Source organism: Somniosus microcephalus, chromosome 9, assembly GCF_052327205.1.
Source record: "Somniosus microcephalus isolate GS21.2 chromosome 9, FLI_Smic_1.0, whole genome shotgun sequence".
In the NCBI taxonomy this organism is placed as follows: Eukaryota; Metazoa; Chordata; class Chondrichthyes; order Squaliformes; family Somniosidae; genus Somniosus; species Somniosus microcephalus.
The window spans coordinates 243,343,182-243,574,123 of NC_140995.1; the positions used below are offsets into that span (position 1 = coordinate 243,343,182).

At 48.7% G+C, this 230,942-nt stretch overlaps 2 protein-coding genes and 1 long non-coding RNA gene across 8 annotated transcripts; 1 reads left to right on the top strand and 2 right to left on the bottom strand.

The window, feature by feature from the left end:
• Nucleotides 1–16,217: 16,217 nt before the first annotated feature.
• On the bottom strand, nt 16,218–20,846 carry LOC147113179 (uncharacterized). The gene is made up of 2 exons (XR_015079633.1): nt 20,226–20,846; nt 16,218–16,636 (listed from the first exon to the last, which is right to left on the bottom strand). It is a non-coding gene; the product is annotated as an uncharacterized LOC147113179 (long non-coding RNA).
• Nucleotides 20,847–21,067: 221 nt separating this feature from the next.
• Nucleotides 21,068–108,823, top strand: lbr (lamin B receptor). 2 transcript variants are annotated; one of them, XM_085998087.1, is made up of 14 exons: nt 21,068–21,404; nt 69,091–69,258; nt 74,458–74,652; nt 75,316–75,414; nt 80,409–80,574; nt 81,147–81,343; nt 86,638–86,692; nt 89,451–89,645; nt 93,644–93,747; nt 95,037–95,162; nt 96,055–96,223; nt 96,360–96,440; nt 101,890–102,012; nt 103,943–108,823. In XM_085998087.1, exons 2-14 carry the CDS (start codon nt 69,094–69,096, stop codon nt 104,101–104,103), a joined length of 1,836 nt encoding a protein of 611 aa, XP_085854213.1. In that variant the 5' UTR covers nt 21,068–21,404; nt 69,091–69,093; the 3' UTR covers nt 104,104–108,823. The 2 variants fall into 2 exon arrangements, with proteins under 2 accessions (XP_085854213.1, XP_085854214.1); XM_085998088.1 differs by having other exon boundaries at nt 21,068–21,197.
• Nucleotides 108,824–111,453: 2,630 nt separating this feature from the next.
• aars2 (alanyl-tRNA synthetase 2, mitochondrial (putative)) lies at nt 111,454–202,704 on the bottom strand. Of its 5 annotated transcripts, XM_085998089.1 has the most exons (22): nt 202,327–202,701; nt 201,524–201,712; nt 190,345–190,490; nt 185,581–185,772; nt 176,380–176,524; nt 175,208–175,353; nt 174,775–174,883; nt 169,000–169,038; nt 168,681–168,792; nt 166,879–167,006; nt 163,522–163,666; nt 162,538–162,707; nt 160,906–161,019; nt 158,185–158,325; nt 149,309–149,446; nt 146,927–147,030; nt 130,475–130,583; nt 128,531–128,653; nt 127,786–127,896; nt 127,620–127,703; nt 127,147–127,257; nt 111,454–113,020 (listed from the first exon to the last, which is right to left on the bottom strand). In XM_085998089.1, exons 1-22 carry the CDS (start codon nt 202,561–202,563, stop codon nt 112,856–112,858), a joined length of 2,958 nt encoding a protein of 985 aa, XP_085854215.1. In that variant the 5' UTR covers nt 202,564–202,701; the 3' UTR covers nt 111,454–112,855. The 5 variants fall into 5 exon arrangements, 4 of the variants coding, with proteins under 4 accessions (XP_085854215.1, XP_085854217.1, XP_085854216.1 ...); XM_085998091.1 differs by lacking the exon at nt 149,309–149,446 and having other exon boundaries at nt 202,327–202,703; XM_085998090.1 differs by lacking the exon at nt 127,620–127,703 and having other exon boundaries at nt 202,327–202,702.
• Between the last annotated feature and the right edge of the window lie 28,238 nt (nt 202,705–230,942).

Below are 230,942 nucleotides of genomic sequence, written 5' to 3' on the forward strand. Positions count from 1 at the left end.
TTATAGTTTTTCACCCCATTGGAATTTACCATATCTCTTTCATTTCCTGCCTCCCTGGTACAAGGCCTTTATACCAAGGACCCATGTCAGCGCTGTTTCACTAGTCTTGAGGTATCCAGACTATCTCACTTTAATCTACCAGATAAATACCTTACCTCCATGATCTCTCTCATTTTATGTCCTTATACTAATTATTTTTAAAATATCTTTGCAATTAGCTTTGTTAAGTGAATTCTAATTTCTACATAGCATCATAATGTTATTTAGCAATTTAACCTTCACTCGCAGTCTGTGGCTGTTTGTTATCAGCTTTTGACTGTCTTTGCAGCCGCATTTTGAACAAGTCTTAGCTTTTTAGTTACCCAGGAGTAATTCTGGGTAATATTATTTGGCCAATGGCTACACTTGAATTTATATGTATATGATTCTTGTCCACTAAATATCTCTAAATATCAGCCTTTCATACAGGGAGATGAGGAGAATTTGTTTATGCAGCGAGTTGTGATCTGGAATGCGCTGCCTGAAGAGGTGGTGGAAACATATTCAATAGTAACTTTCAAAAGGGAATTGGCCCAATATTTGTAAAGGAGAGGTTGACAGGGCTATGGGGAAACAGCAGAGGAGTGGGACTAATTGGATAGCTCTTTCAAAGAGATGGCACATGCATGATGGGCCAAAAGGCCTTCTACTGTGCTGTTTGATTCGATGATTCCAATACTGATCAGGAATGGCTTTTTCCCCCCTCCATAGCCCATGGTCACTGAGGCCCATTAGAGCACCCCGCATGCCTTGCAGGCCAGGAATGAAATCTGGAACTTGCCTGGTCTGTGTGGCTCAGTACCATACAGAGCAGTGCATTTACCCATTGCTCGTGCTGTTTGCCTGCCTGAGAATGCAACATTCCATTTTGCTCCACATCACTACAAAATCTGCAGCATATAAAAAGCCTACAACAGTGATTACACTTCAAAAGTACTTAATTGGCTGTAAAGCACTTTGAGACGTCCTGAAGCCGTGAAAGATGCTATATAAATGCAAGTCTGTCTGTCTCTTCTCCAATAAACTAGTGCACAGTGGGCTAGACCATTACATTCCCGAGGTAGGGCACAAGGTTCCTGAGGATTTGAGGCAGGAAGAAAGCTACATTCCGATCCTCTGAGATACACTACAATATCAACACTCAGTGAGAATATTCCATGAGCTCCGCAGTGCAGCTTTTCCCTTCAGTCGAGTGGGCATTCTAAACATATGCTTATAGAATCATAAAATGGTTACAGCACAGAAGGAGACCATTCGGCCCGCTGAGCCCAGACCGAATTATGCAATATCTATCAAAGGTAGCATTATTAGGACTGAGAATTACCAAAAGAATTCCTTGTTTCCATAAATTTGTATGTAAAGTATTGCATTCTGCGCTCATTACTTTTTAAAGCAATGCAGATAAAATTGTCTTTAAAATCAGATGTGTTTATTTTTGACAAATTACAATTTTTGTATAACATTTAGGAATAACCAATAAAGTAACATACACATCAGTCTGTCGGTGGGGCACTGGGTTGCAAGTTGAGCATAATTTAGCTTGGCATCTCGCTCTGCCCAATGTTGAATTTCTGAACTCGGCTTAAAACCACAAATGTTGTCAGCAGGTTAAACAAATTGACTCTCCTCTGTGAAAGTCATGTAAAATCACAGCAAATAATTTAGCATTAATTCAGTCAGTTGCCAAGTAACTGCAGCAAAAGAAACTGATTTATAACCTATTTAATTGATCCTTCGCCTACTCTGCTGAAGGTGCTGACTTGTATTGGGGTACAGTTTCACAGGCACCTCTCCAGATGTCCATTCTATGTCTGAGGCGAGATGGTGAGAGTCAGTAGGGCAAGTCCATAGGTTTTCAAACTCAAGCTCTTGATCCAAATGGGGTGGTGGGGGAGGGTTCATGAGGGAATCGCAGAGGTCCCCAAGGTCATTTCAAACAACTTTTCGCCATAGTTCTGATTTAGTTCTGTATTTACTAGCAGATTATTTTTGTTGCAATACTAGAACTGTTTTCCTCTGACTGCTTGACACTGTCTTTTGCTTTTGGCAGTTAGGGCAGAGGGTCCTTGGAAATGCGTCAATATTTGCAGCTGGTCTCTAGGAGGGTGTCGATTTTAGTAGAACGTCCCTCACAGAAAAGCTTGAGAATCACTTCCCTAATCAGCTGCAGAGGCATCAAATTGAACCAGTTTCTATCTTGGCTATTGTCAATTATTTCTCACCCTGATGGTTGACAAAGGTAAAGGATATGCAGCAAGGCAATGCACAAAACATACCAGACTGGAGGTAAGTACCTGATGCTGGAAGGGTGTTGAAGGTTTGTGTCCTTGTACATGAATCACAAAGTTAACATGCAGGTACAGCAAGCAATTAGGAAAGCAAATGATATATTAGCTTTTGTTACAAAGGGATTCGAGTATAAGAGTAAAGATGTCTTACTACAATTATACAGGGCATTGGTGAGACCACACCTGGAGTACTGTGTTCAGTTCTGGTCTCCTTACCTAAAGAAAGACATACTTGCCTTTGAGGGAGTGCAACAAAGGTTCACTAGACTGGTTCCTGGGATGGGGGGATTGCCCTATGCGGAGAGAAATGGCCTACTCCAGCTCCTATTTCTTATGGTTTGGTAGCACTGGGATATAGTCCTGAGATTTGACAGAACTGGGGTGGGATCTTGGAGTTTGGCAGAACTGCAAGGAATGTGAGGCTTTGTTCATTGGTCAACGCTTGGAGTCCCTCAGCACTGGCAAGGCCAAGGGCACAACCCGGACAACAGGGGCAAGATTCCATGCCTGCCCTGTACGTTTCTAAGGGATCTCCATAGAAACATGGAATTCATCGATTAGTTCTTACAAAATAAATATTGTTATCTTTAGAAATGCATAGCCACATAAATAAATATAAAGTTTCCACTCTGTGTCTCTGTCTCTGTTCATTTTAATAAAATGTATTTCTATTTTCAACTAACAAAATTCAATCAGCAATATTTGTATCTCTTGCAAACAGCACCCTCAGCGACTAGCCATTTTAGCTTGTCGATCATTCACACTTCCACATTTACACAAAATTAAAGTCCCTAGGTACTTTTTTAGATTAAAAACCCAACAACAAAATGGTTTATGTTTTTATTAAAGTATGCAAAGAAAAATGGAATTACTTCAAACCCTTCCTGGTTTTTCATCAGCAACATCCAAATTCACTTCAGAGGCAAAATCAGTCAAAAATGGAGCCCGAGACGAAGAAGGAAATCAGGAGGCGTGGCCAAAAGCTTGGTTGAAGAGGTGGGTTTTAAGGAGGGCCTTAAAGGAGTAAGGGAGGTGGAGAGGCAGAGAGATTGAGGGAGAGAATTCCAAAGTGTGGAGTCTAAACTGAAGGCACAGCTGCCAATGTTAAAGCAAAAAGAGGGGATAGGGGTGCACGAAAGGCCAGTCAGCGTTTGTAGAGGGGTTGGATGGCTGGAGGAGGTTACAGAGACAGAGAGAGGATTGAGTTCATGAAGGGATTTTTAACACAAGGATGCAAAGTTTAAATGGGAGGCGTTTGAGGACTGGGAAATACTAAGGGGAATTGAGAAATACTAAGGGGAAAAAAACATTAGTGGGAGTGGTATGTAGACCTCCAAACAGTAAGGTGGAGGTTGGGGATGGCATTAAAAGGGTAATTAAAGAAGCGTGCAATAAGGGCACAGCAGTCATCATGGGTGACTTTAATCTACATATAGATTGGGCCAACCAAATTAGTAACAATACTGTGGAGGAGGAATTCCTGGAGTGTTTACGGGATGGTTTCCTGGACCAATATGTCGAGGAACCAACCAGAGATCAGGCCATCTTAGATTGGGTATTAGGTAACGAGAAAGGATTAATTAGCAATCTTGTTGTACGAGGCCCCTTGGGTCGGAGTAACCATAATATGATCGAATTCTTCATTAAGATGGAGAATGAAGTAGTTGACTCAGAGACAAGGGTCCTCAATTTAAATAAAGGAAACTACGATGGTCTGAGGAGCGAGTTGGGTAGGATTGAGTGGGGAATGGCGCTCAAAGGGTTGACGGTGGATCGGCAATGGCAAACATTCAAAGACCGAATGGATGAGCTACAGAATTTGTTCATCCCAGTTTGGCATAAAAATAAAACAAAAAAGGTAACTCAACCGTGGCTAACAAGGGAAATTAGGGATAGCATAAGATCCAAGGAGAGGACATATAAATTGGCTAGAAAAAGCAATAATCCTGAGGATTGGGAGCAGTTTAGGAGTCAACAAAGGAGGACAAAGGGATTAATTAAGAAAGGGAAAATAGAATGAGAGTAAGCTTGCATGGAACATAAAAACTGACTGTAAAAGCTTTTATAGATAGGTGAAGAGAAAAAGATTGGTGAAGTCAAGCGTAGGTCCCTTACAGTCAGAATCGGGGGAATTTATAATGGGAAACAAGGAAATGGCAGACCAACTAAATACATACTTTGGTTCTGTCTTCACAAAGGAGGACACAAATAACCTCCCAGAGATGCCGGGGAACATAGGGTCTGATGAAAGAGAGGAACTGAAAGAAATCAGTATTTGTAGGAAAATGGTGTTAGGAAAATTGATGGGGCTGAAGGCTGATAAATCCCCAGGGCCTGATGGTCTACATCCCAGGGTACTTAAGGAAGTGGCCCGAGAGATAGTAGATGCATTACTGGTCATCTTCCAGAACTCGATAGACTCTGGAACGGTACCCATGGATTGGAGGGGAGCTAATGTTACCCCACTATTCAAAAAAGGTGGTAGAGAAAAAGCGGGGAATTATAGACCGGTAAGCCTGACATCGGTAGTGGGGAAAATGCTAGAGTCTATTATAAAAGATGTAATAGCAGAGCACTTGGAAAGCAGTGACAGGATCGGACAAAGTCAACATGGATTTACAAAAGGTAAATCGTGCTTGACTAATCTACTGGAATTTTTTGAGGATGTAACTGGTAAAATAGATAAGGGAGAACCAGTGGATGTGGTGTATTTGGACTTTCAGAAGGCTTTCGATAAGGTCCCGCATAAGAGATTAGCGTGCAAAATTAAGGCACATGGGATTGGGGGCAAGGTATTGACTTGGATAGAGAACTGGTTGGCGGACAGAAAGCAGAGAGTTGGAATAAACGGGTCGTTTTCCGAGTGGCAGGCAGTGACTAGTGGGGTACCGCAAGGATCGGTCCTAGGACCCCAGCTGTTCACAATATATATTAATGATCTGGACGAGGGAATTGGATGTAATATCTCCAAATTTGCAGACGACACAAAGCTGGGCGGGAGGGTAAGCTGCGAGGAGGATGGCGGGAAACTCCAGTACGATTTGGACAGGTTGGGTGATTGGGCAGAAACATGGCAAATGCACTATAATGTGGATAAATGTGAGGTTATCCACTTTGGTGGCAAAAACAGGAAGGCAGATTATTATTTGAATGGCAATAGATTGGGAGAAGGGGGAAGTGCAAAGAGACCTGGGTTTCCTTGTGCACCAGTCGCTGAAGGTAAGCATGCAGGTGCAGCAGGCGGTTAAGAAGGCAAATGGTATGTTGGCCTTCGTAGCAAGAGGGTTAGAGTACAGGAACAAGGATGTCTTGCTACAGTTGTACAGGGCCTTGGTGAGACCGCACCTTGAGTATTGTGTGCAGTTTTGGTCACCTTACCTGAGGAAGGACGTTCTTGCCATGGAGGGAGTGCAGCGAAGATTCACCAGGCTGATACCTGGGATGGCAGGAATGACGTATGAGGAGAGATTGTGTTGATTGGGCTTATACTCACTGGAGTTTAGAAGATTGAGAGGGGATCTCATCGAAACCTATAAAATTCTGTCAGGCCTGGACAGACTAGATGCAGGAAGGATGTTTATGATGGCCGGGGAGTCCAGAACCAGGGGTCATAGTCTAAGGATAAGGGGTAAGCCATTTAGGACAGAGATGAGGAGGAATTTCTTCACCCAGAGAGTGGTGAACCTGTGGAATTCTCTGCCACAGGGGGCGGTGGAGGCTAGTTCATTAAATATATTCAAGAAAGAGTTAGATATATTTCTTGAGGCTAAAGGGATCAAGGGATATGGGGAGAAGGCAGGGACAGGGTACTGAATTTGGATGATCAGCCATGATCACATTGAATGGCGGAGCAGGCTCGAAGGGCCGAATGGCCTACTCCTGCTCCTATCTTCTATGTTTCTACTAACCAATATAGGTCAGTAAGGACGGGGGTGAGCGGGGACCTCGTACACGATGGGATAAAGGCAGCAAACTTTCAGATGAGTTGAAGTTTACGGAGGGTGAAGTATGGGGGGTGGCAGGCAGGAGAGCATTGGAATAGTCAATGTGGAAAGACAAAGACATGAATGAGGGTTTCGGTAGCAGATGGACTGAGGCACGGGTGTAGCTGGGCATTGTTATGGAGGTGGAAGTAGAATCATAGAAGCTTACAGCACAGAGGGAGGCCATTCGGCCCATCGTGCCTGTGCTGCCTCTTTGTAAGAGCAGTTGTGCTCAGTCCCACAGCCCTGCTTTTTGTCGGTAACCCTGAGAGTTCCTTATCCTCAATACCTGTCTAACACCCGTTTAAAGTTATTTATAGAATCCGCTTCCACCACTTTTTCAAGATTATTCCAGATCCCAACAACTCGGTGAAAACATTTATCCTCATCTCTCCTCTAGATGGCATGTTGGATCCAAAATTGGCTTAGCGGCAGGAGGCAGAGGATGATGGTCGAAGGTTGTTTTGGTGACTGGAAGCCTTGTGTCCAGTGGTGTACCGCAGGGATCGGTGCTGGGTCCTTTGCTTTTTGTAGTGTACATTAATGATTTAGATCTGAATGTAGGAGGTATGATCAGTAAGTTCGCAGATGACACGAAAGTTGGTGGAGTGGTAAATAGCGAGGAGGGAAGCCTCAGGCTACAGGACGATATAGACGGGATGGTCAGATGGGCAGAACAGTGGCAAATGGAATTTAACTCTGAAAAGTGTGAGGTGATGCATTTTGGGAGGACTAACAAGGCAAGGGAATACACAATGAATGGTTGGACCCTAGGAAAGACAGAGGATCAGAGGGACCTTGGTGTGCATGTACATAGATCCCTGAAGGCAGCAGCACAGGTAGATAAAGTGGTTAAAAAGGCATATGGGATACTTGCCTTCATTAGCTGAGGTATAGAATATAAGAGCAGGGAGGTTATGATGGAGCAGTACAAAATGCTAGTTAGGCCACAGCTGGAATGCTGTGTGCAGTTCTGGTCGCCACACTATAGGAAGGATGTGATTGCATTGGAGAGGGTGCAGAGGGGACTCACCAGGATGTTACCTGGGCTGGAGTGCTTCAGCTATGAAGAAAGACTGGACAGGCTGGGGTTGTTTTCCTTAGAGCAGAGAAGGCTGAGGGGGGACCTGATTGAGGTGTACAAAATTATGAGGGGCATAGATAGGGTAGATAGAAAGGAATTTTTCCCCTTAGTAGAGGGGTCAATAACCAGGGGGCATAGTTTCAAGGTAAGGGGCAGGAGGTTAGAGGGGATTGGAGGAAAAACTTTTTCACCCAGAGGGTGGTTGGAATCTGAAACTCACTGCCTGAAAGGGTGGTAGAGGCAGGAACCCTCACAACATTCAAGAAGCATTTAGATGAGCACTTGAAACGCCATAGCATGCAAGGCTACGGACCAAGTGCTGGAAAATGGGGTTAGATTAGACAGGGCCTGATGGCCGGCGCGGACACGATGGGCCGAAGGGCCTCTTTCTGTACTGCATAACTCTATGACTCTATCTCTTGCCAATGATTTTAAATCTATGGCCTCTGGTTCTTGACCCACTCGTCAGAGGGAACAGCCTTTCTCTATTTACTCGGTCAAAACCTCTCATCACAGTGAAAACCTCTATGGCGTCACCTCTTAACCTTCTCTGTTCCAAGAACAGTCCTAACTTTTCCAACCTTTCCTCATAACTGAAGTCCCTCATCCCTGGGAACATCCTGGTAAACCTCATCTATACCCTTTCTAAGGCCTTTACATCTTTCCTGAAATGTGGTGCCCAAAACTGACCACAATTCTCCAGCTGAGGCCGAACCAGTGATTTATAAAGTTCTAGTATGATCTTTGCTTTTATATTCTATTCCTCTATTTATAAACCCACCTTATCAACTTGCCCTGCCACCTTTCTGGATTTGTGTATATGGACACCAAGGTCTCTCTGCTCATCGACACTTTTCAAAAACCTGCCATTTATAGTATATTGTCTTTCCATTAGTCCTTCCAAAGTGCATCACTTCACACTTCTCCGTCCTGAACTCCATCTGCCCTGCTCCTGACCATTTCACCATCCTGAAGTCTATAACTATCCTCATCACTATCTACTACTTTGCCAAGTTTCGTATCATCTGAAAATGTTATAATGCTGCTCCTTACATCCGAGTCTAGGTCGTTTATAAAAATTGAAAAGAATAATAGACCCAAAGCTGATCCTTAGGGGAACACCATTGCAAACCACCTCCCAGCCTGAAAAACATCCACCACCACCCTTTGCTTCCCGTCACCGTGCCAATTCCATAACCATACCACCACTTTCCCCTTAATTCCATGGGCTTCCATCTTCTTCACAAGCCTCCTGTGTGGTACTTTGTCAAATGCCTTCCGAAAGTCCATATGTACATCTACTGCACTACCTTGATCAACCTTCTGTGAGCTATGGGGGCGGTTTGAGGTGTGATGGATGGTATGTGGCCACCAGATGGAGACAAAGTCCCCCTCTTACTCCAATTCAGGTGAAGGCCACACCCACCTCCAACACACCTGAGGCAAATCTACCCATTAGCTCACTAGTTCAAAAGGCAAACTAGTGCATCCCTTCAGGGCCAGTGCCAGGGAAAGGGGTCCTGAGTGAGGAGAGGGCCAGTGCCTGAGGAGAAAGCCAGGGCAGGGCAGGGCCGGGCCGGGCCGGGCCGGGCCGGGCCAGGCCAGGGCCAGGGCCAGTGCCTGAGGAAAAAGCCAGGAGAGGGCCAGTGCCTGAGGAGAAAGCCAAGCCAGGGCAGGGCAGGGCAGGGCCGGGCCGGGCCAGTGCCTGAGGAAAAAGCCAGGACAGGGCCAGTGCCTGAGGAGAAAGCCAGGACGGGGCCAAGGCCAGTGCCTGAGGAAAAAACCAGGACAGGGCCAGTGCCTGAGGAGAAAGAACCAGTGGTAAAGTAACCCTGGCTTATTGTTTTTGGAGAAAGAACCAGTGGTAAAGTAATCCTGGTTTATGTTTTGGATTTTGCCAGACGTGACGCTTTTCCCCGTTTGCTAAAATAAAACACAGCTAATTGCTGTTTTTCATAGACCAATCTTGTGACTGTGCTTGTGTTCTCCTGTTCCTGCATCAACACACCCTTCGGTCTAGGGGGTGGTTGATCACATTTCTCTGTTACCTTGTCAAAGAATTCAAAGTCCGACACTAAATGCCTTTAACAAATCCATGTTGGCTCTCCTTGATTAACCCATGTCTTTCTAAATGAAAGTTTATTTTGTCCCTGATAATGGTTTCCAATAACTTCCCCACCACCGATGTTAGGCTGACTGGCCTGTAGTTTCCTGATTTATCCCTCTCCCCTTTCTTGAAGTGGTATAACATTAGCAACCCTCCACAACTGCTCAAGTACCCAATGAGGATTAAAACATTATGACCAATACCCCTGCTACAGGAAACTTTGGTTCTTTCGGCAACCTAGGATGCGTTCCATCCGGACCAGGTGACTTACCAGCTTGCAGTAATACTAATCTTTTTAGTACATCTCTATTAATTACTATCCTGTCCATCACTTCCCTCTCCTAGTGTAACCTTCACATCATCCACTTCCTTTGGGAAGACAGATGCAAAGTACTCATTTAATAGATTAGCCACGTCCTCTGCCTCTACATGAAGATTTCCCTTTGGGTCCTTAATCGGCCCAACCTTTTTCCTTATCAAACTGCTTACACTTTATATGTTTATAAAATGTTTTAGGGTTCTATTTAGTGTTGCCTGCTAATCTTTCCTCGTAAACTCGCTTCGCCTCCCGTATTAGCTTTTTCAATTTCCTCCTGTACTTTCCACAATCTTCCTGGTTATTAACCTGAATCTTGCTCCTGACATTTGTCATAAGCCTCCCTTTTCTGTTTTATTTTAACTTTTATTTCCTTTGACATCCAGGGTGCATTAGCTTTGGATGCTCTACCTTTTCCACTTCATTCAGATGGAAAGTGAAGAAGTCCAATCCGAAACTAGGGTCCTAAATCTAAATAAAGGAAACTACGAAGGTATGAGGAGTGAGTTGGCTATGATAGATTGGGGAGCTTCATTAAAAGGCATGACATGATGGTGGATCGGCAATGGCTAACATTTAAGGAACAAATGCATGAATTGCAACAGTTATACATTCCTTTCTGGCGCAAAAACACAAAAGGAAAAGCGGCCCAACCATGGCTAACAAAAGAAATTAAGGATAGTATTAGATCCAAAGAGGAGTCATATAAAGTTGCCAGAAAAAGTAGCAAGCCTGAGGATTGGGAGCAGTTTAGAGTCAGCAAAAAAGGACCAAGAGATTAAGAGGGGGAAAATAAAGTATGAGAGTAAACTTGCAAGGAACATAAAAGCGGACTGTAAAAGCTTCTACAAGTATGTAAAAAGAAAAAGATTAGTGAAGACAAATATAGGTCCCTTACAGTCAGAAACAGGAGAATTTGTAATGGCGAACAAGGAAATGGCTGGGCAATTAAAACAAATACTTTGATTCTGTCTTCACGGAAGAGGACACAAATAACTTCCCAGAAATGCTAGGGAACCAAGGGTCTAGTGAGAAGGAGGAATTAAAGGAAATTAGTATTAGTAAAAAAATAGTGCTGGAGAAATTAATGGGACTGAAAGCTGATAAATCCCCAGGGCCTGATAATCTGCATCCCAGAGTACTAAAAGAGGTAGCCATGGAAATAGTGGATGCATTGGTTGTCATCTTCCAAATTTCTATAGATTATGGAACAGTTCCTGCAGATTGGAGGGTGGCAAATGTAACCCCACTATTTAAAAAAGGAGGGAGAGAGAAAATAGGGAAGTACAGACCGGTTAGCATAACATCAGTAGTAGGGAAAATGCTAGAGTCTATTATAAAGGATGTGAAAGCAGGACACTTAGAAAATATCAATGGGATTAGACAAAGTCAACATGGATTTATGAAAGGGAAATCGTGTTTGACAAACCTACTGGAGTTTTTTGAGGATGTAACTGGTAGAATAGATAAGGGAGAACCAGTGGATGTGGTGTATTTGGACTTTCAGAAGGCCTTTGATAAAGTCCCACATAAGAGGTTAGTGTGCAAAATTAAAGCATATGGGATTGGGGGTAATATACTGGCATGGATTGAAAATTGGTTAACAGACAGGAAACAGAGTAGGAATAAATGGGTCTTTTTCAGGGTGGCAGGCAGTGACTAGTGGGGTACCGCAGGGCTCAGTGCTTGGGCCCCAGCTATTCACAATATATATATATCGATGATTTGGATGAGGGAACCTAATGTAATGTTTCCGAGTTTGCTGATGACATGAAACTAGGTGGGATTGTGAGTTGTGAGGAGGATGCAAAGAGGCTTCAAGGCGATTTAGACAAGTTGAGTGAGTGGGCAAATACATGGCAGATGCAGTATAACGTGGATAAATGTGAAGTTATCCACTTCGGTAGGAAAAACAGAAAGGCAGAGTATTATTTAAATGGAGGTAGATTGGGAAATGTTGATGTACAAAGGGACCTGGGTGTCCTTGTACACCAGTCACTGAAAGCAAACATGCAGGTGCAGCAAGCAGTTAGGATGGTAAATGGTATGTTGGCCTTCATTGCAAGAGGATTTGAGTACAGGAGCAAGGATGTCTTACTACAGTTGTACAGGGCCTTGGTGAGACCACACCTGGAGTACTGTGTGCAGTTTTGGTCTCCTTACCTAAGAATTATACAATCACTGACCTGGACCCCTGCGATATCAACGCATTCACTGTCAGGCAGCAATCCCCCCTCTCAGACCATAACCAAATAAATGTGTACCTTAAACTTTCTGCCCAAACTACAGACACAAAAAAGGAACCCAGTAAGCTCCATAAAATAAACCAGACATACAGATGGGCCCCAGACAGTGGAGATAAATTCATCACAGCACTAAATTCACCTGATCTCACAAGTAAAATATCAAAATTTAAAGAAAATCTATATGAGATCACCAGAGATGGTGTAAACATGGCCATAGATGATATAAATATGATCTTCCATGAGGCAGCTGTAAAAGCCGACCTTGTGAAACAGAAGAGGAAACGTTACAAAAGACAAAATAAAAATGAGAAATGGTTTGACCACGAATGCAAAAATGCCAGAAAAGACCTGAGAAAAATATCAAACCAAAAGCATCGCCAACCAAACAATCCAGACCTACGTATTAGATACAATGAGACCCTCAAAAGATATAAACACACCATTAGGAACAAAACACAAAATTATACCCACAAAATACTCGAAGAAATTGAAAACTCCATTAATCCAAATCAATTCTGGGATATGTGGAATAACCTGAGTACAACACAATTGCAAGCATTACCAATCCAAGATGGCGACATCTGGAGAACACATTTTGAAAACCTCTACAAAGACATCCCAATAAACGAAACAAACCCAAGTCAACATCATGTCACAGAAAAACTCCACACATTAGAAGCAACAATTAAAGACAACCAAAACCCTCTAGACTCCCCAATCACATGGAAAGAACTGGCCACAAAAACAAAATCTCTCCACCTAAAGAAAGCCTGTGGTCCAGACAACATCAAAAATGAAATGCTCAAGTTCAGCAATATGGAGATGCAGGGTGCTGTACTCAAGTTATTCAACATCATATTACGTTCAGGCTGTTTTCCCGATATCTGGTGCCAAGGACTCATCTCTCCCATATATAAAAGTGGAAACAAATCAGACCCAAATAACTACCGCGGCATCTGTGTCAACAGTTGTCTAGGGAAGTTATTCTGCAGTATTCTAAATAGTAGATTACTGGATTTTCTTAACAAACATAATATCCTTAGAAAAAATCAAATAGGCTTTCTTCCAAAACACCGCACCACCGACCATATCTATACCCTTCATACTCTCATTGAAAAACATATACACCAAACAAAAAATGGGAAAATATTCACTTGTTTCATTGACTTCAAGAAAGTCTTTGACTCTATCTGGCACGAAGGGCTCTATTATAAACTTCTTCAGTGTGGAATAGGGGGCAAAGTCTATGACCTTATTAAATCGATGTATCTGAAAAATAAATGCGGTGTCAAAATTGGAGACAAACGCACCGGTTTCTTCACCCAGAGAAGAGGCGTCCGGCAGGGCTGCAATTTGAGCCCGACCCTGTTCAACATACACATAAATGAATTAGCAGACATGCTGGAGCAAAGCGAGTCACCGGGTCTCTGTCTCCTGGATGGAGAAGTGAAATCCCTGTTCTATGCGGACGACCTGGTTCTGCTGTCTCCCACAGAACAGGGATTACAGCAACAACTAGACCTACTCGACAAATACTGCCAAAATTGGGCCCTAACAGTAAATCTAAAGAAAACCAACATCATGATTTTTCAAAAAAGGCCCAGGTGTCAGGAAAACAAATACCAGTTTACCCTCAGTGATACCATCATAGGACACACTATGAGCTACACTTACCTTGGTCTAACCATTACAGCATCAGGGAGCTTCAGCATAGCAGTGAATGCACTAAAAGAAAAAGCCAGAAGAGCCCTATATGCAATAAAAAGAAAATTCTACAACATCCAAATCCCAATCAAAATCTGGCTCAAAATATTTGACAGCATAATCCTGCCCATTGCGCTGTACGGTAGTGAAGTATGGGGTCCGCTCAATCACCATAGCTACACTAAATGGGAAAAACACACAATAGAAGCCCTACATGCAGAATTTTGCTGAAGCATTCTTCGCACCCAAAGGAAAACACCAACAAATGCATGCAGAGCCGAACTAGGCAGATACCCACTGATAATAAACATCCACAAACGAGCACTAAACTTCCTAAATCACCTCAAATCTAGCTCCCCAGACACCCTTCATTTTAAAGCCTTCCAGACCCAAGAGCTAAACCCAGAAAAGAGTCCCCTGAGTCAGCTGCTACTGAAACTAAGTACTCCTACTCAGCCGGACCCTGACCAGTCCCAGACCAACACTGCTGTCCAAACACCAATCCGAGTGAACCAAATCATTAAACAATGCAAAGAAACCTACCTGGAACATTGGAACAAAATAACCAAAAGCCAAAGCAGATTAGAATGTTACCGGGCCCTAAAAAGAGAATATAAACTGGCAGACTAACTCTCGACCATCAGAGACACAAAACAGAGACAGACCCTCACCAGGTACAGACTAAGCGACCACCAACTGGCAATTGAAAAAGGAAGATACAAGAAATCCTGGCAGCCTAGAGAGAATAGAATATGTGATCAATGTCTGGCCGGCAAGGTTGAGAGAGAGATGCATTTCCTCCTAAAATGCGAAAAATTCAACACAACAAGAAACATATTATTTGACAAGCTCAGCCAAACAACCCCAGATTTCAAAGAATTGGATGACCTGTCTGTGGTAAACCACTTTTATCGTTCACTATCGTTACACTATAGTTATCACTGTTATATCGTTACTCTATGGTTATCACTGTTCACACTGTTGTATCACTATACGAGGTCACCTCTTGTCACGCTGTTATACCTGGGCTGACCACTGCTGACTCCGCCCATGGCTCCACCTACCTGCCCAGGTATAAAGGTGGTCGACTGGCTGGCATTCCTCCTTGTTGGATCCGATCACCCACGAGGGTGGGCTCTGTTATTTAGCCAATAAAAACCTATAGTTACTTTGTTAACTCGTCGCTTTCATTGGATGAATTGATAGGTATATCACTGTCAAAATTAAGATTAGTCCTGGGAGAAGGAGACAGACCAAAACTTGGTGCCAAATATGTAACAACATGTCATAACCTGAGGACTGTTTAAAATTAATACTGAATGTACCCAACGATGTTCAACGACTGTTTAAAAATTAATATTGTTTAAACTAATATTGTATGTACCCAACGAAGGTCAAAATTGTTTGACACCTACAGAATGTTGGAAAACTGTACTTTTGTTATGTAAGCTTTGGCAATATGGTTCCCTGTAAACTTTCATGCCAATAAAGCATTTGAATTGAATTGAATTGAATTGAAAGGATATACTTGCCATAGAGGGAGTGCAGCGAAGGTTCACCAGACTGATTCCTGGGATGGCAGGACTGTCGTATGTGGAGAGATTGGGTCGACTAGGCCTGTATTCACTAGAGTTTAGAAGAATGAGAGGGGATCTCATTGAAACGTATAAAATTCTGACAGGGCTAGACAGATTGGATGCAGGGAGGATGTTTCCCCTGGCTGGGGGGCGTCTAGAACGAGTTGTCACAGTCTCAGGATACAGGGTTGGACATTTAGGACTGAGATGAGGAGAAATGTCTTCACTCAGAGGGTGGTGAACCAATGAAATTCTCTACCACAAAAGGCTGTGATGGCCAAGTCACTGAATATATTTAAGGAGGAGATAGATAGATTTCTAGACACAAAAGGCATCAAGGGGTATGGGGAGAGAGCGGGAATATGGTATTGAGATAGCGGAGCAGCCATGATCATATTGAATGGCGGAGCAGGCTCGAAGGGCCGAATGGCCTACTCCTGCTCCTATTTTTCTATGTTCTATGTTTTCCCTTCAAAAGGAATATGTCTAGTTTGTACCTGAACTATCTCTTCCCAGACTGCCTTCCATTGCTCCGTTATTGCTTTACTCTGCAATCGCCTTTTCCAATGCTATTTTATAAAGAGCAGAAATGTTATTCCATGTAATGTGGAATACAATATTCTGCGGTTCAGGTGAAGCTGCATCCCTGTCAGGCCATAAAGTTTAATTGCTTTTAAATAAACAGAGTCTAATTGCTCTTTAGACTGGTCACACCACTAGCTTTCTTTTTTTTAAATCTGATTGGTAAGGTCATAGCGATTACAGACATTCTGTACTCCTGTGTCAATGATTGCCTTTCATTCTTTACTCTTTTTATTGAAGCTTAACACAGAAATTTGAGTGAGATAGTAAAGGACAAGTGTGACAATCAAGAATTGTAAGCTGGATAGACCAATTTTATAACAGATAGATATGAATAAAAATATTCACATTCGAGGAGCTGACATTGTCTTGTGGAAGTTGAGATGGGAGTGTATCAATATTTGCAAGAGGTTCCCCAGAGAGAAAAAGTCTGGAAGCCCCTGCTGAAATGGGGAGGTCAGTTCTCGTGCAGTGTAAACCAGCATGAAGGCAGAAAAAATTCTGCTAGATTGTTCAAAGTAATGGCTGGAGATTATTAGCTTCCTCCCGGGTCGCTGTTGGAACCTCTTGTAATTGACTACGAGGCCCATCTCTTGAACTGTATTGAGTAACTGCCACACAGCTGTGCAGATAGTGTCGTGATATTGCATCCTGACACATCATGTGGTCACAGACAGGCACTTTGTGAAACCTTGGGTGCTGATGAAAAGCTGAAAGGAAGTAACCTGTGTTAATAGCTCTGCTCTTTGAAACCACACGGCAATACAAAAATGTCATTTTTAGGTCTATGCCAGTTAACCAGTCCCAGACAATTTGCCTGGGTCATCTGCGGTGGTGTGCATTCTTCAACTTCTCTTGTTTTACAACAACAGCAATCTTTAATATAGAAAAACATTCCAAGACACAGAGGAAAAAATATAAAAGAACAGCCACTGAGTGATGGTCGGAGAGATGACTGAAAACTTGGTTGAAAAGGGTTTTTAGACTTTTAAAGCTGAAGGAAGAGACGAGGGGTGTAGGGACAGAGTTCCTAATCAGGCTGATGTGGATGAAAGCTCTGCCAGCATTGGTGTGGCAGAGGAAAGTAGGATACACACAAAGTCAGAAGGGTGAAGGGTGCAAATGAGACTTAGAGTTGAGAAAGCTGCAGATAAGATAGGGCAAGAAAGGTTTATAGACAAGGATGAGAATTTTAAAATCAATTCGCTGAGTTATGAGGAGCTAATGAAATTGACAAAGGTAGAATTTAGTGGGTGATAGGACGTGTCCAAGACAGTTCTAGATGCAGGATGGAGCTTGGGAGACGAGCAAGGAACGCAAGTGAAGGTGAGCCTGGAGGTGATTAAAGAATGAAAGAATTTCAATGGCAGTTGGAGTAAGGTAGGGGCAAAGGTGTGCGACGTTGTGGAGGTGGAAGGAAGTCGTCTTGGTGATGGAACAGATGTTCAGGTTTAAATTAGACACCAAGGTTGTGCAACATCAGCTTCAGTCTGAGCAAGCAGTCGAGGAAGAGATGGAATCAGGGGCTAACATGCAACACATCTGATGCGTGCTGAAAAGTTCTTTAGGCAGTCTGTTAGAACCGAGGATGACTTGCTTCCACACTAAAAATGAGTTCTCAGGTGACTGATGAGTCCAATGCGGGACCTACAGTCTCTGTCACAGGTAGGGCAGACGGTGGTTGAAGGGGCGGGTGGGTGGGGTGCTTGGGTTGACGTGCACTCCTTCCGCTTGATGCAACACGTCTGATGCGTGCTGAAAAGTATTTCTCCATTAATGCTGATGTTGTGCTGGAGATAACCACCACTCAATGTCAGACAGCACAGCAAAAGTTGTAGAATTCAAGGATGATGGCACGTTAGTAAAACTGGATATTCCCAACATATATATGGAAGCTGATCCCATGGTTGTGGATGATGCTTCCCAGATGCAGCATGTATATGAAGAACGGGGTAGGGAAAAACATGGAACCTCAGAGTCATAACGCCACAGAAGGAGGCCATTCAGCCCATCGAGTCCGTGCCAGCTCTCTGTAGAGCAAGCCAGTCAGTCCCATTCCCCGGCAAGTTTATTTCCCTCAAGTGCCTATCCAGTCTCCCCTTGAAAACATTGAGTGTCTCCGGTTCCACCACTTCCGTCGGCAGCGAGTTCCAGGTCCTCACCACTCGCTGCGTAAAAAGGTTTTTCCTCACGTCCCCCCCCTGTATCTCTTGCCCAAAACCTTAAATCTGTGTCCCCCAGTCCTTGTACCATCAACTAGTGGGAACAGCCTTTCCCCGTCTAGCCCTATCCAAACCCGTCATAATCTTGTACACCTCGATCAAATCACCCCTCAACCTCCTTTGCTCTAATGAAAACAAATCCAGCTTCTCCAACCTGTCCTTGTAGCTAAGATCCCCCAACCCCGGAACCATTCTGGTAAATCTCCTCTGCACCCTCTCAAGGGCCTTCACATCCTTCCTAAAGTGTGGTGACCAGAGCTGGACGCAATACTCCAGTACGATAGCAAAATACTGCAGATGTTGGAAATCCGAAATAACAACAGAAAATGCTGGAAAAACTCAGCAGGTCAGGCAATACTCCAGTTGTGGCCTAACCAGCGCTTTATAAAGGTTCAGCTTAACTTCTCTACTTTTGTACTCAATACCTCTATTTATGAAACCCAAGATCCCATATGCTTTGCTAACCACACTCTCAATATGTCCTGCCACCTTCAGGGACCTATGCACATTAACTCCCAGGTCCCTCTGTCCCTGCACACTCTTTAAAACTGTGCCATTAAGTGTATATTGCCTCTCCCTGTTCCTTCTGCCAAAATGCATCACCTCACACTTCTCTGTATTAAATTCCATCTGCCCATTCTGCTAGCCTTTCTATATCCTATTGCAGTCGATTGTTTGCCACACCCCCAAGTTTGGTGTCGTCGGCAAACCAGAGTCAGATACCAGAGCTAACCGTAGAGGTTATGGAAGGATAAGCCATTGCAAATGCTCTACCTACGTTTGGCTCAGAAGGAAATGAAACCCTGATAGGGTGATGCCATAGAAGTGGACTATGGAGAAGGATGGCAATAGCCTTACAGAATGGCAGCAGATAAAGCACCACTGACATAAGATATTATTGACGACTTTGACCACAACTGTTTGGTATTGTGGTTGGGACAGAAACCAGGCAGATGAGGAAGCAAGCAGACAGGGACTCAACTTTCTGTATGTTTGTACTCTGGTATTGAGGGACAGCGTCAAATATTTAGCCTTTCTGTGCATCAAGCAAATTCAACATAAACACAAATTTGGATCTTGACTATTATATTTTTATGAAACTACCCTGTATTCTTATTTGCACTAAGCAAATTTTTGCCATCAAAAATTAATAACTTTTAAATGACGCTGAAGTGGGAAAACAATCCTTTTGTTTAAAAAAAAACTGACTTTTGAATCTGGTTTACATTTTAGAAATTGGGACTGTGCACTGTGCTCAAACAGGATGGGTGGAATCCTATCTTCCTTCCTCTGTACCTCGGCACAGCTGGCTACAAATTCATGAGCACTGATGTTCCAATGTGCCTAATGCCTTCATTCTTTTACTCCCATAAATATGGAATGACTGGAGTCCATCAAATCTTCAGGCCATGTGTAATTTGGCCTATCATAGATTCTAACAAACCAACTGAAGGAGGCCAGTGACCAGTGCTTGGTAAATAAACCTGTGAAACTTCTGTCAACGATCTGGGGAATCCAGCAAAAGCCAAGAGGGCATGAGCTCAAGCTTAGAAGAGGAAAGGTTCAGATTTAACTAGTTTACACAGAGGATGATGAATGTGCAGAAAGAACCACACAGGGAGGACAGATGTTTGGGGAAAATCTAATGGAGTAAATAAGGAGACCCAGTTTCCACTGGCAGGAGGGTTGGTAAGCAGAGGACACACATTAAAGGTAATTGGCAAAAGAACCAGAGGGGAGAGGAGGAGACATTTTATTGCAGTGAATGGTTGTGATCCGAATGCACTGCCTGAAAGGGCGGTGAAAGCAGATTCAATAATAACTTTCAAAAGGGAATTAGATAAATACATGAAGGGGTACAATTTACAGGGCTGGGGGAAAGAGCAGGGAGTGGGACTATTTGGATAGATGTACCAAAGAGCCAGCACAGGCACGATGGGTTGGCCTCCTGCTGTGCTGTATGATTTCAGTGAGTGGGTGATTATTCTGGGGGCGCTATCTAAATGGATTGTATGACCATATAGGACTGGAAAAGACCAACCAACTGTACAACTCCAACCCTTCTCCATTCACTTACACAACAGCAAAATACTGCGGATTCGCCATTCACTCCTGGCTGGGTTGTTGTGCATCCACCACATCTTCTGTAAATTGCAAAGCCACAAAATATTCAGGCTTTTGTGTATTTTTTTTCCATCTCGGTGAACTTTGATTGCCATCGACAGAAATGAGCCAGAATTGACAGCGGTGTGGTTGACTTGTCACTCACTGAAACGATTGAGTGAGAGCACTCTTTTTGTTTGGTGTGTCTTAAAATGTGACCAGATCCGTGAAACCCCGGTTAAGGATGGACAATCTTCACCAGAAATTGCTCCAGACCCGGTTTTGTGGGCAGGATTTGATGGACACAACCCGAGAGGTGAAACTGGTGTTTGTTCATAGTTTTCTCCTTTTTGTAAATGAACTGTTTTACCTCAACTTTTTTTTCTGATGAATGAGGAATTTGACGACAACCCTTTTTCTCCTTGGGATTGACATGTCTATGGAACGACACCGAAAACAAACGAGTGAGCTCCGAAAGGCATCGGTCAACCTCCCTCCACCTGCTGGCGGAGCTCCAGTTCTTCCGGCATTTTGTGGTGACCGTAATGGAGCGCAGTGCGCGCGCGGCCCGGCTCAGCCAATCACTGACCGCGCGCGGCCCGACTCAGCCAATCACTGACCGCGCGCGGCCCGGCTCAGCCAATCACTGACCGCGCGCGGCCCAGCTCAGCCAATCACTGACCGCGCGCGGCCCGGCTCAGCCAATCACTGACCGCGCGCGGCCCGGCTCAGCCAATCACTGACCGCGCGCGGCCCGGCTCAGCCAATCACTGACCGCGCCGACCTTTCAAACTCTTACCTCCGGACCAATGGAAGGTCTTCGCAGCTCGGTGCTCGCGAGCGGCGCGGGCGGAAAACAAGGCCGGTTATTTAAAAAAATAAACCGCCTTTATTAATGCGCACAATAATATTTTCTTAATTTTTTTTTAAAAAGTTAAAAATTACGGTAAGATACCATTTTATGCTATGTTATGAGGTAAAGTAGATGTTTGGAAGCGATATTTGTTTTTTTCCCCTCATATAAACTTTTTATCTTTCGACGTACTGCGAGGGCGGAGGACGAGCCGAACGCCGCAGTTTTCTCCTGTCAGTTTTTTCAAAAAAGTGGGTGGAAATAAATAAGAAAATCACCTGTACACAAGAAAAAGTTACGGTAAAGATTTATTTTCATGCCTGTTGCGTTTTAACCTCTCCGAAGGCCGCTCTCTTGCGGTAACTTGTCAGGTTTTGGTGGTTTTGATTAAATTTCCTTTTTAGAAGCCGCGGGACTCATAAAGTTTCAAATTCTGACGTTTTCCCTCCATTTTGATGGGCATGATCAAACGCACTCGCGATTCCAACTGTTCTCGCTTTAACTTTAATTTCAAGATTCTGGTCGATTTTATTATCGATTGGTGTGCAATTTTATTTTTATTTAAATGTTGCAAACGAATGATCTGATAAAATATCTGTTTGCTCTCTTCCCCCGGTGGGAAATATTTCTGGATCATTTCTGTGTTTTTTTTTGTGTAAGTGGGGTTTGCCATGTGTTTATTTTCGGTGGTTTTGTGTTTTTGGACATTAATTGGAGATGAAACGAAGGAATCTCCCCTTGGCCGACAGAAAACAAGTGGATGGGAAGGCACTTCCGGTGCTTGTCACTTCGCAAAGTGCAATAAATAAACTCTCGGCACCAGTTCACCACTGTGTTTGGCGAAGTTCTTTCAAAAAACTTGTTTTAACCAATGCATTAATTTAAAAAATTGTAATTGGGAAACAGTCAATGCTTCATAGTGTCCGACCTGTCGCTCTCTTGTTTGTGATTGATCTTGCTCAGAGTTCATCTAAATCTTAAGAAAAAATACTAAACCTTTTTAACTGAAGGGGTGGGTGGGAGATTGAGTTAAATCAGGTAAAACTTAATTGGTACCTTCATTGTAAGTATTGTGCACAGGAATCCGCTTTTCTATTGTAACAAATGTTTGTGGTACAGTATTGAGTTTCAGTATTGGGTGGAGGGGGGGAAACTACAATTTGTACAAAACCTCAGCTGGTGTTGGGTTTCTGTTTTGCCTAAGTTACAATTACATACAATCAGTATAAAAGAGCAGTTGGCGATTGCGTGTAACATAGAAACATAGAAACATAGAGATAGGAACAGGAGTAGGCCATTCGGCCCTTCGAGCCTGCTCCGCCATTCAATGAGATCATGGCTGATCTTCGTCTGAGATCTTAGCTGATCTTACCAGTTCAGTACCCCGTCCCCGCCTTTTCTCCGTAACCCTTAATCCCCTTAGCCTTCAGAAATATATCCAATTCTCTCTTGAAAATATTTATTGAATTAGCCTTCACAGCCCTCTGTGGCAGGGAATTCCACAGGCTCACCACTCTTTGAGTGAAGAAATTCTTCCTCATCTCTGTTTTAAATGATTTGCCCGCTATTTTTAGACTGTGGCCCCTGGTTCTGTGCTCCCCTGCCATTGGAAACATTCTCTCTGAATTCAGCCTGTCCAGGCCTGCCATAATTTTATATGTTTCGATGAGATCCCCTCTCAATCTTCTAAACTCCAGTGAGTACAAGCCCAAACTATTCAATCTCTCCTCGTAGGTCATTCCCGCCATTCCAGGTATCAGCCTGGTGAATCGCCGCTGCACTCTTTCCATGGCAAGAACATCCTTCCGCAGATGGGGCGACCAAAACTGTACACAATACTCCAGATGCGGTCTCACCAGCACCTTGTACAGCTGTAGTAAGGTATCCCTATTCCTATACTCGAACCCCCTTGATATGAAGGCCAACATACCATTTGCCTTCTTAATCGCCTGTTGTACCTGCATGCTCTCCTTCAGTGACTGGTGCACAAGAACACCCAGGTCCCTCTGCACTTCCCCATCTCCCAATCTATTGCCATTTAGATAATAATCTACCCTCCTGTTTTTACCCCCAAAGTGGATAACCTCGCATTTATCCACATTATAGTGCATCTGCCACGTATCCGCCCATTCCCCCAACCTGTCCAAATCGCACTGTAGCCTCCTGACATCCTCATCAGAGCCCACCCCTCCTCCTAGTTTAGTGTCGTCAGCGAATTTGGAAATATTGCATCCAATTCCCTGATCCAGATCATTTATATATATTGTGAACAGCTGGGGTCCCAGGACAGATCCTTGCGGCACCCCGCTGGTCACTGCCTGCCACTCCGAAAACGAGCCGTTTATTCCAACTCTCTGTTTTCTATCCGCCAGCCAGTTCTCTATCCACGTTAATACTTTGCCCCCAATCCCATGAGCCTTAATTTTGCATGATAATCTTTTGTGTGGAACCTTATCGAAGGCTTTCTGGAAGTCAAGGTACACCACATCCACTGGCTCTCCCCCATCTATTTTACCAGTTACTTCCTCAAAAAATTCCAGCAGATTAGTCAAACACGATTTACCCTTTGTAAATCCATGTTGACTCTGTCCGATCCTTACCCCATTTGTCAAGTGCTCCGCTATTTTATCCTTAATAATGGACTCTAGCATTTTGCCCACAACCGATGTAAGGCTTACTGGTCTATAATTCCCTGCTTTCTCTCTACCCCCCTTTTTAAATATTGGGGTAACATTAGCTACCCTCCAATCCACGGGTACTGTTCCCGAGTCAATGGAGTTCCGGAAGATGATCCTTAGAGCATCTGCTATCTCCAGGGCCACCTCCTTAAGTACCCTAGGATGTAGTTTATCAGGCCCCGGGGATTTGTCGGCCTTCAGTCCCCTCAACTTACCCAACACCATATCCCTAGAGATACTAATTTCTGTCAGCTCCTCCCTCTCATTAGTCCCTATGTTTGCCGATATTCCTGGGAGGTTATTTGTGTCCTCCTTTGTGAATACAGAACCAAAGTATGAGTTTAATTGGTCTGCCATTTCCTTATTCTCCATTATATATTCTCCCGAATCGGACTGCAAGGGACCGACTTGGGATTTTACCAGTCTTTTCCTCCTGATATACCGATAAAAGCTTTTGCAGTCTGTCTTTATGTTTGCTGCAAGTTTACTTTCGTATTCTATTTTCCCCTTCCTGATTAATCCCTTTGTCCTCTTTTGCTGTATCCTGTACTGCCCCCAATCTTCCGGTCTGGTGCTTTTTTTTGCCAGTTGATATGCCCTTTTTTTTGATTTTATGCTGTCCCTAATTTCCCTCGTTATCCACGGTTGAGCCACCTTTTTAGGTTTATTTTTATGCCAAACCGGTATAAACATGTTCTGGAATTCTTCCATTCTATCTTTGAATGCTTGCCATTGTCTATCCACTGTCAATCCCCCCAGAAACACCACCCAATCAATCTTACCCAATTCCCGTCTCATACCCTCGTAATTCCCTTTATTTAAGTTCTGGACCTTAGTCTCTGATTCAATTTCCTCACTCTCCATCTCGACTGAGAGCTCGATCATATTATGATCGCTCTGACCCAAGGGGCCTCGTACAAGAAGATTGTTGATAAGTCCCTTCTCATTGCACAATACCCAGTCTAAAATGGCCTGATCTCGAGTCGGCTCCTTGACATATTGGTCCAGATAACCGTCCCGAAAACATTCCAGGAATTCCTCCTGTGTTTAGAAGGGCTCCAGCTAATGTGTAGTGTTTTGCTGCACAATTTTATGCCATTTGTAATGTCTTTGTGCAAAGGTTGTGGTGTTTAATGTACCTCTCCCAAATTTCTTTGGCCTCATTAGCTGTTGTATCCAAATTGAATTTTTTGGTATATAATCTGTCCTTGCTTCTCATCTCTTTCCCAACACCCCAGGATTGTTTGTGCTCAGTCTTGCCCTATTACTTATGTAATGTGATAAACATGTCTGTTTTGTCATGACTGGAATAACCTTTTTTGGAATTTGGGGATTTGGTATTCATTCTATTCTTCATTGTGGCATAGTGAAATGGAGACATTCAATTACACACATTGCACCAAAAACACATCCCACCACATCCAAGCGCTGTGACTATAAACCCTTGACAGGATAATGCTACGTGAAGTGATTAACTAGTTGATCTGCAGTAAAGATTTGTCGGTGTGAGGGCTGTGTTGCATTGTCCACTTAGCTGGACCTGGTTATGCATAGAAACTCAGAAGTAACAACAACTGACCTTTAACATAGTAAAAATGTCCCAAGGCACTTCACAGGAGCGTTATCAGACAAAATTTGACACGAGACACATAAAGACATTGTTAGGACAGGTGACCAAAACGTTATTCAAAGTGGTAGATTTTTAAAGAGTGACTTAAAGGAGAAGAGGCACAGAGGTTTAGGAGGGAATTCCAGAGTTTAGGGCCTAGGTAGCTGAAGACATGGCCGTGGAGTGAACAAAATCGGGGATGTGCAACAGGCTAGAGTTGGATGAGCAAATAGATCTTGAAGGGCTGGAGGAGGATACAGAGATGGGGATGGGGCGAGGCCATGGAGGGATTTGAACACAAGGATGAGAATTTTTAAATCGAGGTGTTACCGGACCAGGGGCCAATAAGGTCAGCGAGCACAGGGTTGATTACATTATTACACAGGATATACGGCACAGAAACAGGCCATTCGGCCCAACCAGTCCATGCCAGCGTTTATGCTCCACACGAGCCTTCTTTAAGAGTGCACGAACAAATCGGGTCCGGGTAAGAAAAAATGGTAAGACAAATAGGGCCATAGTACAAAAAAATGTTAAAAAGACACTGTATCTGAATGCACGATGCATTTGTAATAAGGTAGACGAATTAACAGTGCAAATAGATGAAAACGGATATGATATAATTGCAATTACGGAGACATGGCAGCACAGTGACCAATGCTGGGAGCTAAATATCCAAGGATCTACAATATTTAGGAAGGATAGGCAAAAAGGAAAAGGAGGTGGGGTGGCGTTGTTAGTAAAGGATGAAATCAGAGCAATAGTGAGAAAGGATATTGGCTCAGTAAATCAAGATGTAGAATCAGTCTGGGTGGAGCTAAGAAGCACCAAGGGGCAGAAAACATTGGTGGGAGTTGTCTATAGGCCTCCAAACAGTAGTGGTAATGTAGGGAATGGCATCAAACAGGAAATTAGAGATGCATGTAACAAGGGTACTACAGTAATCATGGGTGACTTTAATCTACATATAGACTGGCCAAACCAAATTAGCAATAATACTGTGAAGGATGAATTCCTGGAGTGTGTATGAGATGGTTTTTTAGACCAATACGTTGAGGAGCCAACTAGGGAACAGGCTATCCTAGATTGGGTATTGTGCAATGCGAAGGGGTTAATTAATAATCTTCTTGTGCGGATGAGCTACAGAACTTGTTCATCCCAGTTTGGCATAAAAATAAAACAAAAAAGGTGACTCAACCGTGGCTAACAAGGGAAATTGGGGATAGCATAAGATCCAAGGAGAGGACATATAAATTGGCTAGAAAAAGCAATAATTTGAGGATTGGGAGCGGTTTAGGAGTCAACAAAGGAGGACAAAGGGATTAATTAAGAAAGGGAAAATAGAATATGAGAGTAAGCTAGCAGGGAACATAAAAACTGACTGTAAAAGCTTTTATAGATATGTGAAGAGAAAAAGATTGGTGAAGTCAAGCGTAGGTCCCTTACAGTCAGAATCAGGGGAATTTATAATGGGAAACAAGGAAATGGCCGACCAACTAAATACATACTTTGGTTCTGTCTTCACAAAGGAGGACACAAATAACCTCCCAGAGATGTCGGGGAACATAGGGTCTGATGAAAGGGAGGAACTGAAAGAAATCAGTATTTGTAGGGAAATGGTGTTAGGAAAATTGATGGGACTGAAGGCTGATAAATCCCCAGGGCCTGATGGTCTACATCCCAGGGTACTTAAGGAAGTGGCCCTAGAGATAGTAGATGCATTGCTGGTCATCTTCCAGAACTCGATAGACTCTGGAACGGTACCCATGGATTGGAGGGTAGCTAATGTTACCCCACTATTCAAAAAAGGTGGTCGAGAAAAAGCGGGAATTATAGACCGGTAAGCCTGACATCGGTAGTGGGGAAAATGCTGGAGTCTATTACAGGAAACTTTGTGCTATCCGGCACCCACGGGACCGAGCTGCTGCCGTTGCCTCAAAACTGCCGTACTCTCCAGAGTTAATGTTGAGAGATATGGAGATTCTTATCTCCGTATTTGACAACAAACACTGTTGCTTAGCAACAGCTTCTAAATACTCCGGTGTGGCCCTAAAGCTCTGTAGCTGAAGCTGTTGCTATAGCTACAGACCTTGCACAGCTTGACAGTTCAAACAAAGCAAAAAAAACAAACAAAAAGAATAAAAAACGGCTGCTGATTTTTGCCAGTGGCTCCAGATTGCCGGATAGCTCACCTCCGGATAGCACAAAGTTTCCTGTATAAAAGATGTAATAGCAGAGCCCTTGGAAAGCAGTGACAGGATCGGACAAAGTCAACATGGATTTACAAAAGGTAAATCATGCTTGACTAATCTACTGGAATTTTTTGAGGATGTAACTGGTAAAATAGATAAGGGAGAACCAGTGGATGTGGTGTATTTGGACTTTCAGAAGGCTTTCGATAAGGTCCCACATAAGAGATTAGCGTGCAAAGTTAAGGCACATGGGATTGGGGGCAAGGTATTGACTTGGATAGAGAACTGGTTGGCGGACAGAAAGCAAAGAGTTGGAATAAACGGGTCGTTTTCTGAGTGGCAGGCAGTGACTAGTGGGGTACCGCAAGGATCGGTCCTAGGACCCCAGCTGTTCACAATATATATTAATGATCTGGACGAGGGAATTGGATGTAATATCTCCAAGTTTGCAGACGACACAAAGCTGGGCGGGAAGGTAAGCTGTGAGGAGGATGTCGTGAAGCTCTAGTACGATTTGGACAGGTTGGGTGATTGGGCAGAAACATGGCAAATGCACTATAATGTGGATAATTGGCAAAAACAGGAAGGCAGATTATTATTTGAATGGCAATAGATTGGGAGAAGGGGAAGTGCAAAGAGACCTGGGTGTTATTGTGCACCAGTCGCTGAAGGTAAGCATGCAGGTGCAGCAGGCGGTTAAGAAGGCAAATGGTATGCTGGCCTTCGTAGCAAGAGGGTTCGAGTACAGGAACAAGGATTTCTTGCTACAGTTGTACAGGGCCTTGGTGAGACCGCACCTTGAATATTGTGTGCAGTTTTGGTCACCTTACCTGAGGAAGGACGTTCTTGCCATGGAGGGAGTGCAGCGAAGATTCACCAGGCTGATACCTGGGATGGCAGGAATGACGTATGAGGAGAGATTGTGTCGATTGGGCTTATACTCACTGGAGTTTAGAAGATTGAGAGGGGATCTCATCGAAACCTATAAAATTCTGTCAGTTCTGGACAGACTTGATGCAGGAAGGATGTTTCTGATGGCCGGGGAGTCCAGAACCAGGGGTCATAGTCTAAGGATAAGGGGTAAGCCATTTAGGACTGAAATGAGGAGGAACTTCTTCACCCAGAGAGTGGTGAACCTGTGGAATTCTCTGCCACAGAGGGCGGTGGAGGCCAGTTCATTAAATATATTCAAGAAAGAGTTGGATATATTTCTTGAGGCTAAAGGGATCCAGGGATATGGGGAGAAGGCAGGGACAGGGTACTGAATTTGGATGATCAGCCATGATCTCATTGAATGGCGGAGCAGGCTTGAAGGGCCGAATGGCCTACTCCTGCTCCTATCTTCTATGTTTCTATGTCCTTTAGGGAAGAGTGACCATAACATGATATAATTCTTCATTTAAGATGGAAAGTGAAGAAGTCCAATCTGAAACTAGGGTCCTAAATCTAAACAAAGGAAACTACGAAGGTATGAGGAGTGAGTTGGCTATAATAGATTGGGGAGCTTCATTAAAGGCATGACTGTGGATAGACAATGGCTAACATTTAAGAAACGAATGCATGAATTGCAACAGTTATGCATTCCTTTCTGGCGCAAAAACACAAAAGGAAAAGCGGCCCGACCATGGCTAACAAAAGAAATTAAGGATAGTATTAGATCCAAAGAGGAGTCATATAAAGTTGCCAGAAAAAGTAGCAAGCCTGAGGATTGGGAGCAGTTTAGAGTCAGCAAAAAAGGACCAAGAGATTAAGAGGGAGAAAATAGAGTATGAGAGTAAACTTGCAAGGAACATAAAAGCGGACTGTAAAAGCTTCTACAAGTATGTAAAAAGAAAAAGATTAGTGAAGACAAATGTAGGTCCCTTACAGTCAGAAACAGGAGAATTTATAATGGGGAACCAGGAAATGGCTGGGCAATTAAACAAATACTTTGATTCTGTCTTCACGGAAGGGGACACAAATAACTTCCCAGAAATGCTAGGGAACCAAGGGTCTATTGAGAAGGAGGAATTAAAGGAAATTAGTATTAGTAAAAAAAATAGTGCTGGAGAAATTAATGGGACTGAAAGCCAATAAATCCCCAGGGCCTGATAATCTGCATCCCAGAGTACTAAAAGAGGTAGCCATGGAAATCGTGGATGCATTGGTTGTCATCTTCCAAAATTCTATAGATTATGGAACAGTTCCTGCAGATTGGAGGGTGGCAAATGTAACCCCACTATTTAAAAAAGGAGGGAGAGAGAAAACAGGGAACTACAGACCGGTTAGCCTAACATCAGTAGTAGGGAAAATGCCGGAGTCTATTATAAAGGATGTGATAACAGGACACTTAGAAAATATCAATGGGATTAGACAAAGTCAACATGGATTTATGAAAGGGAAATAGTGTTTGACAAACCTACTGGAGTTTTTTGAGGATGTAACTGGTAGAATAGATAAGGGAGAACCAGTGGATGTGGTGTATTTGGATTTTCAGAAGGCCTTTGATAAAGTCCCACATAAGAGGTTAGTGTGCAAAATTAAAGCACATGGTATTGGGAGTAATATACTGGCATGGATTGAAAATTGGTTAACAGACAGGAAACAGAGTAGGAATAAATGGGTCTTTTTCAGGGTGGCAGGTGGTGACTGGTGGGATACCGCAGGGATCAGTGCTGGGGCCCCAGCTATTCACAATATATATTAAATGATGATTTGGATGCAGGAACTAAATGTAATATTTCCAAGTTTGCTGACGACACGAAACTAGCTGGGATTGTGAGTTGTGAGGAGGATGCAAAGAGGCTTCAAGGTGATTTAGACAAGTTGAGTGAATGGGCAAATACATGGCAGATGCAGTATAACGTGGATAAATGTGAAGTTATCCACTTCGGTAGAAAAACAGAAAGGCAGAGTATTATTTAAATGGAGATAGATTGGGAAATGTTGATGTACAAAGGGACCTGGGTGTCCTCGTCCACCAGTCACTGAAAGCAAACATGCAGGTGCAGCAAGCAGTTAGGAAGGCAAATGGTATGTTGGCCTTCATTGCAAGAGGATTTGAGTACAGGAGCAAGGATGACTTACTACAGTTATACAGGGCCTTGGCGAGACCACACCTGGAGTACTGTGTGCAGTTTTGGTCTTACCTAAGAAAGGATATACTTGCCACAGAGGGAGTGCAGCGAAGGTTCACCAGACTGATTCCTGGGATGGCAGGACTGTTGTATGTGGAGAGATTGGGTCGACTAGGCCTGTATTGACTAGAGTTTAGAAGAATGAGAGGGGATCTCATTGAAATGTATAAAGCTCTGAGAGGGCTAGACAGACTGGATGCAGGGAGGATGTTTCCCCTGGCTGGGGGCTCTAGAACGAGGGGTCACAGTCTCTCAGGATACGGGCTAGGACATTTAGGACTGAGATGAGGAGAAATTCACTAAATATATTTAAGAAGGAGATCAATAGATTTCTAGATGCCAAAGGCATCAAGGGGTATGGGGAGAGAGTGGGAATATGGTATTGAGATAGAGGATCAGCATAACCCTCTATTCCCTTCTCCCTCATATGCTTGTCCAGCCTCTCCTTAAATGCATTTATACTATTCGCTTCAACCACTCCCTGTGGTAGCAAGTTCCACATTCTCACCACTCTCTGGGTAAAGAAGTTTCTCTGAATTCCCTATTGGATTTCTTGGTGACTATCTTATATTGATGGTCTCTAGTTATGCTCTTCCCCACAAGTGGAAACATTCTCTCTCTATTCACTATCAACATTTTTCATAATTTTAAAGACCTCTATTAGGTCACCCCTCAGCCTTTTTTCAAGAGAAAAGAGACCCAGCCTGTTCATCCTTTCCTGATATGTATACCCTCGCATTTCTGGTATCATCCTTGTAAATCTCCTCTGCACCCTCTCCAGTGCCTCTCTATCCTTTTTATAATATGGTGACCAGAACTGTCCGCAGTACTCCAAGTGTGGTCTAACCAAGGTTCGATTCAGGTTTAGCATAACTTCCCTACTTTTCAATTCTATCCCTCTAGGGTTGATGGATGAATGGAACTTGGTGTGAGTTAGGATGCGGGCAACAGAGCTCAAGTTTACGGAGGGTGGGAGGCTGGCCGGGAAAGCATTGGAATAGTCGAGTCTGGAGCTAACGAGGGCATGGATGAGGGTGGCAGGCGCAGAGACGGGCGATGTTACGGAGGTAGAATTAGGCGGTCCTGGTGATGGAGAGGATATTGAGTCAGAAGCTCAGCCCCGGGCAAATAGGATGCCAAGGTTGCGAACAGTCCAGTTCAATCTCAGACAGTGGCCTGGGAGAGGGATTGAGTTGGTGGCTAGGGAACGGAGTAAAGGCTGATTGCTGTGAAGGGACAGCAGAATAAATCAGATGAAAATTCTGAGCAGATGCAGCATAATGGGCCAAATTGTTCTGATTTTATATATCGGCACTACCTGAAGCAAACTGTTTGGAGTTGAACTTCAGCATACATTGTATCCTTTTTAAAAGTACTGTATTTTGGTCCTCTTACTGAAGAGGCTGAGTTGTATTTACAATTATTATTTGATATGACTGATGTAGATGTAGAGCAACAAGTATAATTTTACATTTAGGTGGTTAATCCAGATAATTGTGTTAGGAGGAATGGAGTGTATCGCTGTGATGCTGCCTTTGTATTTGTGAATGGGACATTGAGTCGTCCTATGTTCCATGGTCTGTTTTGGGTGACCACAGTCTGGAGAGTTTTTAATTTTCCATTTGTGCATCATGTATCCGCATCTGCCATGGTTTGTGTGGCTGCAGTTTAGGGTTGCCCATAAGCTCTGCAGAAGATCGAAGCCAGGGATCTTCTGCGTCAGGTCTTTCACAAGATGTTTGTTTGTAAATTCTTGTGGCCTCCATTCGGCTTTCCAAGCATCATCAGGGTTGAAGTCACATTGTCGAAGGTTAAATGCGTGGGTATAAAAGGGCTTGCGTGACTTCAAGCGGTGGTGAGGGACGTTGTTGAGATCCTGGTGGATGGGGAGATGTTCGTTTTCCACAACTCGCTGGACTTCCCAGAGGGTTGCGGCATCACGGCGAATGGATGGGGGAGCGATGTATGACAGCACGGACAGCCAGGGTGTTGGGGTCAACTTGATGCACCACATTGCAGTGTTCAGGTGGGCATCAGCAAGTCGAGTGTGGCTACTCCTGGTCCATAGTACTTGGCTATGGAGTACACAAGGGCCATCGCTGATGTCCGTAGCACTCATGCTGATGCTCCCCAGCTTGTGTTTGCCAGTTTTTGGACCAGGTTGACCCTTCATCTTGGCGGCTACCTTCTTCAGGTGGCCACGGAAGGTTAGCATGCAGTCCAGCTTCACTCTGAGCAATGTCGGAGTGGAGTGGGGTCGTGTCGCACAGTTGCTGGAGAAGGTCACTTTCAGGGTGCGCTCAGCGTTCCTGTTATCAAAATGGAATGCAGTGACTTGTTTTGTGGGGGGGTTTGGCGTGAGCTGCCATTTCCGGAGATGATACTCCATGAATTTTAGGTCCCCGTTGAAGGTGGACTCGATGTCGCTGAAGGTGGCTGCTTGCGTAGCCAGGGCAAGGCCATCCGCATATACAAATTTGTGCAACTTCATTGGCGGTGTGTCGCTCGTATAGACATTGAAGAGCGTTGGCATGAGTACTGAGCCTTGTGGTGGTCTGTTGTTGAGGAACCTCGTCTGCTAAAACTGCTCCCTATTCCAGGATCATTCTGGAATGCAAAGATAACCCCCCGGCTTCTTTTCTCTACTGCAAACTGTCTTAAACCCCTCTCCCCTGTCTCCCCCACCCTCACCTCCAACAAGTGTGAGGAGCTCATGGACTTCTTTGTCACTAAGATTGAGACCATCCAATCAGCTGCCTCTGCCACTTCCCTTCTTTCCCCCAACCCACCGGGCCAAATTTCCTCTAAGGTTTACCCTGCCCTAGCCCTGAACTCGCATCTTTCTCCAGTTTGGAGTCTAGGGGAATCAAGGGATATGGCCTACTCTTGCTCCTAATTCTTATGTTCTTATGTTTCTCTCCGATCTCCCCATATGCCCTCTCCGAGTTCATCTTGTCCATGAGACCCACTTCCTGTTTCCTCGACCCTATTCCCACTAAACTGCTGACCACCCGACTTCCTTTTCTGGCTCCCATGTTCGCTGATATTGTTAACAATTTTCTCTCCTCGGGTACTTTCCCCCTCTCCTTCAAAGCTGCCGTCATCACCCTTCTCCTCAAAAAAACAACCCCTCTGTCCTTGCAAACTACCGCCCCATCTCCAACCTCCCTTTCCTTTCCAAAGTCCTTGAACATGTTGTCACCTCCCAAATCTACGCCCATCTTTCCCGCAACTCCACGTTTGAATCCCTCCTATCGGGTTTCCGCCATTGCAACACTACCGAACCGGCTATTATTAACGTCACAAATGACATCCTATGTGACTGTGATAAAGGTAAATTACCCTTTCTTGACCTGTCTACAGTCATTGACATGGTTGACCACACCACGTCCTGCAATGCCTCTCCACCTTTGTCCAGCTGGGTGGGACTGCACTCGCCTGGTTCCATTCTTATCCATCTAATCGTAGCCAGAGAATCACCTGCAGTGGCTTCTCTTCCTGCTCTCTCATCGTTACCTCTGGTGTCCCCCAAGCATCTATCCTAGGCCCCTCCTATTTCTCATCTCATGCTGCCCCCTCGGCGGCAACATCTGAAAACACAGCGTCGGGTTCCACATGTACGCTGATGACGCCCAGCTCTACCTCCCCACCACTTCTCCTGACCCCTTCACTGTCTCTAAATTGTCAGACTGCTTGTCCAGTCGATGTGCAGCAATTTTCTCCAACTAAATATTGGGAAGACTGAAGCCATTGTTTTTGGTCCCTGCCACAAACTCCGTTCCCTAGCCACCGATTCCATCCCTCACCCTAGCATCTGTTCGAGGCTGAACCACACTGTTCACAAACTTGATGTCATATTTGACCCTGAAGTGATCTACTGACCACATATCCGTGCCATCACTAAGCCCGCCTATTTCCACCTCCGTAACATCGACCGACTTCACCCTGCCTCAGCTCATCTACTGAAACCTACATTCATGCCCTTGTTACCTCTAGACTTGACTATTTCAACACACTCCTGGCTGGCCTCCCACGTTCTACCCTCCGTAAACTTGAGATCATCAAAAACTGCTGCCCGTGTTCTAACTCGCCCCAAGGTGACCTGCATTATGCGTTTCCTTCTACAGTAATGCTACTGAAAAAGAAAGACTTGCATTTATATAGCGCCTTTCATGACCTCAGGACGACCCAAAGTGCTTTACAGCCAATGACGAACTTTTGAAGTGCAGTCACTGTTGTAATGTAGGAAACGCGGCAGCACAGCAAGCTCCCACAAACAGCAATGTGATAATTACCTGATAATCTGTTTTTGTTATGTTGATTGAGGGATAAATATTGGCCAGGACACCAGGGATAACTCCCTGCTCTTCTTCAAAATAGTACCATGGGATCTTTTACATCTGAAAGACGGCACCTCCGACATTGCAGCACTCCCATAGCACGGCACTGGAGTGTCAGCCGAGAATTTGTGCTCCAGTCTCTGGCGTTGGACTTGAACCCACAACCTTCTGACTCCGAGGCAAGAGTGCTGCCCACTGAGACAGGCTTTCTTTCTTTATGCTCGTCTGACCCACCAAAACATAAATTATTTCCAGGTTTTCACACAGTATTTTCCAGAATCCACTTGTTCCAAAAGATGAACCGGTGAACACCACGTGTTCATACTCCACAGCCATCCGCTTGCATCAGAACTCTGAACATTGGCAAGGCTAGTCTTGTGACGCTACTTGTGCCTGCCCTTTTCCAGACCCGTGGTTCAATCAGTGATGGTGAACTCTGCAAAAGTTCAAATGTATTACTGGAACAAAATTGTCAGCATGGATTTCCCAAAGGAAATCTGTTCATTGACAAAGTATAGCTTCTCTTTGCGTCCACAAATGGCAAAATCATGATATCTACACTCCGTGCTGTTGCATTATCCTAAATGTGGAATTGTAGACCTTCAAAAAAGTGGGTCTAGACTCTGCTACAGGGATAAAGAAACTGGTTTTATTGGTGCAAATGGGGAGAGCTAGCACAAAGAAACCACCCTTCAGCAATCCAACATCAACAAGCGCCAATGTAAAAGTATCTGGTAAAGATAGCTGACTACACCAACAACGTCTTGCATTTATATAGCACAATTAACGTAGAAAAACATCCCAAGGTGCTTCACCGAAGCGTAAACAGCAAGAATGGCTGTCGAGCCAAAGAAGGAAATAATAGGAGGGGTGACTAAAATCTTGGTCAAAGAGATGGGAAGACACAGCTGCCAATGGTGGGGCAAAGGGAAGGGGAGATGCACAAGAGGCTAGAGTCAGAGGGATGCAGAATTCTTGGGCTGGGGTTGTAAGGCTGGTGGAGGTTAGAGATAGGGAGGGGCTATGGGGGCTGGAAGCTAGTGCAGGTCAGCGAGGATAGGGGTGATGGGTGAGCAGGATTTGGCACAGGACAGGATGTGGGCAGCAGAGTTTGTGGATGAGCTGAAGTTTATGGAGGGTGGAGCACGGAAGGCCAGCCAGGAAGGTATTGAAATGATCAAATGGAGGTGACCAAGTCAAGTATGAGGATTTCAGCAACAGATGGGCTGAGGCAAGGGTGAAGACTGGCCATGTTACAGAGGTGGATAGGCTGAGGCAAGGGTGAAGACTGGCCATGTTACAGAGGTGGATGGGCTGAGGCAAGGGTGAAGACTGGCCATGTTACAGAGGTGGATGGGCTGAGGCAAGGGTGAAGACTGGCCATGTTACAGAGGTGGATGGGCTGAGGCAAGGGTGAAGACTGGCCATGTTACAGAGGTGGATGGGCTGAGGCAAGGGTGAAGACTGGCCATGTTACAGAGGTGGATGTAGGTGATCTTTGTGATGGAGAGGATATGGGACCAGAAGCTCAACTTGGAGTCAAATAGGATGCGGATGTTGCAAACAGTCTGGTTCCCTGTATTCTCGTTCTATCAAAATACTCTCCCATTGTGCTCCAATGCATCTCATTAAAGGTAGCTGTGCTACACTTTGCAAGTTTACTTCTGTCAAATTAAACCGTTAACGCTTCTTAATCTTGCACCTTTTTAGAACCTTTCTTATTCTTTCCAACTTTGTGCATTAACGATGGGGAAAGCATGGCTTTATACCTTAAATTCTAACAAGTCCTTCCAGGACTAAATATTCGTGACCGAGTCAAAAAGGATTATTTCTGTTGCATGGATTTTTTCCAAAGTGTCAATCAACTTTACGGGTGTGTGTCAGAAACTGTGACTGTCAAAGTTCAAATATCTTGATGAACACCAAGCCTTTTGGTCAGCTTCCACCACTAGCTTTCTCAGAAATTAAGTTACAGCCAGGAAGCTGTTATTTGAAGTTTAATATCTTCTTAAAGGTTCCTCCATTTGTTCCATGGCTGCCTACACAGATAAATGACCCATCCGTTAACCCCCGAAGTATGTTATTTTGACAAGCTTATCACACTTGTAGCTCCAGGCCAATTCTGCGTCACTTTTTAGTGGGTCTTGTGAACTGCTGCCAACATTTGATGGTGAGTGGAAGTATAAAAGGAAGGGAGGAATTGATGTCAAGAGGCCTGCATTGCACTGCTGTCCAGAATTTGGAACTGCACAATATCTACCATAACATTTTGCAATTGATTACCTTTCTGCTTCCAATCTGATATTTTATCCAATAACTATATTGACTACTCTAGTAAATTCTGTCAGTTTTGACATCGGCTAATCCCAATTCAATTCTTTACAAAAATCAGTAACTGCATAATGGAGCATCTGTTTTCCACCTCTAATGCCTAACATTCTGGAAATTCCTTGTAATTTATTTAGATGATGAGATCTACTCCTGAGATTTAGGGCTCATGTTTTCACCTAATGAGCAATTAAGGTATTGTATAAAAACAGTTTACAGTCTGTCCTATCCTGATGTTCGCAAACCTGTTTTACCCTACGTGTGGCTATTCTTGACCATGTTAAGAAATGTTTGGTGCTAATCTGACTCATGAGGTGAGATTGTCGGGAGTAAAGGAATAATATAGTTGAGTCCACAGCAGCTCTCATGCAAACATTGGGGAAACAATTCTGTTCCTCTATTAAATTTATCTTGACCCAGTCATAATCGTTCTTGGCAAAAGTTTACTTTTATTAGCATGGTTGGAATTTTTGATTTTAAAATCCTAGCTGTACTTATCAATAAAATTAAAAACTCTTACAATTCTTATAACTGCTACAGGTAGACTATCCTTTATCCGAAAACCTTGGGACCAGCTGTGTTTCGGTTTTCGGAATTTTTCGGATTTCAGAAGGTTTTCATCTCCGTATCTGACAACAAACACTGTTGCTTAGCAACAGCTTGTAAACACTCGGGCCCTGCCTTGGAAGCGTCTCTGAAGCTGTTGCTAAGCTACAGAGATGCTTTCCACAGCCTGACTGTTTAAAAAAATGCTAGGGGAAGAAAAAAAAACTAACAAAACGGCTGCTGATTTCTGCCGTTAGATCGAGGTTTCCGGCTCCCCCTGCTCCGTATCTGAATTCCTTGACTTAGTGGGGGTCTGGGGCTCGACTGCCGCCGCCAGTTGTGGGAAAGCCGGATATCGGCTGACTCCTACACTAAGCTGGCCTGCAAATCAGGGTGGGGGTGGGGGTGGGAGGAAGAAAAGACGATTGGACGGGCCGCTGTATTGTTGGGTTCACTCTCCCGGTACCTCCTTCACACTGCCTGGCTTGGCCTGCAATCTCCTACCCAGGAGGGAACTCTGTGACACTCTGCCCTGCTCACAGGGAAAGGCAGAGCTCCCGGACCACTCCTGTCATGTTTGGCGCCACTCGGGTCATGTCGTGCGCACGACTTACGCTCCACGAAAAAACGTTCGGTTTTTAGAGGTTTTTGGAAGTGCGGATAAAGGATGTCTACCTGTATTATACATTTTTGGTCTTTGGTTTTTTTGCTTGCACTCTCCCTTGCTTGCTTGCTCTTTCTATCTGCCACCTTCCTCAAAAATATTGTGTTGAGATTTAATGCATCCTTTAACATTTTGGATATAAAATATTTTGTGATCTGCTTTTAATTTGCCCCATTTCTCTCCTAGCTGTCTCCACTGATATGCTAGAATCACAGAATTTTACAACATAGGAGGCCCATCGCAACTATACGATTTTTCTGAAAGAGCCATCAACTTAGTCCCAATCCCCATTTCCATTTTAATTTATCGGATATTCAAATAGTTCCCTTTTAAAAGCTATTATGGAATCTGTTTTCACTACTGTTTCTGGCAGGGTATTCCATATCCTGAAAACCCTATCCATTAAAAATAAAATCCATCTAACCTCGTTCTTTTGGTGATGATCTTAAATTTATGTTCTCCAGTTACTGAACCACTGACCACTGGAAATAGTTTTTCCTAATTTAACCAATCATATATATATTAAAAACATCTATTAACCACTAATGTTTTCTGCCCATTAATCAACTTCGTATCCATGTCCCTTAATTTTATCAACAAAACTCCTGTGCAGCACCTTATCTGGCGCCTTTGAAGATCCAATTACACAACATCCACTGCATTTCCTTTACCAATACATTCGTTATTTCCTCAAAGAACTTCATTAAGTTTGTCAGACATGACTTGCCTTTTATAGATCGGTGCTGTCAGTCCTTAAGTAACCCTTGTCTTTCGAGGTGAATATTAATTTTATGCTGTATTATAGGCTCTAGAAGAAGCTTGCCCACTACAGATGTTACGCCGACTGTTCTGTTGTTACCTGGTTTATCACTTTCTCCCTTTTTTATATTGTTACAGTGTAATATTGACAACCCTCCAGTCCTTTGGCCTAGCTTCCATATGTTTAAAAGATTGTACTCAGCGCCTCTGCTGTCTATTCTCCGACTTCCGAGGATGCATGCTATCAGAGCCTGTTGTGTCAGCATTTTTCTCTTGTCTACTGTTATCTCTCGATGCAGTTAGTTCTTGCTTGGCATCACTTTAAATGCTCCCAGTTCCTCCTATGGGCAAGTTATGTTTAATTTGCATGTTTAATATGGTGAGAGAGGTGAATAGATAAAGGCCTGAGCTGCAGTGAACGATTGGCTACCAGTTTCACTGCACTACATTGAAGCAAGACGTCCAAAGCAGAGCTTTAAGCAGCAGCTCAGTCGGTAACTGACAGCTGCAGTGCCTCAGTCTCGACAGGGCTGCGGGCAAAAATCTACTGGGATTTTACAGCAAAGGACCTTTCACATCTTCTGTTGACATGGACTGAAGTGCTGCTGCTGTCAGTTACAATATGGCCTACTCCTGCTCCTATTTTTTTCTATGTAATATGAGTATCTAGGGCACTCCTTTACATGTATCACTTCACTGTAGCACAGCTTCTGACCATTAGTTCATCGGCATCGTTAATGCTTTAAGTTTTTTTTGCAATGTCACTTTCGATCTCCAGTTGCTTTCAGGACCCCGTCTAGTAGAAGTTTGTACAAGATCATTTTTGAATTACTTGTTAGGGTATTGAGATATTGACATTTTCTGAATTAATAATCTGCCAATAGCGCAGATAAAATTAGACATTCTGTGAAATCTTAGGATGGGTTGTGGTGTATGTGCCTTTAAGTGCAATTGTGGTGTATGTGCCTTTAAGAGCCCCAGGTGTGCGTAATGCCGGTAATTGCCACTTGGGCTATATAAGCCTGTGTATTGTGTATATCCTTTAGAACCCCCCCCAGACTTGCTTAGTAAATACCTATGAACCAACTCCTGTCTTCAGTGTCTTCATCTACACACGGACACTACAGTGGCGACGAAGTGGAAACGGACTTACCTGCAATTCAGCAGCACCTCAAGGACATCGATTCCTCCAGTGTCCAGAAGACTCAAGGAAGTAATAGAAACTGTGGTTTCACCAGCTGGCCAAGCTGGTGGCAGGTACTGCGCTAATCCTTCCTGGGCGTCAGGTTGGGGCTCCAGCGGCGGGCTCTACAGCTGAGACAGGCAGCGAAATCGGAGGCAAGCAATAACGGACTGGGAGGGTGCACTCGGGAGACGGCCGGCGCGGCAAGCAGGTCAGCGTTTAGACCTCCGTCGGGAACGAGTCTCCAACAGTGAATAAACGGAAACCACAGTAAAACAGCGTTGTTATCGGTAGCAGCGGCGGGAAAGCGCAGGAAGCGCCATATCGTTGCTACAGAGAGAAAAAAAAAGCGCGGGAAGCGCCATATCTTTTTTGAAATGCCTAAGTCTGGCAATATTGATGCTTTTGATAACGAAACAGAGCCTAACTTTGGCAATATTGATGTTTTTGATAACAAGATAGAGGATTGGACCACATATGTAGAAAGAGTGGAGGTGTTTTGCACCGCAAATGGAATAGAAGATGAAAAAAAGCTTCAGTGCTTCTGGATCTAATGGGCGCAGAAACATACAAGCTGTTACGCAACTTAATCACTCCAGCCGAACCGATGGACAAGAATTTTGAGGAGATTGTTGATACCCGACACTGCCAATTCGAGGCAGGACTGGCAGATTCTCTGCAAGACAAATTCATCTGCAATCCCCTAAGTGTAGAAACACAAAAAAAGGTATCTTCTGGAAAAGATTTAACACTGGACAAGGCTTTCAGTGCAATAGGAGCGGCAAAGATACAGCAAAGGCCACAGGACTTCGGCACCCATGAAATGACACGGGGTTTCGAGAGATGTTATCGCTGCGGCAGATCCAACCATGACCAGAGGGATTGTTGGTTCAAAGAAAAAGCATGCAGGCGATGCGGAAAGATGGGACACATTCCACGTGTATGCCGATCTGAAAATAAAAAATCCACTAACGGGAAAAGAATCAATAAGGAAAAGCACAGAAAGGTACAAATGATGACGGACAGTAGCTCCAAAGACCAGAAGAGCGATAGCGACTCCGGAAACAAGAGACTAAGCTCTCTCAAATTACATAATGTAATTGCCAATGAAGATTACCAGACCATTTGGGTTACCCTCATAATAGCAGGGTCCCCAGTTAAAATGGAGCTAGATACAGGATCAGCTCTAACCGTAATAAATCGACGAGATTACGAGAGGCTATTTTCGCATATACCTCTAAAAGACACATCCATTATCTTGAAAACATATACGGGGCAGAAAGTATACCCCAAAGGAAAAATAAAGGTGCCTGTGGTATACAACGGCAAAGAAATACAAAAGTTGTATTTATACATTCTACAAGATGGTGGTCCACCGTTGTTGGGACGTGAATGGATAAGGAAGATACGTTTAGACTGGCACTCCATTCAGGCACTGACGGTGACCAGTAAGGAAAAAAACAATGATGACATCATACCTGAACGATTAAAAGACATCTTGGCCAACGCCAAAGAAGTGTTTCAAGAGAAACTAGGAACCTTGAAAGGCATCACCGCCTCAATAAAAGTGGAAGATGCAGCAATTCCAAAAAAAATTAAGGCAAGACCGGTGCCATACGCAATACGTCCGGCAGTCGAGGCAGAGCTGGAGAATTTGGAAAAGGCAGGCGTATTATCCAAAATAGATTGGAGCGAATGGGCAACACCCATCGTTCCAGTCATGAAAAAAGCATTGAAAAATAACTGAGGAACAGAGAAAAATTCGCATCTGTGGGGACTTTAAGGTGACTGTAAACCCGGTCCTTCACACGGTGCAGTATCCTCTTCCGAGGATAGAAGATATTTTCGCCTCACTATCCGGAGGAAAACGTTTCACAAAAATTGACTTGGCACAGGCATATCTACAGATGGAGGTTGAGGAGACCTCTAAAAAGTATCTCACAATAAACACACACAAAGGCCTGTACCAGTACAATCGACTGGTTTTTGGAGTAGCATCAGCTCCAGCTATCTGGCAAAGAGCTATGGAGCAAGTCCTGCAAGGGATTCCGGGGACTCAGTGTTACCTAGACGACATCCTTATAGTAGGAGAAAACGACAACGAGCACCTTGCCAATTTGGAGCAGGTGCTCACTAGGCTGAAAGAACGGGGCCTACGAGCAAATCGCCCCAAGTGCGAATTTTTCCAAAATCAGATATCATATTGTGGCCACATAATTAATAAGGAAGGGTTGCATAAGTCACCTGAAAAAATTGAAGCAGTTATAAAAGCCCCAGCACCTGAAAATGTTTCACAATTGAGGTCATTCCTGGGATTAATAAATTACTATCATAAATTTTTACCGAACTTATCAACTATTCTACACCCTCTTAATGATCTTCTACACACAGGAGTGATTTGGAAATGGAACGAAGACTGTAAACGTGCCTTCCATAAATGTAAAGACTTAATCACATCCGAGAAAGTTTTGGCTCATTACAACCCATCACTACCAATCAGACTGGCGTGCGATGCATCCCCTTACGGCATAGGAGCGGTATTGTCCCATAGATTCCCTGATGGCTCGGAACGGCCGATAGCTTTTGTGTCACGCTCATTGAACTCAGCTGAGCGTAACTATTCCCAGATAGACAGGGAAGCACTCAGCCTGGTATGGGGAGTGAAGAAATTCAACCATTACCTACACGGACAAAAATTTACCTTGCTGACCGACCATCAACCCCTCATCTCCATATTCAACCCTAAGAAAGGTGTCCCCATTATGACGGCACAAAGACTACAGAGGTGGTCCCTTTTTCTAGGGGCACACCAATACAACATTGAATACAAAGGGTCAAAACAGCATGGGAATGCTGACGGTTTATCGCGCCTGCCGTTGCCAACGATAGAAGAGGCACCTACAGTAGACCCAGTAGAGATATTCCACTCTACCATAGTGGAATGTCTACCGGTGACAAATTCTGCCATTGAAAGGGAGACCAGAAATGACCCTACTCTCTCACGGGTCTACGATTTAACAATGAAGGGATGGCCAGCACATGGCGAACCACTGTTGCCAGCATTCTCGCAAAGAAGAGAACAGCTGTCAGTGTGCCGAGGAACCTTGATGTGTGGATCCAGAGTGGTGATTCCACCCAAACTCCAGGATAAAGTGCTAAAGGAGCTTCACGAGGGGCATCTGGGTGGAGTGAAAATGAAGAACCTAGCTAGGGCGTTTGTATGGTGGCCAGGTATCGATGGAGACATCGAAGACATGACCAAGAGCTGCCTAGGATGCCAGAAGGTCCAAAATGCTCCGCCACAGGCCCCTCTACATCCATGGGCGTGGCCCTCATCTCCCTGGCAAAGGGTGCACATCGACTTTGCTGGTCCATTTATGGATTCAATGTTCTTAATCGCAGTTGATGCACACTCCAAGTGGCCGGAGGTAATAAAGATGTCCTCCACCACCACGGAAAAAACCATCACAGTATTAAGGACCATATTTTCCAGGAATGGGCTGCCGGAACAGATATGTTCTGATAATGGACCGCAATTTGTGTCCGAAGAATTCAGAAAGTTCTTAAAGAACAATGGGGTAAAGCACTACACGTCCGCCCCATACCATCCCGCCACCAATGGATTGGCTGAAAGGTTTGTCCAGACCTTTAAGAAGGCCATAAAGGCCATGGGTAATGAAGACATAAAACTTCAGCACAAGGTGGATAACTTCTTATTTGCATATAGGAATGCAACACATATGGTTACAAACCAAACTCCCGCCATGATGTTCTACAATAGAAACCTAAGATGCCGGCTGGATTTGGTCAAGCCCAACATCCGAAGGGACGTGGAGAACCGGCAGTTTCAGGGCATGAATGAAAGGCCAACTAGGGCCTTCCAGATAGGCCAACCGGTTTTGGCCTGGGACTACCGTACCGAGAAATGGCAGCCTGGAACTATCTGCACACGACTAGGACCACTGATGTATACCGTGGACATCGGAGAAAGCATAATAAGGCGCCATGCTGACCAAATCATCAAGTCATCCGAAAAGGGACAACCTACACCACCACGCTATACATCTAACGATGAAGTAGAGATACCCATATCTACCTCCGATCCGGTGATACTGGAACCCGATGAACCCGACACTGGCCTTCAAGCCGAATCAGCCTTGCCAGAAGAACCTACTACACCACCAGAAACTACTACACCCCCGAGGCGTTATCCGGACCGAGTCAGGAAGCCTCCGGAGAGACTAACTTATAATTAATTAATACAGCAATGTATATTATTTTGCATATAACATGTAATTAATAATTACTTAAAATATGATGTACTAGTTAGCTAGAAGGGGAGGAATTGTGGTGTATGTGCCTTTAAGAACCCCAGGTGTGCGTAATGCCGGTAATTGCCACTTGGGCTATATAAGCCTGTGTATTGTGTATATCCTTTAGAACCCCCCCCCAGACTTGCTTAGTAAATACCTATGAACCAACTCCTGTCTTCAGTGTCTTTATCTACACACGGACACTACATGGGTGACCAAAAGCTTGGTTAAAGAGATGGGTTTTTATGGAGCGTCTTAAAGGAGGAGCAGGAAATGAGGGATTTTGGGAGGGAATTTCAGAGCATGGGGCTTTGGCGGCTGAAGGCATGGTTGTGGGGAGGGGGTGAATGCATGAGGTCAGAGGAACGGAGAGTTTAGAGCAGGTTTATGGGATTGGAGGAGGTTACAGTGAAAGGGAGGGACGAGGCTATGAAGGGATTTAAACACAAGGATGAGAATTTTTAATTTGAGGCACTGCAGCAACTCGCCAAGGCTTTTTCGACAGCACTTCCCAAACCCACGACCTCTATCACCTAGAAGGACAAGGACAGCAGGCGCATGGGAACACCACCACCTCGCAAGTTCCCCTCCAAGTCACACACCATGTTGTTCCTTCATTGTCGCTGGGTCAAAATCCTGGAGCTCCCTCCCTAACAGCACTGTGGGAGCACCTTCACCACACGGACTGCAGCGGTTCAAGAAGGTGGCTCGCCACCACCTTCTCGAGGGCAATTGGGGATGGCCAATAAATGCTGGCCTTGCCAGCAACGCCCACATCCCATGAACGAATAAAAGAAAAATTCAGAGAAAGGTGACTATGTAGGTCAGCAAGAGGTGATTGGTAAGCAGGATGGTGGAAAATCGGATATGGGTAGCAGAGTTTTGGATGAGCTGAAGTTTATGGCCGGTGGAAGATAGGCAGCCAGCTAGGAGAGCATTGAAATAGTCAAGTCCGGATGTGACCGTGGCATGAATAAGGGATTCAGCAGCAGGTGGGCTGAGGCAGGAGCTGAAGCGTGCAATGTTATGGAGGCGGAAGCAGGCAGTATTTGTGATGGTGAGGGTATGGAGTTTGAAACTCTGCTCGTGTTCAAAAATTGAGCTTGGGGTCAAATAGGACACTGAGGTTGTCAACAGTCTGGTTCAGCCTTAGCCAATGGCCGGGGAGGGGGATAGAATAATGGCGAGGGTACTGAGTTGTTGGTAGGGGCTGAAGACGACTGCTTCGGGCAGGCTGGTTGGGGGGGGGGGGTGGATGGTGTTGTCGATTGTGTCAAAGGTTGCAGGAAGGTCGAGGAGGGGTAAATGAGAGCTCAGAAATGAGTGGCTCAAGCTTGTGACCAGCAGGAATGGAGTTAAGTAGAGATTGAGATCATGGTGAATGCGGTTACCAGCAATTCAAAAAGTTTTAATAGCTTTGAAGACTTTGTGTACGTTACAGAATTTCATTACATCCCTATTGCTAAGTAACTCTTCCCACCCCCCCCCCCCCCGCCAATATATTGCACAACAGTGACTTCCTGTTCATAAGCTCGATTTCAAATTCTTTTAATGACCAGATGATTCCTGAGGGAAATGTTTTGAATTCTACTTGCATCTGGCTTTAAGGTTTGAGGTGGCCCTGGAGGTTTGATCACACTATGTTTGACCCTGCAATGCATGCCCACAATTTGCAAATGTTAATGCATTTTACCTTGTAGGTTGGGTCCCCTGTCGTATCTTAGCTCGTGGTTTAATTCCAGCAGATGTCGTGCGAATAGTTCCAAGAACCGGGAGGTCACCAGCGAGCAGGCGGCAATGCCTAGGAGTTTAATCTCCCATTCCTGGAGACTCCCGGACAATATTGGGAGGGTTGGCAACCAGACCCTAACCCTGATCTCTACCCACTAACCTGAGATAGAGCGAGGGAACATCAGCCAGGGCTCCTTATCCTACTCACTATCCAGTGACCCATGCTGGAAACTGTCAGTGGATGTTAGATGAGGACAGGATCTGGGTCTGCTGTTTCATCTTATAAGGTGAATAGCCTGGTGAGGCGAGCATGGGTAAGGAGGGGAGCAAAGAGCCAGGTGGAGTTAAGAAGTAGAAGAGCAGAGGAGGGACAGGTATCGAGAGAGAGATTTTTATTATATTTTGTCTGCGAGTAACATCATGGGCCATAATGTCGTTTCCTTGATTTTTTTCCTCCCCTGCTCCTTCAGGCAATGACTCTTGTGTGGGTATGTTGTATGGGTCTTCCTGTACCGTGCCCAGGTGGCTATTGTTCATGTATGAGCTGAAATAGTAAATGTCAGCAAGTGTTCAACAGTGGGGCCTCATTACAGCCAAGCCTGGTCCTATTCTCAGCCACTGCCCATGAATGTGCACTTTACAACAGACGGCGAGGTCACTTGTAATAATGCCACTACTGCCTTGGCTGAGATCAGGTAACTCGGCAAAGACCTTCGACTCAAACTGGGATGTTTCTGGTCTGTATGTCTCAAGTGAAATATCAGGGAGTTTGCTACCCACTGAAACAACAATACAGCCTTTCGAAAATCATGTTAAAAGATCCAATCCGCACTTTGTCAAATTAATTATTTACGTGTGGATCAGAGAAACCTTAAAGCGAGAAAGAAATACCTTAGCCTAGTGAAGTTTTGAGGTGCTTCATTATGTTCTTGTGCATAATTGTAAACATTTATTTTCCCACCAACTTTTTCTCTTTTTGTCCCTGCTTGTCTTTCAATGAGACAATAAGAGTCTGCAATAGCTTAGTCGTTGAATCAAGCTGATGATGCTGAGTACAATCATAGAATGGTTACAGCACGGAAGAAGGCCATTCGGCCCGTCATGCCCGTGCCGACTCTCCGCTAGTCCCACTCCACTGCCCTTTCCCCGTAGCCCTGCAAAAAAAATTATTTCAGATACTTCGCCAACTCCCTTTTGAAAGCCGAGATTGAGTCTGCGTCCGCCACCCTTTCAGGCAGCGCATTCCAGATCTTAACCACTCGCTGCGTAAAAAAGTTTTTTCTTACGTCACCTTTGGTTCTTTTGCCAATCACCTTAAATCTCTATCCTCTGGTTATCGACCCTTCTGCCAATGGGAACAGTTTCTCTCTATCCAGACCCCTCCTAATTTTGAACACCTCTATCAAATCTCCTCTCAATCTTCTCTGCTCCATGGAGAACAACCCCAGCTTCTCCAGTCTATCAAAGTAACTGAAGTCCCTCATCCCTGGAATCATTCTCGTAAATCTTTTCTGCACCCTCTCTAAGGCCTTCACATCCTTCCTAAAGTGTGGTGCCCAGAATTGGACACAATACTCCAGTTGGGGCTGAACCAGTGTTTTATACAGGTTCTTCATAATTTCTACACTTTTGTACTCTACCTCTATTTATGAAGCCCAGGATCCCATAAGCTTTTTTAACTGCTGTCTCAACCTGCCCTGCCACCTTCAACGATTTGTGCACACATACCCCCAGGTCTCTCTGTTCGTGCACCCCATTTAGGATTGTACCATTTAGTTTATATGTCCTCTTGTAGGAACTGGGGTTCCTAGCTGAAGATTTGAGATTGACTCAGAAAATCAAAAACAATAAAATTTAATGAACAAACGAAGCTGTACAGGAAACTGTAGGATACAATGCAAATAGGTCTGGTCTGCTTGAAAGCCTCTGTGGAAACTGCTAGCAGGTTCTGAGCTCAACTGCTAGCAGGTTCCGAGCTCAACTGCTAGAAGGTTCCGAGCTCTGACGTCATCATGTTCTTCCCACCGTTGAGAGATCACGTGACGGACAGCATGACGTCATCACGCGGAGTACAGGAAAGAAGCCCTAGTACAGTTAACAGATACATTAAAGGTGCAGCCCCCAGCTGTACTACATTGCTGTAAAAGGAATTATGTGGCGGAACCACCAGAGGATTACGGACAATTGTATATAATTCCTTTTACAGCAATGTAGTACAGCTGGGGGCTGCACCTTTAATGTATCTGTTAACTGTACTAGGGCTTCTTGCCTGTACTCCGCGTGATGACGTCATGCCGTCCGTCACGTGATCTCTCAACGGCGGGAAAAACGTGATGACGTCATGATGTCAGAGCTCGGAACCTTCTAGCATTTGAGCTTGGAACCTGCTAGCAGTTGAGCTCGGAACCTTCTAGCAGTTTCCAGAGAGGCTTTCAAGCAGACCAGACCTATTTGCATTGTATCCTACAGTTTGCTGTACAGCTTCGTTTGTTCATTAAATTTTATTGTTTTTGATTTTCTGAGTCGATCTCAATTCTTCGGCTAGGAACCCCAGTTCCTACAATTATATACAATTGTCCGTAATCCTCTGGTGGTTCCGCCACATGCGCCCCCCCCCCCCCCCCCAGAATTGCTTTTAACAGAGAAGGTAAGGCGAGAAGGGAGTCTGACGAGTCTGTCCGACCGACTGCGATACCCTGGCAGCTGGAACGGAGCGCTAGAAGACGAACTGGCCGTTGGCTGTGGTTGGGATGACGCCGCAGGCGGAGGAGAAGAAGAGGCCAGCTGTGGTCGACCCGGTGAGGCGGGCACTGGCGACTCGGCGGATGACTGTGGCTGTACTGGACCGGCAGTCGACGGTGGACGACCACGACGAGGCGGCTGAGCGGTGACGACTGGTTCGCTCAGATCCAGATGCGGCGGTTTCAACCAGTCGATGGAGATGTGGTCAGGCTTACCGCCGACGTCGACTGTGAAGGACTTGTCACCTGACGAGATGACGCGGAACGGACCTGTGTAAGGCGGTTTGAGCGGGTTTTTGCGAGCATCCTGCCAAATGAACACGTATTCTGCGCTCTTAAGATCCACCGGGACATGGGAGCGCTGCAGGTTATGATGCGACGTAGGCACTGGGATGAAATTCCTAGCCGCTTCCTGGTGGCTGACAAGCTGCTAAGCTGGGGACCAGGGTTCCGTGTGAGGAGGAAGAAAATCACCAGGCACTCTGAGTGGTTGGCCGTAAACCAGCTCTGCTGAAGAAGAATGCAGGTCGTCCTTAGGCGCCGTGCAAAGACCTAGCAGCACCCAAGGGAGCCTGTCCACCCAACTAGGCCCACGGAGACTAGCACGCAGTGCGGCTTTAAGGGACCTGTGGAATCTTTCACACAGACCGTTCGCCTGTGGATGGTAGGCGGTGGTACGATGAAGCTTGGTGCCCAAACCTTGAGCTACGGCGTTCCAAAGCTCAGAGGTAAATTGAGGCCCCCGGTCGGAGGAGATGTCAGCCGGTACCCCGAACCGAGCTACCCACGACGAGATGAAGGCTCTGGAGACGTCTGCTGCTGTGGTGGCAACCAAAGGAATTGCCTCTGGCCACCTGGTGGTGCAGTCTACCATGGTGAGGAGGTGAGTGTACCCGCGAGAGGAAGGGAGAGGACCAACCAGGTCCACGTGCACATGGTCGAATTGACGCTCCGGAACCGGAAAAGTGGCGACTGGGGCCTTAACATGGCGTCGTATCTTGGACTTCTGGCAACTCACGCAGGTATTGGTCCAGTCATGGACGTCGAGATGCATGCCCTTCCAGACGAATTTCTTTGCCATGAGTCGTTGTGACGCTCTCATGCCAGGGTGTGACAACCCGTGGATAGTGTCGAAAATTCTCCTGCGCCATTCGACTGGAACGATTGGATGTGGGACACCCATCGAGATGTCACACAGGAGTGTGGTCCCTGCGGCCTGGAAACTGACATCAGCCACTTGTAAGCTGGAAGGTGCGGTCCGGTATGCCTGCACTTCAGGGTCTGCCTTCTGTTCTTTTGCCAAACCAACATAGTCGACTCCCAGGTGTACTGCGTGGAGCTGGTTGCGGGAGAGACAATCCGCCACCAGGTTCTCTTTGCTCGAGACATGTTGTATGTCGGTTGTAAATTCAGATATGTACGCAAGATGACGTCGTTGCTGTGCCGACCATGGTTCCACTGTCTTGGCCATCGCAAAAGTACGTGGCTTGTGGTCCACAAAAACCGTGAATGGGCGTCCTTCCAGTAGGAAGCGAAAATGGCGGTTGGCCAGAAACAATGCCAACAACTCCCTATCAAAAGTACTATACTTGCGTTCGTTCTTCCGCAATTGGCGGCTGAAGAAAGCCAGTGATTGCCATGTGCCGTCGACCCACTGCCCCTGTACTGCCCCGATGGCATAATCAGATGCGTCGGTGGTAAGGGCAATGGTTGCGCCCGGAAGGGGATGTGCCAACATGGTCGCAGTAGCCAAAGCGTTCTTAGTGTCGAGGAAAGCCTGGTCCATCTGGGGTGTCCAATCGATCGGGTCTTTGCCCGATTTACCTCTGAGGGCCTCGTACAAAGGTTGCATCAACAATGCAGCCTTGGGGACGAACCGATGATAAAAATTGACCATTCCCAGAAATTAATCGGTTAATCCCGGGGATGAGGGGGTGGTCATATGAGGAGAGGCTGAGTAGATTGGGACTCTACTCATTGGAGTTCAGAAGAATGAGAGGCGATCTTATTGAAACATAAAAGATTGTGAAGGGGTCGGATCGGGTGGATGCGGTGAGGATGTTCCCAATGATGGGTGAAACTAGAACTAGGGGGCATAGTCTTAGAATAAGGGGCTGCTCTTTCAAAACTGAGATGAGGAGAAACTTCTTCACTCAGAGGGTGGTAGGTTTGTGGAATTTGCTGCCCCAGAAAGCTGTGGAAGCTACATCATTAAATAAATTTAAAACAGAAATAGATAGTTTCCTAGAAGTAAAGGGAATTAAGGGTTACGGGGAGTGGGCAGGAAATTGGACATGAGTCTAGGTTCGGAATGGTCATGGCCCTGTGGGTAGTGGAGTGGGCCCAGGGGCCGTGTAGCCTTGTTCTGCTCCTACTGTGTTCTAATTCTGTGTTAGATTTCAGGAGATGGTTTTATTCCTGTTCCTGGCTGGGGTGGAGATCGCATTTACAGAAGGTAAGTACTGTAGAAAATATAGGGACAGAGTGATCTCCTGGAAGAATTTCGATCGCCTAGATGGGTCGGAGAGGAATTTCCCAGATTTTTTTCTCCCAAATTGGCCATTGGGTCTTTATCTGGTTTTTCGCCTCTCCCGGGAGATCACATGGGTTCGGGTGGATGCAGAGTGATAGAAGATTTGAGGTTAGGATCAGGTCAGCCATGATCTTATTGAATGGTGGAGCAGGCTCGAGGGGCCGATTGGCCTACTCCTGCTCCTATTTCTTATGTTCTTATTCCTGGAGGGCCCTGACGGTCTGAGGAAGAGGGAACGAGGTGACTGCTTCCACCTTCGTGGCCAGCGGGACGGCGCCTTCTGAGGTGATTCTGTGTCCCAGGAAATCAATGCTGTGCAACCCAAACTGGCACTTGGCTGGGTTGATAATAAGGCCATGTTGGCTGAGACGAGAAAAAAGGGTACGCAAGTGCGTAATGTGTTCTTTCGTGCTGTTACTGGCAATAAGGATGTCGTCTAGGTAGACGAAGATGAACGGCAGATTGCGCAACACGGAATCCATGAGACGTTGGAAGGCTTGTGCTGCATTCTTCAGCCCAAACGGCATATGAAGGAACTCGAAAGAGCCCGAAAGGTGTGATGACGGCAGTTTTCGGGACGTCCTGAGGATGCACGGGCACTTGATAGCCTCGGACGAGGTCTACTTTGGAAAAGATGGAATTCCCTGTCAGATGGGCCGAAAAATCCTGAATGTGAGGAATTGGTACCGATCCGGTGTGGTAGCCTCATTCAGGCGTCTGTAGTCGCCGCATGGTCGCCATCTGCCGCCCGGCTTAGGAACAATGTGTAATGGCGAGGACCAAGGACTATTCGAACGTCGAATAATACCCAGGCGTTCCATTGTATGGAACTCCACCTTGGCGGCCGCGAGTTTACCAGGTTCCAGCCTTCGAGCTCTCGCATAAACGGGGGATCCTGTCGTGGTAATGTGGTGCGCCACACCGTGCCTCGCGACTGAAGAAGAAAATGTGGGCCTGGTGAGTTCGGGGACCTCATTGAGAAGACGAGAGAACTCATTTGGAGATGGGACTGCACAGGCAACTGACCAAGACATCGCGGTGCTTCGGTGGCAGGGGACCGAGTGAAAAGTGGAGGCACTGATTAGCCGGCAGTGTCTGACGTCGACGAGAAACCCGTTTGCGCAGAAGGAATCTGCCCCCAGGATGGCCTGTGAGACTTTCACCGTGATGAACTCCCAAACAGAACGTTGGCCGCCAAAACTCAACTGGACCCTACGCTTTCCGAACGTGCGAATGGCCGCACCATTGGCTGCCTCGAGGGGGGGACCTTGACCGTCGGATTGAAGATCTAGCTTCGACGCTGGTGGGATACTGCACTGGGAGCCAGCATCACAGAGAAAACGTCGCCCTGACAGGGAGTCTGTAATGTATAGGAGTTGCGATGGCCGTCGGGTCCGCAGGGAAACTCCTATACGCGCGTCCCTTAGGCCTTCTTGATCTTCTCAGAAACCGCTGGTTTGAGGTGGGTTTTTTTGGTGAGAAACTGCAGGGCGGGCGGCAATTTCTGGCCTTCGCGCCGAAACGAGCGTGGTATGCACACCAGCCTGCAGGAAGAGGAGGAGGATTCGCACTTGTGGGGGATGGGCGCCTCGTGGCTGCACAAGATTGTTGTGAGACGGTGAATATTTTATCCGCTTCCGCGGCGAGTTCAGCACAATCCGTGATCGCGGAATTGGCCAATGCCGTCTGTACTGGCTCTGGTAGTTGACAGAGGAAACAGCTCGCGGAACAGAAAACATTGCGATTCCGAGCCCAAAAGCATGAGCATTTGGCTCATGAGCTCTGAGGGTTTTGAGTCCCCGAGGCCGGGCATGGAGATAAGTCTGCGAGCGCGCTCCGACTTGGACAGACCGAAAATCTGCAGTAAACGTGCTTTTAAAGCTTCGTACTTGCCATAGTTCGGTGGACTTTCGAGGAGGCTGACGACCCGTGAGGCTGTGGCGCTGTCGAGGGCGAAGACCACGTAATAATAACTGGTAGAATCCGCTGCTACTCCCCGGATTGCAAATTGGGCTTCCGCCTGGAAAAACCACGCGGCCGGTTGTTGCTCCCAAAATTGCGGCAGTTTGAGGGTGACTGCGTTCGTGTCCATGATGTAACTTCAACGAAAATTGTTCAACGAAATCGAGGTCACCAATGTAGGAACTGGAGTTCCTAGCCGAAGAATTGAGATCGACTCAGAAAATCAAAAACAATAAAATGTAATGAACAAACGAAGCTGTACCAGAAACTGTAGGATACAATGCAAATAGGTCTGGTCTACTTGAAAGCCTCTCTGGAACTGCTAGAAGGTTCCGAGCTCAACTGCTAGCAGGTTCCGAGCTCAACTGCTAGCAGGTTCCGAGCTCTACTGCTAGAAGGTTCCGAGCTCTACTGCTAGAAGGTTCCGAGCTCTACTGCTAGAAGGTTCCGAGCTCTACTGCTAGAAGGTTCCGAGCTCTACTGCTAGAAGGTTCCGAGCTCTACTGCTAGAAGGTTCCGAGCTCTACTGCTAGAAGGTTCCGAGCTCTACTGCTAGAAGGTTCCGAGCTCTACTGCTAGAAGGTTCCGAGCTCTACTGCTAGAAGGTTCCGAGCTCTACTGCTAGCAGGTTCCGAGCTCTGACGTCATGACATCATCACGTTTTTCCCGCCGTTGAGAGATCACGTGACTGACGGCATGCCGTCATCACGCGGAGTACAGGAAAGAAGCCCTAGTACAGTTAACAGATACATTAAAGGTGCAGCCCCCAGCTGTACTACATTGCTGTAAAAGGAATTATATACAACTGTCCGTAATCCTCTGGTGGTTCCGCCACACACTCACACTATCACTTCACACTTTTCTGCGTTAAATTACATCTGCCACGTGTCCGCCCATTTCACCTATGTCTTCCTGAAGTCTATCACTCTCTTCCTCACTGTTCACTATACTTCCAAGTTTTGTGTCATCTGCAAATTTTGAAATTGTGCCCTGTACACCCAAGTCCAAGTCATTAATATATACCAAGAAAAACAGTGGTCCTAAAACCAACCTCTGGGAACCTCCAGTCCGAAAAACAACCGTTCACCACTACTCTCTGTTTCCTGTCACTTAGCCAATTCCGTATCCATGCTGCCACTGTCCCTTTTATTTCATGGGCTTCAACTTACATAGGATTACGGCACAGAAACAGGCCATTCAGCCCAACCAGTCCATGCCGGCGTTTATGCTCCACTCGAGCCTCCCCTCATCTTTCCTCATCTAACTATCAGCATAACCTTCTATTCCCTTCTCCCTCATATGCTTCTCCAGCCTCCCCTTAAATGAATCACAGAATCTACAGTGCAGATAGAGGCCATTTCGGCCCATCGAGCCTGCACCGACACATATCCCACCCTATCCCCGTAACCCCACGTATTTAATCCCCTAACACTAAGGGTCAATTTATCATAGCCAAATCAACCTAACCTGCACATCTTTGGATGGTGGGAGGAAACCGGAGCACCCGGAGGAAACCCACGCAAACACGGGGAGAATGTGCAAACTCCACACAGACAGTCGCCTGAGGCCAGATTTGAACCCAGGTCCCTGGTGCTGTGAGGCAACAGTGCTAACCACTATGCCACCGTGCATCTATGCATCTATACTATTCGCTTCAACCACCCCCTGTGGTAGCGAGTTCCACATTCTCACCACTCTTTGGGTAAAGAGGTTTTTTCTGAATTCCCTATTGGATTTCTTGGTGACTATCTTATATTGATAGCCTCTAGTTTTGCTCTTCCCCACAAGTGGAAACATTCTCTCTGTATCCACTCTATCAAAACCTTTCATAATTTTAAAGACCTCTTTTCGGTCACCCTTCAGCCTTTTTTCAAGAGAAAAGAGACCCAGCCTGTTCATCCTTTCCTGATATGTATACCCTCGCATTTCTGGTGGTATCCTTGTAAATCTTCTCTGCACCCTCTCCAGTGTCTCTGTGTCCTTTTTATAATATGGTGACCAGAACTGTCCGCAGTACTCCAAGTGTGGTCTAACCAAGGTTCGATACAGGTTTAGCATAACTTCCCTACATTTCAATTCTATACCTCTAGAAATAAACCCTAGTGCTTGGTTTGCTTTTTTTAAGGCCTTGCTAACCTGTGTCGCAACTTTTAGTGATTTGTGTATTTGTACTCCGAGATCCCTTTGTTCCTCTACCCCACCTAGACTCGCACCCTTCAAGTAATAAGTGACCTCCCAATCTTCCGACTAGGGTTGCAAAATTCCAGGAATTTTTAAAAGAGGAAACTTTCCATGGGAATTTATGGGAATTTAGAGTTTTTTTTGCACACTGATGGTTTTTGTCTCTGACCCTTATTATCTTTGTCATCAAAATAGACATACTGTTCCATACAAATAAAAACAGACTTTCAAAACTTTATTTAGGTTTTAATTTTGAACTTTATTGAACCCCCACAAAAAAGACCCATCTAAAATAAAATAAAAAGAGCGTCAGCTTATTTAGCCTGTAATTTGTCCTTATTTTGTCCCTTTGAGTCTTCTACTCATGAGTCTTCTGAGTCTTCTACTCATCGTTGCTCCTCCTGATTCTCTGACTCTGGCTCTGATGTGTCCATTTCCTCCTCTGTGTCAGTGTCTAGCTGTGTGGTGGATACTTCTGTATCTGGCTCAATAAGTTGTAGGTTCGCCCGGATAGCCACCAGTTTCTCTACTCTCTTGTAAGTCAGCCTGTTGCGCACCTTTGTATGCGTATTCCCAAAAAGTGACCAGTTTCGTTCAGAGGCCGCTGATGAAGATGGGATTTGAAGTATCACCGATGCAATGGGTGACGGCCTCAGATACACAAAGTCCCTTCCACCAGGTATGTGCACTGATATGCTTGCATGATTCCCATATCCCGTCCCCATTCCAAAGACCTTGCTTGGTAGAGAACTTTGCCAGACTTCCCAGAACTTTGCCCACGTCCAGATTGAGGTGGTGTGAGAGGGTAGAAATCACACTGTAAGCGCTGTTGATCTGTTCTCCAGAAAGTATTGGGGTCTCAACATGCTTTGGGTCCAGCATGTATGCTGCAGCATGAATCGGATTGACACAAGATTCTTGACGCGTTTGTATGAATTGAACAATTGTCTTCTCCTCTGCTTTGAGCAGCAGGGATGTGGGTAGGGCAATGCTGATTTGTTCTTTTAAATCAGCAAAAAGCCTGAGAACATCTGACAAGACAGCGTCATCTCCTTCAATCTGTGCAATTGCAGATGCTACTGGTAAGGAGTAGTTTAAGGCTGCTAACCACTCTCTCCCAAAACACATCATCCCGCAGTATTTTCTTGATGGTGGTTTCCATGTCCCCAGACTATTGCCATTTCTTGCGGCGACTCCTTACCCTCCAGAAGGCTGTTGTACATTATGACAATGCCACCCCATCTAGTGTTGCTAGGCTGCTTCAGTGTGGTGTTCTTGTTCTTTGTCGTTTGCTTGGAGTTGTAGGTTGCTGCAACTACCTGTTTTCCCCCGACATACTTAACAACTTGCTTGGCTCTCTTGTACAGTGTTTCCATGGTTCTCAAACCCATGATGTCCTTGAGGAGCAGGTTGAGCCCATGAGCTACGCATGTACACAGTCTTTCCAAATTTAATGCCTGGGGTAAAATGCTTCCACACATCCGATGGTAAACGTGGCATTGTTCTATGCAGAGAAATAAAGGGCATTCGTCTCTGTGTCGAACTGCGGTTGATCAGCACAATTGCAACAGGGTGAGTAAATTTTTCCTGATGCTCCATGTAATGGAAGCATGACCTGTGCATGCACGACGCTACATCACCAATAGAGGGAGCTAATCGCTCATCCAACCAATCGGGACACATTTGTTCACAGTCACACACACATCTTGTAATTATTAAAACAAGCCAAGTAAGAAGATAAACATATATTGATTAAGAAATTCCTTAATAATTAAGATTCCATCTCTGTTAGTAATTTTAAGAGAGGACCTGTGGGGGAAAAAAAATGAAAGAAATACAAAAAAAACCCACAATATTATGCTAGCATGTGCTTTTTTGGGCAAAATTCCCAAGCTAAACTTCCCGTGGAAATTTTCCAGAAATTTACTGGAAATTTTCCACTCCTTCGCAACCCTACTTTCTACCAAAATGTTAAACCTCGCATTTATCTGTGTTGAACTTCATTTGCCAATTATATGCCCATTCTGCAAGTTTATTAATGTCCTCCTGTAATTTGTTGCAGTCCTCCTCAGTATTGACTATCCCCCCCCAAATTTGGTATAATCAGCAAATTTATAAATTGTGTTTTTGATTCCAAATTCTAAATCGTTAATGTAAATTGTGAACAACAGTAGTCCCAGCACTGACCCTTGTGGAACACCACTACCCCACCTTCTGCCACTGTGAATAGCTACCCTTTACTCCTACTTTCTGTCTTGAAGCCAGCCAGCAATCCATTCTGCTACTTGTCCCCTGACTCCGCATTCTCTGACCTTGCTCATCAGTCTATTATGGGATACCTTATCGAAGGCCTTTTGAAAATCCAGATAAATTACATCATCTGCATTACCATTGTCATAGTCATCGAGTTATACAGCACAGAAAGAGGCCCTTTGGCCCATCATGTCCACGCTGGCCATCAAGCCCTGTCTATTCTAATCCCATTTTTCAGCCCTTGGTCCATAGCCTTGCATGCTATGGTGTTTCAAGTGCTCATCTAAATGCTTCTTGAATGTTGTGAGGGTTCCTGCCTCTACCACCCTTTCAGGCAGTGAGTTCCAGATTCCAACCACCCTCTGGGTGAAAAAGTTTTTCCTCCAATCCCTTTATGTCTACTCTCTCGTATCTCTTCAGAAAGTTCAATGAGGTTGGTCAAGCAAGACTTTCCCTTTTGAAATCCATGCTGACTATTCATTATTATATTTTTGGTTTCTAGATGTTCTCCTATTTTCTCCTTTAGTAGGGATTCCATTATTTTCCTACCACTGATATTAAGCTGACTGGTCTATAATTCCCTGGACATGTTCGATCCCCCTTCTTGACTATAGGATTACGTTAGCTATCCGCCAGTCTTCTGGCACTACACCTTTTTCGAACGAATTATTAAATATGCGTTGTAATGCCTCTGCTATTTCTTCCGTAGATTCTTTTAAAATGCGTGGATGCAATTAATCTGGACCAGGGGTTTTATCCTCTTGAGTTTGATTAGTTTATTTAATATATCCCCTCTTTTTTATTTTAAATGCACTTATCTCATTACTAATCTCACCATCCAATGTCATGTCCACCTGTTCTATCTCCCTGGTAAATACTAAAGCAAAATAATTATTTAATATTTCTGCCACTTCTCTATTGTTACCTGTGGTATTTATTGTCCTGTCTATTCCTTAATGGTCCTATTCCCATCCTAACCTTTTTTTTATTGATGAGTCTGTAAAATATTTTACTATTTTGTTTTATGTTCCTTGATATTTTAATTTCATAGTTCCTCTTTGCCGTCCTAATTTTTTTTGACTTTCCTAATCTCTTCGTATTCTCCCTTATCATGCACTCCCCTGCTGTCCATGCACTTAATGTATGCCTCTTTCCTTACCCTCAATTGTTCCCTTATGGCTTTATTCATCCATGGAGTCTCATTAGTGTTTAGTTTGTTCTTTCCTTTTAGCGGAATATATTTTTCCTGCAATCTGTTGAACACAGTTTTAAATGTTTCCCATTGCTGTTCAACATTGTTGTTTGCCAATATTGTTGGCCATTTTATTTTCCCAAGTTCTATTTTCAGCCCCATAAAATCAGCTTTTTTCCAATCTATTACAGGAAACTTTGGTTTATCCGGAGGTTGTATGTCTGGAAACCTCGATCTAACGGCAGAAATCAGCAGCCGTTTTGGTTAGGGTTTTTTTCTTCTAGTGTTTTTTTAACAGTCAGGCTCTGGAAAGCGTCTCTGTAGCTTAGCAACAGCTTCAGAGATGCTTCCAAGGTACGGGCCGAATGTTTACAAGCTGTTGCTAAGCAACAGTGTTTGTTGTCAGATACGGAGATGAAAACCTCCGTATCCTTCAACATTAGCGCTGGTCTATCCGGAAGTTTTGATAGATCGGCAGCAGCTCGGTCCCGTCGGTGCTGGATATCGCAAAGTTTCCTGTACCTGGTTTTCGTCATATTTATGTCCTTCTCAATTATCATCTTAAAGCGTATTATATTATGGTCACTGTTGCCTAGATGTTCCCCTACTTTTACTTCTCTTATCTGCTGTGGTTCATTCCCCATTACTAGATCCAATAGCAAATCCTCCCTTGTTGGGCTTTTTACATATTGGGTTAGAAAGGAGTCCTGTACACATTGTAGGAACACCACTCCCTTTTCCACTTTAACTACCTCTTCCGTCCAATTAATATCGGGGTAGTTGAAATCCCCCATGATGATTATTCTATGTTTTTTACTCATTTCCCTAATATGTCTGCATATTTCTTCCTCCACCTCCCTTCCACTATTAGGTGGTCTGCAGACTACGCCTATTAGTGTGATTAATCCTATATTATCTTTTATCTCTATCCATATGGATTCTATTTTTGTCTTGCTGATAGCTGTGTCTCATTTTTCTACTGCCATTATGTCATACTCCACCTCCCCTTTTTCCCTCTCTATCTTTTCTAAATATGTGATGCCCTGCAATCTTTAATTCCCAGTCCTGATTTTTCTGTTGCCATATCTCAGTAATCCCTACTATGTCTGGTTCCTTGCAGCACATGATTCCCTCCAGCTCCCCTGTTTTATTACGGACACTGTGTGCATTGCTGTACAGACAGCTTCACTCATTTTTAATAGGATTTCCTCTCACTTTATGTTTAACAATCTTTTTAGACTCATGTCTTCCCGTACTTTATTCTTTGCTGGCAAGCCTATTATGTGGCACTTAGTCGAACGCCTTTTGGAAATCCATGTACACTACGTCAACCGCATTACCCTCATCAACCCTCTGTTACCTCATCAAAAAACTCGTTCCAGTTGGTTAAACACAATTTGCCTTTAACAAATCCATGCTGGCTTTCCTTAATTAATCCACACCTATCCAAGTGACTGTTAATTTTATCCCTGATTACTGTTTCTAAAAGCTTCCCCACTACCAAGGTTAAACTGACTGGCTGGGTTTATCTTTACACCCTTTTTTGAACAATGGTGTAACATTTGCAATTCTCCAGTCCTCTGGCACCGTATCTATGGAGGATTGGAATATTATGGCCAGTACTTCCGCAATTTCCGCCCTCATTTCCCTCAGCATCCTAGGATGCATCCCATCCGCTCCTGGTGATTTACCTACTTTAAGTACAGCCAGCCTTTCTAATACCTCTATCAATTTTTATTCTACCAAGTATCTCCACTACCTCCTGCTTCACTATGTCTATGGCAGCATCCTCTTCCTTGGTGAAGACAAATGCAAAGTACTCATTTTAGTACCTCAGCCATACCCTCTGCCTCCATGCATAGGTCTCCTTTTTGGTCCCTAATCGGCCCCACCCCTCCTCTTATTACCCTTTTACTATTTATATGCCTATAGAAGACTTTTGGATTACCTTTTATGTTGGCTGCCAATCTATTCTCATAGCCTCTCTTTGCCCCTCTTATTTTTTTTTTCGCTTCTCCTGACAGTCAACATGGATTTACAAAAGGTAAATTGTGCTTGATTAATCTACTGGAATTTTTTGAGGATGTAACTGGTAAAATAGATAAAGGAGAACCAGTGGATGTGGTGTATTTGGATTTTCAAAAGGCTTTCGATAAGGTCCCGCATAAGAGATTGGCGTGTAAAATTAAGACATGGGATTGGGGGCAAGGTATTGACTTGGATAGAGAACTGGTTGGCAGACAGAAAGCAAAGAGTTGGAATAAATGGCTCTTTTTCCGAGTGGCAGGCAGTGACTAGTGGGGTACCGCAGGGATCGGTCCTTGGACCCCAGCTATTCACAATATATATTAATGATCTGGGCGAGGGAACTAGTTGTAATATCTCCAAGTTTGCAGACGACACAAAGCTGGGTGGGTGTGTGTGCAGTGAGGAGGATGCCGAGAAACTCCAGTATGATTTGGACAGGTTGGGTGATTGAGCAGAAGCATGGCAGATGCAATATAATGTGAGGTTATCCACTTTGGTGTCAAAAACAGGAAGGCAGATTATTATCTGAACGGCAATAGATTGGGAGAAGGGGAAGTGCAACGAGACCTGGGCGTCCTTGTGCACCAGTCGCTGATGGTAAGCATGCAGGTGCAGCAGGCGGTTAAGAAGGCAAATGGTATGTTGGCCTTCGTAGCGAGAGGGTTCGAGTACAGGAACAAGGATGTCTTGCTGCAGTTGTACAGGGCCTTGGTGAGACCGCACCTTGAGTATTGTGTGCAGTTTTGGTCGCCTTATCTGAGGAAGGATGTTCTTGCCATGGAGGGAGTGCAGCGAAGATTCACCAGGCTGATACCTGGGATGGCAGGAATGACGTATGAGGAGAGATTGGGTCGATTGGGCTTGTACTCGCTGGAGTTTAGAAGAATGAGAGGGGATCTCATCGAAACTTATAAAATTCTAACAGGACTGGACAGACTAGATGCAGGAAGGATGTTCCCGATGCCGGGAGAGTCCAGAACCAGGGGTCACAGTCTAAGGATAAGGGGTAAGCCATTTAGGACAGAGATGAGGAGGAATTTCTTCACCCAGAGAGTGGTGAACCTGTGGAATTCTCTACCACAGAAGGCAGTAGAGGCCAATTCATTAAATATATTCAAGCCGGAGTTGGATATATTTCTTAAGGCTAAAGTGATCAAGGGATATGGGGAGAAGGCAGGGACAGGGTACTGAGTTTGGATGATCAGCCATGATCTCATTGAATGGCGGAGCAGGCTCGAGGGGCCGAATGGCCTACTCCTGCTCCTACCTTCTGTGTTTCTGTTTCCTCTGACCTTTCTGTATATAGCCTGATTCTCAGATGTATTTTCAACCTGACATCTGTCACACGTGCTCTTTTTCTGCTTCATAATATTGGCTATCTGTTTCATTGCCCTACCTTTCCCCCTTGTGGGAATGTACCTTGACTGTACCTGAACTATTTCCTCTTTAAAGGCAGCCCATTGTTCCACTACAGCTTTGCCTACCAATCTTTGATTCCAGTTTACCTAGGCCAGATCCATTCTAATCCCACTGAAATTGGCCTTCCCCCAGTTAAACATTCTTACTCTAGATTGCTCTCTGTCCTTTTCCATAGCTAATCTCAACCTTATGATACTATGAGCGCTACCCTAAATGTTCACCTACTGACATTTGCTCCACTTAACTACCTTATTCCCCAGAACCAGATCCAGCAATGCCTCCTCCCTCGTCGGGCCAGTAACTTACTGATCAAGAACGTTCTCCTGAACACACTTCAGAAATTCTTCCCCTTCTCTGCCGTTTACACTATTACTATCCCAGTCGATATTAGGATAGTTGAAGTCCCCCATTATCACTACTCTATAGTTCTTGCACCTCTCTGTAATTTATCTGCAAATTTGCTCCTCCATATCTTTCCCACTATTTGGTGGTCTATAGAATACACCTAGTAGTGTAATGGCACCTCTATTATTTCTTAACTCTAGCCATATAGATTCTGTCCTTGACCCCTCCAGGACATCCTCTCTCTCCAGCACTGTATCATTCTCCTTGACCAATACTGCCACTCCACCTGCTATCTTTCCTGAACACCTTATAACGAGGAATATTTAATACCCAAACCTGCCCTTTTTTGAGCCAGGTCTCCGTTATTGTCACAACATCATATTCCCATGTGGCTATTTGCGCCTGCAGCTCACTTACATTGTTTACTACGCTTCGTGCATTCACATACATACACTGTAAACCCATGTTAGACCATCCTGTATTCTCTCTAAGTTGGACCCCACCTAATACCTTACTATTTCTTACTTTAGCGCTCTCTGCCTCTCCCAATCCTTTGAGCACTTTATTTCTCCTTTCTAATGTTACATCCTGGTGCCCATCCCCCTGCCAGATTAGTTTAAACCCTCCTCAACAGCACGAGCAAACCTCCCCGTGAGGATATTGGTTCCAGTCGTCTTGAAGTGCAACCCGTCCGGCTTGTACAGGTCCCACCTCCTCCAGAACCGGTCCCAGTGCTCCAGGAATCTAAAGCCCTCCCTCCTGCACCATCTCTCCAGCCACGTATTCATCTGCTCTATCCTCCTATTTCTATACTCACTAGTGCTTGGCACCAGGAGTAATCCGGAGATTACTACCTTTTGAGGTCCTGCTTTTTAATCTCTTTCCTAGCTCCCTAAAATCTGCCTGCAGGACATCATCCCTCACTCTTTTTACTTATGTCGTTGGTACCAATATGGACCACGATCTCTGGCTGTTCACCCTCCCCCTTCAGAATGTTCTGCAGCCCCTCAGTTACATCCTTAACCCTGGCTCCAGGGAGTCAACATATCATCCTGGAGTCACATCTGCGGCCGCAGAAACACCTGTCTGCTCCCCTAACTATCGAATCACCTACCACTATTGCTCTCCTACTCCTCTTCCTCCTCCCCCCTGTACAGCTGAGCCACCCGTAGTGCCACTGACATGGCTCTGGCTATACTCCCCAGAGGAACCATCTCCCTCACCAGTACTTCGAACCGAATACTAGTTGGAGAACGAGATGCACTCAGGGGACTCCTGCACTACCTGCCTAGCCCTCCTTTTCTGCCTGTGCACTCCTTATCTGTGGGGGTGACTAGTTCCTGAAACGTGCTATCCACGTAGCTCTCAGCCTCGCGGATGCACCGCAGTGATGCCAGCTGCTGCTTAAGCTCTGAAACCCGGAGCTCGAGCTCCTCCAGCTGACGACACCTCCTGCACACGCCGTTGTCCAGGACACGGGAAGCGTCTTGGATTTCTCACATGGCACAGGATGTGCATTCCCTGGGACTGAGCTGCCCTGCCATTCCTCTATTTAATAGACTATTAACTAACTTACAGAAACTGAAGACTAAGATGTATCTGATTCAAGTTATTAATATAATCTAGCAGTTACTAATTTACTATAGTATTAACTGTTACTAATCTCCAAGTTTCTGCTTTCAGTGAACGATAACAGTTGGGATGTCAGCAGTCAGAGTGCAGTAGACATGCCTGAATGCTGATATCACCCATACCTTTGTTTTCTACCATTCGGCATCAAATCTTAGCAACGGTGCATTTCCCTATAGATTGGGCCGTTTATTAAAAAAAAAGATCTGCACTCACTTTCCAGAATAGCATATTATATCTGTAAAATTAGCCGCATTGCATAGCGTAGAATATTCTCTCCAAGCACAAGTCAGGTTTGGAAGGACCATAATCTATAATTTTTCACAGTTCAAATGGACATAGTAGAACAGTATCAAGTATCAACCACCATGCTTTACTAAAATTCTACTGATTTAACTGGTTTGGTAAATCTAACCATTGTACATTTGACTCCAGAAGATTTAGAGTTGAAATTCCAACGGTAACTAGCTTTAGATGAGTTTTACTAGGTCACTGTGTCCACCAGAGGACAGCCATAAAAGTATTTAAATATCTAGTATCTAATTTGAAGAAGGAGATACCGGTGATATCATTAATGGAATGTGTAAGCTTTTGATAGTAAAGCACAATAATGAGTGTCAGAAATTTTCAAGGTGCCAAGTTGTTATTTTTCAGTTGTAAATTGGTGGACAATAGTGATTTTTTTTTTTACAAGTCCACTTAAACCTTAGAAAGCACCCAGCAATATAAAAAGTTTAGATTCTTGTCCTTGCACATTTAGGTTGTGCCTGAAGATAATGGCCCAGAAATTCGGGTCGGAGGCTTCCCGCGGGTGCAAGCCCCCGACCTGCACTTTCCTAGCGCGTCGGCCGTTGTGCTGTGGGCCCGCGTGGGATTCCGATCCTGGGCCTGCTCCAGCTGCCGGTGCGCAGTGCTTGTGTATCCCAGGGGCGCAGTTAGTTCGATGCGGCCCCTGGGATCACGTGGGCCATGGGGCAGGGAATGCTTCATTCATCAGATTGACAGGAAGAGCTGTCAAAACTTAGAAATACTACCGGCCCCAAAACATCATTAAATCTTCAAATACATTTTAAAAAAATCACATTTTTTAAATAAACTATAAATTACATGAAATAACTTTTAAACAATAATTTAAATTTTTGGAAAAAATCATTTTATTTTCTAACGGGGCTAAAAATAAACTTGCCTTGCTTTAAAGTATTTAAAAATAATAAACCTGTGGAAAAAATGTTTTAATTTTAATTAATTCACCACTTACCTTGTAAAAAGCAGGCCTTACGCCTGCTTTTTATATGTGTAAATTCTGCAGACTTACCCTCCTGGGAAAACCTGTATATAACAAAAAAAAACCTAAGTTCAAAGCGCACGCGCAGCCTCTCCCGCGCACGCGTTCGACCTCTGCACCCCTTCGTTCAGGGGAATGGAAATGCCGGTTTCCTGCGCAGCGCAGTGCATGCAGGAAACCGGCACTTCCATTGGGCCTACAGGTGAGTACCCCGTGCATATTACTCACCCGTGGAGACCTGAATTTCTGGGCCATTATTTTAAGGAATTATATGAATGAAACACTAATACAATAGCAAAATACCGCGGATGCTGGAAATCTGAAATAACAACAGAAAACGCTGGAAAAACTCAGCAGGCCAGGCAGCATCCGTGGAGAGAGAAACAGACTCCCGCAACCGGAGCGATGTGTTCGGCGAGTCGGGCAGCGCGGCAAGCAGCAGCAGCCACGATGACCCGCTGGAGCACGTTGACCGGCAGCTCCTCGGCGGGAAGGCATTCCGACTGGGGGGAGGAGGGGAGCCGAGCATGGCGGCCAGAGGCCGAACCGTGAGAGGGAGAAGCAGGCCCCGGGCCGTTGGACGGTGAGGAGGAGGCCGCGGCGACCGGAGCATTCACACCCCGACGATGTGTTCGGCGAGTCGGGTGGAGGCAGCGCAGCGCAATGAGCAGCAGCAGCAGCCATAACGACCTGCTGCAGCACGTCGGTCGGCAGCTCCATGGCGGGAAGCTCGCAGTCCGACTGGAAGGAGGGGAGCCGAGCATGGCGGCCAGAGGTCGGATCGTGAGTGGGAGAAGCAGGCCACCACGTGGAGCCGGCAACAGTGAGGAGGAGGCCGCGGTGACGAGGAGGACGGAGCGGTTGAGGGACATCGTGCTCTCACTGCCACTGGAAGCCATTGTATTGACTCTGAACACGGCGCTGTATGAATAGCTGACGTGTCCCTACGGGGAGTAAGCATTCCATTGTAATTGTACTTGTATTGGTTACATATGGCAAATAAAATTGAATTGAATTGAATTGAGACTTAACGTTTCAGGTCGAAGACCTTTCATCAGAACTGGAAAAAAGCTGGAAATGGAGTAGATTTAAAAGCAGGTTTAGGGGCAGGGAAATGGGGGAGGGGATGAAAGAACAAAAGGGAAGGTCTGTGATAGGATGGAAGGCAGGAGAAGTAAAGAGGCATTAAGAGAGATTCAAGGCAAGAGGAGATAGTAATGGGACAGGTTAAGAAACAAATGAAACACTCTTGGTTCCAGGGTCTGTAACTGGTGTCAGCAGATGTGGGAGCAACTTGAGATGATGAATACCATGCCAGAACAGTATTGGCACAACATTACAACATAATGGCTTCATTATTTTTTCCCAAAATGCTAAAATAAGTAATTGGCATGAATGATTATTTTCTTCCCCCTGAGAAACACAATTAGTCAGTTTTCCAGAATATGTGGGCCATCTAGCTGTAACGTTGATGGTTTTAGATTGTTTTTTCCCCTCCCTGGAGTTCTGGTATATGGTCAAATGGAAGACTCTAATGTGAAGCTTGATGTTAAGTACATCCTATTTTGATTCAATACAGGAATATTGATGGTGATACAAGAAGTTAAAAGCATACAGAATTTGCCATTGAGATTTGCTTTATATACCCAGATTTTTCTTACGAAGGACAACTTTCTAGTTTGTTCAATATATTTGTATTTTTGCTGTATTCCGTGATTCACATCTCATTTGTAAATATCCTGAGCTGTTTGTCTGAGTTTAATATCTACCATTTTTGAGGATGGGAAGCCAGCCTGGTGAGCATTGCAATATTTGAGTCTGGAGGTGATAAAAACATGGATGAGTGTTTCAGCTCCACCTTCCATAAACCTGAGCTCATCCAAACTCTGCTGCCCATCTCCTGACTCGCACCAAGACCCGTTCATCCATCACCCCTATATTCGCTGACCTACATTTGTACTGGTCCCCAAACGCCTTGAATTTAAAATTCTCATCTCATGTTCAAATCTCTTCATGACCTTACCCCTCCCTATCTCTGTAACCTCCTCCCGCCCTACAACCCTCCGAGAACTCTGCGTTCCTCCAACTCTGGCCTCTTGCAGTTTCCCCACTCCCATCGCCCCATCATTGACGGCCGTGCCATCAGCTGTCTAGGCCCTAAACTCTGGAATTACCTCCCAAAACTTCCGCCTTTCCACCTCTGTCTCCTTTAAGATTCTCCTCAAAACATACCTCTTTGGTCAAGCTTTTAGTCACCCCTCCTAAAATTTCCGTTGCACAATCGGCTTTTCACAATTTCATGTCATCTTCATGAAAAAGACATTAACAATGTTTAAATCTGACATTTGTGAGTGAGAAGTAGAGCAAGTGATTATGTAATGTTCTGAGCCGCCTCTAATTAACCCACATAGTTTGATATGTAATACAAGCCTGATGGAACTGTGCTTGGTGAGAATGGTAGAGTATTATTGCTGTAATAGAAACATGATGAAATAAGTCTGGTTTACTATCCCATTGTCAAAGTTGCCATTAATTCAGTTGTTTAGTTTTATGATGTATGGAAACGCAAGTGAGCAATTGTCTCCCCAGTAATGGCCTTACACTGTATTTTGAGTTTGTTCCCTTTCACTCTGACACTGTGTTGGAGGTCCAGTTTGCTGTGTCATTGAGTAGTAGGACAGATTCACACTCTTGGCTCTCCACATGATTTCTTGATCTCAGCTGTGACATTAGGTAGGGAGGGAAAAGTGGAACAAATCTGTATTGAGAATTTGCATTTTGCTACATAAACATGTATGTGTAGTAATGCATACATCAACTTTTATATTGAAAATAATTTTGACTTGTTCAATGCATAATTTCTGTGACCTGTGTTTCTCTGGAGACACAATCAATAGCCAGAAAGCTTTTATTTTCATGTTCTCTCATTGTCTGACTAAAATATCTGTTTCCTGTACAGAGAATGCCAACCAAAAATTTCTCCGATGGTGAAATGGTAATGGGCCGTTGGCCAGGCAGTCACCTGTACTATGAGGTACAAGTGACGGGTTACGACAAGAGCACCCAGCTGTATGCAGTCAAGTACAAGGATGGCACAGAGCTGGACCTGAAAGAAAGTGATGTCAAGGTGAGCTTGGTGACTGAAGACTTTTTAGATTTAAAAGAATGATACAGCACAACAATTACCCAAAGTAAATATTTAATGTAACCGTAATCTTTCATTTCAGATTCTCCCTCTCCTCCCTATTCTGTAAATATTAAATACTTCGAATAATGCACTAGATTGTGTTTCACCATGTGAAGCGTATCTGACAAACAAAGCAGTTCATCACTGACGCATAATACATTTAGCTACTGTGGAAAGTAGTCCTCCATTGGCTTTTATTTCCTTCTCCCTCCTTTTACACTGGCTTGGGTCTCCTGTGCTGCCTACCATTTGAGATCGTAGATTGGGAATGTGCTGAAGCAGCCCCACAGTACTGTGGCCGGACAATCTGAAGGCACATGGTATTTGAAAGGGTAAACCAGGAGAGCTTCTTCTCCCCGAGACGGACCCGCTGAGGTCGACGTCCGCCTTATTCCCAATCAATCACTCGGAGTCCGGAGGTTCGTTCAGTAAATCAACTTTATTTACAAGTCGACAGGGGAGACACTCATCCTGGGACGAATGCTGAAAATCTCCTGCCTTATATACAGGTTTTGTTCTGAGTCGTGGCTACTGTTTCGCAATTAGGTGCATTCCACGTATACATTTCTTTCATCATACAGTTGGCTTCGGGTGCAAATTCTTGTGACCTGTGTGCATTGGTCTTGTGACCCCATACGTTATCTCTCGATACATTCCTCAGTTAGTGCTTCACGGTTTGTGCACTTTGGCCACGTTACACCAGACTTCCCTTCTAGACATTGTTCATAACCATTCCTTATATGGTTGGATATAGGCTCTGTTCCTTAATCCCCTCATTTTAGCTCTTTTTAACCCTTTCAGTATTGATTATTAAATCTGCTTTGATGGAGAAAGCAAAATTCTCCTGGAAAGAACTTGTAAGGACAGGAAAAAATCTTTTGGTCCAACAAATCCATCCCCTTTTTGATCTCAACCCTACCTAGCAGCCTTCTTACCAATTCCATCAATCCCATCTCTATCCAGAATGCAGATGGTTGGCACTTGAACTTATTTATACAATTTGCTTTAATGGTCTTCCACTTTGGTCCTAAAAAGTATAGAACAGGGTACTTTCTAAATGGTGAAAAGCTAAAAACAGTGGATGTCCAAAGAGACCTGGGGGTTCAGGTCCATAGATCATTAAAATGCCATGAACAGGTACAGAAAATAATCAGAACATAAGAAATAGGAGCAGGAGCAGGCCATTTGGCCCCTCGAGCCTGCTCCGCCATTAATGAGATCATTGCTGATCCGATTTTGGCCTCCACTCCAAGGCTAATGGAATGCTGGCCTTTAAATCGAGAGGACGAGAGTACAAGGGGGTAGAAGTTATGCTGCAGCTATACAAAACCCTGGTTACACACCTGGAGCACTGTGAGCAGTTCTGAGCACCACACCTTAGGAAGGAGACATTGACCTTGGAGGGAGTGCAGCGTAGGTTTACCAGAATGATACCCGGACTCCAGGGGTTAAGTTATGAGGAGAGATTAAACAAATTAGGGGTGTATTCCCTAGAATTTAGACGGTTAAGGGGTGATCTGATCGAAGTTTTCAGGATATTAAGGGGAACAGATAGGGTAGATAGAGAGAAACTATCTCTGCTGGTTGGGGATTCTAGGACTAGGGGGCAGAGTCTAAAAATTAGAGCCAGACCTTTCAGGAGTGAAATTAGGAAACACTTCTACACACAAAGGGTGGTAGAAGTTTGGAACTCTCTTCCTCAAATGGCAATTGATGCTAGATCAATTGTTAATTTTAAATCAGATTGATAGCTTTTTGTTAACCAAAGCTATTAAGGGATATGGGCCAAAGGCGGGTATCTGGAGTTAGATCGCAGATCAGCCATGATTTCATCAAATGGTGGAACAGGCTCGAGAGGCTGAGTGGCCTCCTCCTGTTCCTATCTGATATCTTGCACCTCTAGCAGGTTAATCGTGGCCTTCCCTACCTGAATCCATGCTTACGATCCATATCCGAGTTACACTCTTCCAAATATTCCCCCCAACAGGAATCCTCTAAATTGCTTCCAACATATTCCATACAACCAATAAAATTGCTGGTTTATAATTTCTATCTTCCTTTTTCGAAGCTGCCAGGGAATTAGATCAAACAACCAGCAAAGACCAACCTCTTACGAGCTTGACTAAAGCACAATTCAGTGGGCTCATAAAAATTGACTGGGAAAACACATCTGTATCTTTTTGAGAAGTTTGATTTTTATTACAGCTTTTTTTTGGCTGAGTTTCTGGACTGTGTTCATGCTGTTCCCTTCACAGTGTCAGCTGTAGCTCAGTTGGTAGCACACTTGCCTCTGAGTCAGAAGGTTGTGGGTTCAGATCCCACTCCAGGGACTTGAGCACATAAAGCTAGGCTGACACTCCAGTGCAGTACTGAGGGAGTGCTGCGCTGTCTGAGTGTGCCGTCTTTTGGATGAGACGTTAAACCGAGGCCCCGTCTGCTCTGTCAGGTGGACGTAAAAGATCCCATGGCACTATTTCGCAGAAGAGCAGGGGAGTTATCCCTGGTGTCCAGCCCAATATTTATCCCTCAACCAACATAACAAAAACAAATTACCTGGTCATTATCACATTGCTGTTTGTGGGACCTTGCTGTGCGCAAATTGTCTGCCACATTTCCCACATTACAACAATGACTCCACTTCAAAAATACTTAATTGGCTGTAAAGCGCTTTGAGACGTCCGGTGGTCGTGAAAGGCGCTATATAAATGCAAGTCTTTCTTTCTTACCTAAAGCAAACAGATTGACTTGAGGTTGTTCAAGTGCTTTACTGATATTTACACTTATAACACAAAAACAAAAAAGTGCTGTAAATACTTAGCAGGTCAGGCAGCATCTGTGGAATAAGGAACAAAAGTTAACGTTTCAGGTCTTATGGCTCTTCTATCTTCCACAAATGCTGCTGGACCTGCTAAATGTTACCAGCTGTTTTTGTTTGATTTCCAGCACCTACTTTTTACACTTCCGGCTACTTCCAATCCTCAACGTCCCCTCTATTCTCTTCCCCGGTTAAAGATGCTCATTTAAAAAAAAAAATCCACTTCACTTGACTCCTGAAGGTATTTACACTTGCTTGGATAAACAGTACCAGTCAGATTCCGATATCCCGCCCAAGCGGCCTTCATGCCTGAGCCTTGACTGTGTCAAATTGTTTAATTGTGGGAGGCATCACAGCCACACCTGATTCTCTACTTGTTCAATGTCCAAACATATAATGCTGATCGTAAATTAGTCTAAAACTATAATGCTGATTGTAAATTAGTCTAAAACTATAATGCTGATTGTAAATTAGTCTAAAACTATAATGCTGATCGTAAGTTAGTCTAAAACTATAATGCTGATCGTAAATTAGTCTAAAACTATAATGCTGATCGTACATTAGTCTAAAACTATAATGCTGATTATAAATTAGTCTAAAACTATAATGCTGATCGTAAATTAGTCTAAAACTATAATGCTGATTATAAATTAGTCTAAAACTATAATGCTGATCGTACATTAGTCTAAAACTATAATGCTGATTGTAAATTAGTCTAAAACTATAATGCTGATCGTAAATTAGTCTAAAACTATAATGCTGATCGTACATTAGTCTAAAACTATAATGCGGATCGTAAATTAGTCTAAAACTATAATGCTGATCGTAAATTAGTCTAAAACTATAATGCTGATCGTAAATTAGTCTAAAACTATAATGCTGATCGTAAATTAGTCAAACTATAATGCTGATCGTAAATTAGTCTAAAACTATAATGCTGATCGTACATTAGTCTAAAACTATAATGCTGATCGTAAATTAGTCTAAAACTATAATGCTGATCGTAAATTAGTCTAAAACTATAATGCTGATCGTAAATTAGTCTAAAACTATAATGCTGATCGTAAATTAGTCTAAAACTATAATGCTGATCGTAAATTAGTCTAAAACTATAATGCTGATCGTACATTAGTCTAAAACTATAATGCTGATCGTAAATTAGTCTAAAACTATAATGCTGATCGTAAATTAGTCTAAAACTATAATGCTGATCGTACATTAGTCTAAAACTATAATGCTGATCGTAAATTAGTCTAAAACTATAATGCTGATCGTACACTAGTCTAAAACTATAATGCTGATCGTAAATTAGTCTAAAACTATAATACTGATCGTAAGTTAGTCTAAAACTATAATGCTGATCGTAAGTTAGTCTAAAACTATAATGCTGATTGTAAGTTAGTCTAAAACTATAATGCTGATTGTAAATGAGTCTAAAACTTTGAATGTAAGAAGTCACACAACACCAGGTTATAGTCCAACAGCTTTATTTGAAATTACAAGCTTTCGGAGCGCTGCTCCTTCGTCAGGTGAAGTGGAGAAATGCATAAAGACACAGCTTATATAGTCCAACACCGGCATCTCCACACCCTAAAACTTTGAAGATAATGAATCATTTGAGAGTTAATAGCAGTTTCTTTAACGTTAGAAATTGCCCACATAAGGGCAATCCGATGCAAATTAATAGAAGAGACCATCTTTGTTGAGGTAGGGTGAACATAAGCAGACTTCCAAAAGGAAAGAAAGATTAACTTGGTGTAAGAGGGGTTTATGAGACTGCACAGGATGGGAGGTATACTATTGGGAGTGGAAGTTGATTTAAAATTCATGGAGCAAAAGATCCGACAGACCTGGAGGAGAGAGATAATAGTTTGTGTCGCTGTTCCATGGGGTGGTGTAGAACTGAGTTATGCAATTGTCCCATCCCCCATTGGAGAGCTCTCCAACTAATTCCATTTTTTTAAAAAGCCTGTAAAAAATGATTTGTTTCTTGGTGTTCTGGAACAATGTGCGTGCCATCGACTACAACAATCAGCTGCTCCGTCACGTTCTGGCCGTGGGAATATTTGTGTTTGTGGAGAAGGGAGGGAAGAAAACAGGAGTACTGAGGCACCTGCATGATTTCGTATCTAGTTGAAGCCTCGACATCTCTTAAGTTTTGTAGAAATATTTTACGTGAGCAAAATGTGGATAATGTAAATATGGATTCCGAGAAGTAATGGGTAAAACAAAGTTAATTTTTCAAGTTGATAGTAAATGGTCAGTGCTAAAAAAATTACATGTTAACTAACCAATAACATTTTCTTTTTTACTTTTATCTTTAGCCCTTAAATTATTTTAAAACAAAGAAAAGCCAATCAAGATCATCTTCTCGACAGCGCAGTCGATCTCGATCACGTTCCCCTGCTAGGACACAGACCCCCAAGCGTTCAACCTCCCGTGGCAGGGAAACTAAGAAACGTGTGCAGAAGGAAGAAGTGCAAAAGGAAGATTTACCTGTAGTGAAACCTGTCCATCAGGTATGTGAAACTGCTTCTATTGCGACCTGGACGGACTCGGGACTATGCTGTCTGTCCCATGTGCCTGTATACGAGTCGAACTCACAACCTTAACCTTAATGAACTTTAATGTGGGGAGGAAATGGGAATGGAAGGAGAGAGGCAGCCTGATGGTTTCTGTCCATACACCGCCACCTCGTTTGCTGCTGTTGAGATTATTGCCTTTTAATAATTAGTGTAACTGCTAATCCGTGCACTGGCTGGAAGTGCAGTGCTGGTAAAAGGGAGTTGCACTTAGTTGCTCTTCAGCATCGCGTCAGCGCAAGTGGCTCCGGCAGGTACCCACCTGTCCTTTTGCTGGGAAGTGGTACACATAGGCATACTAAAGAAGGGGCAAGGCAGAAAAAGAGGAACTTTTGTGCAAGCACTGGTATGGATTTCACTTGTAGAAATGTCCATAAGATGAACAGAGCCCTGGTAGAAGTGCACAGGTTGGAGCTTTTGAACTGTGGTTGGTACTGCAACTGTGTTGGACTACATTACAGTTGGGCTTGAGTAGGATTAGCTGCTTTGTGTAGTTGTGATGCAGCAATCGGAGACCTATCAAAGCAAATTCTTTAATTCTGAGAAATACTGTGCTGTTTCTTAAGTTCTAAGTCTTATTGATGCCTTTTGAATGGGAAGGTCCAGGAGAACAGCACTAACAGCAAAACTACCTATGTGTCAGACTACAAAGAGGAGAAGGAGGAGAACAACGCCAAGATTATCTACAGAGTCGTTGAGGTAGGGGAATCCCTTCTGCAGTGTATGGAACAACTCCTTCACTTCACTGATTGGAATCATTGCTGACTCTTGACTGGGATCCACAAATGACTTTTTCTACTTTCCCATTCTCAGTTTTCTTTTACTGGGCTTTGTGATTTTCTTGGCTTTTTTTACTTTTAATGTTTCTTTTTGTCTTACAGTTTTTCTAATCACACTCCTTCATACTACTCGCTACATTTTTGTTCTCCTGTCCCTTTCAAACTATCCTTTCTCTTCAACATTTGAAGTTTTCGTTCGTTCCTTCCCTTTTTTTTGTTTAATTTCTCCACGTTCTTCACTGCAGCCCTTGACCATGTGTAGAACACAGCTTTACAATGAGCTGCTGATGGTACTTGACTGGATTACCTCAAAGGCCTCTCGCCCAGAGAATAACATTCTAATATAAACATAATGTCTGTGGCCCTGGAAACTATTGATCTGTACTGAGAGAAAGGGGCATTTGTGTGTCAGTGTATCTTTCAGTATGATTAGTGAAATAAGATCATGTAATTGCCTATCCTGGAATTTTCTCAAGTTAGGCTCATATTTGAAATTGTTTGTAAACTGCAATTGGCTAATTTATCAGAGCTGCCATTTTTTGCTTTTATAGAGTTCATGTACTGAGGTGTGATTTTTTTTTTTCCCCATCCCTCTTCTCATTTATAACCTCCCTGTCCAGAAGAGCCACCTGCTGTGAGTGCCCCTCCAGAGTCTGTAGTGGGCTTTGTGGCCTCCCCTGGATGGAGCCAGCATTGTATTTGACTAACTTAGAATCATAGAATGGTTACAACACAGAAGGAGGCCATTCAGCCCGTCGAGCCGGTGCCAGCTCTCTGCAAGAGCACTTCAGCCAGTCCCAGTCCCCCGCCCTTTCCCCGTAGCCCTGCAAAAAAAAAATGTTTTCAGGTACTTATCCAACTCCCTTTTGAAAGCCACGATTGAGTCTGCCTCCACCACCCTTTCAGGCAGCGCATTCCAGATCCTAACCGCTCGCTGCATAGAAAAGTTTTTCCTCCTGTCGCCTTTGGTTCTTTTGCCAATCACCTTAAATCTGTGTCCTCTGGTTCTCGCCCTTCCGCGAACAGTTTCTCTCTATCTACTCTTTCTAGACCCCTCATAATTTTGAACACCTCCATCAAATCTCCTCTCAATCTTCTCTGCTCCAAGGAGAACAACCCCAGCTTCTCCAGTCTATCCACATAACAGAAGTCCCTCATCCCTGGAGCCATTCTTGTAAATCTTTTCTGCACCTTCTCTAAGGCTTTCACATCCTTCCTAAAGTGCGGTGCCCAGAATTGGACACAATACTCCAGTTGAGGCCCAACCAGTATTTTATAAAGGTTCATCATAATTTCCTTGCTTTTGTACTCTATACCTCTATTTATGAAGCCCAGGATCCCGTATGGTTTTTTAACCGTTTTCTCAACCTGCCCTGCCACCTTCAACAATTTGTGCACACAAACCCCCAGGTCTCTCTGTTCGTGCACCCCCTTTAGGATTGTACCTTTTAGTTTATATTGCCTCTCCTCATTCTTTCTACCAAAATGTATCACTTTGCACTTTTCTGCGTTAAATTTCTCTGCCACGTGTCCGCCCATTTCACCAGCCTGTCTATGTCTTCCTGAAGTCTATCACTATCCTCCTCACTGTTCACTATACTTCCAAGTTTTGTGTCATTTGCAAATTTTGAAATTGTGCCCTGTACACCCAAGTCCAAGTCATTAATATATATCAAGAAAAGCAGTGGTCCTAGTACCGACCCTGGGTAACACCACTGTATACCTTCCTCCAGTCTGAAAAACAACCATTCACCACTACTGTGTTTCCTGTCACTTAGCCAATTTTGTATCCATGCTGCCACTGTCCCTTTTATTTCATAGGCTTCAACTTTGCTAGCAAGCCTATTATGTGACACTTTATTGAACTTGATTTGAGTCTTTTGATGAGGTAACAGAGGGTGGATGAGGGCAGTGCAGTTGATGTTGTGTATATGGACTTTCAAAAGGCGTTTGATAAAGTACCACATAATATGCTTGTTAGCAAAATTGAAGTCCACGGAATAAAGGGGGCAGTAGCAGCATCGATACAAAATTAGCTAAGGATAGAAAACCGAGTTGTGGTGACTGGCTGTTTTATGGACTAGGGGGAGGTATACACTGGCGTTTCTAATGGTTCAGTACTAGGACCACTGTTTTTGATATACATTAATGACTTGGATTTGGGGGTACGGGCCACAATTTCAAAATGTGCAGATGGCACAAAACTTGGAAGTGTAGTAAACAGTGAGGAAGATAGTAATAGACTTCAAGAGACAGACAGGCTGGTGGAATGGGCAGACACATGACAGATGAAATTCAATGCAGAAAAGTGTGAGGTGACACATTTTGATGGCAAGAATGAGGAGACACAATACATGTTAAATGGTAGTTTTAAAGAGAGAGACCGGGGGGTGCTTGTGCACCAATCTTTGAAGGTGGCAGGACAGGTAAACAAAGCAGTTAATAAAGCTTATGGGATCCTGGGCTTTATACACCGAGGTATAGAGTGCAATAGCCAGGAAGTTATGCTAAACCTGTATAAAACACTAGTTCAGCCCCAGCTGGAGTAATGTGGGCACCACACTTAAGGAAGGACCTGAATGCTTTGGAGAGGGTAAAGAGATGTACTACAATGGTTCCAGGGATGAGCGATTATAGTGACGTGGATAGACTGGAGAAGCTTGGCTTCTTAGAGCAGAGAAGACCAAGAGGAGGTTTGATAGAGGGGTTTAAAATCATGAAGGCTTTAGATAAGAGTAAATAAAGAGAAACTGTTTCCAATAGCTGAAGGGTCGATAACCAGAGGGCACAGATTTAAGGTGATTGGCAAAAGAACCAGAGACAACATGAGGAAAAACTTTTTCACTCAATGAGTGGTTAGGATTTGGAATGCGCTGCCTGATAGGGCGCTGGATACAGATTCAACAGTAGCCTTCAAAAGGGAATTGGATAAATACTTGAAGGAGAAAAACTTGCAGGGAGATGGGGAAAGAGCGGGGAAGTGAGACTAACTGGATTGCTCTGCGAAAGAGTCAGCCCAGACTCGATGGGCCGAATGGCCTCCTGTGCTGTTCCATTCTATGATTTTATGATGTTTCAACTGGAGGTCATCTTTTGGAGAGTGGTTGGCTGCCATGCTGCCTTTGTATTTAGGTTTAGTGCCTTCCCACTAAATTCTGGCCTGACTTCTAAATCATCTTCGTTACAGAGATTGAACAAAAGCATTCCTCTGGCTTAGGTGTTTCTGACCAACCAGATCAGAGATTATGGCTGTCTTTAGTCAGACATTTTAGTTATGCAAGTGGTGATTCTTTGATGCATGAATGTAGGTCTCTATTAGTTTTTGCAGTTGACACTCAAAAGGCTTTTTCTTTAAGGATGTGCTTCCTTTCCCAAGCCCCTGTGGCCAAAGAGGTGTGGATGGTTTAGTCTCACTCCATGGCCATTCTTTGTTGGTAGTCAGGAGATTCGCAACTCGTGTTCTTTTCCATCCTTTCCTCATGGCATATGTTGAGGGCTCACCCATACAGCACAGCCAAAACTGGCAACTCGGCAGAATGTGGGAATTGTACCCACATGGGATGGGATGTGAGATGCCACCAGTTTGCACAAATAGCCTACATTTCGTTCCTCTTGGAGGTATTCTTCTTCGTTCTCTTTCTTTTCTCTGCTGTGCTGGTAGGGTTATATTTGAACAACCTTCATTTCTCGACTCTGCTTAGAATTTACTCGCTCCAGCTGTTGAGGTTGTGGATTTTGTGAGTGGGTTGCACAATTAACCTGAGTAATGGCTCAATAATGCTTACTGTTGGCATTGCAGTTCCAAGGTACTTTGAAAATTGTACGTATGTTATCTGGTGGTGGTTTTTGTTTGGAGGATGGGGAGGTTAGGGAGTATGATGCTGTTCTCTAGCCATTATCTACATCAATGATTTGGGTGAGGGGACCAAATGTAATATATTCAAGATTGCTGATGATACAAAGCTGGGTGGGAATGTAAATTGTGACGAGGATGCAAGGAGGCTTCAAGGGGACATAGACAGGCTAAGTGAGGTGGGCAAGAACATGGCAAATGGAATATAATGTGGAGAGATGTGAAGTTATTCATTTTGGTAGGAAAAATAGAAAAGCAGAGTATTTTTAAATGATGAGAGATTGGGAAATGTTGGTGTTCAGAGGGACCTGGGTGTCCTTGTACACGAATCACTGAAAGTTAACATGCAGGTACAGCAAGTAATTAGGAAAGCAAATGGTATGTTGGCCTTTATTACACGAGGATTTGAGTATAAGAGTAAAGACATCTTACTGCAATTATACAGGGCCCTGGTGAGACCACACCTGGAGTATTGTGGACAGTTTGGGTCTCCTTACCTAAGGAAGGATATACTTGTCATAGAGGGAGTGCAACGAAGGTTCACCAGACTGATTCCCGGGATGGGGGGATTGTCCTATGAGGAGAGATTGAGTAGACTAGGCCTACATGCCCCAGAGTTTAGTTTTGAAGAATGGGAGGTGATCTCATTGAAACATACAAAATTCTTACAGGGCTTGACAGGGTAGATACAGGGAGGATGTTTCCCCTGGCTGGGGAGTCTAGAACCAGGGGTCACAGTCTCAGAATAAGGGGTTGACCATTTAGGACTGAGATGAGGAGAAATTTCTTCACTCAGAGGGTGGTGAATCTTTGGAATTCTCTACCCCAGAGGGCTGTGGAGGCTCAGTCGTTGAGTATATTCAAGACAGAGAGCAATAGATTTTTGAATATTAAGAGAATCAAGGGATATGGAGGATAGTACAGGAAAGTGGAGTTGAGGTAGAAGATCAGCCATGATCTTATTGAATGGCCTACTCCTGCTCCTATTTCTTATGTTCTTATTAGTGGATTGTGTATTTCTCCTATTCTTTCTGCCACCTTCTATCCCTTTTACTCTGCAGCGCAAGATACACAGAGATATTGTAACAGACCAGTCGGGTCTCCCTCACAATCTACGAGCCAGGAAGGTAGAAGGAAATCTTATAGAACTGGAAACAAAAGATGACCGTCTGTACGTTGAAAAACAAGTGGTGCCGACCCAAGATTGGGAGTTCGGAGGGCGAGTTGGTAAGACCAGAGGATATTCCTCAGACCTCACATTTTTCCTCAGTCCCTCAAATGGGGGTTTTCTCTAACTAACTAGTTTTCTTTAGCTGGATAGACAAGTGAGTGAAATTTATGCCCGACAGACCTCCGAGATTGTGAAATTAATTTTAAGATGGTGTGATCATTCAACAAACTTATTGCAGTAGAAATGGGTGAAGTTCTATTGCAGCTGTAGTGTTCCTAAAGAGGTTTGGGAGCCAGTTGGGCTTACGGTCATGGCTCGCACAAGTGTTGAATGAGCTTGGCTTCCCTGTAACTCCCTTTTTTTTTCTTGCTTTCTAACAAAAAAAGCCAATGGAATGCAGGGTCATATCCGCCTCTATCGTGAAACGGCCCTGTTAAAGTAGAACTATAGGTGGTGTATAATCATTTTCTCTTTCTCTGGGGAAATCTTTGTTTTTATTAGACAAACTTTTACTGAGGGGAAAGTTGGTGAGAAACCCTACATTATGGTGACTCGTAGAGCGAAAGATGTACTTTTGCTCATTTCTACTTTGTTGATGTCTGCAAACGAATGTTTCTTTTTCTTGCAGGTGCCTTGTTCATGATATTCTTGTTGCCTGCGACTCTCATTCTCTTGCTGTTGATGTGTGCAGAAGATGATGCCAGTATTCTGAGTTTTCCACCCCCGATTCCAGCTCTTCAGATATTGTGGAACAGTACTGCCTTGGGCATCTTTGTCCTGTGGTTCCTCTTTCAGGCTCTGCTCTACCTGCTGCCCATTGGAAAGGTAATTCGGCTTCTGGCTCGGCGGTTTTTGTGTAAATATTGCGAGCAGATAGGGCACCATTCTGGAATGCCAACAAAACACTGCACATGTTTGCCGCTCTTCCCTGTTGGTTACAGTGGATGTATCTACAGACTTTTCAACTGACAGTGTGCTTTTAGACTGTTACCTTTTGTTGGGAGAGATTAACCATATCGGTGTATCACTCCTTCTGAATGAGTCCTGTCAACTCCTCCGGAACCACTTACTGCTAACAGCTTGGCCAGGAGCTCATGATCAAACTCATCGTTTTTGGGTCACTCTCGGGGTGACCTTGGGACTTGAGCTCAAATGATTTCTGCAGGAGTTTATTTTGTTTAAATTTTTCTGAGACCAACTGGAGGAGTGGCCTTTGCTACAAAATAGATGCTAACATTTAAATGAAGCATCACGTGGTAACCACCAGTAATTCACCTTTGTATTATGTACTTAAAGACACTCTTCAGACGCAAACCAAATGTGAAAGGATAATAGCTATAACTGAACTTCTAGTTTTTTTTTACAGTTCAACAGGACATAGTATGAAAATTTCACACACCTACAATTATGTTTCACTCAAATCCTAGTGACAACATTATACAGGTAGACTATCCTTTATCCGAAAACCTCGGGACCAGCCGAGTTTCGGATAAAGGAGAATTTCGGATTTCGGAAGGTGGATTGGCGGGGGGTCGTGCGCACGACTTACGCTGACGCTCAGCGTAAGTCAGTCGGGGTCGGCGGGGGTCGGGGCCGGGGGGGTCGGCGGTTGTCGGGGCTGGCGGGGTCCGCGGGGGGGGCGGCGGTTGTCGGGGCTGGCGGGGTTGTCGGGGTCGGCGGGGGGTCGTGCGCATGACTTACCCTTTATCCGAACTTCCGAAACCGGAACCCTCTAAAAACCGAAGGTTTTTTCGTTCGTACGCACGACTTACGCTGAACGAAAAAACCTTCGGTTTTTAGAGGGTTTCGGTTTTCGGAAGTCCGGATAAAGGGTAATCTACCTGTACTGTAATTGAAATATTTGAAACTGTTAACTACAGTGGAATCTCCACTATAGCATCTACCATCCAGTTACCTGCCAGAGGACAAAGCCTTGTGTGAGACATCCTCTCAGTATTTACCAGGGAGATAGAGCAGGTGGACATGACATTGGATCATGAGATTAGTAATGAGATAAGTGCATTTAAATTTTTTTTTAAAAGGGGATATATATTAAATAAATTGATCAAACTCAAAGAGGATAAAACTCCTGGGCCGGATGGATTGCATCCACGCATTTTAAAAGAATCTAGGGAAGAGAAAGCAGAGGGATTACTACGTAAATTTAATAATTCATTAGAAAAAGGTATAGTGCCAGAGGTCAGGCAGATAACTAACGTTATACCTATATTTAAGAAGGGGGAGAGAACATTTCCAGGGAATTATAGACCAGTCAGCTTAACATCGGTGGTTGGAAAAATAATGGAATCCCTACTAAAGGAGAAAATAGAAGAACATCTAGAAACCAAAAATATAATAATGAATAGTCAGCATGGATTTCAAAAGGGAAAGTCTTGCTTGACCAACTTTATTGAATTTTTTGAAGAGGTAACAGAGAGAATAGACAATGGTAATACAGTAGATGTAATTTATCTGGATTTTCAAAAGGCCTTCGATAAGGTACCCCATAATAGACTGATGAACAAGGTAAGAGAATGCGGAGTCAGGGGACAAGTAGCAGAATGGATTGCTGGCTAGCAGAACAGAAAGCAGAGAGTAGGAGTAAAGGGCAGCTATTCACAGTGGCAGAAGGTGGGTAGTGGTGTTCCACAAGGATCAGTGCTGGGACCACTGCTGTTCACTATTTACATTAACGATTTAGACTCAGGAATCAAAAACACAATTTCTAAATGTGCAGATGACTCCAAATTGGGGGGGATAGTCAATACTGAGGAGGACTGTAACAAGTTACAGGAGGACATTAATAAACTTGCAGAATGGGCATATAATTGGCAAATGAAGTTCAACACAGATAAATGTGAGGTATTGCATTTTGGTAGGAAGAATAGGGAGATCGCTTATCACTTGGAGGGTGCGAGTCTAGGTGGGGTAGAGGAACAAAGGGATCTCGGAGTACAAATACACAAATCACTAAAAGTTACGACACAGGTTAGCAAGGCCTTAAAAAAAAAAAGCAAACCAAGCACTAGGGTTTATTTCTAGAGGGATAGAATTGAAAAGTAGGGAAGTTATGCTAAACCTGTATCGAACCTTGGTTAGACCACACTTGGAGTGCTGCGGACAGTTCTGGTCACCATATTATAAAAGGATATAGAGCCACTGGCGAGGGTGCAGAGATTTACAAGGATGATACCAGAAATGCGAGAGTATACATATCAGGAAAGGGTGAACAGGCTGGGTCTCTTTTACTGTTGAAAAAAGAAGGTTGAGGGGTGACCTAATAGAGATCTTTAAAATTATGAAAAATTTTGATAAAGTGGATACAGAGAGAATGTTTCCACTTGTGGGGAAGAGCATAACTAGAGGCCATCAATATAAGATAGTCACCAAGAAATCCAATAGGGAATTCAGCGAAACTTCTTTACCCAGAGAGTGGTGAGAATGTGGAACTCGCTACCACAGGGGGTGGTTGAAGCGAAAAGTATTGATGCATTTAAGGAGAGGCTAGACAAGCGTATGAGGGAGAAGGGAATAGAGGGTTATGCTGATAGTTAGATGAGGAAAGATGAGAGGAGGCTCGAGTGGAGCATAAACGCTGGCATGGACTGGTTGGGCCGAATGCCCTGTTCCTGTGCCATGTAATCGTATCTAACTTTATATTTCACCTTTTCTTGGTGAATAAAACTACATCATTTTTATTTTGTTATTTATGTTGTACTTGTCTTCATTCCTGTGCCGAGGGTATTGCTGTATCATATAAGACCAATATTTGGGGACCCTCGATTACTTAACAATCTCCATTGTTTCACTAGCGAGGTACCCTCCATTTTGGGTGATAATAGATGTGGTACAATATGGTAACCCTATAGGTTTTTATAAGTTCACAGGATAGGGGCAACACTGGAAAGCGCGCATTTATTGCCCATCTGTAGTTAAGAACATAAGAAATAGGAGCAGGAGTCGGCCATTCGGCTCTTCGAGCCTGCTCCGCCATTCAATGAGATCATGGCTGATCTTCTGCCTCAACTCCATTCGTCGGCCCTATCGCCATATCCCTTGATGTCCTTACTAGTCAGAAACCTATCAACTTCTGTTTTGAATATACCCAATGACTGAGCCTCCACAGCCCTCTGGGGTAGAGAATTCCAAAGATTCACCACCCTCTTTGTGAAGAAATTTCTTCTCATCTGAGTCCTGAATGGCCTACCCTTTACCTTGAGGCTGTGGCCCCTGGTTCTAGACTCCCCAGCCAAGGGAAACATTCTCGCAGCATCCACCCTATCAAGCCCTGTAATAATTTTGTATGCTTCAATGAGATCCCCCCTCATTCTTCTGAATTCAAGAGAATACAGGCCTAGTTTACTCAATCTCTTCTCATACGACAGTCCCAGAAATCAATCTCGTGAACCTTTGTTGCACTCCTTCAATGGCAAGTTTATCCTTCCTTAGGTAAGGAGATCAAAATTGTACACAATACTCCAGGTGTGGTCTCACCAAGGCCCGCCCTGTATAATTGGAATAAGACTTCTTTACTCCTGTACTCAAATCCTCTTGTAGTGAAGGCCAGCATACCATTTGCCTGAGAAGGTGGTGTGGTGCTGCCTTCCTGAACTCCTGCAGTATTTGTGCTTGTGAGGGTGCTGCAACAACCATGTTATACAGGGAATTCCAGAACTTTGACCCAGCAGCAATGAAAGAACAGTGATATTTGTTTAAGTCAGGATGGTTTGTGACCTTGGTTGGGGGCAGAGGAAGAGAGACAATGAGGTAATGGTATTCCCGTGATATTACTGCTCTGTCCTTCAGTGGTAGAGGTAGCAGATCTGGGTGGTGCTTTCAAAGTAAGCATGATAACTTCTGCAGTGTACTCGGTAGTAGGACTAACTGCAGCCAGTGTGCCAGTGGTGGCGGGGTGGAGGTATTATTTACGTGACAGAACCATGTCCGGTCATAAGACTGGAATGTATTTGCACGTTTTAGAGGAAACTTCTCATTGTCTTATAAATTTTCTTTTTAAAAAGAAATTTCCCCTGCCAACTGATCTGTGTGATTAGCGATGCTCTCAGGGTAGCTTGGTCAGTGTGATTGATCAAGTAGAGGTGTGCTTTAGCAGCATTGACTGACACTTTCCCTGGAGAGATGCCAAATTTTGTGGCCTGGTTTAAGACTTGGTGCAAAACATAACCAGTGAAGGTAGGCGAGATTGTAGGTGAGTCAATTGTACAATTTGGCTTTGCAGTCTTGCTTACACAACTCTCTAATACATCTCCGCTGAGACCATTAAATATTGATTCCCACACTGGGGACCAGGGAAGCTGAAGAGGATTTATCCCTGATGCACATACTGAGGCAACACATAGATTTTACAGAGCTTTGTGCAGGAGGCTTATTTAGAGGACTGCATGGCATACAGCTTAGTGTCTAGGATCAAGGTTCAAATCCAGCCCAGACTAATAGAATAAATGTCTGCAGATATCCCACATTGAAGGAGTTTGGGGCAGCCTCCTCCGAATTCCTAGTGACATAAATCCACAGCACAAAACTGCCCGCAGATCTGAATTTAATTCAAATCTTATTTAGGCCATAAGGATAGTTGTGGGAAAGGGAAAGAGGCAAGACCAGGACTACTTCTGTATCTAGGTAAAGGTATATTATTGGACAGCACAGAGGAAGCTTTATACTTGATCTAATCTGTATTGTACCTGACTTGGGAGTGATTGCTGGTGACAGTGGGTGCCAGAAATGGAAGCGCATTCTGTTTCCTAGCCCTGATATCCCTGACTTTGTTTAAAAGAAGAATTAATAACATTTTTAAAAAGTTATATTTTTCAATAAGGAGAAATGTTCATGAGAGGATGAAATTGGACAACTACCTCAACTGGTTAAGAGCTATGTGGTTGCAGAAGCCAGATTCTTGTGGTTCCAACAGTGAATTATGTCTAGTTTGTGTTGTGGTCAATCACCCATTGACCTCTGATGGGGCTCTCATTATGGCTGCGTGTGTATTTTCTAATGACTCATTATGAAAACCTGTTTCCTCCTTTTCGTTTGCTCCAACTTCAGTGCTAGTCCTTGATGAGCCACTGGATTTCACCAATAATTATGTCTGTTACACACAGGTTATTGAAGGAGTACCACTAGCAAATGGAAAGACACTTAAATACAGGATCAACGGTATGTACATAACAAGGTTAATAAAGATATTAAGAATAGGAAAGTGCCATGAAGCCTAACGGTCTGTCCCATTTCTGTAGATCACACCCACCTACTATCCTATATCCCTCTGTTTCTCAAACCCCTTTAAAGGCAACCTATTTCACAAGTTTTTATTTCTTAACAGTTTCTTCCCCTCCTTGATAAAGAATGAATTTTCAGAGCAATGCTTAATTCCGAATGTAATCTGATTTAACTGAAAATTGTAATATTTGGTGCCACTATCCTGGGGGGTTGAACCGCCGAGTGAGATTTCAGTACATTTTAATTGACACACATTTTTGTGGAAGTTCTAAAATTTTGGGGCATAAACAAAGGATCAAACTGGAAGCATAAAGAGGGATTAGAAGAAATGTTTCTACGCAAAGGATTACTGGAATATGGAGACATTAAAATGGCTGTTGAAGCTGGTTTAATTTTTTTGAAGAAAGATATTAAAGATGATGGGAAAAGAGCAGGGAATATGAAATTAGCTTAGAATGGTCCGATATGAAGCTAGCATAGGCACGATGGACCAAATGGCCTTTTATGCGGAGATTTCTATGACTATCTCGAGAGATTTCACAGCTATTAGTCACAGGACTGATGATATCTTGGTTTAGAAGCTGTGTTGAACTTTGTTTGTGATAGTGCAAACTCTGTTTGTAGTGGTGTACAAAAGTTTATTTTTTCATCCAGTTTTTCTTCCTTTTCCACCCATCTCTCCTTAAGGTGGTGTCTTCTGCTGTGGTACAGTTCCACAGCTGCAAGTACCCCTCCTTCGATCCTTGGGTGTGATCCCCTGTGTTTCAGCAGCCTATTTGATCCTGGAAGCTCAACTAAACCTTATCTGCTGTCTGTGTGCTCTAGGTAGCAATCAGTAGAGGGAATCCTAGCTGTTAACCCCAGCCCTTAGCCCAGAGGTGCATTGTGCTGTGGTTTATAGATTCTAAAGCTCTGTGTTTTTCAAGTCATACATCAGTTTTCTTCTTGTAATTTCAGTGCTTTGAATATTTTGGAAACCACAAGATAGTCAAAATGCAACTTAACACCTTTTCACTGGAGAGATTTTGAGGGTTCTTTATTCCAGTTCTGTTTTCTTGGTCAAAGGGTCACTGATTAGCAGAGTTTACAATTAACCAGATAAACTACAAAAGAGCTGACCGTCATCTGACTCTGACTACCATCCTCTTTCTATGTTAGGACTGTGAGGATGAGGAGGAATTTCTTCACCCAGAGAGTGGTGAACCTGTGGAATTCTCTACCACACAAGGCAGTTGAGGCCAGTTCATTAAATATATTCAAGAAGGAGTTAGATATATTTCTTAAGGCTAAAGGGATCAAGGGATATGGGGAGAAAGCGGGGACAGGGTACTGAGTTTGAATGATCAGCCATGATCGCATTGAATGGCGGAGCAGGCTCGAGGGGCCGAATGGCCTACTCCTGCTCCTATCTTCTATGTTTCTATATTTCTTTATAGAATCCTGGATTACCCTGCATAGTTTGTAACTTTTACAGTTCGGAAAGGGCATGATTATGTGAAGTCTATAACTCTCTAACAGCAACTTGATTCTTTAAAATTAGACAAAAAGAAAAATGTTTCAAAGATGTAACTAAGCAGGTAACAGTATGTTTAGGATCTGTTCAGCAATTGACTTTATAAAACATTGTAGAGATGCTTAAGATGACTGCTGAGATTGCTGTGCTGTGGTAGTGTAGTGTGTCGGTTTTCAAGCGAGCAGTATTGAAATGGTGGAAAGTGTTCCATTTCTCTGTGGAGCATGCTAGTGCAGGAAGGTGTCAAGTGGTAACCAGGTGTGTTTGCACAGGGGTAGGGACCTTTCTGGGCCACTCTTGCACATCTTCCGGCAGCTGGTTCAGAACTACATTAGCAGAGAACTGATAATACACCTGCTCTCGGCGTAGTCAGTCCGTGGCCTGAGGAGAAACTACGCAAGTTTTCTAACATTCGAAAAAAAGGTGCTGAGAGACCACTGTGAAATGTTAGTGTCACTGAGGTTCAGATTTCTCACTGCTACACTGAATAAATTCACATGCTTAACTTGAAATATAGTCTTTACTGACATTGCATATGTCATTGACCATTTAAGAACCATGGATTTGTAGATCAGAGGATGATTTCACATTGTGTTCTAACTATGAAAATTGTAGTTTGTGTTTCTGTGCAGTAACATGTGTTTGTTAGAAATTCTTTTAAACCACTCCAACTGGCTAGTTTACATTGATTAAAATCTGTACAGCGTGCTAGGTCAGTGCATCCTCCATTTCTTGGATTTGAGCAGTCTATTGCGAACAGGTTGGGTCCAATGGCTTCAGACAAATGCAGTGGGTCTGCAACCAGCCAAAATATTCTGCTCCGCCAACATTTCACAAATGCTAACATTGAAATTTGAAGGAGGAACAAGACTGAGACATTAGCAAAATAGTAGAGAAAGAAAGAAAAGCCACGTGTACTGAAAATATGATATTAGAGAGGAAACTGATGTAAATACACAGATTGACCAAATTTATTTAAAAAAGGAGATTCATGTTTCAGGTATGTCCCTTCATCACAACTCATTAGGGCAGTGTCTGCCTTCTGTGTGAATGAGACCCAGCCTTAGGGTGCTATGGAATATCCCTATGGTAAATGGTGTTCATATGGCAAGGATAATTTTCTTTCCCTTCCTAGTCTGCAATTCTGCAAATGCTATTTATTGCCTTCACTTTCTCTTCTAGCGTTCTATGCATTTCTGCTGTGTGCTGCTGCACTAGGAGCTGCCCTGTACAATGAGGTGAACCTGGGCTACATCTACAATAACCTGCTGCAGCTCGCAATTGCTGCAATGGTGTCCTCCCTCCTGCTGAGTATTTACCTGTACGTGCGCTCCTGGCGTGTTCCTGCAGATGAGCTGGCACCAGGAGGAAATTCTGGTAAGCGACTGTTAATTAAGTGAACCAAGTTTAGGGACAGCCACTCTAATTCCATTTCCTTGCCTTTTCCCTCTATCCTTTTTATATATTTATTTTCAGATACCTATCCAGCTCCCTTTTAAGTGATGTTAGCTACTGCCTCAATAGCCACATGTAGTAAAGCATTCAATGTTATAATAACCCTCTGTGGAAAAAGTGCAGCTTGATTTTGCTCCGAAATGGCCTGGCTCTAATTTTAAGATTATGCCCTCTTGTTCTGGATTCCCCCACCAGAGGAAATTGTTTCTCCATATCTACCCCATCACCGCCTTGAAAGCTTCAATTGTCCCCCAGCACCCACAGCCTTTCGGGGAGGAGAGTTCCAGATGTCCACTACCCTGTGTGTGGAAGAAGTGCTTCCTGATTTCACTCCTCTAATTTTAAGATTATGCCCCTTGTTTTCAGTTCCCTCACTAGAGGAAATAGTTTCGACGTATCTATCCTTTTGGGGTTTAAGCCCCACTCCAGGACACAAGTACATAATCTAGGCTGATACTTGAGTGTCGCAGTGTTAACGAGTCCCTCTTTTAGATGAAATGTTAATCTGATGCCCAACTACCTGTTGAGGTGGATGTAGAAGATCCCATGGCACCTTTTTGAAAAAGAGCAGGGAGTTCTCCTAATGTTCATCACTCACTAATATGACTAAAACCGATCAACTGATCAGTCATTTAATTTCATTGCTGTATGTGGAATCTTGCTGTGCACAATTTGGCAGCTACGTTTGTCTACAAAGTAACAGTGACTACACTTCAAAAGTAATTCATTGGCTGGGAAGCTAATTCATTTGCACCCTAAGAAATCTCCTTCCCTCCACTTTAAGAATCGTAACATTTAGATATTTAGCATCCTTTTGCTGTTCTTTTTCCTAAAATGCGCCACTTCACATTTCTCTGCAGCTGTCGCCTCCCTGCTAACCTGCCCATTTCCATGCCCTAAATTTGATGATATTCCTCTTGCATCAATGTTCAAATTATTTATACAAATGGAAAACAAAAGACAACCCAGCACAGATCCTTGGGAAATACCCACTCTTCATATCCCACCCATCTGAAGATAATCCTCCTCCTGCTACTCTGTGCTTTATGTTCCATAGCCCCCTGTCTGTCCTGTGACCACGTTTTACTACCATGTGCCTTCATTTCTGTAACCAGCCTGTTTTATGTGGCACTTTATCAAACACCTTCTGAAAATGTATGTAAACATCCAGCCATTCTGTGATTTCCTCAAACAAGTCAGTTAAATCAGTGAAGCACAACTGACCTGCCCTTTACAGAGCTATGCTGACTGTCCCTGATTAGCCCATATCTTTCTGAGGCCCAGAATTTACTGGCCTATACCTATACCTAGTACTTTTGGTGCAGTTCCCATTTACAAAGATGTTTGGTTACTTCTTCCCAAAGCTGCTTCAGTATTCTGGATCCATGATCGCCATGATTAGTCCACAATCCCATTATTGTATCATGCGATTACCAGGATGGTAGAAGGTGAACTAGATGGATCGAAATCTTTTTCCGTCTAGCAGTTCCTATGATCCATATTGCTAAGGACCAGTGAGCTTTTGCCTTATGAATATTTATATCCAGTTGTGGCTATTTCTTCTGCTTTCAACTTCCTCTAAAACCTAAGGCAAAATACTTGTGTATCTCTGTCATTTCCTCACCTAAGTACGAGATGGCCTGCTTATTTCTGTGTGGACCCATCTCTTCTTTGACTATCCTTTTGTTTCTGCTGCACATTATAAAAGCCCTTGGTTTTTTCCTTCACATTGACTGTCAGTCATCCTCCACCTTAGCCATCCAAATGTCCCTTCTTGCTTCCCTTCTATAATTTTTACATTTCTTACAGTTTTTCCCCATATTATAACAACAAAAAATTGCATTTATATATGGGAAGAAATAACCAAACATCTTTGTAAATGGGAACTGTGCCAAAAGTACTATCGCAACCTATTAAAGAAAGGGGGACGGTATAGACCAGTAAATTCTGGGCCTCAAAGATATGGGCTGATCAGGGACAGTCCGCATAGTTTTGTAAAGGGCAGGAGCGTTATCGAACAAAATTTGACATTGAGCCACATGAGCTATTAAGTCAGGTGACTAAAAGCTTGGTCAAAGAGGTAGGTTTTAAGGAGCATCTTAAATTGGAGAGAGATGCTGAGAGGATTAGGGAGGGAATTCCAGAGCTATAACCCTATGGTTATCATGCTTTGTTTCTTAAATTTCATTTTTGCTCCAACCCTTCCATTATCAGAACCCCAGCCTCTGAAACCTCCCCTTTACTCCGAGTCGGAATGGATTTAATCTGTATATTATCCATCTAATATCTAGATCTCTTCCACTATTGGGTCAAAATAAGATTTTGGGGAAATAGTAGCCTGGGGATGTTTCCACCAGTTAACCTTGAATCCATAAGTTCTATGAAAATACAGTCTGTGTCCTAAGTGGTTTAAGTTTTGTACACCACCCCTTACTACAATCCATATAGGTTTAGTGAGGCATGGTGTAATGGACCCTCAACATGCTCACTCCAGGACATCCTGCTTCAAGGCCACCAGTGAGAGGTGCTGAGGACAGAAAACAGAGAGTCGGGATAAATGGGTCATTTTCAGGTTGGCAAACGGTAACTAGTGGGGTGCCGCAGGGATCAGTGCTGGGGCCTCAACTATTTACAATCTATATTAATGACTTGGATGAAGGGACCGAGTGTAATGCAGCCAAATTTGCTGATGATACAAAGATAGGTGGGAAAGCAAATTGTGTGGAGGACGCAAAGAGTCTCCAAAGGGATATAGATAGGCTAAGAGAGTGGGCAAAAATCTGGCAGATGGAGTTTAATGTGGGAAAATACAAGGTTATCCACTTTGGTAGGAAAAATTTAAAAAAGCAATTATTTAAATGGGGAGAGATTACAAAATGCTGAGGTACAGAGGGATCTGGGGGTCCTTGTACATGAATCACAAAAGGTTAGCATGCGGGTACAGCATGGAATGTTGGCCTTTATTGCAAAGGGAATGGAGTATAAAAGTAGGGAAGTCCTGTTACAACTGTACAGGGCGTTGGTGAGACCACACCTGGAGTACTGCGTACAGTTTTGGTCTCCTTATTTAAGGAAGGATATACTTGCATTGGAGGCAGTTCAGAGAAGGTTCACGAGGTTGATTCCGGAGATGAAGGGGTTGTCTTATGAAGAAAGGTTGAGCAGGTTGGGCCTATACTCATTGGAGTTTAGAAGCATGAGAGGGGATCTTACTGAAACATTTAAGATTCTGAAGGGGCTTGACAGGGTAGATGCAGAGAGGATGTTTCCCCTCGTGGGGGAATCTAGAACTAGGGGGCACGATTTCAGAATAAGGGGGCACCCTTTTAAATCGGAAATGAGGAGGAATTTCTTCTCTGAGGGTGGTGAATCTTTGGAATTCTCTTCCCCAGAGAGCTGTGGAGGCTGGGCCATTGAATATATTTAAGGTAGAGAGAGACAGATTTTTGAAAGGTAAGGGAGTCGAGGGTTATGGGGAGCAGGCAGGGAAGTGGAGTTGAGGCCAAGATCAGATCAGCCATGATCTTATTGACTGGCGGAGCAGGCTCGAGGGGCCAAGTGACCGACTCCTGCTCCTACGTCTTATGTTCTTATGACCATCCAGGTGTAAACTTCTCTTCATTTCCCCCCACTCCCCGCCCATCCGAATGTAGGATGATGATTCTGCAGTCTATGCTTAACACCCCCCTACGCAGCAAGGTTCAAACCTACATTTGCTGTATCAGTGAGCACCACTCCATTACCCTCTAGTTAAATACTGACTGATCCACACACACATACAGACTGATGAGTTCAGAAACTAATTTATGCCTCTAAGATGTGGAAGGTTCTCATTTTAATGAAAGGAACACATCAGATCTAGTTACTATATAAATGAAGTACACATTGTAACTTTTTTAAATGTCTACATTGGTTTGCAGGTAGTTTTGTTTATGACTTCTTCATTGGGCGTGAACTGAATCCTCGTATCAGAAACTTTGATCTGAAATACTTCTGTGAGCTACGTCCAGGCTTGATGGGCTGGGTGAGTTTGAAACGTCTAATGACTAAAATTATAAGCCATGTGGTGGCATTTGTGAATACTGAATGACATTTGCAGGATTTTTTGGTTCTCTGCTCCCCTAGTTTCCTTCCACTTGTACTCATCGCCACTATCACCATCTATTGTCCTGTGTGTGTGTGAAGATTGGATGGTCTTACTCCACTGGTGAAAGCTCAGACTGGAATGTCAGCTGCTACTGTGGTTCGGGTCCATGTGCTGCACTGCAAGCTATTGTGCCACTCCCTCCCACCATTTACAGCCCTCAGACTATACACAGGTTTCATGTCCAGCACTGGTAAAAGCTTGTATATATTTCCTTTTTAAATTTTGAGCCCTAAATATTACAAAGTACTTAAAGCCTAAGAGAATGTCTGTCTTTTTCTGAATAAAAAGGAAATTGTAACCTAATCTCTTTCATTTTGGTGCAATAATGCAGCTGTCAGACTGGGAGGAGTAATCATTAATCGTGCCTCTGTAATCCACCCAATACAACGGACGAGACAAAACACTCAATACTGTGACTTTGTTTTAATGAGGGGAAGTAACCGCTCCCAAGATGTAACTTTCCTTGGTCAGGTTGCAAAAAGCTGGATACTCCTGCTGAACTGTTACAGATTTTTAAAGTGGTTATACAAACATAGAATCATAGAAATTTACAGCACAGAAGCAGGCCATTCGGCCCATCGTGTCTGTGCCGGCTGAAAAAGAACTATTCAGCCTAATCCCACTTTCCAGCTCTTGGTCTGTAGCTCTGTAGGTTACGGCACTTCAAGTGCATATTCAAGTACTTTTTAAATGTGATGAGGGTTTCTGCCTCTCCCACCCTTTCAGGCAGAGAGTTCCAGAGCCCTGCCACCCTCTGGGTGAAAAATGTTCTCCCCAACTCCCCTCTAATCCTTCTACCAATTACTTTATATCTATGCCCCCTGGTTATTGATTTAAGGGAAATAGGTCCTTCCTATGCACTCTATCTAGGCACCTCATGATTTTAAACACCTCAATTAAGTCTCCCCTCCACATCCCATAGATTGGTCTAGTGCAGGCTACCTTCTGTGGCCAAGGGGGGCAACTGGTCATCCAACTTCCAGTTCTGCAATGATTGGAGGTGTTGAGCCTTGGGTTGGTGACCACTCACTCTCGTGTAGCCTCAGCAAAGGAGTGTCTGCCCCATTGTTGAGATTTGTTTGACTGTTGAAGGCTTGCTTTGTAAGGATGTGCGATGGCTGTTCTCTTTAAAAGTATTTTCCAGTGACTTTTTTTTAATCTTGCAGGTTGTCATTAACTTGGGATTGCTGTTTGCTGAGATGAGAGTGCAGGGCCATGACGTTCCCTCGTTGGCGATGATACTGGTGAACAGTTTCCAGCTTCTCTATGTGCTGGATGCGCTGTGGAACGAGGTATTTCCGAACCGTGCTAATCTTATTAACTCTTCAAAATGCTGAGTTTCTTCTGTACCTTTTGAAGGGCAGCAATAGACAACAGTTGCCTCAGTCTCTCTGGGCTTGGTAGAAGAAAGACGCCATGGGTTACAGTTCCTGATCGCCATCCCATCAACCTCCGCTGGAAGTGTGCATATGTAGACCGTGTGTTAGGACAGAATTGGGCTCAGTTGTGAAGCCTTTTCATTGCTGATGTTCACTGTCGGGAGTTCATATATGAATATTGGTTGCAGAGCTAAGGTACCATGGGCCACGGTCCAACAAGAAGTCAATGCACTCGGAAGAGGGGAGCAATTTGGTGGAGGGGGGAGGGAATAATGCATTTAGGGGTCGCGGGAGGTGTTCCTCCAACAGGTCAGCTGGTTAGGTTGTTGAACTATACAAATTGAAGGTTCCAGATTTTGTCCCCTGGTTGTTGCTGTCTGCTGATCTCAGCCATGAGAGAAGGGCTGCTATTAGCCTCAGTGCTTTGGTTTAGGGAGGGAAAGATCGTCTGGGTACCCCATCCTGATGGCTCTCTTGCTGGAAAGTGCATGTGTGTTGACGTTGGGTGAAAGCAGGATCTCGCTCGGCTGTAGTCAGATAGTTTGCCAGCACTTGCTGTAAGTTCACACAGCATGAATGGCAGCTGAGGCTCGGTTCCAGAGGGTGCCTGGTACCTGCACAACTATCCCAGTAAGGAGGCAACAGAGAAAATTGGCATGAAAAGAGAGAGAAGTAATGCGGGTGGTAAATGATGAGTATTCAGCATTTCTTCACCTTGCTTCTCTCCAGACTGCAGGTTTGAATCTTCTGCAGTCCAGGTTTTCCTGTTCTCACTTCTTTGCTCTCCTTGATGTTTTGAACGCAGGCAGCGATTCTAACCACCATGGATATTGTGCGTGATGGGTTTGGATACATGCTGACATTTGGAGATCTGGCCTGGGTACCGTTCGCATACAGTCTACAGGCTTTCTACCTGGTTAACCACCCGAATGAACTGAGCTGGCCCGTAGCTCTGGCAATCATTGCTCTCAACAGTAAGTGCACTTAAAGAACTTTCACATCAGTACTTTCCCTTTCGACTAGCTATATGCTGAATGCAGTGCTACATTACCACAGTCATGTTCCAACTGTCGGGCTTTGCGTGGCTCATGTTGTTTGTTTGTGTTGCAGCTGTTGGTTACATCATATTCCGGGGGGCCAACTCACAGAAAAATGCCTTCAGAAGGAACCCTTGTGACCCCAAACTGGCACGTAAGTACCATTGTTCACAAGAATGAGAATGTGTTTGAAGAAGCCAGGCAGATAACTCCTTCAATGTAGGGCGTAGTAAATGAAAGGATTCATTATTTGTGACAGAAAAATATTGTACTTTCTTCTAATATTACTTTTATAAAGTCTTTGTACCTAATATGCAACATACCTAAAGCACCAGTCTACTTTTAGAGTATTTCTGCGTGTGATTTCCCATGGGTAGTTCGGTACAAAACAGTCACTGAGCTTATGATTTTTATGAGTTTCCTGCTTAAAACTTCCTCATTTCTGTAGCAAGAACACTAATCAGCTCCAGCAGTTAGTTACATAACCACTTGTGAGGCACTTTCAGCATTATAAGAACATACGAAATAGGAGCAGGAGTAGGCCAATCGGCCCCTCGAGCCTGCTCCGCCATTTAATAAGATCATGGCTGATCTCATCCTAACCGCCAATCTACTATCACAGAACCATCTCCTGAATCTAACAGAATTAGACACACGAAATAGGAGCAGGATCAGGCTACACGGCCCCTGGGCCCGCTCCGCTACCCACAGGGCCATGTCCGATCCGAACCTAGACTCATGTCCAAATTCCTGCCCGCTCCCCTTAACCCTTAATTCCCTTTACTTCTAGGAAACTGTCTATTTCTGTTTTAAATTTATGTAATGATGTAGCTTCTACAGCTTTTTGGGGCAGCATATTCCATGGACCTACCACCCTCTGAGTGAAGTAGTTCCTCCTCATCTAGTTTTGAAAGAGCAGCCCCTTATTCTAAGACTATGCCCCCTAGTTCTAGTTTCACCCATCATCGGGAACATCCTCCCCGCATCCACCCGATCCAACCCCTTCACAATCTTATATGTTTCAATAAGATCGCCTCTCATTCTTCTGCACTCCAATGAGTAGAGTCCCAATCTACTCAACCTCTCCTCATATGTCCATCCCCGGGATTAACCGAGTGAACCTTCTTTGTACTGACTCGAGAGCAAGTATGTCTTTTCTTAAGTATGGACACCAAAACTGTATGCAGTATTCCAGGTGCGGTCTCACCAATACCTTGTACAACTGAAGCAATACCTCCCTATTTTTATATTCTATCCCCCTAGCAATGAAAGCCAACATTCCATTGGCCTTCTTAATCACTTGCTGCACCTGCATACTAACCTTTTGAGTTTCGTGCACCAGGACCCCCAGATGCCTTTGTACTTCAGTACTTTCCAGTTTCTTGCCATTAAGATAATAGCTTGCTCTACGATATTTCCTGCCAAAGTGCATAACCTCACACTTTCCAGTATTGTATTCCATCTGCCAAATCTCTGCCCACTTACTTAGCCTGTCGATGTCCCCTTGCAGGTTTTTTATGTCCTCCTCACTCACTACTTTCCCTCCCATCTTAGTATCATCTGCAAACTTTGATATGTTACACTTGGTCCCCTCCTCCAAATCGTTAATATAGATTGTAAAGATTTGGGGACCCAGCACTGACCCCTGCGGAACACCACTAGTTACTGATTGCCATTCTGAGAATGAACCATTTATCCCAACTCTCTGCCTTTCTGTTAGATAGCCAATCCTCTATCCATGCCAGAATATTACCCCCAATCCTGTGATTTTTTATCTTAAGCAATAATCTTTTGTGTGGCACCTTGTCAAATGCCTTTTGGAAGTCTAAATACACTACGTCCACTGGTTCCCCTTTATCCACCCTATATGTTACTTCCTCAAAGAACTCCAGCAAATTTGTCAAACATGACTTCCCCTTCATAAAACCATGCTGACTTTGTCCTATTAAATGATGATTATCCAAATGTCCTGTTATTGTCTCCTTAATAATGGACTCCAAAATTTTACCTACCACTGATGTTAGGCTAACCGGTCTATAGTTTCCAGCCTTCTGTCTACTGCCCTTTTTAAATAAGGGTGTTACATTAGCAGTTTTCCAGTCTGCCGGGACCTTTGCTGAGTCCAGGGAGTTTCGGAAAATTAATATCCAATGTATCCACAATCCCTACCGCCACTTCCCTCAAGACCCTAGGATGTAAGCCATCAGGTCCAGGTGATTTATCCGCCATGAGTCCCATTATTTTACCGAGTACCACTTCCTTAGTGATTTTGATCGTGTTTAGCTCCTCCCCCCCTTTAGCCCCCTGTTTGTCCAGTGTTGGGATATTCTTAGTGTCTTCTACTGTAAAGACTGATACAAAATATTCATTCCGTGTTTTTGCCATCTCCATATTTCCTACCATTAATTTCCCGGTCTCATCCTCTAAGGGACCAACATTTACTTTAGCCACCCTTTTTCTTTTTATATAACTATAAAAACTCTTACTATCTGTTTTTATATTTTTTGCTAATTTACTTTCATAATCTATCTTCCCTTCCTTAATCAATCTTTTTGTTATTTTTTGCTGTCTTTTAAAGTTTTCCCAATCCTCTATCCTCCCACTAGATTTGGCTACCTTATATGCCCTTGTTTTTAGTCGAATACTATCCTTAATTTCTTTACTTAGCCACGGATGGCTGTCTTTTCTTTTACACCCTTTTCTTCTCAGTGGAATATATTTTTTTTGGAAGTTGTAAAATAACTCCTTAAATGTACACCACTGATCATGTATCGTCTTACCCTTTAATCTATTTTCCCAATCCACTCTACTCAATTCCACTCTCATACCTTCATAGTCTCCTTTATTCAAGCTTAGCACGCTTGTTTGAGATCCAACCTTCTCACCCTCTAATTGAATATGGAATTCAACCATGTTATGGTCACTCATTCCAAGGGGATCCTTTACTAGGACATTTTTAATTAATCCTGACTCGTTACACAGGACCAGATCTAAGGTTGCTTGCCCCCTGGTCGGTTCAGTTACATACTGCTCAAGAAACCCATCCCTAATACACTCAATGAACTCATCCTCAAGGCAGCCCTGCCCAATTTGATTTGTCCAATTAATATGATAGTTAAAATCCCCCATAATTATAGATGTTCCCTTATTACAAGCCTCAACTATTTCCTGATTGATACTCCGTCCAACAGAGTTGCAACTGTTCGGAGGCCTATAGACTACGCCCACTAGTGTTTTTTTCCCCTTATTATTCCTTACCTCCACTCAAACTCTTTCATTATCCTGATCTTTTGACCCAATATCATTTCTCTATTACAGTGATTCCTTCCTTTATTAACATAGCCACCCCACCTCCCCTTCCTTCCTGCCTGTCCTTCCTGATCGTTAAATAACCTGGTATGTTTAATTCCCAGGCATTGTCACCCTGCAGCCATGTTTCTGTAATGGCCACAAGATCATACCCATATGTAGTTATTTGTGCCATTAACTCGTCTATTTTGTTACGAATGCTACGTGCATTCAGATAGAGAACTTTCAAATATGTTTTGTGACACTTAGTTCCTGCTTTTGCCCTTTTTATTACTTTACCTTTTACTCCATACCTTCCTGACACGCTCTGGTTTTTAATTTCCCCACTGCTACCTAAGTCTATGACCTTCTCTGTTGTCATTTTTATTATTTGCTCTCTAGGAACCTCTCCCCCACTAGTTAGTTTAAAGCCCTCTCTACAGCCCTAGTTATATGATCCGCCAGGACTCTAGTCCCAGCACTGGCCAAGTGAAGCCCGCCCCCAACGGAACAGCTCCCTCCTGCCCCAGTACTGGTGCCAGTGTCCCAGGAAGCAAAACCCATTTCTCCCACACCAGTCTTTGAGCCACGCATTTAACTCTCTAATTTTATTTGTCCTAGCCAAATTCGCTCGTGGCTCAGGTAATAATCCAGAGATTATTACCCTTGAGGTTCTGTTTTTTAATTTGACCCCTAGCTGCTCATACTCCTTTAACAGAACCGGCTTCCTAGTCCTATCTACTTCGTTTGTACCAACATGGACCACGACAACTGGATCCACCCCCTCCCACTGCAAGTTTCTTTCCAGCCCAGAGGAGATGTCCTTAACCCTGGCAACACAGCCTTCGGGACTCTTGCTCTCGGCTGCAGAGAACTCTATCTATCCCCCTAATAATACTATCCCCTACCACTACAACATTTCTAGTTACTCCCCCCTCTTGAATGGCCCCCGTTCCACGGTGCTGTGGCCAGGTTGCTCATCCTCCCTGCAGTCCCTGCTCCCGTCCCCACAGGGAGTAAGAACCTCGAACCTGCTGGACAAGAGCAAGGGCTGCGGCTCCTCCAGCTCTACCTCCTGGATCCCCGTACCTGCCTCACTCGTAGTCACACCGTCCTGTCCCTGACCATGGGCTACATCTGAATTAATTAACTTCATAGGTGTGACCACCTCCTGATACACAGAGTCCAGGTACTTCTCCCCCTCCCTGATGTGTCGCAGTGTCTGAAGCTCAGACTCCAGGTCATCAACACGGAGCTGGAGTTCCTGCAGCAGCAGACACTTGTCACAGACGTAATCACCGTGAGCCTCAATGGGGTTCACCGGCTCCCACATCTCGCAACAGTAACACATCACCTGCTCCATTCTATGTAATTAATTAAATTTTTTATTGTTAGTTATGGACACCCTCTGCCCGATTATAGATGGTAGTATCCCCTTTAATTAATTGGATTTAATTTAAATCAATCCCTCTAATTACACCAGTTAAATCGTTTACCAACTGTCACTCTGCACCAGAAAGGCCTTATTAACTACAACCCACAGTTAAAGTTTGAAAAGAGCACCTAACACCCCACTTACCCTAACTCACACACTTACCCAAACTCACAGCACTCTCTGCTGACTCGCACTCAGTGCTTGCTCGCACTAGCCTGGTCTTTTTATACTGTTTGTTTGTTTACAGCCAAATGAGTCACCCCTGCTGATTGGTTAGAAAACTGGTTTCCACTGCCTGCTGTGCCAATTTACTCCTACTGCAGTGTAACCTTGTTTTACTCTTAAACCAACAGAATCCCAAATATTTAACTTTTCCCCTTTACTTAAACTGCTTAAGTAATCTTATCAAGAATGATTTAAAGAGAAATAACAATTAAAGAACTCACACACTTACCCAAACTCACAGCACTCTCTGCTGAAGTAGACACCCAGCACGTGCACACCATGTAACTGGCCCAGTTAGCGAGCAAATGGTCACCTCATGAACCTCTGCTGCTACTGTTCTCCAAGCAGCACTTGGGAGATTGAAGAGGAACTCATCTCTACTCTTTCAGCTCCCTGCCTACCACCCACTATCTTCCTATGGAAAGTAACTTTACACCGTGGGAACTATTAGTGTGAAGCTGCATCTTGTATCTTTCCATCAACGGTGTTTTTTTAATGTATTGTACACTGAAAATGGTATCATTGCATCTGTGGTGTAGCTTGATCTTTATGTGCCCTACTTATCAGGTGAAGACTTGCGTGCAGTATGGTCCTGTGCACAGTTTCAAATGGGGTCCTTTGTATAAATTTACAAATGGCATTTTTCTTTCTGCAGATTTAAAAACTATTCCCACTGCAACAGGGAAGAGTCTGCTTGTTTCTGGATGGTGGGGATTTGTCCGTCACCCAAACTACCTGGGTGACCTCATCATGGCTTTGGCTTGGTCTCTGCCCTGTGGTAAGTGATGGGAAGGAGATTGCCCCATCAAGGGGCCTGTTACAGGACTATGTTCAATGATGTTGATCAACCAAAGGGGAAGGTTGATCAGTAAAGTGGCCTTTCTCTAAAATCCCTCGATCCCTGGCTAGGAATGGGACTGGAGGTTTGAGGTTTAGCTAAGCAGAACAGATTGTGAAACATGTTGGTTCCTGAGATGCTATACCATACCATGGAGAGCAACTCATGAAAAATGGCTGATGTTGGTTGTAAGGGTTGATGGGTAGTCTGGAGCTTTGTTCATTTACCTTTTGGAAAGGAGACCAGAGAGAAACATTTTCTGGGAGGAATTTCTTCACCCAGAGAGTGGTGAACCTGTGGAATTCTCTACCACAGAAGGCGGTGGAGGCCAGTTCATTAAATATATTCAAGAAGGAGTTGGATATATTTCTTAAGGCTAAAGGGATCAAGGGGTATGGGGAGAAAGCAGGGACCGGGTACTGAATTTGGATGATCAGCCATGATCTCATTGAATGGCGGAGCAGGCTTGAGGGGCCGAATGGCCTACTCCTGCTCCTATCTTCTATGTTTCTATTGGAGAATCTTTGACCAGGAGATTAAACACTACAAGAGAATCCTGGTTCTGGGAGGACATTGTGAAATTCAGTCTCGTTGTCAACTGATGCACTGTGGATAATTGGTTAAAATCCCATGGGAGAATGGGAAGAGAAAGAAAGGAATATTTATTGGAAAGGGGATTATATGAGATCACCACTCCCACTCAGATGGGTGCAGGGTGGCAAAGACACAGGACCCTTAAATAATAACAGCCTTCGTACTCCATGAAAGGTTTGCACAGTGTGGAGTTAGCTGCTACAATCGGGCTGTTCAGCCCCTACAACCAATACTTCAAAAGGAAAATTATGCTGGATTCCATTTTTTTTGCAGTAATTTCTACCTTGTCTTTTTCTCTCTGGGTCCCTGGGACCCTACAGTCAATCCCTGGTGAGTAGATGATCTACACCTATGCCAGTGTACCTCGACCTGGCAAGTAGGAACACTGAGAGCTGTCAGTGGCTCTTACACTCCAGTTTTGCCTTGTTCAGCACAAGCTGATGTCTAAACTCTCTCACAGACTGTTTAGCAGAAGCTGTATTTTTTGGGGTCTTTGTGCTGACGATATTATATGGTTAACCTTAACGTTCTACATGCTGCTTAGATGTACTGCATCGCTGCAAATTTGAGGAAACCTGTGAATTGGGAGCAATCTTGCAGTTATTGGTTATTCACCTAAAGTCATACTGGGATTTTAGTTGTTCCAGCTATTAAAACTTGAATTCAGTGCAAACAATAAAACCTTGCCAAAACTCTGCTAACTCCAAAGATTGGGAGCTCTTTGTATGGAGTATGGCAGATATCTGAATCACTGTGTGTGTGCACCATTGTGCCAGAGTACATTACTGGTTATTTAGCAAGTGTGATGGGACTCTTCAGGGCTGCTTGTATCTGTATCCAAGTAGTGATCAGAGTTGGAGGGGGGACAGTGGGGGGGGGGGATTTCTGTATTTGAGGCACAGGACATGTTATTAAGAAGGAATGGTGGATACAGGCCTTGATGGCTGGGAGTGAGGGAGAAGAGCTGATTTTGAGCAGTGGGGTACAGGCAGGAGGGCTGGAAGGGAGCTGAGCACAGTGAGTGAAATGCCTGGGATGGAAGATTAGCAGGGGATGAGGAACTGTTATAGAGACAGAAAATGGGTTGAGAGTGTTTTTCTGACTATCTGGTCTGTGATGTGAAATGGTTAGGACAAACGGAGGAATGTTGAAGGATATATAGAGAAGTACACTGACATGCACAAGCTTTTCAATACAGGGGATCTGAGGAGCCGCAACAGAACTGAATCCATGATTCCCTTTTTTTTTAAACTGCCACTTCTTGCTCTTTTTACAGGGTTTAATCACATCCTTCCGTATTTCTATGTAATTTACTTCACTTGCCTGCTCATTCATCGTGAGGCCAGGGACGAGCATCAGTGCAGGAAGAAGTATGGCGTGGCTTGGAACAAGTATTGTCAGCAGGTCCGCTACCGAATCTTCCCCTACATCTACTGAGCAAGTCCGTTCCACCCGTTGGATCTCAAAGCCTCTACACATTATTGTTATATGTTTTAAAAAATGCAAGATGAAGGCTGATGTATTAAACTGGTATTAATCATGGGGCTTGCTGTTTTTAAACAATATTTATATATTTTTCATTCCTACCCTGTCCCTGCCCTTTTTTCTAAAAAATAACCTTAATTTCATTCATAAAATTAGCCAAGTGTTTTTAGCAAAACAAAGGAGGTAAACTTTCTGTGGGCAGAAAGACCAGGCAGATCAGTTTAAGACAGCTTTTTGCCACTTTCAAACATATGGGTAATAATTTCCTGTAGCACAGTTTTGTGTTTTTAAATGTGACTGAACAGGAGAGCCTGAGGGGCGACTCATTTCGTGTTGTTTAACTCCGGTAATAAGTGCGAGCTGTAGACATGGTAAATCAAAGATTTGGTATATTACTCACGTCACAGAAGGGTTCATTTATCTCAGGTATTCATGGAACTGGAGCAGACTGTATTGTGACACTTGTGTTTTAAGATGGTCATAAAATTGTTCATTAATGTTCCTCGTTGCAGTTTACGGCGTCTCTTGCATTCAAATATCTTCATTATTTTCTCTGTCTTTTGTTTCTCCCTATATATTAGTCCAAGGCAGGTCCTGCATGATGGCTGTTGCACTCTCCTCCTCCAGCACTTCCAATTGTCATGATTATGGACTAGTTGGTAAAACATTTCACATTTGACACACTCTCATCCATTTAATGACCATTCATCCCAGTATTTCCTATCTTTTTCTCATTTTTGTATACGTTGGCCAGTTGCTTCAGCTGGTAATTTTAGTTTGAAGTTTTGTAATTCACCCCATTATTTTTTGGAACGGGCAGGATAAGAGGATAAAGAGCTATGATCTAACTGACTGTACTTGAAGATGTGAATGTTCTGTGAGCCATTTCTTCCCTTCCCACTCTTCATCCTGCTCCGCCTCTACCTGCCCACTCAAAACTAGCTGAAGCTTTCAACTTGTAACATGATAGTCAGATTAGTTCATTGTATACAGTCTGAGTTCAGTCCAAAGGGTTTCTTGCTGGAACTATTCTCAAATCCCCTGCATTGCCTGGCTCGATTACACAATTGGTCTATGTGTTATTGCATCACTGGACTCTTTCTCTCCCCCCCCCCCCCCCCCTATCTCTCCTTCCCTCAAAAAAAGATCGTTAAAGCAGGCCCCTACTGCGAGTACAGAATAATTGCAGAGTCTGCCTGGTATTACTTGCAAACGTAAGCTCTGAATGATGTCTTATTTTAAAGAAGCAGCGTTTGGGATTGGAGTTCCGATTTTATGTAGGGGTTACAGCCTGTGTATTATATGATTTTGTGCTTTTACTGAACTTTTCTTGATGAAATGAAGCTATACAGTGTTTGGCTGTACTGTGTGAGACGCCTTTTCGAACTGGGATCCAAATACAATTTAGCCAGCTCTAAATGTCTTTGAATGTCCCACTGTTGACTTGTTCTGACTGACCTTCAGCAATCTCTGGGACCCATCTGGTTTGCGTTGTGTTGCTATTTTGCATGAGTGGTGTAATGTGAGGAATGTACTCAGCAAGGCTGGGCGATTTCTCGAACTGTAAAGACGTTCTGAAAATAGACTCACTCAGTGTGAAGTCTCCTTTTTTTATGAAGACAGATTGCGCTCCTGGATTTGTAAAGTAAAATTGCAGCAATTTTGATTTTTTTTAAGTTAAGTTTTCAATGCTATTAATGAGCCAGTGAGTGGCTTGTAAACCTCAGCGTTAACTCTTTCTCCCATCATCAACAACTGTTAGAAAATAGTGCAGAAAAGTGTTTATCCCCCCCACCCCCATGTTCCTTTGCCAAGACTGGGTGGGTGGGTGGGTGGGTGGGTGAGTGGTCTACAGCCACAAGGTTGATCCTGCTGCTTCTGTCGTTGCTGTAAGAAATCGTGATGTGCACCCCATGTTCTGCCAATCGGTGGCACAGCAACATGGACCACCCACACCGAACCTTCATTTCCAATACTCTGGAGTAAAGTTTTCTTCAATCTTGTTTTTATCTTGGGGTTGGATTCCTCCAGTGCGCAAAGGGCTGATGTTTTACGTGTGGAAGAAGGTGTCTCCATTTTAATGTTTAGTTTGCCTGCTTCAGTGGAGGGGGAAGGGGGCTGTACCTAGTGGTGACAGGCAATAGCTGTGTGAACCTCTACTTAATAAACATTCTTCAGAGAGGGGCCCCTGTAGCTTGGTTTCCCTGACTGCAGAGTGGATCTGTATTGCGATCAGCACTGTTTTGTTTTGTCCTTGTTTCTAGCTCTGAAGAGAATCTTACTGTAAAAATATAAAAGCTGTTTAGTGGTTTTCACACATTTTAGAATCTGGGCTTTGCTACCTTGACTGTAGTCCACCAATCAGAAACCAATTGTTCCATAATGAATTAGAGGTGCTTTGATTTTTAGGATAACGTAGTGGATGAATAATACGACAGTAATTCAGAAAGTGGCATAAGCTGGAGGGCAGGGTCCCCACACCTTGCCTCGAGTACAGGCAGTTATTTGATAGAATTGGGTGTTGGTCCCTGCCTGTGAAGGAGTTCTACCGGTAATACAAAACCTGTAGATGTGAACTCTGCCCTTGCATTCTCTTACTGCTTGTTACAACCTGTCCTTGTTGGGAGTCAGCTCCCTTCCAAGTTGCAGTTTTCCACTGGGGCAAGCCTAAAGCCGATGGTTACTTGAATTGAAAAGCATTTTATGATCGAGGGACAGGGGAAAAGCGAGCACAAATACAAAAGCAAAATACTGCAGATGCTGGCAATCTGAAATAAAATCAGAAAATGCTGGAAATACTCAGCAGGTCAGGCAGCATCTGTGGAGAGAAACAGAGTTAACGTTTCAGGTCGACGACCTTTCGTCAGAACTAGCCTTTGGACTGAGGATATTGTGGTCCATGAGCTCAGTCTAGTCTGGCTAAGCTCAATCACTTTCAGCACCATGTTCACACCAAGCTTTATCTGGGGCTTCTGAAGGGCTCTTTCAGCACTTGGCAGTAAATGGTCACACCAGCAGCCTGTCTGTATTGGGCCCGGGCTCTTCATTCAGTGGCCTGTGTATTTCATTGAAGGTTTTCTTGATTTTGTTCATAACCATTTCAGTATTAATGAATAGTTTGGTGCATAACCTGAGTAAAAGCTGCCATCTATAAATGTGGGGGGAAACCACTGGATCAGTCACCCTAGCCTTAACCTACAGTGAGGGCAAGAGCTGCAGTCAGTCACTACCTCACCAGACTAACAGCAGTTAGACTCCTGGATAGAGACGTTTCATATTCTCAGAATTTATTTTTTGATAGAAACTCTGAATTCTGTTATCCAAAAAAATCAAACTTTCAAATTTACTAGAGGACATTTTGATGTGTTCTTGATTATAAATGTAGCTTTATTGATTTAATAATTTTTATACATATAAAATATTTTAATGTTAAGCAGAATTGCAGTGTTTCAGGTGGATTTCAGACTATTTCCTGAATCCATTTTGGGTGTAACATTTACTGTACTGTCGAGGGTCCCTGCTGCGTGACTGGCATCGTCCTTCTAAAAATTGGCACAATAGCCTCTTACATAGGTCTACATGAGCCATTTGTATTAAAATGAGTTTGGTGCAGTAAATATTTTCGTTAAGAGGAATCGGATGTTCCCTCTCCCTCTACCCCACCTCCAGAGTGCAGTCCTTTCAGCCCCCTCAAAGGGAAGCTCATCTCTGCTTCAAAGTGCCTTCTATATAAAGTGCTCCCACGGTTGGATGACTTGAGTCTTGAGCTATGTTTCAGCCTGGTCAGTTGAGGCAGACCTGAATGCTCTCTGCTGATCACTGTGTAATCTTTCAACCTCTATCTACAATCATGGAGGAATCCAGTGGCTACTGGGAGCCATCTGCCTCCACAGGGCACAGTAACAGCACGACTGATCCAGAATTGCTTATACCCAGACCAATTTAAAGTTACTTGTTACTAATATAACAGCAACAAATTGATGGGATAGGGAGGAGCGGGATTCATGAAGGCCATGCAGACACGAAGTCAAAATGGAGGTGCCCATTGACTAAATGAGGCTGCTAGCTGGCTTAAAATTGGATATAGGTGACCTGGGAGAGGCGTAGCTTTACATCCTGATGGGTTAGACTGCAGCCTTTGTGGATTTGGAGAGTAAATGGGAGGTCGTATTTTGTCCTGTGTATTTGAAAAGAAATAAAGATGGGTGATCCAGGAAGCAAGTTCTGCCTTACTGTACAGAAGAATGTGCGCAGACTACAGCTTTGACACACTTCCCCCATCAGATCGTCACCTAGTAGGGTCCCCTCACCAATGTGCTGGTTAATGACCCATTGAAATTACATTGAACAGTCCCAGTTTGTGATGGGAACTCCTACTGAAGTCCTGTTAATTTTGGCCCAAAACACAGTATAGGTGAGCTTTTCAAAATAAAATGGCAGTGCATAGCTGTTTGTGTGTTTGAGACTGAGGCAATGGCTATAAATCGTAGCTTTGTTTTGATGGAGAAGTGTTATGGGGAATTGTTGGGTGGGTATGAGGGATTTTTTTTCACTATTGTAACTGTATAACAATACCTAAGATTTTGTTATCACTAGTGAAAACCTGTATTGTATAAATACAAAGTGAAATTTTTATATTTTTGGGCTGAAATAAAGATTTACAATAAGGGTTGTACTGTTTTTTTTCCACATGTGCTACTTCAGAACAGTAATCGTCAGGCTTAATGATCTGTGTATGAACCTATACAGATCAGAAGAACACAAGAAGTAGGAGCAGGAGTAGGCCATTTGGCCCTTTGAGTTTGCTCCACCATTCAATAAGATCATGGCTGATGATCTACCGCAACTCCACTTTCCTGCACTATCCCCATAGCCCTTGATTACTTTAATATCCAAAAATCTATCAATCTCTGTCTTGAATATATTCAACAACTGAGCTTCCACAGCCCTCTGGGGTAGAGAATTCCAAAGATTCACCGCCCTCTGAGTGAAGACTCCCCAACCAGGGGACACATACTCCCTGCATCTGCCCTGTAAGCATTTTGTATGTTTCAATGAGATCACCTCTTATTCTTCTAAACTCTAGAGAATATCGGCCTAGTCTACTCAATCTCTCCTCATAGGACAATCCCCCCCATCCCAGGAACCAGTCTGGTGAACCTTCGTTGCACTCCCTCTATGGCAAGTATATCCTTCCTTAGGTAAGGAGACCAAAACTGTCCACAATACTCCAGGTGTGGTCTCACCAGGGCCCTATATAATTGAAGTAAGATGTCTTTACTCTTATACTCAAATCCTCGTGTAATAAAGGCCAACATACCATTTGCTTTCCTAATTGCTTGCTGTACCTGCATGTTAACTTTGTGATTTATGTACAAGGTCACTGAACACCAACATTTCCCAATCTCTCACCATACAAAAAGTACTCTGCTTTTCTGCTTTTCCTACCAAAGTGGATAACTTCACATTTCTCCACATTATATTCCATTTGCCATGTTCTTGCCCACTCACTTAGCCTGTCTATATCCCCTTGAAGCCTCCTTGCATCCTCCTCACAACTTATATTTCCACCTAGCTTTGTATCATCGGCAAACTTGGATATATTAATTTGGTCCCCTCATCCAAATCATTATAGATTCTGAATAGCTGAGGTACCCCACTAATTACAGCCTGCCAACCTGAAAATGACCCGTTTTTTCCTACTCTGTTTTCTGTCTGTTTACCAATCCTCAATCCACGCTAGTATATTACCGCCGATCCCATGAGCCTTAATTTTGTTTAATAACCTTTTGTGTGGCACCTTATGCCTTCTGAAAATCCAAATACACCACATCTACTGCTTCCCCCTTATCTATTCTGCTAGTTACAACCTCAAAAAACTTAACAGATTCGTCAAACATGATTTCCCTTTCATAAATCTGTGTTGACTCGGCCCAATCCTATTGTTTTCTAAGTGCCCTGTTACCACATCCTTAATACATTCTAGCATTTTCCCAGCTACTGCTGTCAGGCTAATTGGTTTGTAGCTCCTCGTTTTCTCTCTCTAACCTTTCTTAAATAGTGGGGTTACATTTGCTACCTTCCAATCTGCGGGAACCATTCCAGGATCTATGGAATTTTGGAAGATCACTACCAATGCATCCACGATCTCTGCAGCCACCTCTTTTAGAACCCTCGGCTGTAGGCCATCAGGTCCTCAGCTTTTAGTCCCATTAGTTTCTCAACTACTTTTTCTCTACTGATCTTAATTACTTTAGTTGAGGGATAAATGTTGGCCAGGACACCAGGAGAGGATGTCCCACTTTTTAAAATTTGTTTCTGGGATGTGGGCATAGCCAGAATTTAATGTCCATCCCTAATTGCCCTCTTCAAATAAGGATTTTTACATCAATCTGGGGGCAGACAGCATCTCAATTTAACGTCCCATCTAAAAGATGGCACCTCCGCCAGGGCAGCGTTCCCTCAGTACTGCACTGACGTGTCGATCGAGATAAATTGCATGCTTAAGTCTCTGGAGTGGGGCTCGAGTCCACAGCCTTGTGTCTCAGGTGAGAGCAAAACCAATAAGCCCAGACACACTCAATGTACAATCCCAAGTTCACACCCAGGCTGTGTTGAACTTGATGTGCTTACAAAAGACTGCCATTCCCCATGGCCTAGATTCATGAAAAACTGCTTGGTTTTGCCGAGGTACCTTTGGACCTGCACTGCAGGAAAAGCTTACTTGGAGAAGAGGGGAGAAATAAAGGGTTTAGGTTCCTGCACTAGTTTTGTAAAGCCCACAAAGGACGTACCACTACGAGGATCTGCCATGAACCAGACAAAGTGACTCCCTTTCTCCAAAGTATGTTGCCTCCCAAATCCCTGCACACCTTTCCCACAACTCCATATTTCAATCTCCAATCTTGTTTCCACCCCTGCTACAGCGCAAACAACTGGTGCATTATCCCTCCTCATCCATCTCAACTGCTCTGCAGCCTTTGCCAACCAACCATGCCATCCTCCACCATGTCTGTTGACCAGAGGGATTGCCCTCACGGTTCCACACGTAACTGTCCAATTCTAGCTAGAGCATCTCAAGTAATGGCTTCTTTTCCTGCTGTCGCACTGTTACCACTGGAGATCTATCCTAAGCTCTCTCGTGCCCTTTAGCAAAATAATTTGTAGACATGGGGTCAGCTTCCACATCTTTGCTGATGACACCCAGCTCTACATCCCACCACTTCTCTTGCCCTCATAATTTACAGTGCTTTTTTTGGAAGGGTGGGGGACAGTGACTGAACAGTCAAGAAAACAATTGAAAAGTTGGCAGAGAAAGTTTTTATTAGTACAAAAAAAATCAGCACATGGCCCCACAATCTCATATCAGACACACATCAATCATTGCCATCACCCGCTCTTCTCTCAATGGAGGGAAATTCTACAAAAATCCCACAAAACACCACGTGATTGGAATGGGATAAAGGAGCAAAGGACAGTGTCCCCTCTGAATATTTTTCAGAGTTGACCGTTCAATGGCTGTAGTATCACCGCACGTGGGCACTTTGGGCTGATCAAAGTACAGGACAGCCACTGATCAGGGGACCTTAGCCTGTCACTACATGGACCCACTGGTGATGGAGCCCAGCTTCAGACAGCGGTTTATTCAATCTGAGCTGCTTTCAGTACATTCCCTCTGAATGGGCCAGCACAGATTAAACACAACTCATTTTTAATATGTCTCCACGGTTGGAGGAGCCGACTGACCCCGACACCAATGACCATTCACCATGTGTGAATCTGGAGAGTGAGAGTCAGCAGGTACATTGACCATGGGAGGGCATCAGAGCCAAGCCCCACCTGTCCTCACCCAATAGCCATACAAGTGCTCTTTCCAGCTGGAGTTGCTGGTTAGAGATGGGAGTGGGAACCTTGTTCAATTCCTTCAATAACAGTGCTGAAGCCAATCACACCCTGGCTAAGAATGTGATTTCAGCAGTTAGTTCAACAGAGGCAGTGATTTAAGTCATGGGCTGTTTTTAATTACCAGTACTGAAGGTCACAATGTGCTTTGACACAAAGCCCAGTCCTGAAATCATTCACTGCTCAGGCCTCTTGGCCAAATAAAAAATACAGTTTTCACACGACCAGGTCAAAAGACTCCCTCCGAGGTGGGCGTCTATGTCTGATTGTCGATTCCAACCCTCACGGGAATCCTCCCATCAGGTGATCTTAGCCGGGCTGCTGGGCCCCCACCTCAGAGCAGCAGCTCCTGGATTCGCCCCACCTCTCCCAGACGGCAAGCCTGCCTCCTGTTGGTCAATTAAACAACTGACCCGAGTCAGAGACATGCTGCAAACCCATTAAAAAACAACACAGGGCAGTGCTCTGCACAAACGGACAGCCATGGTACAGGGTGGGTTCAGGGTCTTCGAATCTCCACCCCCACCTCGATGGGGTTAAGGGCAGAACTGGAACATTTGTCTGCGCCTCTCGGTGCCTGCAGCAACCAGTTACACAACAGACACTGACATGTCTCCAATATCCCTTCACCAGTGTGATCCATGGACAGGAGAGGGAGCGCACGATACAATATAGGAAGGGGGGGGGGGGAGGGGTTTAGTGATTTTCAACCCCCACAACTGGTCCAACTCCAAACCCCTGCCCCAACAGGAGTGAATGTTTTAAACAACTTTCTCATACACTGGAAATTACAGGCTCATTTTTACATTTTACTTCTTGCATATTCTGTTGCCGATTTTATAATTTCCTCCAGGTTGGTGCTGCTTCCCATCCCCTTGGCGACAATGTCGGAGCCACCGGCGTTCCCGCCCATCCGTGCACAGACAGCGAGGGCCCAATCTGCCGCAGAGAGGGTGCTCATCAAATCCTAGAGCGAGAGAGAGAATAGTGAGAGAGGAATGCGAGAGCGGGAGGAATGGGGGGGGGGGCGAGAGCGAGGGGAAGGGGGGACGAGGGCGGGAGGAATGCGAGGGCGGGAGGAATGAGAGGGCGGGAGGAATGCGAGAGCGCGGGGAATGGGGGGGGGGAGAGCGAGGGGAATGGGGGGGGAGAGCGAGGGGAATGGGGGGGGGGGAGAGCGAGGGGAATGGGGGGGGGAGAGCGAGGGGAATGGGGGGGAGAGCGAGGGGAATGGGGGGGGGGAGAGCAAGAGGAAGGGGGGCCGAGGGCGGGGAAGGGGGGCGAGGGCGGGGGGGCCGAGGGCGGGGAAGGGGGGGCCGAGGGCGGGGAAGGGGGGGCCGAGGGCGGGGAAGGGGGGCCGAGGGCGGGGAAGGGGGGCCGAGGGCGGGGAAGGGGGGCCGAGGGCGGGGATGGTGTATGTAACCTGTTCCACCTTAAGAGAACTTAAGCCTGGTCCACCTTAAGAAAGGTACTACTTTCTTTGGCTGCTGTATACGTAATATAAGCACAGTGTAATAATATTGTATTCAGTATAGTCCGACCTCCAACCAGTAAAGACCTGTTGAATTTACTCTTGTGGTCTGTGTAGTAATTCTCACTATAACACACAGACTTAACAGTGGCGACGAGTCCGATTCTTACCCTGCTGCAGTAATTTCCACGGCGACTTCGTCCACAGACAGGACGTCGAAGAGAGGTTTCCACCCTCATCACCTACGGGAAGACACGTCGAGCGGCAGGCATCGAGTAACCGGAGTGCAGAAGACATCCTGACCTTGAAGCCTCCATCAGCGACTGTCAGCTTCTTCTACTACCTCGTGGTGGGTAAGCCGGGCAGCGACGCAACAGAAAGTCAACCGCGTTGGCTGTACAGACGGGGCTGGGAAGACGGAGGAATAAGGGCGGTGAGGTCGATCGCGACCAGAGATAAGGGCCGGGCCGCTTTCGAGCGAGAGGCGCAGCGCGGGACATCGATCGCGACCGGAGATAAGGGCCGCATTCGGGCTAAAGGCGCAGCGTCTGGGGAAACTGAAGGCGCGAGAGCCGCGGTGAAGCGGAGACAGCGTCGGGGGACGGGTGAAGACCGCCAAGCGCGGGAAAACCGCCATTTTGTGGGCGGAGGACGACGGCAAGAGCGGGAAGCCGCCATCTTAGATAACATTAAAAATACGATAAATTGCTACGATGCCTAAACATGGGAACATTAATGCCTTCGACAGTGATATAGAAGACTGGGCTATGTATGTAGAACGCATACAAAACTATTGTAAGGCAAATAAAATTCCTGAGACAGATAAAGCACTAACATTACTAAACTTAATGGGTGCGAAGACATACGGGCAATTGAAACACCTGTTATCACCAGATGAACCGGTGGATAAGACGTTCGAACAGATTGTTACTGTCCTAAAAAATCATCTTAGCCCCACGCCGCTGATGCTAGCGGAACGATTTAAATTTTACGATAGAAGACAGCGGCAAAATGAAAGCAATGCTGAATATTTGATGGAATTACGTAAGCTAGCAAAATATTGTCAGTTTGGAACGGGACTGACAGAGGCACTTCGAGATAGATTTGTGTGTGGTTTATTTAAACAGGATACACAAAGGCGACTGCTCGAGGAGAATGAGCTGTCTCTCGAGAAGGCGGTCACTATGGCAGCAGCACACGAGGCCGCAGCGAGAGGCACGGCAGTAATGCAGCTACGGCCACCGGAACTCGGTACAAACAAATTGGGTTTGAGTTCTGTCAAATGTTATCGTTGTGGAAAGACAACGCACGATCAGAACCAGTGTTGGTTTAAAAACCAAGAATGCAGAACGTGTGGCAGGTTTGGCCACATAGCTAAAGTATGCCGGTCAGGAAAGAAGACCAGCAATAAAAAGTCACCGCAAGGAAAATATGCAAAGGTACACAAGGTGACAAAGAACAGTTTGACTGAACAGAAGTCAGATTCAGACGCTAGCAGTAATGAACTGGATAGCTTAAGAATACACAACGTTGGTAAGGATACAGACCTCCAGACAATTTGGGTCACTCTTAAGATAGCAGGAGTCCAAGTAAAAATGGAATTGGACACTGGATCGGCATTGACGGTCATGAATAAGAAAGATTACAGAAGGTTATTCCAACATATTCCCTTACAGGATACGGGGATTATATTGAAAACGTACACGGGGCAAAGAGTGCACCCCATCGGAAAAAGAGAGGTAGAAGTGGTCCACAAGGGCGAAGGAAGCCAAGTAATGGACTTATATGTGCTACCTGAAGGAGGTCCACCACTACTAGGACGGGAGTGGATTAGGAAAATGAATATGGACTGGCACTCCTTGAAAGCACTAACGGTAGATTCCGGGGAAACAGCTGTCAAACCTAAACGATTGTCCAGAATATTGGTTGAGGCTAAAGAGGTGTTCCAGCCGGGACTGGGAACACTGAGAGGAATTACGGCAAACATCAAGATTGATGAACATGCACAACCAAAATTTTTTAAAGCCAGACCGGTACCCTATGCAATACGACCTGCGGTTGAAGCGGAGCTGGAAGCACTAGAACGTTCAGGGGTACTGTCTAAAGTAGATTGGAGTGAGTGGGCTACGCCCATTGTTCCCGTTATGAAACGTCCTTCGAGCAACAAGCCAGGAGAACCAGGGAAGGTTCGCATCTGTGGAGATTTCAAAATCACCGTTAATCCGGTGCTTCACACGGTGCAGTATCTGCTTCCACGGATTGAGGATATTTTCGCTTCACTGTCTGGCGGGAAACACTTCACCAAGATAGACCTGGCGCAGGCGTACTTGCAGATGGAGGTTGAAGAAGAGTCACGCCAATACCTCACGATCAACACGCATCGAGGGTTGTACCGGTACAATAGGCTGGTTTTTGGTGTGGCATCGGCTCCAGCAATTTGGCAGAGGGCCATGGAGCAGGTATTACAGGGAATTCCAGGCACACGTTACCTGGACGACATTCTGATCACAGGTGATGGTGATGAACAGCATCTCGCTAACTTGGAACTGGTGCTCAACAGACTGAAAGAGTATGGACTTAGGGTAAATCGGCAGAAATGTGAGTTCTTCCAGAAGCGGATCTCGTACTGTGGTCATGTCATTGACTGGGAGGGGCTTCATAAGTCTCCTGACAAGATAGCGGCAGTTGTAAAGGCTCCCGCTCCGGAGAATGTCTCTCAGTTGAGGTCGTTTCTAGGATTAATTAACTACTACCATAAATTTCTGCCAAATCTATCCACGGTGCTGCATCCGTTGAACGCTCTTTTACAGAAAGGGGTACCATGGGACTGGGGCGAAAACTGTAAGAAGGCATTTCGCAAAAGCAAAGAATTGATCACCTCAGAGGAAGTGTTGGCTCACTTCAACCCGACACTGCCTATTCGGTTGGCTTGTGATGCTTCTCCATATGGTATTGGGGCAGTACTCTCACATAAATTGCCAAATGGCACGGAAAGGCCAGTCGCGTTTGCATCCAGATCATTGACCTCCGCTGAGCGCAACTATGCGCAGATCGATAGGGAGGCCCTTAGCCTTGTATGGGGAGTGAAGAAGTTTAATCATTACCTACAGGGCCAAAAATTCACACTTCTGACGGACCATCAACCGTTGGTGTCCATTTTTAACCCTAAGAAGGGTGTTTCGGTGATGACAGCACAGCATCTCCAGAGATGGTCTCTTTTCTTAGGGGCACATCAATATCAGATAGAACTCAAAGGTACGAAACAGCATGGCAATGCTGATGGCCTGTCGCGCCTGCCACTACCTGAAGATGAAGACACGACGGAAGTTGACCCTGTTGAGTTATTTCATTCGACCATTATCGAGTGTTTACCTGTCACCAACGCAAGTATTGAAAGAGAAACCAGGAACGACCCGACACTGTCCAGAGTCTACGAGGTGACAGTGAAAGGATGGCCAACACGGGGTGATCCTCTGTTACCGGCATTCTCGGCAAGGCGAGACCAGCTGTCCGTCTGCCATGGTACTTTGAGTGTGTCGGAGCAGACGGAGTGAATACACACGCTGAAGATGGGCTGCTGAGATTTTAGTGTTTTTAGTGTCTAAAGTGGGGAAAAAAAGTTTCATTTCATTTCAATTTTTAAAAGGTTTTAAAATTAAATTTAGTTCTAGTTAAGTTAGTTTAGTTTAGTTTAAGTTTAGATTAGTCTAGACAAAGTAGAGAAGGAAAAGACCGCCAGAAAGACTACCAAAGAAAAAAAAACCCAGAGGAAAATAGAGGGGAAAAAAAAGCCAAAGCAAAAAAAAAAAAAAACAACAGAAGAACTACACAAACCAGTGAACGGCAGCCACACGGGGCTTCAGCAGCGGTGGTTGAGTCGGCGGCATCGGGACCGAGTTCGAGGAGGCGAGGTGACTCGGGCTGCAGCCCAGCGGTCCAGCAACCGGCACAGCCGAGGGGACTCGGGCCGCATCCCAGAAATCGGAACGCAGCCCGGCAACGGGCACAGCGGAGAGGACTCGGGCCGCATCCCAGAAATCGGCACAGCCGAGGAGATCCGGAACGCAGCCCGGCAATCGGCACAGCGGAGAGGACTCGGGCCGCATCCCAGAAATCGGCACAGCCGAGGAGATTCGGAACGCAGCCCGGAAATCCAGCAATCGGCACAGCCGAGGGGACTCGGGCCGCAGCCCAACAATCCAGCACGGGAAAGGCCCGAGGAGCCAGGCCAGCAGGCACAGAGACCTCTGAGGAGAAGGAGAGCAACCAGAAGGCTCGCAACCAAGACCGTGAGTACAGGGCCCAGGGAGGGAGGCCCAGGGAAAGGCCCGAGGAGCCAGGCCGAAACAGAGGCCCAGAGACCACTGAGGGGGAGGGGAACAGCCCGAAGGCACCGGGAAACAGCGGCTCACAGACTCAGACCTGAGAAGGGTGAACCCAGGAGCCGAGGCCCAGGGACCACGGGGTCGGAGAGGGGGACCGGGAAAGTTCGCGAACAGGGAGAGGGTAACACCAAACCCGGGGCCCCAGAAAAGCTTATTCTAAGATCAACAATACTTTACCAAAAATGAGCGAATCAGAAGATCCACAACAGCCCCGCTTCCAGATTCCCCCCAACACCACAAAAAAAGCTATAAAAACGATCAAGCATGCTCAGATGAGAGAAAAACCAGAAACTCTCTTTACTGACTGTTACAACAATGGGACAAAAAGTAACCTCATATTCTACTCAGATCAGCCAGCGGCTTGGATCAGAGCAATAAAATCACACTATACCAGTGTTAAGCTAAAAAATACCGCAAATGGGTCCATAATGAAAATTAACACACCAGGAGACAGTTCAATCACGACTGTCAACGCGTACAATACCGGAACAATATTAGTGCAAGGCAACCTCGACAAATTTGCAACGGCCTTCAGGACACTGAAAAGATCAACTACGAGGGGAATGAACAGCCCCAGAGTGGCCCGCACTCCCCCCAACATTGACAACTTACCAGGAGAAAATCTGCATGGTCAAGGGATGAACGAGCCACACAGTTCAAACCAGACACTAACCCCGGGGAACCACAGCCACACGATACAACTGACAAACCCCAGCATAACTACCACGGAGGAAGCCACACATAGTTCCCCTACCATTCCCAGCCCACCAAGAGAAGAGCAGCATAGCCAGGAAGTGAGTGAGCCTTCCAGGGCCGACCAGCTTAGCCAGGAAGTGAGTGAGCCTTCCAGGGCTGACCAGACACATACCCCGGGATCACACAGCCAGATACAACCAAAAGATAAATTTAATCAATTAGAGATAGAGATGGTTAAACTTAGAGAGGAGGTCCTCAAATTGAATGACAAACAAAAGCAGGAGAGGGAGAGACACAAGAGAGAGCTGAATAGACTTGATAACCAGGTGAATCTACTTAAGAATCAGGTGAAAGAGCTGCAGGAAAAAGAAGAGAGCCATAGAGGAGAGAAAACACCATTAGACCAGCAACCAGAGACTAGAGATAAGACAAGAGAGAGCCGGACGGAACGGCTGCACTCCCACACGGAACAAAAGCAACAGACACACAATACAAGGGGTGCCACACAGACCGACCAGCATACTGACTCGCAATCTTCCCCCACCACCATGGAACCACAAGCGAGCCGCTCACAAGAGGTACGCACACACCAGACACCCCAGCCCAGCACACACACTATGAGTCCAGGCGAAAGCCACCAGACAGTAAACACAAACAAGGCTGACGTCGTAATACTCATAGACTCAAATGGGAAATTTCTATGGGAGAAAAAGCTCTTCCCTAGAAGTAAAGTAGAAAAGATTTGGTGCCCAACAACAGACAGAGCCATGGGATGGCTGACCAAAGCCAGGTTAGGCTCCCCCCAACACATAATAATACACACGGGCACAAATGACCTAAAGGCCAAACAGAAAGAGGTAGCAACATCGCTCAGAGCAATGATTAGGAAGGCAAGCAGTACATTTCCAAACACTAGAATCACTGTTTCCACAATATTGCCGAGAACAGACTTCAACAACACAATTCATGAGATAAATGCCAGCATAGCAACAGAATGCGAATCAAACCACAACGTACACCTGGCCCAACACCCCACCCTCGATGAAGAATGTCTTTACGACCACGTCCACATCCAAAGGCAAAAAATATCGATCTTTGCTAAAGCCCTGAAGGACGTCGCTTTTAACCGGGTCCATACCCAGACTCCAAGAGGACCCCCCCCCCCCGACCACCAGAGATCAGCGGGGTACATATCAGGAACACTACAAAGACCACCACCACACCAACCGAGACCGGAGAGGATCCCCATGCAAAACAACATTATCAGACCTGCACCACTCCTGTCCCACGGTGGAATAGGACCGCTACCAGCCAGACAGAGGGAGAGATGCACAGGACGTACGCAATACCTCAGACAGAAACAATCTATTAAGAGACAATAAGCAGATGTGCAGCAGCATCTACTTCCACCTTATGGATCAAGGACTAATTAATAGAAAGAACTGTAACCAAATTGTATTAACTTTTGTAGACAACTGGGGTGATCTTTTTTTTCCCCACACTTAGACACGACAAACACGTACCACTCTTTAACCTATCATAGAAAAAGATAAAACTTAACATGAAATCCTTATATATTTCGACCTGGAATATCCAAGGTCTACGCTCTTCACTGCGAGAAGTGAAGAGTAGGACCCCAGAGTTCATAGAGGAAACTAAAGATCTAGATATTATCATTTTACAGGAAACTTGGTATAAAGGAAAAGGACACACCGGCTGTCCCCAAGGGTACACTGAGCTAGTGGTCCCCTCCAATAAATTACCAAGTGTAACCCAAGGCAGAGACTCCGGAGGCATACTGATCTGGTTTAAAACAGAACTTAAGAATTACATCAAATTTATAAAAAAGGGCGAAAACCATATGTGGCTCAAACTTGAGAGGGAGATTATCTCAAACACCCAAGATGTTTACATTTGCGCACTTTATATCCCTCCAATCGATTCCCCGTACTACAAAGAGGACACCTTCTCCAACATGGAGGGGGAAATTATCCAATACCAGGCCCAGGGGAACGTGTTGATCTGTGGGGACCTCAATTCAAGAACGGGCGAAGAACCAGACTTCACCAATAATCAGGGAAACAATTACGTATTCGGGAATAACCACTTTGACATCCCTTCCCTTCCATACAGGCATAACTGCGACAAGCAGTCAAATACCAACGGTAAACAGCTACTACAGCTCTGTCGAAACCTGGGTCTGTACATTGTCAATGGTAGGTTCATAGGAGACCTCCTAGGAAGATCGACCTACTGCTCACCTCTTGGCTGCAGCACAGTAGATTATATGATTACAGACTTGGACCCATCCTCTTTCAGAGCATTCACAGTCAAACCACAAACAACACTGTCAGATCACAGCCAAATTACTATGTTTCTCAAAAAGACAGAAACAAACAACATAGAAACACAACCCAGTAAACTGTACAACACCAAAAAATCGTACAGATGGGCCAAAAATGACACGGAAAAATACCAGAAAACAATTAGCAATGTATCAACTCAAGCTCTCTTAGACACCTTTCTGGATAACATATACACTCACAATAAAGAAGGCGTAAACCGGGCAGTTAGTAAACTAAACAATATTTTTGATAATTTGGCAACAAATGCAAACTTGAAAGCTCGCAAGAACAAACCCAAAACAAAAAACTATGAAAAATGGTTTGACCATGATTGCCATAACATGAGGAAAAAACTTAGAAAACTATCAAACCAAAAACACAGACATCCAGAAAACGAGGAATTACGCCTTACTTATTGTCAGACGCTAACACAATACAGAAACACACTCAGGACCAAAAAAGAGCAATTTATTAAGAATACACTCAGCTCCATGGAGGAATCCATTGAGTCGAATTGTTTCTGGGACAACTTGAAAACACTACACAAAAAACAACACGACGATTTGTCCATTCAAAATGGGGACACATGGGTAAACCACTTTGAAAAATTATACCAGAAAAACACACTAAGACCAGAGCAACACCAAATACGCAAAAAACTGGAAAAGCTTGAAATGGCCATAAAAGATAACCAAAACCCGCTAGACGCCATAATAACAGAAAAAGAACTTCTTGAAAAACTCAAGGACCTGCGACCAGGAAAAGCTTGCGGGACAGACGGCATACTAAACGAGATGATTAAACACGCAGACGACAAACTGAAACTGGCTATCCTAAAACTCTTCAACTTGGTTCTGAGTGTCGGTTATTTCCCTGACATCTGGAACAAAGGACTCATAACACCCATATACAAAAGTGGGGACAAAATCGACCCAAACAACTATCGAGGCATCTGTGTAAACAGTAACCTGGGGAAGGTATTCTGTAGCATCATAAACAAAAGACTTATAAACTTCCTTGAAGAGCACAATGTCTTGAGTAAAAGCCAAATTGGATTCCTGCCAAACTATAGAACATCCGATCATATCTTCACCCTACAGACCCTAATTGACAAACACGTTCACCATAACAAAAGCAAAATCTACGCATGCTTTGTAGATTTCCAGAAGGCTTTCGACTCCATCTGGCATGACGGTTTATCCCTGAAACTTATCGAAAGCGGGGTAGGAGGGAAAACATATGATGTAATTAAATCAATGTATACAAACAATAAATGTGCAGTTAAAATTGGAGACAAACAAACAAAATACTTCCCACAGGGGCGGGGGGTGACGCAGGGCTCGCCAATCTCACCGACACTCTTTAATATTTACATAAATGGATTGGCAAAACTACTTGAACAATCTACAGCACCCGGCCTCACCCTATATGAATCCAAGGTTAAATTCCTCCTCTATGCCGACGACCTGGTTCTGCTGTCACCAACTAAGGAGGGTCTACAGCAGAACCTGGACCTGCTGGAGTCGTACTGCCAGACTTGGGCCCTGACAATAAATCCCCAAAAAACCAAAGTCCTTGTGTTCCAGCAAAGATCCAAACAACATGGACCCACAATAAATTTCACAGTAGGAACAACCAAAATTGAACAAACCACTCACTACACATACTTGGGCTTAAAAATCAGTTCTACGGGAAACTTCAAACTGGCTGTGAATGAACTGAAAGAGAAAGCAAGAAGGGCTTTCTATGCCATCAAAAAATCAATCCAAATAGAAATCCCAATTAGCATTTGGCTCAAAATTTTCAAATCAGTAATTGAACCAATTGCACTCTATGGCAGTGAGGTCTGGGGACCACTAACACAACAAGATTTTGCAAAATGGGACAAACACCCAATTGAGATCCACATGCGGAATTCTGTAAAAGTATCCTCCGGACTCAAAGGAAAACAGTAAACAACGCATGCAGGGCGGAACTAGGCCAATACCCACTAATAATCACTATCCAAAAAAGAGCCACCAAATTTTGGAATCACCTACAAATGAGCAACCCCCAATGCTATCACTACGACGCCCTGAAATGCCAAGAGCTGACCATAAAGAAGAATACCCTCAGTCAACTAGTCCTGGGACCAATAAAGTAACTAATAACAATACTAACAATAACCAGTCCCAGGACAGTGACAGGGTAACACAAAGAATTCGACCCAACACAATCGTCGCTAAGCAAAAGGAAAAATATCTGTCATATTGGGCAGAAACAACAAAAACCCAAAGCAAACTCAATTGCTACTTGGCCCTAAACAGACAATACAACATAGCTGATTACCTGACCATGGTAAAGGATAACAAACTGAGAAGAACCTTGACAAGGTACAGACTTAGCGAACATAGCCTAGCGATCGAAAAAGGCAGACACAGGCAGACCAGGCTGCCAAGAGAAGACAGGGTATGCTCTCACTGCAGTCAGGGAGTAGTTGAGACAGAGATGCACTTCCTCACAGCCTGTGGAAAATATCAGGGCATCAGAGAGAATTTCTACCAAAAATTCTCACAAATATGCCCTGAATTCAGAAATCTGACTGACAACCAAAAACTCCCATTCCTACTGGGGGAGGAGAGAAGCTGTGTAACACTGGCGGCACACTATGTTACAGCTTGCCATGAACAGAGGGACAACCAGTAAACTAAGACAAGAGTATATATAAACAAGGCGAATGTATATTTATAAACTCAGGGATATACCTGTTTATACACTGTATGAATGGAACCGCGTTTATGTGTTCAACCATAAATGTATTTTGATGCTTTGGCAACATAAGATGTACCTTATCATGCCAATAAAGCGATTTGTATTGTATTGTATTGATGTACGGGACAAGAGTGATTATTCCTCCCAAATTAAGGGAAAGAGTTTTAAAAGAACTACATGAAGGTCATCTGGGGGGAGTTAAAATGAAAAGTCTTGCTAGGGCTTACGTATGGTGGCCGGGTATTGACCAACAGATTGAGGAGTTAACGAAAAACTGCGCTGGGTGTCAAAAAGTGCAAAATGCACCTCCGATAGCACCGCTACACCCATGGGAATGGCCTTCAGCCCCATGGCAACGCGTACACATTGACTTTGCTGGTCCATTCATGGACTCCATGTTCCTAATCGCGGTGGACGCACATTCCAAATGGCCAGAAGTCATCAAGATGAATACCACTACTTCAGAAAAGACAATTGCGGTGTTAAGAACAATATTCGCAAGGAACGGATTGCCAGAACAGATCTGTTCGGACAACGGACCACAGTTTGTATTGGAAGAATTCCAACAATTCTTAAAGAAGAATGGAGTTAAACATTATACCTCTGCCCCATATCATCCGGCGACAAACGGGTTGGCTGAAAGATTTGTCCAGACATTCAAAAAGGCAATAAAGGCCATGAATGATGATCAGATTCCGCTGCAACACAAGGTCGATAAGTTCCTGATGTCATATAGAAACGCCGATCATGCCGTGACTAACCAAAGTCCTGCTATGATGTTTTATAACAGGAGGTTGCGGTCCAAGTTGGACTTGTTAAAACCAAATGTGCGGAGGGAAGTGGAAAACAAACAGTTTCGGCATATTAACAGCAAGACCACTCGAACTTTCAACGTAGGACAACCAGTGATGGCAAGGGGCTATGGAAACGACAAATGGCAGTCCGGAACAATCCGGGCCAGACAAGGACCTCTGATGTACACCGTAGATATTGGTCATAATGTGATAAGGCGTCATGCGGATCAACTGGTAGAGTCGAGAGCAAGGGTCGAACCCATGGTTGTGACAGAGACAGCTGTGGAAGACGTTCATGAACCTGAAGCATCTACCTCGGCCGAGAATGTATTTGATGATGATGACACCCAATACATTGGCAACCAACTAGAGGAGGCACCTCAACAACAAGAATCAGAGACCACTGAAAGGCGTTATCCAAGCCGAATCAGAAAGCCTCCTGAGAGACTGAATCTTTGAACTGTTATACCTGAAGTTATATATGTATATATGTTATGTTTATTTGGGGATATGACTGTTAAGCTAAAAAGGGAGGATTGTGGTGTATGTAACCTGTTCCACCTTAAGAGAACTTAAGCCTGGTCCACCTTAAGAAAGGTACTACTTTCTTTGGCTGCTGTATACGTAATACCGGTGGTGACCACACCGGTATATAAGCACAGTGTAATAATATTGTATTCAGTATAGTCCGACCTCCAACCAGTAAAGACCTGTTGAATTTACTCTTGTGGCCTGTGTAGTAATTCTCACTATAACACACAGACTTGAGGGCGGGGAAGGGGGGCGAGGGCGGGGAAGGGGGGCGAGGGCGGGGAAGGGGGGCGAGGGCGGGGAAGGGGGGCGAGGGCGGGGAAGGGGGCGAGGGCGGGGAAGGGGGCGAGCGGGGAATGGGGGAGCGGGGAATGGGGGAGCGGGGAATGGGGGAGCGGGGCAGGAATGAGAGAAAGAGGAATAGGAGAGAGGAATGAAAGAGGGGAATGAGAGAGATGGGGGAGGGGTGAACGGGCTGATATCACACGGTGGGTGGGGGAGGGGTGAACGGGCTGATATCACACGGCGGGGGAGGGGTGAACGGGCTGATATCACACGGCGGGGGAGGGGTGAACGGGCTGATATCACACGGTGGGTGGGGGAGGGGTGAACGGGCTGATATCACACGGCGGGGGGGTGAACGGGCTGATATCACACGGCGGGGGTGGGGTGAACGGGCTGATATCACACGGTGGGTGGGGTGAACGGGCTGATATCACACGGCGGGGGTGGGGTGAACGGGCTGATATCACACGGCGGGGGAGGGGTGAACGGGCTGATATCACACGGCGGGGGAGGGGTGAACGGGCTGATATCACACGGTGGGTGGGGGAGGGGTGAACGGGCTGATATCACACGGCGGGGGGGTGAACGGGCTGATATCACACGGCGGGGGTGGGGTGAACGGGCTGATATCACACGGTGGGTGGGGTGAACGGGCTGATATCACACGGCGGGGGTGGGGTGAACGGGCTGATATCACACGGCGGGGGAGGGGTGAACGGGCTGATATCACACGGTGGGGGAGGGGTGAACGGGCTGATATCACACGGTGGGTGGGGTGAACGGGCTGATATCACACGGTGGGGGAGGGGTGAACGGGCTGATATCACACGGTGGGTGGGGTGAACGGGCTGATATCACACGGCGGGGGTGGGGTGAACGGGCTGATATCACACGGCGGGGGTGGGGTGAACGGGCTGATATCACACGGCGGGGGTGGGGTGAACGGGCTGATATCACACGGTGGGGGTGGGGTGAACGGGCTGATATCACACGGTGGGGGTGGGGTGAACGGGCTGATATCACACGGCGGGGGTGGGGTGAACGGGCTGATATCACACGGCGGGGGTGGGGTGAACGGGCTGATATCACACGGCGGGGGGGTGAACGGGCTGATATCACACGGTGGGGGTGGGGTGAACGGGCTGATATCACACGGCGGGGGGGGTGAACGGGCTGATATCACACGGTGGGGGTGGGGTGAACGGGTTGATATCACATGGTGGGGGTGGGGTGAACGGGCTGATATCACACGGTGGGTGGGGTGAACGGGCTGATATCACACGGCGGGGGGGTGAACGGGCTGATATCACACGGCGGGGGGGTGAACGGGCTGATATCACACGGTGGGTGGGGTGAACGGGCTGATATCACACGGTGGGTGGGGTGAACGGGCTGATATCACACGGCGGGGGGGGTGAACGGGCTGATATCACACGGCGGGGGGGGTGAACGGGCTGATATATCACGGTGGGTGGGTGTGAACGGGCTGATATCACACGGCGGGGGGGTGAACGGGCTGATATCACACGGTGGGGGTGGGGTGAACGGGCTGATATCACATGGTGGGGGAGGGGTGAACGGGCTGATATCACACGGCGGGGGGGTGAACGGGCTGATATCACACGGCGGGGGGGTGAACGGGCTGATATCACACGGTGGGTGGGGTGAACGGGCTGATATCACACGGCGGGGGGGGTGAACGGGCTGATATCACATGGTGGGGGAGGGGTGAACGGGCTGATATCACACGGCGGGGGAGGGGTGAACGGGCTGATATCACACGGCGGGGGTGGGGTGAACGGGCTGATATCACACGGTGATAGTCTCTCACTGACCTTCGAGACCTGACACGCACACAGCACCTTGCCAGAATCCTGCTGGCTCAGAAGCATCACCGACGATTGAGGCATTTTCTCACAGATTTGATTCACCATTTTCATTAGAATCTGTGAGCGAGAGAGAGAACATGAATTCAGGAGGAGCGAGGGACCGGCCAGAGCGAGGGACCGGCCAGAGCGAGGGACCGGCCAGAGCGAGGGACCGGCCAGAGCGAGGGACCGGCCAGAGCGAGGGACCGGCCAGAGCGAGGGACCGACCAGAGCGAGGGACAGACCAGAGCGAGGGACAGACCAGAGCGAGGGACAGACCAGAGCGAGGGACAGACCAGAGCGAGGGACAGACCAGAGCGAGGGACAGACCAGAGCGAGGGACAGACCAGAGCGAGGGACAGACCAGAGCGAGGGACAGACCAGAGCGAGGGACAGACAGAGCGAGGGACAGACAGAGCGTGAGGGAGGGACAATCTCACCGCAATGGATTGGACGGGAAAGGCATCCACAACCAACGCCTGATCCAATCTATTCTCCAGGAAAAGCTGCACATTCTCAGCTGCCTAGAAACAGGAAGTAAATGGCCAAGAGTGAGGAGGAGTTCAGGATGTGTCTCAGAGTGTTCTGTGACCACACCCCACGTACCGCTCTGTTCTCCAGCTTTCTGATGGCGGTGTTAGCCGTTCGGTGTAGAGCTCGGAGCCTCTCCTGCAGATCGCGCCGTTCCCGGTGCAGCATCACGGCTCCATCCACCGTCTGAGGATGAAACATCCAAATTCACCGTTATCACGTAGCTCTCACAGGACAATCACAAAAACCCACCCATCACTGCGTCCCGTGGCTGTGAGGGAGCGCTGCACTGTCGGAGGGGCAGTACTGAGGGAGCGCCGCACTGTCGGAGGGGCAGTACTGAGGGAGCGCCGCACTGTCGGAGGGGCAGTACTGAGAGAGAACTGCATTGTCGGAGGAACTGAGGGAGCGCTGCACTGTCGGAGGGGCAGTACTGAGGGAGCACTGCACTGTCGGAGGGGCAGTACTGAGGGAGCACTGCACTGTCGGAGGGACTGAGGGAGCGCTGCACTGTCGGAGGGACAGTACTGAGGGAGCACTGCACTGTCGGAGGGGCAGTACCGAGGGAGCGCTGCACTGTTGGAGGGTCAGTACTGAGGGAGCGCTGCACTGTCGGAGGGACAGTACTGAGGGAGCACTGCACTGTCGGAGGGGCAGTACCGAGGGAGCGCTGCACTGTTGGAGGGTCAGTACTGAGGGAGCGCTGCACTGTCGGAGGGACAGTACTGAGGGAGCGCTGCACTGTCGGAGGTGCCGTCTTTCGCCTGAAACGTTAAACAAAGTCCCTATTTGCCCTCTCGGGCGGATGTAAGATACTAACGTCTGTTAACTGTCCGACCTCCTTTGACAGCCTCTGTGAAACCGCCAGTGACTTCAATCCGTTGTTGAGCCGCACAGACAGAGAGTTGACTTCCTCAGTGAGGACATGACCCACCTCTCGAGCCTGGGGGACAGGGAATTAAAACAGGTCATCAGTTCAAGGCTCTCCACCCCACAGACCCACACCCCGGTCCTCAGGAAAGACTTGCATTTATATAGCGCCTTTCACAACCTCCGGGCGCCCCAAATCCCTTTTGCAGCCAATGAGGTAGTTTTTGAACTGTCGACACTGTTGTAATGAATGAAACGCAGCACACCATTTGCGCACAGCAAGCTCCCACAAACAACAATGTGATAATGACCAGATAATCTGTTTTCAAGATGTTGGTGGAGGGATAAATATTGGCCAGGACAGCGGGGAGAACTCTTCTGCAAGTGTTTTTTACCCTTTAACGCATGGGATGTGGATGTCACTGGCAAGGCCAGCATTTATTGCCCATCCCTAATTGCCCTGGAGAAGGTGGTGGTGAGCCGCCTTCTTCATAGGATCACAGAAAGGAGGCCATTCGGCCCATCATGTCTGTGTCGGCCGACAAAGAGCTCTCCAGCCTAATCCCACTTTCCAGCTCTGGGTCCGTAGCCCGGTAGGTTACGGCACTTCAAGTGTATATCCAAGTACTTTTTAAATGCGATGAGGGTTTCTGCCTCTACCACCCTTTCAGGCAGTGAGTTCCAGACCCCCACCACCCTCTGGGTGAAGAAAGTTCTCCTCAACTCCCCTCTCATCCTCCGACCGATTACTTTAAATCTCTGCCCCCTGGTTATTGACCTCTCTGCTGAGGGAAATAGGTCCTTCCTATCCACTCTATCTAGGCCCCTCAATTTTATACACCTCAATCAATTCTCCCCTCAGCCTCCTCTGTTCCAAAGAAAACAACCCCAGCCTCTCCAATCTTTCCTCATCGCTAAAATTCTCCAGTCCTGGTAACATCCTCGTAAATCTCCTCTGCACCCCCTCTACTGCAATCATCGCTGCAGCCCGTGTGGTGAAGGTGCTCCCACAGTGCTGTTAGGGAGGGAGTTCCAGGATTTTGACCCAGCGACGATGAAGGATCGGCGATATACTTCTAAGTCAGGATGGTGTGTGACTTGGAGGGGAACTTGAAGGTGGTGGTGTTCCCATGCGCCTGCTGCCCTTGTGCTTCTAGGTGACGGGTTTGGGAGGCGCCGTCGAGGCTTTAGTGTCATGGGATATTTTACGTCCATCTGAGAGGGCAGATGGGGCCTCGGTTTAACGTCTCATTTAAAAGACGGCACCTCTGACAGTGCAGCACACCCTCAGGCGGAGCGAATACTAACTGACAGCATTTCCTTGGAAGCAGTGGATGTGGGCATCACAGGCTGTCTGTTGGCACTGGGTGGGGAGGGAGTACTGATTGGCATTCTGGGCATAGGTTCCTCGCCAGAACGCAGGGAGCAAGCTGTCTGCTCAGCCGCTGGTGGACCTGAAGTGTGTCCAGCACCTGCAGCTTCTGTGCACTCCGTGCGAACAATCCTCGCGTCTTTATTTTGTTAACGGCCTTGCGTGAGGCAATCTCCTAAAGCCAGTCAGCGGGTTTCACCACCAGCCGTTTAAACAGCAGACGGGGCTGGTGCCACCGGCCGTTCCCTCCCCTGTCCCTCGGGTTGTTCAGTTCAAGTTTGGGAACGGGCTCTCTTTCATGGCCCCTTCCCTCCCCTATCAGCTGCTCTGTTAGGACCGAGGGGTGGGTGTGATTTATGGGGGCGGGTAAGAGCAAGAAAGGAGAAATAGGGAGGTGAGGGGCGCAGATATAAAACTGAGCCGAGCGCAGTGTCTCTGATCACGGGGTTACCAGGCCGACCTGTGTAACTGCGCCATTATGGGATACATTTAACAGCTGCAGGGCTACTTCTGACCTCTCACCTCCTTGGCCTCCTCTCCTGTCACAGCGATTATTCTGCTGATCCCTTTCCCCAGCTGCCTCTCGGATATGATCGCCAGGTCCTGGATCAGACCAGACCGCAGCAAATGTCTGCAGGAAGAGAGAGTCTGAATACGGCCACAGAACATCAGAGCAAATCTCCCCGTGCACTGTCCCATCAAACACTCCCAGGGCAGGTACAGCACAGGTTAGATACTGAGTAAAGCTCCCTCTGCACTGTCCCATCAAACACTCCCAGGGCAGGTACAGCACAGGTTAGATACTGAGTAAAGCTCCCTCTACACTGTCCCATCAAACACTCCCAGGGCAGGTACAGCACAGGTTAGATACAGAGTAAAGCTCCCTCTACACTGTCCCATCAAACACTCCCAGGGCAGGTACAGCACAGGTTAGATACTGAGTAAAGCTCCCTCTACACTGTCCCATCAAACACTCCCAGGGCAGGTACAGCACAGGTTAGATACAGAGTAAAGCTCCCTCTTCACTGTCCCATCAAACACTCCCAGGGCAGATACAGCACGGGTTAGATACAGAGTAAAGCTCCCTCTACACTGTCCCCATCAAACACTCCCAGGGCAGGTACAGCACAGGGTTAGATACAGAGTAAAGCTCCCTCTACACTGTCCCATCACACACTCCCAGGGCAGGTACAGCATGGGTTAGATACAGAGTAAAGCTCCCTCTACACAGTCCCATCACACACTCCCAGGGCAGGTACAGCACAGGGTTAGATACAGAGTAAAGCTCCTCTACACTGTCCCATCACACTCTCCCAGGGCAGGTACAGCACGGGATAGATACAGAGTAAAGCTCCCTCTACACTGTCCCATCAAACACTCCCAGGGCAGGTACAGCACGGGTTAGATACCGAGTAAAGCTCCCTCTACACTGTCCCATCAAACACTCCCAGGGCAGGTACAGCACGGGTTAGATACAGAGTAAAGCTCCCTCTACACTGTCCCATCACACACTCCCAGGGCAGGTACAGCACAGGGTTAGATACAGAGTAAAGCTCCTCTACACTGTCCCATCACACTCTCCCAGGGCAGGTACAGCACGGGATAGATACAGAGTAAAGCTCCCTCTACACTGTCCCATCAAACACTCCCAGGGCAGGTACAGCACGGGTTAGATACAGAGTAAAGCTCCCTCTACACTGTCCCATCAAACACTCCCAGGGCAGGTACAGCACGGGTTAGATACAGAGTAAAGCTCCCTCTACACTGTCCCATCACACACTCCCAGGGCAGGTACAGCATGGGTTAGATACAGAGTAAAGCTCCCTCTACACTGTCCCATCACACACTCCCAGGGCAGGTACAGCATGGGTTAGATACAGAGTAAAGCTCCCTCTACACTGTCCCATCACACACTCCCAGGGCAGGTACAGCATGGGTTAGATACAGAGTAAATCTCCCTCTACACTGTCCCATCACACACTCCCAGGGCAGGTACAGCACGGGTTAGATACAGAGTAAAGCTCCCTCTACACTGTCCCATCACACACTCCCAGGGCAGGTACAGCACAGGGTTAGATACAGATTAAAGCTCCTCTACACTGTCCCATCACACTCTCCCAGGGCAGGTACAGCACGGGATAGATACAGAGTAAAGCTCCCTCTACAGTGTCCCATCAAACACTCCCAGGGCAGGTACAGCACGTGTTAGATACCGAGTAAAGCTCCCTCTACACTGTCCCATCAAACACTCCCAGGGCAGGTACAGCACGGGTTAGATACAGAGTAAAGCTCCCTCTACACTGTCCCATCAAACACTCCCAGGGCAGGTACAGCACGGGTTATATACAGAGTAAAGCTCCCTCTACACTGTTCCATCAAACACTCCCAGGGCAGGTACAGCACGGTATGGACACAGAGTAAAGCTCCCTCTACACTGTTCCATCAAACACTCCCAGGGCAGGTACAGCATGGGTTAGATACCGAGTAAAGCTCCCTGTGATGAAATATTCCATTCATCACTGCCTGTGACTGTGGTTGGTTTCAGTTTCATTTCCCTTACCTCTGTTCCGTTTCCTCACCATTGTATTGTACTATGTGTAGGGCTCCGCCCATACCTGGCCCATTGTATTGTACTATGTGTAGGGCTCCGCCCATACCTGGCCCCTATGTAAGCTGGCCCAGCCTGCAGCACATCCAGTACGGCAGACCTCTGGATGGAAGATACCTCTCTCCTGTGTGTTACCTTCTAAGTCAATAAAAGCCTTGTTTTGTTTCGCTAACATCGAGTCTCGGATTTATTGAGGCACATCAATTTTATTGACTTAATTTTCAACACAATGGATCAACTCTTGAAACCCGAACGTTTGGATTTGGACCAGCATGCTTCGGACGCATCGGCACGCTTCGGACACTGGTTTATGTGCATGGGATTCTTCCTGGACAATTCCGCAGCCGTCAAAGGCGCTACGGACGCTGCGAGTATGAAACTCGGAATTCTGCGGAATTGGGTAAGCCACCGGGTTTACCCCCTCATTAAAGACGCCGACACGTACCCGGCCGCCTGCAACATCTTAAAGGCGCATTACCAGCAGCCTACGAATGAGGTGTATGCTAGGCATCTGCTCGCTACTCGCGCACAGCGACCTGGGGAATCGGTCCACGCCGCCACGTGCGCACCAAGGGCGCCGCCATCTTGGAAGGCATCTTCCCCGCCCGGCAGCCCGACACCGTCGGGGCCCTGCTCTCCCCCCAGAAGCCCTACGACAGCCGCGACGCGTCGGGGACCCAACTGCTACTTCTGCGGGCAGCCTAAGCACACCAGAAACCTGTGCCCGGCGAAAGGCACCACCTGCTTTAAGTGCGGTAAGAAGGGGCACTTCGGGAAGGTGTGCAGAGGGAACCCCGCCGGAAAACCCGCCACCGCCGCGTGTGCGCCGTGGGAGCGGCCATCTTGGACGCCATCTTGCCCGACCTCGTGGGGTCCGCCATCTTATGAGCAGACAGCGTGGACGCCATCTTGTCTCGATCAGGGCCCTACAGTGACATCGGTCACAGTGGACCAGACCAGGCCGCACCCGCTATCCAAATCAATGGTGGACATCGAGGTAAACGGGTGCGGGGTTAAATGTTTAATTGACAGTGGAAGCACGGAGAGTTTTATCCACCCTGAACTGGCACAACAACTCTCCCTAAAGATGGTCCCTACTCGGGGTACCATCTCTATGGCTGATAAAACCCAGACATCGACCATCATGGGTTACTGCACGGTACAATTGTCCGTTAACGGAACTGTATACGATAATTTTAAAGTATTAATCATGAAGAATCTATGTGCGAGCGTGATCTTGGGCCTAGATTTCCAGTGCAACCACCAAAGCATCACGCTCAAGTACGGTGGGTCCCAGCCGCCCCTCACAGTGTGCGGTCTGGCTACCCTGAAGGTAAAGCCGCCTTCGCTATTCGCGAACCTTACCCCTAACTGCCGGCCAATAGCGACCAAAAGCAGGAGGTACAGCTGGGAGGACAGGCGGTTTATCGCGACCGAGGTAGACAGGCTCCTGAAAGAGCGCATTATTGAACGCAGCAACAGCCCGTGGCGCGCCCAAGTGGTGGTGGTAAGGGGTAGCGAGAAAAAACGGATGGTGATCGACTATAGCCAAACGATCAACAGGTACACCCAACTAGACGCCTACCCGCTACCCCGCATATCAGAAATGGTGAACCAAATCGCCCAATACCGGGTGTTCTCCACCATCGACCTCAAGTCAGCGTACCACCAGCTCCCTATCAGACCAGAGGACCGCCCGTACACCGCCTTCGAGGCGAACGGACGCCTCTACCAATTCCTCAGAGTCCCCTTTGGGGTGACGAATGGGGTCTCGGTCTTCCAGAGGGAGATGGACCGCATGGTCGATGACCACCACTTGCAGGCAACCTTCCCCTACCTCGACAACGTCACCATCTGCGGTCACAACCAGCAGGATCACGACTCGAACCTCGAGAGGTTCCTGAAAACCGCACAAAAACTCAACCTCACCTACAACGAGGACAAGTGCGTTTTCAACACCACGCGCTTCTGCATACTAGGCAGCGTGGTGGAGAATGGGGAAATCGGACCAGACCCCGACCGATTGCGCCCCCTACGGGAGCTGCCCCTGCCCAACACTCCCAAAGCCCTGAAAAGGTGCCTGGGGTTATTTTCTTATTATTCCCAATGGGTCCCCAACTACTCCGACAAAGCCCGCCCCCTCTTGAAAGCATCCTCTTTTCCGCTCTCTGCCGAGGCCCACGCCGCCTTCAAAAGTATTAAGCAGGATATTGAGCGGGCCACGCTACAGGCAGTGGACTAGAACACTCCATTTCAAGTGGAAAGTGATGCGTCTGACTTTGCCTTGGCAGCCACCCTCAACCAGGCGGGGCGGCCCGTAGCTTTCTTCTCGAGGACCCTCCAAGGGCCTGAGATCAGACACTCCTCCGTGGAAAAGGAGGCCCAAGCCATCGTGGAGGCAGTGCGCCACTGGCGCCACTACCTAGCCGGCAAACGCTTCACCCTACTTACCGACCAGCGGTCGGTAGCGTTTATGTTCAATAATAAACAGAGGGGGAAGATCAAAAATGATAAGATTCTTAGGTGGTGGATCGAGCTCTCCACCTTCGAGTATGACATCATTTACCGGCCAGGGGCCCTTAACGAATCCCCTGACGCCCTCTCACGAGGGATGTGTGCCAGCGCCACCGGGGATCGGCTACAGACCCTCCACAACGACCTCTGCCACCCAGGGGTCACGCGGCTGTTCCACTTCATAAAGTCCCGCAACTTACCCTACTCGATTGAGGAAGTTCGGTCTATGACCAGGAACTGCCGCACTTGCGCTGAGTGCAAGCCTCGGTTCTACCGCCCAGATGGAGCCCACTTAATCAAAGCTACACGGCCCTTTGAGCGGCTCAGCTTAGATTTCAAGGGCCCCCTCCCGTCCGTCGACCGCAATGTTTACTTCCTGAACATTGTGGACGAATACTCCCGGTTCCCATTCGTCTTCCCCTGCCCAGACATGACCAGCGCCACGGTCATTAAATGCCTCAACAGCCTGTTCTGCCTGTTCGGTATGCCGAGCTACATCCATACGGATAGGGGGGCGTCCTTCATGAGTGAAGAGCTACGCCAGTACATGCTGTCCAGGGGGATCGCCACGCGCCGTACCACCAGCTACAACCCCCGGGGTAACGGTCAAGTGGAGCGAGAGAACGGGACAGTATGGAAAGCAGTCACTCTAGCTCTAAGGACCAAGGGCCTCCCTATCTCCCACTGGCAGGAAGTCCTCCCAGATGTCCTCCATTCGATACGGTCGCTATTGTGTACTGCCACTAATGTCACGCCTCACGAGCGAATGTTTGTCTTTCCCCGGAAATCCACCTCAGGCGTATCCATGCCGTCATGGCTCTCCACCCCAGGTCCGATATTCGTGCGAAGGCATGTGAGGGGCCACAAGACGGACCCTCTCGTGGAGCCAGTGCACCTACTCCACGCCAACCCCCAATACGCGTATGTCCGGCACACTGACGGAAGGGAGGACACCGTGTCCATAAAAGACGTCGCCCCAGCCGGTAATGACAACAACCACGACAATAGCAGCAACGACGATCACAGCAACTCTTACCCACCCACTACTCTTTCATCACCCCCGGAAGAACATCGACCAACGGTGCCCCCACCAACTACCCCTTCAACAACCCTGGCGGCACCCCCGGCAGAGACCCAGGAGGCCACCGGGGACACCCAGCCGACACCCGCGGCACCACAACAGCCACGTCGGTCGCAGAGGACTATCAAACCCCCGAACAGACTAAATCTATAGAAGGGGTGAATGTGATGAAATATTCCATTCATCACTGCCTGTGACTGTGGTTGGTTTCAGTTTCATTTCCCTTACCTCTGTTCCGTTTCCTCACCATTGTATTGTACTATGTGTAGGGCTCCGCCCATACCTTGCCCATTGTATTGTACTATGTGTAGGGCTCCGCCCATACCTGGCCCCTATGTAAGCTGGCCCAGCCTGCAGCACATCCAGTACGGCAGAGCTCTGGATGGAAGATACCTCTCTCCTGTGTGTTACCTTCTAAGTCAATAAAAGCCTTGTTTTGTTTCGCTAACATCGAGTCTCGGATTTATTGAGGCACATCACTCCCTCTGCACTGACCCATCAAACACTCCCAGGAGAGGTACAGCACGGGTTCGATACAGAGTAAAGCTCCCTCCACACTGTCCCATCAAACACTCCCAGGGCAGGTACAGCACGGGTTACATACAGAGTAAAGCTCCCTCTACACTGTCCCATCAAACACTCCCAGGGCAGGTACAGCACGAGTTAGATACAGAGTAAAGCTCCCTCTACACTGTCCCAAACACTCCCAGGGCAGGTACAGCACGGGTTAGATACCGAGTAAAGCTCCCTCTGCACTGTCCCAAACACTCCCAGGACAGGTACAGCACGGGTTAGATACCGAGTAAAGCTCCCTCTGCACTGTCCCAAACACTCCCAGGGCAGTTACAGCACGGGTTAGATACCGAGTAAAGCTCCCTCAACACTGTCCCATCACACTCTCCCAGGGCAGGTACAGCACGGGATAGATACCGAGTAAAGCTCCCTCTACACTGTCCCATCAAACACTCCCAGGGCAGGTACAGCACGGGTTAGATACAGAGTAAAGCTCCCTCTACACTGTCCCATCAAACACTCCCAGGGCAGGTACAGCACGGGTTAGATACAGAGTAAAGCTCCCTCTACACTGTCCCATCACACACTCCCAGGGCAGGTACAGCATGGGTTAGATACAGAGTAAATCTCCCTCTACACTGTCCCATCAAACACTCCCAGGGCAGGTACAGCATGGGTTAGATACAGAGTAAAGCTCCCTCTACACTGTCCCATCACACACTCCCAGGGCAGGTACAGCACGGGATAGATACAGAGTAAAGCTCCCTCTACACTGTCCCATCACACACTCCCAGGGCAGGTACAGCACGGGTTAGATACAGAGTAAATCTCCCTCTACACTGTCCCATCACACACTCCCAGGGCAGGTACAGCACGGGTTAGATACAGAGTAAAGCTCCCTCTACACTGTCCCATCACACACTCCCAGGGCAGGTACAGCACAGGGTTAGATACAGATTAAAGCTCCTCTACACTGTCCCATCACACTCTCCCAGGGCAGGTACAGCACGGGATAGATACAGAGTAAAGCTCCCTCTACAGTGTCCCATCAAACACTCCCAGGGCAGGTACAGCACGTGTTAGATACCGAGTAAAGCTCCCTCTACACTGTCCCATCAAACACTCCCAGGGCAGGTACAGCACAGGTTAGATACAGAGTAAAGCTCCCTCTACACTGTCCCATCAAACACTCCCAGGGCAGGTACAGCACGGGTTATATACAGAGTAAAGCTCCCTCTACACTGTCCCATCAAACACTCCCAGGGCAGGTACAGCACGGGATAGATACAGAGTAAAGCTCCCTCTACACTGTCCCATCAAACACTCCCAGGGCAGGTACAGCACGGGTTATATACAGAGTAAAGCTCCCTCTGCACTGTCCCATCAAACACTCCCAAGGCAGGTACGGCACGGGTTAGATACAGAGTAAAGCTCCCTCTACACTGTCCCATCAAACACTCCCAGGGCAGGTACAGCACGGGTTAGATACAGAGTAAAGCTCCCTCTACACTGCCCCATCAAACACTCCCAGGGCAGGTACAGCACAGGTTAGATACAGAGTAAAGCTCCCTCTACACTGTCCCATCAAACACTCCCAGGGCAGGTACAGCACAGGTTAGATACAGAGTAAAGCTCCCTCTGCACTGTCCCATCACACATCCCAGGGCAGGTACAGCACGGGTTAGATACCGAGTAAAGCTCCCTCTGCACTGTCCCATCAAACACTCCCAGGGCAGGTACAGCACGGGTTAGATACAGAGTAAAGCTCCCTCTGCACTGTCCCATCAATCACTCCCAGAGCAGGTACAGCACGGGTTAGATACCGAGTAAAGCTCCCTCTACACTGTCCCATCAAACACTCCCAGGGCAGGTACAGCACGGGTTAGATACAGAGTAAAGCTCCCTCTACACTGTCCCAAACACTCCCAGGGCAGGTACAGCACGGGTTAGATACCGAGTAAAGCTCCCTCTGCACTGTCCCAAACACTCCCAGGACAGGTGCAGCACGGGTTAGATACCGAGTAAAGCTCCCTCTGCACTGTCCCATCAAACACTCCCAGGGCAGGTACAGCACGGGTTAGATACAGAGTAAAGCTCCCTCTACACTGTCCCCATCAAACACTCCCAGGGCAGGTACAGCACGGGTTAGATACAGAGTAAAGCTCCCTCTACACTGTCCCATCAAACACTCCCAGGGCAGGTACAGCACGGGTTAGATACCGAGTAAAGTTCCCTCTACACTGTCCCATCAAACACTCCCAGGGCAGGTACAGCACGGGGTAGATACAGAGTAAAGCTCCCTCTACACTGTCCCAAACACTCCCAGGGCAGGTACAGCATGGGTTAGATACCGAGTAAAGCTCCCTCTACACTGTCCCATCAAACACTCCCAGGGCAGGTACAGCACGGATTAGATTCAGAGTAAATCTCCCTCTACACTGTCCCATCAAACACTCCCAGGGCAGGTACAGCACGGGTTAGATACCGAGTAAAGCTCCCTCTACACTGTCCCATCAAACACTCCCAGGGCAGGTACAGCACGGGTTAGATACCGAGTAAAGCTCCCTCTGCACTGTCCCATCAATCACTCCCAGGGCAGGTACAGCACGGGTTAGATACCGAGTAAAGCTCCCTCTACACTGACCCATCAAACACTCCCAGGAGAGGTACAGCATGGGTTAGATACCGAGTAAAGCTCCCTCTGCACTGTCCCAAACACTCCCAGGGCAGGTACAGCACGGGTTAGATACCGAGTAAAGCTACCTCTACACTGTCCCATCAAACACTCCCAGGGCAGGTACAGCACGGGTTAGATACAGAGTAAAGCTCCCTCTACACTGTCCCAAACACTCCCAGGGCAGGTACAGCACGGGTTAGATACCGAATAAAGCTCCCTCTACACTGTCCCGTCAAACACTCCCAGGGCAGGTACAGCACGGGTTAGATACGGAGTAAAGCTCCCTCTACACTGTCCCAAACACTCCCAGGACAGGTACAGCACGGGTTAGATACGGAGTAAAGCTCCCTCTTCACTGTCCCAAACACTCCCAGGACAGGTACAGCACGGGTTAGATACCGAGTAAAGCTCCCTCTGCACTGTCCCATCAAACATTGCCAAGGCAGATCTTCATCTTAGGCAGTCCTTGAAGCGTTTCCTCTGCCCACCTGGGGCTCTCTAGCCATGTCGGAGCTCCGAGTAGAGCGCTTGTTTTGGGAGTCTCGTATCGGGCATGCGGACGATGTGGCCCGTCCATCGGAGCTGATCGAGCGTGGTCAAAGCTTCGATGCTGGCCTTAGCGAGAACACAGATGTTGGTGCGCCTATCCTGCCAATGGATTTACAGGATCTTGCAGAGGCAGCGTTGGTGGTACCTCTCCAGTGCTTTGAGGTGCCTGCTCTACATGGTCCATGTCTCTGAGGCATACAGCAGGGCGGGTATCACTGCTGCTCTGTAGACCATGAGCTTAGTGCCGGGTTTGAGGTCCTGGTCTTCAAACACTCTCTTCCTCACGTGACCGAAGGCTGCACTGGCACACTGAAGGCGGTGTTGGACTTCGTCGCCGACGTCTGCCCTTGTTGACAGTAGGCTCCCGAGGTATGGAAAGTGGTCCACGTTGTCCAAGGCCTTGTTGTGGATTTTGATAATCGCGGGGCTGGGGGGGGGGGGGGCAGTACTGTGTGGTGGGGCAGGTTGGTAGAGGACCTTTGTCTTACGGATATTTAGTGTAAGGCCCATGCTCTCGTACGCTTCGGTGAAGGCGTTGACGATGGTTTGGAGTTTGACCTCCGAGGATGCGTCGTCTGTATAGTGTAATTCGACGACAGAGGATGGGACAACCTTGGATCTGGACTGGAGGCGACGGAGGTTGAACAGTTTCCAGTTTGTTCTGTAGATTAGATCCACTCCAGCGGGGCGCTTACTAAGGGCGAGATGGAGCATTGCAGCCAGGAAGATTGAGAAGAGCGTTGGTGCGACGACACAGCCTTACTTGACCCCGGTTCGTACGTGAATTGGGTCTGTGGTGGATCCGTTGGTCAGGATCACGGCTTGCATGTCGTCGTGAAGCAGGCGGAGGATGGTGACAAACTTTTGAGGCTAGCCGAATCTGAGGAGGACACTCCATAATCCCTCATGGTTGACGGTGTCGAAGGCCTTTGTGAGATCAAAGAAGGCCATGTACAGCGGTTGGTGCTGTTCCCTGCATTTCTCTTGTAATTGACGTGCGGTGAAGATCATGTCCATTGTGCCCCTTAGTGGGCAGAATCCGCATTGCGACTCTGGGAGGAGCTCTTCAGCCACTGGGAGAAGGCGATTGAGGAGGATTCTTGCGATGACTTTCCCTGTGGCAGACAGCAGGGAGACTTCTCTGTAATTACCGCAATCGGACTTGTCACCTTTCTTGAAGGTGGTCACGATTACGGCGTCTCGGAGATCCCTTGGCATGCTCTCCTCCTTCCAAATAAGAGAAATTAGTTCATGAATTCGCGCCAATAGTGCTTCTCCGCCGTGCTTTAGTACCTCGGCGGGGATTCCATCTGCTCCCGAGGCCTTGTTGTTCTTCAGTTGTCGGATGACCTTTTCAACCTCATGCAGGGCTGGGGTTGTGCTGAGGTGGTGGCGCGTAGCATGCTGCAGCATGGAGTTGAGGACACTCGCGTCGAAGACAGAGTCTCGGTTAAGGAGATCTTCGAAGTGCTTCTTCCAGTTAGCACTGACTGCCTCTCTGTGCTTGATGAGTACCTTTCCGTTCTTGGCCCTTAGTGGGGTAGGACGTTGGGTGCTTGGGCCGTAGGTGGTCTTGTGTGCGCTAAAGAATCCTTTAGCCAGGGCAGGTACAGCATGGGTTAGATACAGAGTAAAGCTCCCACTACACTGTCCCCACCAAACACTTCCAGGGCAGGTACAGCACAGATTAGATACAGAGTAAAGCTCCCTCTACACTGTCCCATCAAACACTCCCAGGGCAGGTACAGCACAGGTTAGATACAGAGTAAAGCTTCCTCTACACTGTCCCCATCAAACACTCCCAGGGCAGGTACAGCACGGGTTAGATACAGAGTAAAGCTCCCTCTACACTGTCCCATCAAACACTCCCGGGGCAGGTACAGCACGGGTTAGATACAGAGTAAAGCTCCCTCTACACTGTCCCCACCAAACACTCCCAGGGCAGGTACAGCACGGATTAGATACAGAGTAAAGCTCCCTCTACACTGTCCCATCAAACACTCCCAGGGCAGGTACAGCACAGGTTAGATACATAGAAACATAGAAGATAGGAGCAGGAGTAGGCCATTCGGCCCCTCGAGCCTGCTCGGCCATTCAATGATATCATGGCTAATCATCCAAGTTCAGTACCCGGTACCTGCTTTCTCCCCATACCCCTTGATCCCTTTAGCCTTAAGAAATATAGCCAACTCCTTCTTGAATATATTTAATGTATTGGCCTCTACTGCCTTCTGTGGTAGAGAATTCCACAGGTTCACCACTCTCTGGGCGAAGAAATTCCTCCTAATTTCTGTCCTAAAAGGCCTACCCTTTATCCTTAGACTGTGACCCCTGGCTCTGGACTCCCCGACCATCAGGAACATCCTCCCTGCATCTAGTCTGTCCAGTCCTGTCAGAATTTTATAAATTTCAATGAGATCCCCTCTCATTCTTCTAAACTCAAGCGAGTACAAGCCCAATCGTCCCAATCTCTCCTCATACGTCATTCCTGCCATCCCAGGTATCAGCCTGGTGAATCTTCGCTGAACTCCCTCCATGGCAAGAATATCCTTCTTCAGATAAGATGACCAAAACTGCACACAATACTCAAGATGTGGTCTCACCAAGGCCCTGTACAACTGCAGCAAGACATCCTTGTTCCTGTACTCAAAACCCTCTCGCTATGAAGGCCAACATACCATTTGCCTTCTTAATCACCTGCCGCACCTGCATGCTTACCTTCAGCGACTGGTGCACAAGGACACCCAGGTCTCGTTGCACTTCCCCTTCTCCCAATCTATTGCCATTCAGATAATAATCTGCCTTCCTATTTTTGCCACCAAAGTGGATAACCTCACATTTATCCACGTATATTGCATCTGCCATGCTTCTGCCCAATCACCCAATCTGTCCAAATCATCCTGTAGTTTCTCGGCATCCTCCTCACAGCACACACGCCCACCCAGCTTTGTGTCGTCTGCAAATTTGGAGATATCACATCTAGTTCCCTTGTCTAGATCATTAATATATATAGTTAATAGCTGGGGTCCAAGGACTGATCTCTGCGGTACCCGACCCGTTTATTCCAACTCTGCTTTCTGTCTGCCAACCAGTTCTCTATCCAAGTCAATACCTTGCCCCCAATCCCATGTGCCTTAACTTTACACGCTAATCTCTTATGTGGGACCTTATCGAACGCCTTCTGAAAGTCCAAATACACCACATCCACTGGTTCTCCCTTATCTATTTTACTAGTTACATCCTCAAAAAATTCCAGTAGATTAGTCAAGCACGATTTACCTTTTGTAAATCCATGTTGACTTTGTCCGATCCCGTCACTGTTTTCCAAGTGCTCTGCTATTACATCTTTTATACTGGACTCTAGCATTTTCCCCACTACCGATGTCAGGCTTACCGGTCTGTAATTCCCCATTTTCTCTCTACCACCTTTTTTGAATAGTGGGGTAACATTAGCTACCCTCCAATCCATGGGTACTGTTCCAGATTCCATCGAATGTTGGAAGATGATCAGCAATGCATCTACTATTTCTAGGGCCACTTCCTTAAGTACCCTAGGATGTAGATTATTAGGCTCTGGGGATTTATCGGCCTTCAATCCCATCAATTTCCCTAACACCATTTCCCTACAAATACTGATTTCTTTCAGTTCCTCCCTTTCATCAGACCCTATGTTCTCCGACATCTCTGGGAGGTTATTTGTGTCCTCCTTTGTGAAGACAGAACCAAAATATGTATTTAATTGGTCTGCCATTTCTTTGTTCCCCATTATAAATTCCCCTGATTCTGACTGCAAGGGACCTACGCTTGACTTCACCAATCTTTTTCTCTTCACATATCTATAAAAGCTTTTACAGTCAGTTTTTATGTTCCCTGCAAGCTTACTCTCATATTCTATTTTCCCTTTCTTAATTAATCCCTTTGCCCTCCTTTGTTGAATCCTAAACTGCTCCCAATCCTCTGGATTACTGCTTTTTCTGGCCAATTTATATGTCCTCTCCTTGGATCTTATGCTATCCCTAATTTCCTTCATTAGCCACGGTTGAGTCACCTTTTTTGTTTCATTTTTATGCCAAACTGGGAGGAACAAATTCTGTAGTTCATCCATGCAGTCTTTGAATGTTTGCCATTGCCTATCCACCGTTAACCCTTTGAGTGACATTCCCCAATCAATCCTACCCAGCTCGCGCCTCAGACCATCATAGTTTCCTTTATTTAAATTTAGGACCCTAGTCTCGGAGTAAACTACTTCATTCTCCATCATAATATTATGATCGCTCCGACCCAAGGGGCCAAGATTGCTAATTAATTATTTCTCGTTACATAATACCCAGTCTAAGATGGCCTGATCTCTGGTTGGTTCCTCGACATAGTGGAACAGGAAACCATCCCGTAAACACTCCAGGAATTCCTCCTCCACAGTATTGTTACTCATTTGGTTAGCCCAATCTATATGTAGATTAAAGTCACCCATGATGACTGCTGTGCCCTTATTGCACGCTTCTCTAATTTCCCTTTTAATGCCATCCCCAACCTCCGCATTACTGTTTGGAGGTCTATATACCACTCCCACTAACGTTTTCTGCCCCTTGGTATTTCTCAGTTCTACCCATACAGATTCCACATCATCAGAGTTAATATCCTTCCTTACAATTGTGTTAATCCCTTCTTTAATCAGCAATGCTACCCCACCTCCCTTTCCTTTTTGCCTATCTTTCCTGAATATTGAATACCCCTGGATGTTGAGTTCCCAGTCTTGGCCACCCTGCAGCCATGTTTCCGTAATCCCAATCAAATCGTATTCATTTACTTCTATTTGCGCAGCTAATTCATCCACCTTATTACGAATGCTCCTCGCATTAAGACACAAAGCCTTCAGGCTTGTTTTTTTTAACGCTCTTAGACCTATTAGAATTATTATTTACTGTGGCTATGTTTGATTTAAACCGTTGATTTCTCTGACTGTCACTTTTGTTTTTCTCCTTCCTATCTTTTGCTTTTATCCTTGTTTCCCTTTCCTCTGTCTCCCTGCTCAGGTTCCCAACCCCCTGCCATTTTAGTTTAAACCCTCCCCCAGAGCACTAGCAAACACTCCCCCCCTAGGACATCGGTCCCGGCCCTGCCCAGGTGCAGACCGTCCGGTTTGTGCTGGTCCCACCTCCCCCAGAACCGGCTCCAATGTCCCAGGAATTTGAATCCCTCCCCCTGGCACCATTCCTCTAGCCACATATTCATCTGAAATATCCTTCTATTTCTACTCTGACTAGCACGTGGCACTGGTAGCAATCCTGAGATTACTACCTTTGAGGTCCTATTTTTTAATTTACCTCCTAACTCCCTATATTCAGCTTTTAGGACCTCATCCCGTTTTTTACCTATATCGTTGGTACCTATATGCACCACGACAACTGGTTGTTCACCCTCCCCTTCCAAGATGTTCTGCAGCCGCTCCGAGACATCCTTCACCCTTGCACCAGGGAGGCAACACACCATCCTGGAGTCTCGTTTGCGGCCGCAGAAACGCCTATCTATTCCCCTTACAATAAAATCCCATATTACTATAGCTCTACCCCTCTTTTTCCTCCTGTTCTGTGCAGCAGAGCCACCCCTGGTGCCAGGAAGTTGGCTACTGCTGCCTTCCTCTGATAAGCCATCCCCCCCCAACAGTACTCAAAGTGGTGTAACTGTTTGAGAGGGGGGATTTCCACAGGGGACCCCTGCACTACCTGCCTGTGCCGAGTGCTCTGTCTGTTGGTCACCCTTTCCCTTTCTGCCTGTCCAACCTTTGCCTGCGGTGTGGCCAACTGATCAAACGTGATATCCACGACGTCCTCAGCCTCGTGAATGGTCCAGTATGTATCCAATCGCAGCTCCAGCACCGCAATGCGGTCTGCCAGTAGCTGCAGCTGGACACACTTCCTGCACACGTAGTTGTCAGGGACACAGGACGTGTCCGAGTCCCACATAGCGCAGGAGGAGCATACCACAGCACCGGGCTGTCCTGCCATGACTTACCCATTAATTAATTGCAATTAAATTAAATCAAATCAATCCCACCAATTACACTACAGTTAAATGGTATATTTAAGGGCCCTGGATTACAAACAGTCCCCGCTACACCACAGAGACTTTATTAGAAACTATAAACCACAGAGTTAAAGTTTAAAAAAAGAGAAATACTCACCAACCAATCACTTACCTGCTTTCTGGTGACATCACACTTCGATTACTTTTTACTTCTCTCCTTCCCTCCGAGTTCGGAGATTGGTAAACCTACCTGGTCTCTTGGAGCCTCTTTTATACTCACTCCGCCACTCCGAGATTACAGAGTAAAGCTCCCTCTACACTGTCCCATCAAACACTCCCAGGGAAGGTACAGCACGGGTTAGATACAGAGTAAAGCTCCCACTACACTATCCCATTAAACACTCCCAGGGCAGGTACAGCACGGGTTAGATACAGAGTAAAGCTCCCTCTACACTGCCCCATCAAACACTCCCAGGGCAGGCACAGCACGGGTTAGATACAGAGTAAAGCTCCCTCTACACTGTCCCATCAAACACTCCCAGGGCAGGTACAGCACGGGTTAGATACAGAGTAAAGCTCCCTCTACACTGCCCCAGCAAACACTCCCAGGCCAGGGACAGCACGGGTTAGATACAGGGTCAAGCTCCCTCTACACTGTCCCCATCAAACACTCCCAGGGCAGGTACAGCACGGGTTAGATACAGAGTAAAGCTCCCTCTACACTGTCCCATCAAACATTCCATGGGCAGGTACAGCATGGGTTAGATACAGGGTAAAGCTCCCTCTACACTGTCCCATCAAACACTCCCAGGGCAGGTACAGCACGGGTTAGATACAGGGTAAAGCTCTCTCTACACTGTCCCATCAAACATTCCATGGGCAGGTACAGCATGGGTTAGATACAGAGTAAAGCTCCCTCTATACTGTCCCATCAAACACTCCCAGGGCAGGGAGAGCACAGGTTAGACACAGAATAAATCTCTCTCTAGTACAGAACCTGTTACTCACGTCCCACAGCAGAGCTCCACAGAAGTGTGTTGTTTGTTGTCTGAACGCAGTAACCGGTCAACAGGGACCCCGACCGACACCACACGCACAGGATCCGGGTACACCTGATACAGGAAAACAGAAGGAGGCTCTCAGTCCCGACGGAGCAGATCGCTCAGCTGCTGCATACAGGAAACTACCCCAAAAGCAGCGGCCTAAACCCTGGGCTCCTCCCATATCTACTAGCTCAGCCCGGGTGCAGTTTACCCCGCCCCAATCCCCACCCGTTCCTCCTCCCTTCCAGATCGCCCCACAGTACGCACCATCAATCTACTCTGCCATGAGTCACTTGGTGACCTGCAAGTCTGGCTCACTGGGGCAGCAGCATGGATATTAACAATCGGCCTCAGCGCCTCAGCGAAGGGAGGGGAACAATCACACAGAGTTCATGCTCCCAATTCAGAACTGACACTCCAGTGTAGTACTGAGGGAGGGCTGCACTGTCGGAGGGTCAGTACTGAGGGAGCGCTGCACTGTCGGAGAGTCAGTACTGAGGGAGCGCTGCACTGTCGGAGGGTCAGTACTGAAGGAGCGCTGCACTGTCGGAGAGTCAGTACTGAGGGAGAGCTGCACTGTCGGAGAGTCAGTACTGAGGGAGAGCTGCACTGTCGGAGGGTCAGTACTGAGGGAGCGCTGCACTGTTGGAGGGTCAGTACTGAGGGAGCGCTGCACTGTCGGAGGGTCAGTACTGAGGGAGCGCTGCACTGTCGGAGAGTCAGTACTGAGGGAGCGCTGCACTGTCGGAGGGTCAGTACTGAGGGAGCGCTGCACTGTCGGAGGGGCAGTACTGAGGGAGAGCTGCACTGTCGGAGGGTCAGTACTGAGGGAGAGCTGCATTGTCGGAGAGTCAGTACTGAGGGAGCGCTGCACTGTCAGAGGGGAAGTACTGAGGGAGAGCTGCATTGTCAGAGGGGAAGTACTGAGGGAGCGCTGCACTGTCGGAGGGTCAGTACTGAGGGACGCTGCACTGTCGGAGGGGCAGTACTGAGGGAGCGCTGCACTGTCGGAGGGGCAGTTCTGAGGGAGGGCTGCACTGTCGGAGGGGCAGTACTGAGGGAGCGCTGCACTGTCAGGGGGCAGTACTGAGGGAGAGCTGCACTGTCGGAGGGGCAGTACTGAGGGAGAGCTGCACTGTCGGAGGGTCAGTACTGAGGGAGCGCTGCACTGTCGGAGGGGCAGTTCTGAGGGAGAGCTGCACTGTCGGAGGGGCAGTACTGAGGGAGCGCTGCACTGTCAGAGGGGCAGTACTGAGGGAGAGCTGCACTGTCGGAGGGGCAGTACTGAGGGAGCGCTGCAGTGTCGGAGGGGCAGTACTGAGGGAGTGCTGCAGTGTCGGAGGGGCAGTACTGAGGGACGCTGCAGTGTCGGAGGGGCAGTACTGAGGGACGCTGCAGTGTCGGAGGGGCAGTACTGAGGAAGCGCTGCAGTGTCGGAGGGGCAGTACTGAGGGAGTGCTGCACTGTCGGAGGGGCAGTACTGAGGGACGCTGTACTGTCGGAGGGTCAGTACTGAGGGAGCGCTGCACTGTCGGAGGGGCAGTACTGAGGGAGAGCTGCACTGTCGGAGGGGCAGTACTGAGGGAGAGCTGCACTGTCAGAGGGGTAGTACTGAGAGAGTGCTGCACTGTCGGAGGGGCAGTACTGAGGGACGCTGCACTGTCGGAGGGGCAGTACTGAGGGAGAGCTGCACTGTCGGAGGGGCAGTACTGAGGGAGAGCTGCACTGTCGGAGGGGCAGTACTGAGGGAGAGCTGCACTGTCGGAGGGGCAGTACTGAGGGACGCTGCACTGTCGGAGGGGCAGTACTGAGGGAGAGCTGCACTGTCGGAGGGGCAGTACTGAGGGATGCTGCACTGTCGGAGGGGCAGTACTGAGGGACGCTGCACTGTCGGAGGGGCAGTACTGAGGGAGAGCTGCACTGTCAGAGGGGTAGTACTGAGAGAGTGCTGCACTGTCGGAGGGGCAGTACTGAGGGAGAGCTGCACTGTCGGAGGGGCAGTACTGAGGGACGCTGCACTGTCGGAGGGGCAGTACTGAGGGAGAGCTGCACTGTCGGAGGGGTAGTACTGAGAGAGCGCTGCACTGTCAGAGGGGTAGTACTGAGAGAGCGCTGCACTGTCAGAGGGGTAGTACTGAGAGAGTGCTGCACTGTCGGAGGGGCAGTACTGAGGGAGCGCTGCACTGTCGGAGGGGCAGTACTGAGGGACGCTGCACTGTCGGAGGGGCAGTACTGAGGGAGAGCTGCACTGTCGGAGGGGTAGTACTGAGAGAGTGCTGCACTGTCGGGGGGGCAGTACTGAAGGAGTGTGGGGAGTTGGGTGCATGGCCACTCTAGATGTCGTTACCTCATCAACAGTCCTCAGCCCTCTGATCTCGTAAACCTGACTTAAAGGGACCTCTGCCGTGTACACATCCTCATCCCTTCGAATCACATCCCGCACGATCTCCTCCACTTCCTCCAGCTGCTGCCCGGTGATCGGTGCCTGTGTTACAATCAGAGTCAATGCATTAACTGGATCAGAATCAGAGTCCAAGTGTCAACTAGATCAGAACCAACATGTTAACTTTTTCTTATTCCCTCATGGGTTGTGGGCGTCACTGGCAAGGCCAGCATTTATTGCCCATCCCTAATTGCCCTCGAGAAGGTGGTGGTGAGCCGCCTTCTTGAACCGCTGCAGTCCGTGTGGTGAAGGTACTCCCACAATGCTGTTAGGGAGGGAGTTCCAGGATTTTGACCCAGTGACGATGAAGAAATGGCGATATATTTCTAAGTCAGGATGGTGTGTGACTTATACAATCATAGAACGGTTACAGCACAGGAGGAGGCCATTCGGCCCATTGAGCCCGTGCTGGCTCTCTACTTGAGCACTTCAGCGAGTCCCACTCCCCGCCCTTTCTCCGTAGCGCTGCAAATGTTTTTCCTTCAGGTACTTATCCAGTTCCCTTTTGAAAGCCATGATTGAATCTGCCTTCACCACCCTTTCAGGCAATGCACTCCAGATCCTAACCACTTGCTGGATAGAAAAGTTTTTCCTCATGTCGCCTTTGGTTCTTTTGCCAATCACCTTAAATCTGTGTCCTCTGGTTCTCGACCCGTCCGCCAATGGGAACAGTTTCTCTCTATCTACAGCAAACTTTGTGCTATCCGGCACCCACGGGACCGAGCTGCTGCCGTTGCCTCAAAACTGCAGTACTCTCCAGAGTTAATGTTGAGAGATACGGAGATTCTTATCTCCGTATTTGACAACAAACACTGTTGCTTAGCAACAGCTTCTAAACACTCGGGTGTGGTCTGCAAGCTCTGTAGCTGAAGCTGTTGCTATAGCTACAGACCTTGCACAGCTTGACTGTTCAAACAAAGCAAAAAAAAATAAAAAACGGCTGCTGATTTTTGCCGGTGGCTCCAGATTGCCGGATAGCACAAAGTTTCCTGTACTCTGTCTAGACCCCTCATGATTTTGGACACCTCTATCAAATCTCCTCTCAACCTTCTCTGCTCTAAGGAGAACAACCCCAGCTTCTCCAGTCTATCATCGTAACTGAAGTCCTTCATTCCTAGAATCATTCTTGTAAATCTTTTCTGTACCCTCTCTAAGTTCTTCACATCCTTCCTAAAGTGCGGTGCCCAGAATTGGACACAATACTCCAGTTGAGGCCGAACCAGTGTTTTATAAAGGTTCATCATAACTTCCTTGCTTTTGTACTCTATACCTCTATTTATGAAGCCCAGGATCCCGTATGCTTTTTTAACCGCAAACATAGACAGGCTGGTGGAATGGGCGGACAAGTTCGATTACAGCTTTGCCTGACAATCTTTGATTCCAGTTTACCCGGGCCAGATCCGTTCTCATCCCACTGAAATTGGCCTTCCCCCCAGTTAAACATTCTTATTCTAGATTGCTCCCTGTCCTTTTCCATAGCTAATCTCAACCTTATGATACTATGATCACTGCTCCCTAAATGTTCCCCTACTGACACTTGCTCCACTTAACTAACCCATTCCCCAGAACCAGATCCAGCAATGCCTCCTCCCTCGTCGGGCCAGTAACTTACTGATCAAGAACGTTCTCCTGAACACACTTCAGAAATTCTTCCCCTTCTCTGCCGTTTACACTATTACTATCCCAGTCGATATTAGGATAGTTGAAGTCCCCCATTATTACTACTCTATAGTTCTTGCACCTCTCTGTAATTTCTTGCAAATTTGCTCCTCCATATCTTTCCCACTATTTGGTGGTCTATAGAATACACCGAGTAGTGTAATGGCACCTCTATTATTTCTTAACTCTAGCCATATAGATTCTGTCCTTGACCCCTCCAGGACATCCTCTCTCTCCAGCACTGTATCATTCTCCTTGACCAATACTGCCACTCCACCTCCTTTCTTTCCTTCCCTATCTTTCCTGAACACCTTAAATCCAGGAATATTTAAAACCCAATCCTGCCCTTTTCTGAGCTGGGTTACCGTTATCGCCACGACATCATATTCCCATGTGGCTGTTTACACCTGTAGCTCACCAGCCTTATTTATCACGCTTTGTGTGTTTACACACATGCACTGTAAAGCAGTCTTAGACCTTCTATTCTCTTAGTCTGACCCCACCTAATACCTTACTATTTCTTACTTTAGTGCTCTCTGTCTCTTCCAATCCTTTGTACACTTTGTTTCTCCATTCTAATGTTACATCTTGGTTCCCATCCCCCAGCCAAATTAGTGTAAACCCTCCCCAACAGCAACCCCCCCCCCACCCCCCGTGAGGACATTGGTTCCAGCCCTCTTGAGGTGCAACCCGTCCGGCCTGTACAGGTCTCACCTCCCCCAGAACCGGTCCCAATGTCCCAGGAATCTAAAGCCCTCCCTCCTGCACCATCTCTCCAGCCACGCATTCATCTGCTCTATCCTCCTATTTCTATACTGTAAGAAGTCACACAACACCAGGTTATAGTCCAACAGTTTTATTTGAAATCACAAGCTTTCAGAGCGCTGCTCCTTCGTCAGGTGAAGTGGAGAGATGCATAAAGACACAGCTTATATAGTCAGAGAATAATGCCAGATGATTACAGGTAATCTTTCTAACTGCCATTTATCACACCTCGGCAGAGAGATAATCACAGCAATCAAAGGTGTGAATGGTGTCCAAACAGGTCAGTCAGGAAAACATTACATCAAAGAACAATGAGGTGGGGTCACAAGAGGTCAAATGTTGCAGATGCGGAGGTCTGTATGAAAAACAAACAAAAACATTTTTTTTGGCTGGAAATCACAGCAGGTCCGGCCGCATCTGTGTAGAGAGAACAAGCCAACAACGACTCGAGTCTGGATGACCCTACGTCAGGTGGGGTTACATGGAGCGTGACATGAACCCAAGATCCCAGTTGAGGCCGTCCTCATGAGTGCGGAACTTGGCTATCAGTTTCTGCTCTACGATTTTGCGTTGTCGTGAGTCTCGAAGGCCGCCTTGGAGAATGCTTACCCGAAGATCGGAGGCTGAATGTCCTTGACTGCTGAAGTGTTCCCCGACTGGGAGGGAACACTCCTGCCTGGCGATTGTTGCGCGGTGTCTGTTCATCCGTTGTCGCAGTGTCTGCATGGTCTCGCCGATGTACCATGCTCCGGGGCATCCTTTCCTGCAACGTATGAGGTAGACAACGTTGGCCGAGTCACATGAGTATGTACTCAGGAAAGGATGCCCTGGATCATGGTACATCGGCGAGACCATGCAGACACTGCGACAATGGATGAACGGACACCTCGCAACAATCGCCAGGCAGGAGTGTTCCCTCCCAGTCGGGGAACACTTCAGCAGTCAAGGACATTCAGCCTCCGATCTTTGGGTAAGCATTCTCCAAGGCAGCCTTCGAGACACACGACAACGCAAAATCGTAGAGCAGAAACTGATAGCCAAGTTCCGCACTCATGAGGACGGCCTCAACCGGGATCTTGGGTTCATGTCACGCTACATGTAACCCCACCTGACGTAGGGTCATCCAGACTCGAGTCGTTGTTGGCTTGTTCTCGCTACACAGATGCGGCCGGACCTGCTGTGATTTCCAGCCAAAAAAAGTGTTTTTGTCTGTTTTTTGTTTTTCATACAGACCTCAGCATCTGCAACATTTGACCTCTTGTGACCCCACCTCATTGTTCTTTGATGTAATGTTTTCCTGACTGACCTGTTTGGACACCATTCACACCTTTGATTGCTGTGATTATCTCTCTGCCGAGGTGTGATAAATGGCAGTTAGAAAGATTATCTGTAATCATCTGACATTATTCTCTGACTATATAAGCTGTGTCTTTATGCATCTCTCCACTTCACCTGACGAAGGAGCAGCGCTCCGAAAGCTTGTGATTTCAAATAAAACTGTTGGACTATAACCTGGTGTTGTGTGACTTCTTACATTTGTCCACCCCAGTCCAACACCGGCATCTCCACACCAAGGCTATTTCTATACTCACTCGGCGTGGCACTGGGAGTAATCCGGAGATTAATACCTTTTGAGGTCCTGCTTTTTAATCTCTTTCCTAGCTCCCTAAAATCTGCCTGCAGGACCACACCCTTCTTTCTACCCATGTCGTTGGTACCGATATGGACCACAACCTCTGGCTGTTCACCCTCCCCCCTCAGAATGTCCTGCAGCCGCTCAGTGACATCCTTGACCCTGGCACCAGGGAGGCAACATACCATCCTGGAGTCACGTTTACAGCGGCAGAAATGCCTGTCTGTTCCCCTAACTATTGAATCTCCTATCGCTATTGCTTTCCCGATCTTCCTCCTCTCTTCCCTTGTACAGCTGAGCCACCCGTGGTGCCATGGACTTGGCTCTGGCTGTACTCCCCAGAGGAATCATCGCCCTCACTCGCATTCTGGTTAGAGAGTGAGATGCACTCAGGGAACTCCTGCACTACCTGCCTGGTCTCCTTGTCTGTCTGGCGGTCACCCGTTCCCTCTCTCACACTGCGGGGTGACCACCTCCTGAAACGTGCTATCCACGTAGGTCCACCATGGGCCCCTGGGTTGGGCTTTCCAAGGGAGGGGAGATGGGGGAGGTTTGGGGTAGGGGTTGCTTAGTCGATTCCAATCCTGTCCTCACTATAGACCCCCACATACTCTGGGTAGTGACCAAGTTCGGGACCGTGGCACTAACTCCCTCCCCGAGATCAACCACCTCAGGACAGATTGGGATCAAACCCTGGGCCACGGGACAGCTCAGCTACTCCATGGGACAAACATATGAAGCCAGTAGGAAGGAACCTTGCTCACAGCTGTGTGGGATCTCCGGCACACAAGACACCACCTGAAGTCTGGTCACTCCGACAGTGTATCCCAGAGACCGGGACACCACCTGAAGACTGGTCACTCCGACAGTGTATCCCAGAGACCGGGACACCACCTGACACTCCGACAGTATAACACAGAGCCCGGGACACCACCTGAAGACTGGTCACTCCGACAGTGTATCACAGAGCCTGCGACACCACCTGAAGACTGGTCACTCCGACAGTGTATCCCAGAGCCCGGGACACCACCTGAAGACTGGTCACTCCGACAGTGTATCAGAGAGCCCGGGACACCACCTGAAGACTGGTCACTCCGACAGTGTATCACAGAGCCCAGGGCTCCACCTGAAGACTGGTCACTCCGACAGTGTATCCCAGAGCCCGAGACTCCACCTGTCACTCCGACAGTGTATCCCAGAGACCGGGACACCACCTGAAGACTGGTCACTCCGACAGTGTATCCCAGAGACCGGGACACCACCTGAAGACTGGTCACTCCGACAGTATATCCCAGAACCTGAGACACCACCTGAAGACTGGTCACTCCGACAGTGTATCCCAGAGCCCGGGACACCACCTGAAGGCTGGTCACTCCGACAGTGTATCACAGAGCCCAGGGCTCCACCTGAAGACTGGTCACTCCGACAGTGTATCCCAGAACCTGAGACACCACCTGAAGACTGGTCACTCCGACAGTGTATCCCAGAACCTGAGACACCACCTGAAGACTGGTCACTCCGACAGTGTATCCCAGAGCCCGGGACACCACCTGTCACTCCGACAGTGTATCCCAGAGACCGGGACACCACCTGAAGACTGGTCACTCCGACAGTGTATCCCAGAGCCCGGGACACCACCTGAAGACTGGTCACTCCGACAGTATATCCCAGAACCTGAGACACCACCTGAAGACTGGTCACTCCAACAGTGTATCCCAGAGCCCGGACACCACCTGAAGACTGGTCACTCCGACAGTGTATCAGAGGGCCCGGGACACCACCTGAAGACTGGTCACTCCGACAGTGTATCCCAGAGACCGGGACACCACCTGAAGACTGGTCACTCCGACAGTGTATCCCAGAGACCGGGACACCACCTGAAGACTGGTCACTCCGACAGTGTATCCCAGAGCCCGAGACACCACCTGAAGACTGGTCACTCCGACAGTGTATCCCAGAGACCGGGACACCACCTGAAGACTGGTCACTCCGACAGTGTATCCCAGAGACCGGGACACCACCTGAAGACTGGTCACTCCGACAGTGTATCCCAGAGCCCGGACACCACCTGAAGACTGGTCACTCCGACAGTGTATCAGAGGGCCCGGGACACCACCTGAAGACTGGTCACTCCGACAGTGTATCCCAGAGACCGGGACACCACCTGAAGACTGGTCACTCCGACAGTGTATCCCAGAGCCCGAGACACCACCTGAAGACTGGTCACTCCGACAGTGTATCCCAGAGCCCGGACACCACCTGAAGACTGGTCACTCCGACAGTGTATCAGAGGGCCCGGGACACCACCTGAAGACTGGTCACTCCGACAGTGTATCCCAGAGCCCGGGACACCACCTGAAGACTGGTCACTCCGACAGTGTATCCCAGAGACCGGGACACCACCTGAAGACTGGTCACTCCGACAGTGTATCCCAGAGCCCGAGACACCACCTGAAGACTGGTCACTCCGACAGTGTATCCCAGAGCCCGAGACACCACCTGAAGACTGGTCACTCCGACAGTGTATCCCAGAGCCCGGGACACCACCTGAAGACTGGTCACTCCGACAGTGTATCACAGAGCCCGGGACACCACCTGAAGACTGGTCACTCCGACAGTGTATGGTGGGAAATATGGAGATGGCAAAAACACTGAATGAATATTTTGTATCAGTCTTTACAGTAGAGGACACTAAGAATATCCCAACACGGGACAAACAGGGGGCTATAGGGGGGGGGAGGAGCTAAACACGATCAAAATCACTAAGGAAGTGGTACTCGGTAAAATAATGGGACTCAAGGCGGATAAATCACCTGGACCTGATGGCTTATATCCTAGGTACTTGAGGGAAGTGGCGGTAGGGATTGTGGCTGCATTAGTAATAATTTTCCAAAACTCCCTGGACTCAGCAAAGGTACCGGCAGACTGGAAAACTGCTAATGTAACACCCTTATTTAAAAAGGGCAGTGGACAGAAGGCTGGAAACTATAGACCGGTTAGCCTAACATCTGTGGTAGGTAACATTTTGGAGTCCATTATTAAGGAGACAGTAACAGGACATTTAGACAATCATAATTTAATAGGACAAAGTCAGCATGGTTTTATGAAGGGGAAGTCATGTTTGACAAATTTGCTGGAGTTCTTTGAGGAAGTAACATATAGGGTGGATAAAGGGGAACCAGTGGACGTAGTGTATTTAGACTTCCAAAAGGCATTTGACAAGGTGCCACACAAAAGATTATTGCTTAAGATAAAAAATCACAGGATTGGGGGTAATATTCTGGCATGGATAGAGGATTGGCTATCTAACAGAAGGCAGAGAGTTGGGATAAATGGTTCATTCTCAGACTGGCAATCAGTAACTAGTGGTGTTCCGCAGGGGTCAGTGCTGGATCCCCAACTCTTTACAATCTATATTAACGATTTGGAGGAGGGGACCGAGTGTAACATATCAAAGTTTGCAGATGATACTAAGATGGGAGGGAAAGTAGTGAGTGAGGAGGACATAAAAAACCTGCAAGGGTACATTGACAGGCTAAGTAAATGGGCAGAGATTTGGCAGATGGAATACAATACTGGAAAGTGTGAGGTTATACACTTTGGCAGGAAAAATCGTAGAGCAAGTTATTATCTTAATGGCAAGAAACTGGAAAGTACTGAAGTACAAAGGGATCTGGGGGTCCTGGTGCACGAAACTCAAAAGGTTAGTATGCAGGTGCAGCAAGTGATTAAGAAGGCCAATGGAATGTTGGCTTTCATTGCTAGGGGGATAGAATATAAAAATAGGGAGGTATTGCTTCAGTTGTACAAGGTATTGGTGAGACCGCACCTGGAATACTGCGTACAGTTTTGGTGTCCATACTTAAGAAAAGACATACTTGCTCGCGAGTCAGTACAAAGAAGGTTCACTCGGTTAATCCCGGGGATGAGGGGATGGACATATGAGGAGAGGTTGAGTAGATTGGGACTCTACTCATTGGAGTTCAGAAGAATGAGAGGCGATCTTATTGAAACATATAAGATTGTGAAGGGGTTGGATCGGGTGGATGCGGGGAGGATGTTCCCGATGATGGGTGAAACTAGAACTAGGGGGCATAGTCTTAGAATAAGGGGCTGCTCTTTCAAAACTGAGATGAGGAGGAACTATTTCACTCAGAGGGTGGTAGGTCCATGGAATATGCTGCCCCAAAAAGCTGTAGAAGCTACATCATTACATAAATTTAAAACAGAAATAGAAAGTTTCCTAGAAGTGAAGGGAATTAAGGGTTACGGGGAGCGGGCAGGAATTTGGACATGAGTCTAGGTTCGGATCGGACATGGCCCTGTGGGTAGCGGAGCGGGCCCAGGGGCCGTGTAGCCTGATCCTGCTCCTATTTCGTGTGTCTAATTCTGTTAGATTCAGGAGATGGTTCTGTGATAGTAGATTGGCGGTTAGGATCAGATCAGCCATGATCTTATTGAATGGCGGAGCAGGCTCGAGGGGCCGATTGGCCTACTCCTGCTCCTATTTCTTATGTTATGTTCACAGAGCCTGGGACACCACCTGACGACTGGTCACTCCGACAGTGTATCCCAGAGACCGGGACACCACCTGAAGACTGGTCACTCCAACAGTGTATCACAGAGCCCGGGACACCACAAGAAGAGATCCTAGCCCCAGAGCCCAGCCCGGTTCAGGACAGCACCGCCCGGGGACATTGGGGAAAGTTGAAGCAGTTCATACCTTGATACTGATGTCAAAGCGCAGTCGCTCGGCCGTGATGTGCGAACCTCTCTGCTCAGTGTGGTCTCCCAGCACACAGCATAGGGCAAAGTTCAGCAGATGGGTGGCCGTGTGTTTCACCATGCAGGCGACACGCTGGACCTGGGGAACATTAAACACCACAGAACAGCATTACAACACGGACTATGTTACCTGTAATTTTTTTGGCCCTGTGCGGCCCCTTTAAGCATTACAACACAGACCTGTTACAGGACCGCATTACAACACAGACTCCTCAAACACAGACCCATTACAGGACCACATTACAACACAGACCTGTTACAGGACCACATTACAATACAGGCCCCTCAAACAGACCCGTTACAGGACCACATTACAACACGGACCCCTCAAACACAGACCCGTTACATGACCACATTACAATAGGGACCCCTCAAACACAGACCAGTTACAGGACCACATTACAACACAGACCTGTTACAGGACCACATTACAGCATGGTCCCTTCAAACACAGACCTGTGGTACAGGGCAGCATTACAACGCGGACCCCTCAAACACACGCCCGTTACAGGACCACATTACAACACAGACCTGTTACAGGGCCACATTACAACACGGACCCCTCAAACACAGACCCGTTACAGGGCCGCATTACAACACAGACCCCTCAAACACAGACCCGTTACAGGACCACAGTATAACACAGACCTGTTACAGGACCACATTACAACACAGACCTGTTACAGGGCCACGTTACAACACGGGCCCCTCAAACACAGATTTGTTACAGGACCACATTACAACACAGACCCTTCAAACACAGACCCGTTACAGGACCACATTACAACATGGACCCTTCAAACACAGACCCGTTACAGGACCACATTACAACACGGACCCCTCAAACACAGACCCGTTGCAGGGCCACATTACAACACGGACCCCTCAAACACAGACCCGTTACAGGACCACATTACAACACGGACCCCTCAAACACAGACCCGTTACAGGACCACATTACAACACGGACCCCACAAACACAGACCAGTTACAGGACCACATTACAACACGGACCCCTCAAACACAGACCCGTTACAGGACCACATTACAGCATAGTCCCTTCAAACACAGACCTGTGGTACAGGGCAGCATTACAACGCGGACCCCTCAAACACACGCCCGTTACAGGACCACATTACAACACAGACCTGTTACAGGACCACATTACAACACGGACCCCTCAAACACAGGCCCGTTACAGGACCGCATTACAACATGGACCCCTCAAACACAGACCTGTTAAAGGACCACATTACAACACAGACCTGTTACAGGACCACATTACAACATGGACCCCTCAAACACAGACCCGTTATAGGACCGCATTACAACACGGACCCCTCAATCACAGACCTGTTACACGACCACATTACAACATGGTCCCTTCAAACACAGACCTGTTACAGGACCACGTTACAACACGGACCCCTCAAATACAGACCCGTTATAGGACCGCATTACAACACAGACCCCTCAATCACAGACCTGTTACAGGACCACATTATAACATGGTCCGTTCAAACACAGACCTGTTACAGGACCACATTACAACACAGACCCCTCAAACACAGACCTGTTACAGGACCACGTTACAACACGGGCCCCTCAATCACAGACCTGTTACAGGACCACATTACAACATGGACCCCTCAAACACAGACCCGTTACAGGACCACATTACAACATGGACCCCTCTGTGGTAAACCACTAATCTGCCTGTACAGAACATGTCTGGGCATGCCTCAGCTGGCTCCACCCCTAAGCCCAGGTATAAAGGTGATTGACCTCCAGTCCCCCTGGCTTTAAGGATCAGTCTACCAGCAGAGGCATGCTCGTATTCTTTTGTTAATAAAAGCCTACTTGTTATAAGTTTAACTCTTAGTCTTCTGGAGTGATTGATGGCGCATCACCCTCAAACACAGACCCGTTACAGGACCACATTACAACACGGGCCCCTCAAACACACGCCCGTTACAGGACCACATTACAACACGGACCCCTCAAACACAGACCCGTTACAGGACCACATTACAACATGGGCCCTTCAAACACAGACCCGTTACAGGACCACATTACAACATGGACCCCCCAAACACAGACCCGTTGCAGGGCCACATTACAACACGGGCCCCTCAAACACACGCCCGTTACAGGACCACATTGCAACACGGACCCCTCAAACACAGACCCGTTACAGGACCACATTACAACATGGGCCCTTCAAACACAGACCCGTTACAGGACCACATTACAACATGGGCCCTTCAAACACAGACCCGTTACAGGACCACATTACAACACGGACCCCTCAAACACAGACCCGTTACAGGGCCGCATTACAACACAGACCCCTCAATCCCAGACCTGTTACAGGACCACATTACAACATAGTCCCTTCAAACACAGACCTGTTACAGGACCACATTACAACACGGACCCCTCAAACACAGACCTGTTACAGGACCACGATACAACACGGACCCCTCAAACACAGACCTGTTACAGGACCACGTTACAACACGGACCCCTCAAACACAGACCTGTTACAGGGCAGCATTACAACATGGTCACCCTGAACGCTGACTATACCAGGTACAGACTATATTATAAGTGTTACAATTTCCCAGCGACCATCCCATGATGAGCCTAGTTAAAGTACCTCGTCCACAAACAGGTTGAGTCGATCGCCAACGTGAAGTGTTTCCAGGACGTAGACTGTGTGGATCACAAACCCTCCAGCTGTCTGCACATCCTCCACCGGGAGCAGGATATCCTGAGGAAAACCACAATGTAACTGGGTCTTGGCGGTTGTTTTCATTAGTCCCTCCCGTTTCTGGTTAACCCGGCGACGCAGCTGTCATCAACTAGGCAAGCTGGTGCCAATGAATCCACCTCGGTGGCTGCACTCTCAACTTGGGGTCCGAGGTTGTGGACTCGAGCTCCACCTCAGCACATAATCCAAGCCGACATTCTAGTGCAGTACTGAGGGAGCGCCGCACTGTCGGAGGGGCAGTACTGAGGGAGCGCCGCACGGTCAAGAGGGTCAGTACTGAGGGAGCGCTGCACTGTCGGAGGGGCAGTACTGAGGGAGCGCTGCACTATCAGAGGTGCAGTACTGAGGGAGCGCAGCACTGTCGGAGGGGCAGTACTGAGGGAGCACTGCACTGTCGGAGGGGCAGTACGGAGGGAATGCTGCACTATCAGAGGTGCAGTACTGAGGGAGCGCAGCACTGTCGGACGGGCAGTACTGAGGGGGCGCTGCACTGTCGGTGGGGCAGTACTGAGGGAGCGCTGCACTGTCGGAGGGACAGTATTGAGGGAGCGCTGCACTGTCGGAGGGGCAGTACTGAGGGAGCGCTGCACTGCCGGAGGGGCGGGACTGAGGGAGCGCTGCACTGTCGGAGGTGCAGTACTGAGGGAGCGCTGCACTGCCGGAGGGGCGGTACTGAGGGAGCGCTGCACTGTCGGAGGGGCAGTACTGAGGGAGCACTGCACTGTCGGAGGGGCAGTACTGAGGGAGCACTGCACTGTCGGAGGGGCAGTACGGAGGGAATGCTGCACTATCAGAGGTGCAGTACTGAGGGAGCGCAGCACTGTCGGACGGGCAGTACTGAGGGGGCGCTGCACTGTCGGTGGGGCAGTACTGAGGGAGCGCTGCACTGTCGGAGGGACAGTATTGAGGGAGCGCTGCACTGTCGGAGGGGCAGTACTGAGGGAGCGCTGCACTGTCAGAAGGGCAGTACTGAGGGAGCGCAGCACTGTCGGGGGGGGGGGCAGTACTCAGGGAGTGCTGCATTGTCAGAGCGTCAGTATTGAGGGAGCGCTGCACTGTTGGAGGGGCAGTACTGAGGGAGTGCTGCAGTGTACGGGTCAGTACTGTCCCAGTGTAGGGTGAGCACCGCTCCATCAGCAGCAGTCTGGAGCCTGGTGCCTCAGAGTAAGTGGGAAGTTTGGTTAACCCACACGCTGACACACAGCTACTGAATGATCGAAGAACGATAGAGTTAAAGGAATGGGATCCCAAACTTATACAACAGCAAAATACTGTGGATGCGGGAAATCTGAAATAACAACAGAAAATGCTGGAAACACTCAGCAGGCCAGGCAGCATCGGTGGAGAGAGAAACAGAGTTAACGTTTCAGGTCTGCGACCCTTCTTCTGAACTCTTCAGAACTTCTGAAGAAGGGCCCCAGACCCGAAACGTTAACTCTGTTTCTCTCTCCACCGATGCTGCCTGGCCTGCTGAGTGTTTCCAGCATTTTCTGTTGTAATTTGGGATCCCAGACTTACCGGATGATCCACTCGCACGAAGTAGCCCCGGTCATGGCTCTGTCCCCCCTGCTCGCAGTAGAAGTTGGTTTGGTCCAGAATGACACTGCATCGCTGCCCTTCACCCACCTCCGCCACCACCGAATTGTTGTGGTACAGCGCCAGTACGGTGGCCTGGCAGGGACTAAACACTGCAAAACAAATACACACAGGTTCACTCTCACTACAGAGTCGGCACCAGCGAGTTAACACTCGCAGTCAGAGAGCCCAGAATAAAGCTAGCTTTACTCTGTATCTAACGCGTGCTGTACCTGTCCTGGGAGTGTTTGATGAGACAGTGTAGAGGGAGCTTTACTCTGTATCTAACCCGTGCTGTACCTGCCCTGGGAGTGTTTGATGGGACAGTGTAGAGGGAGCTTTACTCTGTATCTAACGCGTGCTGTACCTGCCCTGGGAGTGTTTGATGGGACAGTGTAGAGGGAGCTTTACTCTGTATCTAACCCATGCTGTACCTGCCCTGGGAGTGTTTGATGGGGACAGTGTAGAGGAAGCTTTACTCTGTATCTAACCCGTGCTGTACCTCCCCTGGGAGTGTTTGATGGGACAGTGTAGAGGAAGCTTTACTCTGTATCTAACCCGTGCTGTACCTGCCCTGGAAGTGTTTGATGGGACAGTGTAGAGGGAGCTATACTCTGTATCTAACCCGTGCTGTACCTGCCCTGGGAGTGTTTGATGGGACAGTGTAGAGGGAGCTTTACTCTGTATCTAACCCGTGCTGTCCCTGCACTGGGAGTGTTTGATGGGACAGTGTAGAGGGAGCTTTACTCTGTATCTAACCCGTGGTGTACCTGCCCTGGGAGTGTTTGATGGGACAGTGTAGAGGGAGCTTTACTCTGTATCCAATCTTCTCATTCTCAATCCAACAATCAATCGCTCTCAATCTCCCCTCGCCCCAGTTCTAAGCCCTGACCCAGGGGAGAAGGGATTCTCGACCGATGTGTTTACCATATTTGCCATCTTGCCGGAGGGTGTACGCGTATTTTGGTGAATCATTGGTGCTGGGCACTCTGGTCCTCTGCAGCTCAGTGATGGTGTGAAGTCCGAGTGCTCCCCCGGGCCGTGTGTCGGACTGGGGGGATAGCTTGATGCGCTAGAGAGAGAGAGAGAAACAAATAACTCAAAGAGAACACGGTCAGAGCACAGTGAACACCCAGATGCACTGTAAGAAGTGTCCGTCAAGATTAACACAACTTTAATGTTTAAACACCTTCGCTGATCTCCTGTTTGAAGCTTATCTCTCTTCGGGCTGCACTCCAATGTCCCCAATACTCGGGGGAATTGTTCCTCTCTGAGCCCAGACACTGAATGTGAACTGCGGGAGTCCATCCTGTGCTCACCCAATACCCACACACTTTCCAGCAAAGAGTGGGGGGCACGAGACAGGACAAGGAGCAGGATCTCTGCTTCATCTACCCACTCCTCTCACCCATGGATACTGAGGCCCATACAAGGACCCCCACTGCTGCCCTGGCTGTATTAGCTCCCATGTTAGTTGACAGTGTTAACCGTTCTCTCTCCTCAAGTACTGTCCCCCTCTTCTTCCAATCAGCCGTCATCACCCCTCTCCTCAAAAAAACAACCCTGGACCCCTCTATCCTTGCAAACTACCGCCCCATCTCCAACCTCCCTTTCCTCTCCAAAGTCCTTGAATGTGTTGTCGCCTCCCAAATCCGTGCCCATCTTTCCCGCAATTCCATGTTTGAATCCCTCCAATCAGGTTTCTGCCTTTGCCACAGTACCGAAACGGCTCTCATCAAAGTCACAAATGACATCCTTTGTGACCGTGACAAAGGTAAACTATTCCTCCTCGTCCTTCTCGACTTGTCTGCAGCCTTTAATACGGTTGACCACTCCATCCTTCTCCAGCACCTCTCCACCATCGTCCAGCTGCACTCGCCTGGTTCCATTCTTATCTATCTAATCGTAGCCAGAAAATCACCTGCAACGGCTTCTCTTCCCGCTCCCACATCGTTACCTCTGGTGTCCCCCAAGGATCTATCCTTGGCCCCCTCCTATTTCTCATCTACATGTTGCCCCTCGGTGACATCATCCGAAAACACAGCGTCAGTTTCCACATGTACGCTGACCACACCCAGCTCTACCTCACCACCACTTCTCTCAACCCCTCCACGGTCTCTAAATTGACACACTGCTTGTCTGACATCCAGTCCTGGAGGAGCAGAAATTTTCTCCAATTAAATATTGGGAAGACCGAAGCCATTGTTTTCGGTCCCCGCCACAAACTGCGTTCCCTAGCCACTGACTCCATCCCTCTCCCTAACATCTGTCTGAGGCTGAACCAGTGTTCGCAACCTTGGTGTCATATTTGACCCTGAAATAAGCTTCCGATCACATATCCGCAGCATAACAAAGACCGCCTATTTCCACCTCCGTAACATTGCCCGTCTCCGCCCCGCCTCAGCTCATCCGCTGCTGAAACCCTCATCCATGCCCTTGTTACCTCTAGACTTGACTATTCCAACGCACTCCTGGCTGGCCTCCCACATTCCACCCTACGTAAACTTGAATTGATCCAAAACTCAGCTGCCCGTGTCCTAACTCGCACCAAGTCCCGTTCACCCATCACCCCTGTGCTCACTGCCCCGTGTCCTAACTCACACCCAGTCCCGTTCACCCATCACCCCGTGCTCACTGCCCCATGCCCTAACTCACACCCAGTCCCGTTCACCCATCACCCCCTGTGCTCACTGCCGTGTCCTAACTCACACCCAGTCCCGTTCACCCATCACCCCCTGTGCTCACTGCCCCGTGTCCTAACTCACACCCAGTCCCGTTCACCCATCACCCCCTGTGCTCACTGCCCCGTGTCCTAACTCACACCCAGTCCCGTTCACCCATCACCCACTGTGCTCACTGCCCCGTGTCCTAACTCGCACCAAGTCCCGTTCACCCATCACCCCCTGTGCTCACTGCCCCGTGTCCTAACTCACACCCAGTCCCGTTCACCCATCACCCCGTGCTCACTGCCCCGTGTCCTAACTCGCACCAATCCCGTGCACCCATCACCCCCTGTGCTCACTGCCCCGTGTCCTAACTCGCACCAAGTCCTGTTCACCCATCACCCCGTGCTCACTGCCCCGTGTCCTAACTCACACCCAGTCCCGTTCACCCATCACCCCCTGTGCTCACTGCCCCGTGTCCTAACTCACACCCAGTCCTGTTCACCCAACACCCCCTGTGCTCACTGCCCTGTGTCCTAACTCACACCCAGTCCCGTTTACCCATCACCCCCTGTGCTCACTGCCCCGTGTCCTAACTCACACCCAGTCCAGTTCACCCATCGCCCCCTGTGCTCACTGCCCCGTGTCCTAACTCACACCCAGTCCCGTTCACCCATCACCCCCTGTGCTCACTGCCCCGTGTCCTAACTCACACCCAGTCCCGTTCACCCATCACCCCCTGTGCTCACTGCCCCGTGTCCTAACTCACACCAAGTCCTGTTCGCCCAACACCCCTGTGCTTGCCGACCTACATTGGCTCCCGGTCCAGCAATGTCTCGATTTCAAAATTCTCATCCTTGTTTTCAAATCCCTCCATGGCCTCATCCCTCCCTATCTCTGCAACCTCCTCCAGCCCCACAACCTCCACACCGCCCCCCCCCCACCCGAGATATCTGCGCTCCTTTAATTCTGCCCTCTTGAGCATCCCTGATTATAATCACGCAACCTTTGGTGGCCGTGCCATCTGCTGCCTGGGCCCTAAGCTCTGGAATTCCCTGCCTCAACCTCTCCGCCTCTCTACCTCGCTTTCCTCTTTAAAACCTCTCTCTTTGACCATCTTTAATGTCGTAAATCGTCCCAAGGCGCTGCACAGGAGCGTTATCAAACTAAATTTGACACCGAGCCACACCAGGAGATATTAGGGCAGATGACTAAAAGCTTGGTCAAAGAGGCAGGTTTTAAGGAGGGAATTCCTGAGCTTAGGGCCCAGGCAACAGAAGGTATGGACACCAATGGTGGAGCGATTAAAATCAAGGATGCTCAAGAGGGCAGAATTTGAGCAGTGCAGATATCTCAGAGTTGTGGGGCTGGAGGAGGTTACAGAGATAGGGAGGGGTGAGACCATGGAGTGATCTGAAAACAAGATGAGAATTTGAAAATCGAGGTGTTGCCGGACCGGGAGCCAGTGTAGGTCAGCGAGCACAGAATAAATCGAGGGAGGGTAACGTTACACAGCAGCAGGATGGATTGTCGCGGACGTCACTCGCAAGATGCGGGGGGGGGGGGGGGGGGGGGGGGGGAAAAAGAGTGACACCCACCATCTCTCACCTCTCACCCTCACCTCTGCCTCGTCCTTTGCCAGCTGGTCCAACGCCTCGGTGTCCATGACAACTGCCTTCTCTTCCAGCATCAGGCCAATGAGATCGAGGGGAAAGCCCAGGTTCCTGTGCAGGGACCAGGCCACGTCCACTGTAACCATGGAAACAGGTGTGAGTGATGACACGACATAGAAACATAGAAGATAGGAGCAGGAGTAGGCCATTCGGCCCCTCGAGCCTGCTCCGCCATTCAATGATATCATGGCTGATCATCCAAACTCAGTACCCTGTCCCTGCCTTCTCCCCATATCCCTTGATCCCTTTAGCCTTAAGAAATATAGCCAACTCCTTCTTGAATATATTTAATGAATTGGCCTCTGCTGCCTTCTGTGGTAGAGAATTCCACAGGTTCACCACTCTCTGGGTGAAGAAATTCCTCCTCATCTCTGTCCTAAATGGCCTACCCCTTATCCTTAGACTGTGACACCTGGTTCTGGACTCCCCGGTCATCGGGAACATCCTTCCTGCATCTAGTCTGTCTAGTCCTGTTAGAATTTTATAAGTTTCAATGAGATCTCCCCTCATTCTTCTAAACTCCAGCGAGTACAAGCCCAATCGACCCAATCTCTCCTCATACGTCATTCCTGCCATCCCAGGTATCAGCCTGGTGAATCTTCGCTGCACTCCTTCCATGGCAAGAACATCCTTCTTCAGATAAGGCGACCAAAACTGCACATAATACTCAAGGTGTGGTCTCACCAAGGCCCTGTACAACTGCAGCAAGACATCCTTGTTCCTGTGCTCAAATCCTCTCGCTACGAAGGCCAACATACCATTTGCCTTCTTAACCGCCTGCTGCACCTGCATGCTTACCTTCAGCGACTGGTGCACAAGGACGCCCAGGTCATGTTGCACTTCCCCTTCTCCCAATCTATTGCCATTCAGATAATAATCTGCCTTCCTGTTTTTGACACCAAAGTGGATAACCTCGCATTTATCCACATTATATTGCATCTGCCATGCTTCTGCCCAATCACCCAACCTGTCCAAATCATACTGTAGTTTCTCGGCATCCTCCTCACAGCACACACACCCACCCAGCTTTGTGTCGTCTGCAAACTTGGAGATATTACAACTAGTTCCCTTGTCTAGATCATTAATATATATTGTGAATAGCTGGGGTCCAAGGACTGATCCCTGCGGTACCCCACTAGTCACTGCCTGCCACTCAGAAAAAGAGCCGTTTCTTTCAACTCTTTGCTTTCTGTCTGCCAACCAGTTCTCTATCCAAGTCAATACCTTGCCCTCAATCCCATGTGCCTTAACTTTACACGCTAATCTCTTATGCAGGACCTTATCAAAAGCCTTTTGAAAGTCCAAATACACCACATCCACTGGTTCTCCCTTATCTATTTTACCAGTTACATCCTCAAAAAATTCCAGTAGATTAGTCAAGCACGATTTACCGTTTGTAAATCCATGTTGACTTTGTCCGATCCGGTCACAGAATGTACATCCACACTCCGAGGTCAGCTGTGAATTCTCCCCTTCCCCTCCCCGTCTCCTCTCTCGCCTATCCTCACTCCTCCCCTACCCCCTTTCTCTCCTTCCCCTACTCATTACCTCCTTCTCCCACTCATTAACCCCTTCTCCCGTTCCTTCGCCCCCTCCGTCCCCCCTCCCTCATTCCCCCTCTCCTTCCACCCCCCTCCCATTCACCCCTCCCTCTCTTTCCCCCCCAAACACCCTCCCCTCCACCCTCCTCTCTCCTCCCCCCCCTCCTCCACCCTCCCTCTTCCTCCCCCTCCCTCCCTCTGGCCAGTACCTGGGAAGGTCTGTGACTTGGCCATTTTCCCAAGGGTTCTTTCGATGACTCGTCGCCCACGGAGCAGTGAGGAGAGAAAGGCAGCTTCCCCATCATTAATGGCATCAATGATCTGAAGAGAGGAACAGCACCGTGACACTGCGAGGAATGTTCGACACCCACTGGCTGCAACATCCACTACCCCCCGACGCCCTCCCCCTCCGCCCTCCCCTCCCCCGCCGCCCTCCCCGTCCCCGTCCAACTATGCCTCACCCCACCCCCCACCCCACATCCCTCCCCCACCGGTCCCCCCCTCACTCGACTCCCCTGCCCCCCTCACCTGGCTAGTGTCCCGCTTCAGTTCTGGGTAGGCATCTCCCTGGAAAAGGAGAAAGCACAACGTTAGACCGACCCTCTGCACCGCTCCATGATTAATCCCAGAGTCCCTCTCTGTTTTTTTTTTATTTATTCGGTCCTGGGATGTGGGCATCGCTGGCATTTATTGCCCATCCCTAATTGCCCTTGATAAGGTGGTGGTGAGCCACCTTCTTGAACTGCTGCCGTCCGTGCGGTGCTTTGTAGCAGTTAAGAGTCAACCACATTGCTGTGGGTCTGGAGTCACATATCGGCCAGACCGGGTCAGGGCGGCAGATTTCCTTCCCTAAAGGACATTAGTGAACCAGATGGGTTTTTACGACAATTCGGTAGTTTCATGGTCACCATTACTGATACTAGCTTTTTATTCCAGATTTATTTGATTAACTGAACCTAAATTCCCAGCTGCCGTGGTGGGATTTGAACTCGCGTCTCCGGAGCTTCTACAAGTATGTAAAAAGGAAGAGAGCAGCAAAAGTAAACATTGGTCCCTTAGAGGCTGAGACAGGAGCAATTATTATGGGGAATAAGGAAATGGCAGAAACGTTAAAACAACTATTTTGTATCTGTCTTCTCAGTAGAAGACACAAAAAGTATACCAAAAATGGTGGAGAACCGAGGGTCAAATGAGGGCGAGGAGCTTAACGTAATTAATATCAGTAGAGAAAAAGTACTAGAGAAACTAATGGGACTAAAAGTCGACAAATCCCCTGGACCTGACGGCCTACATCCTAGGGTTCTAAAAGAGGTGGCTGAAGAGACAGTGGATGCATTGGTTTTGATCTTCCAAAATTCCCTGGATTCTAGAACGGCCCCAGTAGATTGGAAGGTCGCAAATGTAACACCGCTATTCAAGAAAGGAGGGAGAGAGAAAACAGGGAACTACAGGCCAGTTAGCCTGACCTCAGTCGTCGGAAAATGCTGGAATCCATTGTTAGTGGTATCAGGGCACTTAGAAAATCATACATTATTAGGCAGAGTCAACATGGTTTTATGAAAGGGAAATCATGTTTGACAAATTTATTAGAGGATGTAACTAGCAGGGTAGATAAAGGGGAACCAGTGGATGCAGTATATTTGGATTTCCAAAAGGCATTCAATAAGGTGCCACATAAAAGATTATTACAGAAGATTAGGGCTCATGGGGTTGGGGGTAATATAGTAGCATAGATAGAGGATTGGTTAACAGACAGAAAACAGAGAGTAGGGATAAACAGATCTTTTTCAGGTTGGCAGGCTGTAACTAGTGGGGTGCCGCAAGGATCAGTGTTGGGGCCTCAGCTATTTACAATCTATATTAATGACCTAGATGAAGGGACCGAGTGTAATGTATCCAAGTTTGCTGATGATACAAAGCTAGGTGGGACAGTAAGCTGTGAGGAGAACACAAAGAGCCTGCAAAGTGATATAGATAGACTGAGTGAGGGAAATGTGAGGTTATTCACTTTGGTAGGAAAAATAGAAAAACAGAATATTTTTTAAATGGTGAGAAACTTTCAAATGTTGGTGTTCAGAGATATTTGGGTGTCCTCGTGCAAGAAACACAGACAGCTAGCATGCAGGTACAGCAAGCAACAAGGAAGGCAAATGGCATGTTGGCCTTTATTGCAAGGGGGTTGGATTATAAAAGTAAGGAAGTCTTGCTACAATTGTACAGGGCCTTGGTGAGACCACACCTGGAGTACTGTGCACAGTTTTGGTCTCCTTATCTAAGGAGGCCATGGTGTGGAGATGCCGGTGTTGGACTGGGGTGGACAAATGTAAGAAGTCACACAACACCAGGTTATAGTCCAACAGTTTTATTTGAAATCACAAGCTTTCGGAGCGCTGCTCCTTCGTCAGGTGAACAAAGGAGCAGCGCTCCGAAAGCTTGTGATTTCAAATAAAACTGTTGGACTATAACCTGGTGTTGTGTGACTTCTTACATTTATCTAAGGCAGGATATACTTGCCTTGGAGGCGGTGCAACGAAGGTTCACTAGATTGATTCCTGGGATGAGAGGGCTGTCCTATGATGAGAGATTGTGTAGAATGGGCCGATACTCTCCGGAGTTTAGGAGAATGAGGGGTGGTCTCACTGAAACATACAAGATTCTGAGAGGGATTGTCCTGTGAGGAGGGAGTGTGTAGAATGGGCTGATACTCTCCGGAGTTTAGGAGAATGAGGGGTGGTCTCACTGAAACATACAAGATTCTGAGGGGGATTGTCCTGTGAGGAGGGAGTGTGTAGAATGGGCCGATACTCTCCGGAGTTTAGGAGAATGAGAGGTGGTCTCACTGAAACATACAGGATTCTGAGGGGGATTGTCCTGTGAGGAGAGAGTGTGTAGAATGGGCCGATACTCTCCGGAGTTTAGGAGAATGAGGGGTGGTCTCACTGAAACACACAAGATTCTGAGAGGGATTGTCCTGTGAGGAGAGATTGTGTAGATTGGGCCGATACTCTCCGGAGTTTAGGAGAATGAGGGGTGGTCTCACTGAAACATACAGGATTCTGAGGGGGATTGTCCTGTGAGGAGAGAGTGTGTAGAATGGGCCGATACTCTCCGGAGTTTAGAAGAATGAGGGGTGGTCTCACTGAAACATACAAGATTCTGAGAGGGACTGTCCTATGAGGAGAGATTGTGTAGACTGGGCCGATACTCTCCGGAGTTTAGAAGAATGAGGGGTGGTCTCACTGAAACATACAGGATTCTGAGAGGGACTGTCCTATGAGGAGAGATTGTGTAGACTGGGCCGATACTCTCCGGAGTTTAGAAGAATGAGGGGTGGTCTCACTGAAACATACAGGATTCTGAAGGGGAATAACAACAGAAAATGCTGGAAAAACTCAGCAGGTCAGGCAACATCCGTGGAGAGAAATTTGAGTTGACGTTTCGGGTCAAAACCCTTTTTCAAAACTGGAAAGAAAAGAAAATAGATCGAAGGCCGGGATTGACAGGGTAGATGCTGAGAGGTTGTTTCCCCTGGCTGGAGTGTCTAGAACTAGGGGGCAGAGTCTCAGGATAAGGGGTCGGCCATTTAAGACCGAGACGAGGAGAAATTTCATCACTCAGAGGGTTGTGAATCTTCGGAATTCTCTGCCCCATGGATGCTGAGACTTGGAGTATATTCAAGGCCGAGACAGATAGAATTTTGGACTCCAGGGGAATCAAGGGATATGAAGAAAGTGGAGTTGAGGTCGAAGATCAGCCATGATCTGATTGAATGGCGGAGCAGGCTCGAGGGGCCGTGTGGCGGAGCAGGCTCGAGGGGCCGTGTGGCGGAGCAGGCTCGAGGGGCCGTTTGGCGGAGCAGGCTCGAGGGGCCGTGTGGGCTACTCCGGCTTCTATTTCTTATGTTCTTATCATTAATCCAGCCCTTTGGATTTACTGGTCCAGTAACATAACCACTGTGCCACCGTTCCTCTGCACCGCTCCCGGATTAATCCCGGAGTCCTTCTCCAGTTACAGACTGATCCTCTGCACCACTCCCGGATTAATCCCGGAGTCCTTCTCCAGTTACAGACTGATCTCTGCACCACTCCCGGATTAATCCCGGAGTCCTTCTCCAGTTACAGACTGATCTCTGCACCACTCCCGGATTAATCCCGGAGTCCATCTCCGGTTACAGACTGATTGCTGCACCACTCCCGGATTAATCCCGGAGTCCTTCTCCAGTTACAGACTGATCCTCTGCACCACTCCCGGATTAATCCCGGAGTCCTTCTCCAGTTACAGACTGATCTCTGCACCACTCCCGGATTAATCCCGGAGTCCTTCTCCAGTTACAGACTGATCTCTGCACCACTCCCGGATTAATCCCGGAGTCCTTCTCCAGTTACAGACTGATCTCTGCACCGCTCCCGGATTAATCCCGGAGTCCATCTCCAGTTACAGACTGATCTCTGCACCGCTCCCGGATTAATCCCGGAGTCCTTCTCCAGTTACAGACTGATCCTCTGCACCACTCCCGGATTAATCCCGGAGTCCTTCTCCAGTTACAGACTGATCTCTGCACCACTCCCGGATTAATCCCGGAGTCCTTCTCCAGTTACAGACTGATCTCTGCACCGCTCCCGGATTAATCCCGGAGTCCATCTCCGGTTACAGACTGATTGCTGCACCACTCCCGGATTAATCCCGGAGTCCGTCTCCGGTTACAGACTGATCTCTGCACCGCTCCCGGATTAATCCCGGAGTCCTTCTCCAGTTACAGACTGATCTCTGCACCGCTCCCGGATTAATCCCGGAGTCCTTCTCCAGTTACAGACTGATCTCTGCACCGCTCCCGGATTAATCCCGGAGTCCATCTCCGGTTACAGACTGATTGCTGCACCACTCCCGGATTAATCCCGGAGTCCTTCTCCAGTTACAGACTGATTGCTGCACCACTCCCGGATTAATCCCGGAGTCCTTCTCCGGTTACAGACTGATCCTCTGCACCGCTCCCGGATTAATCCCGGAGTCCTTCTCCAGTTACAGACTGATTGCTGCACCACTCCCGGATTAATCCTGGAGTCCTTCTCCGGTTACAGACTGATCCTCTGCACCGCTCCCGGATTAATCCCGGAGTCCGTCTCCGGTTACAGACTGATCCTCTGCACCGCTCCCGGATTAATCCCGGAGTCCGTCTCCGGTTACAGACTGATCTCTGCACCACTCCTGGATTAATCCCGGAGTCCGTCTCCAGTTACAGACTGACCCTCTGCATCGGTCCCGGATTAACCCCGGAGTCCGTCTCCAATTACAGGCTGATCTCTGCACCGCTCCCGGATTAATCCCGGAGTCCGTCTCCAGTTGCAGACTGACCCTCTGCACCGTTCCTGGGTTAATCCCGGAGTCCGTCTCCAGTTACAGACTGACTCTCTGCACCGCTCCCGGAGTAAAGATAACTCGTGTAACAGAGAAGAGGAGGATTCAGTTACAGCGAGGAGCTCAGTCCTGCGTTCCCTCTCACCTCCCCTGGGTACAGATCCATGGGCACCGACTGCCCTCCGTGGCCCCTCGCTCCCCGGATCACTCAGTGGTGCTGAGGCTGAATGTAGCGATCCGATCCCTGCCCCACTGGGAACTGCCCCCGTGACCAAACCCGAGCAGTCCAGTCCCTCCCGGGGCGGTACCAAGGGTCTGGGGGAGGAGACGCAATCGGCACACCGGGATTGGGAGGATCCGCCCGCAATCATCTCCCCCGCACCGCACACCCAGCCAGGGATCTGTCGTCATCTCTCGAGGAGCATCCATTTCACATTAATCTAGGGCCTTATTTCGGGAGATTTCATCACATCCTGCCTCTAACTGCCCTGCCCCCACGCTCCCGCCATTGGTCGACCCGACACCGTTAATAATAGTGGCCGCAGTACCCACAATACTCTGTGCTCCAGAAACCACACTAGCCATCAGGTGGATTTACCAACAACTTGCATCAATATAGCGACTTTAACGTAGCAAAATGTTCCAAGGCACTTCATCCTCATCCTCCCCCCGCCCACCCTGTTCCCCATCCTCCCCCCCCACCCCATCCTCCCCCCGCCCACCCCGTTCCCCATCCTCCCCCCGCCCACTCATCCCCCCGCCCGCCCCGTCCCCCCATCCTCCCCCCACCCCGTCGCCCCCGTCCCCCCCCTGCCCCGCACCCCCTCATCCTCCCCCCGCCCCGTCCCCCCATCCTCCCCCCACCCCGTCGCCCCCGTCCCCCCCATCCGTCACCCACCCACCCCCCCACCCCGCCCACCAACTCCCCAAGCTTTGCTCAATTCTCACCAGAATCTCCACGACGGTCGGCACCAAACCTGCCAGAACCCCAGGCGGTGCCCGCAGAACCTCGGCACCAAACCTCACCGCTCGACGGAGAATCCGCCGCAACACCAGCCTGCAGATCAGAATCAGCAAATGGATCAGGATCATCGCACGCACATAAACCAGAGCAAGGGGAGCGCCCGCCCCTGCCCTCGCCTCGCGCCTGCCCTCGCCATGCCCCAATTGTCCCACAATGCCCCACACGACGGCCCCGATGCCCTTGTTCCGCCCGGTGACCTTGCTCAGTGACACTGCCCCACGACACCCGCTCACTCTGCAACGACCTGTCGCCCCGTGAAGTGCCCTCATGACTGATCCGTACCCACCATTGACAGGTCAATAACCCACGAGGCATGGCTACCACCCAACACCAGCAGTTTAAGCTCAGGAGACTCACTGAGCTCCAGTCATCCCGGGATAGAGTCCGTCAGCGATGCATATGGTGAGAGTGCGGATATGATCAGCGAGCACGCGATAAGCCATGTCCACGGAGCCGGCATCCATTGCTCCAACCAAACCCCGGTACTGAGGGGCCGCGGATCCCTGCAGAAACACAACACGCACAGAGAACGTCAGAACCAGCAGTGCCTCCCATCGTAGGCAGAACCCCTCCTCCAGCCACCAGCTTCAGTCCCGCGGGGACCTCCCCTTGCCCCCAGGTTCCCAAAGGGGCACCCTGGGAATCAACTCGCTCGCGGGAACCCCTCCCCCCACTCACGCGGGAATCCCCCCCGCCCTCACGTGGGAATCTCCCCCCGCCACGCGGGAATCCACACACACACACACCCCCCCACCGCAGGAATCCCCCCCCACCCCACGCGGGAATCCCCCCCCCTCACGTGGGAATCCCCCCCCTCACGTGGGAATCCCCCCCCCACGCGGGAATCCCCCCCCTCTCACGCGGGAATCCCCCCCCCCCACGCGGGAATCCACACACCCCCCCCCACCGCGGGAATCCCCCCCCTCACGTGGGAATCCCCCCCCCTCTCACGCGGGAATCCCCCCCCCCACGCGGGAATCCACACCCCCCCCCCACCGCGGGAATTCCCCCCCACCCCACGCGGGAATCCCCCCCCTCACGCGGGAATCCACCCCCACCCCACGCGGGAATCCCCCCCTCACGCGGGAATCCACCCCCACCCCACGCGGGAATCCCCCCCTCACGCGGGAATCCACCCCCACCCCACGCGGGAATCCCCCCCCCTCACGCGGGAATCCACCCCCACCCCACGCGGGAATCCCCCCCCTCACGCGGGAATCCACCCCCACCCCACGCGGGAATCCCCCCCCCTCACGTGGGAATCCCCCCCCCCACACGCGGGAATCCCACCCCCCCAACGCGGGAATCCCCCCCCCACGCGGGAATCCCCCCCCCACGCGGGAATCGCCCCCCCCCCACGCGGGAATCCCCCCCCCACGCGGGAATCCCCCCCCCCACGCGGGAATCCCCCCCCCACGCGGGAACCCCCCCCCCCACGCGGGAATCCCCCCCCCCACGCGGGAATCCCCCCCCCACGCGGGAATCCCCCCCCCCCCACGCGGGGTTGACTCTGCTGCCCCAGCTCTTACCCTGTGAATGGCGTCTAGAATGGGAGTGAAGAGGTCAGTGTCGTAATTGGAACATTTCCCTTGCAGAATGGCAACCAATCGCTCGAGTCCCATCCCAGTGTCGACACTGTGCTGTGGCAGAGGGCGAAGGCTGCGATCGGCCTCCCTACAGGAGAGAACAAACATCTGGTAAACACTTTCCGAATCTAGTAAAGCTCCCTCTACACTGTCCCATCAAACACTCCCAGGGCAGGTACAGCACGGGTTAGATACAGAGTAAAGCTCCCTCTACACTGTCCCATCAAACACTCCCAGGGCAGGTACAGCACGGGTTAGATACAGAGTAAAGCTCCCTCTGCACTGCCCCAGCAAACACTCCCAGGGCAGGTACAGCACGGGTTAGATACAGAGTAAAGCTCCCACTACACTGTCCCATCAAACACTCCCAGGGCAGGTACAGCACGGGTTAGAGACAGAGTAAAGCTCCCTCTACACTGTCCCATCAAACACTCCCAGGGCAGGTACAGCACGGGTTAGATACAGAGTAAAGCTCCCTCTACACTGTCCCATCAAACACTCCCTGGGCAGGTACAGCACGGGTTAGATACAGAGTAAAGCTCCCTCTACACTGTCCCATCAAACACTCCCAGGACAGGTACAGCACGGGTTAGATACAGAGTAAAGCTCCCTCTACACTGTCGCATCAAACACTCCCAGGGCAGGTACAGCACGGGTTAGATACAGAGTAAAGCTCCCTCTACACTGTCCCATCAAACACTCCCTGGGCAGGTACAGCACGGGTTAGATACAGAGTAAAGCTCCCTCTACACTGTCCCATCAAACACTCCCAGGACAGGTACAGCACGGGTTAGATACAGAGTAAAGCTCCCTCTACACTGTCCCATCAAACACTCCCAGGGCAGGTACAACACGGGTTAGATACAGAGTAAAGCTCCCTCTGCACTGCTCCATCAAACACTCCCAGGGCAGGTACAGCACGGGTTAGATACAGAATGTGGTAAACCACTTTTATCGTTCACTATCGTTACACTATGGTTATCACTGTTTACACTGTTGTATCACTACACGAGGTCGTCTCTTGTCACGCTGTTATACCTGGGCTGACCACTGCTGACTCCGCCCATGGCTCCACCTACTTGCCCAGGTATAAAGGTGGTCGACTGGCTGGTATTCCTCCTTGTTGGATCCGATCACCCACGAGGGTGGGCTCTGTTATTTAGCCAATAAAAACCTATAGTTACTTTCTTAACTCGTCGCTTTTCATTGGATGAATTGATAGGTATATCAATTTTATTGGCTAAATTTTAAAAATGTCTAACGAACCATCAGACGCCCAGCTACAACAGCCACAGCAGCCGGCCTGGCTGCGAGCCCTCCGACCGCCGTACCTGGATCTAAACCCACAGGCAGCAAACTCAGCCCTCGACTTCAAACACTGGCTGAGCTGTTTCGAATCCTACCTGGGAGAATCCGGCGTGCCTCAGAGATCCAAACTAAGAGTGCTGACCGCCCAAGTGAGCCCTAAAGTATTCGCACTCATACAGGACCTTACTACATACGAGGCCGCCATCAACCTGCTGAAACAGCAGTACCGGAGCCCGGTAAATTCTATGTATGCCAAACACCTCCTAAAATCCCTCACTGTCCGGTCAACGCGCAACCGGATATCGATGGCATCGAGGTCCCATTCTACAGACATCAGCGGCTACTGTATTGTGACCCTGTCGGTTAGGGGCACGGAGTATAAAAATTTTAAACTCCTCGTCCTGCCCCAGCTCTGCGCTGCCGTCCTACTAGGGCTGGACTGCCAATCCCACCTGCAAAGTGTCACTTTGGCATACGGTGGACCCCTCCCCCCACTCACAGTCGACAACCAGCAGCCTTTAAACCACCCACCGCATACCACCTGCGGCCTATCCACCCTCAAGGTCCCGCCCCCCTCCCTGTTCGCTAACCTCACCCGCGACTGTAAACCCGTCGCCACCAAGAGCAGGCGGTACAGCGCCGGGGACAGAGATTTTATTAGCTGTGAGGTGCAGCGTCTCCTGAAGGAGGGCATCATCGAGAGGAGCAACAGCCCCTGGCGTGCCCAGGTCATCGTCGTTAAGACCGGCGATAAAAACCGCCGAGTCATCGACTACAGCCAAACCATAAACCGGTGCACCCAGCTGGACGCATACCCCCTTCCCCGCATATCTGATATGGTCAATCAGATTGCGCAGTACCGGGTATTCTCCACCATCGACCTTAAGTCGGCCTATCACCAACTCCCTATCCGCCCGGAGGACCGCCAGTATACAGCCTTCGAGGCAAACGGCCGCCTCTACCACTTCCTTAGGGTTCCCTTCGGCGTCACCAACGGGGTTTCGGTCTTCCAAAGGGAGATGGACCGGATGGTTGACCAGAACGGGCTGCAGGCCACGTTCCCTTATCTAGATAACGTCACCATCTGCGGCCGCGACCGGCAGGACCACGATGTTAATCTGGAAAGATTCCTCCGTACGGCCCAACGGCTGAACCTCACCTACAATAAGGAGAAATGTGTGTTTAACACCTCGCGCCTTGCCATCCTCGGCTGCGTAGTAGAGAACGGAGTCATCGGCCCCGACCCCGAAAGAATGCGCCCCCTCATGGAGCTTCCCCTCCCCCACTGTCCAAAGGCGCTGAAGAGAACCCTGGGGCTCTTCGCCTACTATGCCCAATGGGTGCCAAATTATGCGGACAAAGCCAGACCCCTCATGAAGTCCACCTCCTTCCCCCTGACGGCAGAAGCGTGCGCAGCCTTCTCCCTCATTAAGGGAGACATTGCTAAGGCCACAATGCACGCGGTGGATGAGTCTATCCCTTTCCAAGTGGAGAGCGATGCATCTGACTTCGCCCTAGCCGCAACCCTCAACCAGGAGGGGAGACCGGTGGCCTTCTTCTCAAGGACCCTCCAGGGCCCTGAGATCCGACACTCTTCGGTCGAGAAGGAGGCCCAGGCGATCGTGGAGGCTGTACGACGCTGGAGGCATTACCTGGCAGGCAAACGATTTACCCTCCTCACCGACCAGCGTTCGGTCGCTTTTATGTTTAATAACAAGCTGAGGGGCAAAATCAAGAACGACAAGATCTTCAGGTGGAGAATCGAGCTCTCCACCTATGATTATGATATCTTGTACCGGCCTGGTAAACTGAACGAACCCCCAGATGCTCTATCACGAAGTACATGCGCCAACGTGCAAACTGATAGACTGCAGACCCTCCACAACGACCTCTGCCACCCCGGGGTCACCAGACTTTACCACTTCATTAAGGCCCGCAACCTGCCATACTCCATCGAGGAGGTCAGGACCATGACCAGGAACTGCCAAACCTGTGCCGAATGCAAACCGCATTTCTTCAGGCCGGACAGAGCAAGCCTGATCAAGGCCACCCGCCCCTTCGAGCGCTTGAGCATCGATTTTAAGGGGCCCCTCCCGTCCTCTGACCGTAATGTGTACTTCCTCAACATCATTGATGAGTACTCCCATTTCCCCTTTGCCTTCCCCTGCCCAGACATGACCAGCACCACGGTCATCAAATGCCTGAACGACCTCTTCGCCTTGTTCGGGTTCCCGAACTATATACATAGCGACCGGGGCTCCTCCTTCATGAGCGAGGAACTTCGCCAGTTCCTATTAGCGAGAGGTATCGCTGCAAGCAGGACCACCAGCTACAACCCCCGAGGGAACGGCCAGGTGGAAAGAGAGAACGCGACTGTCTGGAAGGCCGTTCTCTTAGCCTTAAAGTCTAAGGGCCTCCCAACCTCTCGCTGGCAGGAAGTCCTCCCGGCAGCGCTGCATTCCATCCGGTCACTGCTTTGCACTGCCATTAACGCCACCCCCCATGAACGAATGTTTGTTTTCCCCAGGAAATCGACTACGGGAACCACGCTGCCAACTTGGCTGACTTCTCCGGGGCCCGTCTTACTGCGAAAGCATGTGAGGGCCCATAAAACGGACCCCCTGGTCGAGAGGGTGGACCTCCTGCACGCCAACCCCCAGTATGCCTACGTGGCATACCCAGACGGGCGGGAGGACACAGTCTCCTTACGAGACCTTGCACCCTCGGGCACCCCTGAGACACCACCGTTACCCCCCACCACCCCCCCAAATCCAGCCCAGGTAGACGGCATGCCGGAACCCCACGAGCCTTCGTCAACCACGCAGACACCAGCATTAACACCGGAGACTGCAACACCGCCGCCGCTGCTGCGCCGATCAGAAAGACTTACGAGGCCTCCGGACAGACTGACATACCCGAACTGGTAGTACACTTCACCCCGCCGGACTCAAATCTAAACAAGGGGTGAATGTGGTAAACCACTTTTATCGTTCACTATCGTTACACTATGGTTATCACTGTTATATCGTTACACTATGGTTATCACTGTTTACACTGTTGTATCACTACACGAGGTCGCCTCTTGTCACACTGTTATACCTGGGCTGACCACTGCTGACTCCGCCCATGGCTCCACCTACTTGCCCAGGTATAAAGGTGGTCGACTGGCTGGTATTCCTCCTTGTTGGATCCGATCACCCACGAGGGTGGGCTCTGTTATTTAGCCAATAAAAACCTATAGTTACTTTCTTAACTCGTCGCTTTTCATTGGATGAATTGATAGGTATATCACAGAGTAAAGCTCCCTCTACACTGTCCCATCAAACATTCCCAGGGCAGGTACAGCATGGGTTAGATACAGAGTAAAGCTCCCTCTACACTATCCCATCAAACACTCCCAGGACAGGTACAGCACGGGTTAGATACAGAGTAAAGCTCCCTCTACACTGTCCCATCAAACACTCCCTGGGCAGGTACAGCACGGGTTAGATACAGAGTAAAGCTCCCTCTACACTGTCCCATCAAACACTCCCAGGGCAGGTACAGCACGGGTTAGATACAGAGTAAAGCTCCCTCTACACTGTCCCATCAAACACTCCCAGGGCAGGTACAGCACAGGTTAGATACAGAGTAAAGCTCCCTCTACACTGCCCCATCAAACACTCCCAGAGCAGGTACAGCACGGGTTAGATACAGAGTAAAGCTCCCCCTACACTGTCCCATCAAACACTCCCTGGGCAGGTACAGCACGGGTTAGATACAGAGTAAAGCTCCCTCTACACTGTCCCATCAAACACTCCCAGGGCAGGTACAGCACGGGTTAGATACAGAGTATAGCTCCCTCTACACTGTCCCATCAAACACCCCCAGGGCAGGTACAGCACGGGTTAGACACAGAGTAAAGCTCCCTCTACACTGTCCCATCAAACACTCCCAGGGCAGGTACAGAACATAAGAACATAAGAAACAGGAGCATGAGTAGGCCAATCGGCCCCTCGAGCCTGCTCCGCCATTCAGTAAGATCATGGCTGATCCAATCTTGGCCTTAACACCACTTTCCCGCTCTCTCCCCATACCTTGACTCCCTTGTAGTTCAAATGTCTGTCAATCTCCGCCTTGAATATATTCACTGGCTCCGCCTCCACAGCTCTCCGGGGTAGAGAATTCCAAAGATTCACGACCCTCTGAGAAGAAATTCCTCCTCATCTCCGTCTTAAATGGGCGATCCCTTATTCTGAAACTCTACCCCCGAGTTCTAGTTTCCCCCACGAGGGGAAACATCCTCTCGGCATCCACCCTGTCAATCCCCCTCAGAATCGTATGTTTCAATAAGATCACCTCTCATTCTTCTAAACTCCAACCTGCTCAACCTTTTGTCATACGTCAACCCCTTCATCCCAGGAATCAATCTAGTGAACCTTCTCTGCACTGCCTCCAATGGAAGTATATCGCTCCTTAAATAAGGGGACCAAAAACTGTACGCAGTACTCCAGGTGCGGTCTCACCAGCGCCCTGTACAATTGCATCTAAACTTCCCTACTTTTATACTCCATACCCTTTGCAATAAAGGCCAACATTCCATTAGCCTTCCTAATTTCTTGCTGTACCTGCATGCTAACTTTTTGTGATTCATGTACAAGGACCCCCAGATCCCCCTGTACCGCAGCATTTTATAATCTCTCCCTATTTAAATAATAATTTGCTTTTTCATTCTTCCTTCCAAAGTGGATAACCTCACATTTTCCCACATTATACTCCATCTACCAAAACTTAACCTCTCTATATCCCTTTGCAGACTCTTTGTGCTTTCCCACCTATCTTTGTATCATCAGCAGATTTGCCTACAGTACACTTGGTCCCTTCATCCAAGTCATTAATATAGATTGTAAATAGTTGAGGCCCCAGCACTGATCCCTGTGGCACCCCACTACTTACAGTTTGCCAACCTGAAAATGACCCATTTATCCCGACTCTCTGTTTTCTGTTAGTTAGCCAATCCTCTATCCATGCTAATATATTACCCCCAACCCCGAGAGCTCTTATCTTGTGCAGTAACCTTTTATGTGGCACCTTATCGAATGCCTCCCGGAAATCCAAATACACCACATCCGCTGGTTCCCCTTTATCCACCCAGTTTGTTACATCCTCAAAGAACTCTATAGTAAATTTGTCAAACACAATTTCCCTTTCATAAAACCATGTTGACTCTGCTTGATTGCATTATGATTTTCTCAATGTCCTGCTATTACCTCCTTAATAATGGATACCAGCATTTTCCCAATGACAGAGGTTCGGCTAACTGGCCCATAGTTTCCTGCTTTCTGTCTCCCTCCTTTCTTGAATAGGGGCGTTACATTTGCGGTTTTCCAATCCGCTGGGATCTTTCCAAAATCCAGGGAATTTTGGAAGATTACAACCAACACATCCACTATCTCTGCAGCCACTTCTTTTAAGACCCTAGGATGCAGGCCATCAGGTCCAGGGGACTTGTTGGCCTTTAGCCCCAGTTTGCCTAGTACTTTTTCCTCTAGTGATAGAGATTGTTCTAAGTTCCTTCCTCCCTATAGCCCCTTGATTATCTATTATTATTGGGATGTTTAGTGTCCTCTACCATGAAGACCGATCCAAAATAATTGTTCAAAGTCTCTGCCATTTCTCTATTTCCCATTATTAATTCCCCAGTCTCATCCTCTAAGGGACCAACGTTTACTTTAGTTACTCTCTTCCTTTTTATATACCTGAAGAAGCTCTTACTGTCTGTTTTTATATTATTTGCTAGTTTACTCTCATACTCTATCTTCTCCCTCTTCATAATTTTTTTAGTCATCCTTTGCTGGTTTCTAAAAATTTCCCAATCCTCTGTCCTACCAATAATCTTCACAACATTGTATGTCTTTTCTTTCAATTTGATACCATCCTTCAATTTGATACCATCCTTAACTTCCTTAGTTAGCCACGGATGGTGCATCCTTCTCGTAGAGCCTTTCTCACTGGAATACACCTTTGCTGAGATTTATGAAATATCTCCTTAACTGTTTGACACTGCTGATCTACCATCTTACCCTTCAATCTATTTCCCCAGTCCACTTTAGCCAACTCTGTCCTCATACCCTTGTAATTGCCTTTATTTAAGTTTAGGACACTAGTTTCAGACCCAAGTTTCTCACCCTTAAACTGAATTTGAAATTCTACCATGCTATGAACACTCTTTCCTAGTGGATCCTTTACTATGAGATCATTAATTAATCCTGTCTCATTACACATTACCAGATCTAAAATAGCCTGCTCCCAGGTTGGTTCCTCAATGTATTGCTCTAAGAAACCATCCCAAATACACTCTATGAACTCGTCCTCAAGGCTACCCGTGCCAATTTGATTTGTCCAATCTATATGATGATTAAAATTACCCATGATAATTGCAGTACCTTTCGTACAAGCCGCCATTATTTTGATTTATACTCTGTCCCACAGTATAGCTACTGTTAGGGGGCCTATAGACAGCTCCCACCAGTGACTTCTTACCCTTACTGTTTCTTATCTCCACCCAAACTGATTCTACATCTTGAGCTTCTGAGCGGGTTAGATATATGGTAACACTCCCTCTACAGTGTCCCATCAAACACTCCCAGGGCAGGTACAGCACGGGTTAGATACAGAGTAAAGCTCCCTGTACACTGTCCCATCAAACACTCCCAGGGCAGGTACAGCACGGGTTAGATACAGAGTAAAGCTCCCTCTACACTGTCCCATCAAACACTCCCAGGGCAGGTACAGCACGGGTTAGATACAGAGTAAAGCTCCCTCTACACTGTCCCGTCAAACACTCCCAGGGCAGGTACAGCACGGGTTAGATACAGAGTAAAGCTCCCTCTACACTGTCCCATCAAACACTCCCAGGGCAGGTACAGCACGGGTTAGATACAGAGTAAAGCTCCCCCTACACTGTCCCATCAAACACTCCCAGGTCAGGTACAGCACGGGTTAGATACAGAGTAAAGCTCCCTCTACACTGTCCCATCAAACACACTATGAGCCGCGCAACTCCCCACCCAATCTGGGTCCACACTGACACTGACCCCTGACTCCGGGTCCAGACTGATCCGACCCCCGACCCCGGGTCCACCCTGACCCCCGACCCCGGGTCCACCCTGACCCCCGACCCCGGGTCCACACTGACCCCCGACTCCGGGTCCAGACTGACCCGACCCCCGACTCCGGGTCCAGACTGACCCGACCCCCGACTCCGGGTCCAGGCTGACCCGACCCCCGACTCCGGGTCCAGACTGACCCGACCCCCGACTCCGGGTCCAGACTGACCCGACCCCCGACTCCGGGTCCACGCTGACCCGACCCCCGACCCCGGGTCCACACTGACCCCCGACCCCGGGTCCAGACTGACCCGACCCCCGACTCCGGGTCCACGCTGACCCGACCCCCGACTCCGGGTCCACCCTGACCCCGGGTCCACACTGACCCCCGACCCCGGGTCCACACTGACCCCCGACCCCGGGTCCACACTGACCCCCGACCCCGGGTCCACACTGACCCCCGACTCCGGGTCCACACTGACCCCCGACTCCGGGTCCACACTGACCCCCGACCCACACTGACCCCTGACCCCCAGTCCACACTGACCCCTGACCCCCGGTCCACACTGACCCCTGACTCCGGGTCCACACTGACCCCCGACCCACACTGACCCCTGACCCCCAGTCCACACTGACCCCTGACCCCCGGTCCACACTGACCCCTGACCCCGGGTCCACACTGACCCGACTCCCGATCCACACTGACCCCGACTCCACACTGACCCCTGACCCCCCGGTCCACACTGACCTGTTGTACTGCATGAAGACCAGGTTCCAGATCTCCACCATCTGCGGGTTGCCGGTGTTGACCTGAGCTGCTGCGCCTGTCCCTACTCCGTGGTGGTAATGTATCTCGGTGCATGGCCCACAGGGGCCCGTCTCTCCCATCTCCCAGAAGTTATCAGCAAGCCCGAATGGAAGCACACGGCTGGGGGAAACCCTGAAAAAGATAAAACACACAATACAATACAAAGAGCCACTCAGACCTTAGTCACTGTTGACCTTTGACCCGAGCAATCCCTGACTCATGCACAGTGTGTCCTGGTTAAACCGGAAGCACTGCCATTCTGTTGGAAATTGCCTGGAGCAGTCGACCCACATCCAGCCCTCATGATGCCGTCCAACAGTGTTGAAGAAGAAATGGAATAGGACAGGTGATTGTGGACAACATTCCCTCAGTTCAGTTCCTGGAGTCTGCATTCTAGCCTCACACCGAACTCGTGCACACGTCCCACGATAAACCCAAGTGTTGGCTACAGCCTCCCATTGTGTGCCGCTCCTTCACAGGAGGCACCGCGTCTAAACAACAGCAACTTGTATTTATATAGCGCCTTTAACATAGTAAAATGCCCCAAGGCGCTTCACAGGAGCGTTATCAAGCAAAATTTGACACCGAGCCACAGAAGCTTGTGTTCAGGAGAACTTTTTTGATCAGTAGGTTTCCGGCCCGACGAGGGAGGAGGCATTGCTGGATCTGGTATTGCTGGATCTGGTTCTGGGGAATGGGTTAGTTAAGTGGAGCAAGTGTCAGTAGGGGAACATTTAGGGAGCAGTGATCATAGTATCATAAGGTTTAGATTAGCTATGGAAAAGGACAGGGAGCAATCTAGAGTAAAAATGTTTAACTGGGGGAAGGCCAATTTCAGTGGGATGAGAACGGATCTGGCCCGGGTAAACTGGAATCAAAGATTGGCAGGCAAAGCTGTAATCGAACGTGTCCGCCCATTCCACAGGGCAACTAAAATCAGAGTTCCTTGGATGACGAAACAGATAACCAATGTGATGAAGCAGAAAAAGAGCCCGTATGACAGATGTCAGGTTGGAAATACATCTGAGAATCAGGCTTTATACAGAAAGGTCAGAGTCAGGTCAGTGAAAAAGAAAATAAGAGGGGCAAAGAGAGGGTATGAGAATAGAATGGCAGCCAACATCTATAGGCATATAAATAGTAAAAAGGGTAGTAATAGGAGGGGTGGGGCCAATTAGGGACCAAAAAGGAGACCTACGCATGGAGGCAGAGGGCATGGCTGAGATACTAAACGAGTACTTTGCATCTGTCTTCACCAAGGAAGAGGATGCTGCCACAGACATAGTAAAGGAGGTGGTAGTGGAGACAGTTGATAAAGTAAGTAAGTCACCAGGAGCGGATGGGATGCATCCAGGATGCTGAGGGAAATGAGGAAGGAGATTGCGGAGGTACTGGCCATAATATTCCAATCCTCCATAGATACGGTGCCAGAGGACTGGAGAATTGCAAATGTTACACCATTGTTCAAAAAAGGGTGTAAAGATAAACCAGCAACTACAGGCCGGTCAGTTTGACCTCAGTAGTGGGGAAGCTTTTAGAAACAGCAATCAGGGACAAAATTAACAGTCACTTGGATAGGTGTGGATTAATTAAGGAAAGCCAGCACGGATTTGTTAAAGGCAAATCGTGTTTAACCAACTTGATTGAGTTTTTTGAGGAGGTAACAGAGAGGGTAGATGAGGGTAATGTGGTGTACATGGATTTCCAAAAGGCATTTGATAAAGTGCCACATAATAGGCTTGCCAGCAAAGTTGAAGCCCATGGAATAAAAGGGACAGTGGCAGCATGGATATGGAATTGGCTCAGTGATGAAACAGAGAGTAGTGGTGAACGGTTGTTTTCAGACTGGAGGAAGGTACACAGTGGTGTTCCCCAGGGGTCGGTACTAGGACCACTGCTTTTCTTGATATATATTAATGACTTGGACGAGGGTGTACAGGGCACAATTTCAAAATTTGCAGATGACACAAAACTTGGAAGTATCGTGAACAGTGAGGAGAATGATAGACTTCAGGAAGACATAGATGGGCTGGTGAAATGGGCGGACACGTGGCAGATGAAATTTAACGCAGAAAAGTGTGAAGTGATACATTTTGGTAGAAAAAATGAGGACATAGAAACTAAAGGGTACAATCCTGAATGGGGTGCACGAACAGAGAGACCTGGGGGTATGTGTGCACATAGAAACATAGAAGATAGGAGCAGGCCATTCGGCCCCTCGAGCCTGTTCCGCCATTCAATGCGATCATGGCTGATAATCCAAATTCAGTACCCAGTCCCTGCTTTCTCTCCATACCCCTTGATCCCTTTAGCCTTAAGAAATATATCCAACTCCTTCTTGAATATATTTAATGAATTGGCCTCTACTGCCTTCTGTGGTAGAGAATTCCACAGGTTCACCACTCTCTGGGTGAAGAAATTCCTCCTCATTTCTGTCCTAAATGGCTTACCCCTTATCCTTAGACTGTGACCCCTGGTTCTGGACTCCCCGGCCATCGGGAACATCCTTCCTGCATCTAGTCTGTCCAGTCCTGTCAGAATTTTATAAGTTTCAATGAGATCCCCTCTCATTCTTCTAAACTCCAGCGAGTACAAGCCCAATCGACCCAATCTCTCCTCATACGTCATTCCTGCCATCCCAGGTATCAGCCTGGTGAATCTTCGCTGAACTCCTTCCATGGCAAGAACATCCTTCCTCAGATAAGGCGACCAAAACTGCACACAATACTCAAGGTGCGGTCTCACCAAGGCCCTGTACAACTGCAGCAAGACATCCTTGTTCCTGTACTCAAACCCTCTCGCTATGAAGGCCAACATACCATTTGCCTTCTTAACCGCCTGCTGCACCTGCATGCTTACCTTCAGCGACTGGTGCACAAGGACACCCAGGTCTCGTTGCACTTCCCCTTCTCCCAATCTATTGCCATTCAGATAATAATCTGCTTTCCTGTTTTTGCTACCAAAGTGGATAACCTCACATTTATCCACGTTATATTGCATCTGGAATCACCCAACCTGTCCAAATCATCCTGGAGTTTCTCAGCATCCTCCTCACAGCACACACGCCCACCCAGCTTTGTGTCGTCTGCAAATTTGGAGATATTACATCGAGTTCCCTTGTCTAGATCATTAATATATATATTGTGAATAGCTGGGGTCCAAGGACCGATCCCTGCGGTACCCCACTAGTCACTGCCTGCCACTCGGAAAACGACCCGTTTATTCCAACTCTTTGCTTTCTGTCTGCACAAATCGTTACAGGTTGAGAAAGCAGTTAAAAAGACTTATGGGATCCTGGGCTTCATAAATAGAGGTATAGAGTACAAGAGTGTGGAAATTATGATGAACCTGTATAAAACACTGGTTCGACCCCAACTGGAGTACTGTGTCCAATTCTGGGCAGCACACTTTAGGAAAGATGAGAAGGCCTTAAAGAGGGTGCAGAAAAGATTTATGAGAATGATTCCAGGAATGAGGGACTTCAGTTATGTGGATAGACTGGAAAAGCTGGGGTTGAGATTTAAGGTGATTGGCAAAAGAACCAAAGGTGACATGGGGGAAACCTTTTTACGCAGCGAGGGGTTCGGAACCGGAATGCACTGTCTGGAAGGGTGGTGGAGGCAGATTCAAGCTTATCTTTCAAAAGGGAACTGGATAAGTACCTGAAGGAAAAAAAATTGCAGGGCTATGGGGAAGGGCGGGAGAGTGGGACTAGCTGAGAGTCGGCACGGGCTCAACGGGCCGAATGGCCTCTTCCATGCTGTAACCATCCTATGATAAGGAGATGTTAGGGCAGATGACCAAAAGCTTGGTGATACAGGTCGGTTTTAAGAAGCGCTTTAAAGGAGGAGAGAGGGGTAGAGGTTTTGGGAGGGAATTCCTGAGCTTAGGGGCTTTGGCAGCTGAGGGCACGGCCGCCAATGGTGGAGCGATGGAAATCGGGGATGCGCAAGAGGCCAGAATTGGAGGGTTGCAAAGATCTCGGAGGGTTGCAGGGCTGGAGGAGGTTCCAGAGATAGGAAAAGAAAGACTTGCATTTATATAGCGCCTTTCACAACCTCAGGACGACCCAAAGTGCTTTACAGCCAACAAAGTGCTTTTGAAGTGTAGTCACTGTTCTAATGTAGGAAACCCGGCAGTCAATTTGCGCACAGCAAGCTCCCACAAACTGCAATGTGACAATGATCTGTTTCAGTGATGCTGGTAGAGGATAAATATTGACCAGGACAGTGGGGATAACTCTCCCTGCTCTTCTTCGAGATAGTATCATGGGATCTTTTCCATCTACCGGAGTGTTCTAAGTCTCTGGAGCGGAACTTGAACCCACAGGGGCGAGTGCGCTACCCACAGGGGCGCAGCTGACAGGGATTAGCGAGGCCTCAGAGAGATTTGAAAACAAGGATGAGAATTTTAAAATGGAGGCGTTGCCGGATTGGGAGCCAATGCCGGTCAGCGAGCATGGGGGTGATGGGTGAACTGTTAGGATACGGGCAGAGTTCTGGATGAGCTGAAGTTTATGGAGGATGGAAAACGGGAGGCTGGCCAGGGGAGCGTGGGAATAGTCGCGACTGTTGTGAACAAAGACACAGATGAGGGTTTGAGACCCTCCTGAGAAGGGGCGCAAGTCCTCACCACCACCCCCCTCCCCAAGCCTCGCAGTTTAAACCCACAGGTGCTGGGAGCAGACACTCCCTGCTGTCTCACCCGATGCTCAGCCAGATCTCTTTGGTCTCCTCGTCAGACGCCAGTCCAGACGGTGGGTCTCCCCCGAAGAAGGTCACGTAGAGTCGGTCCTGCGGGATCCCGTACACCTCAGTCAGCAACTCCCAGGCCATCCCACAGGCTTCCTCCTGCCGCACGTAGGGAACAGTTACTGACTTTCCATTCCACTGTCCCCCCGCGCGCACACCGAGCCCTCCCGGCCCACGGAACTGAGCCCGCGATACACCCCCCGGATCAGAGGATAAACCCAGCCCGCCCCCCGGATCAGAGGATAAACCCAGCCCCCCCCGGATCAGAGGATAAACCCGGCCCGCCCCCGGATCAGAGGATAAACCCGGCCCGCCCCCGGATCAGAGGATAAACCCGGCCCCCCCCCGGATCAGAGGATAAACCCCCCACCCCCCGGATCAGAGGATAAACCCGGACCCCCCCAGATCAGAGATTAAACCCGCCCCCCCCCCCCGGATCAGAGGATAAACCCGGCCCCCCCCGGATCAGAGGATAAACCCAGCCCGCCCCCCGGATCAGAGGATAAACCCGGCCCGCCCCAGATCAGAGGATAAACCCGGCCCGCCCCCCAGATCAGAGGATAAACCCGGCCCGCCCCCCGGATCAGAGGATAAACGCCCCCCCCCCCCGGATCAGAGGATAAACCCGGCCCGCCCCCGGATCAGAGGATAAACCCGGCCCCCCGCCGGATCAGAGGATAAACCCGGCCCGCCCCCGGATCAGAGGATAAACCCGCCCCCACCCGGATCAGAGGATAAACCTGCCCCCCCCCCGGATCAGAGGATAAACCCGGCCCGCCCCCGGATCAGAGGATAAACCCGGCCCCACCCCGGATCAGAGGATAAACCCGCCACCCCCCGGATCAGAGGATAAACCCGCCCCCCCCCCGGATCAGAGGATAAACCCGCCCCCCCCCCGGATCAGAGGATAAACCCGGCCCCCTCCCCCGGATCAGAGGATAAACCCGGCCCCCCCCGGATCAGAGGATAAACCCGCCCCCCCCCCGGATCAGAGGATAAACCCGGCCCGCCCCCCGGATCAGAGGATAAACCCGCCCCCCCCCGGATCAGAGGACAAACCCGGCCCGCCCCCGGATCAGAGGACAAACCCGGCCCCCCACCGGATCAGAGGACAAACCCGCACCCCCCCCGGATCAGAGGACAAACCCAGCCCGCCCCCGGATCAGAGGACAAACCCGGCCGCCCCCCGGATCAGAGGATAAACCCGGCCCGCCCCCCGGATCAGAGATTAAACCCGCCCCCCCACCGGATCAGAGGATAAACCCGGCCCGCCCCCCGGATCAGAGATTAAACCCGCCCCCCCGCCGGATCAGAGGATAAACCCGCCCCCCCCCGGATCAGAGGATAAACCCGGCTCCCACCCCCCCGCCGGATCAGAGGACAAACCCGGCACCCCCCGGATCAGAGGATAAACCCGGCCCGCCCCCGGATCAGAGGATAAACCCGGCCCCCCCCGGATCAGAGGATAAACCCCCCACCCCCCGGATCAGAGGATAAACCCGGCCCCCCCCGGATCAGAGATTAAACCCGGCCCCCCCCCCCGGATCAGAGGATAAACCCGGCCCCCCCCGGATCAGAGGATAAACCCGGCCCGCCCCCCGGATCAGAGGATAAACCCGGCCCGCCCCCGGATCAGAGGATAAACCCGGCCCGCCCCCCGGATCAGAGGATAAACCCGGCCCCCCCCCGGATCAGAGGACAAACCCGCACCCCCCCCGGATCAGAGGACAAACCCAGCCCGCCCCCGGATCAGAGGACAAACCCGGCCGCCCCCCGGATCAGAGGACAAACCCGCCCCCCCACCGGATCAGAGGATAAACCCGGCCCGCCCCCCGGATCAGAGATTAAACCCGCCCCCCCCGGATCAGAGGATAAACCCGGCTCCCCCCCCCCACCCCCGGATCAGAGGACAAACCCGGCCCCCCCCCGGATCAGAGGATAAACCCGGCCCGCCCCCGGATCAGAGGATAAACCCGGCCCCCCCCGGATCAGAGATTAAACCCGGCCCCCCCCCCCGGATCAGAGGATAAACCCGGCCCCCCCCGGATCAGAGGATAAACCCGGCCCGCCCCCCGGATCAGAGGATAAACCCGGCCCGCCCCCGGATCAGAGGATAAACCCGGCCCGCCCCGCGGATCAGAGGATAAACCCGGCCCGCCCCCCGGATCAGAGGATAAACCCGGCCCGCCCCCCGGATCAGAGGATAAACCCCCCCCCTCCGGATCAGAGGATAAACCCGGCCCGCCCCCGGATCAGAGGATAAACCCGGCCCCCCCCCCGGATCAGAGGATAAACCCGGCCCGCCCCCGGATCAGAGGATAAACCCGGCCCGCCCCCGGATCAGAGGATAAACCCGCCCCCCCCGGATCAGAGGATAAACCCGCCCCCCCCCCCGGATCAGAGGATAAACCCGGCCCGCCCCCCGGATCAGAGGATAAACCCGCCCCCCCCCACCCCCGGATCAGAAGATAAACCCGGCCCGCCCCCCCGGATCAGAGGATAAACCCGCCCCCCCCCCCGGATCAGAGGATAAACCCGCCCCCCCCCCCGGATCAGAGGACAAACCCGGCCCGCCCCCGGATCAGAGGACAAACCCGGCCCCTCCCCGGATCAGAGGATAAACCCGCCCCCCCCCCGGATCAGAGGATAAACCCGGCCCGCCCCCCGGATCAGAGATTAAACCCGCCCCCCCCCCCGGATCAGAGGATAAACCCGCCCCCCCCCGGATCAGAGGATAAACCCGCCCCCCCCCGGATCAGAGGATAAACCCGGCTCCCCCCCCCGGATCAGAGGACAAACCCGGCCCGCCCCCGGATCAGAGGATAAACCCGGCCCCCCCCCGGATCAGAGGATAAACCCGGCACCCCCCGGATCAGAGGATAAACCCGGCCCGCCCCCGGATCAGAGGATAAACCCGGCCCGCCCCCCGGATCAGAGGATAAACCCGGCCCGCCCCCGGATCAGAGGATAAACCCGGCCCGCCCCCCGGATCAGAGGATAAACCCGGCCCGCCCCCCGGATCAGAGGATAAACCCGGCCCCCCCCGGATCAGAGGATAAACCCGGCCCGCCCCCGGATCAGAGGATAAACCCAGCCCCCCCCGATCAGAGGATAAACCCGTCCCGCCCCCGGATCAGAGGATAAACCCGGCCCCCCCCGGATCAGAGGATAAACCCGGCCCCCCCCGGATCAGAGGATAAACCCGGACCCCCCCCCGGTTCAGAGGATAAACCCGGCCCCACCCCGGATCAGAGGATAAACCCGCCCCCCCCCCCGGATCAGAGGATAAACCCGTCCCGCCCCCGGATCAGAGGATAAACCCGTCCCGCCCCCGGATCAGAGAATAAACCCGGCCCCCACCCCGGATCAGAGATTAAACCCGGCCCCCCCCCGGATCAGAGGATAAACCCGGCCCCCCCCCCCCCCCGGATCAGAGGATAAACCCCCACCCCCCCCCCCGGATCAGAGGATAAACCCGGCCAGCCCCCGGATCAGAGTTAAACCCGCCCCCTCCCCCCCCCCCGGATCAGAGGATAAACCCGGCCCCCCCCCCGGATCAGAGGATAAACCCGGCCCCCCCCCCCGGATCAGGGGATAAACCCGGCCCCCCCCCCGGATCAGAGGATAAACCCGGCCCCCCCCGGATCAGAGGATAAACCCGGCCCCCCCCCCCGGATCAGAGGATAAACCCGGCCCCCACCCCCCCCCGGATCAGAGGATAAACCCGGCCCCCCCCCCGGATCAGAGGATAAACCCAGCCCCCCCCACAGATCAGAGGATAAACCCGGCCCGCCCCCGGATCAGAGTTAAACCCGGCCCGCCCCCCCGGATCAGAGGATAAACCCGGCCCCCCCCGGATCAGAGGATAAACCCGGCCCCCCCCGGATCAGAGGATAAACCCGGACCCCCCCCCCGGTTCAGAGGATAAACCCGGCCCCACCCCGGATCAGAGGATAAACCCGCCCCCCCCCCCGGATCAGAGGATAAACCCGTCCCGCCCCCGGATCAGAGGATAAACCCGTCCCGCCCCCGGATCAGAGAATAAACCCGGCCCCCACCCCGGATCAGAGATTAAACCCGGCCCCCCCCCGGATCAGAGGATAAACCCGGCCCCCCCCCCCCCCCGGATCAGAGGATAAACCCCCACCCCCCCCCCCGGATCAGAGGATAAACCCGGCCAGCCCCCGGATCAGAGTTAAACCCGCCCCCTCCCCCCCCCCCGGATCAGAGGATAAACCCGGCCCCCCCCCCGGATCAGAGGATAAACCCGGCCCCCCCCCCCCGGATCAGGGGATAAACCCGGCCCCCCCCCGGATCAGAGGATAAACCCGGCCCCCCCCGGATCAGAGGATAAACCCGGCCCCCCCCCCGGATCAGAGGATAAACCCGGCCCCCACCCCCCCCCGGATCAGAGGATAAACCCGGCCCCCCCCCCCGGATCAGAGGATAAACCCAGCCCCCCCCACAGATCAGAGGATAAACCCGGCCCGCCCCCGGATCAGAGTTAAACCCGGCCCGCCCCCCGGATCAGAGGATAAACCCGGCCCCCCCCGGATCAGAGGATAAGCCCGGCCCGCCCCCGGATCAGAGGATAAACCCGGCCCGCCCCCGGATCAGAGGATAAACCCAGCCACCCCCCCCCCCCCCCCCGGATCAGAGGATAAACCCAGCTCCCCCCCGGATCAGAGGATAAACCCGGCCCGCCCCCAGATCAGAGATTAAACCCGGCCCGCCCCCCGGATCAGAGGATAAACCCGGCCCCCCCCGGATCAGAGGATAAACCTGTCCCGCCCCCGGATCAGAGGATAAACCCGTCCCGCCCCCCGGATCAGAGAATAAACCCGTCCCGCCCCCCGGATCAGAGGATAAACCCGTCCCGCCCCCGGATTAGAGGATAAACCCGGCCCCCCCTGGATCAGAGGATAAACCCGCCACCCCCCCCCCGGATCAGAGGATAAACCCAGCCCGCCCCCGGATCAGAGGATAAACCCGGCCCCTCCCCCCCGGATCAGAGGATAAACCCGGCCCGCCCCCGGATCAGAGGATAAACCCGGCCCGCCCCCCGGATCAGAGGATAAACCCGCCCCACCCCCGGATCAGAGGATAAACCCGGCCCGCCCCCGGATCAGAGATTAAACCCGGCCCCCCGCGGATCAGAGGATAAACCAGTCCCGCCCCCGGATCAGAGGATAAACCCGGCCCGCCCCCCGGATCAGAGGATAAACCCGCCCCGCCCCCGGATCAGAGAATAAACCCGGCCCGCCCGGATCAGAGAATAAACCCGGCCCCCCCCGGATCAGAGGATAAACCCGGCCCCCCCGGATCAGAGGATAAACCCAGCCCCCCCGCCCCCCCCCCCGGATCAGAGAATAAACCCGGCCCCCACCAGATCAGAGGATAAACCCGGCCCCCCCGGATCAGAGGATAAACCCAGCCCCCCCCCCGGATCAGAGGATAAACCCGGCCCCCCCCCGGATCAGAGGATAAACCCGGCCCCCCCCGGATCAGAGGATAAACCCGGCCCGCCCCCCGGATCAGAGGATAAACCCCCCCCCTCCGGATCAGAGGATAAACCCGGCCCGCCCCCGGATCAGAGGATAAACCCGGCCCCCCCCCGGATCAGAGGATAAACCCGGCCCGCCCCCGGATCAGAGGATAAACCCGGCCCGCCCCCGGATCAGAGGATAAAACCGGCCCGCCCCCGGATCAGAGGATAAACCCGCCCCCCCCCCCGGATCAGAGGATAAACCCGCCCCCCCCCCGGATCAGAGGATAAACCCGGCCCGCCCCCCCGGATCAGAGGATAAACCCGCCCCCCCCCCCGGATCAGAGGATAAACCCGCCCCCCCCCCGGATCAGAGGACAAACCCGGCCCGCCCCCGGATCAGAGGACAAACCCGGCCCCCCCCCGGATCAGAGGATAAACCCGCCCCCCCCCCGGATCAGAGGATAAACCCGGCCCGCCCCCCGGATCAGAGATTAAACCCGCCCCCCCCCCCGGATCAGAGGATAAACCCGCCCCCCCCCGGATCAGAGGATAAACCCAGCTCCCCCCCCCGGATCAGAGGACAAACCCGGCCCGCCCCCCGGATCAGAGGATAAACCCGGCCCCCCCCGGATCAGAGGATAAACCCGGCCCGCCCCCCGGATCAGAGGATAAACCCGGCCCGCCCCCGGATCAGAGGATAAACCCGGCCCGCCCCCCGGATCAGAGGATAAACCCGGCCCGCCCCCGGATCAGAGGATAAACCCGGCCCGCCCCCCGGATCAGAGGATAAACCCGGCCCGCCCCCCGGATCAGAGGATAAACCCGGCCCCCCCCCGGATCAGAGGATAAACCCGGCCCGCCCCCGGATCAGAGGATAAACCCAGCCCCCCCCGATCAGAGGATAAACCCGTCCCGCCCCCGGATCAGAGGATAAACCCGGCCCCCCCCGGATCAGAGGATAAACCCGGCCCCCCCCGGATCAGAGGATAAACCCGGCCCCCCCCCGGTTCAGAGGATAAACCCGGCCCCACCCCGGATCAGAGGATAAACCCGCCCCCCCCCCCGGATCAGAGGATAAACCCGTCCCGCCCCCGGATCAGAGGATAAACCCGGCCCGCCCCCGGATCAGAGGATAAACCCGGCCCCCCCCCCCCGGATCAGAGATTAAACCCGGCCCCCCCCCGGATCAGAGGATAAACCCGGCCCCCCCCCCCCCCGGATCAGAGGATAAACCCCCACCCCACCCCCGGATCAGAGGATAAACCCGGCCAGCCCCCGGATCAGAGTTAAACCCGCCCCCTCCCCCCCCCCGGATCAGAGGATAAACCCGGCCCCCCCCCCGGATCAGAGGATAAACCCGGCCCGCCCCCGGATCAGGGGATAAACCCGGCCCCCCCCCCGGATCAGAGGATAAACCCGGCCCCCCCCGGATCAGAGGATAAACCCGGACCCCCCCCGGATCAGAGGATAAACCCGGCCCCCACCCCCCCCCCGGATCAGAGGATAAACCCGGCCCCCCCCCCGGATCAGAGGATAAACCCAGCCCCCCCCACGGATCAGAGGATAAACCCGGCCCGCCCCCGGATCAGAGTTAAACCCGGCCCGCCCCCCGGATCAGAGGATAAACCCGGCCCCCCCCCGGATCAGAGGATAAGCCCGGCCCGCCCCCGGATCAGAGGATAAACCCGGCCCGCCCCCGGATCAGAGGATAAACCCAGCCACCTCCCCCCCCCCGGATCAGAGGATAAACCCAGCTCCCCCCCGGATCAGAGGATAAACCCGGCCCGCCCCCAGATCAGAGATTAAACCCGGCCCGCCCCCCGGATCAGAGGATAAACCCGGCCCCCCCCGGATCAGAGGATAAACCTGTCCCGCCCCCGGATCAGAGGATAAACCCGTCCCGCCCCCCGGATCAGAGAATAAACCCGTCCCGCCCCCCGGATCAGAGGATAAACCCGTCCCGCCCCCGGATTAGAGGATAAACCCGGCCCCCCCTGGATCAGAGGATAAACCCGCCCCCCCCCCCCCCGGATCAGAGGATAAACCCAGCCCGCCCCCGGATCAGAGGATAAACCCGGCCCCTCCCCCCCGGATCAGAGGATAAACCCGGCCCGCCCCCGGATCAGAGGATAAACCCGGCCCGCCCCCCGGATCAGAGGATAAACCCGCCCCACCCCCGGATCAGAGGATAAACCCGGCCCGCCCCCGGATCAGAGATTAAACCCGGCCCCCCGCGGATCAGAGGATAAACCAGTCCCGCCCCCGGATCAGAGGATAAACCCGGCCCGCCCCCCGGATCAGAGGATAAACCCGCCCCGCCCCCGGATCAGAGAATAAACCCGGCCCGCCCGGATCAGAGAATAAACCCGGCCCCCCCCGGATCAGAGGATAAACCCGGCCCCCCCGGATCAGAGGATAAACCCGGCCCCCCCCCGGATCAGAGAATAAACCCGGCCCCCCCCAGATCAGAGGATAAACCCGGCCCCCCCGGATCAGAGGATAAACCCAGCCCCCCCCCCGGATCAGAGGATAAACCCGGCCCCCCCCCCGGATCAGAGGATAAACCCGGCCCCCCCCGGATCAGAGGATAAACCCGGCCCGCCCCCCGGATCAGAGGACAAACCTGGCCCGCCCCCGGATCAGAGGATAAACCCGGCCCACCCCCCGGATCAGAGGATAAACCCGCCCCCCCCCGGATCAGAGGATAAACCCGGCCCGCCCCCCGGATCAGAGGATAAACCCGGCCCCCCCCGGATCAGAGGATAAACCCGGCCCGCCCCCGGATCAGAGTACAAACCCGGCCCACCCCCCGGATCAGAGGATAAACCCGCCCCCCCCGGATCAGAGGATAAACCCGGCACGCCCCCCGGATCAGAGGATAAACCCGGCCCCCCCCGGATCAGAGGATAAACCCGGCCCGCCCCCGGATCAGAGGATAAACCCGGCCCCCCCCCCAGATCAGAGGATAAACCCACCCCCCCCCCGGATCAGAGGATAAACCCGGCCCCCCCCGGATCAGAGGATAAACCCGGCCCGCCCCCGGATCAGAGGACAAACCCGGCCCACCCCCCGGATCAGAGGATAAACCCGCCCCCCCCGGATCAGAGAATAAACCCGGCCCGCCCCCCGGATCAGAGGATAAACCCACCCCCCGGATCAGAGGATAAACCCGGCCCGCCCCCCGGATCAGAGGATAAACCCACCCCCCGGATCAGAGGATAAACCCGGCCCGCCCCCCGGATCAGAGGATAAACCCGGCCCGCCCCCGGATCAGAGGATAAACCCGGCCCGCCCCCCCCCCCCGGATCAGAGGGTAAACCCGCCCCCCCCGGATCAGAGGATAAACCTGGCCCCCCCCCCGGATCAGAGGACAAACCCGGCCCGCCCCCGGATCAGAGGATAAACCCGGCCCCCCCCGGATCAGAGGATAAACCCGGCCCCCCCCGGATCAGAGGATAAACCCGTCCCCCCCCCGGATCAGAGGATAAACCCGGCCCGCCCCCGGATCAGAGGATAAACCCGGCCCGCCCCCGGATCAGAGGATAAACCCCGGCCCACCCCCCCGGGTCAGAGGATAAACCCGGCCCCCCCCCCCCCCGGTCAGAGATTAAACCCGGCCCCCCCCCGGATCAGAGGATAAACCCGCCCCCCCCCCCCCGGATCAGAGGATAAACAGAGGATAAACCCCCACCCCCCCCCCGGATCAGAGGATAAACCCGGCCAGCCCCCGGATCAGAGTTAAACCACCCCCCCCCCCCCCCCGGATCAGAGGATAAACCCGGCCCCCCCCCGGATCAGAGGATAAACCCGGCCCGCCCCCGGATCAGGGGATAAACCCGGCCCCCCCCCCGGATCAGAGGATAAACCCGGCCCCCCCCGGATCAGAGGATAAACCCGGCCCCCCCCCGGATCAGAGGATAAACCCGGCCCCCCCCCCCCCGGATCAGAGGATAAACCCGGCCCCCCCCCGGATCAGAGGATAAACGCAGCCCCCCCCACGGATCAGAGGATAAACCCGGCCCGCCCCCGGATCAGAGTTAAACCCGGCCCGGCCCGCCCCCCGGATCAGAGGATTAACCCGGCCCCCCCCGGATCAGAGGATAAACCTGTCCCGCCCCCGGATCAGAGGATAAACCCGTCCCGCCCCCCGGATCAGAGAATAAACCCGTCCCGCCCCCCGGATCAGAGGATAAACCCGTCCCGCCCCCCGGATCAGAGGATAAACCCGTCCCGCCCCCGGATTAGAGGATAAACCCGGCCCCCCCCCGGATCAGAGGATAAACCCGCCCCCCCCCCCCCGGATCAGAGGATAAACCCAGCCCGCCCCCGGATCAGAGGATAAACCCGGCCCCTCCCCCCCGGATCAGAGGATAAACCCGGCCCGCCCCCGGATCAGAGGATAAACCCGGCCCGCCCCCCGGATCAGAGGATAAACCCGCCCCACCCCCGGATCAGAGGATAGACCCGGCCCGCCCCCGGATCAGAGATTAAACCCGGCCCCCCGCGGATCAGAGGATAAACCAGTCCCGCCCCCGGATCAGAGGATAAACCCGCCCCGCCCCCGGATCAGAGGATAAACCCGGCCCGCCCCCGGATCAGAGGATAAACCCGGCCCCCCCCCCCCCCGGATCAGAGGATAAACCCGCCCCGCCCTCGGATCAGAGGATAAACCCGGCCCGCCCCCGGATCAGAGGATAAACCCGGCCCCCCCGGATCAGAGGATAAACCCGCCCCCCCCCCAGATCAGAGGATAAACCCAGCCCCCCCCCCCCCGGATCAGAGAATAAACCCGCCCCCCCCCCAGATCAGAGGATAAACCCGGCCCCCCCGGATCAGAGGATAAACCCGGCCCCCCCCCGGATCAGAGGATAAACCCGGCCCCCCCCGGATCAGAGGATAAACCCGGCCCGCCCCCCGGATCAGAGCACAAACCCGGCCCACCCCCCGGATCAGAGGATAAACCCGCCCCCCCCGGATCAGAGGATAAACCCGGCCCGCCCCCCGGATCAGAGGATAAACCCGGCCCCCCCCCCGGATCAGAGGATAAACCCCGCCCCCCCCGGATCAGAGGATAAACCCGGCCCCGCCCCCGGATCAGAGGATAAACCCGGCCCCCCCCCCCCAGATCAGAGGATAAACCCCGCCCCCCCCCCCCCCGGATCAGAGGATAAACCCGGCCCCCCCCCGGATCAGAGGATAAACCCGGCCCGCCCCCCGGATCAGAGGATAAACCCACCCCCCCCGGATCAGAGGATAAACCCGGCCCGCCCCCCGGATCAGAGGATAAACCCGGCCCGCCCCCCGGATCAGAGGATAAACCCGGCCCGCCCCCCGGATCAGAGGATAAACCCACCCCCCCCGGATCAGAGGATAAACCCGGCCCGCCCCCCGGATCAGAGGATAAACCCACCCCCCCGGATCAGAGGATAAACCCGGCCCGCCCCCCGGATCAGAGGATAAACCCGGCCCGCCCCCGGATCAGAGGATAAACCCGGCCCGCCCCCCCCCCCCCGGATCAGAGGGTAAACCCGGCCCCCCCCCTCCGGATCAGAGATTAAACCCCACCGAAGCCAGGACCCACACCCTCGCCCCCTCACCCACCCTCGCCCCCACCACACACTCGCCGTACGCTCCCACCCCTCACCTTGAAGTAGTCACCGAAGGACCAGTTACCCAGCATCTCGAAGAAGGTGTGGTGATAGAGGTCGCGACCCACATCGTCCAGGTCGTTGTGTTTGCCACCCGCTCGCACACACTTCTGGCTGTTCACTACTCGGCGGTACTGAGCCATCTCAGTCCGCGGGTCCACCGTGCCCAGGAGAATGGGTTTAAACTGCGGAGAGTGAGAGAGGCTTCAAACACAACTGGAATATGGGCACACACAGCGCCCCCCGCCCCCACCCTCACGCCCACCGACCCTCCCTCACGACTGTCCCTCCCTCACGCCCACTGACCCACCCTCACCGACCCTCCCTCACGACTGTCCCTCCCTCACGCCCACTGACCCTCCCTCACGCCCACTGACCCACCCTCACTGACCCACCCTCACGACTGTCCCTCCCTCACGCCCACTGACCCTCCCTCACGCCCACTGACCCCACCCTCACTGACCCACCCTCACGACTGTCCCTCCCTCACGACTGTCCCTCCCTCACGCCCACTGACCCACCCTCACGACTGACCCTCCCTCACGACTGTCCCTCCCTCACGCTCACTGTCCCACCCTCACGACTGTCCCTCCCTCACGCCCACTGACCCACCCTCACGACTGACCCTCCCTCACGCCCACTGACCCACCCTCACACTTTCTCCCTCTGTCCATTGGGCCGGGCTCTGGGCCGGGCCGTAACCCGCCCCCTCCCTCCTCCCCCGGGGCCGTAACACGCCCCCTCCCTCCTCCCCCGGGCCGTAGCCCGCTCCCTCCCTCCTCCCCCGGGGCCTCCTCACCTGGTTCATGCCCGCGTTGACGAACAGCAGCCCGGGGTCGGCCCTGGGGGTCACCGGGGCCGAGCGGACCTGGCGGTGCCGCTGCTTGTCCCTGAAGAAGCGAAGGAAGGTGTGGCGGACGCTGCTGGCGGTGGCGGGGCCGTGAGCCGGCCCGGAGCACAGTGAGCGGGGCCTGGGGAGACAGGCGGCCCTAAGCCGGGGCCTGAGGCCACCGAACAACCGCACTGGGGCCGCCATCTTTCAGACTGGCAACTCCCGACAACAAGGAGCCAGCGGCACGCCAAGAAGAGCCCTCGCTGAGAGCGCTGCGTGTCCGCCTGGTCCTCCAGACCAGGCGCCCCCCTGTGAGCAGGAGTGCGCCATAGCAGCAAGCAAAACTGGGAGGCAGCAGTCAGAAGCAGGATTGCCCAGCTTCAGATTAGCAAAGACTGCTGTGTCTGTTTTGTTTGTATTGAGCTTCATAATTAACAAGTTATCACCGCTTTAAATATAAAAACTATATTTTCAGTGACCTTGATTGTTGGGGATGAACACCCCAGCTCTTCTTCTAATAGGATTCTTTTACATTCACTTCAAGGGGAAGACCGTGACTCCAATAGACAGTGTAATGATACCAGCAAATAGAGATGGTATTTGCCTGTTCGATTATGATGCCTTAACAGCATGTTTGCATGTATTGATTGCTTGTGCCTGACCAGCAGAGGGCATGTGACAGAGACAAGCAAGGCAGTTCAGTTTAGTTTCAGTTTCGTTCTAGATGCATCACTAGCATGATGTCTCCTGTAAATGCTGTATAAAGAGTTGAACAGACTTTAGATTAAAAGACATTCTCTTTCATAAATGTCTCGTCATTGAACCCACAAAGAAATCAATACATGGTGTCAGAAGTGATTGAAAGAGATGAAGAGAAAAAATCTGAAGTTAAATCAGCTCTCCACAAATTAGCAAGCCAAAAGAGAACATCGTTGCTTACCATTGGAGAATAGCTAACGAAGTGAAAAAATGGAAGGTTTACACTCACCGGCGACGCTTCAGTTGACAGGTAATGTGGCTGAAAATTGGAGGAGGTTCAAACAACGTTTGGGGTTGTATTTATCAGCAATCGGAGCTGACGAGAAAGGTGATAAAATTAAAGCGTCACTGTTCTTACAGGTCGTGGGTGATGAAGCGCTGGAGGTGTATAATAACTTCACATTCGCTGCTGATGGAGACAAAATGAAGCTAGATAAAATAATGAAACAGTTTGAGGCCTACTGCATACTTAAACGTAACGTGACGTTTGAGAGGCACAGATTTTTCACGTGTACAGAAAACGGGTGAGACTATTGATCAGTATGTGACTGAACTGAGAAACAGAAGCAAATTGTGTGAATTTGGGGGACTGACAGACTCGCTGATAAAAGACAGACTGGTGTGTGGTATTCCGAATAATGGTCTAAGGGAAAGACTGCTAAGAGAGCAAGATCTAGACCTGGGAAAAGCCATAGCACTGTGTAGGGCTACAGAGCAATCCGGTAGAACCACTAAAGCCACACCCAGCGCCAGACAAACCTTACCAGAAGGTAGGCGCTGACCTATTCGTATGTCAAGGGAAGGACTATCTTGTAGTCACGGACTATTACTCCCTGTATCCAGAGGTTTGTAGACTGTACACCACCACTGCAGATGCTGTGATAACATGTATGAAAGCCATATTCTCCAGACATGGCGTGGCAAGCGAGGTCTTCACAGACAACGGACCCCAGTTTTACAATGCAAGTTTCCGACACTTTGCCAAAGAGTGGGACTTTGTCCACACAACGTCAAGTCCTCACTTTCCACAGTCCAATGGACTAGTGGAAAAATCGGTCCAGACAATGAAAAGACTGATGTACAAGGCAAAAGACAGTGGAACTGACTTCTACCAGAGCATGCTTGTATACCGCACAACGCCGCTCGAGTGTGGTATGTCACCAGCCCAACTCCTGATGGGACGTCGGCTAAGGTCAAACCTACCCATCCCGGAGAACCTCCTGAAAACAAAAGAGGGGGAGAAAGTGAGGAAGTTCAAAGAGCAACAGAAAGAAAAGCAAAAGTACTACTGTGACAGAGGAACACAAAACCTACCTGAACTCCACACTGGTGACCAAGTAAGGTTCAAAGACAAAACAAACATATGGACTCAGAAGGGAACTGTCCTGAGTGAAGTTCAACCAAGATCATACACCATTCAGACAGATGAGGGTGCTGTTCTGAGAAGAAATCGTCGAGATCTTCTCATGGGACCAGCCACAGCAGGTCAAGAGACTGATACTGTTGAACAACCTGATCACACAGCTGAGAAACCATCATCTGAGGCAACAACTCAGATTCAAGGACAATCAATCAGAAAATCCTCAAGACACGTGAAGCCTCCTGAGAGACTCATTGAGCAAATTTAAGGACTATTGTTATAGAAGGAAGTAATGTTATCTTATTCTTTCTTCAAGTTCTAGTGTATTGACATATTTCATGTGAACACACAAAGCAAGGTTAAAAAACCTTGATCATGATAATGATAATGTAAGTTCATTAAGTGTTACAGTTAAAATGCAGATTAATACAAAGAAAACATGTTGTTAGTTAAAAGTAAAATACTTTTGTTTTAAGAAAAGGAGATGTAATGATATCAGCAAATAGAGATGGTATTTGCCTGTTCGATTATGATGCCTTAACAGCATGTTTGCATGTATTGATTGCTTGTGCCTGACCAGCAGAGGGCATGTGACAGAGACAAGCAAGGCAGTTCAGTTTAGTTTCAGTTTCATTCTAGATGCATCACTAGCATGATGTCTCCTGTAAATGCTGTATAAAGAGTTGAACAGACTTTAGATTAAAAGACATTGGCCTAGAAATTCGGTTTTGGCGCAGCGAGGGCTTTAGCGCCGGAAGTTAGTGCCGGCGCTAAGTCCCCCTGCGCGCGCCAAAAATTCAGTAGCGCCGCGCCAAACGGCTGCCGGCGCTACTGAGGGGTCTCAGCGCCTCAAAACTGGCGCCACGCGCCGCATTGCGGCGCTATTCCGGCGCTGCGGCGCCCGCTGCGGTGCGGCAGGCTCGGGAAGTGCAGGCCTCCTCCTTCCGTTAAGGAGGAGCTGCCTGCACCCGGCCGCGGCCCGTGATAATCTTTTTAAAAATGAGCCCGGCACCTCGGACAAGTGCCGGGCTTGCTTCTGTTCTGGGGGGGGGGGGGCGGGGGGGAGTCGGGGAGTCCGGGAGGAGCTGCGGCCAGGCGGCCGGCGGGAAAGCGGCCGGCCGCCGCGGGGCCTTTAATGCGCCGGCGCAAAGTTCTGTAAGGCACCTCTGCCAGAACGTTGCTTGCGGCTGCCACGGGCGAGGCGGCCGCAACTCAATTTCCGAGTTCGGGCGGGTTACCATGGCAACCGGGACGCTGCGCACACCGATGACGTCATCGGTGCCGGCGCAACGCTACCGGCCTAGCGCCGAATTTAGGGCCTGTCAATTTCTGGCCATAACTTCGGCGCTAGGCCCTCTAGCGCCTCAAAAGCGGCGCTAAGGCCAGTGAATTTCTAGGCCATTCTCTTTCATAAATGTCTCGTCATTGAACCCACAAAGAAATCAATACAGACAGAACCACTGACAGTACAGCACTCCCTCAGTACTGCCCCTCCGACAGTGCAGCACTCCCTCAGTACTGCCCCTCCGACAGTGCAGCACTCCCTCAGTACTGCCCCTCCGACAGTGCAGCACTCCCTCAGTACTGCCCCTCCGACAGTGCAGCTCTCCCTCAGTACTGCCCCTCCGACAGTGCAGCGCTCCCTCAGTACTGACCCTCCGACAGTGCAGCACTCCCTCAGTACTGCCCCTCCGACAGTGCAGCACTCCCTCAGTACTGCCCCTCCGACAGTGCAGCACTCCCTCAGTACTGCCCCTCTGACAGTGCAGCACTCCCTCAGTACTGCCCCTCCGACAGTGCAGTGCTCCCTCAGTACTGCCCCTCCGACAGTGCAGCACTCCCTCAGTACTGCCCCTCCGACAGTGCAACACTCCCTCAGTACTGACCCTCTGACAGTGCAGCACTCCCTCAGTACTGCCCCTCCGACAGTGCAGCACTCCCTCAGTACTGACCCTCCGACAGTGCAGCACTCCCTCAGTACTGACCCTCCGACAGTGCAGCACTCCCTCAGTACTGCCCCTCAGACAATGCAGCACTCCCTCAGTACTGACCCTCCGACAGTGCAGCACTCCCAGTACTGCCCCTCCGACAGTACAGTGCTCCCTCAGTACTGACTCTCCGACAGTGTAGCACTCCCTCAGTACTGACCCTCAGACATAAGAACATAAGATATAGGAGCAGGAGTAGGCCATTCAGCCCCTCGAGCCTGCTCCGCCATTCAATAACATCAAGGCTGATCTTCTACCTCAACTCCACTTTCCTGCACTATCCCCATATCCCTTTATTCCCCTAATATCCAAAAATCTATTGCTCTCTGTCTTGAATATACTCAACGACTGAGCCTCCACAGCCCTCTGGGGTAGAGAATCCAAAGATTCACCACCCTCTGAGTGAAGAAAGTTCTCTTCATCTCAGTCCTAAATGGTCAACCCCTTATTCTGAGACTGTGACCCCTGGTTCTAGACTCCCCAGCCAGGGGAAACATCGTCCCTGCATCTACCCTGTCAAGCCCTGTAAGAATTTTGTATGTTTCAATGAGATCACCTCTCATTCTTCTAAACTCTAGAGAATATAGGCCCAGTCTACTCAATCTCTCCTCATAGGACAATCCCCCCATCCCAGGAACCAGTCTGGTGAACCTTCGTTGCACTCCCTCTATGGCAAGTATATCCTTCCTTAGGTAAGGAGACCAAAACTGTACACAATACTCCAGGTGTGGTCTCACCAGGGCCCTATATAATTGCAGTAAGGCGTCTTTACTCTTATACTCAAATCCTCTTGTAATAAAGGCCAACATACCATTCGCTTTCCTAATTGCTTGCGGTACCTGCATGGTAACTTTCAGTGATTCGTGTACAAGGACACCCAGGTCCCTCTGAACACCAACATTTCCCGATCTCTCACCATTTAAAAAATACTCTGCTTTTCTATTTTTCCTACCAAAATGAATAACTTCACATTTCTCCACATTATATTCCATTTGCCATGTTCTTGCCCACTCACTTAGCCTGTCTATATCCACTGACAGTGCAGCACTCCCTCAGTACTGTCCCTCTGACAGTGCGGTGCTCCCTCAGTACTGCCCCTCCGACAGTGCAGCGGAGCTCAGTACTGCCCCTCTGACAGTGCAGCGGAGCTCAGTACTGCCCCGCTGACAGTGCAGCGGAGCTCAGTACTGCCCCTCTGACAGTGCAGCACTCCCTCAGTACTGCCCCTCCGACAGTGCAGCGGAGCTCAGTACTGCCCCTCCGACAGTGCAGCGGAGCTCAGTACTGCCCCTCTGACAGTGCAGCGGAGCTCAGTACTGCCCCTCTAACAGTGCAGCACTCCCTCAGTACTACCCCTCTGATAGTGTAGCTCTCCCTCAGTACTGCCCCTCCGACAGTGCAGCGGAGCTCAGTACTGCCCCTCTGACAGTGCAGCACTCCCTCAGTACTGCCCCTCCGACAGTGCAGCGGAGCTCAGTACTGCCCCTCTGACAGTGCAGCGGAGCTCAGTACTGCCCCTCTAACAGTGCAGCACTCCCTCAGTACTACCCCTCTGATAGTGTAGCTCTCCCTCAGTACTGCCCCTCCGACAGTGCAGCGGAGCTCAGTACTGCCCCTCTGACAGTGCAGCACTCCCTCAGTACTGCCCCTCCGACAGTGCAGCGGAGCTCAGTACTGCCCCTCTGACAGTGCAGCAGAGCTCAGTACTGCCCCTCTGACAGTGCAGCACTCCCTCAGTACTGACCCTCCGACAGTGCAGCGGAGCTCAGTACTGCCCCTCTGACAGTGCAGCGGAGCTCAGTACTGCCCCTCTAACAGTGCAGCTCTCCCTCAGTACTACCCCTCTGACAGTGTTGCTCTCCCTCAGTACTGCACTGTAGTGTCAGCCTAGATTCTCTTCTGCGGTCTCTGGAGCACGAGATGACTGAGAGGTACTTGCCTCTGAGCTTTAAATGGTGAAGTTCTGACGTCGCTCTGCACTCCCATTGCAACTTCTTCCTCTCACATCATGCATGAATCGCACTGGAATTCAGTTTTCATAGAAAGCAAACTGAATTGTGGAACAAGATCGCAATGAAAATCCCGCAATCCTGACCGATAAAAATAGAACAGGTGGACATGGGATGATGAGATTAGTACTGAGATAACTGCATTTAAAATAAAAAGAGGGGATATATTAAATAAACTAATCAAAATCAAGAGGATAAAACCCCTGGTCCAGATGGATTGCATCCACACATTTTAAAATAATCTAGGGAAGAGATAGCAGAGGCATTACTACACATATTTAATAATTCGTTAGAAAAAGGTGTAGTGCCAGAGGACTGGCGGATAGCTAACGTAATACCGATATTTAAGAAGGGGTTAGAACATGTCCAGGGAATTATAGACCAGTCAGCTTAACATCGGTAGGAAAAATAATGGAATCCCTATTAAAGGAGAAAATAGAACATCTAGAAACCAAAAACATAGTAATGAATAGTCAGCATGGATTTCAAAAGGGAAAATCTTGCTTGACCAACCTCAATGAATTTTTTCAAGAGGTAACAGAGAGAGTGTAGACAATGGTAATGTAGTAGATGTAATTTATCTGGATTTTCAAAAGGCCTTCGATAAGGTACCCCATAATAGACTGACGAACAAGGTCAGAGAATGCGGAGTCAGGGGACAAGTAGCAAAATACTGTAGATTGCTGGCTGGCTTCAAGGCAGAGAGTAGGGGTAAAGGGTAGCTATTCACAGTGGCAGAAGGTGGGTAGTGGTGTTCCACAAGGATCAGTGCTGGGACCACTGTTATTCACAATTTACATTAACGATTTAAACTTTGGAATCAAAAACGCAATTTATAAATTTGCTGATTACACCAAATGGGAGGGGGGATAGTCAATACTGAGGAGGACTGCAACAAGTTACAGGAGGACATTAATAAACTTGCAGAATGGGCATATAATTGGCAAATGAAGTTCAACACAGATAAATGTGAGGTATTGCATTTTGGTAGGAAGAATAGGGAGGTCACTTATCACTTGGAGGGTGGGAGTCTAGGTGGGGTAGAGGAACAAAGGGATCTCGGAGTACAAATACACAAATCACAAAGTTGCGACACAGGTTAACAAGGCCATAAAAAAGCAAACCAAGCACACGGGTTTATTTCTAGAGGGATAGAATTGAAAATTAGGGAAGTTATGCTAAACCTGTATTGAACCTTGGTTAGACCACACTTGGAGTACTGCGGACAGTTCTGGTCGCCAGATTATAAAAAGGATATAGAGGCACTGGAGAGGGTGCAGAGGAGATTTACAAGGATGATACCAGAAATGCGAGGATATACAATTCAGGAAAGGATGAACAGGCTGGGTCTCTTTTCTCTTGAAAATAGAAGGCTGAGGGGTGACCTAATAGAGGTCTTTAAAATTATGAAAGGTTTTGATAGAGTGGATACAGAGAGAGTGTTTCCACTTGTGGGGAAGAGCATAACTCGAGGCCATCAATATAAGATAGTCACTGTTACATAGTTATGTTGGGACTACATTGTACAAGTGTACTAACACTCAAATCAAGTGTAGCAGCACTACAATGCTTGGAAAGTAGTGCGCAGGCGCCGCACAGGACTTGGAGATATCACCCCGCACCATGCGGCAGGCAGCCATTACAACACAAATAAAACAGTAGTTATAATTACAAACTACCGAGTCCAGAGTCGTCTTCACAAAGCACTACGAGCGCTAGAAGACATAACATGGTGGCAGCGATATAAGTGAGTAAAACTTACGCAAATAAAAATGATATCAGATTGAAGAAAGAAATTTAAAAGTAAACTCTGCAGCGTTGTAACTGCGAATCGTACGGGCAGCTAAAATGGCGGCGTCTAATGCACTGACCGCGAATATGCTCCCCATCATGAACTGGGAAGCCAACGATATCGTGGAAGCTTTCCGGAAATTTAAGCAAAAATGCGAGCTTCCATTTAAAAGTTTCCTGAAAGGCTCCTCCTCCGAGGAAAAATTCAGCTACATTCGACTGTGGGCGGGAGAAAAAGGCTTAGATCTCTATAACAGCTGGAGTTTATCCGAAGAGGATAAAACGAACCCTACGGAGATTTATGAAAAGGTCAGTAACCATCTCGAGCCTAAATCAAACCACCGCATACACAGGTATAAATTCCAAAGCTTAAGACAGGAACCTGGTGAAACGGCTGACAATTTCCTGACAAGATTAAAAAACGAAGCCAGCAAATGCAAGTTTACGGAACTAGAAGAAAGGCTGGTAGCCCAATTAATATGGGGATCAGCACACACAGAAGTGCAAAAAGAACTAATAGGAAAAGAAAAGCTCGGAATATCAGAAGCCATAGATACAGCGAGGGCTCACGAAGCCACAAAACAACAGATGAAAACGCTGAATACTCATACGGCTGACGTGCGGACAACTCCCGAACCGGATCACAGAGTAGATGCAGTGCGCGAAAAGCACAGCACACAAAAACAAATATATGACAGCGGGAAGAATACATGTAGAAACTGCGGAAGACAACACGACTACACAGACAGAGAAAATGCCCAGCGTATGGAACAAGCTGCAACACGTGTGGTAAAGCAAACCACTGGCAAAAGATGTGCAGAGCTAAAAGAGAGGGGCTACACACCAAAAGCAGAGGTGGGCAGCAGAACCAACAAAAGAAAAACAAAATCCATACCATGGGTGAGCAAGATGACGAAGACTGCGGGTACGACAAAGCTCTGAACATTGAAACCATAAAGATTCTCTTACACGAAACGTCCAGAGCGGAAAGCACCCCAAAGAAAGAATGGCACACTATCATCCAGATTAAAAAGAGGATCGAAGGACAGCCCACAACTGTCAATCTAAAAGTAAAGTTGGACACAGGAGCTCAGAGCAACATCCTTCCACTGAGGCTATACCAGAGGATCTTCCCCGAAAACTTGGGCGAAGATAGATACCCAAAAAGAGGATGTTTAAAAGCAAACAACGTCACGCTGACAGCGTATGGGGGGAGCGAGATCAGACAACTCGGAACAACCTATATAAAAGGAACACACAAAAGCAGAAACATCAACTGCATGTTCTATGTGACCGACTCCGAGGGACCGGCGATCCTGGGATTAAACAGCTGCGAGAAGCTGGGGTTAATCTCGGTAAACCACGAACTAACAAAAAACATCACTGAAAGTCGACAGCAACACCCCACTGGAGAATCGTCCACAAATCATGGACACGAAACATTTGATGGACATGTATCCAGAATGTTTTGATGACACTGTAGGATGCTTCGGGGAGTTCAAGTACCATATAACAATAGATCCAGAGGTAAAACCCGTCATCCACGCTCCAAGAAAAATACCCATCGAGCTAAAAGAAAAATTATACACCGAACTAAAAGAAATGGAAGAGAAAGAAATAATCGCAAAGGTCACTGAACCCACAGACTGGGTAAACTCGATTGTGGTACGGGAAAAGCCGAACGGGCGGCTCAGAATCTATCTGGACCCCAAAGACTTAAACCAGGCAATAAAGCAGGACCACTACCCCACACCAACATTAGAGGAAATCACACCAGCACTGGCAGGAGCCAAAGTCTTCTCCAAACTGGATGCCAGAAACGGCTACTGGAACGTAAAACTGGACGAAGAATCAACGAACCTGACGACTTTTAATACACCACTGGGGCGTTATAAATTCCTGCGGCTGCCATTCGGGTTGAAAGTCAGCCAAGACATCTTCCAACAAAAGATCGATGAAACATACAAAGGCTGTGAAGGAGCCATTGGAATCGCTGATGACATCCAAGTTTATGGATCAAATGAAAGAGACCACGATGTGCACTTGCACGAGGCCATGGAGCGCACTAGAATGTCTGGCATCAAGCTGAACGCCGAGAAGTGCATCGTTAAAAGTACGAAATGCAAATTTTTTGGCATGATCTACACACCAGAGGGTGTCAAGCCTACTCCCGAAAAGGTCGAGGCGATAGCAGAGGTGAAACCTCCAAACAACAAGAAGGAGCTGAGAAGCTACCTCGGCTTGGTCCAGTATATGAGCTCTTTCATCCCGAACATGTCAGACTACACAGCGAACCTAAGAGAATTACTAAAAGAAGACACCGAATACCAATGGTCAGAATCCCATGAGAGGAACTTCAAACACCTAAAGGAATTATTATGTAAAGAAACCAGCTGTCTTATTACGATACAAAAAAACCTGTCACCCTACAGGTAGATGCCTCTACCAGGGGGCATGGGGCAGCCCTCGTGCAGGAAGGAAAACCAATAGCTTTCGCATCGAAGGCATTGACATCAGCAGAGACAAGATACGCAAACATCGAAAGAGAGCTATTGGCAGTAGTATACGGATGCGAAAAGTTCCACACCTACTTATACGGAAGAGAATTCGAGGTAGAGAGTAACCATCGTCCACTCGAACAAATTTACAAGAAAAATCTAAGCAAGGCCCCAGCAAGACTGCAAAGGTACGACTTCGAATTAAAATACCGGCCAGGGAAAGAAATGGCACTGGCAGATGCATTGTCTCGATTGTCACCACACGAAAAACACGCGATGAAGGGCCTGACAGTAAAAATACACCACCTCGTAAATGTTACTCCCACAAAGCTTAGCCAAATTCAAGAGGAGACTGGTAAAGAAGAGGAGTTGCTACTACTCATGCAACAGGTAATACAGGGGTGGCCGGAGAAGATCCAGCAGGTCCAAAACCAAATCCGACAGTACTGGACAATCAGAGACGACATCTCGGTGGAGGACAGTGTTCTCCTTGCTGGCTCAAGAATCATAATACCAAAAACGATGCAAACGGAACTTCTCCGCTTAATACACCAAGGCCATATGGGGATGGAGAAATGTAAACTAAGAGCCAGATCAGCTGTGTACTGGATAGGCATGTACAAAAGCATAGAACAAATGGTCTCCACATGCTGCATATGCCAGAAATACCGAAACACACAGAAGGAGGAGATGATTCAAATGGAAATACCCCCGAGACCATGGCACACGGTCGGAACAGATCTGTTCCAGTGCAACCAGGAGTGGTACATCATAGTAGCAGACTACTACTCAAAATTTCCTTTTGTCAGAAGGATAAACGACATGAGAGCCACAACAATCACAAAAATTGTGAAAAACTTATTCGCAGAACAGGACATCCCAGAGAAGGTCATCTGCGACAATGGGACACAATTCACCTCCAGCGAGTTCAGAGCACTGACTGGAAAATACAGATTTAAAATAATTACCTCATCCCCACATTACCCAAGGGGACACGGATTTATTGAAAGACAGATCCAAATAGTCAAAAGAGCTCTCATTAAAAGCAAGGAGATGGGAGAAGACCAAGACCTCGCCCTTTTGGCAATCAGATCGACACCTTTGAGAGCAGACTCGAAATCACCAGCAGAACTACTAAACGGTAGAAAATACAAAACAACTCTACCAGCAAAGATATATCCTCCCCAGGACCAAGAGGACATTCGGCAGAAGCTGATGGAAACACAAGCTACGGGGAGCACACGCTATAACAAGCATGCAAAACCACTACCGGAGCTGCTAAATGGGCAATCAGTGCATATACAAGATCCGTTGTTGAGAACATGGAGTCCAGCCAAGGTTATTGGAAAAGCTGATACTCCAAGATCGATCTTGGTAGAGACAGAACCTGGAAACCAATACAGGCGAAACAGGATCCATATCAGACCCTCACCTGAAGCTGTCAAATGGCAGACAACATTAACAGCAGTTACGGTACCAGACACGGAAAACAATATAACGCCAGAAACAAACACCTCAAATACAACTGCAAACATGCACTCTCCAGAGCCAAACACGACAGCACCGGCAACAAGAAAAGAACACACCAAAACACCGCAGAAAGGAATAGTTACAGCCAAGTCCACAAGCTGGAGGAGTAACATACAACCACCTGAGCGGTATCGCGAATAATTATAAAGACAATTATAATTCACACAGAACAGTAAAACAACATGGGCAAATATCTGTATATAAATACAGCAAAGAAAGCTCACGTTCTGTATTTTGTTAACGTTATTCAACTGGAGACATTGTAAAATAGAAAATTGATGTAATTAGTTTTGTTGGGAAAGAGGGATGTTACATAGTTATGTTGGGACTACATTGTACAAGTGTACTAACACTCAAATCAAGTGTAGCAGCACTACGATGCTGGGAAAGTAGTGCGCAGGCGCCACACAGGACTTGGAGATATCACCCCGCACCATGCGGCAGGCAGCCATTACAACACAAATAAAACAGTAGTTATAATTACAAACTACCGAGTCCAGAGTCGTCTTTACAAAGCACTACGAGCGCTAGAAGACATAACAGTCACCAAGAAATCCAATAGGGAATTCAGAAGAAACTTCTTTACCCAAAGAGTGGTGAGAATGTGGAACGCGCTACCACAGGGAGTGGTTGAAGCGAATAATATAGATGCATTTAAGGGGAGGCTGGACAAGCATATGAGGGAGAAGGGAATAGAGGGTTATGCTGATAGATTTAGATGAGGAAAGATGGGAGGAGGCTCGAGTGGAGCATAAACACCGGCATGGACTGGTTGGGCCAAATGGCCTGTTTCTGTCCGTATATTCTATGTAATCCTATGAATTTAACTTACTGAACTACCAGGAAGGTTTTGGCCTTGGTTGTAAACCTCTAGTTACTAATATGCTATGTGATGTGCCTCAATAAATCCGAGACTCAATGTTAGCAGAACAAAACAAGGCTTTTATTAACTTAGAAGGTAACACACAGTGGAGAGGTGTCTTCCATCCAGAGGTCTGCAGTACTGGATGTGAGGCACGCTGAGCCTGCTTACATAGGGGCCAGGTATGGGCGGAGCCCTACACACAATACAATACAAGGTGAGGAAACGGAACTGAGGTAAGGGAAATGAAACTGAAACTAAACCACAGTCACAGGCACAATCACACAGAGAATACAGATGAGTGATGAATGGCATATTTCATCACATTCACCCCTTTTATAGATTTAGTCTGTTCGGGGGTTTGATAGTCCTCTGTTACCGACGTGGCTGTTGTGGTGCCGCGGGTGTCGGCTGGGTGTCCCCGGTGGCCTCCTGGGTCTCTGCCGGGGGCGCCGCCAGGGTTGTTGAAGGGGTAGTTGGTGGGGGTACCGTTGGTCGATGTTCTTCCGGGGGTGATGAAAGAGTAGTGGGTGGGTAAGAGTTGCTGTGATCGTTGTTGCTGCTGTTGTCGTGGTTGTTGTCGTTACCGGCTGGGGTGACGTCTTTTATGGACACGGTGTCCTCCCTTCCGTCGGCGTGCCGGACATACGCGTATTGGGGGTTGGCGTGGAGTAGGTGCACTGACTCCACGAGAGGGTCCGTCTTGTGGCCCCTCACATGCCTTCGCACGAATACCGGACCTGGGGTGGAGAGCCATGACGGCATGGATACGCCTGAGGTGGATTTCCGGGGAAAGACAAACATTCGTTCATGAGGCGTGGCATTAGTGGCAGTACACAATAGCGACCGTATCGAATGGAGCACATCTGAGAGGACTTCCTGCCAGCGGGAGATAGGGAGGCCCTTGGTCCTTAGAGCTAGAGTGACTGCTTTCCATACTGTCCCGTTCTCTTGCTCCACTTGACCGTTACCCCGGGGGTTGTCGCTGGTGGTACGGCTCGTGGCGATCCCCCTGGACAGCATGTACTGGCGTAGCTCTTCACTCATGAAGGACGCCCCCCTATCCGTATGGATGTAGCTCGGCATACCGAACAGGCAGAACAGGCTGTTGAGGCATTTAATGACCGTGGCGCTGGTCATGTCTGGGCAGGGGAAGGCGAATGGGAAACGGGAGTATTCGTCCACAATGTTCAGGAAGTAAACATTGCGGTCGACGGATGGGAGGGGGCCCTTGAAGTCTAAGCTGAGCTGCTCAAAGGGCCGTGTAGCTTTGATTAAGTGGGCTCTATCTGGGCGGTAGAACCGAGGCTTGCACTCAGCGCAAGTGCGGCAGTTCCTGGTCAGAGACCGAACTTCCTCAATCGAGTAGGGTAAGTTACGGGACTTTATGAAGTGGAACAGCCGCGTGACCCCTGGATGGCAGAGGTCGTTGTGGAGGGTCTGTAGCCCATCCCCGGTGGCGCTGGCACACATCCCTCGTGAGAGGGCGTCGGGGGATTCATTAAGGGCCCCTGGCCGGTAAATGATGTCATAATCGAAGGTGGAGAGCTCGATCCGCCACCTAAGAATCTTATCATTTTTAATCTTCCCCCTCTGTTTATTATTGAACATAAACACTACCGACCGCTGGTCGGTAAGTAGGGTGAAGCGTTTGCCGGCTAGGTAGTGGCGCCAGTGGCGCACTGCCTCCACGATGGCTTGGGCCTCCTTTTCCACGGAGGAGTGTCTGATCTCGGGCCCTTGGAGGGTCCTCGAGAAGAAAGCTACGGGCCGCCCCGCCTGGTTGAGGGTGGCCGCCAAGGCAAAGTCAGACGCATCACTTTCCACTTGAAAGGGAGTGTTCTCGTCCACTGCCTGTAGCGTGGCCCGCTCAATATCCCGCTTAATGCTTTTGAAGGCGGCGTGGGCCTCAGCAGAGAGCGGAAAAGAGGATGCTTTCAAGAGGGGGCGGGCTTTGTCGGAGTAGTTGGGGACCCGTTGGGAATAATAAGAAAATAACCCCAGGCACCTTTTCAGGGCTTTGGGAGTGTTGGGCAGGGGCAGCTCCCGTAGGGGGCTCAATCGGTCGGGGTCTGGTCCGATTTCCCCATTCTCCACCACGCTGCCTAGTATGCAGAGGCGCGTGGTGTTGTAAACGCACTTGTCCTCGTTGTAAGTGAGGTTGAGTTTTTGTGCGGTTTTCAGGAACCTCTCGAGGTTCGAGTCGTGATCCTGCTGGTTGTGACCGCAGATGGTGACGTTGTCGAGGTAGGGGAAGGATGCGGTCCATCTCCCTCTGGAAGACCGAGGCCCCATTCGTCACCCCAAAGGGGACTCTGAGGAATTGGTAGAGGCGTCCGTTCGCCTCGAAGGCGGTGTACGGGCGGTCCTCTGGTCTGATAGGGAGCTGGTGGTACGCTGACTTGAGGTCGATGGTGGAGAACACCCGGTATTGGGCGATTTGGTTCACCATTTCTGATATGCGGGGTAGCGGGTAGGCGTCTAGTTGGGTGTACCTGTTGATCGTTTGGCTATAGTCGATCACCATCCGTTTCTTCTCGCTACCCCTTACCACCACCACTTGGGCGCGCCACGGGCTGTTGCTGCGTTCAATAATGCGCTCCTTCAGGAGCCTGTCTACCTCGGTCGCGATAAACCGCCTGTCCTCCCAGCTGTACCTCCTGCTTTTGGTCGCTATTGGCCGGCAGTTAGGGGTAAGGTTCGCGAATAGCGAAGGCGGCTTTACCTTCAGGGTAGCCAGACCGCACACTGTGAGGGGCGGCTGGGACCCACCGTAATTGAGCGTGATGCTTTGGTGGTGGCACTGGAAATCCAGGCCCAAGATCACGCTTGCACATAGATTCTTCATGATTAGTACTTTAAAATTATCGTATACAGTTCCGTTAACGGACAATTGTACCGTGCAGTAACCCATAATGGTCGATGTCTGGGTTTTATCAGCCATAGAGATGGTACCCCGAGGAGGGACCACCTTTAGGGAGAGTTGTTGTGCTAGTTCAGGGTGGATAAAACTCTCCGTGCTTCCACTGTCAATTAAACATTTAACCCCGCACCCGTTTACCTCGATGTCCACCATTGATTTGGATAGCGGGTGCGGCCTGGTCTGGTCCACTGTGACCGATGTCACTGTAGGGCCCTGATCGAGACAAGATGGCGTCCACGCTGTCTGCTCACAAGATGGCGGACCCCACGAGGTCGGGCAAGATGGCGTCCAAGATGGCCGCTCCCATGGCGCACACGCGACGGTGGCGGGTTTTCCGGCGGGGTTCCCTCTGCACACCTTCCCGAAGTGCCCCTTCTTACCGCACTTAAAGCAGGTGGTGCTTTTCGCCGGGCACAGGTTTCTGGTGTGCTTCGGCTGCCCGCAGAAGTAGCAGTTGGGTCCCCGACGCGTCGCGGCTGTCGTAGGGCTTCTGGGGGGAGAGCGGGGCCCCGACGGTGTCGGGCTGCCGGGCGGGGAAGATGCCTTCCAAGATGGCGGCGCCCTTGGTGCACACGTGGCGGCGTGGGCAGCGCGGGCTGAAGAGTAGGCGTCCGAGTTTCTCTGGGCCACATCCAGGGATCGCGCTGTGTCCACAGCCTGTTTCAGGTCCAATCCCGTTTTTTCCAGCAGTCTCTGCCGGATGTAAGTGGAGCTGAGGCCTGTGATGAAGGCATCGCGAACAAGCTCGTCAGTGTACACTGCGGCTTTTACATCTTGGCACTTGCAGTCTTTGCCAAGCGTTTTCAGGGTGACTAGGAACTCATCCAGCGATTCCCCAGGTCGCTGTGCGCGAGTAGCGAGCAGATGCCTAGCATACACCTCATTCGTAGGCTGCTGGTAATGCGCCTTTACGATGTCGCAGGCGGCCGGGTACGTGTCGGCATCTTGGATGAGGGGGTAAACCCTGTGGCTTACCCAATTCCGCAGGATTCCGAGTTGCATACTTTCAGCGTCCGTAGCGCCTGTGACGGCTGCGGAATTGTCCAGGAAGAATTCCATACACATAAACCAGTGTCCGAAGCGTGCCGATGCGTCCGAAGCATGCTGGTCCAAATCCAAACATTCGGGTTTCAAGAGTTGATCCATTGTGTTGAAAAGTAAGTTAATAAAATTGATGTGCCTCAATAAATCCGAGACTCAATGTTAGCGGAACAAAACAAGGCTTTTATTAACTTAGAAGGTAACACACAGTGGAGAGGTGTCTTCCATCCAGAGGTCTGCAGTACTGGATGTGAGGCACGCTGAGCCTGCTTACATAGGGGCCAGGTATGGGCGGAGCCCTACACACAATACAATACAAGGTGAGGAAACTGTTAAGTCTGTGTGTTCCAGTTGTATTAAGATTAATTACTGACACAGACTACAAGAATAAAGTTTCAATAGGTCTTTACTAGTTGGAGGTCAGGACTATACTAAATACAATATCACTACACAGTACTTATATACCGGTGGTCACCACCGGTATTACGTATACAGCAGCCAGAGAAAGTAGTACATCTCTTAAGGTGGAACAGGCTTAAGTTCTCTTAAGGTGGAACAGGTTACATACACCACAATCCTCCCTTTTTAGCTTAACAGTCATATCCCCATTTAACATAACATCATAACATATCTTCTATATATATAAAGCGGCTCTTCTGTCTGTCCCGATGTCTGTCTGTCTGTCCGTCCGTTCTCTATACGTTTGAAAGTTACAGAGCGTACCGACGCGCGCGTCACCTCAAAAGAAAGCTTGCGATTCCGGACCGGTCATAGGCATATTTACGTTTCGGCCGCACAAACATCCCGCCCGTGGTATCCGAAAAACGTTCAGCCTTCCGCTCATTAGCATCTCATTAGCGACCGTGTGACGTCGAGGTCGACCAATCGGACAGCGGGTTCCTTCCTACAGTTGAGTGTCGAGTGACTCGACGATTGACCAATCCTACGCTTCGGTGACCTGACCGGTCGACCAATCGGTGCGTGTGTGGGCGGGCCTTATCCTTCTGAACCGAGGTGAGTGGCCGCCATCTTGATTTTTCACGATTTTTTCCCCACACTTTCAGTGTGTTAGGGAAGTAAGGTAAATATTTGAATTATGTGTTAGGGAATTAATTAACAATTTATTTGAGTTTTATATTGTGTTTAGCAACCCCCCCCTCCTCCTCACCCTCGCGCAGGGGGGACTCGGGGCCTGAAGCTCAAAAAATTTCTCTCTCTCTCTCTCTTTCTTCCCTCTCTCTCTCTCCTTCTCCTCTTCCCTCTCTCTCCTTCTCCTCTTCCCTCTCTCCTCTTCCCTCTCTCTCCTTCTCCTCTTCCCTCTCTGTCTCTCTCTACTTCCCCCTCTCAGGTTTCACGGTGTCGCGGACGGAGCGCGGGCGGGCCACCCGAAGTTTCCCGCTCGCTAACGGCCGCCAAGCCGCCCTTGCCTGCTCCCCGCGGGCCGCCTCGCGCCGCCCGCACTGACCGCGCATGCGCCGCCCGCACTGACCGCGCATGCGCCGCCCGCACTGACCGCGCATGCGCCGCCCTCCCGCCCGCAGCGGCCGTCCATCAGCCGCGCGATACGCGGGGGACCTCAGCTCCGGTCCGTCCCGGCCTCAGAACCCGACCGCGCCTTAAGCGCTAGGCCCCGCACGGCCGCTATCGCAACGGCACCGGACCTCAGGCGCTAGGCAGGGGGAGGGGCCGGAGAGAGGGACAGAGGGGAGTGGGGGAGCGGGGGAGTGAGGGAGGGGAGGGGTGGGGGTGGGCGAGGGGAGGGGAGGGGGTGGGGGGAGGGAGGGAGACAGGGGAGGGGAGGGAGGGAGAGGAGGGGAGGGGAGGGAGAGGAGGGGAGGGAGAGAGGGGAGGGGAGGGAGGGATAGGACAGGGAGAGGACATGACAGGGAGAGGGGGGACACACAGGGGCAGGGAGACCAAGCGCCCTGATGCGCCATCAATTACTCAAAAGACTGAGGTTGAGCGAGTAACAACCAGGCTTTTATTAACTAAAGAATGAAGGTCTTGTCTCAAGTGGTCGACCCGTCCAGAATACTAAGGGGCTGGGAGGTAGTCACTTATATACCTGGAATAGTGGGAGGAGTCAGCCGAGGCATGTCCAGACCTGTACCTAGTGGAATACACATACACATACAGACAGGTTATAACAGTGGTTTACCACATTCACCCCTTGTTTAAAAATGAGTCAGGCAGGGTGAAGTGTATTTAAAAGTTCGTGTATTGGAGTCTCTCCGGAGGTCTTGTCTGCCGCTGTGATCGACGTGGCGACGGCAGGGGTGGTGGAGCTTCCGGCGTCGCGTCCCGTGTAGGCTGGGGCCCTGGAGTGTCGTCCTCGTGGGTGACGGTCCAAGGCGAGCCGGCTGCTGGGGTTGGATATCGGGTCGTGGGGGGGGGGTGGTAATGGGTAGTGGGTTACAGCGGTCCCCGAGGGTGCGAAGTCTCGTATGGAGACTGTGTCCTCCCGCCCGTCCGGGTACGCAATGTAAGCGTACTGGGGGTTGGCGTGGAGGAGGTCGACCCTCTCGACCAGGGGGTCCGTTTTATTGGCCCTCGCGTGTCTTCTCAGTAGTACCGGCCCTGGGACGTCAGCCATGGCGGTAACGATGTCCCTGATGTGGACTTCCTTGGGAAGACAAACATTTTCTCGTGAGGGGTGGCATTGGTGGCAGTGCAGAGCAGTGACCGAATTGAGTGGAGCGCATCGGGGAGCACCTCCTGCCAGCGGGAGGTCGGAAGGCCCCTAGACTTTAAGGCTAGTAGGGCGGCCTTCCAAACTGTTGCATTCTCTCTTTCCACCTGTCCGTTCCCCCGGGGGTTGTAACTGGTGGTCCTGCTTGTGGCTATACCCCTAGCGAGCAGGTACTGGCGGAGTTCGTCGCTCATAAACGATGAGCCCCGGTCGCTATGGATATAGCTGGGGAAACCGAACAGGGTGAAGAGGCTGTTCAGAGATTTAATGACCGTGGCACTGGTCATGTCCGGGCAGGGGATAGCGAACGGGAACCGGGAGTACGCGTCAATGATGTTGAGGAAGTACACATTGCGGTCGGAGGAGGGGAGAGGCCCTTTGAAATCGATGCTCAGGCGTTCGAAAGGGCGAGTGGCTTTTATCAGGCGGGCTCTGTCTGGTCTATAAAAGTGCGGTTTGCACTCAGCGCAGACTTGGCAGTTCTTGGTCATGGTCCTGACCTCCTCGATGGAGTAAGGCAGGTTGCGGGCCTTGATGAAGTGGAAGAACCTGGTGACCCCCGGGTGGCAGAGGTCATTGTGGAGGGCCCTCAGCCTGTCGATCTGCGCGCTGGCGCAGGTGCCACGCGATAGGGCATCTGGGGGTTCATTGAGCTTCCCAGGCCGGTACAAGATCTCGTAATTGTAGGTGGAAAGTTCGATTCTCCACCTCAAGATCTTGTCATTTTTGATTTTGCCCCTCTGCTTGTTGTTGAACATAAAAGCAACTGAACGCTGGTCAGTGAGCAGGGTAAATCGTTTTCCGGCCAGGTAGTGCCTCCAATGACGTACAGCCTCCACGATAGCCTGGGCCTCCTTCTCGACCGCGGAGTGTCTGGTCTCCGGGCCCTGGAGGGTTCGTGAGAAGAATGCCACAGGTCTCCCCGCCTGATTAAGGGTGGCGGCCAGAGCGAAGTCGGACGCATCGCTTTCCACCTGGAAGGGGATGGATTCGTCCACTGCGTGCATGGTGGCTTTGGCAATGTCTTCCTTGATACGGTGGAAGGCTAAGCGGGCCTCTGCCGTCACGGGAAAAGAGGTGGACTTGATCAGCGGACGGGCTTTGTCTGCATAGTAGGGGACCCACTGAGCGTAGTAGGAAAAAAACCCTAGGCACCTCTTCAGAGCTTTTAGGCAGTGGGGCAGTGGGAGTTCCATAAGGGGACGCATCCGGTCCGGGTCGGGACCGATGACCCCGTGTTCCACAACACAGCCAAGGATGGCGAGGCGGTCTGTGCGGAATATGCACTTCTCCTTGTTATATGTCAGGTTCAGGAGTTGGGCGGTGCGGAGGAATTTCTCGAGGTTTGCGTCATGGTCCTGCAAGTCATGGCCGCAGATGGTCACATTATCTAGGTAAGGGAAAGTGGCCTGCAGCTCGTTTTGATCGACCATCCGGTCCATCTCCCTTTGGAAGACGGAGACCCCGTTAGTAATGCCGAAGGGAACCCTAAGGAAGTGATAGAGGCGGCCGTTTGCCTCAAAAGCAGTATACTGGCGGTCTTCAGGGCTGATGGGGAGCTGGTGGTACGCTGATTTCAGGTCAATGGTCGAAAAGACGCGGTACTGCGCGATCTGGTTGACCATGTCAGCTATGCGGGGGAGTGGGTAGGTGTCCAGCAGGGTGTAGCGGTTTATTGTTTGGCTGTAGTCGATGACCAGGCGTTGTTTCTCGCCGATCTTAACGACTACAACCTGGGCTCGCCAGGGGCTGGTGCTGCCCTCAATAATCCCCTCCTTCAGGAGCCGCTCCACTTCGGTTTTGATGAAAACCCTGTCCCCGGCACTGTATCGCCTGCTCTTTGTGGTGATGGGCTTACAGTCGGGGGTGAGGTTAGCAAACAGTGGGGGGGGGATGGGACTCTGAGTGTGGAGAGGTTGCATCTGGTGCGCGGCGGGCAATTTGGAGGCTGCTGGCTGCGGACTGTGAGTGGGGGGAGGGGGCCACCGTACGCCATCGTAACGCTTTTGAGGTGGCACTGGAAATCCAACCCCAGTAGAACAGCAGCGCAGAGGTCGGGCAGGACCAGGAGTTTAAAATTATTGAACACAGTCCCGTCTACTACTAGTGTCACCACGCAGTAGCCGCCAATGTCCGCTGACTGGGACTCGGAGGCCATAGAAATCCGCTGGTGCGCAGGCAGGACTGGGAGAGAGCAACGCCGCACCGTGTCGGGGTGGATGAAGCTCTCTGTGCTCCTGGAGTCAAAAAGGCAGTTTATTGCATGGCCGTTTACCTTAACGTCCATTTTGGACCGAGCTAGCTGGTGCGGTCTCATTTGGTCCAGCGTCACAGAGGCCAGCGTAGGGGTCGGTGTGTCGCTGCGAGTATCAGATGGGGGGGGGTTGGCGGTCTGCTGCGTCCCGGCTGGTGTCCAAGATGGCGGCGTCCATGATTCCCATGTGGCTGGAGTCGTCCAAGATGGCTGCTGCTGCGGTGGTTCGCACATGGCTGGGGAGGCCCAAGATGGCAGCCCGCACGGCCCACACGCGGCGCTGTTGGGGGCCCAAGATGGCAGCTCGCACGGCCCACATGCGGCGCTGCTGGCGTTCGGGGTGGCTTTGGCCTTGCAGACGCTGGCGTAGTGTCCCTTTTTCCCGCAGCCCGAGCAGGTCGCATTCTTCGCCGGGCAGCGCGCTCTGGGGTGTTTGGCCTGGCCGCAGAAGTAGCATTTCTGGCCTTGGGATACTGCTGTCTGGCTTTGGGACACTGCTGCGGTAGTTGGGCCGTTGTTGGGCTGTGGCTGGGGTGGCACGGTGCTATGGGGCTGTCCTACCGTGTCCCAGGTTGTCGTTCCCCGCGGCGTCCACGGTGCAGAGGAGTAGGCATCTATGCCCCGGAAGGCTGCGTCCAGCGTTAGTGCGATGTCGGAGGCTTTGTCGAGGGTGAGGTCACTCTGCTCCAGCAGTCGCTGTCGGGTGTAGTTGGACCTGTGGCCCGCTACGAAGGCATCCCGGATCAGTTCCTCCGTGTACTTAGTGGGCGTTACCGCCTTACACCCACAGGCCCGGCCAAGCACGGACAGTGCTTGGAGGTATTCCTCAGTCGATTCCCCAGGTTGTTGCTTGCGACTCCCCAGAAGGTGCCTAGCGTATACTTCGTTCACAGGGCGTCCGCTTCCCGACTGTCCAGGTCCAGGCATGCTGGTGTGAGGATCTTCTCCATTATAAAAAATTTAGTTAATAAAATTGATGCGCCATCAATTACTCAAAAGACTGAGGTTGAGCGAGTAACAATCAGGCTTTTATTAACTAAAGAATGAAGGTCTTGTCTCGAGTGGTCGACCCGTCCAGAATACTAAGGGACTGGGAGGTAGTCACTTATATACCTGGAATAGTGGGAGGAGTCAGCCGAGGCATGTCCAGACCTGTACCTAGTGGAATACACATACAGACACAGACAGGTTATAACAGTGGTTTACCACACGCCCCAAAATTGCCCTCGCAACGCGGGGCTCCCCAGCTAGTATACATATATATAACTTCAGGTATAAACAGTTCAAAGGTTCAGTCTCTCAGGAGGCCTTCTGATTCGGTCTGGATAACGCCTTTCAGTGGTCTCTGATTCTTGTTGCTGAGGTGACTCTTCTTGTTGGTTTCCTATGTATTGGACGTCATCATCAGGTACAGTCCCTGCCGAGGTAGATGCTTCAGGTTCATTAACGTCTTCCACAGTTGTCTCTGTCGCAACCATGGGTTCGACCCTTGCTCTTGATTCTACCAGTTGATCCGCATGACGCCTTATCACATTGTTACCAATATCTACTGTGTACATCAGAGGTCCTTGTCTGGCCCGAATTGTTCCGGACTGCCATTTTTCGTTTCCGTAGCCCCTTGCCAACACTGGTTGTCCTACGTCGAAACTTCGAGTGGACTTGTTATTAATATGCCGGAACTGTTTGTTTTCCACTTCCCTCCGCACATTTGGTTTTAACAAGTCCAACCTGGACCGCAACCTCCTGTTATAAAACATCATGGCAGGACTTTGGTTAGTCACTGCATGAGCGGCGTTTCGATATGCCATTAGGAAATTGTCCACCTTGTGTTGTAACGGAATCTGATCATCGTTCATGGCCTTTATTGCCTTTTTGAATGTTTGGACAAATCTCTCGGCCAACCCGTTTGTCGCCGGATGATATGGGGCAGAGGTATAATGTTTCACCCCATTCTTCTTTAAGAATTTTTGGAATTCTTCCGACACGAACTGTGGTCCGTTGTCCGAACATATCTGTTCTGGCAATCCGTTCCTTGCGAATATTGTTCTTAACACCGCAATTGTCTTTTCTGAAGTAGTGGTATTCATCTTGCTCACTTCTGGCCATTTGGAATGTGCGTCCACCGCAATTAGGAACATGGAGTCCATGAATGGACCAGCAAAGTCAATATGTACGCGTTGCCATGGGGCTGAAGGCCATTCCCATGGGTGTAGCGGTGCGATCGGAGGTGCATTTTGCACTTTTTGGCACCCAGCGCAGCTTTTTGTCAACTCCTCTATCTGTTGGTCAATGCCCGGCCACCATACATAAGCCCTAGCAAGACTTTTCATCTTAACTCCCCCCAGATGACCTTCATGCAGTTCCTTTAGAACTCTTTCCCGTAACTTGGGAGGAATAATCACTCTTGTCCCGTACATCAAAGTACCATGGCAGACGGACAGCTGGTCTCGCCTTGCCGAGAATGCCGGTAACAGAGGATCACCATGTGTTGGCCATCCCTTCACTGTCACCTCGTAAACTCGGGACAGTGTCGGGTCGTTCCTGGTTTCTCTTTCAATACTTGCATTGGTGACTGGTAAACACTCGATGATGGTCGAATGAAATAACTCAACAGGGTCAACTTTCGTCGTCTCTTCTGCTTCAGGTAGTGGCAAGCGCGACAGCCCATCAGCATTGCCATGCTGCTTTGTACCTTTGAATTCTATTTGATATTGATGTGCCCCTAGGAAAAGGGACCATCTCTGGAGTCGCTGTGCTGTCATCACCGAAACACCCTTCTTAGGGTTAAAAATGGATACCAACGGCTGATGGTCTGTCAGAAGTGTGAATTTTTGGCCCTGCAGGTAATGATTAAACTTCTTCACTCCCCATACAAGGCTGAGAGCCTCCCTATCGATCTGCGCATAGTTGCGCTCAGCGGAGGTCAATGATCTGGATGCAAACGCGACTGGCCTTTCCGTGCCATTTGGCAACTTGTGTGAGAGTACTGCCCCAATACCATATGGAGAAGCATCACAAGCCAACCGAATAGGCAGTGTCGGGTTGAAGTGAGCCAACACTTCCTCTGAGGTGATCAATTCTTTGCTTTTGCGAAATGCCTTCTTACAGTTTTCGCTCCATTCCCATGGTACCCCCTTCTGTAAAAGAGCGTTCAGCGGGTGCAGTACCGTGGATAGCTTCGGTAGAAACTTATGGTAATGGTTAATCAATCCCAGAAACGACCTCAACTGAGAGACATTATCCGGAGCGGGAGCCTTTACAACTGCCTCTATCTTGTCAGGAGACTTATGAAGCCCCTCCCGGTCAATGACATGACCACAGTACGAGATCCGCTTCTGAAAGAACTCACATTTCTGCCGATTAACTCTAAGTCCATACTCTTTCAGTCTGTTGAGCACCAGTTCCAAGTTTGCGAGGTGTTCTTCATCACCATCACCTGTAATCAGAATATCGTCCAGGTAACATTGTGTGCCTGGAATTCCCTGTAATACCTGCTCCATGGCCCTCTGTCAAATTGCTGGAGCCGATGCCACTCCAAAAACCAGCCTATTATACCGGTACAAACCTCTATGCGTGTTGATCGTGAGGTACTGGCGTGACTCTTCATCAACCTCCATCTGCAAGTACGCCTGCGCCAGGTCTATCTTGGTGAAGTGTTTCCCGCCAGACAACGAAGCAAAAATATCCTCAATCCGCGGAAGCAGATACTGCACCGTGTGAAGCACCGGATTAACGGTGATCTTGAAATCTCTACAGATGCGAACCTTCCCTGGTTCTCCTGGCTTGTTGCTCGAAGGACGTTTCATAACGGGAACAATGGGCGTAGCCCACTCACTCCAATCTACCTTAGACAGTACACCTGAACGTTCTAGCGCTTCCAGTTCCGCTTCTACAGTAGGTCGTATTGCATAGGGTACCGGTCTGGCTTTGAAAAATTTTGGTTGTGCATGTTCATCAATCTTGATGTTTGCCGTAATTCCTTTCAGTGTTCTCAGTCCTTGCTGGAACACCTCTTTAGCATCATCCAATATTTTGGACAATCGTTTAGGTTTGACATCTGTTTCCCCGGAATCTACCGTTAGTGCTTTTAAGGAGTGCCAGTCCATATTCATTTTCCTAATCCACTCCCGTCCCAGTAGTGGTGGACCTCCTTCAGGTAGCACATATAAGTCCATTACTTGGCTTTCTTCGCCCTTGTGGACCACTTTTACCTCTATCTTTCCGATGGGGTACACTCTTTGCCCCGTGTATGTTTTCAATATAATCTCCGTATCCCGTAGGGGAATATGTTGGAATAACCTTTTGTAATCTTTCTTATTCATGACCGTCAATGCCGATCCAGTGTCCAATTCCATCTTTACTTGGACTCCTGCTATCTGAAGAGTGACCCAAATTGTCTGGAGATCTGCATCCTTACCAACGTTGTGTACTCTTAAGCTACCCAGTTCATTACTGCTAGCGTCTGAGTCTGACTTCTGTTCGTTCGAACTGGTCTTTGTCACCTTGTGCACCTTTATGTATTTTCCTTGCGGTGACTTTTTGTTGCTGGTCTTCTTTCCTGACCGGCATACTTTAGCTATGTGGCCAAGCCTGCCACACGTTCTGCATTCTTGGTTTTTAAACCAACACTGGTTCTGATCGTGTGTTGTCTTTCCACAACGATAACATTTTACAGTACTCAAACCCAATTTATTTGTACTGTGTTCCGGTGACCGTAGCTGCATTACTGCCGTGCCTCTCGCTGCGGCTTCGTGTGCTGCTGCCATAGTGACCGCTTTCTCAAGCGTCAGCTCATTCTCCTCGAGCAGTCGCTTTTGTGTATCTTCTTTTAATAATCCACACACAAATTTATCTCTTAGCGCGTCTGTCAGTCCCGTTCCAAACTGACAGTACTTTGCTAGCTTACGCAATTCCATTAAATATTCAGCATTGCTTTCATCCTTCAGCTGCCTTCTGCTGTAAAATTTAAATCGTTCCGCTAGCATCAGCGGCGTGGGGTTTAGATGATTTTTCAGGACAGTAACAATCTCCTCGAACGTCTTATCCGTCGGTTCATCTGGTGATAAAAGGTGTTTCAATTGCCCGTATGTCTTCGCACCCATTAAGTTCAATAACGTTAGTGCTTTCTCTGCATCTGGGATTTTATTTGCTTTACAATAATTTTGTATGCGTTCTACATACATGGCCCAATCTTCGATGTCGCCATCAAAGGTATCAATGTTCCCATGTTTAGGCATCGTTGCAATTTATTTTATCCCAAGATGGCGGCTTCCCGCTCTTGTCTTCGTCCTCCGCCTACAAAATGGCGGTTTTCCCGCGCTTGGCGGTCTTCACCCACTGGCTGCAATGGCGTTTGGCGTGCCGCTGCTGCTCCCCTTTCCCAGTGGTTAGTAACTCCCCCGACGCTGTCTCCGCTTCACCGTGGCTCCCTCGGGCATTCGCGATTCCCCGATGTCGCGCCTCGCAGCCCTTCTTGCAGCCCGGTTATTAGCACCGGCTGCGTTCGCCTTCACCGTGGCTCTCGCGCCTTCAGTCGCCCCAGACGCTGCGCCTTTTTGGCCCGAAAGCGGCCCGGCCCTTATCACCAGCCGCGATCGATGTCCCCGCACTGCGCCTTTCGGCCCGAATGCGGCCTGGCCCTTATATCCGGTCGCGATCGATCTCACCGCCCTTATTCCTCCGTCTTCCTCCCCCCGTCTGTACAGCCAACGCGGCCGACTTTCTGCTCGCGTCGCTGACCGGCTTACCCACTACCGAGGTAGAAAGAAGATAGCTGACTGCCGCTGATGGAGGCTTCGAGTTCAGGATGTCTTCTGCACTTTGGGTTCTCGATGCCTGCCGCGCGACGTGTCTTCCAGCAGGGTGATGAGGGTGGATGCCTCTCTTCGACGCCCGTTCTGTGGACGAAGCCGCCGTGGATATAAACTGCCGCAGGGTAAGAATCGGACTCGTCGCCACTGTTAAGTCTGTGTGTTCCAGTTGTATTAAGATTAATTACTGACACAGACTACAAGAATAAAGTTTCAATAGGTCTTTACTAGTTGGAGGTCAGGACTATACTAAATACAATATCACTACACAGTACTTATATACCGGTGGTCACCACCGGTATTACATATACAGCAGCCAGAGAAAGTAGTACATCTCTTAAGGTGGAACAGGTTTAAGTTCTCTTAAGGTGGAACAGGTTACATACACAACAGAAACGGAACTGAGGTAAGGGAAATGAAACTGAAACTAAACCACAGTCACAGGCACAATCACACAGAGAATACAGATGAGTGATGAATGGCATATTTCATCACACTATGTTTGAAAACTGTTGGTTAGCTTTGTTTGTGTTTTGTAGGCTGGCGTTTGTGTAAACCATGTGGTACCAGGGGAGCCTGCTGGAAATTCCTAGTATGATTATAGAAAGAAAGAAAGACTTGCATTTCTATCGTGCTTTTCACGGCCAGCGGACGTCCCAAAGCGCTTCAGTGCCAATGAAGTACTTTTTGAAGTGTAGTGATTGTTGTAATGTGGGAAACGCGGCAGCCAATTTGCGCACAGCAAGCTCCCACAAAAGGCAGTGTGATAATGACCAGATAATCTGTTTTAGTGATGTTGATTGAGGGATAAATATTGGCCAGGACACCGGGGAATAACTCCCCTGCTCTTCTTTGAATAGTGCCATGAGATCTTTTACACCCACCTGACATAGCAGACAGGGCCTCGGTTTAACGTCTGATCCGAAAGACGGCACCTCTGACAGTGCAGCACTCCCTCAGCACTGCACTGGAGTGTCAGCCTAGACTTTTGTGCTCAAGTCTCTGGAGTGGGACCCACAACTTTCTGACTCTGAGGCGAGGGTATAGATTAGTTTGCCTGGCCTGCTGA

Excerpts from the sequence above, each read along its gene's own strand:
- lbr (XM_085998087.1), top strand. The coding sequence starts at position 69,094 with ATGCCAACCAAAAATTTCTCCGATGGTGAAATGGTAATGGGCCGTTGG. Across the intron at positions 86,693-89,450 it reads ACTTAAATACAGGATCAACG|CGTTCTATGCATTTCTGCTG; the intron begins GTATGTACATAA and ends TTTCTCTTCTAG. Across the intron at positions 102,013-103,942 it reads GGCTTGGTCTCTGCCCTGTG|GGTTTAATCACATCCTTCCG; the intron begins GTAAGTGATGGG and ends CTCTTTTTACAG.
- aars2 (XM_085998089.1), bottom strand. The coding sequence starts at position 202,563 with ATGGCGGCCCCAGTGCGGTTGTTCGGTGGCCTCAGGCCCCGGCTTAGG. Across the intron at positions 161,020-162,537 it reads TCGTGCGAGTGGATCATCCG|GATATCCTGCTCCCGGTGGA; the intron begins GTAAGTCTGGGA and ends GGTTTTCCTCAG. Across the intron at positions 149,447-158,184 it reads GCTTTGACATCAGTATCAAG|GCACCGATCACCGGGCAGCA; the intron begins GTATGAACTGCT and ends ATTGTAACACAG.